At 31.8% G+C, this 230,338-nt stretch overlaps 7 protein-coding genes across 49 annotated transcripts; 6 read left to right on the top strand and 1 right to left on the bottom strand.

Moving 5' to 3' along the window:
- Positions 1 to 15,042: 15,042 nt before the first annotated feature.
- LOC139519218 (schlafen family member 9-like) lies at positions 15,043 to 29,939 on the top strand. Its single transcript, XM_071311162.1, has 9 exons — positions 15,043 to 15,168; positions 19,764 to 19,867; positions 20,256 to 20,319; positions 20,813 to 21,507; positions 22,078 to 22,196; positions 26,292 to 26,442; positions 27,008 to 27,121; positions 27,441 to 28,179; positions 29,087 to 29,939. Exons 2-9 carry the CDS (start codon positions 19,864 to 19,866, stop codon positions 29,919 to 29,921), a joined length of 2,721 nt encoding a protein of 906 aa, XP_071167263.1. The 5' UTR covers positions 15,043 to 15,168; positions 19,764 to 19,863; the 3' UTR covers positions 29,922 to 29,939.
- A 12,087-nt stretch (positions 29,940 to 42,026) lies between these two features.
- LOC139519216 (M-phase inducer phosphatase-like) lies at positions 42,027 to 42,951 on the top strand. Its single transcript, XM_071311161.1, has one exon. The coding sequence runs from the start codon at positions 42,142 to 42,144 to the stop codon at positions 42,937 to 42,939; it is 798 nt and encodes a 265-aa protein (XP_071167262.1). The 5' UTR covers positions 42,027 to 42,141; the 3' UTR covers positions 42,940 to 42,951.
- Positions 42,952 to 45,838: 2,887 nt separating this feature from the next.
- LOC139519215 (uncharacterized) lies at positions 45,839 to 54,913 on the top strand. 2 transcript variants are annotated; one of them, XM_071311159.1, is made up of 3 exons: positions 45,839 to 45,989; positions 52,357 to 53,868; positions 54,320 to 54,913. In XM_071311159.1, exons 2-3 carry the CDS (start codon positions 52,357 to 52,359, stop codon positions 54,704 to 54,706), a joined length of 1,899 nt encoding a protein of 632 aa, XP_071167260.1. In that variant the 5' UTR covers positions 45,839 to 45,989; the 3' UTR covers positions 54,707 to 54,913. The 2 variants fall into 2 exon arrangements, with proteins under 2 accessions (XP_071167260.1, XP_071167261.1); XM_071311160.1 differs by having other exon boundaries at positions 45,971 to 46,530.
- Positions 54,914 to 58,509: 3,596 nt separating this feature from the next.
- LOC139519214 (uncharacterized) lies at positions 58,510 to 72,380 on the top strand. Of its 4 annotated transcripts, none has more exons than XM_071311158.1 (5): positions 58,510 to 58,528; positions 68,698 to 68,801; positions 69,490 to 69,660; positions 70,366 to 71,703; positions 71,782 to 72,380. In XM_071311158.1, exons 2-4 carry the CDS (start codon positions 68,744 to 68,746, stop codon positions 70,614 to 70,616), a joined length of 480 nt encoding a protein of 159 aa, XP_071167259.1. In that variant the 5' UTR covers positions 58,510 to 58,528; positions 68,698 to 68,743; the 3' UTR covers positions 70,617 to 71,703; positions 71,782 to 72,380. The 4 variants fall into 4 exon arrangements, with proteins under 4 accessions (XP_071167259.1, XP_071167256.1, XP_071167258.1 ...); XM_071311155.1 differs by lacking the exon at positions 58,510 to 58,528 and adding an exon at positions 65,284 to 65,493; XM_071311157.1 differs by lacking the exon at positions 58,510 to 58,528 and adding an exon at positions 65,547 to 65,760.
- Positions 72,381 to 74,074: 1,694 nt separating this feature from the next.
- On the top strand, positions 74,075 to 102,608 carry LOC139519213 (uncharacterized). Its single transcript, XM_071311154.1, has 3 exons — positions 74,075 to 74,499; positions 99,801 to 99,983; positions 101,166 to 102,608. Exons 1-3 carry the CDS (start codon positions 74,442 to 74,444, stop codon positions 101,417 to 101,419), a joined length of 495 nt encoding a protein of 164 aa, XP_071167255.1. The 5' UTR covers positions 74,075 to 74,441; the 3' UTR covers positions 101,420 to 102,608.
- A 1,919-nt stretch (positions 102,609 to 104,527) lies between these two features.
- Positions 104,528 to 190,393, bottom strand: LOC139519209 (cilia- and flagella-associated protein 46-like). 39 transcript variants are annotated; one of them, XM_071311113.1, is made up of 73 exons: positions 190,249 to 190,393; positions 186,546 to 186,679; positions 185,864 to 185,995; positions 183,532 to 183,596; positions 182,419 to 182,583; positions 181,703 to 181,826; positions 180,979 to 181,073; positions 180,495 to 180,656; positions 179,207 to 179,296; positions 177,747 to 177,821; positions 175,923 to 175,949; positions 173,491 to 173,590; positions 173,081 to 173,179; positions 172,414 to 172,604; positions 171,782 to 171,878; positions 171,232 to 171,363; positions 170,371 to 170,488; positions 169,553 to 169,579; positions 168,043 to 168,172; positions 167,345 to 167,377; positions 166,256 to 166,390; positions 165,466 to 165,670; positions 165,146 to 165,279; positions 164,211 to 164,423; positions 163,503 to 163,731; positions 161,881 to 162,141; positions 160,366 to 160,544; positions 159,494 to 159,625; positions 157,269 to 157,440; positions 156,947 to 157,099; positions 155,679 to 155,749; positions 155,010 to 155,085; positions 153,412 to 153,435; positions 152,022 to 152,129; positions 151,430 to 151,589; positions 150,601 to 150,630; positions 149,372 to 149,389; positions 147,563 to 147,760; positions 145,813 to 145,982; positions 145,213 to 145,419; positions 144,212 to 144,280; positions 143,197 to 143,345; positions 142,683 to 142,781; positions 141,327 to 141,486; positions 140,629 to 140,727; positions 138,074 to 138,127; positions 137,226 to 137,333; positions 136,365 to 136,463; positions 134,874 to 134,980; positions 134,309 to 134,402; positions 133,043 to 133,186; positions 132,728 to 132,808; positions 132,282 to 132,428; positions 131,906 to 131,976; positions 130,925 to 131,003; positions 129,365 to 129,451; positions 124,402 to 124,515; positions 123,895 to 123,984; positions 122,673 to 122,762; positions 122,177 to 122,359; positions 121,461 to 121,558; positions 119,301 to 119,383; positions 118,931 to 119,121; positions 118,538 to 118,662; positions 117,161 to 117,378; positions 112,009 to 112,118; positions 111,519 to 111,579; positions 111,083 to 111,118; positions 110,535 to 110,637; positions 108,589 to 108,701; positions 107,834 to 107,915; positions 105,655 to 105,791; positions 104,528 to 105,108 (listed from the first exon to the last, which is right to left on the bottom strand). In XM_071311113.1, the coding sequence occupies exons 1-73, from the start codon at positions 190,295 to 190,297 to the stop codon at positions 104,858 to 104,860; spliced, it is 8,652 nt and encodes a 2,883-aa protein (XP_071167214.1). In that variant the 5' UTR covers positions 190,298 to 190,393; the 3' UTR covers positions 104,528 to 104,857. The 39 variants fall into 39 exon arrangements, with proteins under 39 accessions (XP_071167214.1, XP_071167212.1, XP_071167213.1 ...); XM_071311111.1 differs by lacking the exons at positions 153,412 to 153,435; positions 179,207 to 179,296 and adding exons at positions 154,108 to 154,122; positions 178,800 to 178,907; XM_071311112.1 differs by lacking the exons at positions 149,372 to 149,389; positions 179,207 to 179,296 and adding an exon at positions 178,800 to 178,907.
- A 209-nt stretch (positions 190,394 to 190,602) lies between these two features.
- Positions 190,603 to 201,389, top strand: LOC139519188 (PACRG-like protein). Its single transcript, XM_071311052.1, has 8 exons — positions 190,603 to 190,950; positions 192,544 to 192,611; positions 193,626 to 193,716; positions 194,780 to 194,914; positions 197,067 to 197,174; positions 198,033 to 198,113; positions 199,057 to 200,199; positions 200,339 to 201,389. Exons 1-7 carry the CDS (start codon positions 190,792 to 190,794, stop codon positions 199,111 to 199,113), a joined length of 699 nt encoding a protein of 232 aa, XP_071167153.1. The 5' UTR covers positions 190,603 to 190,791; the 3' UTR covers positions 199,114 to 200,199; positions 200,339 to 201,389.
- The last annotated feature ends 28,949 nt before the right edge of the window (positions 201,390 to 230,338 follow it).

Raw genomic sequence — 230,338 nt, 5'->3', positions numbered from 1 at the left:
TTGAGAAATGTGCACCGAATTAAATGGCTTAATATATTGGTATGTCAGTTGTATATCAGTTTAGAAGAAACTGTTACATGACTAGAAAAGAACAATCTCATGATATGAAATTAATAACAACAAACAAACGTCTTTGTTTATAAACAGTACAAAATAAAACATTGTCGAGAATGTGCAGAAAACAATTGCTACTAGACATTTGACAAAAAAGTATCTATCAATCATATACCACCACACTCTCATTATTGTTATTATCATTATAATAGTTATCATCATATGTGTTATAATTATCTTTTATAGTAAAAGTATGTTAGATGTCTATTGGTGACGTGCAGTCTTATCTATGTACAATAACGGAACAGGTATTTGGTAAATAGTGGAGGAAAACATATAATAGTGCTTTATCGTACAAGGTGACAGAAAATACTGTTTCAATAGGATTTTATAAAGTGTTCAACTTAGAATAGCATTGCCAAATTAAAATGAATAACCGTACCTTCGACAAAGACACTACAAAAATTAGATAGAAAAATCAATATAAGAATTCTGAATATTTTGCTTTGTTTGTGAGAACAAATGACAATAAAACCATTGTTTAGTACCCTACGATTTGTTTGGAGTATAATAAAGTCATTAACAAGCACTTTGAAATCGGTGGTTAATAATTATGATTTGAAAATAGGTAAACTACTGTTGTCTCAAATTTATTTGATAAAGAGGCATTCTTATAGAGATCAATAGAGGATAAAACGGTGAATGTGTCAAATAGAGAAAACAACCCTATCAAGGAACAGAGACATCCGAAGGCCTTTAATGGGTCGTATATACCATTTTTTGTTAATTTTAATCCACCTCCTCATATTAAATTAATTTGTCCAAAACTATATTGGTTTATGGTTCAGCATTTGAAATTGATGCAACTGTCGTACAAGTGAAAGGTTTAGCGCTATAAAACCAGGTTCAATCCACACATAAGAAAATGCCTGTACCAAAACTACCAAGTCAGGAATATGACAGTTATTGTCCATTCGTTTGATGTGTTTTATCGTTTAGTTTTGCCATTTGATTAGGGACTTTCCGTTTTGAATTTTCCTCAGAGTTTAGTATTTTTGTGATTTTGCTTTTTCTTTCTTTTTGAAATGGCTAAGATGAACAATAAGATGAATTTCTTTTATAGAAATGACATGTGTTTCTATAAGAATAATATTATGTATCCATTTTCTATAGTTTTCAAGATATCTTTATAGTAGGTCAATTGTAATTAAGTATCATTGAAGAACATATATAATCTAGTTTTCAGGACAGTCAATCTAAAATTGTGTCACCGAATTGTTTCTGTGAAAAAATAATTTAATTTCTACGTTATGGTCCTTATTTAGGGGTCATGCATAATCGTCAACCATTTTCCAAAGTGTACAAAACATACACATTTTCAGACCCCCTACCCTCCCTCAAAAAGTGTAGATCAACCAATTTCAGATTTCAAGACAAGAATCAATCATTCTTAATTAAAAGAAGATCCTGTCTATTATAGTTTAGTTTAATATAGAAATTTGCACTGAAAATAAACTTAAACATATCTGACTGTTTTATTTGATGACACCTAACTGTGATGCTTGTGTTTCGTCAGAATAAAGAGTATAAAGATACCATTTTGTTGTTTTGCTAATGTACAATTTCACGTTATTTTCAAACGCATAGATGATAAATGGCTTCATTGCTGTAATAATGTTGAAACGAAAAAAATTCCGGAAATAAAAAAAAAGCGTACGGTAAAAATGTTGATTTTTTAACCCCCTCCCCCCAAGTGTACGTTTTGTTCACTTTGGAAAATGGTTGACAATTATGGATGACCCCTTAGAAAATAAAATGTCTAGCACCGTCCTTGAAGCACGAGTATAACATATTATAGCTTGGCATATTTATCCCTGACCTATATCATAAACAACCGAGAAAATGGACAAAAATTGAACTTCCATAGATCAAGATAGTGGAACGGTGAATGTGTCAAAGAGAGAAAACAACCCTATCAAGGAAGAGAGACAGCCAAAGGCCGTCAATGGGTAATCGATACTCTCTTATTTTGTAACCACGTGCTAATATTACATTAATTTGTCCAATATTGTATATGTGTATGATTCAACTATTTGAATATCTAAGATGAATAATAAGATGAATTTTCTTTTATAGAAATGACATGTGTTTCAGAAAGGATAATATTATTTATCCATTTCCTATAGTTTTCAAGATATCTATATATGTAGGTCAAAATAAGTATCATTGAAGAAAATATATCTGATCTAGTTTTCAGGACAGTTATTCTTAAAGTGTGTCACTGATTTGTTTCTGTGAAAAAATGAATTAATTTCTACGCTATGGTCCTTATTTAAAAAATAAAATGTCGAGTACCGTCCTTGAAGCAGGAGTATAACATATTATAGTTTGGCATATTTATCCCTGACCTATGTCATAAACAACCGAGAAAATGGACAAAAATTGAACTTCCTTACATGAATATGTTGACCGCATTTTATGGTCTTTTAATTCAAAATCAACGTTTTAGAGAACCTTAGTCATAGATGTTATATCCTCTTGTGGATATTCGTCTTATTGACAATCATACCACGGCTCCTTATTTTTATAATATCATATACAATCTCTACCAAAAGGAATGACATTTTTTTTATTTGTTCAACTAGCAAAATATTAAAAGGGATATTCTTTAACTTTACGTTCCATCATATGGATGTTTCTTTCATAGCAAAAACAAAAAAAAACAAAAAAAAACACTAATTTTAGTGAACAAATTAACCAAATCAATATTATTGAACTTCAATAAAGGATACCACAGATGCAGTTATGTCTGCACCATACATTGATACCTTGATTAACTATTAAAGGACAAAATCTAGTCGCAAGGTATACCTCAATGCCCTTTGTTTTGTCATTTTTCTATTGACCATGGTGTATATATATGTTGTCTACCTTTTTCAACTTTATTGTTTTTGATTGCCCTTCGGTGAATATTACATTTGGTTTTGAACAAAATGATGCGAGTCGGTTGTACTTTGTTCATTGAATACCTTTTATTATGATAATAAAACAGATTCGCATACACTCCAATGAACATTCATGTTTCTTCAAAATCGTGGTTTGCAAAGATAGTATATACCGATGTATTGCAATAGTTATATTTATATTTTATAGTAGAAGTATGTTAGATGTCTATGGTGACGTGCAAGTCTTCTCTATGCACAAAAACCGAACAGGTATTTGGTATATAGTGGAGGAAAACATTTTATAGTGCTTTATCGTACAAAGTGACAGAAAATATTGGTTCAATAGGATTTTATAAAGTGTTCAACTTAGAATAGCATTGCCAAAAAAAGAATAACCGTACCTTCGACAAAGACACTACAAAAATTAGATAGAAAAATTAAAATAAGAATTCTGAATATTTTGCCTTGTTCGTGAGAACAAATGACAATAAAACCATTGTTCCCTACGATATGTTTGGAGTATGATAAAGTCATTAACAAGCACTTTGAATTCGGTGGTTAATATTTATAATTTAAAAATAGGTAAACTACTGTTATCTCAAATTTATTTGATAAAGAGGCATTCTTATAGAGATCAATAGAGGATAGAACGGTGAATTATAGCCAGACTATTTGCTGGGTATTAAAATGAAGATTCAAGTCGGTATAAAGTTTAACAATTTTATAAACGATCCAACAAGAATATAAACGATGTTACAATATTGAGTCCGGTGTTGACGGTTTAAGAACCTATCCAAAACTGAATATAAATTATTATTAAGAAGTATATAAAACAGAATAATTTAGAAATACATGTAACAACGGATTAGGCAATTATTGTCCATTGTTCAGATAATCTGCTAAAACTGTCTTTGACACCTAGATACGAAGTCCATTATCGGATTAGTAGAAACATACATTTTAAACCAAAGATAATTGTGTGGGAATATTTAAGCTAAAAATGACAATTGAAAGATATAGTAATTAAAGTCAGAAAGATGATAGTCCAAATAATTAGCATGCTTTTCGTCCGGTCATATTTGCCCCTCTCGTCAAGAATCACGTCCACGGGATTTGAATTTTCATAACTAATATCTTCTTCCACGGTATTGATAGTTACGCCTGTTTTGATGATAATTTCCTGAATTTGTTCGAGTGTTGTTTTTTAATTGTTCTAGTTCATGTTCGTAATTTTTGCAAATTGCCATTAAATCAAGTTCACTTTTTCTAACTACATTGTACATTTCTGAAACATCACTACAATGTAATTTCCAATTTTCTTTTTCTTCTTTTATCTCAGTGATATAGTTATTTTTTCGTGTCCTTTCTCATATCTTTGTACGGTGTTCTCCAGTTCGATAATTTTAGCGTCTCGAATTTTAATTGTTTCTCGAAGCTTCCGAGTATTTTCTAGTTCTCGTGTCAATTCCATTAATGTAGACGTATGGATGAAATTTTCGTCTTTCAATTTGGTTTTTAAAGTTTCAATTTGGTCCCTTAGAAAACAATCACTATTGATAGTTGAAATGAACTCAGCATTCCCGGTTTTGTTGAATGGAAGTTCCTGAAGTGTCCGTTTTCGATCAAAATAATCTTGAAGTCTTTAGAATCTCTTTCCTTTTTCTTAATTGATTTCTTATTGTTACAATTTTCCGTTTGTGTCGAAATTGAAACAGTTTTAAGTTCATTCTTATGAATTTTATCTCGGCCAACACGAGTGAAGCACTGTCGAGCACAATATCCTGGTTTTTGACATTTGAAGCATTTTGAATTTCTAGCGCCACACAAACTCTTGTTGGTATGTTGCTTTCCACATTTTCCACACATTCTGATAAACTCTCTTCTTTCTGGATTAACTCGATACGGCATATAATTCCACATCCATGCTGGTCTTAAGGAATATGCGTAATAATTCATTGTATTGATATTACTGTCCAAATATAGTTCGTCCGAAATATAATAATTCTGGGGTAAACTAGTCACTTGTCTGTAATTTGTCCTTGGGGGAATTTCGCTTGGCTGCGGAGGTAACGGAATCTTGTGTTGATCTATAAACTCACGAGTCTCTAAACACCATGTATAGCCAGACTATTTGCTGGGTATTAAAATGAAGATTCAAGTCGGTATAAAGTTTAATAATTTAATAAACGATCCAACAAGAATATAAACGATGTTACAATATTGAGTCCGGTGTTGACGGTTTAAGAACCTATCCAAAACTGAATATAAATTATTATTAAGAAGTATATAAAACAGAATAATTTAGAAATACATGTAACAACGGATTAGGCAATTATTGTCCATTGTTCAGATAATCTGCTTACACTGTCTTTGACACGTAGATACGAAGTCCATTATCGGATTAGTAGAAACATACATTTTAAACCAAAGATAATTGTGTGGGAATATTTAAGCTAACAATGACAATTGAAAGATATAGCAATTAAAGTCAGAAAGATGATAGTCCAAATAATTAGCATGCTTTTCGTTCGGTCATAAATGTGTCAAATAGAGAAAACAACCCTATCAAGGAACAGAGACATCCGAAGGCCTTTAATAGGTCATATATACCATTTTTTGTTAATTTTAATTCGCCTCCTCATATTACATTAATTTGTCCAATATTATATTGGTTTACGGTTCAACATTTGAAATTGATGCGATTGTCGAACAAGTCAAAGTTTTAGCGCTATAAAACCAGGTTCAATCCACCATTTTCTACATAAGAAAATGCCTGTACCAAAACTACCAAGTCATGAATATGACAGTTATTGCCCATTCGTTTGATGTGTTTTATCGTTTAGTTTTGCCATTTGATTAGGGACTTTCCGTTTTGAATTTTCCCCAGCGTTCAGTATTTTTGTGATTTTGCTTTTTTCTTTCTATTTGAAATGGCTAAGATGAACAATAAGATGGATTTCTTTTATAGAAATGACATGTGTTTCTGTAAGAATAATATTATTTATCCATTTTCTATAGTTTTCAAGATATCTTTATAATTAGGTCAATGTAAGTATCATTGAAGAACAAATATGATCTAGTTTTCAGGACAGTCAATCTAAAATTGTGTCACCGAACTGTTTCTGTGAAAAAATGAATTAATTTCTACTTTATGGCCCTTATTTAGAAAATAAAATGTCGAGCACCGTCCTTGAAGCAGGAGTGTAACATATTATAGTTTGGCATATTATCCCTGACCTATATCATAAACAACCGAGAAAATGGATAAAATTGAACTTCCTTACAAAAATATGTTGACCGCATTTTAAGGTCTTTTAATACAAAAATCCACGTATTAGAAAACGAACATAAATGTTATAACTTAAATCCTCTGGGGGATATTTTTCTTATTGACAATCATACCACAGCTCCTTATTTTTATAATATCATAAACAAACTCAACCAAAAGAAATGAACATTTTTTTATATTTGTTCAACTAGCAAGTATCAGTACCGAGAAGTATTTGAATCTTACTGAATTTGTGTATTTAATACAAAGTTGTAGTATCTCTGTCGAATTTCTGAGCATTTAATTCTTTCCGATATGGTAAGATCCATGAATATTGAAAGGGATATTCTTTAACTTTACTTTCCATCATATGGATGTTTCTTTCATAGCAAAAAAAAAACAAAAAAAACACTAATTTTAGTATACGAATTTACCGAATCAATCCTATTGAACTTCAATAGAGGATACTACAGATGCAGTTAGGTCTGCCTCATAACTTCATACAATGATATACATTAAACAAAATCTAGTAGCATGGTACACCTTAATGTTCAATTTTTTATACGCCCGTCAAAATTTTGACGGACGTATTATGGTATTCAAATGTCCGGTGTCCGTCCGTCCGTCTGTCTGTCCGTCTGTCCGTCCGTCCGTTTGTCCGTCTGTCTGTCCGGCGTAAACATGTCGCACCGTAACTTGAGAACGACTTATCCAAATTTCATGAAACTTAACATAGTTGTTTCTTATGATGGTCAAATGATCTGTATACTTTTTGGTGAAATAAGATTAAAACTTTTTGAGTTACGGCACTTTGTAACTAAAACAGGGGTGTGTTTTTTTTCACATGTCGCACCGTATCTCAAAAACGATTCTTGATTATGGCTTAAAACTTTAAACACTTCTTAGTTATATTAATCTTAATATCTGTATACTTTTTGGTGATGATTCAAAATTATATTTTTGAGTTATTGAGTATTTTGTAAAAAAGGGGGAGGTTTTTTTTAACATGTTGTGCCGTATCTCAAAAACAATTTATGATTATTGCTTAAAACTTTACACACTTCTTTGTTATATTAATCTAAAGATCTATATACTTTTTGTTGATGATTCAAAACTTTATTTTGGAGTTATTGAGTATTTTGTTAAACAGGGGAGGTTTTTTTTTACATGTCGCGCGTATCTCAAAAATAATTTATGATTATTGCTTAAAACTTTACACACTTCTTTGTTATATTAATCTAAAGATCTGTATACTTTTTGGTTTTGATTCAAAATTTTATTTTAGTGATATTTAGTTTTTCGAAAAAAAAACGGGGTTGGGGGTTTCACATGTCCCGCCGTGTCTCAAAAACAATATATGGTTATTGCTTAAAACTTTCTCAGAAACTATTTATGATTATTGAATAAAACTTCCACACAAGACATCGGGCGTATCATGCGCTCATGGCACAGCTGTTTATTTGGTGGATTATTGTGTTTTTCCGTCATTTTTGTCAAGCCTGCGAATTATGTCGCAGAAAGCTCGACAGAGTGATAGTGATCCAGTGGCAGCGGCGGCGGCTACGGAGGAGGCTACAGCGGCGGCTATGTCAGCGGCGGATATGGCAGCGGCGGCTACTTGATAAAAGTTAACATTTTTTGTAATGTTAAATTCTCTCTGATTATAAGTAATAGGGTAACTATATTTGGTATGTTCGTAACTTGCAAGGTCCTCGTGACTGTCAAGTAGTTTTCACTTGACCTCGACCTCCTTTCATGGATCAGTGAACAAGGTAAAGTTTTGTTGGTCAAGTCCATATCTCAGATACTATTAGCAATAGGTCTAGTATATTCGGTGTATGGATGGACTGTAAGGTGTAAATGTGCAACTGGCAGGTGTCATCTGACCTTGACCTCATTTTCATGGTTCAGTGGTTATAGTTAAGTTTTTGTGTTTTGTCTGTTTTCCTTATACTGTATGTAATAGGTCAACTATATTTGTTGTATGAATGATTGTAAGGTGTACATGTAGCTGGCAGGTGTCATCTGACCTTGACCTCATTTTCATGGTTCAGTGGTCAAAGTTAAATTTTTTAGTTTTGGTTTTTTTTTCTAATACTATATGCAACAGGTCAACTATATTTGGCGTATGAAAATATTTCTTCGATCTATATGTCAGTCACGCAGGTTTTATTTGACCTTGACCTCATTTTCACGATTCATTGCTCAGTGTTAAGTTTTTGTGTTTTGGTCTCTTTTTTTTTTTTTTTTTAACTATAAGCAATAGTCAACTATATGTGTTGTATGGAAGAATTGTTAGCATATAAGCCTGGCATGGTTGATCTGACCTTGACATTCTTTTCATGGTACATTGGTCAATGTTTAGTTTTCTTGGTCAATGTTTAGTTTTCTTGGTTAATGTTAGGTTTATGTGACAGTTTTAATGAAGCTTTATATATAGGACTGTCAACACACTATCAATGATTAGTAAAGAAGGCGAGACATTTCAGCGTGTGCACTCTTGACCTATTGAACATGGAATTGATTTTTGTAGTTTATATTGCCTTTTAGTGTATAGTACAACATCGGTGTAATATCGTATCTCTCTGGTTTTGAACACAATATTTTGAGTCGATTGTTTTTTGTTCTTTTCAAGTTTTTTATTATGATGATAAAACAGATTCACATATATTCAAAGTGAAAAATCGAGTTTCTTAAATTAAAAGGCGATGTAGTTTTAGTTTAAACAATAATATATTACACAGACACTTGTCCCTGAAAAGGTACCTATATACTTTTTTTATATTTACAGTTTTATAAAGGTATTCTTTGTTTAAAGACAAGTGTCTCTGGTATATTGCTTTTGACTGCTTTATAATTGGCAAAATTTTACATTCATGATCATAACATTTAATTCATCATAGCTATTGATAGATACCTCGATGTATCGTCTCTATATTTAACTATGATTCTTCATTAATTCATGAAAGAAAATGTAAACAGTCGAACACAGTAACCGGCTGTGCAGAATTTTCAATATACATCGCTACCAAATTAGCCATATTTTCCAGCACTTTATCATAATGTTAACGTAGGAAAAAAAGGTGTATATTCTTCATAGAATAGCTTGCCAGTCGATACGAAAATAAAACAAACAAGAACTATCTTTAAAAAAGATATCCGACGTATTTAAATTTGAGTATATGTTTAAAACTATTATTTCGATAACCTTCAGAAGCACAAAGATACCATTCAAATAACGTTTTCTCTGTTTGTGTTCAGTATTCTCGGTCCTCGTATCTTTCTGTTTCAAAGTTTACATTAAAAATTATATAATTGTCCCGAATAAACAGCTGTCACGGATGCAAAGAGCTATTGGAGAAACAATCATTTTAATAACAATATAAATCCTTGTAAGATCTAGTTCAAATATTTATAGTTTTTCACTTGCTTTCCATCACTATATAATTAACGAGACGTTTTTTCAAACACAACCAAATCACCCATCATGACAGCATTTTGTCCAATCACAGAAATGATTTTCGAGCATGCGTATTATGTTGCCATAGTTAAGCGTCCTTAAGTTCAAAGGGTACAAACCGAAACTATACCGACTACGTCGCAAAAATACATCTACATTTTATATATTTTATCTAATTTTTAGCTGAGAATAAGAATCGGCTAAACCATTTTCTAATTGAATAGACCAACCATCTTGTTCACAAAGATTGTTTTTAAAACACGTTTTATGTTTCTAAATATATTGGCTACAGTATACATCGGATCCAGAATGTAATGATATGTTACAACTGTGTTTCATAAAAACCATGGGCTTATTGCCTTTTTTTTTTACTTAAACCTACATGTACCTATTATCTTATCATATCGAACAGCTGCTTCTGTCATGCAAAAGGATGTTCTGCTTTTGACCTTTTTATTTACAAAAAACAAATACCGGCATGATAGACATTAACCAACGACTACGTATATATACCACTGAACTACAGGCTCCTGGCGGCAGACATGCAGATAAAGACCGTAGTGGGGATAAATATGTTTGTGAGCGCTCGACACTCCTTATTACTTGAGACAGTAGTGTTACATAAGAACAATCTATTGGCAATCATACAACATTCTTTTTTATGTAAAAATCAGTTGAAAAGGGCTTAACCCATTAGATAGATACACAGCACAAAAACATCATGAAAAAACACAGACCGGACGTGGCCGGTTATCTATATATTTCTTATACTAAAATTTCAGATCTGAGAGTTATCCCAGCAACTGACAGCTAGTTCAAAGCCAATATCAATAATGAAAAAAATCATGTATCTAACACTAAAAATATTAATCAGTTCATAAAGCTTCTTTTCATTTAGGCTGGAGAAATCTGTAAACTTTATAAATTAGGGAGATAAAAATTTCCATTTCTATAATACAGTGTCAGGAGAAGACATAACTAAGTTGTATCTCATCCGTTTGTTTATATTCTGAACAATGTTTTGACTACAGTGACGAATGAATATCAAAATAAAACATGTAGAACACTCATGGCTATATATACAAAGTGACAATCATACACACATGATCAAATAACTCTATGCAAAGATTTATGACTGTAATTCATACTTCTGTGGTCTAAAATCCATGTCTTTAAATTGAAACATATTTCAATTGAAAAATAAAATTTACGGGGGTTGTTATCAAAGGAAGTGCAGAACTTTCATATAACACTCCAATACGTAACTTTTGTCACACTATTCTAAGTTTTACAGCCCAAAATGAATCAACTACGTAGAAATAGGAAGATCTGAAATGAGTGTCAATGAGACAGTTATCCATCCAAGTCACAATGTGTAAAAGATAAAGCATTATAGGTCCAAGTCAAGCCTTCAACACGGAGCATTGGGTCACACCGAACAGCAAGCTATAAAGAACTCTAAATGATCAGTGTGAAACAATTCAAACAGGAAAACCAACGGTCTAATACAAAAAAAACCACTAGAGGCTCTAAAGAGCCTGTGTCGCTCACCTTGGTCATTGTGCATATTAAACAAAGGACACAGATGGATTAATGACCAAATTGTGTTTTGGTGATGGTGATGTGTTTGTAGATCTTATTTTACTGAACATTCTTGCTGCTTATAATTATCTCTATCTATAATGAACTCGGCCCAGTAGTTACAGTGGAAAATATTTTGTAAAAAATTGTTAAATATTGACTATAAAGGGCATAACTCCTTAAGGGGGTCAATTGACCATTTTAATCATGTTGACTTATTTGTAGGTCTTACTTTTCTGTACATTATTGCTGTTTACAGTTTATCTCTATCTATAATAATATTCAAGATAATAACCAAAAGCTGCCAAATTTTCTTAAAATTACCAATTCAGGGGCAGCAACCCAACAACGGGTTGCCTGATTGGTCTGAAAATTTCGGGGCAGATAGATCTTGACCTAATGAACAATTTTATCCTGTAAGATTTGCTCTTTATGCTTTGGTTTCAGATATATGAGTTTAAAACTGCATTTTACCCTATGTACTATTTTTAGCCATGTCAGCCATCTTGGTTTGTGGGCAGGGTCATCGAAAACATTTTTTAAACAAGATACCCTCATATGATTGTGGTCAAGTTTGGTTAAATTTGTCTTTATAGTTTCAGAGGAGAAATTTTTGTAAAAGATAACAAAAATAAGTTTGGTTAAATTTGTCTTTATAGTTTCAGAGGAGAAATTTTTGTAAAAGATAACAAAAATTTACGAAAAATTGTTAAAAATTGACTATAAACGGCAATAACTCCTTAAAGGATCAACTGACCATAATGGTAATGTTGACTTATTTGTAGATCTTACTTTGCTGAACATAATTGCTGTTTACAATTTATCTCTATCTATTATAATATTCAAGATAATAACCAAAAACGGCCAAATTTCCTTTAAATTACCAATTCAGGGGCAGCAACTCAACAACGGGTTGTCCGATTCATCTGAAAATTTCAGGGCAGATAGATCTTGACCTAATGAACAATTTTATTCTGTAAGATTTGCTCTAAATGTTTTGGTTTCAGATATATGAGTCTAAAACTGCATTTTACCCTGTGTACTATTTTTAGCCATGTCGGCCATCTTGGTTTGTGGGCAGGGTCATCGGAAACATTTTTTTAAACAAGATACCCTCATATGATTGTGGTCAAGTTTGGTTAAATTTGTCTTTATAGTTTCAGAGGAGAATTGTTTTGTAAAAGATAACAAAAATTTACGAAAAATTGTTAAAAATTGACTATAAAGGGCAATAACTCCTTAAAGGGCCAACTGACCATTTTGGTAATGTTAACTTATTTGTAGATCTTACTTTTTTAAACATAATTGCTGTATACAGTTTATCTCTATCTATTATAATATTCAAGATAATAACCAAAAACGTCAAAATTTCCTTTAAATTACCAATTCAGGGGAGCAACTCAACTATAAAATACGGGTTTGTCTTCTACTGAGGGAGCTAATAAATTATAAAACTACTGTCTGTTATTGTATAATCGTATGCATAAGGACAGATGACAGGGGTTTGTTACAATTGCCGGGTTTACTATCCATACGAACCCCCCCAAAAAACAAAAAAAAAATTCGGGGCAGATAGATCTTGACCTGATAAACAATTTTACCCCGTCAGATTTGCTCTAAATGCTTTGGTTACAAAATATAATCGAAAATCTACATTTTACCCCTATGTTCTACTTTTAGCCATGGCGGCCATCTTGGTTGGTTGGCCGGGTCTCCGGACTCATTTTTTAAACCAGATAACCTAATGATGATGGTGGCCAAGTTTGGTTAAATTTGGCACAGTAGTTTCAGAGGAGAAGATTTTTGTAAAAGATAACAAAAATTTACGAAAAATTGTTAAAAATTGACTATAAAGGGCAATAACTCCTTAAGGGGATCAACTGACCATTTTGGTAGTGTTTGACTTATTTGTAGATCTTACTTTGCTGAACATAATTGCCGTTTACAGTTTATCTCTATCTATTATAATATTCAAGATAATAACCAAAAACGGCAAAATTTCCTTAAAATTACTAATTCAGGGGCAGCAACCCAACAACGGGTTGTCCGATTCATCTGAAAATTTCAGGGCAGATAGATCCTGACCTGATAAACAATTTAACGCCATCAGATTTCCTCTAAATGCTTTGGTTTCAGAGATATAATCCAAAAACTACATTTTACCCCTATGTTCTATTTTTAGCCATGGCGGCCATCTTGGTTGGTTGGCCGGGTCACCGGACACATTTTTTAAACTATATACCCTAATGATGATTGTGGGCAAGTTTGGTTTAATTTAGTCAAGTAGTTTCAGAGGAGAAGATTTTTCTAAAAGATTACTAAGATTTACGAAAAATGGTTAGAGAAGATTTTTGTAAAAATTAACAGACGACGACGACGACGACGACGGATGACGGACGCAAAGTGATGAGAAAAGCTCACTTGGCCCTTCGGACCAGGTTAGCTAATAAAAAGGAACGAGAAACACGATTTTTCATTAACTCTGATAAATACCATTTAAGTGCGCAAATCTGTATGCTTCAAGTTTTGTAAAATGTTTGCATATTTGCGTTTGAAACATGCGCCCCATAAATATACTCACCACTAGATACTTTTTGATAATTTTGATGATTTTCGGGTTGCGAAAGCAATATTCAGTAACATGCCATAATGACGGTTATAGAATTATTAGTGCTAAATGTTAGTCAACTTTATAAGTTTTGCCTTGTTACTTTTTTGATTTAAGTTTTGTACACGGGGCGGGGCGCATACAAATGTATATCATACACAATTATAATCCTGGTATCTTTGAAGAGGTTTTTTATATTTTGTGTAAAAACTGTACATTCAGGAACCATCAAGGGTTCTTGCATTAACCATGATAACTGTTCTGTCTCATTTTTTTATATAAGTTCTAAAAACTGTTTTCAGTTTTCAAATGTTTCAATCTTGTAGAATATGTGTTTGTATTTTGTCTTTAATAATTTGATTCTGTACATTGTTCTCAATTTCAAGCTCTGTATAAAGGAAGTCAAACAATTTAATTGTCATTTCCAATGGCAACTGTTTAATAATTAAAAAAACGGAACTAACTGGCCTATGATAGAAACTAGATGAAGATAATGATTGGTGGTGTAAGGAGGAAGAGTGATGGCGATGATGTCGTGACGGTAACTTTTCAATGAAAAAATCCGATGGCTATGGCCACGATGATTATGACGAGTTACGCAAATCAACCAGCATTTTGCAGAAATGCATGTTTATCACCAGCAACAACTTTTCCTCAGTAAAACAGGTTCTTATGAAATAAAGTACACATACAAATTTATGTTTCCTGTGGGAAATTTTGATTCATAAAGTGAGGACATTGAGTGTAAAGACATTATAAATATTGTTTAACTAATGACAAATGTATTGGAAGGCCTACCTATGTTAGCATTAGAATATTTGGAGCATGACAAGCAACATGGACAGTTTATACTAATTAGTTCGTATAGACGGTCTCTGCAAAAACAATCTCTAAAGCTGTCAACAGTGGTGGTTTCAATTTTAATAGGCAGCAACCATTTGATTTTTATTTATTTTTTTTGGGGGGGGTTCGTATGGATAGTAAACCCGGCAATTGTAACAAACCCCTGTCATCTGTCCTTATGCATACGATTATACAATAACAGACAGTAGTTTTATAATTTATTAGCTCCCTCAGTAGAAGACAAACCCGTATTTTATTTAAAGCCATTTAAAGCCATACCGTCATTGTTGAAAATTACAATGCTTGTTCAATTTCCGGTATTATATTTCCAAAACACATTTTACTGAATAAGAAGAATAGGAACTTATACCTGTACATATACAATGCAGAGCAAATATTTCTAGCTTAAGTAAGATTGATATAGTCCATTACATATAGAATTAACCAGTTGCTTCATAGGACTAAGGGAACGTTGTCTTTTGCACATGATAAAGTTGCATACATAAACTGATAAATTTGTTTATGTCAGATAAAAAGATTATAAACAAATTTTGTATTGTAATATGTATAACCGACTTCAGATAAATCTTTTATGCTTTTTGCTCATTCACATTATCACATTTCATGATGACTACATAACCATGCAGTGTTGCCTTTGATATAACAATAAACAGCTGTTATAGATGTGCTTCTTCTTCTTCCCTTAAGGAGTTGACCCTCATATTAACTAACTCCGCTCGGTAAAACAGGAGGCTTCTCCATTGATTAAAGGTAAATATTAACCAAATAATTTAAAAAACTATAATCTATATACAAGTGCTGTACAATTTGGCAAGGTGTTGTCTAGTTAGGCTGCATCTGGGTCCAAGGCACACTGGCTAGTCTGACCCTGAACTCTTTGAGTGATGGTGCAGCTGCTACTGTGTCTAGCAGTAGGTTCAAGTCTCTTATTGAGCTTGGGAAAAAGGAGTTGTTGTATACTTCCTTTGTTGCTCTTACCTGTCAGATTATACATGCATGACCACCCCTTGTTCTGCTGTCCCCAGGTACATGTACATGTATGTAGTAGATAGGTGGTTGTATCTCCACTAGTTGGTTCTGTATCTTTTAGCATAGGACGAGTCGCTGTTTCATCCGTCTATGCTGTAGTGGATCCCACTGGACTTGGTCTAAAAGTCCATTGACACATCCTGGGGAAGTGTCTGGGTACTGGTTGTATACAAATCGTGCTGCTTTAAGCTGTACCAGATCGATGTCTTTATGATCAAGGTGGTATGATGGAGGTTCCACACTGTGGCAGGGTACTCAATCAATGGTCTGATGAGTGCACAATAGGCTGTGTTTTTTACAAATGGCTTATAACAGCCCAAGTTTCTGCGGAGAAAAATGAGGGTCCTGGTTGCTTTACCTGTGGTGTTATTAATGTGTTTATTCCACTGTAGGTCTTGACTAATGGTAACTCCACGTTACTTTCCACTATCAACAACTTCTAGTTGGTGTTAATGCAAGGTGTATGTTGTTTCTAGGGTGTTACGCTTGTTACATATTCTCTTGACTGTGCACTTTTCTGGATGGAAAAACATCTGCCACTTGTGTTCCCACTCTTCCAAGGCAGTGAGGTATCTCTGGAGAATTGCAGCATCCTCAAGATTTCTCATTTTCCTGTAGACCAGGCTATCCTCTGCAAACAACCTTACACCTCAAGATGTACAATCTGGCATGTCGTTGATATATGTCAGGAATAGGAGAGGACCTAAGACTGTCCCTTGTGGAACTCCTGATAGAACATCTAAAGGAGTAGATGTATGTCCTTCTAGGATAACTGTCTGGGTTCTACTGCTTATATAATTAGGAAGTCCTTTATCCAGCTCAATGTTGTTTCTTTCACCCCATAGTGTGCCATTTTCAAAAGCAAGCGTATGTGTAAGGCTTTTGAAAAATCAAGTAAAATGATGTCAGTCTGGTGCCCCTGGTCTTCTTCTTCTTCTTCAGGTAAGGAGTTGACCTAATACTTAAGTGATTTTCTAACTCCGCTCGGTAAAACAGGAGGCTTCTCCATTGAATAAAAGTAAATAGAAACCAAATAATCAAAACTATTTACACTGTACAATTGTCACTTGTTCATTCTTCTTTGCTGTAGAATATCCGACTGGAGTTGGATTGATAGTCCAGTGACAAAGCCTCTTGGGCAAGTGTTGTGTACAGGTTAAAAAACGAATCATGCTGCTTTGTGCTGTACCTGTTCAATGTCTTTGATCAAGATGGTTTGATAGTGGGTCCCATACGTCTTGACAGTTAAGGTTTGGTCAGTGAAGATTACTGGTGTAAAGAGAGTGTCATGCTCTCTGTACTGTTAAGGACCCTTGAAACAACTGTTTGAGGGGTCTGTACAGTTGGCCTGTTACATACATCATGTACATGACATGTAGCAAATTCTATACCAAATTCCCACTCAAATATTAATATACCTTCAATTTTCAGTGAAATATACCTTCACTTTTCAGTGAAATTCAAACTAACTTCCCAACAATCAGCCAAGCTGGTCCCCTTTTGTAGGACCTACCAGTACCTAATTTGCATGGTATTAATCGTTTATTTGTTCTACTCCTGATCATGAACATACAAATGTACATGCCATTTACAATATATGCCACTGGACACAAAGCCTTACACAATTTTAAATGATTCGTTTTAAGGTTAAGAATCAATTCTATTACAGCTTATGGCCAAATGCCAGACCTATACATTGTACATCCTCTTTCAAATATACAAGTATGTTCAATTTTTATGTGAAAGAGACTACTAATATAAATACTCTCTATTCCAAAGACCTGCTGGTGGCCTTCAGCCATGTCAACTGTTTTCTGCTCTTTGGTTGTTTTTTGTACATGTAGCTTTGACACATTTCCAATTTTTTTTCTCAATTTTATGCCCATCTTTTCTGTCACAGCTATGATGGCTATGAAGCTCTTTTGTTGAACAACAATGAACAATGTTGTAGTTCTGAAATTTACAAGTCTACAATTCATTGAAAATAAAACATAAACACAACCTTTTAGCTATTATGTGCAAATAACATGCATGTTCATTTCATGTAGACAGGACTTAAATTAAATAACAATTTTATAGGGTATATATTATGAAACAGTGAGGAGATACTGAGATGCCACAAAAAATAAGTTTTTAAATTTGATAACATTAATTATTTGTTGCATCATTCCCATGTTGTGCATTGTTTAACCATTTTGACAATAGTAATAAACTAGAGGCTCTAAAGAGCCTGTGTCGCTCACCTTGGTCTATGTGAATATTAAACAAAGGAAGCAGATTGAAAATTGACTACAAAGGTCAATAACTCCTACAGGGGTCAATTGACCATTTCGTTCATGTTGACTTATTTGTAGATCTTACTTTGCTGAACATTATTGCTGTTTACAGTTTACCTATATCTATAATAATATTCAATATAAAACAGCAAAATTTCCTTAAAATTACCAATTCAGGGGCCGCAACCCAAAAACAGGTTGTCCAATTCATCTGAAAATTTCAGGGCAGATAGATCTTGACCTGATTAACAATTTTACTTCATGTCAGATTTTCTCTAAATTATTTGGTTTTTGAGTTATAAGCCAAAAACTGTATTTTACCCCTATGTTCTATTTTTAGCCGTGGCGGCCATCTTGGTTTGATGGCCAGGTCACCGGACACATTTTTTAAACAAGAAACCCCAAAGATGATTGTGGCCAAGTTTGGATCAATTTGGCACAGCAGTTTCAGAGAAGAAGATTTTAGTAAAAGATATATAAAATTTACGAAAAATGGTTAAAAATTGACTTTAAAGGGCAATAACTCCTAAAGAGGTCAACTGACCATTTTGGTCATGTTGACTTATTTGTAAATCTGACCTTGCTGAACATTATTGCTGTTTACAGTTTACCTATATCTATAATAATATTCAATATAATAACCAAAAACAGCAAAATTTCCTTAAAATTACCAATTCAGGGGCCGCAACCCAAAAACAGGTTGTCCAATTCATCTGAAAATTTCAGGACAGATAGATCTTCACCTGATTAACAATTTTACCCATGTCAGATTTCCTCTAAATGCTTTGGTTTTTGAGTTATAAGCCAAAAACTGCATTTTACCCCTATGTTCTATTTATAGCCATGGCGGTCATCTTGGTTAGTTGGCGGGGTCACCGGACACAATTTTTAAACTAGATACCCCAATGATGATTGTGGCCAAGTTTCAAATAATTTGGCCCAGCAGTTTCAGAGGAGAAGATTTTTCTAAAAGATTACTAAGATTTACGAAAAATGGTTAAAAATTGACTATAAAGGGCAATAACTCCTAAAGTGGTCAACTGATCATTTTGGTCATGTTGACTTATTCGTAGATCTTACTTTGCTGAACATTATTGCTTTTTACAGTTTATCTCTATCTGAAATAATATTCAAGATAATAACCAAAAACAACAAAATTTCCTTAAAATTACCAATTCAGGGGCAGCAACCTAACAACGGAATGTCAGATTCATCTGAAAATTTCAGGGCAGATAGATCTTAACCTGATTAACAATATTACCCCATGTCAGATTTGCCCTAAATGCTTTGGTTTTTGAGTTATAAGCCAAAAACTGCATTTTACCCCTATGTTCTATTTATAGCCATGGCGGCCATCTTGGTTAGTTGGCGGGGTCACCGGACACAATTTTTAAACTAGATACCCCAATGATGATTGTGGCCAAGTTTGGTTAAATTTGGCCCAGTAGTTTCAGAGGAGAAGATTTTTGTAAAAGTTAACGCAGGACGACGACGGACGACGACGGACGACGACGCCGGACGACGCCGGACGCCGGACGCCAAGTGATGAGAAAAGCTCACTTGGCCCTTCGGGCCAGGTGAGCTAAAAAGGCAGTTAATTTTATTTTTAAGCAGACATTATAAACAATGATAAAGTAAGATGTATCATACTACATGTACAATGTATGCTTCCTTCTAGTTAAAGAGAAGGACATGTACAGGAAGGTGACCATCACAACTAGAATACAAGGTGACTGATTGGTATAAGAAAGTGTGGATGAAGAGGTTCAAAAATTAAAATGGGTAAGCAGGGTAGTGGTATACCGTTATCCTTTAGAGCTGATATCTTGACAATGATATTTTACTAAATATTGTATTTGCATGATAGGGATAAAAAGGCAAAGCATTTATATTAATATTACAAATGCAAAAATGTTAGGAAAAAAGAATATCTAAAGAAAAATGCTATTTATATGTAATTATTACAGATATTGGGTGCTCTGGAAGGGTAAGCACTAACTTAACATATCTTTTCATGCATATAATATAATACTATTTAACAAATAATTTGATAACAAATTTTAACTATCTTTTTATTCTACCTAGATTACTGCATAAAAGCTAAAACTAGCAATACATCCATATAATTAAAACAAACTATATTGTTTATATCTGTATTAATATGTTTTAGATGATTCAATAGTAAAAAGAAAAAGAATGTCTAGTGGGACATCAGCTTTAGAAGCTAGAGAAATGTAAGAAAAATAATGCAATTCTTGCACCTTATTGGATTTTAATGTAACATTGTATATATGAGAAAATAATTCAATGAAATATAATCACAGTGCAAAGCTTAGCTGTATATATGTTACCTGTTTGAAAAATTATCATGCATAGAATGCACCAACTAGAGCATTAATATGAATGGGAGATAACTCTATGTTATATTTATAAGGAGAATAATAGATAAAAGATTATATGGTAATGAAAAATTTTATGCATACAACTGGAATATCATTTGGGACTATTAACTTCTGTTTATGAAACTTATATAAAATAAATGTATTCACAGAAGTATTGAAATTAAAACTAAAATTGCTTAGACTTGTAGCAAAACAGAAATAAAAATACATAGTAGATAATTAAAGTGATAAAACATAACAATGTCATACATGTATTAACTGATACAGCACAAACAACCATTAAAATGAATTTATAAATCTTAATTTAATTTGATTTCTTTTGTAGAACACAAAACCTTTATAGATATGGTGAGACTATATTGAACTGTAATGTCCACATTATACAAGGTATTCGAGAAAGTGGTAATGAATTTGTATTGAAGTATGTATGTGCTCTCCTGAACTCTGGAGGTGGAATTCTACACATGAGAAATCTAGATCATGTTCAAATAGGTGTGCAACCAAAACACCTAGATACCTGGTGGAGCGGTATGGAGAACAAATTTGCCGACATTTTGTCATGTGATGATATTTGTAATTATTTCGACATGGTTGGAAATTATTCCGATCCAGATTTATACCTGTTTGTTAAATCTGCAGAACATTTGTGTTCCCTTGACTACCACTGCCGCTTGCCAACTGACACAGCAACACATGAAGTTTCCTACCATTCTGTAATGAAATTACTCCAACACAAAGGAGCACCATTGTCAATATCTGATTTACCTCTCATTCCAGAGAATTTTCAATATGCTCGAACTGACAGTAAAATAAAACAAGAAACCAAACAAATACAGTTTAAATATCTATCAGAGGGATCGAAAGATTCTAAATCTATACCACAGAAAATAAAACAAATGGTGTCAAAGTATATATCAGCATTTGCCAATCATGAAGGTGGACATATTTTATTTGGTATTGATGATGTCAGGGCATCAGCCATGGGGGAACTGTTATCTGAGGAGGACCAGGACAGGACAGGTTTGGACACTTATGGAAAACTATAATATTTATATTGTTTATAATAAGTATATTACATACTCTGATTTAGGATATCACATGATAAAAAGGATATTAGTTTTCAAAAATATTAGAAGGTACATACTAAACTTACCAATACACAAGTGACAACTCCTCTGAAAAAACATAGACATACAAACACCAACATACATTGCATGATACAGATAGCATAATTTGGTACAGACACAAGATGTGTGGGTGGTGTTAAAGATCACTTTACAACACTTGTTTAGCTTTGAATTCAGTGTGATATTAAGTTGTAGTATTTTATAGTGAAGTCATATTTAAATATGTCTGGTTATAGATGTATTCCTTAGAGGATTGCATTTTTTTTTTTAATTTCTCTATTTGAATTAATTTCTGCTGATTAAGAACTGAATGACAAATTACAAATGTATATTACACCTTCTTTGATATAAGTATTACTGTAATATTTCAGTATTTATTATTTCTAAGCATGTAACAATGTACATTATATACATATCTTAATATTGTCATTTTCTTATGCAAAAGTATTTTTTTAATATTTAGTTGAGCTGATAAATAGTCGTATGGAGAATGTGATCTGGGGAGATGAAGAGTTTATACCAGAACAAGGAAAACATTGGGACATCTGTTTCAAACCGGTTATTGGCTCTCCAAAGAAAAAGGTAAGAAAAATAAAATAAAATCAGGAATCCCTTCCTACTAATTTATATGCCCGGGGAGTTACTTCCTATATTTTTAGTGGTATGAGTGTGCCGCAAAACAGGGTCACTTTTTCATGCCCTGCAGGTTAGAACAGGGTCCCTTTTTCATGTCCTGCTGGTTAGAACAGGGTCGCTTTTTCATGCCCTGCTGGTGAGAACAGGGTCTTTTTTTAAATAAAGTATTTGTCTAGAACAGGATCGGTTATTTAACTGTTTAAGATATAGTCTAGAACCCGGGTCTAGAACTGCATCTATTTTACACGGTCTAGAACAGGATATACATTTTCTGAGCGTGTATAGAACAGGGTATGATATTCAATATTTTTGTTTAGAACAGGGTATGTTTTTCAATGTTTTCTTGTTAGAACAGGGTATGATTTAGCAAGTGCTGTCGGCACAGTTATATCGAAAAGGATAGTCAGTAATTCCCGGGTTTATATGTTTCTATTTTTTTGAAGTCTCATAAACTACATGTACTTGATTTTGCAGATTTATTTTAAAGTTAAGATTATGGGAGATAACTCAATTTTTATCAGTTCTGAGGGGAAGACATTTTGGCATGTGCATTCTTGATAGAATTGAAAAGATCTTTTGAATTTTAGACAGGTATCCACAAAAACCTATGATCTAGTGGCAAGATCTTAAAGAAGTCATTGCAGCAATGTTCTCAATGTATTTATATTATTATTCACAATAACCATTTAAAGGGAAACTTCGCAAAAAAATCAAAAATTGATATTATGCCCATTCTGTATAAAAATGCTCAAATTTATAGATATTAAAGTTTTATTCCGCTAAATAAGAGATCACCATCGATTTTAAATTTTGAGTATCAGTTCTCTGCCCTCCGCCATCTTGTCACCTTCTCCGATGAAAAATCCCGATATGTCTATAAACCACAAAGGAACAAAACTACAGTAAACGATGTAGTCGTAATTGCGTGTCGATATCTTGTCAGTCGTACGGTTGTTTTATCTGACTGACTAACTTGATACGGAAAATGGTCTTATATTTTTAAATAACCATATAGTCTGTTATTTTTAAACTGATAATATTGTAATTAGTTAAAAAGTCAAAGTTCAAATCATAAATAAGTGTTCCGTGGCAATTGTTTTCGAAAATCTAATTCGTTCATAATTCTTTCAAGTAATAAACTTTATTTAAATAAATTCGGATCTTCCCTCATCTGATCACCAGCATGGCTAAAGGTATTACTCCCAAAGGTATTGGAAGGGGTGTAAGGTGACACGTCCAGGTATTCAATCGATTTCCTGTCCGGCTGGCTTGCAAGTTCATGCATCGTTTCACTTCTGTAGGTATTGATCAGTGTACACGACCGTTACTTATAACTTTCCATTTTGAACTATCAGGTGCATGTATAATATACATTTTTGTCTTGCGTGTCCGAAAGTTATATTTATACTAGTCATTACTGAACTCATACGCTTGTTTATAAATAAGATTTCTGGTGTAAAGAATATTATTTATAAAAAAAAATTAATACAAAAAAAAAAAATTGAAGAAATACAAATCTATTTACATATTTTTCCAAGGGTTAATTTGGGAAAATGTAATATATACTCATTGTCAATAGTTTAGGACAGATTGGAACATACCAGAATTATTGATTTAAAAAAATGTGCGCACTTGTCGACGATTCGTGTATACATACGCCTGGGTAGAAAGTTACGGAACTATAGTCAGTAGCGCAATTTAAAATATGTATACATTGAACATAAGAAAGAAACATACATTTTGTGTAAATTGTGGTAAAAGTTTTGTAAATTATTATAGACTAGTCCACGTATGCCAACAGTATGTAATCAACGAATTCGATAGACTATTGTATACCAAAAGAAGTAGAAGAAAAAAAAAGAAACAATTTGATTTAAATACAGGTCAATTTATAACTTGCTTTGGTTCATCGAAGTTAAGAACATAGTAAACTCACAGATTTATATATCAATTAGATTGTTCTCGAATAAAGGACGAAATTTGTCATCATCACAATTGTTCCAACATTCATGTAAAATATATGCAACTGGACGTACACTAATAATCCCCAAGGGATGTGAATATTTTCTAGGAAAACTATTGAGTATCAATTTCGGGATTTATTTTCTTTCTTGATATTCAATGACAGCAATTTAAAGAATAAACTGCTTGTCGGATATTTGTCCGCTTTAGGGGTATTCTTGCAAGTTGAACAGACTTATAATAACCTTCAAAAATAGGGAATGATAACATTAAATTCGTTGTCTTTTAATTTTAAACATCGTTGGTCAAATAGTTATTTAAGTATATATATACGTTGGGAGACGACGATTATTATAGTAGTCTCAGATTTTAATAAGGACGTTCCCGATTATGAATAAATTTGGTTGACGTTTTTCACACTTGAAAAGAATATCTATTCGTAATTTTTCGATTCCATTCCAATACAAAAGTATTTTTTCTTTATTCGTACATATTATATTCCGCTTCGGTAGAGTTATCTTCAGATAGTTTCATATATTAATTAATACATGGCTTTCAAAAGTCTAAATGTAAGTGTTCTCGTACATTTTTTCGCCCAATAAAGACAAATAAAAATGATTTAGTAAAGCTATTTCTAATTTCTAAGTCCCCCTTTTTTATGAGACATAAATCAAGGACAAGACTTGTATATCATTTCATTCTGACATATGAATTAAGTTTCCCGTCTTTAACCGAAAATTGTGTATTTCTTAGTAAATTAACTTATTTGAATTCAAATAAATAATAGCACCAAATATAATTAAATAATTCCACGGCGACCAATTTTTATTTGTCACCAACTTGAATATGTATTTTTAATGTGTGTATTAAATGCTCCCACTGATCCGAATAGACAGTCACACCTGGCAAGGTGTGCCCTAGAGGCGTGGTTAAATACCGAAGTGCAAATAACAATTTACCTTTCAACAAGCCATCTACGAGTATTGCCACAGAACCGTGAATACACACATCGTATAAACCTAGTCATAGCAGAGATAGTAAAAGGTCAATAATCACGAGTACACCAACATATTGTCTTTACAGATTATTGTACTTTAATTTGTTCACCTTATCAGTCCGAAAATGCATTTATTAAAAATAAATTTATAACTTTTTGTGTTGTCTACAAACATAATTCGAATATATACGTTTAACATAGATAATTTATCTCACGAATGAGTACAATTGAACGTCTGTGCGTTTTATCTTCTTATTATCGGATGGTTATTAGATAAAGCATAAGTCATCGGCGCGCTTACGATTACGTTAAAATATGATTAAAAACCAAGACTTTTAATGATTGTATTTTAAATCCCGGCATGCAAAAATCAGGAGAAAACGTCACGACCTACAGGAAGTAGTTGATATTTTTTCATTAATTATTGAATTTCTCCTTTATTACTGCACATATAGCGATAAAACTTTGTGAATATATATATTATATCATAATAAACATATTTAAACCATAAGTAAAAAATCGTGAATTTTCCCTTTAACACAATTCTAAATATATAATTTTAAATAATGGTAGATAACTCCATTTTTATCATTTCTGCTTGTGCATTTTATTATCAAGTTGTCTTATCAATAGAAAAAACTTATGACTTATCTGGTTTTATATAGAATATACAGTAGATTCTTATCAAAGTGATTTTTTTAGGTCGGAAAAGTTGCAGTTATAGTGAGGGTGTTGTAGTGCGTAGTTTTATCTTCTTTAAAAACATCTTTTATTTTCTAGGCAAGAAGTGTTGTAGTTGTAATGTGGGTAACAGTTTTTAGTTTAATATTCTTTTATTCATAATTTGTAAGAAGGTCATGCTATTGTTTATTTCTAGGCCAGAAGAGAGTTATAGTTATGGTGTGGGAATCAGTTTGGAGTTTTATCTTTATACCTGAGTAGAACTTAACTGATGTTATTGTTTATTTTCTTTGCAAGCAGAGCTAGCTAGCACTGAAGAAGGGGTGTGGATACCAGTTTGTAATTTTTCTTTGATCTCCCTGTAAATTAGTGATTTACACACATTATTGTTCATTTTCTAGGCTAGAAGAGTTATAGTTGTTGTTTCAGTATGTAAGTTCCCAGGGGGAGTATTTACAGCTTCACCAGACAGTTATTTTGTAAATGAGTTTGGAGATATCGAAACCTGGAAATTTTCAGAGTGGAAACTGTCAATGCTTAATCCACTGAGAGGTACAAATACAATGTCAATGATATGTTTATGTGGATTCTTCCTATTAAAAACCCATTATAATATTATCTATGCTGTATACATGTAGTTAATCCATTTCTAGAATTATGAATGAAAGAGGTTAAGTTATATGCTATTGAGGCAACAACCCAACAAAGCTAAATAAACTATATCTCAGTTGTTGAAAATTGATTTTTTTTCTTTTTTAATTGATTGCACAATTATTGCTAGGACCATACTTAAAAATTTTTAAATGCACTTTTTCACATAAACCATAACTTTATAACATATTAAGCAGTGTCAATGTTTAAGGCAAGCCATAACAGGTAAACAAATGTACTGTACAAATAATAATGATGTGTTTATCATCAAAAATCCAAAACTACATAATGGATATTCAATGATGTCTCATTTTTTCAGACAATCTAGAACTTCATAACAGATTGTATAAAGATTCTGTTTTCAAACAATTCATGACTACCAGCCTCACCCTGATTTATTGCACAATTATGTTATTTCCGGACAAGCTAGAACCTCAAACATATATATTGTACATTTTTTTTCCAGACAAACCAGACCTACATAACAGATTTATCAAGCTTCCCATAAGTGTTCCCCAGTCACCTCTGATCTTTACACTGAGACAAAGTATAGAAAAAATAGAAAATAGGTTGCTATCAGGTTTGTTGATTATAGAATCTAAGAGTATCTGAAAATGATAGTATAACAAAGGTCTCATTTAAACTTACCATTAGTATTTAGTCAATTGTACAGTATAACAAAGGTCTCATTTAAACTTAGCATTAGTATTTAGTCAATTGTAAAATAGGGAACTTTCTTTAACTCTTTGATGAAAATATGTTGATGTTAAAGTTTATGAGTTAGGAGATGTGGTATGATTGCCAATGAAACATCTATCTACCAGAGATGAAAGAAGAAAGATTTAAAAAAAAAAATAAAGGTCATTTCAAAAGATGCCTCATCCTCATTTTTATTTCAGATGCCAATAAGAACTTAGTTTTACCTCATCATTATATGGACTGCATTAAAGATCTCAAGGTCAAAGATTTCATTAGATCTGTACTCAACATCTTTAACGTTGATCGTCATATGATGATTGTTGTAAACTGTTGGGGTCTGCAGGTAACAGCTTTACAACCTAGTGATGTTATCTGTGATGTTTTGGTTCTGACAGAGAATCAGGGGTGCCACCTGGTGACCATTTCACAGATTAGTAGTGAGCAGATTTGGGAGCATTGTCGCTATGTAGCAGCCTTCATTAAAGAGAAGCTTGTTTGCCATGGAGGATGCGTAGAAAAGTTTGGTCTGGTTTGTCATGTCGCAAATATGGATGGATATGACGATGAAATAGAGAATAGTTTGTCAGATAATTTTTACCCATCTCATTTTTACGTCACACCAACTAAATTTGACAGTTTAGTTCGATCTCTTATAATAACAATGGCAGCATATGAACCGATTGATTTTTCTACTCTAAACACAACAAAGTCAATGAGAGAAGTTCTGGCCACAGATAAATACTTTTTCTTGTTGACTTGTGACCAGTTTGATTTGATATGTAAACAACAGTTTACTAAGGAATTATGGGTACATGGACCCCCAGGCTCAGGGAAGACTGTGGCTGCTGTACAGTTTATAGCAGAGCTCAGAAGGAGGGGATGTCAAAAAGATGATGTATTGTACCTTGCGGAAAATGAATTACTGTGTTCCTATGTCAGGTAATGATAGAAAAGCAGCAACACAGCAAAAAAAAAAGCTAAGGAACAGCTCTTTTTTTTGAAGCCTTCAACACTTAGCAAAAACAAACAAATAAACTTGCAAATCACATGAAGTTTAAGATGGATCCTAGCACTGTTTCTAGCTGTATTCTTTAAAAACTTATGATCATGCCAAAACCCTGAATTGAAAAACAGCAATTGAGCTATATCAATAAGATAATTCTGGCAAAGAAATCAAATGTGTACTGTCCAGGGCTTTCAAAAAGTATACGATCCAGTCATACATTTTGGTTATCTTATCCCGATATTAATTCCTTAAGACTTAGTAACATAAGGAAACCATAGTAATCAGTTACTCTTCCAAGTGGTACCATATTTTACCAACTACTGTCATAATTTAACCCAACAATCACACTGAAGCTGGCAAAAAAAATATAAAACATATAGGCAAACATGAGGCACATTGAGATATATGTTAGATAACTTGGCAAAATATAATGTACATAGGGTAAATAATTAGTCTATATTTGTAAGATACGTGTATAACACCAGTAACTTGGGACCTAGTCAAAAAAATATACTTGAAAGTAGTACATATTGAAAACAACATGGTTCTGATGCATAGGTATTGATATCAAACTATGAAGAAAATATATAATTTGATAATTTAAGTTTCAACTTGAAACATTTTTTATCTTGAAACAATAGACTTAGGTCTTACATGTACCTCTTTTACTCCTTTACAATTTATGACCTATGGTGTTCATACCTTTTATGTTCTTTCCTTTCAAAAAAGTAAAGAATTTATAAGTTTAAAGGCCAACCAACCACATATTTTCAAATATGTCTTGTTTTTTTTTATATTTTGCTTATGCAGTTGGAATATGTATCATAATTTGTATTTCAGGTCCTTCAATTTCTGCTTGGTAACTACAAGAAGAAAAATACTGGAACTTTACTTTGATTTAAAGAAATTCAAAGAAACATATCAGAATGTCAAAAATGTGATTGTGGATGAGGCTCAGAATTTCAAGGACCGGGACGGTGATTGGTATGGTTTGGCATGGCATCTGGTTTCTAGACATGAAAATAATCATGGAATGGAAAACTGTTGTGGGTATTTCTGGGTTTTCATGGACTATTCTCAGAAAGTTCACAAGTTCAAAGCAGGCCTTCCATCAGTAATTGGCAAAAATAACTATATGCTTAGCGAAGTGGCACGAAATTCAAAAGAAATTTTTGACTTTGCCAAGCAATTTTTGGATACTGCTGAAACATCTGATGATCAAGAGGAAACTTCAGCTTTGAAAAAAGTTGACAGCCAGCCTCACTTAGCTCATGAATATTCATCAGGCCATGAAGTAGAAATTATCAAATGTAAGCAAGAAAATATTGAGAAAGCGATATCCAAAGTGTTAAATCAGTTGATCGAGAATGGTACAGAGATTGGGGATGTTGCAATATTAGTAGGGAAAAGTAAAGACAAGCAAGAAATAGAACATGCTATGCAAGATATTCAAAAAGAGGCTCAAATGAAGGAGGGCGTTTTAGTTGACACAGTTCATCGGTTTAGTGGTCTTGATAAGCTTGCTGTTATAGGAGTTAATCCTCATGTTAATGAGGAGCATGCTAGTTTACAGAAGTTCTTACTCAGCCTAGCTACAAGAGCTAAAGATAATTTAGTTATCATAACTACCTCAGATGATCTGAAATTGTCTAAAACCTTTAAATCAAAACCATAGTCTCATCATTATACATACTAGTTACAAAGAATGAACTAAATTGCTCTGTTTTGCGCTTTTGTTGCAGAAGAACTTTATTTGCTATAACTGCAGAGCTTAATATGAAACGAGTCCCTCTTTGAAAGGTTTGAAAATAAACTCAAATAAAGTTTTTTTTAAGAGTCAGAAATACCAAAGGTACACTTATACATCTGAAATTGAAGAAAAACTGACAACAACATAGAAAAAAACAAAAACTGAAGAAAAGGGAAACAAACCAAAAAAACATTGCATAGAAAACTAATGACTGAGCAGCAAGGACCTCAACAAAAACATTAACAAACTATGTTCTTACACAAATCATTGTCCACACTGTGATGATTTCATTGTTAAATCTTTTTTTCTGTTGGTCATGCTGTGCTCCTTTGATTCAAATTTTTAATTTCTGTATTTATACGATTTTCAAACCAGTGTCTTGGCTACATTTAGACCAAACAAGTTTGCTTTCTTCACATTTTTCCTGTGATAATTTGACTCCTATTATGTTTTGAAACATTACAAATTTTCTTTTTTTAATATTTTTGATCATTGCAAAATGATGTACATGTATTTACAATTCTTAGTACATATTTTTATGATTGAGCTTGAAGAATGTATTGATTTCAATTGTTTGCTCAGAGAGTTTTCATCAAGGAAAGGAACATTTGCTTTTTCTATTTTTTACTAATGTCTGAGTTTTTTACACAGACCAGGCTGGGTGATTCAAAAAGTCTTGTGTTGCAGCTTTATAAGAATTTGTTGATTTTTTATTAAACAGTTATTGTGCCAAGAAAATATTAAGTATATAGATAATCTATATAGTAAGGCTTTTTTAATATGTTTTACTTGTAACAAAGTTAAAATAAGTAATTGTTCTTCATTTAAGAGTATTATTATTTTTACACATGTATACTGTGTATACACGTGTTAATTTTTTTACACCACAGTTAGTGTGTTTGTCAATAAAATATCAAGAACAGGACCTCATGAGTTATTGCCATTGAGCAGCTTATCTCTGTTGTCTATCTGGGGTGAACAATTTTTTAAAAGTCTGTTCAGTGACCCTGCAAACTACCTGAAGCCAACATGGCAGCTGTAACTACAATTATAAGGTTATTTATAATTTAACAAAACCAATTAAAAAGTACATATAAAATCATGCAAAAGAGGATTTTTTATTGGGAGTGTAACAACAGTCACTATTATTAATCTGGTTTTTTTGTTATATATTAATATATATTGAATATATAAAAACTTATTTTCAGTTGATTGCAGTGGCAACTGACTTTCATTACAGAAAAGAAACTTGGCATTTTAATACATTGAAGTTCATGAAGTAACATATCATAGTAGATAATATCAATTAATTTTAGTGCTCAACCATAATATTTTATACAAAGTATTTTTTATATCTTTATGTTTTATATATAAATTGGACTGTTCCTTGGCATTTTGTCTCCTTTTTTATGATATATTTTTATAAACAGAGAAACTCTTTAATGAAATGTATTTATGCAATATTTGACAATAAAATTTATTAAACTCTGTTGTTTTTATGCTGTGGGATGGCCATTTCCCCTTTTTAGTAATGGCATATTAATTCTATATAACATAAAAATATATAGTTGTCCTATTTTATTCTCATTTAGACAGATTGTTTAAAGTCATAAGAAAAGACTGAGTGGTGAAAAATAATGTTTATCCAATTTTTGAAATAATGCATGTATATATCATAAACTTAGTCCTCTGTGCACAATTTTATCATTTTTTACGCAAATATATCGTATAATCGTCAATTTTTTTTCTCCCTGTCTGTTATGATTGAACAAATATGGCTGCTCATTAAATGCCGTGTTTTGAAGCCAAAGTTTACCGATTGCCACCTTATAGTAAACAAATAATAAAAAGCATGGGTATTTAGCACATGTTTAACATGAACAATCAGATAATTGTTTATTTTAATTACAGATCCATGCTTATTGCAATCACCAGATTTTTACGAGGAGGGTTACGCTCAGGTCACTATACATACAGAAACTATGTCGGTGAATTGCTTCCAGGAAGCAAGCAATTAAAAATAAGTAAACTTCTTCTAAATGTGGACAAATTAAAGAATTTTCCTTAGAAAAAAGTATATGAACATAAGTTGTATAGTGAAAACTATCCATTTAGTTATAAAAAACATATGCATATTTTTTTTTAATTTGAGTTTTCATATGACTTTAAAGAAATAGCAATAAATATGCAAATGCAGCAAATTATCCAAATTGGTTGCCCTGTTCATATGTTATAATGTCCTACCTAATGATATCAACAGTGCAAATTTCGCTGCACGTGATGCACATTTCAACAATTAACATATCTTCTGTGATGCTTGAGAACAAATACGTAAAATATTTAGTATTTGGTCATTAAATTTCCTGCATAAAGAATATAAGGTCCTTCCTCCTACATGCTTGGTATTTGGTATTTAGTGTTATCCTTATCCTGAGTATATTATTTTTGGTACTCCATTCTGCATGTCTGGTAGTTGGTATTTGATATTACATTTGTCCTTAATTAAAAAGTAACAATTTTTTATTTCATGCATCCAAATCTCTTTTTATACGACCTGCGGTCGTATATTGTTATCACGTCGTTGTCAGCGTTGTCTAAAGACGAATGGTTTCCAGATAATTACTTTAGTATAAGTAAATAGAAATCAATAAAATTTTAACGCAATGTTTATAACCACAAAAGGAAGTTTTGGATTGATTTTGGGGGTTATGGTCCCTAAGGTTTAAGAATTAGTGGCCCAAAACAAGCATTTATCTAGTGTCAGGACAATAAGTTTTGTATAAGTATTTCAATTGTTCTGAAATTGTACCCCAATGTTTAATACCATAAGTAGAAGGTTGGGATATATTTTAAGGGTTACGGGGCAAACAGTAGGAATAAGGGGCCAACAAGGGGCCAAAAACAAGCATTTTTGTAGTTTCAAGACAATAAATTGAAGTTATCTTTCTTTGTCCAGAATGGTTGTTGAATCACTTAAAACCAATGCTTTATGAAATCTTCTTTGAAAATTGGAGTTATCTTTCTCTGTCCAGAATAATAGTTGAATCAACTTAAATCAATGCTATATACAATATACAATGCAATATTCACTTTTACTACCAACTGATAAATGAAAGCAATCTTTACCATTCAGTGATTAAAAGCACTTTGATTAACATTCTAGGGTTATGTCCCTTTACAAGTGGAAAACTTGAAGATTTTTTTCGTTTCTGTTTTCTTAACTTAAGTTTGTCTCAACTAAATTTAAGAAATGTGTATATAATTAATGCTTATTACCTCTAAACTCAGTTTAAGTTCAATTTTTGGCAGCTTCACTTTTACAGTTCTTGAGTTATGTCCCTTTATAACATTATATGCTAGCAGGGGCATCATCTGTGTCCCTTTGGACACATTCCCCATTTATTTTTTTAGAAGTTACTATTAATTAATATTAATTTTAACCATGACTGTATGACATTTTATATTTTAATACTTTATGATGTATTTAAATGAGTAGTTATTGTTGCAAACTCCATTAGAAATTTGAATTGAGATCATTTTTGAAATAAGGGAAAGGGGGAGGTGAAGAAAAAAAATGGGGGGTTCAATTTTTCTTATTTCAGATTTTAGAAATTAAAAAGAAAATTTCTTCAAATATTTTTTTTCAGATGATTAATATTCAACAGCATAGTGAATTGCTTAAAAGCCAAACAATTTTTTTATGTTCATAAGACCACATTCATTCTGTGTCAGAAACCTATGCTGTGTCAACTATTTAATCACAATCCAAATGCAGAGCTGTATCCAGCTTGAATAATGTGTCCATACTTGCCCCAACCGTTCAGGGTTCGACCTCTGCTGTCGGATACAACTGCGCCCTGCGGATCATTTGGTTTAGATATACCTTTGTCAAGAACACATTAACCCAAAAATTTGAAAGCCAAGAATGTAAAAGACCTAAACAAATGAATTATATATATCACTTAATGAGACCTAAACAACATTGGGTCAAATATGTTTGATGTATGGATTAGTTGTAAGGTGTATATGTCTATCTGACAGGTATCCTCCAACCTTGACCTCATTTTCATGGTTCATTGGTCAATGTTGAGCTTTTGTGATTTGCCGGGTACGTCTGCATTAGGTCAACTAAACTTGTTGTATTGAATGATTTTAAACAAAAATTATAAGTTGTATACATGTACATGTATGTATGTCTGTCTGATAGCATTTATTTGACCTGCGTTGCTGTGATGTATTAGTTAATTAAACCTTCATCTTTTAAGTTGTTTTTTTGTTAGGTTTTTTTTACGAGTTTTCGACTTAAGTCGAAAAAGCGAGACGTAGCGATCCTACATTCTGTCGGCGGCGGTGTCAACACATATTCACTCTGTGGTTAAAGTTTTTGAAATTTTAATATCTTTCTTAAATTACACTTGATTTCTACCAAACTTGGACAGAAGCTTGTTTATGATCATAAGTTAGTATCCAGAAGAAAATTTTGCAAAAAAATAAATCCATTTTTTTTGTATTTTACTTTTAAATGGACTTAGATTTTCTGCCAAGAAACAACACATTCACTCTGTGGTTAAAGTTTATATAGAATTTTAATAACTTTCTTAAACTAGTTTGGATTTGTACCAAACTTGCCCCGGACAGAAGCTTGTTTATGATCAAAAGCTAGTATGTTTAAGAAAATTATGTTAAAAATTTTGTACCTGTGTATCTGTATTTTACTTATGAATGGACTTAGTTAACATTACATACAGTCTGCAGTTAAAGCTTTTAAAACATTTATTAGATTCATAAACTATCCTAGATTTTTACCAAACTTGGACAGAAGCTTCTTACAATCAAAAGATAGTATCAAGAGGAATATTTTTATTGATTTTTTTCTTCCATTTTTGTTGAGCCTGCGATTAGAAGCAAAAGTAGGCGAGACACTGGAATCCGCGGAAACGTCTTACAAGAACTATAGGTCAACTATACTTGATTTATGGAATGATTCTATGGTGTAGACGTGTGTCTGGTAGGTATTTTCTGTCCTTGACCTCATTTTCATGGTTCAGTGGTCATGTTAAGTTTTTACGTTTTCTGTTTTTAAAGGCAGTGCTTTAAGGCCTGACTTTCAAGTCATGAGGTTCATCTTTCCTTGCGCAAATCTTTGCTGGGGGTCATTTTGCAAGAAATAGATCCGGAAATGTTTAAATTTCTCCTCTACTTTTTGTGGTATGTATTGGTTTTTGTTCCTTTCATTTACATTGGGAAATAAAGAAACGATCAGTGTGTATTGTTCGTTTTAAAAATCTGTTTATTAATGTGTCTTTTGCATTATAAGCAGTCAATCTGATTACAAACTATCATTATTCGAATTCCGTGTGGAAAGAGGTCCGTTCAATTTCGAGTACTATTTGCGATCTAAAGATATTTTAAAATCATTTCACTCGTTGATATAACATGATATTATAATTAAAAGTCGACTGACCGTGAATTATATTGCATAATATACAGTTTAAAGTATTTCTGTACGTGAAGCCGTATGACGTTATAGTTATTTCGGTCTCAGTTATGTAAAATATGAAATTATCGTTCCTGAATAGGGTTCCACTAATTAAAGACAAGAAGTGTCAAAAAGTGATAAGAAGCGACAATAAAATTAAAATAGCGATAAGAAGCAACAATATAATTAATTAAGCGAGAAGAAGCGTCAAGAAGACTATATAGCGACTATACATAAATAAAAAAAATGTCATTGCAACAACTTATTCCCCATAGATATTAAAAAAACATGCATTATTTTTTATTATAGGGGCGGTTTTAAAACATTTTTTATATTACTGTACATTGATAGATAAAAAATATGTTTTTATTAAGAAGAAAGGGATTAGTTTTTATTAGATATAAAAAAAAAATACATTTTATGCACACGCTAAAAATTGGCCATCAAAACAAAACAAAATTCAATTTCCTTTTAAAGAATTTATTGAATCAAAACCATGCAATATCATTTCCTTTCTAACAGTGAAATTCTTCTTTTTCATAGGGACATATTTGATAGGTGTAGCTTCACCCTATCACACCAAATGAGAATAGCCTCGTGAGAGAATTACGATTCGCTTGTCCCATGTTAGTTATTGTCGCTTCGTCACTAAATTAAACTTCTTGTCGCTGTTTGTCTCTAAAATTCTTCTTGTCTCTTATTAGTGAGACCAGTCAGTTCCGTCCTTAACTTCCGTTTTTGCACTGCAAAACAATCACACAATTAACGATGCCTAGTCCTTGTTGGTGTGTACCTGAGTGTCATTTAAGAGAAGGACTTGCATTTCTAAATGACTTAATAAGAAGGAAAAGTTGGATCAACGCCATGGCTCAAACGTAGATTGTCATGTGCGATGCAATCGTAGAACCCATATCAATCAGCTGTTGTTTGCAAGGCACAATTTTTACTGAAAACAACTACATTCAGAAAACTATTCATGGTAAAACTTTATTTTCTTTAAGAAATATATACTGTTATTTATATAATCGCCATGCAAGTAAACCAAAGTCTGTTTGCAACCGCAATTATCGTTTTAGAATAAAAAGGGGGGTGAATTCAAGACGTCATAACTTTTGGGATTACGATTCAGTATCATCTGTTTGACATTTTTTGGTTAATACTACAATTGTATGGTTTTTCTACAAGAGATATATTATACTGATAATTATTTTAGCAGTAATTATGTAAATTTCGGTTGTAATGACAAGAATTCATGAGCTATGCCTCGGGCTTTCTTGAAAAATATCAATGACAATGTAAACAGGAACAAAACATTGACATGAATGATGCTCTCCACCTATGTTATAGTTATTTAGGTATGTGTGTTGCACAAGTCTTTCACAAGTTTCAAAAAAGCTAATGTTATAAAACTTTTTTCAGGGCACATACCCACTTTATAGAGACTTGTCTACTGCCATGCATTCCCATCCTATTTTCATGCACCATTTGTAAGCAAGAGACTGAATGGTTTACAAAATTAAAAATCAAGACGGTGTCCCGTTAAACCAAAAGAACTAAACTGGATGAATATTGTAGGAGAAATCTAGAGGAAAGTTTTGATTTGTGAAATTGGTTTTCCTGAACAGATGTACATTCATCCTGCAGGAAAGATTTATAACTGTCCACCACCAACTGACGAGCTAATGTTGAGCTTCACAGATGGAATTACTCAAACACCATAAATGCCTATGTTTTCAGCACAGATTTCACAAATATGACACAGCTTTGCATTTTTATGCCCCACCTACGATAGTAGGGGGGCATTATGTTTTCTGGTCTGTGCGTCCGTTCGTCCGTCCGTCTGTCCCTCTTCAGGTTAAAGTTTTTGGTCTGACAAGGTAGTTTTTGATGAAGTTGAAGTCCAATCGACTTCAAACTTGGTACACATGTTCCCTATGATATGATCTTTTTAATTTTAATGCCAAATTAGAGTTTTTACCCCAATGTCACGGTCCACTGAACATGGAAAATGATAGTGCGAGTGGGGCATTCGTGTACTGGGGACACATTCTTGTTTATACCTGTTAAGAGTCGAAAACTAAATATTATTTTTATATAAATAAACATTTATTGTGTCATTTTAGAACTTATATTTTTCCAAAGGATGCATGAATGAAAGTAGTGAAATTCATTTTGCTTTGATATATAGATTTGAATTACAATTGTTCATGTTATTGTAATGCATATAAAAATAAGGAGATGTGGCGCAATGTAAATATATGATATTCTGTGAGTTTATCAAACTAAAGGGGATAAGAAATGGGTATAAGCAGTTACAGGACTGTACTACTGTACAATCTCCAACAATGAGAAAAACTCATACTGTAAAGAGAATTTCTTATTTACAAGTAAGTTTTGTTTTTGCATTGAATAATTTTCTTCTATTGTCTTAAAAGCAAATATGGGAAGTGGTTAAAATGCTAATGAGACAGCTTTTATGGCCACCAGATGTCATTGTTACCTTGATTAAAAACTCCTTTTTAGCTCACCTGACCTGACTCATCACTTGGTTTCGTCGTCCATAAACTTTTACAAAAAATCTTCTCTGAAACTACTGTGCCAAATTTAACCAAACTTAGCCAAAATCATCATTGCGGTATCTAATTTAAAAAATGTGTGGTTAGACCCGGTCAACCAACCGAGATGGCCACTATGGCCAAAAATAGAACATACAGGTAAAATGTAGATTTTGGCTTATAACTCTGAAACCAAAGCATTTAGAGCAAATCTGACATAGGGTGAAATTGTCTCTTCAGTGAAGATCTATCTGCCCAGGAATTTTCAGACAAATCTGAAAACCCGTTGATGGATTGCTGCCCCCAAATTAGTAATTTGAAGGAAATTTTGCAGAGTTTGGTTATTATCTTAAATATTATTATAGATAGAGATAAACTGTAAACAGCAATAATGTTCTGCAAAGTAAGATCTACAAATAAGTCAATATGACCAAAATTTTAAGTTGACCCCTTAAAGAGTTATTGCCCTTTATAGTAAATTTTTTACAATTTTCATAAATTTTTGTATTTTTTGTTAATTTTTAAAAAATATTTTCAACTGTAAATACTGGGCCATGTTTATTATAGATAGAGATAATTGTAGCACCAAGAATGTTCAGTAAAGAAAGATCTACAAACACATCCCCATCATAAAAAACACAATTTTGTCATTTTATATGTGTCCGTTGTTTAATATGCACATAGACCGTCCAAGGTGAGCGACACAGGCTCTTGAGAGTCTCTAGGTCATTAATACAGGTAGATAACTTTATCATGTTTATACTGAAAAATAATTTTGCTTGGAGGGAGAATTTTAAAAAAGTTCTGTCTTCAAAAGAGTTGACATGTTACTATGTACATTAACCATTATGTTACTTGATGTTCTAGCAATATACACAGAACGGAGACTAGTCAATCTTTGTGAATTATTTTTCATAGGATAGGAGTAATTGAATATGTGTATATAATCAATAATTAAAAATAGTTTTATTTACATTAAAAAGGAAAAGTTATTATGTCTTAAAAATGCATTTCATGGCGAGGTACAGAAAATATACTGTAAACAGTAGACTATAGATATAGGTGAACTAGGTACAAGAGAACTCTAAATTTTAAATACTACAAACCACCTCTGTTCTATGGAAGATAATGATATAACTGGACTAGAAATACACACAACCTGTAATTAACTGCCTTTACAGCGCTTTCGCGCTTTGATTCAATAACCCTAGAAGCAATAGGTCAACTTTATTTGGTGTAGGTAATAATGGTAAGGTGAACATGTATGTCTCACTGTCATGATTTATTTGACCTTGACCTCATTCCCATGAATCTTTAAAAATGTGAGGTTGATGTGAAACAATTTATCTATAAGATACTTTCAACATAAATCAAATTTATTGAGGCCGTAGGTTAACCTCTAAATATCTTGTATAGTTTTTACTTTGATTTTTTTGAATCTCTTGGGGTTTTTCCATTCTCCTTGAGGCTTTTAGAATGGTGCTAGTAAAAATCGTTTCGGCGTCAATAAAATCCTTGAAATATAATGAGCGACACTTGTCAGTTTTCTTGTCGACGTGTTTTCTCTTTCCCTCTTTTTTATACGCCCGTCAAAATTTTGACGGGACGTATTATGGTATACAAATGTCCGGTGTCCGTCCGTCCGTCCGTCCGTCTGTCTGTCCGTCCGTCCGTCCGTCTGTCCGGCGTAAACATGTCGCACTGTAACTTGAGAACGACTTATCCAAATTTCATGAAACTTAATATAGTTGTTTCTTATGATGGTCAAATGATCTGTATACTTTTTGGTGAAAATAAGATTAAAACTTTTTGAGTTACGGCACTTTGTAACTAAAACAGGGGTGTGTTTTTTTTCACATGTCGCACCGTATCTCAAAAACGTTTCTTGATTATTGCTTAAAACTTTACACACTTCTTAGTTATATTAATCTTCATATCTGTATACTTTTTGGTGATGATTCAAAATTTCATTTTTGAGTTTTCGAGTATTTTGTAAAAAAGGGGGAGGGTTTTTTTACATGTCGCGCCGTATCTCAAAAACGATTTATGATTATTGGTTAAAACTTTACACACTTCTTTGTTATATTAATCTAAAGATCTGTATACTTTTTGGTGATGATTCAAAATTTCATTTTTGAGTTATTGAGTATTTTGTAAAAAAGGGGGAGGGTTTTTTACATGTCGTGCCGTATCTCAAAAACAATTTCTGATTATTGCTTAAAACTTTACACACTTCTTTGTTATATTAATTTAAAGATCTGTATACTTTTTGGTGATGACTCAAAATTTTATTTTTGAGTTATTGAGTATTTTGTAAAAAAGGGGAGGGTTTTTTTTACATGTCGCGCCGTATCTCAAAAACAATTTATGATTATTGCTTGAAACTGTACACACTTCTTTGTTATACTAATTTAAAGATCTGTATACTTTTTGGTTTGATTCAAAATTTTATTTGTTTCACATGTCCCGCCATGTCTCAAAAACAATAAATGGTTATTGCTTAAAACTTCCTCAGAAACTATTTATGATTATTGCATAAAACTTTCACACAAGACGTCGGGCGTATCATGCGCTCATGGCGCAGCTGTTTATTTTGTTTGCATTGCTTTTGTTTTTTCGTTGTTTTTTTTGGGGGGGGGGGGGGGGGGGCAATGTAATGATCTTATGAGATATCTTATAAACTAAATGAGAATGAGATATCTTATAAACTAAATGAGAATGAGATATCTTATAAAGCATATACGATATCTGACTTATATAATACTATTTATAACATAACTTAATATCATAAACTATATGAGATATCTTATCAAAAACTATATGAGATATCTTATCATAAACTATATGAGATATCTTATCATCATAAACTATATAAGACATCTTATCATAAACTATATAAGACATCTTATCATAAACTATATAAGATATCTTATATATTATATGAGATATCTTGAAAGCTAATAAATAGTAAAACGGCTTGCCATTCTATATAGTTCAAAACTTAGAATGTTATGTACAGTCGAAACAGAGAAAACTATATTACGCGACATTATATATATACTCAACAACAACAAAATACGAAAACTTCAGTTATTCCTTTGAGTCCGATTTATTTTTCATATTACTTTTAAAATGGTTAATTAAAATTGAAAAAGTCAAAATTATGACACAATGAACATTATTGAGTCAAATATCTATTTATTTGAAAATGATGAAAAAAAAATTGATACAAGATTTTGACTCAAAAATGTTTTAACAAACATGCAAAAAAGAAAAAAAATGTCTAACCTCACAACGAAAAATCTTTCATGCTTAGTTTTTCGTCGAAGTTTGTTCTTTTGACCAAACTGGCAATATCAAAATAACTGATTATAGCTCATACTTTTATTGGATGAAAATTTCTTTGTATACTAAGAATTAGCTAAGGGTTAATATCCTAAAATATACGAAAATATACCACTTTATAAAATTTAAAATTGTTGAAAATATTGTAAATGGGAGGAGTTGAACGCTATTTAAGTTGTAACGTTTATTTAAGTCATGTAACAATCATGGTGCATATTTAAAAACAGTTATGGATAACAAAATTACTAAAAAAATATCTACAAAAATGTTTAATGCGGTTTTATTTTATTTTCTTCTTTTAACATTTTTATGCTATCTTTCATTACTCCTTTTTCTAAAAAAAAAATATTCGAATAATCGTATTATTAGTGTTATTTAACCGGATTTATTTCATTATATCTAAACTGGAAAAATCTTTAATCAATTAACAAAATTATCGTTAATCAACTGACCATATTTCAGCCATTACATTTAAAATCCTCATTTCGGTTGAACCTTTTACTTAATTGCCTTATACATTAATTAAGAATCTTGACAAACTATGATTAGCCGCGCTTTCATCCTTGACATGGTTAATCAGAAGTCAAAGCTAAGGTCAAACGACAAGGAGTGATTAGTCATGAAATGATCGAGTAATGAAGTGAACACGGTTCTGTAAAATTATGATTTGTCAAAATATCAGTCCTCTATAAATATTCGTGATTTACCTTACAGAGTCAAATCCAATCTCGACTTTTGTGAAGTAAGTTAACCAGTTACAACAAAAATGATCCCTAAACAATTATTTCGAGACGATGGCGAATGCTACCAGATGGCAGGTGGCATGGAATACTTTGAAGTAACGAAACCAAAATCGGACAAAATGTTTTTTGTGAAACTTGATGTAAAGAATCCGATTACAAAATGTCATCATGCTGATTCCGTAAAAGCAGCATTTGCCGTAGACAAGCATAACAAACCTTGCAGCGATTTGAAGACTGTCGTCAACACACTGTCAGTGAACGGCGACTTGATTGCAGATTGCAGTAGAACCTACTCTCTCCCGACAGTCGCAGGAAAACACCAGGATCTGAATAGCATCTCGCCACAGACACTTTCTGATGTTATTGATGGTAGCTACAAAAACGTCATCAATAGTTACCGAATCATCGACTGTAGATACCCGTATGAATTCGAAGGAGGTCACATCGAAGGAGCCGAAAACAGGTATTCTCATGCCTCCGTCTTGGAACTTCTTCAAAAGCCAACGGCAGAGAATCAAATTCTTGTTTTTCATTGTGAGTTTTCATCAGAACGAGGACCTAAGATGATGCGTTTCCTGAGAAGTAAAGATCGTGAATTGAATAAAGAAAATTATCCTGGTTTGAACTACCCTGAAGTATATTTATTAGATGAAGGATACAAATCCTTTTTCAACGAAAAGTCGACGTATTGCGATCCTATTACTTATAAACCGATGATCCATTCTGAACATTCGTCCGATTTACGTCATTTTCGGGCAAAGTCAAAGTCTTGGACCGCTGGAGAAAAACGACGACATGCAAAAAGATCCATACGCCTGTAATATGAACTTACGTTTTGTTATAATAGTGCTACGTGCTACTCTAATACAAAGTAACTGTGATATATAGTAATTGTGATACAAAGTAACTGTGATACAAAGTAACTGTGATACAAAGTAACTGTGATACAAAGTAACTGTGATATTAAGTAACTATGATACGACGTAACTTTGATACAAAGTAGCTGTGATATAAAATAACTGTGATACATATAACTGTGATATATAGTAACTGTGATACAAAGTAGCTGTGATATGAAATAACTGTGATACATATAACTGTGATATAAAGTAAATGTGATGTAGAGTAACTGTGATACAAAGTAACTGTGATATAGAGTAACTGTGATACAAAGTAGCTGTGATATAAAGTAACTGTGATATTATTTAGTTAATGTTGTATTATAATAGTAGCTATTGGACTTGTTTTGTTTCCTGTTCATGTTTTGTTTCATATTTATGTTTTGTTTGTTTTCTTTATTAAAGTTTCTATTGAATGAAGTTGGTAGTTATGTGTTTCTTTACGTGTTTCATCTGTTTGAGATGATTTGTAAGTCTTCCAGATTTTTTTCAAATAAAACCAAACAAACACTTAAAACAAATAAAACGAAAGAACAAAACAAGTTGGACTTTAGTTTTGCCTTATAAAAACAATGCAGAATGATCAATTATACAGATTTAAATTTACATTTTATTCATGGAATGACTGCGATATTGTTTCTGTCTATGAAGAAATAACATCAAAAATGTGGTGCACACAGTATAACCCGCGTAGCGGCTTATTTTAAAGTGTGCACCACATTTTTATGTTATTTCGAATAGACAGAAAAAATATTACAGTCATTTCTTAGAATTTAATTGTAAATTCCATTTTAAACCGGAGTAAACCATGAAAAAACGTTGATGACGTCAGATGCATATGACAAAATTATGTCTATGAGCTGATAAACATTACAACTTCAGCCAATCAGACGAAGCGTTACATCCAAAATTAAATTACATATATATATAGACATCTAAACATGGAGACAACGAAACGACGTTCCAATTTCCCAATTTGGATAACCAGAGGTTATACAGGCCTAACACCCTAACTTATATATACTTAATTTCAAATTTATACCAACAATGTCAGCAAATTTTTATTCTCTCCTCAGCGTGATTCGATTCCTTGCTTTTGTGACATCACTGCTTGCACTGTTGCCAGAGACCTAGACCACTCGACCAACTAGGATATAAATAACAGCTTTTGTTAGTTTCAGACCTGTTTGGCTTTATCTAGGAGTGTAACATAGTACATGATGTATAGTCACAAAAAAATAGTGTACCTTTCAGATCAGCAGTATTTTGTCCGTCGTAAAAGATGATACTAACCTTGCCGTCACATTTATATTCAACTTTAAAAATCGACCATGACTTACTTTAATTTAAAAGTATGCAAGAATGGAAAAATAATAAATTATTATACTTGAAGAATTCAACCTATTTATGTACAATAACATCTTTAAATGAGAAATTTCATCGAATTTGTACTTACATGAGCGACACGACGTTACCATATATGTGGAGCACGACCTGCTTATCCTTCCTGAGCATCTGAGATCACATCTGATTTTTGATGGGGTTTGTGTTGTTCAGTCTATATTTTTCTATGTTGTGTTTTTTTTTTAATTGTTGTCCGTCTTGTCGTCTTTTATTAACCTTTGGTATCTTTTGTCCCTCTTTTGTTAGTTTTTCCCTTTAGCTATCAGCTTGTCTTCGTCTTATGAAGTAGAATATTTCTTTGGTATTTTACGCCTCTCTTTTAAAGGAATCTTTGCATAAAAGGGTATCCTCTGTCAAAAAGTCACGAAAACAAATCATATAATTAACACGCAGTGTAAGGGAGGTAATCAAACATTGTTCTTTTAATTGATTTGGATTTACTCCCTTATATTGCTTTTAAATTGTTTCAATTGTCCTTTAACCAAAAAAAAAACTTGTTGCCCCTAATTACTAAATGGTTTGAGCCATAACCCCACAAAATCAATCATAATCATCCCTTTGTAGTATGGAAACTTGTGGTATAATTTCAGAGAGATTCATCATACAATTTAGCACAAGTTATTGTCTGGAAACTACAAAAATGCTTATGTGGGCCTCTTTTAATTTTAGCCCCTTATTCCTAAACATGGGACCATAACCCCCAAAATCAATCCCAACCTTCCTTTAGTGGTTATAAAGCTTTCATGAGTTTAAATTCTATTGATTTCTTTTTACTTATACTAAAGTTATTATCCGGAAACCATCTGTCTTCGGACGATGATGACGCCGACGCCAGACGACGACGACAACGTGAAACCAATATACGACCCAAAAAAGGGAAGATTTTTGCGGTCGTATAAAAACTCTGTTTCAACACTTCCCGCGATTACGCGGGCATCTTGTAGTGGGTTGTAGAAAGGTGATCAATTCGTGATACATCTGGTTTTTATGAAGTTTAACTTTAGATAAAATGTTTAGAAAGCTGGTTTAATAGATGGGGATCTTAAATTGGTGGTCCGGTGATAACTGTGACAAATAAACCTGATCTGTTCAATGAAACTCTGAGACTGAAACAACGGCTTAAATGGACTGTCACATAATATCAATATAATTAATATCAAAGTGACAAATATAAGAAAAGAATATCTTTGAAAAGCTATTATTAACATGATTAAGAAACATTGTATAACTTAAGAACGAATTTTATTGTAGTGATAATAGACAACTTTCCAGTTCGATGCATTTCCGTCAAAAACTTCGGTTTTAGTGAACGTCACTCGTGCGTTTATGTGCGTCGTGACTTCCGTTTCCATGTTGAGCGAGTGGTTGAAAAACTATAAAGCTATATTGCACGAATTATTCGGCAAATTAAATTCTCTTAATTGAGAATCTGCACCGCTGTCATTAGGGAATTGTGATTAAGTACCTACTGAACAAACTTTATTTCTAGTTTATCCTGCACAATGACGATCACGAAGACGCTTGATGAACGTTTATAGTGCAGGGATACAGGCGAGCCCCTCTATCTGGTAAATGTCACAACAAAATTTAAGGTCAATATGAGATTCCGCGCTTTAACATTTATTATAGTTTTCCAGATACTGAGTATCAGGTCAGTGTGGGATTCAGCGCTTTACCATTTAGCTTACCTGTATGGTTAGATCATGTTCTGAAATATCTAATAAATATAATTCAACACTGCCAACGTTACGGATCCAAATGTGTATATATTGGTGTATAATTAGGAGTCTGAAATATACCAGGAATATATTGTACAATGTCAATGGCTTTTATATGGGTGATGGTGCTCAGGCACAACCAGTAAATTAAACTGAGTCTTTGTGAATATTTATATACGTTCAGATAGTTTAACTTTTATAGGATAAGCGTATCCTTCGGAAGTGCTCTTTAGATAGGAGGAGCATACCTGTACCAGTAAATGGTAAACAGCATAGCAACATAATATTCATTCCTGCGATGTGTTGAATGGTATTCACGCAACCTTATTTATAGATCAAACATTTTGACGCATTGGCTTTTGTTTTAGTTAATATATCTTGAGATTTTATGGTAAGTCGTTCTCATTAGATTTTTTAAAAAAAGTTGTAAAGACGAAAACAAAATAATTATTGTGTATACTGTGATTTAGAACCACCTACCGAACATGTTTGGTCCAGCTGCTTACTCTGGTTCTGAAATGCAAGTTCTGAAATGCAACAATTTTACCTTTAATGGTGAGAATTACTTTCAAATAAACGGGACAGCGATGGGGACGAAAATGGCACCGTCTTACGCCAATATTTTCAAGAGAAACAAATTATTTTAACATCTTTATCCAAACCTCTGTCTTGGTTCCGTTTCATCGATGATGTTGACATGAAGTGGATTGAATCCCAACAAAAAATGGATGCTTTTATCTGACATGTAAACAACGCCCACCATTCAATTAAATTTACATATGAAATATATCCGACTCTAAGATATCTTTCTTAAACACAACTACATCTATAAAGGAAGGTGTCATATCAACAGACCTCTACTGTAAACCTACAGATAAACATCAGTACATTTCTCCCCAAAGCTGTCACCCCAAACACTACAAAAAGTATCCCGTACAGTCAAGCTCTCAGTGTAAAGCGGATTTGCTCCTCTGAGGAGACTGTCACTCAGCGGTTACAGGATTTTTTTATCAAACGAGGTTTTAAATAAGAAATGGGACAGTACAAAAAGAAGAGGCGCAGCAAAATAGTTCCATTTGTTTTAACATACAATCCCGCCTTTACTAACCTTTCACGTTTGATCCGTGCCAATTGGGAAAGTTTTGCCAATCACCCAAAATTATCCAAAATCTTTTCCGATCCTCCTGTCTTAGATAATCGGAGACCAGCAAGTCTAAAAGACTTATTTGTGAAAGCTGCCGTCTCATCTAATAAGAGCTGTTCAACTACAGGATGGTGCAAGTCATGCGGTAACAGACGATATCTGGCTTGCCAACAAATACTGAATACTCAATCATTTACTTACCACTCCACTGGGTCTGTGTACACAATATTTTGTAATGTAACTTGCAAAACCCAGAATGTTGTATACATTCTTCAGTGTCGATGTGGCATGTAGTATATTGGCGAGACAGAACAGCCATTCAACAAACGCATGAATGGTCATCGTAATGACTACACCTGCAAGCCCGACCTCCCCGTAAGTCGTCATTTAAGATCACATGGGCAAGCCCAAGCTGATTTAAAAAAAACTTACCATCACCATCATAGATCACAACGAGGATTGTTCAAAGGCCGACAGACTTGCTCGGGAAAGTTTTTAGATAAGAAAGCTCAGGACAGTTTCCCCATTGGGGTGTAAAAGCGTTGACCGTGCACACATTTTTAATATGAAGCGCTTCCGCTCTTCATACAAAATGTACTTCGGTCAACGCTTTTACACCCCAATGAAGTTACAAAAAGAAGCATTCAATTCTTAAATGAAAGAGAAATAGTCAAATAATAATTCGCTTTAAGCAGCCAGTATAAGTTCTATTTTGTCAAATAAAACAAAGAAACAGTGACGATGAATTACTCACTTGCAAGTGAACAATTCTACCTCATTAAATCCGTATTCATGTGAACTTCAATGTAACCTCTTAGCTAGAGATGGAGAACACATGCTTTGTGCGTATTCGGTTATTTAAAGGAAAATAATGTCAACATTGAGAAACAAAGGTAAATCATTTGATTGACTGATTCGATCTACACAAAAAACATTCTAATACAGGATAAACGGCAATCAACATATATTTTAATCTATATAAGCTAAAATTAAACAGATCTAGAAAAATCCAATCGAGTCAGCTTTCTATTTCTATTTATGTTTATATCGCTTATATGACCATCGGAGGTATTCGGAGGTCAATTCGATAGTTAATTAGCCATGATCGAGTCAAGACTAAAAAAACACACGAAACGAAGCTACATATTATTGAGCCCATGCCCTGTATTATACATATTGTTTATTTAGCAATTTGGATAAATGTTTTACATGCTTATAAATCAAAAATGAGAATTTAGTACAATAGGTGAACATGAATTTGACAGCGTGTGCCCCTTTAAAAGACAACATGTGAATATTCTTATTGAATATAAATATTTATGTGCATTTTTAGCCTCATTTTTTTCCTAGTTAATGCAAAGTGTGGACAAATTTTATAATTTTTCAATATAGGTTATTCAGGTCTCGGACAGGGTATATAATATCAGATTAATACATGGCATTTTTAGCTCACCTTTCCAAAAGGAAATGTGAGCTTTTGCCATCACTTGGCGTCCGTCGTCGTCGTCGTCGTCGTCGTAAACTATTTCAAAGATCTTCTCCTCTGAAACTACTGAACCAATTCAAACCAAACTTCATCTGATTGATTCCTAGGGTATCTAGAATAAAGTTTGTGTTTTAATTCCCATTTCATCAAAAAACATGGCCGCCATGGCTAAAAATAGAACATAGGGGTAAAATGTAGATTTTCGATTATATTTTGTAACCAAAGCATTAAGAGCAAATCTAACGGGGTAAAATTGTTTATCAGGTCAACATCTATCTGCCCTGAAATTTTCAGATTAATCGGACAACCCGTTGTTAGGTTGCTACCCCTGAATTGGTAATTTTTAAGGAAATTTTGCTGTTTTTGGTTATTATCATGAATATTATAATAGATAGAGATAAACTGTAAACAGCAAAAATGTTCAGCAAAGTAAGATTTACAAATGAGTCAACATGACCGAAATGGTCAGTTGAGCCCTTTAGGAGTTATGGCCCTTTATAGTCAATTTTTAACCAATTTCCGTAAATCTTAGTTATCTTTTACAAACATCTTATCCTCTGAAACTACTGGGCCAAATTTAACCAAACATTACCAAAATCATTATTAGGGTATCTAGTTTAAAAATTGTGTCCGGTGACCCGGCTAACCAACCAAGATGGCCGCCATGGCTAAAAATAGAACATAGGGGTAAAATGCAGTTTTTAGCTTACAACTCAAAAAACCAAAGCATTTAGAGCAAATCTGACATGGGGGTAAAATTGTTTATCAGGTCAAGATCTATCTGCCCTGAAATTTTCAGATGAATCGGACAACCCGTTGTTGGGTTGCCGCCCCTGAATTGGTAATTTTAAGGAAATTTTGCTGTTTTTGGTTATTATCTTGAATATTATTATAGATGTAGATAAACTGTAAACAGCAATAATGTAATGCTAGGGGTATACAATGTTTTTTTTTATACTTTCATCATAAATCATATTATGAACACGAGACAAACGAGACATTTCAGTGTGTCCACTCTTGTTTTTGCTTTTGAAAAAGATATGACAGAATCGAAGAACCATTTATATAAATTGAAAATCCAAAATAATCATTCATGGAAGATTTAAGCAAAAAGTTTAAGGTGAGCGATTCAGGCTCTTGAGAGCCTCTTGTTCATGTCGCATGTATTATCAGTCCTAGCTATATATATAGGTTCAATATCAGCCAAAGAGCCGCATGACTCGATGACTGATAATACATATGATACGAAAAAAAATACAAATTATGATCTTTTTATCATATGCTTCAAAAATGGAGAAAAATGACAGATTAATATATTGGTTGTTTTAAGTGGTTCTCAAATATAAGTTCAAACAGTGAAAAGTTTACGGACGTCGGACCCCAAATGTAGTACATCCGGTATGAAATCTGTCTTTAACATGCCGCAACAGAGAAGAAAGACAACAATATGAAATACTAGAACACACCCGTGATATCGCGGGTCCGTGACTGAATTGAAGTATATACATGTAACTATGCGCAAGCCTTATTTTAGTATTAGTATTGTCATCTGATAAAGTCATGCCGATTATAAGATGCACAGTTTTCCGTCTGCTTTGAAATCTTTCTGTTTGAACCCGTCGAACTGGAACTTATCAATTATTGGTAATATTAATTATTTGGAAAACAAAAGGTCCTGGAATGGAGTATTTTTTAATCAACAGCATTGTCCTATATTAGTTATAAATAAAGTTGAATTCTTTGATTCGCTGTTTTACGTCATGCCCGCTAACAAATTGAAAACTGTACCTACAGGCCTTATTTTTAGTCCAGATTTTTAGTATTCGTATTGTTATCTTAGAAAGTCTTACTGATTAAAATACTACAATAGGTAACAATTTGACCTGTGATTATGACCCGTGTATATAGCATATTAATCCTGAATACACCGTTTGTTGGTGCGCCTGTCAGATGCGGAACGTACAGATAAGGTAATAGGTAACAGGTGAATATACTATTGGTATCGGTATCGGACTCGACCCGGAACTTCTTAATTATTGGCAATATTAATTACGTGGAAAACAAAAGGGCCTGGAGTGGTGTAATTTTTAATCTACACCTTTGTACTAAATTAGTTATATATAAAGTTGAATTCTTTGATTCGTGGTTTTTACGTGATGACGGCTGACAAATTGGACCTCGCAATTTTAGTATTATAGATGTTTATAAGGACGGTTAAAAATATAATTCCACATTAAAAATGATTATGCATATTGAACACTGTTTGGAAAAGAATAACTTTCTAAACTATGTTTGAAAGTTCAAACGTTTAAAAATTCATTTATTTTAATAGTTGTTTGTTGTTGTTGTTGTTTGTTTGTTTGGGTTTTTTTTTTTTGCATTTTGCATTTTGCATTTTACACAGTTTACTTTCCGGTATCAAAATTATTGTCTTGTACCCTACTTTGTAATGTCTTACACTGAAGGAAAACATAAAATTAAAATTGAGAATGGAAATGGAAATGGGGAATGTGTCAAAGAGACAACAACCCGCCCAAATAAAAAACAACAGCAGAGGGTCACCAACAAGTCTTCAATGTAGCGAGAAATTCCCGCACCCGGAGGCGTCCTTCAGCTGGCCCCTAAACAAATATATACTAGTCCAGTGATAATGAACGCCATACTAATTTCCAAATTGTACACAAGAAACTAAAATTAAAATAATACAAGACTAACAAAGGCCAGAGGCTCCTGACTTGGGACAGGCGCAAAAATGCGGCGGGGTTAAACATGTTTGTGAGATCTCAACCCTCCCCCTATACCTCTAACCAATGTAGTAAAGTAAACGCATAACAATACGCACATTAAAATTCAGTTCAAGAGAAATCCGAGTCTGATGTCAGAAGATGTAACCAAAGAAAATAAACAAAATGACAATAATACATAAATAACAACAGACTACTAGCAGTTAACTGACATGCCAGCTCCAGACTTCAACTAAACTGACTGAAAGATTATGATTTCATCATATGAACATCATGCACAATCCTTCCCGCTAGGGGTTAAGTATCATACCATCATAACATATATGAGAAGAACATAACCCGTGTCATGCCAACAACTGTTTTTAGAATAAATGTGTTTAGTTCCGATGCAAAGACCTTATCAGTGACTCAATATTAACGCCAAAATATGCAATCTTTAATGACTTGACAACAGTATCGTAATTATATCCCTTCTTAATAAGTCTATTCAAAGGTTTTGTAAGTTTCTGAGGTGAATATTGACACCTTTGTGCTTTATAAAGAATATTACCATAAAAAATTGGATGTGAAATACCATTGATGTATATTTTCCAGAATTTGCCGATTATCACCGGAATGCCATGTGATAACGTTACGAAAAGGCATGTGACAAAAGTCGAAGCATGTGATAAACTTTTCATATCACCCCGCTAAGCACAAATTCGAAAAATATGGAATTTACGTGAATTTAATGCTATTATCACACGGTAACAATCATATGTTTTTTAGTCTATTAAATTTAGGTCCCTGAAACTGTATCCCTTTTCCATCACAAACACTAAAAATCTCTTTTATTCTTTATAGATGGCATCGCTTTGCAAAGTATTACCAACAGGAAGTACATTTCCACAAGATGAAAATGAAAGTTCATCATTTTCAAATTTGCTGTCTCATTTCGAAAGCAGAGAAAACGAGTTGCGTCGTTTACTCCGAACGGAGCAACCAAATCTATTTATTGACGATCAAATACGGAATGGTGTTAACTTTTCTCAGTCAGAACTGGACAGTTTAACAAATGAAGTCCTAGACAATGACGAACTTTTGCAAGCAATTGCACAAGTCGATATTTCTGACATTACAAATATTGGACACAGTAATGGCGATGTAGACGAGTTTATTGAAACACTAGACGATACCTGTGAAGAGTGTCTGACGTATGAAAAAGTTCAACGAATTACACAGATCCGTCCTGGAGATCACATTAGATTTCATAGAAGATTCGTTCGTGTGAATGTGTATAACCACCATGCCATCGTTACTGGCGTGGAGGCTGGACGGAATCAAAGAGTCGGGAAAATGACATTGATTCATTTTCAGAAAGATATGAAACGAAAGTTTACGGTAGTACGAGAGACAAAAGAATTTGATATGGAGATGGAGGAGATTGACGTTGTGCGGTACCCGTCGCGTCCATTTACACATGAAAAGATAGTAGAAAGGGCAAACAAAATGGCCGACAAATTCGAACAGGATAAACATGCTGAATCTTACAATTTCTTTGGAAATAATTGCGAAGAAAAATCAAATGAAATTGCGATTGGTTCAAAATTTAGTAACCAAGTATCGTCAGTTGCGAATTACGTGAAATCTACCATTTCATGGTTATTAAAGCTATTGCTTAAAGGTGCAATAAAAGTTTGCCAAAATATAAAACCATTTATAAGAGGGTTTGCTCATATATCTGTTATAGCTAGTTTGCTTTCCATGGTTGATAGAATGGCAATTTTAAAGCATAAGTTACAGAAAGGGTTGATGTGTTTAAAATGCTACAAAAAGGAACACAGAAAGATGACGATATCACTAGTATTTTGTTTAATAAGTATCGGTATATCAGTGATGTTCCATGTTTCCTGGTTCTATTTCGCTGTAAGTTCTGCTATTGCTGTTGCTCTACCGTTTGTTTCTTCATTTGTTATGGACACAATTATGCCCCTGATACAACCAGCCTCAAAGATTCCAAAACCAGTGGTGAAACGATGTAATATGGTTCACAATGGAGATGTAATTACCTTCCCTTATATTGGGCTGAATCATGAAGGTGTTGTAACGAGTGTTTCCCCTTCCAACAACAACGATTTACACGAAGTAAAACTAACTCTTGTGCATTTTAACTATCCAGGTTTCTTTGGCACTCGAACTGTTGTCAAAGAAGATTTTTTCTTTGATTTGAATAAAGATTATGTTTATGTTTACGATTTCAATCATGAAAACCACTTTCATTCATCAGAAGTAGTTAAGAGAGCCTTAGAAAGATGTGGGGATCAGAACTTCTCTACTTTTTCTTACAGATCTAGTCACATGTCGAGACACTGCAAGGTGAGATACAAAACATGTAGATATTTTATGTAGTTATTAAAGGTTTACCGAAGAGAATGTATATATTAAAGACAAGCAATTTATTATCTTTTAATGAGTAAGGGGCGACATCAAACGTCAGTGAAAAAACTATATGAATTAAGTTTTTTATCCTACACTGAACTTTTGATGTTGTCCCTAAGTGAAGGCTTTTCGTAAATAAAATAATATTTTATAAATGTTTTGCATCTAAAGAGATATATTTTAAAAAGCCAATGACGTATAGATGGTACATGAAATCGTTACGAGAAATAAGACCGAAATTATTTGACCAGGTTTTGCAATCAAAGGGCGAATACATTTTTCGATAGAAAAAGTAATTTTCCGATTGATTTTTTTATGATCTTTATATTTATAAAGGTTGTCTAAATACCCTTGAACATGATGGGCGTTTTCTTTTTCTTTTTTTCAGACTGGGAAAACTGAGCTAAAGTCACTGCCATATAAGAGAGCAACAGACATAACAAATATTTCCCCTGGAGATGTTATTGAATACACATATTGTAGCCTGTCTCACGAAGCCGTAGTTGTCAAGGTAGAATATCCAGAAACCATAAAATGTTCGGTGGTACATTACAACTATGCTGGCATTCTCGGAACTAGGACCATTGTAGAGGAAGAATTCATTTTCAAACTTGCAGATCAAAACATATTCGTTCACAATTATGCTGAATGTGATGTCTATTCACCAGAAGAAGTAGTAAGAAGAGCTAAATCACAACTCCATGAACAAAACTTCAACACTTTCTCAAACAGGTCAAGTCATTTTGCTAAATGGTGTAAAATTAGCAGTGAATAGTTATTTTCAAACATTTGCCTGAACAAAACTTGACATTTTAGATGAAACATAATCAGTGTTTTAGTGATTGACAGCTTTCAATCTGTAAATTTAAATATTTGTTTTTTACATTTGTTTTTTTTCCAGTTATTTCTATCTGTGGTTATATGTAATTGCAATAAATGTCATTAGACAATGATACCTGTTGAGCAATAAATGTTTTTCTGAGCTTTTTGTTATCAGAAGAAAGTGAAGCACCATCTTCAAGTACATCGAGTTGTAATCATCCAATCGTTGTTTATGGTTGAGGTAACGCAATACCATCTCACCTAGTACCATCTACACTCCTCCTCCTGAAATGAAATAAAAAATCCATGAGCGATGAACAGTGTTGTTAATGCATAAAATAATATGAAACAATAAAACCAAAGATAGAGTCAACCGCATAATGTAAAAGTTTGAAAATGTGGTATGGTTGCCTTTAAGACAATTACCAAAGATATATTCAACCTCATAATATAAAAAGAGGCTGTCAGAGTGACAGATTTTTAAACATTTGTTTGTGTCCAAGCATTTATCAATATCACAAGGGCCATAGATCCTGAACAGTAAAAGTAACTATCATCAATTTTAAACTTCACCTCAATTTTGTCAACAGAAGACAAGTTAACCAAAATTTTTAAATTTTAAAAGCTTTGATTGAACGGCCAATGAGTTGAAGCAAGGGCACGACTGGAAACACTTTTTTTTCAATCTTTCAAGAATCACAACTCCTGAACGGTAAAAGTGAAAATCGTCAATATCAAACTTGACCTCCATTTTGTCATCAGTAACAACACATTAAATTTGAAAAGCTTTGGTTGAACGGTTCATGAGTAAATACACGCCCGCCTGCCCACGGTACATCGCTTATTCAATAACCGAATCTTACTTCAGAAATCTAGTTGAAAATAAGAAGATAAGGTATGACTGTCAATGAGACAACTATCGAACAAAGTTCAAATGAAGTGGGTGTAAGCAGTTACCAGTATAAGCCACCTTACCAATAAGAAAGAAAAAAAACATATCGATTAGTCGGCTTTTCAAAGGCCCCAAAATTAAAAATATAACTGAGAAAACTTACTGCATGATGTTTTACAAAACAAAAAGAAAATATGATCGACAATGACCAAACGACAACCATGAACTGTAGGCTCCTGAAGTGGGCCTGTAATAGGATTTATATACATAATATTTTTTCTATCTAGGGACAGTGTTGTGACTGCACAAAACAAAAACAAAAAAAACTAAATAAAAAATATACAAAAAACAATCACGAGAAACTGTCAGCGACATCCAATCATTTACAGGCTCCTGATTTGGGACACATACATGTAGAATGTGGCGGTGTATTAGCATGTGTGGAGGTGTCAACAGTTACACTCCCCATAACTTTGGACGATGGTGTAACAGTACAACATAAGAGCAAACTAATAAAATTCAGTTGAAAAGATTGGCTCATCAGAAAGATACAAATCAGTAAAAAACATATAACGAAAAACACAGATAGAACATGGCAAAGTATTATACATCCCTCACAACAACAAAAAGACATAAACTACAGATCTGAAAGAACCATACCAACATTTACTGACAGCTAGTCCAAAGCCAATACAATTTTGAATAAAAGAATCGTGTATCTAACACTAAGATATCAGTCATTACACGTCCAACTTCCAACGGATTTAGTATAGAAATGTCATTAAAAGTCAGAGAAAAACACGACCTTGTGCAATAACATAGTATAAGTTACCAGGGTTGTATCTTAATTTCCGTGCCCATGCAGTAAACAACATTACTGTAAACATTAGAAATTAGGATGTTCTAAATCATCTAAAACTTTCCCGCTACAGTTACGGCCAAACTTCAAACCATGTTGTTTGTATCTATTAAGTATTTTGTGGTAACGAAACCGCCAACTTAATAATTCACTGAATATATAGATTCCTGGTAGACAAGCTGACTACGCATGGTAAACACGAAAAGCGATGAAAAGACAAAATACAAATTAAGTGAAAAAAGAAGAATTCAATAAAATATAAATGTGACGGTATGACAAATAACACGTTTATACTTTATGATGGACAAAACACAGCTGATTTGAAAGGTAAACCATCTACCTGCCACTAAACACCATGCACTGTGTTCTTACCCTAGATACAGTCGAAAAGGACCCTTAAAGTCAATCTTTTTATAGCGTAGTTGTTCGAGTGGCCAAGGGCATTGGACACCGTGCGGCGATGATGTCACATGTAAAGAGATTCGAATCCCGCTGAGGGAAGAACAAAAGTTAAATTTGAGATGAACTCAGTGCATAATATATAAGATATTGTGCAAGTCCTGTTTAACATGGATTACTCGATATAAAACGACGGGCGTAAATTAGGTTGTCTGACTCATGTTAGACGTATATACTTATATTAAATACACCATTTAAATCTGTATAATTGATCATTCTGCAAAGTTTATGAACTGATGAAACTTCGGTGCAGTTTGTTTAGTTGTTATGTTCAATTTGTTTCAAGAACTTGTTTGGTTTTATTTGTTTTAAATTCCGGAAGACTGAGTCAAACAAACTTACAATCTCAAACAGATTAAACACATAACTACAAACATCATTCATTGGAAACTTTAATCAAGAAAAGCAGATAAAAAAACATAAACAGAAAACAAATCAAGTATTATAGCTACTTTTATAAGAAAACATTAACTAAATTATATCACAGTTACGTTGTATCACAGTTTCTTTGTATCACAGCTACTTTGTATCACAGTTACTTTGTATCACAATTACTATATATCACAGTTACTTTGTATCACAATTACTTTGTATCACAATTACTATATATCACAGTTACTTTGTATCACAGTTACTTGATATCACAGTTACTTTGTATCACAGTTACTTTGTATCACAGCTACTTTGTATCACAGGTTTTTTTCCACATTACAGAACAATTTGTTTTATCACAGCTATTTATATATTATCAGTTACTTTGTATCACTGCTACTTTGTATCACAGTTACTTTGTATCACAGTTCCTATGTATCACAGTTTTTTTCCACATTACAGAACAATTTGTTTTATCACAGCTATTTATATATTATCACAGTTACTTTGGTCTACAGAACTATAAAATTAGCTTTAAATGTTTCTGAGTAGCACTATCACAAGATATATAATCCTTTCCACACGAAAGCGTATATTACAAACGTATGGATCTTTTTGCATGCTGTCGTTTTTCTCCGGCAGTCCAAGACTTAGACTTAGTTCAAAGCAGGATATTTTTCTTTACTCAATTCACGATCTTTACTTCTCAGGAAACGCATCATATTAGGGCCTCGTTTTGATGAAAACTCAAAATGAAAAACAAGAATTTGATTCGCTGTCGTTGACTGTTGAAGAAGTTCCAAGATTGATGCATGTGAATACCTATTTTCGGCACCTTCGATGTGACCTCCTTCGAATTCATACGGGTATCTACAGTCGATGATTCGGTAACAATTGATGACGTTTTTGTAGCAACCTTCAATGACATCAGACAGCGTTTGTGGAGAGATGCTATTCAGTGGCGGATGCAGGAATTTTCGAAAGGGGGGGTGCTAGCCCAGGGCAAAGGGGGGGGGGTGCAGGGGGGGTGCAAACATATGTCCCGATTCAAATGCATTGATCGGCCAAAATAAAGGGGGGGTGCGGACCCCCGGAACCCCCCCTCTGGATCCGCCACTGCTATTCAGATCTTGATGTTTTCCTGCGAGCGTCGGGAGCGAGTAGGTTCATCTGCAATCAAGTCGGCGTTCGGTGTAAGTTTGTTGACGGCAGTCTTTAAATCTCTGCAAGGTTTGTTAATCTTGTCGACGGCAGATGTTGATTTGACCGAAACAACTTGTTTACATTTTATGAACATCTTTGCAGCAGAAGACATAACATTTCTGCTTTGGGTTTTGTTGTTTCTAATCCAAGTAGATCCATATATCATTCATCCGGATACATTAACCATCGTCTCGAAATAATTGTTTAGGAAGCATTTTTATTGTATCTGGTTACTTCACAAAAGTCGAGATTGGATTTGACTCAGTAAGGTAAATCATGAATATTTATGGAGACCGGATAATTTGACAAATCATAATTTTACAGAACCATGTTCACTTTATTACTCATCATTTCAGGACTAATCACTCCTTGTCATTTGACCTTAGCTTTGACTTCTGATTAACATTGTCAAGGATGAAAGCGCGGCTAATCATAGTTTGTCAAGATTCTTAATTGACGTGTAAACTTTAAATTGAGGTTCACACGAAATGATGAATAAATGTAATATTAGAAATATGTTCGCTTTATTATTACTGATACTTTTGTTTTATTTTTGATAAACTATTTCATGTTTTGATTTATGAAATGTTCCGCTTTAAAAAAAAATAGGTTTTTTTTGGGGTTTTTTTAAAAGGTAATTATATTCATAAACTCTATAATGGACTTATTAAACAGACAGTTACAGGGACCAGTTGGTTGGCCGTCTACTAAAACAAATAACCGTAATGTTCCCCTACAACAACAATGAGTATTATGATACTAATAAAAAAAATAAAAAAAAAGAAAGCGAAATAATTGAAAAAAAAGGTAAAATAAATCAAATTAAAATAAATATTATTGAATAAAGTAAAAAGATGTAGAATACATGCTTTATTGGACATAAAATAATGCTGCTTAGAGGACGACCATTTGATATTCGGGGGGGGGGGGGGGGGGGGAGGGGGGCAGGAGGATTTGCTTTGGATCGGTTATTTATTTTTGTAAACTAAGAGGACAGATTATCTTTTTTCTGCACTTTAGATGCAAGATTTTTCATTTTCATTGAAGCAAGGGACTGATTAAAATTTATTTATTTTCACAACTATGTTTATTATATTCGAAAACACAATTTTTTAATTATTTGTTTATTATAAATAATACATGTATCTAGTCAAGTCATTTATGTACCATTTTATCAGAATTAATCATCATCCTATATAGAATTGAATCTTATATATTCCGAACTGCATATTCTTGTATTTCATATATACACAGTATTAAATTTTGGTTATAGCTAGCCTTTTTAAAAAGTATTTGCAAACATTTATTTTTGCCGAGCGGAGTGAGGCAAAGATTTTTTTGAAGGGTTTTGGATCCGCTGAAGGCTCAAGAAGCTATAGAACAAATGATGGTAAATCATGCTTTCTGAGTGTTCCCCAGACCACTTCTGAATCTGGAAATTTAAGTTCTGTTTTAATATTTTTTGACAATATTTTGTTCTTAAAGCTAAATGTATCGATTCAGTGACAGACTACGGACATCATCAAAAGGCCAATATGCACGATAAAGTAAAAAATGTAATTCACATAGTTAAGTGTGTGGCTGGTGTTTTTTTTTTTTGTAAACTCATGATCAAGTTAAAACAAAATTACTAAATTGCAAAAGGAATATAACACTAGCAGAATACAGAAGGGCAACCAATGAACAAAAGACAAAGAAATAAGAACCGTTGATCCAGAAAAAAAATCAGGGGCTACGTCTGAGGGAGAACAGAACTTGCTTAATTCTCGCAAGGCACTCGCCGTGAACACAATTTGATATGGAGACACGCGTTGTTTTTTTTTTTAATTTCCTACATGAGGCATTTGCCTCAATGAAGTTACGGCCCTGTGAATATTAGTTATCAAAGGTACCAGGATTATCATTTAGTAAGCCAGACGCGCGTTTCGTCTATATAAGACTCATCAGTGACGCTCAGTTTAAAATAGTTATATAGCCAAACAAGTACAAAGTTGAAGAAAAGTGAGGTTTGTGTTCCTGAGAAAATATACCTCAAGTTAAATGAATATAAAAAAGAAGATGTGGTATGATTGCCAATAAGACAACTATCCATAAAAGACCGAAATGACACAGACATTAACAATTAACTGAAACCAATTTTCAGACATTTCAAGTATATTTGAATAATATTTATACTTTTACTATTAAAAGATTTGGGAAGTGATTCCAGATGTTGTTTTTTTTGTGGAAAAAAAATGAATTTATGAAGAATCTGTTGCCATCTCATACTTTCGATTAGACCTACTGAGCTATTTATTTTCAATATATATTGCAAGTCAGGTAATTTATTTTCAAACTACCACAGAACAAACCATTTATTTATGTGATTATTAAGGCTGAGTTATTTATTTTCAGAATCCTCCTGCCGCCCCCTTCCCCCTCACCCAGAATATCAAATGGTCGTCCCCTTAGTACAATAAAACCTGTTTTAAATATTCATATCATTAAACTTTTAAATTAGTTATTTTGTTCTATGTCTGATTCTGGAATACATGAATTGTTTCGACGAATACTGAACCAGATATCAAGTTTCATATTAATGTATTGTTTCTTTGAATAATAAATGAAAGTGATTGTGTTTGAACCAGAACTATGTTGTCATGTAAACTGGTAAAATAGACTTTAAATCCAAACCTAAAAATTTTAACAATTTCGTCATCAATATTATTATTCTTTCTTTAGCTATTTTTAAAAGAGTTGATGTATCATTTTTTTTTTTAAATGTAAGACCACAAATTATCTTATCAGGTTTATTCACCGTTTTCTGAAAAAATCGATGTACAACTCTTACTTTGGGATTCAGGAAACGTTTACTTTAATTTTAAGGGCTCAAACTTCAATCGAATATAGTATCAATACTCAAGTAATTATCATTGTAAAAATAATTTATCATTGTAAAAATAATGTCATTAGAGAACGGTCATTTTAAACGGGGTGGTCGGAGGATAGCTTTTTCTATAAAATTGCCTTTATATTTAATGCTTAGTTCTCAAAATATCAAATAGTTTGATGCTCATCTGGTACGAAAAAAGAAATAAGAATAAACACATTTGCCCGTTTATTTCTCTCTTCAATTGATTGATTGTGAGTTGTTTAATGTCCAATGGCAAATAATGTATGCATTTTGGGACGAGAACAGATAACCAGTAAAACTATTCACGACAATTGGTAGGTCCTGTTAAATACAGGGGAAACTCAGCCGATTTGGTATAGTCGGATTATAAGCGTGACAATGTCGTGACAGATTCTGCTGTATCGGATTAAAATCTTAACAATGATCTGTGTTTTCTGGACGGTGTCCTGTGGAACGGGAATGATCTGGAGAAAATTTCAATTGCTGTTTTTCTGCCGATTGAGGCAAGATTGCATCCATATCTTGTCGAATGCGAACCGTCTTTGCCGAAACCGTTCCGGACTAGTCTTGTTACTAATACGGAATTGGTCAATGATACCCACGTCAGAGTCCCGACAATTACAGAACACAATGCGACTGAGACCAGACAAAGCCGTTTGCAATGTGGTAGAGCGGACTGATATGATTACGTTCCGACAGTACCTGATCATCCCAAATATGCCGACAGTTTTCTTACGGATAACTTCCGTCAGCGTCGGTTCACTGTTTTGTCACTCTCTGATCTCTGTCGGATTACATTCGGTAGAATTGGGACGCAGTCGTGACAGACTCGGTCGAATTTTACCATGCGTTTACCCCAGCTTAAAGTATATTTGTTACATGAGAGATGTATTTATTTACATGTTTTATATGAAATATAAAAGTATCTTCCCCAGAGAAAATAATAATTGTAATTTTTTTTCTCATGAGACTGCAGTCTTTATGTTAAACATTTTAATTTCGAAAAACTACCATTTTTGTTAGACCATAAAGAATAGGTCTAATAGTACCAAAATTTTATCAATTCTATTAATTATATATTTTTTTCCAAGTCTTGAGTCTATCCGATACAAAATGGATCATAAATGGATATGGCAAAAATAAAAGAATCAAAGTACTAAAGTACTGAACATCGGATGGTCCGACAAGCACTTGTCTAAAAAAAAAAAAGATCACATCTATATACCTGAAAGAGTAACACATATGATTTTTTCTTTGACAAGTTCGTGCGTGGATGATAAATTAATGACAGGGAATTCATCCTCACCGAATGACTTTTGTTGTGATACAAATTAGTATACTCGGATTTATTGTTATATATTATATTAATACTTGTATGTTAAAGTTACATGTATGTATAATTTTGATGCATTTGTATATCATTCTATTCTTCTATATTAATAATAGAGCAGAGCTAGTGCATGGTGGACACATCACTCTTCTGTAATAATTCCAATTTTCTAATAGAATGGATTTGCATAGGCATTCGTATTTTCCCGTAAAAAAATCATCCATGCAGAGTTATCGTTCCTTGAGATTGCAAACGTTCTTGAGATATTCCTCCGCATGCGTGTGCATAGATATTAATGATGTTTTACTTATATGTATATACATATAACAAAACATTATTAATTTATCTTCTTTAAAACGTATTTGGTGAGTATTCTTTGAAGAAATGAATTTATAACAAGCAATAAGGAATGTTAGTTTGCACTTGATGATGTCTGTGTATTCAACATGTTTATAGATCGGTTAAAAACCCAAAACGAATATTACGTAATGGAAATCTAGGCGATAGCAATACACCGGAATACCCTCACGGCCATCCGCTGTAAAAAAAAGATGCATAACTGTCAGACCATTAGAAAATTTATCACATTATGATTCTGGGGAAAGGGAGATCTGACATTGTAGCATCATGTAAGGGACTATAGGACGTCCATTTGACAATTTTTAAAACAAAGGGGGATTATGACATAGCAGCAGCCCCAAAAATGATGTCTATGAAAATGAAAAAACTGGAAATCTCCGGTTCGGATACGCATTAAGTTGGATGAATTTCTCTCCCCACCCCCACCCCCACCCCCACCCCCCCCCCCCCAAAAAAAACAACATAAAAACATACCAAAAACCTACTGGTATTATGTATGGTTAACCTCTGAAACTACGATTGAAGAATAGCAAAAATCTAGAATTTAATGCGCAGGATTTCTGTATGTACTATCCAACTAGAAGGCTAGAAGACGGCTACCGGAATTATAGTCTCCGTATATGTACTATCCGACCAGGAGCTACTGGACTGTTAATATATGTATGTACTATCCGACTAAGAGCTACTAGACTGAAAATATATGCATGTTCTATCCAAGTAGGAGCTACTAGACTGAAAATCTCAGTATGTACTTTCCGACCAGAAGCTGCTGGGCTGACAACCTCCGTATGAACTATCCGACTTGAAGATCCATGACTTACAATTTCCATATGTACTATCCGCCTAGGTGCTACTAGACTGACAACCTCTGTGTGTACTATTTTTATTTAGACATCGACCATTCATATTTGATAAGATATGATATTTTTATAAAAACTTATTCGGATTCTAAAAAATAAACTAAAATAAGGGTGATGTTACAACATTGAGTTTCATTTTTTTTTTCAGTGTGTTATTGTTTGAATTTTGTTCCAAAAATGATGTCCATGAAAATGAAAATACCGGAAATCTCCGGTTCAGACATGCATTAAGAACTGTTGAATGAAATATGTACTATGTATTATCCGACTAGGAGCTACTAGACTGAAAATCTCTGTATGTACTATCCGACTAGGAGCTACTGGGCTGACAACCTCCGTACGTACTATCCGGCTAGTATCTGCTGGGTTGTCCGATCTCCGTAATGTATTATCCGACTAGGAGCTACTGGACTGAAAATCTCTGTATGTACTATACGACTAAGTGCTGATTTTCTGAAAATCTCCGTATGTATTATCCGGCTATAGGAGCTACTAGACTGATTATCTCCGTGTGTAGTTTCCAATTAGAAGCTACTGGTCTGACAATCTGTATGCACTATATCCGACTAGGACTGAGCTACTGGACTGAAAATATCTGTATGTACTATCCGACTAGGAGCTACTGGACTGAAAATATCTGTATGTACAATTTTTATTTAGATACCGACCATTCATATTTGTAAAGACATGATATTTTTATGTAATTTTATTTGGATTCTTAAAAAAAAACATTAAATTAGAGGGGATGTTACAACATTGAGTTTCATTATTTTTTTGTTCAAGTATGTTTTATTGGTTTGGTTTTTTTTTTGTATAAAGTATAGAACAAAAAACGCCCTCGATCACCACGTGCATTAAAAGATAAATGGATAATTGATATCACCCAGACTGCTGCATTTGGCTTCACAGACGTTTGGGCTAGGCTAGTATAACTTGACTTCTCAATTTTTACTAAATTTTCGTTAAGATCCAATTTTTGAAAGATATTGGCACATGTCGAGCCCACTGAAACAGCATCATAGTTGCTCCATGAAAAAAAAAAAACGAAGATATGCTCTGTTCTATATATGTTTGTAGCCCAAGTCTTTTTTTTTTTTTTTTATTCTAGCCCAAGTCTTGTTACACAGATTATGTACTTAACATCAGGTTTTCAAAGATACAGAGTCTCTGTTAATCAATAAACAATGTATTTTCATATGCACTCAGATGGTTTTAATAACCTCCATAATAACTCTGATATCATATTGGAATTTTAAAGTTCTATTTTGTGTTTTAATGATTTTGTATCGAACTTTTGTATCCATATGTCACCCAGCTATTGATATGGTAAATACCACACTCTGTCGTTACAATTTAAATATTCACCATTATTGATTCTTAAGTGTAAGCTGTCTTTCAGCAGACGAATGTTTCCATGGTTACAAGAACTTCTAAATGCGCAAGTCTGTGGTGATATGTTTACTACTAGAAATACACAACAAGGGATTAGCAATGTGATATAATTAAGTATATGTAAGTAAATAAACAAATTCCTAGAAATTAATGGGTTGTAGCAAATTACTAACACTGTTTTTTTTAATTTTTCAATTTATAAGACCGTGTTTATTTATCAAATTTACAAAATATTGTCAATATGTTAGATATTTTCAATCAAGTCAAAAATATGTGTTATAAGGTTTAACCTACTTTACGTTAAGACTGAAATCTGTGTAATGATATTGGAAAGTATCAGATCATTATACCTTCAATTATATTTCTTCCTGGGATATTAAACGCATTGTGAGTTTGAGATATTTGTCTAATGTTGTTTAATCAGATACATCATGCCAGCTAATACGGTCTATGTGTGTATGTTTGTCTGCTTGTGATTATGTGTGCTATAAAATATAGTTTTCTTCTTGGTGGACAAAGTGTAGGATAATATATAAGTCAATATGTTACACTCAAGCAGGTATAGAAAAATACATAGTCAACTTCAAAATTATAACTCTATGATTTATGATCACTTATGATTATTGTAAATATGCCCGTTGTGGTCACAGGTACTTGTGGACAGGATACCATTTGGTTGCCTCTAAGTGTTAGTTCTCCGAAGGACATCCCCCACCCATGTAATTTAATTTAGATTTATGTTTTAATTGTTTACACATGGAATATAGACATAAAACTTTTGAACTGCATTATACATATAGGTCGACCGGTAAAAATCTCAAATGCTGTTTGTCAGTAACGTTTGATAAAAAATAATTCAAAATTAAACTACATGAGGGTCATTCGGGGTAATCCACTCAGGGGCACCCAAATGGTATCCTGTCCACAAGTAAATGTTGTTGTGGTAAATAGATATCAGTTTAATACTCAACATGGCCATGATGGCACTCGAATCAAAACAGTTGGAAAGTCAAATCAACTACCAAGTTTCAAAAACCATTTTTTACTGACATGCTGAAAAAAAACCCCATAGCAGGTGTGTTTGAATATAAAGAAATAGAAAAATATCATTTCATTGAACAGACTAGTATTGAAAGTTATCTTTGAAGTTGATTAAAATAAGTTAAAGATTGGATATTTTAGTGATGTTTAAGTCTCATGAACTCTCCAAGAAGATACTCATCAACATAAAAATAGATGCTCTCAAGGGCCTGTGTCGCTCACTCGATTCTACTTTGGTTTTGTTAAAATAGATTAAAATAATAACAGATTTCCTAATACCGATTGAGGCCATGTTTGGTTTCATTCAATTCAGTGCTCCTCTAGAAGAAACATGTGTATGTACATGTATATCCCATAGGGTATTATATTAAAATTAAGTCCTCTGCTTGCAGCCATCTTTGATGATGGTTCGGCTACAAAGTAACAACAATTGGTCAGCACTTCATAAGGAACTTTCATGCCGTTTTTGATTACTCTGTATTCATCGATTCTCTAGAGAAAAAAAAACAATTGTATTATTCCCATAGGGAGCAAATTAAACGATTAAATTAAAATTAAAATTGGACGATGGATCGGCTACAAAGTATCAACACTTGGCCTTTTATAGCTGACTATGAGATATGAGCTTTGCTCATTGTTGAAGGCCGTATGGTGATATATAGCTGTTAATTTCCGAGTCATTTAGTCTCTTGTGGAGAGTTGTCTCATTGGCAATCATACCACATCTTCCTTTTTATATTGTCATGCCATGTTTGGTTTCATATCATACAGTGGTTCTCTAAAAGAAGACATTTAAAATAGAGAATGGATTCATAATTTTTTGTTCTCATCAAATTGGGGATCAGATTTTTTTTTAGAATACCCCCCCCCTTTTTTTTTTCTTCAAGTTAAATGGTCGATTCCTACGATAAAAAAAACACCATTAACACCCCAAAACACTTATGATTTTACAAGTTATGAAACAGACTTTCTAAACTGCTATGTCTGCACAATAAACAATTCCCCCAGAATAAGCAAATGGGTGCTCATAGTGGATAGCACGATAATATTGATAGTGTAGAACCGGCATTACACAAATAAAAATAATGTGTTGAGATATAATATTATTTTAAAAACATCATAAAATAACTAGGATACAAGGAAACAAAATCTATATACAAAAAAAGAAACGCTTTCTTTATAACTATTTCAGAAACAAATAGAAAATTTCCACACAAAATCTAAAAACTGACCTCGGTCAAACAACATTACGTTGATACTGCATGATCAGCTTATTATTAACTCTGCATAAATCATATATCATTATATATCATTCACATGTCATTGAAATTTTGTTGTGGTGCTAGAATGAATTATTTCTGGTTCAGTACAAGGTTTATGCTATATTGTTAATATTCTTATTTCGTGTGTATACAAAAGTGAACAATTACCACCTAAACAGAACTGATGATGAAATATTGGTCAGTCGATTTTCCATCGTGAGAAATCCCATATCGGATTTACAGTAATGAAGATGATTATTAATTTTTCCATGCCGTGTTTATTGATTTCGGGAAACAATTAATTCTACGTGTTTATCGGTATTTCTCCTACAGTGGAACCTCTGGAGATTTAGTGGAAATGGGGAAACTGCTCGTCTTTGATTTGACTACCGCTTTATTAATGCAATTTAAAAAGCGCATGTCATCATTTACCTCAAATAAAATAAACCATTTGCATATAGCTTACAATAGGAAAAACAAAAGTATACTAAAAACATCTATGTCCATATATAATGTATATACTGGTCACTTCCGGAAAATTACTCTAAATGTTTCCATTGGAGTAGTCTGGATTCGGTACAGGTACTTAGCAAACAGATGTGAGACGGACTATAAGCCGCGCCAATTCCATCTCCTTGTATCAAATTTTCCTTATCATTTTGTAAAGTATCATGACCTATTTTTTTCAATAAAAGAGAAACCAAACATAATCATGATAATGAATGGAGAGTTGACTTGTCTCATAGGCACTCATACTACATCTTCTTATATCTATAAAACAAATTGAAAACAAAACAGAACAGAACAGAACAGAACAGAACAAACAAAACAAACAAAACAAACAAAACAAACAAAACAAACAAACAAATAAAACATGACATTTTTTCATCTCGGATCAAAAAAACATATATAACTAGAATGATTTGTTTGACGACTTGTTATTGACATACACAAATTTAGTGTCTAAATGAAAAATATTTTAGAAGGGATTATTTGTTTCACTATTCATTAATATTTGCAGCTGAATGTTGAAGACTTTATACATGTGTGTAACATGAAAACCAAGTATGGAGTACAAGAACCTACATAAAATCATATTTATACTTGTCTACTATACATACCATGGTAAGTTATATTACATATAATTGTAATTTATCTACTACATATATCAGAACAAGTAATTTACATTCAAATAAATTTATCTTACCTCCTTTACATTTCTAGGAATGTGATTGGTTAAAAGCGCCCTCGTGGAGACCGTGTATATTTCATATTAGGTTGGTAGGGAGGCGGGGCTTATCTCATACACGGTAATTTATCATGACAAGTTATCACCTTTATAAGACTCACAAAGACCAGAGGCTCACGACTTGAGACACTTGCAAAAATTCGGCGGGGTTAAAGATGTTTTGTGAGATTTCAACCCGCCCTTATACCTCTAGTCAATGTAGAATCAAGAAACACATTATCATAGCAATACGCAAAGTTAAAACTCAGTTTATAAGAATTTCGAGTCCGATGTCAGAAAAGGTAACAAAAGAAACTAAGCTAAATGACAATTAACAAAAGACTACTACCAGTTACTGACATGTCAGCCCCAGTCTCAATTCAACTGATTGAACTCCCTAGATCCATCGGTCATCATTCAAGATTAAAACAAAAGTTCCATTACGGTTATCATATCCTAAGAAACTTTAAAGAGACGATAATTACCTAAGATTGATAATCGATGCCAGACATTCCTGATTTGTTGAAATTATTTATTTATCACTTTCCTTGAACTCAGTTAATCCCAATTTTTCACTTATTCCAGCTGATGGTATTGGGTGCTTCAGATGTACCTCTATGAATGGTAATAACAAAGAATGTGAGGACACATTTAATAACACGGGAGGGTTTTATGTAACAGATTGCTGGGCGAGTCGAAAAGACCGAATGGGGATGTTTCCTGCTACAGAATGTATCAAGATGACTGTTACTGATGGTGTGTATAAAATTAAATCTAGAGTTTTTATATCTCATTTACCTCATATTACCATAAACATTATCATCCATTGTGCCTGCTTTTGCCCCAATGGTCCCGATATCTTTGAATTAAGTACATTGAGTTAATGAAAAAAAATGGTCTGTTAGTAGTTTTGGTACTTTTATGTTATTTCATTATGAAAACATATCTTGAGGGAAGAACATTACATCTTGAGGGAACGAGAAAACTGTCTTGTGGAAACGACATAGCATCTTGTGGGAACGACATAGTATCTTAAGGGAACGAGATAACTATATTGTGGAAACGACATAGCATTTTGAGGGAACGACATAACTCTATCTTGAGGGAACAACATAGTCTCTTATGGGAACGAGATATCTATCTTGAGGGAACAACATAACATCCTGAGGGAACGATATAGTATCTTGAGGGAACGAGATAACTATCTTGTGGGAACGACATAGTATCTTGAGGGAAAGACATAGTATCTTGAGGGAAGAACATATATTTTTTTTTTCATGGCCGCATTCTGCAACCGTACTATTACCCTTTCGTGGCTCTAAAAACGGATAATGTATGAGAAAGTATTCATATAGGCTGAGCTAACCTTAGTTTGAATTGAATTGGTTTTAACAATAAAATCTTTGAATTGAACTATTAGTATACATATATTATTGACAATGTCTATTGGTTTTATTACAGAAAACGATGACGGCCAGCAATTTAGTTTAGTGGTTAGAGATTGTGTAGTAGATAACGGAGGTACAAATTCTGAGACTGAAATTGGTCGCCAGAGCCACTGTGGATGGATGAAAGTTTTACAATATAATGGCGAGCGGATGCGAGGGTGTATACTTAGCTGTGATTTAGATGGATGCAACACAGGACAAAAACTTTCAGCAGTTTCTCTTTGGATATTCATATTACTTGTTGTATACTTAATACTTCAATGAAAAGTACTTGTTATATATCTAATCCTACATTGAATAACCAGACTTTTTCATTGATCAGAACCAGGGGAAAAAACTTTAAGAATCAAGAATCATTGATGAAGGTGAAATCAATAAAACTGTCGTTACTCTTTTATACTGAAAATATTTAAAGGAACAGTATACATTTTGGAAAAGACTATCGGTGCATTGTCTAAAAGAGAAACAGTTTATATTTAGGAATAAAATATCTACCAAAATTTTGATAATTTAGTGGGATTTGATTTTAACGTCCCATTGCAGGCTCCATGTGTTTATTGCAAAAAAGCCTGCAACATGGTGATTGGATTATAATATCTATGAATGCTTTTGAATCAATGGTGGAATTGAGTTATCTGTAAACTATTCATAAATCAAAGAATTTGTCATAAAGATTAGTTATTTGTACTGTTTGTAGAATGTTAGTTTAGAGAAAACAATCATTGACTAGGTGCTAAAGTTCAATACAATTTATTTTCTTTCACGTAGCAGTACATCCTTTGTTTGATATTTAAAAGTCATATTTTTAATAACCCTTGAATTACAAGATGATTTAAATCAGACCATTGATTTTGATCCGTTACATTTGCTGGAACAAGCAAATTTAACATTACATTTGCTGGAACAGGCAAATTTAACGGATCAAAGTGATATATGTCATTTTATTCAGAGTGCTTAAAATAGATCTCAATTAAAAACATTATAGATCTATGTGTTTCAATTCGAGATATAAATACACAAGTATCTGGTATATTGCAAGCACACTATATTTTTATAATGAATGCAAATAGGTATCACCGTTTGCCATATAATTTAACATGTTTAATACATATTTTAAACACTATTTTTTTTGTGGATGTCAATTATATGAAAAATGAAAGCCATATTCATATGGTATTTGTTTACTAGTAATCATACATCATAACAATTATTTTTGATGTTTAATCATCGGGTTAAAAATGTAAGTTATTTTGTATTTAACTAACAATGTCAGTAGCAAAAATTATCATTTGCGTTAATGCATCTGAATAGTTCCCAGCTTACATTTGGCCTACAGAGAGAATAGAACAAGGTCCGTATAATTTCATTTGCGTTAATGCATCTGAATAGTTCCCTGCTTACATTTGGCTTACAGAGAGAATAGAACAAGGTCCGTATAATAGTACCTACTATAACATCCCTCGCTGTTATAATACATGTTTATCGAATTCAATTTACAGACTTCGCAACAACTAAACAATTTGAAGACGGTACTTTTGGAATTCTTGATAAAGGCTTAAATCTGAATTTTTTAAAGTGAAGGATTTGGTGTAGAGCAATGCTTTTTCAGTATCTAGGAAGATTTCTTATAAATTTGTAAGTGCATACTCAATTTACAAGCAAAATTATTTCTCGCAGTTGTTAAGTAATTTTAATTTAAAAACAAATAGTTTTCAATAAGATAGCAGAAAAAGTACTCTGTAAACAAAAGTTCTAAAATTAATGTGTAAAAAAGGAGCAAAGACGTTTACCGGCCATCTATTAAAATAAAAAGAGATTTAACCCACTTGGTCTTATAATGTTGATGGTGTACGTCAGTATAAATATTACTGACAACTATTTTGTTGTTGTTGATTATGTTGTTACAGCATTGGAATGCATGTGAACCATTTTGTTTAGTTATTAATTATGTTATAATGAATTGATTGCATGCATGTATACATTGTAGACATCAATTAGTTATCGAAATAAATAACTGTTAAGATAAAATTTGTTGATATCGGTGCCCTTTTCAATGCTATGGGTACATTCACACGAGGATTTGGCACCATTCTGGTCACCTTCGTCCAATCTTAACACCACGAACATGAACAATTTGGTATATATATTTGTATGCCCCATTTATGGGCATTATGTTTTCTGATCTGTGTGTCCGTTTGCCCGTCCGTTCGTTTCGTCCGTTCGTCCCGCTTCAGGTTAAAGTTTTGGTTCAAGTTTTTGGTCGAGGTAGTTTTTGATGAAGTTGAAGTCCAATCAAATTGAAACTTAGTACACATGTCGCCTGTGATATAGTCTTTCTAATTTTAATGCCAAATAAGAGTTGTTATCCCAATTGCACGCTCCACTGAACATAGAAAATGATAGTGCGAGTGGGGCATCCGTGTACTTTGGACACATTCTAAATCTTGTTGGTAGCTATTATTATGCTGGTACACTTTGTATGAAGATTAGATAACCATCTGTCCATCTTCGTCCACGTGATCAGCAGGATCCCGAATAACGGTCGAATTTTTGTTATAAAAAGATACATACATTTCTGTTCTGATCTTAATGACTTGAGATGAAATTAGTTACATTTAATTTAGCTGCATCAAGGATTACTTCATTTTAAACATGGCATATTTTAAACACATAATTCAGTAAACACTACATGTGTTACCTGTGTTTCCTTTGAATGAAACTGTCTGATATTTTAGTCCCCCTTATGATTTGTAAATTTTTGCAAGACTTGTATCCGATTTGTGATAGCTTCCATCAATTTAAGAATTTTAAACATACAAATGATTATAAATGAGACCCTAAAATGAACATTATGTTTGAGTTGATAAAATGAACATTATGTTTGAGTTGATAAAATGAACATTATGTTTGGGTTGATCGTAAGATACCAGATATCCAACAATAACAAAATCACTAGCTAATCCCATAAAGAGCTAAGAAGCTATTTTATACGTACCAAACTCCAAATTTTCCGAGGAACAACCTAGACAAATTCTTTATGAATTGAGGGTTTGAAAATTAAAAAAAAGTATATTGCACAATCACGAATTATTCATCTGGTTATGTTTCGGAAAAAAACTTGAACTACCGTCAAAAATTGAACCATTCATTCTCTGTTAAAATTTGACAAAAATTGAACCATTCTCTGTTTAAATTTGACAAAAATCTGAATAAGATCCTGTGATTCGTCGATTTAAGTTCAGCTATATATTTCGTATTTCTTTAATTTTAATTACTACGCTGTGTTGAAGACCCATTGGTGGCTTCGGCTGTTGTCTGCTCTTTGGTCGGATTGTTGTCTCTTTGACATATTCCCCATTTCCATTCTCAATTTTACTAGTACTCACTTTCTGTTGGTGACCTTCTGCTGTTGTTTTTTTCTATGGTCGGGTTGTTGTCTCTTTGGCACATTCCCCATTTCCATTCTCAATTTTACTTATTTGGTTGATCTCTCCCGACCATTCCAGATCCACAGGACTCTGTTATGAGCATATACGACTGTTCCCATACAATGATTGGACATTCCAGATTATTGAGGATTTTTCTTTTTGTGTCGTAGAATTGTCTAATCCAAAACTTGAGACCTAATCAATCCAAAACTAGAGCCATAATCAACACTGTGGGAACGCCTCATTACTGTCATTACTACACAGTACCCTATCTATATATTAGGCCGTGTGTTTGTCTCCGATGATTCCAAACAAGAAATAGCTGCTTCTTTAAAATTAATTAGTCTGTGACATTAAATATTTGAGAATTTGATTAAGCTTCATTATTTTATTTTTTACACAGAATAAAATCTGTTATTGTTTGTAAGATTGAAAAGTAAACTTTTGTGTATTGATTTGGGTATTGTTCCAAGATGAGGTGTATTGAGTTTTCAACTCTCGTGATAGTTTTAAGTGTTTGCATTACCAAACATCATCAATACCGCTTATAAACATTGACAGAAAACATTCTTCTTGGCTTCGTTAGAAACATAGATCGTATCTTCATCGCCTTGGGCATTGTTCCAAATTTGTCACTAGTTTTCACCTCGAGGATTTCACAATGCTGACTATGGGACGTTTAATATCTTTGCTCTATGTTTTGATTAACATCTTTACTGGTAAGTTATTTTTATGTTATATATGTGTGTATGATTACGTCACTATCTTCTTTACTTTAAATGTGCGTGTTGTAAATCATCAATGAGTGTCTAAGAAATGTATGTAGGATTCCTCTTACAAATCCCTGTATTTAACATGACATAAGTATGTTCTTTATATCTTATGCTCAAGTTATTCTTAATTAAAAATCATCTTTAACATGAAGTATTAAAGCCTATATTTTCTAACGATATTTGTAAATTGATTACCATGACTTTAATAATTACAGCAAAATGCATTGAGTGCGTAGGTAAAGCTAATATCTGTTTAGCTTGCTTGCTAGCTCAACCTTGAAGTTATTATTAGCATAGGTAAACTGCCGTCCTTTAAGAGTAGACTGGTTTGATAGATCTATAACCAATCTATCTGTCTGTAAGACTAAACTGCTCCAAAAGGAGGGTAGTATAGTAATACCTAACCTAATGATGACTTCACGGTTCAGGTAGCAAGCAAGCTAACCGAAGATATTACTTGTGTCTGCACACTCAATACAATCGGCTGTAAAGCCACCATTAAATGAGAGGCATATACTTTTTGTTGACGACCATGATTTGACATCAGCTTGACTTTATTATTATAAGGCGTTTTGTTGCTGTCTCATTGAAGGTTGATGAAAACTCCACATTTTCTTGATCAAAATCAGATTAAAACCAATAGCTGCATAGCTGAATGAAATTTTACCTTATAGTCAAAAGCATATGACACATACAGAAAAAAACATTTCTATCTTCGAGTAGTTGTTGTTCTCCATAAATGTTTCGTGTAGATTAATTGCCATTAAATATCGTTTTACGTCTCTGATTTCATTTGGTTTATCAAGCAATTGGATTATATCTTGATGACTTTCACAAATGATTCACATTGGGTACTCTTTCTTAATTTGGTAAATTTCGCGTGAAATTTAACCAAAACAAAACATTCCAGATCAAAGTAATGCAAAAAAAAGGGGGGTTAATACAACAACTGTGGCCTTGTTTGGAAGTCAACTTAAAGTGGAAACTGTTTAAGATTTGAATTAATTTTGTTATTTTTTTTTTCATTACTTGGTGAAGGATTAGTATAGTATTTACTATAATTTACTATACAAATCCTTTGACTTGGTTAACCAGCGTGCAAATTAATGTAAATCACTCTGAATAATATACTCTAAAGGAAATATGTGCTGAGTTTTGTGTAAGTTGAAACCTTGAGATACAGGTCAAGGATTAGTGGGAAATCAATGTATTTACGTTATAATAAATAATATCTTTATATAGAAAATGTTTCACCATTACCTAACCAAAAATAACTATTGTGTCAAGTTATCATCATTCGAAGTCACATAATTATTTAAAAATATTATATCTTTTCTTATAAGATGATTGTTAGGTAGCTGTTTATTTCAGACAGTAAAGGATGTGCTCTTAAATTAGTTATTATTATCAGTATACATTCTCTATCATACGTTTTTAAATTTAACCAATATAAACATTACAACAGATTGCATTGAAGGGGGGCAATACCTCTTTATGTTAACCTGTTTTGGCCTTTTTTAAGGTGTTGTTAACTGTTATTTGAGATAAATTTGAAATGTTAACTGTTTTTAACCCACTGACTGATATCTGTTCTGTTAAAATTTGAAAATAAGATTCCTGTTATCTGTTACTTGACACTTTAAGTGTTCACTGTTTTAGACACAATTTGTCTCTGTGAACTAATCTTAACTGTTATTACTATACTATATATAAAAATATTAATTTTCGCGAACCATTTAGGTCACGGAAATTCCAAAATATGGCATCAGTAAGGAGAGTTGTACAAACAATGTAAATACACAGAACCCCATCCAAACTTGCTTTAGTTAACTAGTACAAGAATTTTAAGATTCACACTAATCACACTAAATTTGCTGTCCATTTCTTTCTTTACGGTGCTTCTTCAAAGGAGTGACATACACAGCATATATGTAACTAGTCCAAATAATTATGATGTACTGAAATAAAATTGAGAATGGAAATGGGGAATGTGTCAAAGAGACAACAACCCGACCAAATAAAAAACAACAGCAGAGGGTCACCAACAGGTCTTCAATGTAGCGAGAAATTCCCGCACCCGGAGGCGTCCTTCAGCTGGCCCCTAAACAAATATATACTAGTCCAGTGATAATGAACGCCATACTAATTTCCAAATTGTACGCAAGAAACTAAAATTAAAATAATACAAGACTAACAAAGGCCAGAGGCTCCTGACTTGGGACAGGCGCAAAAATGCGGCGGGGTTAAACATGTTTGTGAGATCTCAACCCTCCCCCTATACCTCTAACCAATGTAGTTAAGTAAACGCATAACAATACGCACATTAAAATTCAGTTAAAGAGAAATCCGAGTCTGATGTCAGAAGATGTAACCAAAGAAAATAAACAAAATGACAATAATACATAAATAACAACAGACTACTAGCAGTTAACTGACATGCCAGCTCCAGACTTCAATTAAACTGACTGAAAGATTATGATTTCATCATATGAACATCAGGCACAATCCTTCCCGTTAGGGGTTTAGTATCATACCATCATAACATATATGAGAAGAACATAACCCGTGTCATGCCAACAACTGTTTTTAGAATAAATGTGTTTAGTTCCGATGCAAAGACCTTATCAGTGACTCAATATTAACGCCAAAATATGCAATCTTTAATGACTTGACAACAGTATCGTAATTATATCCCTTCTTTTTTAAAATTAGTCTATTCAAAGGTTTTGTAAGTTTCTGAGGTGAATACTGACACCTTTGTGCTTTATAAAGAATATTTCCATAAAAAATTGGATGTGAAATACCTGAACGTATTAGAAGTCTGCATGTTGAGCTATATTTACGAATGATGTCTTTATACCGATGATAAAATTTAGTAAATGTTTTGACTAGTTTGTGATATCGAAAACCCTGGTGTAATAATTTTTCAGTAATACATAAATTTCTCTCGTTAAAATCTAAAACATTGTTACATACACGAGCGAATCGTACAAGTTGAGATATATAAACACCGTAAGATGGTGACAAGGGAACGTCACCATCTAAAAACGGATAATTAACGATAGGAAATGAAAAATCATCCCTTTTATCATAAATTTTAGTATTCAGCTTTCCATTAGTGATATAGATATTAAGATCGAGAAAAGGGCAGTGGTCATTGTGTGACAATATGATGGCTTAAAATATATATATAAATATATATTATATATATTTATATTTATATTTAGGATTATATATTCTCAAAAATGTTTATTAAATTGAATAGAATTCAGGGGAATATCTATTAAGAAAAACATGACCTTGTAAAAGGTTGTTCAATTGACCTCTATAGGTTATATATATATATATATACATGTTTACATTCAGACCAGGTGGTGACATGTAGCAATTAGTTAAAACACGAGAAATACGTGCATTCTTTGACCATCAATCTCCAGGTTGGTCAAAACATGTCAAAACATGTCATTTAGAGACAACTTAATAGATATTCATCCCTGTATCTTTTGATTTAAGACTATAATGGTCAAATTAATAGAAACCTTGACACTGTTTATATTTTGTATATATACGGATGTATTTTACTGTATAGGGGACCGTCCGTTATGGACACTGGTCCAGACGGGCTTTAATAAACTACTATTCCAAATAACCATGTGTTGTGTTACATGTGGTTATTTTTGGTTAACCGTGACCAAAGGATATTAAGGTAAAGTGACTTTTTATTTGATACTCTTTACTTAATTTCTCAAAATGGCTAGACAAGAATTTAATGCAGGGTTTGTTTTTCTAAATTTAAAAACACAAGTTCAAATTCTCACTCAAAAGGTATTTAAAAACGGCATTAATTCGATTGAAAGCTTTCATGGTTCAAAATCAGACAAATTAGGAATAGGTGTATCAGATGTGAGCACAATTGTTCATGATCAAGATGCTGATTAACTCATTAAAAAAAACATGTTTTATTAGATAATGTTTTTTTTTTTAAGCGAAAATGTAGATATTTATTTTTTTTCAATGGTGAAGGTTTGATTTTTGTATTGATATTTTTTTTATGTAATCATTATCATAAGGGTGAAGGTACTTATAATAGGTATTTGATTGTTTTAGTCAATATAAAAGACTGGCAACTTTGTCAGGTATTTAATTGATAGTATAAGTCAATATATAAGATTTGCGTACATATTGCAATGATATAATGAGAAGTTTTTATATGCTGTTTTTTTTTTAAAGACAGAATAGATATTTAAATAAGAAAAAAACAACACTTGAATATTAATATTTAAGAATTAAATAACAATAGGTAAAAATATTTTAAAGATGTTGGTTATATTTTAAAGTATTTAACTGCAGGAATAATGATAATATTAAAACATTTAATATACCTTGATTTTGAATATAATAATTTAATTTTTAATTCATATTTTGAGCTGTTTTCTGAAGAGACACTCTGTAATTCTAGAATATACGCGCCTATATACATTGGTATAAGAAAGTTTCATAAGAACACTTTTGGCGACAAATTTAAGGGTATTTCTGCGATGTTATAATCACATGGTTGTTAAAATATGGTTGCGCAGTTGGGTAAGTGCGTAAGCACATTTGTTTAGAGAAACAAAATATTCTATGGTATTTAGAATCCAAACCTTGATTTTCGCACAGTTATTGTGGTATTTTTAAAGAATTGCGGAATTATCTTCGGAAAATAGCACTTAAATGATAAAAATTGATATTATTGTTTAAGTCCACTCTTAGGGAAATGTAGGGTTTTATAAGTTTTAAAAGTATTGACAGTATTTAGCGATAGATGAAATATAAGATTAATTATAGAGTATATAAATCTATACTAAGGGATGAAAATGGAAATGTTTTCATAATAAAACAATTTAGGACTTAAAATATGGAAATAAGTATCATATGATTAATCGTTATAAACAATTATAACGCGATACATCTTCCGCAAATATTTTAATGTGACCCTGATTGAATTAAAAGAAAATTAGCAACCCAAGAAAAAATGAGACAAAGAGAAGCATAAGGTCATCTATAACTTCCGGTTTAAGTGATATGACAAATAATAATAGTTCTGATAGATATAATTTAGAAAATAGCCAAGACATGCCTGTTGATGAAATCATAATACCAAAGAAAAATAAGCGAAATGTTAAGAAGTCTGAAAAGAAAGACGAATTAATTTTAAGTTTTCTCTCAAACATTTCTTGTTATCTTGATAAAATGAACGACTAACATGTCGTAAAAGTAGGCTTCGTGATGATTGTTTTTAAAGGTGGCACGGTAGTATTTCCTGGCCCATAAGGGATAATGATAGCCTTTTTAGAATTTTCACCACTTTCTAACACTGCAAAAAATTCTACATTCACAGTTAACTGAAGTACTTTCATTTTACTATTCAGAAAAGAATTTGAATATGTATCATGACCGTTTACTTTTTTTGCTATTTTTAAAAACCTAAGGCCACTAGTACTTTTAGGTCTTTTATGGTGCAGTGAATACAAAATTTAAAAAAATTCTCAAAAATTCATTTTCATCTGTATGTAAAATTATTTCATATTTTTCTACACCTGATTCATCCCTCAGTTTGGGAAAGTAAGATCATTTGATACTGTATTTTTTGTCCAATCGCACTGTTTAGATACATTAACCTAAGTAGGGTACACAAAAGAGCAACCTAAATTCTGGAAAGCAAATACTACCGTGCCACCTTAACCAAGACATAACAAACTTGAAACCAGTCATGACACCTATGATACATAGACTTCTTACTTTGGAACATATTACAATAAAGAATACTAGTCTGCACTCATTTCTTACGAAAAAAAAATGAAACATTACATCCCTACCCCATCTGGCAGATTTTCACTTTTTTTTCATCTTACCATTTTTACTTAAGGAGTGAACAAAACCCAAATATATGATGTTTCAAATCAACACAGAAGTCAAACATGGTGATTCAGGAGGAATTATTGGAATGCCAACTCTGTTTATGGTTAATCTGACTGAAAGAAACAGTTTAAGCACCAAATCATGAAAACTGATATTAAAGTCCATTCCACATTTTACAGCATGCCTTATATTACTTTAAACATTTCCAGATTAAGAGGGTAATACAACAAGAGTCTTTAGATTGCAGTTAACTATTATTCCAAAATCTGTTTGACAATACATGTACTAGAATACATCTCTAAGTTGACTGTTTGTCTATTTCTCATGTATGCATTAAGTTAAATTATGTCCCCTTACATAATCAATTTGCCTTTATTGTGCTTTTCACTGTCAGAAAATCTTAACAACTAATGGTATTTTCATGGAAAATGAATAAACCATTTAATCTTGCTGATATAACATCATAAATACATTCTTTGTCAAAAATAATGTCTAGTCAATGTAAAGAACCCCCTATTTCTATCTCTATTTCAGACCAATATGAGAGCTAAATGAATAAGTAAGGACCCCTTAACCACTTACTGGTTCCCCAAAAGCTCCAACTGGTGTCATGTTACATCAGAACTACAAATTGAACCTCAAGAAAACTAGTATAGCTGTACTTGTGTTGAAAAAAATAAGAAATTATGCAATTTATTTGTTACGGTGAAAATAATAGGATGTACATGCAACCGAAGAATGTCGCGTCTCAAATTTCAGTGGTTGCACATGTGTCAGACACTGCGAAAAGTCAAAGCGAGCATTTATAATTAAAAATGTATTGCAAGTTACATAATAATAATGAAGTTCTACTTTCTAGGTAAATTTTTACATTATTACCTACAGATCAGGCAAAATTTGCTGAATCAGCAATTTTTACTCTCAGGGGTGGAATTTAAGGCTTGTTTTTATCATAGTTGCCCTTAATCTACTTAATATTGATAAACTTACAAATTGCATAGGTAAAAAAAGTTCCTTTATTGATTTAGTGTAAAAATATATATCCCCCTTAAGGTGGCACGGTAGTATTTCCTGGCCCATAAGGGATAATGATAGCCTTTTTAGAATTTTCACCACTTTCTAACACTGCAAAAAATTCTACATTCACAGTTAACTGAAGTACTTTCATTTTACTATTCAGAAAAGAATTTGAATATGTATCATGACCGTTTACTTTTTTTGCTATTTTTAAAAACCTAAGGCCACTAGTACTTTTAGGTCTTTTATGGTGCAGTGAATACAAAATTTAAAAAAATTCTCAAAAATTCATTTTCATCTGTATGTAAAATTATTTCATATTTTTCTACACCTGATTCATCCCTCAGTTTGGGAAAGTAAGATCATTTGATACTGTATTTTTTGTCCAATCGCACTGTTTAGATACATTAACCTAAGTAGGGTACACAAAAGAGCAACCTAAATTCTGGAAAGCAAATACTACCGTGCCACCTTAACCAAGACATAACAAACTTGAAACCAGTCATGACACCTATGATACATAGACTTCTTACTTTGGAACATATTACAATAAAGAATACTAGTCTGCACTCATTTCTTACGAAAAAAAAATGAAACATTACATCCCTACCCCATCTGGCAGATTTTCACTTTTTTTTCATCTTACCATTTTTACTTAAGGAGTGAACAAAACCCAAATATATGATGTTTCAAATCAACACAGAAGTCAAACATGGTGATTCAGGAGGAATTATTGGAATGCCAACTCTGTTTATGGTTAATCTGACTGAAAGAAACAGTTTAAGCACCAAATCATGAAAACTGATATTAAAGTCCATTCCACATTTTACAGCATGCCTTATATTACTTTAAACATTTCCAGATTAAGAGGGTAATACAACAAGAGTCTTTAGATTGCAGTTAACTATTATTCCAAAATCTGTTTGACAATACATGTACTAGAATACATCTCTAAGTTGACTGTTTGTCTATTTCTCATGTATGCATTAAGTTAAATTATGTCCCCTTACATAATCAATTTGCCTTTATTGTGCTTTTCACTGTCAGAAAATCTTAACAACTAATGGTATTTTCATGGAAAATGAATAAACCATTTAATCTTGCTGATATAACATCATAAATACATTCTTTGTCAAAAATAATGTCTAGTCAATGTAAAGAACCCCCTATTTCTATCTCTATTTCAGACCAATATGAGAGCTAAATGAATAAGTAAGGACCCCTTAACCACTTACTGGTTCCCCAAAAGCTCCAACTGGTGTCATGTTACATCAGAACTACAAATTGAACCTCAAGAAAACTAGTATAGCTGTACTTGTGTTGAAAAAAATAAGAAATTATGCAATTTATTTGTTACGGTGAAAATAATAGGATGTACATGCAACCGAAGAATGTCGCGTCTCAAATTTCAGTGGTTGCACATGTGTCAGACACTGCGAAAAGTCAAAGCGAGCATTTATAATTAAAAATGTATTGCAAGTTACATAATAATAATGAAGTTCTACTTTCTAGGTAAATTTTTACATTATTACCTACAGATCAGGCAAAATTTGCTGAATCAGCAATTTTTACTCTCAGGGGTGGAATTTAAGGCTTGTTTTTATCATAGTTGCCCTTAATCTACTTAATATTGATAAACTTACAAATTGCATAGGTAAAAAAAGTTCCTTTATTGATTTAGTGTAAAAATATATATCCCCCTTAAGGTGGCACGGTAGTATTTCCTGGCCCATAAGGGATAATGATAGCCTTTTTAGAATTTTCACCACTTTCTAACACTGCAAAAAATTCTACATTCACAGTTAACTGAAGTACTTTCATTTTACTATTCAGAAAAGAATTTGAATATGTATCATGACCGTTTACTTTTTTTGCTATTTTTAAAAACCTAAGGCCACTAGTACTTTTAGGTCTTTTATGGTGCAGTGAATACAAAATTTAAAAAAATTCTCAAAAATTCATTTTCATCTGTATGTAAAATTATTTCATATTTTTCTACACCTGATTCATCCCTCAGTTTGGGAAAGTAAGATCATTTGATACTGTATTTTTTGTCCAATCGCACTGTTTAGATACATTAACCTAAGTAGGGTACACAAAAGAGCAACCTAAATTCTGGAAAGCAAATACTACCGTGCCACCTTAACCAAGACATAACAAACTTGAAACCAGTCATGACACCTATGATACATAGACTTCTTACTTTGGAACATATTACAATAAAGAATACTAGTCTGCACTCATTTCTTACGAAAAAAAAATGAAACATTACATCCCTACCCCATCTGGCAGATTTTCACTTTTTTTTCATCTTACCATTTTTACTTAAGGAGTGAACAAAACCCAAATATATGATGTTTCAAATCAACACAGAAGTCAAACATGGTGATTCAGGAGGAATTATTGGAATGCCAACTCTGTTTATGGTTAATCTGACTGAAAGAAACAGTTTAAGCACCAAATCATGAAAACTGATATTAAAGTCCATTCCACATTTTACAGCATGCCTTATATTACTTTAAACATTTCCAGATTAAGAGGGTAATACAACAAGAGTCTTTAGATTGCAGTTAACTATTATTCCAAAATCTGTTTGACAATACATGTACTAGAATACATCTCTAAGTTGACTGTTTGTCTATTTCTCATGTATGCATTAAGTTAAATTATGTCCCCTTACATAATCAATTTGCCTTTATTGTGCTTTTCACTGTCAGAAAATCTTAACAACTAATGGTATTTTCATGGAAAATGAATAAACCATTTAATCTTGCTGATATAACATCATAAATACATTCTTTGTCAAAAATAATGTCTAGTCAATGTAAAGAACCCCCTATTTCTATCTCTATTTCAGACCAATATGAGAGCTAAATGAATAAGTAAGGACCCCTTAACCACTTACTGGTTCCCCAAAAGCTCCAACTGGTGTCATGTTACATCAGAACTACAAATTGAACCTCAAGAAAACTAGTATAGCTGTACTTGTGTTGAAAAAAATAAGAAATTATGCAATTTATTTGACACGGTGAAAATAATAGGATGTACATGCAACCGAAGAATGTCGCGTCTCAAATTTCAGTGGTTGCACATGTGTCAGACACTGAAAAGTACAAAGCGAGCATTTATAATTAAAAATGTATTGCAAGTTACATAATAATAATGAAGTTCTACTTTCTAGGTAAATTTTTACATTATTACCTACAGAAGGCAAAATTTGCTGAATCAGGAGGAATTATTGGAATGCCAACTCTGTTTATGGTTAATCTGACTGAAAGAAACAGTTTAAGCACCAAATCATGAAAACTGATATTAAAGTCCATTCCACATTTTACAGCATGCCTTATATTACTTTAAACATTTCCAGATTAAGAGGGTAATACAACAAGAGTCTTTAGATTGCAGTTAACTATTATTCCAAAATCTGTTTGACAATACATGTACTAGAATACATCTCTAAGTTGACTGTTTGTCTATTTCTCATGTATGCATTAAGTTAAATTATGTCCCCTTACATAATCAATTTGCCTTTATTGTGCTTTTCACTGTCAGAAAATCTTAACAACTAATGGTATTTTCATGGAAAATGAATAAACCATTTAATCTTGCTGATATAACATCATAAATACATTCTTTGTCAAAAATAATGTCTAGTCAATGTAAAGAACCCCCTATTTCTATCTCTATTTCAGACCAATATGAGAGCTAAATGAATAAGTAAGGACCCCTTAACCACTTACTGGTTCCCCAAAAGCTCCAACTGGTGTCATGTTACATCAGAACTACAAATTGAACCTCAAGAAAACTAGTATAGCTGTACTTGTGTTGAAAAAAATAAGAAATTATGCAATTTATTTGTTACGGTGAAAATAATAGGATGTACATGCAACCGAAGAATGTCGCGTCTCAAATTTCAGTGGTTGCACATGTGTCAGACACTGCGAAAAGTCAAAGCGAGCATTTATAATTAAAAATGTATTGCAAGTTACATAATAATAATGAAGTTCTACTTTCTAGGTAAATTTTTACATTATTACCTACAGATCAGGCAAAATTTGCTGAATCAGCAATTTTTACTCTCAGGGGTGGAATTTAAGGCTTGTTTTTATCATAGTTGCCCTTAATCTACTTAATATTGATAAACTTACAAATTGCATAGGTAAAAAAAGTTCCTTTATTGATTTAGTGTAAAAATATATATCCCCCTTAAGGTGGCACGGTAGTATTTCCTGGCCCATAAGGGATAATGATAGCCTTTTTAGAATTTTCACCACTTTCTAACACTGCAAAAAATTCTACATTCACAGTTAACTGAAGTACTTTCATTTTACTATTCAGAAAAGAATTTGAATATGTATCATGACCGTTTACTTTTTTTGCTATTTTTAAAAACCTAAGGCCACTAGTACTTTTAGGTCTTTTATGGTGCAGTGAATACAAAATTTAAAAAAATTCTCAAAAATTCATTTTCATCTGTATGTAAAATTATTTCATATTTTTCTACACCTGATTCATCCCTCAGTTTGGGAAAGTAAGATCATTTGATACTGTATTTTTTGTCCAATCGCACTGTTTAGATACATTAACCTAAGTAGGGTACACAAAAGAGCAACCTAAATTCTGGAAAGCAAATACTACCGTGCCACCTTAACCAAGACATAACAAACTTGAAACCAGTCATGACACCTATGATACATAGACTTCTTACTTTGGAACATATTACAATAAAGAATACTAGTCTGCACTCATTTCTTACGAAAAAAAAATGAAACATTACATCCCTACCCCATCTGGCAGATTTTCACTTTTTTTTCATCTTACCATTTTTACTTAAGGAGTGAACAAAACCCAAATATATGATGTTTCAAATCAACACAGAAGTCAAACATGGTGATTCAGGAGGAATTATTGGAATGCCAACTCTGTTTATGGTTAATCTGACTGAAAGAAACAGTTTAAGCACCAAATCATGAAAACTGATATTAAAGTCCATTCCACATTTTACAGCATGCCTTATATTACTTTAAACATTTCCAGATTAAGAGGGTAATACAACAAGAGTCTTTAGATTGCAGTTAACTATTATTCCAAAATCTGTTTGACAATACATGTACTAGAATACATCTCTAAGTTGACTGTTTGTCTATTTCTCATGTATGCATTAAGTTAAATTATGTCCCCTTACATAATCAATTTGCCTTTATTGTGCTTTTCACTGTCAGAAAATCTTAACAACTAATGGTATTTTCATGGAAAATGAATAAACCATTTAATCTTGCTGATATAACATCATAAATACATTCTTTGTCAAAAATAATGTCTAGTCAATGTAAAGAACCCCCTATTTCTATCTCTATTTCAGACCAATATGAGAGCTAAATGAATAAGTAAGGACCCCTTAACCACTTACTGGTTCCCCAAAAGCTCCAACTGGTGTCATGTTACATCAGAACTACAAATTGAACCTCAAGAAAACTAGTATAGCTGTACTTGTGTTGAAAAAAATAAGAAATTATGCAATTTATTTGTTACGGTGAAAATAATAGGATGTACATGCAACCGAAGAATGTCGCGTCTCAAATTTCAGTGGTTGCACATGTGTCAGACACTGCGAAAAGTCAAAGCGAGCATTTATAATTAAAAATGTATTGCAAGTTACATAATAATAATGAAGTTCTACTTTCTAGGTAAATTTTTACATTATTACCTACAGATCAGGCAAAATTTGCTGAATCAGCAATTTTTACTCTCAGGGGTGGAATTTAAGGCTTGTTTTTATCATAGTTGCCCTTAATCTACTTAATATTGATAAACTTACAAATTGCATAGGTAAAAAAAGTTCCTTTATTGATTTAGTGTAAAAATATATATCCCCCTTAAGGTGGCACGGTAGTATTTCCTGGCCCATAAGGGATAATGATAGCCTTTTTAGAATTTTCACCACTTTCTAACACTGCAAAAAATTCTACATTCACAGTTAACTGAAGTACTTTCATTTTACTATTCAGAAAAGAATTTGAATATGTATCATGACCGTTTACTTTTTTTGCTATTTTTAAAAACCTAAGGCCACTAGTACTTTTAGGTCTTTTATGGTGCAGTGAATACAAAATTTAAAAAAATTCTCAAAAATTCATTTTCATCTGTATGTAAAATTATTTCATATTTTTCTACACCTGATTCATCCCTCAGTTTGGGAAAGTAAGATCATTTGATACTGTATTTTTTGTCCAATCGCACTGTTTAGATACATTAACCTAAGTAGGGTACACAAAAGAGCAACCTAAATTCTGGAAAGCAAATACTACCGTGCCACCTTAACCAAGACATAACAAACTTGAAACCAGTCATGACACCTATGATACATAGACTTCTTACTTTGGAACATATTACAATAAAGAATACTAGTCTGCACTCATTTCTTACGAAAAAAAAATGAAACATTACATCCCTACCCCATCTGGCAGATTTTCACTTTTTTTTCATCTTACCATTTTTACTTAAGGAGTGAACAAAACCCAAATATATGATGTTTCAAATCAACACAGAAGTCAAACATGGTGATTCAGGAGGAATTATTGGAATGCCAACTCTGTTTATGGTTAATCTGACTGAAAGAAACAGTTTAAGCACCAAATCATGAAAACTGATATTAAAGTCCATTCCACATTTTACAGCATGCCTTATATTACTTTAAACATTTCCAGATTAAGAGGGTAATACAACAAGAGTCTTTAGATTGCAGTTAACTATTATTCCAAAATCTGTTTGACAATACATGTACTAGAATACATCTCTAAGTTGACTGTTTGTCTATTTCTCATGTATGCATTAAGTTAAATTATGTCCCCTTACATAATCAATTTGCCTTTATTGTGCTTTTCACTGTCAGAAAATCTTAACAACTAATGGTATTTTCATGGAAAATGAATAAACCATTTAATCTTGCTGATATAACATCATAAATACATTCTTTGTCAAAAATAATGTCTAGTCAATGTAAAGAACCCCCTATTTCTATCTCTATTTCAGACCAATATGAGAGCTAAATGAATAAGTAAGGACCCCTTAACCACTTACTGGTTCCCCAAAAGCTCCAACTGGTGTCATGTTACATCAGAACTACAAATTGAACCTCAAGAAAACTAGTATAGCTGTACTTGTGTTGAAAAAAATAAGAAATTATGCAATTTATTTGTTACGGTGAAAATAATAGGATGTACATGCAACCGAAGAATGTCGCGTCTCAAATTTCAGTGGTTGCACATGTGTCAGACACTGCGAAAAGTCAAAGCGAGCATTTATAATTAAAAATGTATTGCAAGTTACATAATAATAATGAAGTTCTACTTTCTAGGTAAATTTTTACATTATTACCTACAGATCAGGCAAAATTTGCTGAATCAGCAATTTTTACTCTCAGGGGTGGAATTTAAGGCTTGTTTTTATCATAGTTGCCCTTAATCTACTTAATATTGATAAACTTACAAATTGCATAGGTAAAAAAAGTTCCTTTATTGATTTAGTGTAAAAATATATATCCCCCTTAAGGTGGCACGGTAGTATTTCCTGGCCCATAAGGGATAATGATAGCCTTTTTAGAATTTTCACCACTTTCTAACACTGCAAAAAATTCTACATTCACAGTTAACTGAAGTACTTTCATTTTACTATTCAGAAAAGAATTTGAATATGTATCATGACCGTTTACTTTTTTTGCTATTTTTAAAAACCTAAGGCCACTAGTACTTTTAGGTCTTTTATGGTGCAGTGAATACAAAATTTAAAAAAATTCTCAAAAATTCATTTTCATCTGTATGTAAAATTATTTCATATTTTTCTACACCTGATTCATCCCTCAGTTTGGGAAAGTAAGATCATTTGATACTGTATTTTTTGTCCAATCGCACTGTTTAGATACATTAACCTAAGTAGGGTACACAAAAGAGCAACCTAAATTCTGGAAAGCAAATACTACCGTGCCACCTTAACCAAGACATAACAAACTTGAAACCAGTCATGACACCTATGATACATAGACTTCTTACTTTGGAACATATTACAATAAAGAATACTAGTCTGCACTCATTTCTTACGAAAAAAAAATGAAACATTACATCCCTACCCCATCTGGCAGATTTTCACTTTTTTTTCATCTTACCATTTTTACTTAAGGAGTGAACAAAACCCAAATATATGATGTTTCAAATCAACACAGAAGTCAAACATGGTGATTCAGGAGGAATTATTGGAATGCCAACTCTGTTTATGGTTAATCTGACTGAAAGAAACAGTTTAAGCACCAAATCATGAAAACTGATATTAAAGTCCATTCCACATTTTACAGCATGCCTTATATTACTTTAAACATTTCCAGATTAAGAGGGTAATACAACAAGAGTCTTTAGATTGCAGTTAACTATTATTCCAAAATCTGTTTGACAATACATGTACTAGAATACATCTCTAAGTTGACTGTTTGTCTATTTCTCATGTATGCATTAAGTTAAATTATGTCCCCTTACATAATCAATTTGCCTTTATTGTGCTTTTCACTGTCAGAAAATCTTAACAACTAATGGTATTTTCATGGAAAATGAATAAACCATTTAATCTTGCTGATATAACATCATAAATACATTCTTTGTCAAAAATAATGTCTAGTCAATGTAAAGAACCCCCTATTTCTATCTCTATTTCAGACCAATATGAGAGCTAAATGAATAAGTAAGGACCCCTTAACCACTTACTGGTTCCCCAAAAGCTCCAACTGGTGTCATGTTACATCAGAACTACAAATTGAACCTCAAGAAAACTAGTATAGCTGTACTTGTGTTGAAAAAAATAAGAAATTATGCAATTTATTTGTTACGGTGAAAATAATAGGATGTACATGCAACCGAAGAATGTCGCGTCTCAAATTTCAGTGGTTGCACATGTGTCAGACACTGCGAAAAGTCAAAGCGAGCATTTATAATTAAAAATGTATTGCAAGTTACATAATAATAATGAAGTTCTACTTTCTAGGTAAATTTTTACATTATTACCTACAGATCAGGCAAAATTTGCTGAATCAGCAATTTTTACTCTCAGGGGTGGAATTTAAGGCTTGTTTTTATCATAGTTGCCCTTAATCTACTTAATATTGATAAACTTACAAATTGCATAGGTAAAAAAAGTTCCTTTATTGATTTAGTGTAAAAATATATATCCCCCTTAAGGTGGCACGGTAGTATTTCCTGGCCCATAAGGGATAATGATAGCCTTTTTAGAATTTTCACCACTTTCTAACACTGCAAAAAATTCTACATTCACAGTTAACTGAAGTACTTTCATTTTACTATTCAGAAAAGAATTTGAATATGTATCATGACCGTTTACTTTTTTTGCTATTTTTAAAAACCTAAGGCCACTAGTACTTTTAGGTCTTTTATGGTGCAGTGAATACAAAATTTAAAAAAATTCTCAAAAATTCATTTTCATCTGTATGTAAAATTATTTCATATTTTTCTACACCTGATTCATCCCTCAGTTTGGGAAAGTAAGATCATTTGATACTGTATTTTTTGTCCAATCGCACTGTTTAGATACATTAACCTAAGTAGGGTACACAAAAGAGCAACCTAAATTCTGGAAAGCAAATACTACCGTGCCACCTTAACCAAGACATAACAAACTTGAAACCAGTCATGACACCTATGATACATAGACTTCTTACTTTGGAACATATTACAATAAAGAATACTAGTCTGCACTCATTTCTTACGAAAAAAAAATGAAACATTACATCCCTACCCCATCTGGCAGATTTTCACTTTTTTTTCATCTTACCATTTTTACTTAAGGAGTGAACAAAACCCAAATATATGATGTTTCAAATCAACACAGAAGTCAAACATGGTGATTCAGGAGGAATTATTGGAATGCCAACTCTGTTTATGGTTAATCTGACTGAAAGAAACAGTTTAAGCACCAAATCATGAAAACTGATATTAAAGTCCATTCCACATTTTACAGCATGCCTTATATTACTTTAAACATTTCCAGATTAAGAGGGTAATACAACAAGAGTCTTTAGATTGCAGTTAACTATTATTCCAAAATCTGTTTGACAATACATGTACTAGAATACATCTCTAAGTTGACTGTTTGTCTATTTCTCATGTATGCATTAAGTTAAATTATGTCCCCTTACATAATCAATTTGCCTTTATTGTGCTTTTCACTGTCAGAAAATCTTAACAACTAATGGTATTTTCATGGAAAATGAATAAACCATTTAATCTTGCTGATATAACATCATAAATACATTCTTTGTCAAAAATAATGTCTAGTCAATGTAAAGAACCCCCTATTTCTATCTCTATTTCAGACCAATATGAGAGCTAAATGAATAAGTAAGGACCCCTTAACCACTTACTGGTTCCCCAAAAGCTCCAACTGGTGTCATGTTACATCAGAACTACAAATTGAACCTCAAGAAAACTAGTATAGCTGTACTTGTGTTGAAAAAAATAAGAAATTATGCAATTTATTTGTTACGGTGAAAATAATAGGATGTACATGCAACCGAAGAATGTCGCGTCTCAAATTTCAGTGGTTGCACATGTGTCAGACACTGCGAAAAGTCAAAGCGAGCATTTATAATTAAAAATGTATTGCAAGTTACATAATAATAATGAAGTTCTACTTTCTAGGTAAATTTTTACATTATTACCTACAGATCAGGCAAAATTTGCTGAATCAGCAATTTTTACTCTCAGGGGTGGAATTTAAGGCTTGTTTTTATCATAGTTGCCCTTAATCTACTTAATATTGATAAACTTACAAATTGCATAGGTAAAAAAAGTTCCTTTATTGATTTAGTGTAAAAATATATATCCCCCTTAAGGTGGCACGGTAGTATTTCCTGGCCCATAAGGGATAATGATAGCCTTTTTAGAATTTTCACCACTTTCTAACACTGCAAAAAATTCTACATTCACAGTTAACTGAAGTACTTTCATTTTACTATTCAGAAAAGAATTTGAATATGTATCATGACCGTTTACTTTTTTTGCTATTTTTAAAAACCTAAGGCCACTAGTACTTTTAGGTCTTTTATGGTGCAGTGAATACAAAATTTAAAAAAATTCTCAAAAATTCATTTTCATCTGTATGTAAAATTATTTCATATTTTTCTACACCTGATTCATCCCTCAGTTTGGGAAAGTAAGATCATTTGATACTGTATTTTTTGTCCAATCGCACTGTTTAGATACATTAACCTAAGTAGGGTACACAAAAGAGCAACCTAAATTCTGGAAAGCAAATACTACCGTGCCACCTTAACCAAGACATAACAAACTTGAAACCAGTCATGACACCTATGATACATAGACTTCTTACTTTGGAACATATTACAATAAAGAATACTAGTCTGCACTCATTTCTTACGAAAAAAAAATGAAACATTACATCCCTACCCCATCTGGCAGATTTTCACTTTTTTTTCATCTTACCATTTTTACTTAAGGAGTGAACAAAACCCAAATATATGATGTTTCAAATCAACACAGAAGTCAAACATGGTGATTCAGGAGGAATTATTGGAATGCCAACTCTGTTTATGGTTAATCTGACTGAAAGAAACAGTTTAAGCACCAAATCATGAAAACTGATATTAAAGTCCATTCCACATTTTACAGCATGCCTTATATTACTTTAAACATTTCCAGATTAAGAGGGTAATACAACAAGAGTCTTTAGATTGCAGTTAACTATTATTCCAAAATCTGTTTGACAATACATGTACTAGAATACATCTCTAAGTTGACTGTTTGTCTATTTCTCATGTATGCATTAAGTTAAATTATGTCCCCTTACATAATCAATTTGCCTTTATTGTGCTTTTCACTGTCAGAAAATCTTAACAACTAATGGTATTTTCATGGAAAATGAATAAACCATTTAATCTTGCTGATATAACATCATAAATACATTCTTTGTCAAAAATAATGTCTAGTCAATGTAAAGAACCCCCTATTTCTATCTCTATTTCAGACCAATATGAGAGCTAAATGAATAAGTAAGGACCCCTTAACCACTTACTGGTTCCCCAAAAGCTCCAACTGGTGTCATGTTACATCAGAACTACAAATTGAACCTCAAGAAAACTAGTATAGCTGTACTTGTGTTGAAAAAAATAAGAAATTATGCAATTTATTTGTTACGGTGAAAATAATAGGATGTACATGCAACCGAAGAATGTCGCGTCTCAAATTTCAGTGGTTGCACATGTGTCAGACACTGCGAAAAGTCAAAGCGAGCATTTATAATTAAAAATGTATTGCAAGTTACATAATAATAATGAAGTTCTACTTTCTAGGTAAATTTTTACATTATTACCTACAGATCAGGCAAAATTTGCTGAATCAGCAATTTTTACTCTCAGGGGTGGAATTTAAGGCTTGTTTTTATCATAGTTGCCCTTAATCTACTTAATATTGATAAACTTACAAATTGCATAGGTAAAAAAAGTTCCTTTATTGATTTAGTGTAAAAATATATATCCCCCTTAAGGTGGCACGGTAGTATTTCCTGGCCCATAAGGGATAATGATAGCCTTTTTAGAATTTTCACCACTTTCTAACACTGCAAAAAATTCTACATTCACAGTTAACTGAAGTACTTTCATTTTACTATTCAGAAAAGAATTTGAATATGTATCATGACCGTTTACTTTTTTTGCTATTTTTAAAAACCTAAGGCCACTAGTACTTTTAGGTCTTTTATGGTGCAGTGAATACAAAATTTAAAAAAATTCTCAAAAATTCATTTTCATCTGTATGTAAAATTATTTCATATTTTTCTACACCTGATTCATCCCTCAGTTTGGGAAAGTAAGATCATTTGATACTGTATTTTTTGTCCAATCGCACTGTTTAGATACATTAACCTAAGTAGGGTACACAAAAGAGCAACCTAAATTCTGGAAAGCAAATACTACCGTGCCACCTTAACCAAGACATAACAAACTTGAAACCAGTCATGACACCTATGATACATAGACTTCTTACTTTGGAACATATTACAATAAAGAATACTAGTCTGCACTCATTTCTTACGAAAAAAAAATGAAACATTACATCCCTACCCCATCTGGCAGATTTTCACTTTTTTTTCATCTTACCATTTTTACTTAAGGAGTGAACAAAACCCAAATATATGATGTTTCAAATCAACACAGAAGTCAAACATGGTGATTCAGGAGGAATTATTGGAATGCCAACTCTGTTTATGGTTAATCTGACTGAAAGAAACAGTTTAAGCACCAAATCATGAAAACTGATATTAAAGTCCATTCCACATTTTACAGCATGCCTTATATTACTTTAAACATTTCCAGATTAAGAGGGTAATACAACAAGAGTCTTTAGATTGCAGTTAACTATTATTCCAAAATCTGTTTGACAATACATGTACTAGAATACATCTCTAAGTTGACTGTTTGTCTATTTCTCATGTATGCATTAAGTTAAATTATGTCCCCTTACATAATCAATTTGCCTTTATTGTGCTTTTCACTGTCAGAAAATCTTAACAACTAATGGTATTTTCATGGAAAATGAATAAACCATTTAATCTTGCTGATATAACATCATAAATACATTCTTTGTCAAAAATAATGTCTAGTCAATGTAAAGAACCCCCTATTTCTATCTCTATTTCAGACCAATATGAGAGCTAAATGAATAAGTAAGGACCCCTTAACCACTTACTGGTTCCCCAAAAGCTCCAACTGGTGTCATGTTACATCAGAACTACAAATTGAACCTCAAGAAAACTAGTATAGCTGTACTTGTGTTGAAAAAAATAAGAAATTATGCAATTTATTTGTTACGGTGAAAATAATAGGATGTACATGCAACCGAAGAATGTCGCGTCTCAAATTTCAGTGGTTGCACATGTGTCAGACACTGCGAAAAGTCAAAGCGAGCATTTATAATTAAAAATGTATTGCAAGTTACATAATAATAATGAAGTTCTACTTTCTAGGTAAATTTTTACATTATTACCTACAGATCAGGCAAAATTTGCTGAATCAGCAATTTTTACTCTCAGGGGTGGAATTTAAGGCTTGTTTTTATCATAGTTGCCCTTAATCTACTTAATATTGATAAACTTACAAATTGCATAGGTAAAAAAAGTTCCTTTATTGATTTAGTGTAAAAATATATATCCCCCTTAAGGTGGCACGGTAGTATTTCCTGGCCCATAAGGGATAATGATAGCCTTTTTAGAATTTTCACCACTTTCTAACACTGCAAAAAATTCTACATTCACAGTTAACTGAAGTACTTTCATTTTACTATTCAGAAAAGAATTTGAATATGTATCATGACCGTTTACTTTTTTTGCTATTTTTAAAAACCTAAGGCCACTAGTACTTTTAGGTCTTTTATGGTGCAGTGAATACAAAATTTAAAAAAATTCTCAAAAATTCATTTTCATCTGTATGTAAAATTATTTCATATTTTTCTACACCTGATTCATCCCTCAGTTTGGGAAAGTAAGATCATTTGATACTGTATTTTTTGTCCAATCGCACTGTTTAGATACATTAACCTAAGTAGGGTACACAAAAGAGCAACCTAAATTCTGGAAAGCAAATACTACCGTGCCACCTTAATGAATATATGTGTATATAAAATAATTTTGATTAATCATTCTAATTCTCGCTTCAGATGGATCGCTGAAAAATTGTTGATTGTTTAGAAATCCTATAAATATTAGTAATCTCTGAATCACAGCTTTGTTTATGAAAAAGGAAGGAAAGTGTTGGTTGAATGTCAAACCTTATTTAAATAATTTTTCAGTCCTAACTAGAGAAAGGTTTATTTTCAGTCCTAACTATAGAAAAGTTTATCTTATTAGTTTATTGTTTTTGTATTTGAGTTTATTTTTATTTTTTGTTCTTATCTAAAATAAATAACATATCGATAATTTATTTTTTCAAATTAAAGCAGTTAGAACTTGAGGACGACTTTGAACTATCAAATTTAGTAAATGCATTAATTCATTTTGTTGCTATATTTATAGGTATTTTGTTATTGATCTATTCTTAAGTTTAATAATAGGTGTTTAGCCAAGAGAATTTAGTAAAAGAGAGGTTCAAATAGTCACACGATACCTTGGTGGCGATCAAATGGTGTCAACTAATGTTGAGGGCGATGGTACTGCCTCCAGAGATGTTAAAATAGCTTCTGCACCATTACAAGAACCAGCCACTAAGAACCATTATCCAGTATTGGATATTGGCTTTGATCATTGGACACAACGCAGACGATTAGATGTACATAAAACTATACGATCACATAACTTAAATTGGTAAAGGGAATCGTTCTACAGCATCACAGGTAGATTTGCCTGTAATGTTTCAGCCGGTGATAACTGAGCAACCTAGTCAGGGACTCTGAATTAACAGAGTAGGTAAGCTAGGTCAGTTAGGAGTAAATCAACGACAGATGGTGGATCATATGCAGGTTGGATTTTCGCCGATGGATGGTGGATCACATGCAGGTTGGATTTTCGCCGATGGATGGTGGATCATATGCAGGTTGGATTTTCGCCGATGGATGGTGGATCACATGCAGGTTGGATTTTCGCCGATGGATGGTGGATCACATGCAAGTTGGATCTTCGACGATGAATGGTGGATCACATGCAAGTTGGATTTTCGATGATGGATGGTGGATCACATGCAGGTCGGAGTAATTGCAGTACTTCTAAATGACGGGAATTGGCGTGCAGATAAACAAATGGATTGTTGGAGTTGACAACGACGATCAGAGGAGCAGTTCACTGGAGTCGGAGTTATGAAGACGGTCCGCAGTTGATGGTTGCGCCTTTTTTCTAGAAATAAGAAGTTCCGATATTTGATGTTACGAACTTAGTTATTCACACAAGAATTGTACGAACTATACATTGCTGAACATTTAGATGTTGTTGAACTTTTGAAATGATTTTGTTTATGAATACTTTTTGTTGTTTTTAGGGAAATTGCGAGCATTCATATTGTCACCGATTTTAACTAAAATATAAAATTATATTTCTTAAGAAAGGGAGGAATGTGACAATATGATGGCTTAAAATATATATATAAATATATATTATATATATTTATATTTATATTTAGGATTATATATTCTCAAAAATGTTTATTAAATTGAATAGAATTCAGGGGAATATCTATTAAGAAAAACATGACCTTGTAAAAGGTTGTTCAATTGACCTCTATAGGTTATATATATATATATATACATGTTTACATTCAGACCAGGTGGTGACATGTAGCAATTAGTTAAAACACGAGAAATACGTGCATTCTTTGACCATCAATCTCCAGGTTGGTCAAAACATGTCAAAACATGTCATTTAGAGACAACTTAATAGATATTCATCCCTGTATCTTTTGATTTAAGACTATAATGGTCAAATTAATAGAAACCTTGACACTGTTTATATTTTGTATATATACGGATGTATTTTACTGTATAGGGGACCGTCCGTTATGGACACTGGTCCAGACGGGCTTTAATAAACTACTATTCCAAATAACCATGTGTTGTGTTACAATTGTCAGTATTAGCTTTATTCAAAGCAAGGAAAGGCTATTTTATTTTTTGCTTTGACGCCTTGCTGTAGAAAAAAATATAATAGCCTTTCAAGAAGGGGGTACAAGTTATATGGTCGTATCCTGGACAAAAATGTGTACTAGTTCATATGAAATGGACATCACAATAAAGTCCGAAACATGAATCAAAATTGAAAAAAAAATCAAGATGTATATGGCTGAGGATCCGACTTGGGACAGGTACAACAAATGTGGCAATGTTAACAATGTTTTGTGTGATCTTAACCCTCCCCCTTTATTTCTAACCCATGCAGTTCATTTCTGTCTTCACTTTATAATTTATCCCAAAGTTAACAGGAGGGCCCATTTCACACCCAGCTAAAACCCTGGTCAGTCCAAAGATAAAAAAACATTTAAGATGATATAGAAAGTTTGATAAGTTACATTGACCCAGAGCACTGTAATGGAGTTGTGAAAAATAAAGTACTGTTTGAATTTGCAATTCGATAAATAATTGAACAGTGCAGCCTGGTAGAAGAGGCAGACACATGAGGACTTGGTTCTCAAATTGATGCCAAATTTGCTAGTATAAGACTTAAGATATGTAAAGATGGACAAAGGACTTTTTCCTATATCAGCTATGAGTTCTTGGGACTTTGAGATGGAAGAAGCATTAGCTTCTTCATCTTGTTATGCCTTACATGGTACTTTGTGATTTATACATTGATTTTAATGATTTGCAATAGAAATCAGTAATCTTTTCAATTCCTTTTTATAAAAGCTTATAAGCTACTAGTCGTATGAATACACCGATATGTATCCATAATTTATTAGGGCCTCAACATGCTAACAATAATGGTTAGACCCTACAGTAATAACTCTGTCTGTCTGTCTGTCACACTTTCCTACGTTGCACTATTATCCAAGTTTGCTTCGCCTGATTGAAATAAAACGTAAACACAACAATACACATAACCAGAGGAAGCCTTCCTTTTGATTTTAAAGCATTTTCGATAATTCATGTCTGAAAAATTGGACTATGGCTGGTGAGGCCTTTCATGACGTAGTCATTTTTATAGGAGTCAATCACTCCGTCTGCCTTTCGGTCCGTTCAATTGTCTGTCCATGTGTCCAGCATAAACGAAATATTTGTGTGCAACCTGAAACTTTATCAGCCGTATTAAAGATTCCTTCGGGCTTGGCATTTCTGCCACTTTGTACAGTGGTTCTGAACACATTGAAGGTGTGCATTTCCCCTTTTCATTGCTTTTGTTTATTTGGGGGAAAAGTGTAGATTAAAGTTGGTGTTAACTGTTATCAGCATTTTAAATTTGTTGTTAACTGTTTTTGTCAAAATTGAGGAGTTGTTAACCTGTTAACGGACACCCTATTGTTCCCCCCCCCCGAATGTGTATGGGTAAAAGTAGTATCGTTGGTTAGATTGCTTGTCAGCTAAACTCTTTAAGTTATTATTAGGTTATGTATACTACCCCTATTTCGGAGTAGTCTAGCCCTACAGACAGATAGTTAGTTACCTGTCAGACTAGAGAGACTCTTAGAGGAGGATAGTTTACCTAACCTAACAATGACTTCACGGTTCAACTAGCAAGCAAGCTAACAAAATATATCACCACTAGCTACACATTCAATGCATTCTGCTGTAAAGAAATTCTGGGTTTTCCAAATGTTCTTACAATGATGTTCTCATTTACAGTCAACGCACTTAGTTGTTTCAAGTGTTCCTCGAGGAATAGTGATAACCCTGGATGTGATGACACATTCCAGAATCCTGACGGAGCAAACAGTGCCTATTTAGTATCTGATTGTTGGGCACCTCGAACTGGAAGGACTGGTCTTTTCCCTGCTACACAATGTATCAAAGTTGTAGTCGACGATGGTAAAGTATAGAGTTTATGTAGTGATGACTTAAATAAAATAATTATGTTTACACAAAATCAAAACAGGTTCTTTTAAAAAATAGCAAGAGGAAAGAACATACAGAATAAACAATCGTGGACATGAAGTCAGTAATTAAAAGCACACAATTACAACGAGACAATAATGCCATGATAATAGGATGAAAAGACGAATGAAGAAAAGAAGAAAAACTAAAATGGGTAGACAAGCCAAAACATATTAATGACAAGAGTGCACATGCTGAAATGCTCGAATGTCTCGCCTTCTTTACTAACCATTAATACTATGTTGATAGTTCTAAATATAAAGCTTTACTACAACTTTCAGATAAACTTAACATCGATGATCCAAGAAAAATGAGGTCAGATAAACCAAATTTGAAATACATATTACATTACAATAATTCCATACACCAAATATGCTTGAAATATAGTTGACCTTTTGCACATCTAAGAAACAGGTGTCAACTTAACCAGGAAAACTTAACATTGATCGATGAACCACGACAATGAAGCCAAGCTAGGTGAGATGAACCCTGCTAGACAGACATGTACACCTTACCATCTTTACACTGTTAAAATATAGTTGACCTTTTGCAAATAGTCATGATCAAAGAAACAGACTTAACCATGATAATGAGGTCATGTTCATATGGCAATAGCCAGACAGACAGACATATATACACCTTAAAAGCATTCCATACACCAAGTATTATAGTTGACATATTGCCTACAGTATAAGAAAAACTGACCACAACAAAAAAACGTATTTATAACCACTGAACCATGAAAATGAGGTCAAGTTCAGATGACACCTGCCAGTTGGACATGTGCACCATACAATCATTCCATACAGCAAATATAGTAGATCTATTGTTAAAAGTATCTGAGATATGGACTTGACCACCAAAATTAACCTTGTTTACTGATCCATGAAGTTGGGCCAAGTAAAAACTGTCTGACGTGCATGCTGACATTGCAAGGTACGCACGTAAAACAAACATAGTGATCTTACTCCTTATGAGAGAGAAGTTAACAATACTAAAAATCTTTCTTTACAATTAGTCAATGAACCATAAAAATGAGGTCCGAAATGTTTCCTAATCAGCATCTAAACCAAACCGAGAAGCCTTTTTAAAATATGAATGTGTTTTGGTTTTCAGAAGAGAATGGTAACCATGTAACAGTCCGTGACTGTGTAGTAGATAATGGTGATATGAAGTCAGAGACAGAAATTGGTCGTCTAAGTCACTGTAGTGCCATGGGGACAAGACTAGAATTTAATGATGTCAGAAGTAGTGGATGTATCGAGGTCTGTGATACAGATGCATGTAATACTGGACACACACCAGAATGTCTGTACCCAATTCTGATAAGTCTATTGGTGATTACACAAATGGCATTGAATTTCTTGTAATCACAAAATGTACCTTAGGAGACGACTCTCCCTTAGAGGGTCTTAGATGAATCCGCACAGTGTTTAGATGTTTATGAAAATTTGATACCGTCGCCAAAACATATAATAATTTACATTGTTTGTGGACTGGATAGCAATAATACAATTCAAAAGTGTAGAAAAGGATAATTTATGTGTAGACTAGTGCTATAATTTAGAATAACTAAAGTCTCAAAGATTTCACTGATATAAAAAGACTCAAACTAAATGAAACAGAGATGCTAGCTTGAGACATGCACGGTAACAAAGACTCGCATTCAATCAAAATGTATGAAATGTGTACAATAGGTATGGAAGGTATCAAATCAAAGAATGTTTTGGGTGTGCAAAAGGTATGAAAGGTACAAATGTATATAAATTAGGCCATTAGTTATCTCGTTTGAATTGTTTTACATTGTCATTTCGGGGTCAAAAATGAGCTGACTATGCGGTATGAGCTTTGCTCATTGTTGAAGGCCGTATAGTGACCTATAGTTGTAAATTATTGTGTCGTTTTGTATCTTGTTAAGGGTTGTCTCATTGGCAATCATACCACATCTTTTTTTTTATTTATATCAAATGAAAAGGATGTTTTGGATGTACAATAGGTATCAAAGGTATCAAATGAAAAGGATGTTTTAGGTGAAAATCAGTGAGACTTCAACCCTCCAAAAACATGACACATAGCAGTAAACATGCATTCTTTAACAATAGACAGGTGCACATAGAGTAGCTATATCAAATTAAAATTTGACACCTGCTTATAAAAAGTTATGAACAAATTCAACAGGGAGTACCGAAAAAAACCAACCAACAAGTGCAAGCAAAACAATCTTGTATCCAAGAATAATACCATTAACACTTGATTGATATTTTTTGCAACATCCTGGTTTAGTTGCAGGTGGGTTTTTTTTTGGTGTTTTAATGCCACTTTAAGCACTACTGGCTGCCAGGATTTATTGGTCAAGGAAGCAGGAGTGCCTGGACAGAACCACGAACTTAGACAAGAAAGCATCATCACTTGAACAATGGTGGCTATACTTCTGTGAAGATTTTATATAACAATGTCAGGGTTCATGTTATATTCAAGTTTTTACTCGTGTTGTTGACATTTTGTATGTTTTGAAAAAAAGTCAGTTAATTTATTTCATTAAAAAATGATTGTTTTCTATCTGAATATTTTATTACAAATTTTCCAAAAGGATTTTAACATTAATAATACATCAGTTTTTTAATGTGTTCCCAAAAATGAACAATTTTTTGCAATTCCTTAACACTGGATCAAGTCTGAATATATAAAAAGCTTACAGCTTTAATTTGTAGTCTCCTCTGTCAATAACATTAGAGAGTGTTTAGAAAGGCTCTACCCATATAGAGAACTTGCCATCAGATGACGTTTTTTTAAAGTTGTATGCAAGATTGGATGTTTATATTGCCTACACAATGATATGTCCCAAACATGTTAACCACCCCACATTCTGTATGTGTCTGTCCCTAGCCAAACCTGTACTTCTGTGGTTGTTGATGGTAGTTTTCTGTCTCATTTGTTTTCGTCATTTTGTAGTATAAATCAGGTTGTTGGGTTTTCTCTTTTTTTAACTGTTTCACATTTTGTCACACCCAAACACTTTTTTCAGCTTACCATATAGAATAAACCCAAGCCTTTAATAGCTCAATTAATAAAAGTTTTGTTCATTGTTGAAGACTGATGACCTTGATGAGTTAAAGCTAGTATTGTTTCACTTGGGATAATAAATAGACAAAGGATATTGGGTATCCATCCATGACACAAAAACAGTACATGCACAACAAAACACATAAGTAGCAAAGGAACAGTGCTTTTATCAATGTTCTTCATCTTAAATCATAGTAATAAGTTTACTACACTGGAGAGTTTAAACCATTTCTGTCCAACTTGGGACAGGTATATTACACTGGAGATTTTAAACCATTTCTGTCCCACTTGGGACAGGTATATTACACTGGAGAGTTTAAACCATTTCTGTCCCACTTGGGACAGGTATATTACACTGGAGTTTAAACCATTTCTGTCCCACTTGGGATAGGTATATTACACTGGAGATTTTAAACCATTTCTGTCCAACTTGGGACAGGTATATTACACTTGAGATTTTAAACCATTTCTGTCCAACTTGGGACAGGTATATTACACTGGAGATTTTAAACCATTTCTGTCCAACTTGGGACAGGTATATTACACTGGAGAGTTTAAACCATTTCTGTCCCACTTGGGACAGGTATATTACACTGGCGAGTTTAAACCATTTCTGTCCCACTTGGGACAGGTATATTACACTGGAGAGTTTAAACAATTTCTGTCCCACTTGGGACAGGTATATTACACTGGAGAGTTTAAACTAGTTTTGTCTGAATTGAAACAGGGACATCAATGACACTGGTGGTTAAAAAACACTTTAAACTGGGGAGTTAAAACCAGTTTTGTCTGAATTGGGACTATAACATTACATTGAAGGAGAGTCTAAAACCAGTTTCTTTTGACTTGAGATAGGAACATTGAAAAATCAGTATGACTGCCTTGGTATAGGCGTTGTACATTACACTGGTGGAGTTCACACGAGTTTTGTCTGACTTGTAATAGGTAGATTACACTGGTGGAGTTAAAACTTGTCTTGTCCAATAAAGAAGAGGTATAACTAGTTCTGTCAGACTTGGGACTGGTATATTACACTGAGGAGTTAAAACTTGTCTTGTCCAATAAAGAAGAGGTATAACTAGTTCTGTCAGACTTCAGACTGGTATATTACACTGGGGGAGTAAAACTAGTTTTGTTAGATTTGGGACAGGTAACTATTTTTGTCTGACTTGTGACAGGTATATTTACACTGAGGAGTTTAAACTAGTTTGTCTAACTTGTGACAGCTATATTACACTGGCGAGTTTAAACTAAAATTGTCTAACATGGAACAGGTATATTTCACTGGGGAGTGAAAAGAAGCTTTGTCTGACTTGAGACAGTCATCTTGTGCTAGAATAGTTCAAACTAGTTTACCCAGTACATGTACTGAAATTGTTAAAAACATAATTATAATGACTATACAAACAAAGGAATATTAACATAGATAAATCATGTTTATTTGCAAATAAATAAACAAAAAATAAAAATCACCAATGTATAAACTTTTAACAGGTATAAATTAAATAAAATGCAAAATATCACAGATTTTTTCCCCCCATGTCAATGAAATATATTTTGTTCAATTTATTTCTTATAATGTATAATATAGATTTTGAAATATGAAATATTATAAATAATAAGGCAATTCAGTAGAGAACATTCTGTTTTACAAATGTAGAATGTTCTCATCAAAGATAGAACTTAAAACAGTATTATTTTTAAATCAACTTCATTTTCTTGGTATTAATTTGTGTCCATCCAAACTACTGTTGAATTACAACAATATTAGGAAGTCCATAGACCACCATATTATATTGAGAACGGTCCAACTCTGGTGAATCAATGGCTTCTTTAGCCTCCCTGTAGGAAAATTCTGATGGTTCATCTTCTGCTTCCCCTTTCGTCTGTGACTGGGCCAACTTAGCATCAGTGACCTCTTCTTTCTTGGGTCTAAGGTTTGGTGCTAGAAGATATCTGACAGTCTCTCCTGGGGTTTTGCCACCTTCCAACAGATCTGTCAACAAATTCATAGCATTATCTTGGTGTACATAGTATATCAAATAAAAATATCTTTTTCTTTCATGTTTTAATGCATACAGAGACATAAAAATTTCATTCATTCTTTGGATTTTATTCTATTTTCTATAAAATATCTGTCTTATGCATGTTCTAGCTGCTGCTTTAATGAAAATACAAGTCTGATGTCAATATTTTCCTATTTTGATATGTTACAAAGAATAAGGCCTGACCTATAGTGGTGAAAATCACAAGAGAAAAAAAGAAATTAGATATTTCTATGTAAAAACCACTAGAGAAGAATTTAGTAACATAAAAGAAACATTGGTATACTACACTACTGTAAATTCACAAATTATTGTGTGCATTTATTATTGCCATTTTGTCATTTGAGAATAACAGTCAATTTTAATTTTTGAGAAATTGAGAAAAATCCTGTTTAATTCATATAAAAAATTATTGCAATTATAATCGCATTTTTCGCAATAATAAAAACATTGCAATAATTTCTGACTTTACAGTACTTGATTTTAGAATCTCTTACCTTTCATTGTTAGTTTGAGTTTATTAGCATTTTCTGCTAGTGTACAATGCCATTGGTTGGTCATCAGACATTTGATTCCAGTCAAACTGGTCAACATGGCCATTTCTACTGGTTTCTCTAGGTTCAGGATACTGGAACTACAATAACAATCACATTGGTCAGAAAACTTTTAATATAATATTTCAAATCTTTGTTCATCTCTACTGAATGAGTCACAACTGACCATCATCTATGCTATAAATAGCTTTCCCTTGTCATCATACAGGCAGTAAATTATAGTCAACACTTCCTTAGTGACCAGATGCCTAAATATAAAACCAAGTTGAGATGCAAACATTTTAAATCAGATTTTTTGCAGAAAGGGGGAAAAGGGGGGGGGGGGATGGCTGATTGACATAACTAGAGGCTCTCAAGAGCCTGTGTCGCTCACCTGTTAATGTGTTTACTGATGTCGGCCATCTTCGTTGGTAGGTGGGGTCATTAGACACTTTTTTTTTAAATAGATACCCTAGTATTATGATTGTGGCCAAGTTTGGTTAAATTTGGCCAAGTCGTTTTAGAAAAGATTTTTATACAAGTTACAAAAATGACGAAAAGTTGTTCAATATTGACTATAAAGGGCAATAACTCCTTAAGGGGTCCTTTAACAATTTTGATCATGCTGACTTATTTGTAGATCTTACTTTGCTGAACATTATTGCTGTTTACAGTTTATCTCTATCTATAATAGTATTCAAGATACTAACCAAAAACTGTAAAATTTCCTTAAAATCACCAATTTTAGGGCAGCAACCCAACAACAGGTTGTCCGATTCAACTCAAAATTTGTGAGGGGATATGTCTTATTCTGATGGACATTTAAATCTTGAAAGATTTGCCCTAAATGTCTTAGTTTCAAAGATATAAAGCAAAAACTGCATTTTACCACTATGTTCTAATTTTAGCCATGTCGGCCATTTTGTTTGGCAGGCTCGGTCATCGGACACATTTTTTAAACTATAAACCACAATGATAATTGTGGCCAAGTTTGGTTAAATTTGGCAAAGTAGTTTTGGAGAAGAAGATTTTTAGAAAAGTTACAAAAAATGACGAAAAGTTGTTAAAAATTGACTATAAAGGGCAATAACTCCTTAAGGGGTCAACTGACAATTTTGGTCTTGTTGACTTATTTGTAGGTCTTACTTTGCTGAACATTATTGCTGTTTACAGTTTATCTCTATCTATAATAGTATTCAAGATAATAACCAAAAACTGCAAAATTTCCTTAAAGTAACCATTTCACAGGCAGCAACCCAACAACAGGTTGTCCTATTCGTCTGAAAATTTCAAGGCAGATAGATCTTGACCTGATCAACCATTTTACCCCATGTCAGATTTGCTCTAAATGCTTTGGTTTTTGAGTTATAAGCCAAAAACTGCATTTTACCCCTATGTTTTATTTTTAGCCATGGCGGCCATCTTGGTTGGTTTGACGGTCAGCCACACATTTTTTAAACTAGATACCCCAAGGATGATTGTGGCAAAGTTTGGTAGAATTTGGCCCAGTAGTTTCAGAGGAGAAGATTTTTGTAAAAGTTTACGGACGACGGACGACGGACGACGGACGCCAAGTGATGAGAAAAGCTCTTTGACCTTTCAGGTCAGGTGAGCTAAAAAGGGGTGGGGTCCAGTCATGATTCAGTGATTCCCTATATAATCTATCAAATTTTTCCCATGAAAGGGGGGACTGGCCCCCTGGATCTGTCTATGGAAGTAAATTGAGACAAAAGATTTACAAACATTGGAATACTCAGCTTAGTTAATATTTTATCAAAGAAAAATCTCCAATCTTTCATTTATCTATCATTTATAAGTGTTTGTCTTCTGTCTTCAAATTTGAGGAAATATAATATAACTTACAAATAAGAGTCTGTATATAGTATTATTTACTAATGAAGAACGTTCAGTGACCTTGCAATATATTTGTGTTTTCACAAGCTATTGTTTGTTTTTATGTTGAGTTGCTGTCTCAGTATGGAATACTTCATATAATCCCAACATTTTTTAGTATGTTTATAGACAAAATATTTCAAATTGCCATTTAGTATATTCTAACCTTTCTTTTAACAAATTAAGAACAATGGATTAAAATGTTATTTCTTACAAAAATTACATCTTGTAGGTAAAAATTAGATCTCACCTTTTCAGAACATCCAGTTTAGATTGTCTGGTGAAACTTTTACTTGTCTGTGCCATGTCCAACAGATATACAATACTACACTCTGTCAATAAAAAATGTTTGTATGCTTGACTTATTAAGTTAATGAATGGTTGTGACTGATTGGTGACTCCTTGAAATCCCATGGCAAATATTACATGCTTATACCAATGAATAACAAATAAAACTGAATTAATATAAACATAAATTTACCTTGCTTCATACTAGATCAATTTCCCAAAGTTGTCACAAGGACCAAAAATATAACAGCCTGAATTAACAAATTATTCTTACATAAAGCAAACCAAACGCTGAAAGCTTAGAATAGAAGCAGCAAATATGTCTTTTTAAGTCTGATTTTATTCAATATGACCTCCTGTAATTAATGATAGTAGTTATCATAGAATTACTGAGGCAGTTTTCATGCAGAACATGACTCCAATGAGAAGGTGTGAAAAGAGCAATCATTTGACCAATAAAACAATAACATATCCTTGAATCATAGATCCTCAAGATATGTTAATTTTATTTTCCAAAAAAGAGTGATTAATAAAGTTTATTATCCTGTTTAGCATTATTTGCAATAATATCAGTCCTGAGAAGGAATTTCCTGGAGTGACATATTAAAATATCTATTGCATGTTAATTTCCAAGACCTTTTAAGAATGTTGCCTCCTGTACATGCACACATTTTTTTTTTCTGATAAAGAAATGCTTACAGTTGTATGTATATTTACCTGGAATATTTAAAGCTGTGAGTTTTTCTGGAGGTATATACTTTATAAACTTCTCCATACCATAGAAAACAAATGATGAATTTTCTGCTAGATATATCTCCCATTCACCAACACTGAAAGTATAAAAGTTTATACAGTTACAGTAATTTGTTTTACAGTAGCCATTATAACATTTCTCAGGGCCTGTTCATCTCTGAGACTACCACATCCTTCTGATAACAAACTAGGATATGAAAATATCCGATGTCTAACCTAACATTAATATAATTAACCAAGGGGCAAGTTTTTTTTTCATAGCCTTTCTAAATCTTCATATAGCATACCTTACTCATACTCCTGGTAAAAACTCCAAGGAGTATGGAAATCACAAATATCTACCCTGTTACACTGTTATTTATAAACTATACTGTGGATTATTATTATTCAAATTCATTGGATACATATTTTTCTATTAGAATCTATGCATTAATTTTTTCACCATGAAATGAAATATTTACTTAAAAGCAAGTTTACCTTAATCTATGAAATTGGAACCAATTGAAAAAAAATAATCCACATTTCCTACTTAAAACTTCAAATAACATACATATAAAAAATGTCATATTCCAAGCCTTCTCCACCCTTAAAATAGCATAAGCATACATAGAAGCATGCTCCCCTCCTCTACCTTAACCAGCCTTGAGATAGCATTTACTTTGATCATGGCCATCTCTGATACTTACCCTACCTTTCTTAGGGGCATGGTCATCTTCCCCAAAAATACTTCAATTAAGACAATGTACTTAGGGAATGGTAATTTATACCTAATATACCCTAAATAAAATAAACCTAAGTGTCTACCTTCATTCAGACCAGCATAGCTATCTCACCTGCCTAACCCACATTTCAAATAACATAAAATAAACTGTTAACACAGAGATATGTCTTGCTTTTTTGTAATTATGATAATGCAAATGTTGAAATTAAAATATCAACACTATAACATGTAAGTTTTGCAAATATTCAAAGTCAGTGAACCATGACTGAAGGTACATGACTAAACAATCTCCATGGAAATGAGATGTGCCAATGCTTATACAACTGCTTACCAAATACCATTGACTTATCATAAGTAGTTCCCTTTAAACAAACATAAACACAAACTAATACATGTCAACTACGTAAAATTTCAAAGTCAATAAACCATAAATGAGGGTCTGGGTCAAATAATCTCCATGGAAATGAGATGTGCCAATGATAATACAACTGCATTCCAAATATCATTGACTTACCACTAGTGGTTCCCCATAAACAAATCATATCACAAACTAATAATAAAACTTAAGCATAAGTTTCACAGTCAATTGACCATGACTGAGGGGGCTGGGCCAAATAATATCCATGGAAATGAGATATGCCAATATTTTTACTTATCACTAGTAGTTCCCCATAAACTGACCTAATCACAAACTAATACATGAAAACTGAGCAAAAGTTTCAAAGTTAATAGACCATGACTGATGGGGTGGGGCCAAATAATTTCTTTGGAAATGAGATATGCCAATGATTACACAACTGCATACCAAATATCATTTACTAACCATTAGTGGTTCCTCATAAACTTACCTAATCACAAACTAATACATGATAACTAAGCAAAGCTTCAAAGTCAATAGACCATATCTGAGGGGGTGGGGCCAAATAATGTCCATGGTAAAGAGATGTGCCAATACTTATACAACTGCATATCATATATTTTTGACTTATCACAACACTAGTGGTTCACCATGAAGTAGACCTAATCACAAACTAATACATTGTTGACACCGCCAGAAACAGCAGACCTATGTCTGGCTTTTTGACTCTTGTCAAGCGAGATAACTAGGGGCAAGATCTTTCATATAAACACCAAACATTGAATCTGGTAATTGTCCCCCTTTACTTACTCTTCCTTTCAGATATCTTACCTTGGGGCATGATCATCACCCATAACACCAAGCCATCTAGCTGTAAATTGTTGATCATATTCTTCTAACACTGTTTGGAATACTTCAACTGGTTTATTTTCCTCTGTTGGAAATAAAGTTATAAAATTTAATATTCCCGTTTAAAAAAATGTTTTGACTGAATATCATTTACAACAGAAATTCATTACTTGTGTGTAAATTTTAAGAAAATTTTGAAGATATATCTTTTACGCGAAGCTTTACCAAGAGTTAAATTTAGTAAATTTAGCACCATATATTTATGCTGGTACTTTATACACTTTAATTCTACTATTTATCATTCAACAGTAGGTCAATAGTGGGTAGATTTGGACATACTATTTTATGGGTTTGAGGAACAGTTCCTATCACTTATGAATCTATCTACCAAATGAATGTTATTTTAGGAAGTTTTTAAGTTTTTTTTCTTTCATAATATAATGAATACTTATCAAACTTGTCACAAAAAAATATAATTTTCAAAATTAAAAATATAATACCATAACAGTTTAAGTTTAAAATAAACATACCTGTTTCAGCACTATCTAAATGTGTATCAACAAAATCTTATCATCAGTTAAGGTTATTCAAACTACCAAAATAACAATGATTTTCATGCCTTGTCCATGTAGAAAGGAAAACCTGAATCACACTAGTCTTTTGCCTATGTGTTACCAATGTGTTCTGTCCTCTTTTGAAAGCAAAAATTATTCAAATTTTTACATTTGTGATAGTTATATTTTTTTTACAGAATTACTAGCATTGTTGAACAGACTTTTCAATTTTTACAAACCAATCAAAACAATAAAAAAGTCAAATTCAAAGGTGTGATATGAGGTTTTTTTCGAGTGCAGTTTTCAATATTGGCCTCAAGTGCAAATATCTGTAACCAGCCTTGACTGCCGGCTATTATTGGCCATGCAAAAATGTACATATAAGTATTAAATGTGTGATATAAAAGGATACATCTAAAATTATGAGTATCAACTGCATGGCACCAACTTGGTACATCTCTACTAAGAGGAATCTGAAACAGAAAAACAGAAAAATGTTGAATATAAACAAACATACAGCTAATTGGAGTACTAGTTCTGACTTTGATTTTTTTTCTGCAGATTTGTTTTTACTTTAATTACAGATAATTTTTATGCATTAAAATCAATTAAAATTAAGATAGTTTGTAAATATACAAAAAGCAGAAAACACTTGGTTACGCTTACTTAGCAGTTTTTTGTGGGGTAAGTGTTGCTTAGACTTTTATTTTTCTGTGTTGTGTCATGTGTACTATTATTTGACTCTTTTTCTTTTTAGCCATGGCGTTGACAGTTTATTTTTGATCTATGAGTTTGAATGTGTCTCTGGTATCTTTCTTTCCTCTTTTACCTGTATGTATAGAAAAACCAACCAAACTTTTGAATGATTCCAATAAAAACAGTAAAATCCTTTTAGAACTTACAATTTTGGCTGTTCTCTTACTGGCATCTCTCATACCAGGAATCCTAGATAGTGGGTTCTCAGCCGTCTTTGAAGATTTGGGTTTCTTTTTATCACCACCTGCTGAATCCTCTGAAATAGTGAAATATTTCTCATTACTTCAAGATTAGTTTTTCTGAATTTTGTTTAATTAAATGCAATCATGTCATTGTCAACACCTAGAGGAGTGAAATTACAGGTTATTTTTTTAAATATGAAGTTGTCAACTTTTTTTTCATACAAGATTTAAACACTTGACAAAAAAATCATTAAATTCGTTTCTTAAAAAGCTTTATAAATAAATTTTACACAAAAAAGTCCTTACATATATTTTTTTTTTAATGCCCAAAAATATAAGAAAGATTTCTCTGAAAGCTAAAACAAATGCCATTCTATTTATGGATGACAAATATGATACCTATACTGATCGGGTAGCAATATATAAACAGCATGCAGGGAACAACTGTGGTGGGCGTATGACATTTGCGCTGATTTTGAAAATTTTCATTCTTGCATTTGCGCCGATTTCATTTTTTCATTTGCGCCGATTTTATATTTGCTCCTAATTAGATTTACAGGTAAGTTAAAACTTGTACATGTACTGTGCTATACCATTGGTAAAATTTGGTTATAATTGTTTTTCATCCATGTTTAAGTTAATTTTGATTCATATTGTTCTGGAACTTCGTTGCAACTTGATGGTCATATTGCACATTGAAACGGACCGAGAAGTAAATTCTTTAATCATCGAGGGCCATACATATCGGAAGGTCAGTGTTCTCAAACATAATTACATATCTTACTAATGTACCATAAAATCGTGTAAAGCCAGAGTTACCACGGATTCTATTGTCAAAACACAGATCGAGCATAACCATGTGGTAAATGTCCGAAAGATAGATGCTAAAGAACTACGTATACGGTCAACAAGGAAAAAAGTCTGGAGATGTATCTTGTAGGCCTTCTTCCACCTCCCAGTAGTGAGCAGGGGACAACAGTTATATAAATGTTGTGATTGACAATTCATTACATTTGTACAAGTGGCAAATGGAAGAGGTCTATAATGATAAATGAAAAATAACATGACTTGGATGGAGAGTTCTCTCATTGACACTCACATCTTCTTATATCTATTCACCTGTAATTTACCTGTAATAAAATCGGCGCAAATGAAAACAAAAATATCGGCGCAAATGAAATGCAGATCGGCGCAAATGCAAAACGCCGACTGTGGTCAGTGTTATTATTTCAATGTGCAATAAATAATGTACACATTCAAGTGTAAAGTATGTACTTGTGTTTTAAGGCATATGTATTGATTTTTCAATCCAGAATAACAATATATATAGGCTCCTGTAAAACAAATATTCATTATCAATAACAATATAATAAAATAAAACAAGATTTTGTTTTGGGGGATCGCTGTTCTGTAGACACATGAAGATTTCAATTCTAAAGAAAAGTGAGAAAAAGAGATAATAAGAATTAAAATATCAACAGCAAGTGTAAAAGAAAAATAATAACAAGGCCACTGTTTAAGAAAAGTTTATACTAATTTTTCTTATCAAAACTATTTTTTAAATTACTGACCAGCGGTTGTGTTGCAACTTACAAATTTGCAAAAAAGCATTGATGTATTCCAGTTGAGTTTCTATTCATAAAAAAATTAGCTATTGATGCGACCTTCAACCTTTTTTTATGTCCCTTCAACGGAAAGGAAGGATTACAGAGTAAAGAAGATTATTTCAAGGATGAATCAGAATAAATTGAACCTTTTAAACACTGAAGAAGGACTAATCAGAAAGTAATCTGAATGAGAGCAGCCTTTGATTGATTGAGCTGCATTTTTCTCATCCTTCATCTGATACCAATTGAATTCCAATTTTCACCTTGACTTTAACGAGGCGGGGAATAAACACTTATTTTAGAAGAAAAGTGCGTGTAACATTACAAAAAGCTGATCAAATTTTGGAAATAGCCATAAGAACAAAACAGAACAGAACAGAAAAGAATCGTGACTGTAATCATAGATAAATAAACCCAATGAATAACATATAAGCAAGTAAAAGTAGTCAAATAAAAATTTAAACAAGTATCAAAAAATAATTTTAACAAAATATTTGGAATCTATGATATTTGACCTTTGTCTGTAACAAATTTTAACAGTAACACTGAAACTAATCAAATATGTTTGCTAACAGGGTGTTATTGCTAACAATGTGTTCTGGCTGATGACAAGAAAAGACAATCAGAACAAAAGTTTTTATTATACAAGTCATTTTTCACCTTTTTTTTTTAATGTAAAATTGTTAAAGTTAAGGTCAAATATGAAACTTTTACATAACAAAACAGGCTGAAATTATATTTTACATGGAAAAATTGGACAGACTGTACATTTTGCACACAATATTTTGACGAACTAAAACAATGTCAAACATCAGAGATACAACAATCCGTTTTTTGTGCATTCATACTAACGCCTTAACATTTGCCCATTTAAAACAGATCTTGTAGATGATTGTTTTTGTAGAATTGACATTCTCCCATTTAAAACAGATCTTGTCGATGGTTGTTTTTGTAGAATTGACATTCTCCCATTTAAAACAGACTTTGCTGATGGTTGTTTTTGTAGAATTGACACTCGTCCACTCATGACAGAACTCCTTGATTGTTGTTTTATGAATGATGCCTGTTTATTCAGAGGTTTTGGCATACCTCTGCCCATCACTGACACTTTTCCATGTTGTTGTAGTATACCAAGTTCTGTATTTTAAAACTGATGGTATTACCTTCAGAACTATTAAATTCACTACACTTTTAATTGCCATTCTTCTTTGGAACCTTATATTTTCCATACTTTTTTTAATTAGTTTTTTTTTCTTTTTCTCCATACTTACCTTGATCTATTCAACAACTTGTATTTGCTTTTATCCTTTTTATTTAAAATTGCATTTCATCACAAGATATTCATTTTGTTTGTCTAAGTAGCAATTTCATTAAGTTTGTTTTCTTAAAAATTTTTTTATTATAAAAAATATATTAATATATAAAACTCATGCATCTTGTAAAAGGCAAGTCCATTAAAATGGGGTTTGGGACAGTAGGTAGGGAATTCAAAGTCCAACCCATCCCCCACCCAACACAACCATTACATTCTTTAAGTTATTTTGCATACATCAAAACAATTCCAAAGATGACTAATAACCAATGTCCAAAAACTAAACATCCCTTCCTACCTTACCACATTCATTTTAATAGAATAGACCTAAGAATAAAAAAATAACATCATAAAAAATAGGAAGAAAAATGTTTTGGTTGCACACATACTTGGACGATTAGTTTTCATCTGACTGGCCCTGGAGCTTGACCCTGTTTTAGTTATAGTACAGCAAGTTAGTTATGACTGTTATTTGAATTCACTATGTGGACCTTACAGGGATTGTGAACTCTTCAACTCAATGTTCACAATCCCTGTAAGGTCCACATAGTGAATTCAAATAACAGTCATAACATCAAACAATCACAATTTTCATCACAATTTTTAGTTAAAAACCAGGTTGTACCATTACCGTAATAACTATATTCTAATTAAGGGACATCATTGTTTATGTTAGACAGTATATGACTGCATACATTGGATCAACCCTTCTTTGTTGATATATATACTTACAATGTGAAAAATTAAATGTTTGATGAAAATGATGCATAAAATATAGAATTCAATACATTAATTCAATTTGAATATATTTTAATAACCTGTTAGTTGAAAAATAAAAAAAAAAACAAATTGAAAAAACTAACAAACACTAAAAATACAGAGTAAAAACTAATTCTATAAATTATGGAATCAAAAGGGTAAACACCCTACAATAAAACTGGAGTTTTAGTGACTAAAGAAAACTATGTTAGAGTGAAAAATTGCAACCTACCCTCATTTCCTGTTAACAAAAATATCTTGATCAAATATGGTCAATGTGTGTAGGTTTTTTTCACAAATTTATTTGCTGACTGTATTAACCCGCTCCCCATTCTATGATAATTTGTTTATTCTCACTTTTTGTATTTCGTTATTCGTGATTCACTTGAATCATATTTCATAAAAAAATAATAAAACACAAACTTTCGAATAATTGCCAAATTACTATTCTAAGAAGTAAATAGCGGTAGTTTACAAATGGGTTTGAATAAATGCATTTATAGTAAATGATAATAACTCAAAATAACACACCATATTTAATGAGCTTTGTGTATTTCCATTTATGATACTTAATGTGTATGTGTAAGTTAGTGTGTGACATGCTTTCAAAATTTCCCATATCAAAGTGAGATGTTATCTGTGAATTAAGTGTCTACATGGGTTAATTAGAATAATTCATATGATGTGAAAACTTATTGTAAATAGGGAAATTATTGTGTAATGGTCATTTTTTACTAATTAAAAGAGCATGTATATATACGAATGTATCCCAAGGTAACGTAAAGGTAAAACTTTTCAACAATTTTTTTGTCACCTTTTTTTCTTCAAACAATCAAGATACAAAAGTACCGTAGATGAGAACAGCTGATTTTTATATCAGTATTCATTTTATTTCACTTAAAAAAATCAAGTTGCGTTTTGTTTTGGTCACAACTACATTAACATAGTACTGCTTAAGTTTAATTCATAATCTTTGTATTTCATTATTTACCACATGCATATATTTGATATATGTTGCTTTTACTTCAAAACCATTGCATGCATATATTTCAGATATCTTTCATTAAAACATGTAAGGTACCAACAGGAAGCAGTTTTGTGATAATGGAACCACAAATAGAAGCAATTAAGAATTTTGAGTTTGAATTTCTACTGAGTGAAGGTTTGATACAACCCTCCTCAGCAGAGGTTTAAAAAGTAAAGTTACAAAAATATCGAACTCTGAGGAAAACTCTAAACAAAAAGTCCCAAAACAAATGGCATATCAAAAGCTCAAACAAACTCATCAAATGAATGGATAACAACTGTCATAGTCCTGACTTAAATATAATTTCTGCAGGTACCTAATATGTTTTGAATGTAGTTGCTATATATATGCATTTTCTACTTTGTAAAGACACTGAATGTAAATCAGTCATTTATTTTCAGTATGAATTACCTTGTGCACCTTCCTCTTTGAAACCTCTGTGGTTGAACATTTGTAATGAGAAATCTCGTGAAATAGAAATAATGTTATCTAACTGTAGAAACTGCAGTGCCTCTAGTGGCATTTGCATCAGCATTGGGTCAGCCAGCAATATTACACACTCGCTACTGGGTGGAGGCTCTAGGGATGCCTTCTGGTTAGGGTTGCTGGCAGGAGTCAAAGCTTCAGGGCTGAAAATATCCAATTATTTCATTGTTATCAACAGTAGGTAGATAGGAGCAACATCACAGGCAGCAATATAAACCCATAAAAGGATAACAAAATGTGCAAATCAAAGTGAAACTAAAACACATAACAATCAAATGACCCCTCAACCGTGTGAGCAATCATTCTTGAGATTTTAACACAAAAACTAATCTTTGAATGTGATTTGGAAATAATTTGTGCATATAAAAGGAATATTGAAAACATTATGTCCCTGAATCCAACAAAAACTAATCTAAAGGACTTGCCGACGAACAGTACTGGCACTCATCATCTGTCTGAGATGGAAATAATAAAAAAAAAAAAAATATAGAATAAAATATGGATAATCAACATATTGAAGTTGCTAACCTTGATGTAATTTGGTGGAAAGTTGTCTATTTTCCAATCATAGACCACCTCTAAGGCTTTATTTCATTTTTTTTTTCAAACTTAGCTTTATAAAGAGTGACTTAATGATGATAAAATTTTCTACAAAGACTTCTTAAATTCTTAAGAAGAGTTTCTAGATAAATTGTTCTTTTTGATTTATTCTTTTTCTTTGGGTATGAGCCATTTAATTTCACTGTAACTTAAAGCTACTATCAAAAAGCAAAACAAAAGGCTGTCAAAATCACAAGCAGCATTTAGTTTACTATACAATTGTTACAGCAATGGTCAAAAGTCCAGAACAGCAAAGGTGTAAATTTTGGAAAACAAACATGCCATTAGAAACATCATATCAAAATATTGAAAGAATTAGTTGAATGGTTCACCAGTTATCAGAACCTATCCACATCAAAAATATTTTTTAGAACAAAAAATTGTAAACATTGAAGTTGACCTTCTTATTTAATAATGAAAAACAACATACCAAACTAAGGGGACATAGAGCCAAATGTAGGCCTGTCTGTCATACTAATGTATAGTATGCAATAAAAGGCCCCAGCATAAACTTACCAGTATGTCAAAAAAAGTATTGTTTTGTGTTTGTTGCTTCAATCTAGCTGTGACCTTGTTAATTTAACCTCAGTATCCATGGTTGGTTGAGTTTGTTTAGTTCCACCTTATTTATTAGTATCTATATATTGTATTACTTTACCCTCTCTTTTTAACTGTGCTGGTATTTATATACTTTAACCTTACCTAAGAGTGCCTGTAAGCTGTGCTGTGATTGGTTTAAGATAAGCCTCCATGTCATTCAGTAATTCCTTGAATTCTTCCTGTAACCTTGCTTCTTCTTCAGCATCATCTTCATCATAAATAGGTTCCTGAATAAAAAAGAAAAAAAATGTTTTGCTGTCCTGTTGTTTAAATAAGATAAACTGTTAATGAATTGGTTTTTAATTCATGACAGGAGTAAAACAAAAAACATGTCAAATAGAGAAAATCCAATGACCTAAACAATATTTTTTTAATTTTTTTTTTCTGTTTAACTGATTTGCAAGTTAATATGTAATTTTACCCTTGTACTTTTCTTTAGGCTTGCATTCAAGTTTTGTAACATTTTCTGTTTAACTAATATGTATGTGATTTTACCCTTGTACTTTTCTTTAAGCTTTCATCCAAGTTTTCTAACATTTTCTGTCTCATCATGGCCTGAGCTCTCTGATATTCTTGTTTCAGCAGAAGTTGTTGCACACTCTGTTTGTGATCAGCAAACTTTGTAAGCAGTTCATCCAACAGCTGAGGACTTGTTTCTACACCATATACTTTAGATCTACTTGGAACTGTAAAGAAAACAATTATACAATAACAAATCCTAGAACTCAAATGGAGAAAAAATATCTTTGAAGCAATTTTCTTTACAATGATACGCAGAGTATTAATATTAAATTAGAGGTTGTTTGTGCCTTATGACTTTAAATCACCATTGAGTCCCCCCCTTTTTTAACACCTTACAACTAACCTGGAGTTGTTTGAGCCTTTGGATTTTTACCACCAGCTGGCTGAGCCTTTGGTTTATCCAATAAAGCACCATATAAATAGGACCTGAAATGCAAAACAAAAAATGATAACAACCAAAATCTGTATTTTCTGCATATATTTTAATTTGAAGTTGTCTTTTCAAACTCATGCTTTTGAAAAGGTAGAGCATTAATTAAGATTTAATAAGAAGGGATGCATTTTATTGATGGTCTTCATCGAAAAGCACAGCAAGGCCTTGAACACCAAGCAAAATGCCACACCTCACTGCAATTCAAGATAACTCTATCTCCCTAATAGATACTGTAAACAAGATAACTCTAGCTCCCTAAAAGATACTGTAAACAAGATAACTCTAGCTCCCTAAAAGATACTGTAAACAACATAACTCTAGCTCCCTAAAAGATACTGTAAACAAGATAACTCTAGCTCCCTAAAAGATACTGTAAACAAGATAACTCTAGCTCCCTAAAAGATACTGTAAACAACATAACTCTAGCTCCCTAAAAGATACTGTAAACAAGATAACTCTAGCTCCCTAAAAGATACTGTAAACAAGATAACACTAGCTCCCTAAAAGATACTGTAAACAAGATAACTCTAGCTCCCTAAAAGATACTGTAAACAAGATAACTCTAGCTCCCTAAAAGATACTGTAAACAAGATAACTCTAGCTCCCTAAAAGATACTGTAAACAAGATAACTCTAGCTCCTTAAAAGATACTGTAAACAAGATAACTCTAGCTCCCTAAAAGATACTGTAAACAAGATAACTCTAGATCCCTAAAAGATACTGTTAACAAGATAACTCTAGCTCCCTAAAAGATACTGTAAACAAGATAACTCTAGCTCCCTAAAAGATACTGTAAACAAGATAACACTAGCTCCCTAAAAGATACTGTAAACACACCTCACTGCAATTCAAGATAACTCTATCTCCCTAATAGATACTGTAAACAAGATAACTCTAGCTCCCTAAAAGATACTGTAAACAAGATAACTCTAGCTCCCTAAAAGATACTGTAAACAAGATAACTCTAGATCCCTAAAAGATACTGTTAACAAGATAACTCTAGCTCCCTAAAAGATACTGTAAACAAGATAACTCTAGCTCCCTAAAAGATACTGTAAACAAGATAACTCTAGCTCCCTAAAAGATACTGTAAACAAGATAACTCTAGCTCCCTAAAAGATACTGTAAACAAGATAACTCTAGCTCCTTAAAAGATACTGTAAACAAGATAACTCTAGCTCCCTAAAAGATACTGTAAACAAGATAACTCTAGATCCCTAAAAGATACTGTTAACAAGATAACTCTAGCTCCCTAAAAGATACTGTAAACAAGATAACTCTAGCTCCTTAAAAGATACTGTAAACAAGATAACTCTAGCTCCCTAAAAGATACTGTAAACAAGATAACTCTAGCTCCCTAATAGATACTGTAAACAAGATAACTCTAGCTCCCTAAAAGATACTGTAAACAAGATAACTCTAGATCCCTAAAAGATACTGTTAACAAGATAACTCTAGCTCCCTAAAAGATACTGTAAACAAGATAACTCTAGCTCCCTAAAAGATACTGTAAACAAGATAACTCTAGCTCCCTAAAAGATACTGTAAACAAGATAACTCTAGCTCCCTAAAAGATACTGTAAACAAGATAACTCTAGCTCCCTAAAAGATACTGTAAACAAGATAACTCTAGCTCCCTAAAAGATACTGTAAACAAGATAACTCTAGATCCCTAAAAGATACTGTTAACAAGATAACTCTAGCTCCCTAAAAGATACTGTAAACAAGATAACTCTAGCTCCCTAAAAGATACTGTAAACAAGATAACTCTAGCTCCCTAAAAGATACTGTAAACAAGATAACTCTAGCTCCCTAAAAGATACTGTAAACAAGATAACTCTAGCTCCTTAAAAGATACTGTAAACAAGATAACTCTAGCTCCCTAAAAGATACTGTAAACAAACTGTTTTGACAGAAATTATTTTTTGTTATTTTTTTATTTTTTTGGTGAATTATAGCAATACAAGAGAAGATCCTTGTCTGACAAGCTTATGACAATTTATATTCTAGTTATTTTTTTTTATTCATGTTAGTTGTTCAATGAGTTAGTTAACAGTAAATGTATCTTACCTATCTGGACTGTGTTGAAGTATAATGAAATTAAAGTTGGCTGGAAATTCTTTTAGTATATCTAAATGATTGGGTTGAATTATCAATCTCTTCCATGCCTGAAAGTGAACACATAAATTTGATTAAAAAAAATCTCTATTGCCTCTTTTAAAACAGTGCATTATTCAATAATTAACTGTATTTGTTTCATGGTTTATTTGAAGTTCAGACTTACTAATATCTTGCTTACTTTCAACATTTACAGAAGTTTCTTAGTCTTCTTTTTTTTTCAATTAAAGAAACTGCATACTTTATTCTATAAAAATGCTTCAAATTTTAATTCCTAAAGTCAATTTAATGATTTATGTCTTAAAAGTGTTTGATTCAATAAATCTTAAGATTTTATTTTAGCCTTGTTCATCATTGACAGAATTCTTATAATCTCACAAGAAGAAGATTGTATGTAGATCTGTAGTTTTCTTGTTAATCTCACAAGAAGAAGATTGTATGTAGATCTGTAGTTTTCTTGGTAATTTTTATTGTAAGGAAAAAGATTGTATGTAGATCTGTAGTTTCTTGTTAATTCTTATTGTAAGATTGTCCTTGATTTGCTGTTATTGTCATTTTCCCCAAATCTCTTTTTATTCATAAGAATAGAATTTAGTCTTTTTGGTTTTTTTTATACAATTTCCAAAATATTCCATTTCAATTTTGGTCTTTTCCCCCATGATACATACCTGCCAGTTCTCATCTAGTGACTTCTGTACTGTTGACATTAGAGAGCCACATGATAGATTGGCTGTCAGATCACCATCTATTAGATGGTCTCTCTGGTGAAGTAAAGCAGCTAACTTAGATGTTCTTGGATCAACCTGGGCTTTACTGAGTAAGGTCTTCAATGTCTGGGAAGCTGAGCAACTCTGTAATAAACAGTATGAATTATAACACCATAGAACCATGACACTTTCCTGCTATTGCTGATTTCAGAGTAAAAGTGGTTGACTTCCCAAAAATAAGTCCATTTATTAGTAAAATAAGCAAAAAACATGATTTTTTATTTTTCATATGCCAGTTATTGAACGGTTCTGTCTAACTTTATAATATGTTAAGCAAAATGGTGCAAATAGCCTCTAAATTATTCATAGGAAATTTTCACCAACAACAAACCCTTTCATGAATATCAAACTTTTTATCGATCACATTTAATGTGTGACCTTTTTTTCTTTTTCTTACTTGGAACAGAGCTAAGAATTGACTGGCTGATTGTGGGTCATATTGTCCATAACAGTCCACTAACTCAAGGGATGTGGTACCAGCAATGTCCTGAAATATATGAATGTCAAGATAATTAGTCATTTCATCATCAAGTCTACCAAATCCAGGTACTGTTATTTGGTTATAGCAGTTTCCTGAATATTAGTAAAACCCATCAGATTTGCAAAAAGTTGCACATAAAGTTCATTTTTCTTCAGTAATAACAGCAATTTAATACACCTCTTTGATACTGTATACTTGAACTCCTAAAACTCACCAGAAAAGAATCTTGACACTGAACAATGCAATTACTTATGTATTTTAGCATGAGCAAAATATTAAGGAATTAAAAAATTCTCGTAACGGAGATATCAATATGCTTATAGTTTTTTTTAATATCCATGGTTCATTGTAATGTCTTCTTTATATGAAAATGATATGTGTCTAAAGGTCACTGTGCCCTGCTAGCAATATCTCAATTCCCTTTTCCATCAAAATCTAGGTAAAAACTGTAATTTGGCATACATGTAAAAAATATTGATTTATTATGAACAATTATTAATGTTTCATGTTGATATGACCTCAACTACCTGAAACCATAACTTTAATAAAAAAAAATTACTGACAGATGAATAAAGGCATGAACTGGAAGCATAATGAGTACAAAAAAACTATGATAGAGGAGCATGGCCATACATACTACAAGTAACTACAATACATTAATTCTTATGTAAAACAATACCAAATATCAGTTGTTTATTGCAATGCCTTTTGCATCTTCATCAACATATTAAAATTAAAAAACTTCCAAAGTCGTTGAATAATGGGTTTATACAAGATAATATCCCTTCCCCATTTATCTACTACAGAGGGGGGATAGGACCTTTATCGGGACTCCGGGATCGGGTGTTTTTAAGCTCGGGATTTCGGGATTGACCCTTTCGGGATCCAGGAATTTTTTTATCAACTTTCAGGACTTCGGAATTTCGTGTTTTTAAGTCCGGGATTTCGGGATTTCGGGATCAGGACCCCTCCTACCCCCTCTTTACTACATGACTTTGATACACAAACTTTAATACACCATTATGACATTGATACACAAACTTTGATAAACCATTATGACCTTGATACACAAACTTTAATACACCATTATGACCTTGATACACAAACTTCAATACACCATTATAACCTTGATACTTACCACAAAGCCTTTCTGTAATGACAAATTTAGAGCTTGAACCAAACATTCTGAAGCTTGGAGCAAGTAATGTCTGCTCACTTCATCCTGATCCTGTAAAAAGAAAAAGACTTGTGTTGTAAGGTTGTTTGTCTTTTAATGTTTACCATTTATTTTTTTATCTATGTCTCTCTTTTCTTTCATATAATAATTCTCGATCATCTCTCTGATTATGAAGCAGAAGTTTTGCTTATAAAAGCAAATTCTTATATAATTTATCCCTTTTTTCTTCTAAGATCTGGTTATCATAAAAATTAATTCAGTTACATGTACTGATATATTTTTGTTCAACTTTTATTTTTTCTATTTCCTAACATGAATAGTGATTGAATACAGTTCTAATTTCTGACTATCTGTGATGAAATAAAACTCAACAAAGACATAAACATTGATCCTCCTAAATAAACTTTATTCTATGTTATATCTGATTTATGTTAGAGACGATCTTTTGTTTTCTTTTTGTGTACTTACTTTCATATCCTTCATCTGTTTAGAATATCTGATGTAATTTTTAGATGCCATATCGACCTCAGCCTTTTCTTCTTTCTCCTCCTCTTCGACAGAATCTGCAACCTTTTCTAATTCCTAAAAATTATATAAATGTTATACACTCAATAAAATTATAAAAAGACGTTGGTTTTCCCGTTTGAATGGTTTTACACTAGTAATTTTTGGGACCTTTCACAGCTTGCTGTATGGTGTGACCTATGGTTAAAATAACTCCTACATTATTTGTTCCCTGGTGGGCAGTAATCGCATTGGAAATCATACCAAATCTTCTTATTCTTATATCAAAATTAAAAAAGTGTTTTCTAATTTGAAATGGTACACCATAATATCATGTTATGATAAATACATTTCATGCATTTCTAAGAAACCTCCCATGCTTTCCTTTGTGCTGTAAAAAATAGTTATTTGAAAAACCCAACATCTCTTAGAATATATTTATTGTGCAAAAACACTCTGTCCTGTATTAAGTTCTTTGTGCCTAGGATATTAATCAACTTTTTTCAGAGACCATTTACTGTGAAAGTACTTTAATTCGTGGGTATCAATTTTCGTGGTTTGAGCAATATTTACATGTGTGTGGATTTTTAAATTCGTGGATTTTATAGTTTTCTAAAAAAAAAAAAAAAATTGAAGTCATTAGAAACGAAGGTTACAAATTGCTTGGATTGAAGGAAATTGCTAAGTAAACATTGACCCGTGTAAACGTGTAAATCATAGTGATCACACTAATTAACCTGATATAGAGTGATAAACAGATTAAAGACTATCAACGTTGTTAAAGGGAAATTCCGCGATTTTTTACTTATCATCTAATTATGTTCATCTTAACATAAAAAACACATTTGCAAAGTTTTTAATTTATATTCCTTCTAATAACGGAGAAAATCAAGTATTTGTAACTTTTTTGGTTGAATTCTCGAGTGGGTCGTGACGTTTTAGCCCGATTTGTTGAATTCTGGGAAAAAATAAAATCTGTTTGACTCTTATAGCTTATCGACAATATACGTAATTAAAAGCGCACAGCTGACGAATGGTCGTAGTTATTACTGTTGTTTTTTATTTGGGCGGGTTGTTGTCTCTTTGACACATTCCCCATTTCCATTCTCAATTTTATTAACCACAATATAAGAATGAACGAAAATGAATATGCATATACCGTTTTGTATTGATTGAATTAAACTCCTATAAAATTATCTCTAGTAAATGTTTTCAAATAAATTTCATTAATTATTGTTGAGATTTTTTTCATAAAATATTTATTAAACATTTTTAGTGATATTGAACTGAAAATATTTCAGTTCTATTTACCGTTATTGTTTTGATAATCATTTCAATGCAACTAATGTGTGAGCAGTGTGTATATTATTTTGTAAAGGTCACTGTTTTTTCTCGGCTTGAGGTCAATTCGTTTACCTTGTAGCTATTTAGCTTTAGGTGTGAGTTCAAGCGTACACAGGTATAAATGTTGTTATTTGGAAAGGATAAACAGAAAGGATTAGAAAGAGTATGCTGTATTTAATACACTAAGATTTAATACACGATGAGAATAAAGATACAATAATTAAATTGTGTAAATTAATTGAAAAAAAAATTCAGATTCATAATTCCGAAAGTGTATAAAAATAAAAGGAAACAATTTTGGATTACTTTCTTAGCGGCAATTGGTGTACAGATTCAAATATGAAGTAAAAAATAGTAGTTTTAATCTTTAATAAAAACTAAATGCAATATTTCCCAATTTGATATACCATTGCACATCTGTTTGATATCATTGACTTTACCGGAATTTCTTAACTTGTATTCAAATCTGGCTGTGTTTAATGCTCATAAAACTATCGCAATTTTAAAGTTTTTAATTGAAGTAAAATACAACATACAACATGCATGATTTTTTTTTAGCTTCTTTTTAACATTTCATTCTCACATAATTAAATTCATTTGACAATCATTTACACGAACTTTTTGTGAAAAGAATACCAATGATCTAAGCTAAGGCATTATTTTTTTGAGGATTTTTGTACATTTTTTTTTTTTAATTCTATGATAATATTTGTGCAATGTTGAACATGATAGCCGTCATTAATCCAAATAAGTATTACAGTAGTTGTAATAAAACTTATATTTTACTTAGTCATGCATAACTGATATTGACGAATTTAGAATAGTTCGTCCATACATCGTTGTTCTTGAAACAATCATTATTAGTATACATGTAAGTTTCCTGACGTATAAGCGCCATTGAGGATGAGCTCTAGAGAAAGCAGACTAGTAGCGTTTCGTTAGTTTGTTTGTTGGAAAAGGAGAGGAAATGCAACCACTTGTACAGATAAACGACAGAATTACCATACAAGCATTTATAGTCAACACAACCAGAAAAAGTTCCCATCGTTGGACGGGGAATATGAAGGCTTCCAAGAATGAACAAGTGACATGTCTAACTCTGAACAATTAGAAAACGGACTATCGACATCGACCGCTTGTTCTTGATATTTGAAACTGCATGCATATATACGTATACGTTTATGATAGTGATGAGTTCTTGCGTCTGACAAAAACTAAATTCCTTCATGGTTATATCTTGCCATACGTTTATATTGGTTTGTAAGGTGATTACTCAAAATCATTATTTGAAGATGTAGATTCATTTCAATACAGACATTTCGTCTATATATTAATTTTCACAAGTGTATACCATGCACGGAGAAGCTCTGAAGGTACATTACTCCTATTTTGTTTGGGTGTGAACCATCGATGTTTACAGCAATATCAAAGAATAAGATGATGATGGTAGAAAGAACTATGGGCGTCATGTGGCAAATATTACATGCATATCGGACCATGAGTTGTCAATCTGTATGAAAAGATTTCCAATACAACCATATTATTGAGAAGGAATGTGTACATGCTATACTCTCGTACTAGTATTACAGGGTTCTTGTGGCGTCCACCTTAGACACACATCTTTTTAACGATGCTTAAAAAAAAGACAGAACCAATTTAATGTCATATTTCCCTTGAATACCAAGAAAGAAAATAAATCCCGAAATTAATTTGAAACTTTGATACTCAATAGTTTCCCAGCAAAATATTCACATCCCTTGGGAATAATTAGTGTTCGTCCAGTGGCATATATAACAATTGTGATGACGAATTCCTTCCTTTGTTCGAGAACAATCTTATTGAAATATAAATCTGTGATTTTACTATGTCCACAACTTCGATGAACCTAAGAAAATTATACATCGACCTGTATTTAAATCAAATTGGTTCTCTACTTCTTCTTCTTTTTCTACTTCTTCTTCTTCTGGTATACAATAGTCTATCGACATTCGATGATTACATACTGTTGGCATACGTGGACTAGTCTATTTACAAAACTTTTACCCCAATTTATTCAAAATATATGTTTTTTCTCTTATGTTCAATGTATACATGTATATATTTTAAATTGCGCTATAGTTCCGTAACTTTCTACCCAGTCGTATAAACGAATCGTCGACAAGTGCGTACATTTTTTTAAATCAATATTTCTGGTATGTTCCAATCTGTTCTTACTATTGACAATGAGTATATATTACATTTTTCCAAATTCACCCTTGGAAAAAATATTTAAATAGATTTAAATTTCATCAAATCTTATTTTTTGGGTATTATTTATATTTTTATGAATAATATTCTTTACACCAGATATGTTATTTATAAACAAGCAGATGAGTTTAGTAATGACAAGTAAGACAGAGTTGTATATTATACATTTGATAGTTCAAAATGGAAAGTTATAAGTTATCCGCCGTGTACACTGATCAATACCTGCAGAGGTGAAACGATGCATGAACTTGCAAGCCCGACAGGAAATCGCTTGAATACCTGGACGTGTCACCTCACACCCCTCACAATACCTTTGGAAGTAATACCTTTAGCCATGCTAGTGATCAGATGAGGGAAGATCAGAATTTATTTGACTTAAAAAGTTTATTACTTTAAAGAATTATGAACAAATTAGATTTTCGAAAACAATTTTCACGGAACACTTATTGATGATTTCAACTTTGACTTTTTACGTAATTCCAATATCAACAGTTTAAAGACCATGGTAATTTAAAAAAATAAGAATATTTTCCGTATCAAGTTAGTTAGTCGAATAAAACAACCGTACGATTGACAAGATATCGACACACAGTTACGACTACATCGGTTACTGTAGTTTTGTTCCTTTGTGGTTTATAGACATATCGTTGTTATTAATCGGGAAAGAAGACAAAATGGCTGAACGCAGAGAATGGTGATCGTTTATCTAGCAGAATAAAACTTTAATAACTATGAATTTGAGCCTTTTTATACTGAATGAACATAATATCAATTTTTGATTTTTTTGCGAAGTTTCCCTTTAAGTAGGCCATATACATGTCACCTATAGAAAACAGTTACATAAACAATGCTATTAACGTATCTTGAATTGTAAAAATAAGTCTTATCAAAAGTAAGCCCAGCATAAAATTATTATTCCCCATACTTACAAGAATTATGAGGTTATAAAATGAACACTTTATCATAGCATATCAATACCGGATATGACTTTCATTGATCAAAAATAATTGTTTATGAGAATGAAAGCATCAAAAGGTTGTACAATTTACGTTTTTAAAGATTATAGGGGTATAATCCTGCCTGCAGTTGTAGTTCAGAGTTTGTTTGTCCTATGACTACTTATTGTCAGATTTGGCTATATTCAATATATTCTCTAGATCATATCAGTAGTCAAACCTACATGGAGATATTTTCATGTCTTGACTTGGACAACGGTTGTTTTATTTCGTTGGACACTTAAATTCGTGGATATAGCCACTCACAAAAACCACGAAAATTGGTTCTCCACGAATAAAAGTACTTTCACAGTAACAGAACATGCTGTTTTAAAACTTACCATTTCATGGACTAACCACTGTGTTGGCGGATCTGGGCTGATGAATGTAGAATAAGCTCTCATAGTCTGGCCCAGACAACACAAGGCCTGAAAAAAGAAACATTTATTTACATTCAATATAAGTTTTTTGGTCTGGCAAAAAGTAATACAGACCTGCATAAAGAACAAGTGAAACTGTGAGCTACTGCTCACTGATGATACCCCTGCCCAAATACTTGACATTCAACAGGAAGTTGAACAAAATGCATCATACTTTATAACTGACTTATATAAACCCTGAAATCAAATTTCAGAAATCCTTGTAATGTAGTTCCTGAGAAAATTGAGACGAACATTTTCAACTTAGAAGTCATATGTAAAATGATACAAGTGTTTGATAAATAAACAGTTGTTGAGTGATGAATCTGAAAACCAATAGCTGACTCATATAAACCCTGAAACCAAAATTTGGATGGACAGACAGAGGTTAAACAGCATACCCCACTTTTTATTTAAAGCATGTGTTTTTGTATATGTAAAATATAGCAAATCCATCATGGTCTGATCTAGGCAACTCAGAGCCTGAAAAGGACTAAAAGATTTATAGGATCTCACATTAATATCAAAGATGTCTGAAGTCAAGAGTCTTTAAATGGTTACTAAATAGTATTTGCCAGTTATGCACTAAATTATTACATTACTTCAAACATCACCACACTATTTCCCATTTAGCACTTGTTTTTACACACCCAAGAAATGGGCCAGTCTTTCAACAAATGTAGATTTACCCATCAACATTATGATGAGAATTAATATACCTTTGCTCTGATTCAAGGAACAGATATTCTTAATGATGAGGAGTTACCTATTCTTGCTCTGATTCTAGGTGGATATTCATTATGATGAGGAGTTACCTACCCTTGCTCTGATTCTAGGTAGATATTCATAATGATGAGGAGTTACCTACCCTTGCTCTGATTCTAGGTACAGATATTCCTTACGATGAGGAGTTACCTACCCTTGCTCTGATTCTAGGTAGATATTCCTAATGATGAGGAGTTACCTACCGTTGCTCTGATTCTAGGTAGATATTCCTTATGATGAGGAGTTACCTACCCCTGTTCTGATTCTAGGTACAGATATTCCTTACAATGAGGAGTTACCTACCCTTGCTCTTATTCTATGTAGATATTCCTAACGAAGAGGAGTTACCTACCCCTGCTCTGATTCTAGGTAGATATTTCTAATGATGAGGAGTTACCTACTCCTGCTCTGATTCTAGGTACAGATATTCCTAATGATGAGGAGTTATTTACCCTTGATCTTATTCTAGGTACAGATATTCCTAATGATGAGAAGTAACCTACCCTTGCTCTGATTCTAGGTACAGATATTCCTTATGATGATGAGTAACCTACACTTGCTCTTAATTCTAGGTACAGATATTCCTAATGATGAGGAATTACCTACCCTTATTCCGATTCTAGGTACAGATATTCCTAACAAAGAGGAGTTACCTGCCCTTGCTCTTATTCTAGGTCGGACTGGTCCAGATATTTCTAACGAAGAGGAGTTACCTACCCTTGCTCTTATTCTAGGTACAGATATTCCTAAATTATGAGCATCTTCAAACTTCAGAATGGCATCTTCTCCTAATACTCTGCAATAAACAACACTTTTTTTTATAATACTTTTATAATACTTTTAAAATAGATCATGTTATTCTTTAAATTAAATTTGACTTATGATGCTTTGTCAATAAATGGTATAACATTTTTTTTTAATTCAGTGCCATAGTCAGCCTGTATAATCTGATCCCTCATAAATTAATAAATTAAATAAAAAACAAACAAAAAAAGTTATAATTTGTACAAAATTAACTAACTTTTTTTTTGAAAATCAGAAAAAAAGAAAAAACAAGTGAAACTGCGAGCTACTGCTCACGGATGATACCCCGCCGCAAGTGGATAATATTAATAGTGTAAAAATATGCAAGTGTTCGGTAAACAGGAAGTTGTCGAGTGATGAATCTGAAAACGCATCACACGGTATAGCTGACTTATATAAATCCTGAAACCAAATTTCAGAAATCCTTGTATTGTAGTTCCTGAGAAAAATGTGACGGAAATTTTCAACTTGGCTATCATGTGTAAAATCAGACAAGTGTTCGGTAAACAGGAAGTTGTCAAGTGATGAATCTGAAAACGCATCACACGGTATGCCTGACATATATAAATGTTGATACCAAATTACAGAAAGGGTGGATGTGTAGTTCCTGAGAAAAATGTGACGAAAGTTTCATGGGACGGACTGACTGACGGACTGATGGACGGACGGACTGACGGACGGACTGACAGACAGAGGTAAAACAGTATACCCCCCCTTTTTTAAAGCGGGGGTATAAAAAAGTTTTTTATATGTTTTATAAAACAATTTTTGACTGGACAATAAGCAAGTTACAAGTAATATTCATAATAAATTTTATATGATGTCTTTAAATAACAAAATTTGTAGCAAGCAACCATCTTTAATGTGTCAAATACACTATTAGTTAAATCTTACTTGGTCATATCAACCCATTCTTTCTCCATATGAGTATAATGTGGTGTGGTTCTGATGAAATCTTCTACCATCTTAAAAGAAATATTGATATCATATATCAAATCTGTCATAAACATTTGTAACTGAGGACATTTCCTCTACACTTAAATCTGACATGAAACAGTATAAATTTATTTGACATTAAGATAGAATTAGAGTGAAAAATATCCAACAGGTAAAGAATTAATTTTACAAGTAAGTTTTAACATAGAAATCTGATTCATTTTCAGGAATGTTTGTTTAAATGATTTTTTTACCTAAGATAAAAACTAATGTCCTAATATTTTTGAATTTTTACTAAATAATTTGATTTGTTCTGGGAGATAACGTCCCTTACCATCATTACTGATCCCTTTCTCATGTCCTGTAGTTGTATATTTCTCATTTCTTTAGAATGGACCTGGAACATTTCTAACATCATCTCACCACAACATATCTTAATGTCGGCTAACTCTCTCTGTATCGGTAAACTCAAATTTCTAACCTACAATAATATATTTATTTATTTATTAGATCACTTAAATGTGACAATTCTTTTTGTGTAACTCATAATTTAATTGTAATATGAAAATTATTTTAAAAAAATACATGGCTTATTAATGACTCACACTTCTTTCATCAAATTTTAAAAATTATGCCTGAATTAAATAAATTTATATCAACAGATTTTCATTTGATCAAAGCGTAATTTTTGGAAAAGTTTTACAAGAAAATATATCATTTTTAAATCTCAATTAAATTCTCAATGACTAACAAAAGTTTATAACCCTGTAGAAAACATACCTCTTGCAAGGAGAGAAGTGTCAGAACATCTTGATAAGCCTCCTCAGCAATGCAGACTGCCTCCTTCAGCACCATAACTCCCTGGAAATAAATCAAACTTAAATCAAGATAAAAATAAGATAGGTCAAGGTTCTATGTTTGATGGAAACTTATAAAATTCTCTTGGCAGCTCTTTTACAGAAAGTCAGAATTCCTGAACAAACATTTTTATGTATTGAAAAGTGTTTAATTATAATGCAATTGTCTGAAAAAATTATGCAATAAAACAAAATGTATCCCAGTAAAAAATATCTATATATGTTTTGGTTTTCTCACCTGTAGATAATAAGTATGACATATTTCTTTCTCTATAGCTTTTCTAGCAAGTTTCTGTAGAACTCCAGCATGCTTCTTCATTATAGGTAACACTTCTCTCCTGAACTTCATCATGATCAGTTTCTCAGAGGCAGACTCAAATTTCTGTAATAAAAAAATATTGCAGATAAAGTTAAGGCTCTGTGTTGAAGGCCATAATTTGACCTATAATGGTTTACTTTTACAAATTATAACTTGGATGGAAAGTTTTCTCCTTGGCACTCAACCCACATCTTTTTATTTCTATTAAACAAGTACATCTTATTTCTTTGTCTAATGAAAAATAAATGGAGAATGTGTCTATGGGCCACTGATCACTTGTAAATATGCATGAGTCAACTTCCACACACAGATGCTGAATTCTTGTAGTTTAGAATGTTTTTGAGGTTATAAGCATTGTGTATAAGTTTCATTATATTCGGTTAAGGCAAACTAAAGTTAGAGAACAGAAAAAAGTAAAATCACAAAAAATACTGAACTCAGAGGAAAATCAATTTGGAAAGTCCATAATCACATGGCAAAATCAAATAACAAAACGAATCAAAAACGAATGGACAAGAACTGTCATATTCCTGACTTGGTACAGGCATTATAAAAGACAGATTAAGCCATTTTTTCCAATTAAAAAGAGGCATGACTCATAAACAGTAGAAATGATGCGACCCATTTTAACTTGATGAGTGTTTTGTGGTTATAAGCATTGTTAATAAGTTTTATAACATTAAGTTGAGGCAAACTTAAGTTAGAGAACTAGCAAAAACAATTCAGCAATTTTTATGTATATAATGGGGCATAACTCATGATTAGTGAAAGTGATGACACTCAATTTTGAAGTTGATCTGTTGTTGGGGTCAAGAGCATTGCCTATAAGTTTAATAATATTTGGTTGAGGCAAACTAAAGTTAGAGAATACAAACCAATTTGAGGATGTTCAGGACAAACAGACAGGACATAATGACACACAGACAGAAGAATAAGGGTAACACTTAATACCCTCTCAACTAAGGCAGAGGCATAAAAATCATGTGAAAAATTCCACAACCAAAACAAGATTATATAAGGCATAGAAAGCACTTAAGGCCAGGAGCAGACTCTGCTTTGACTTTTATAAGTTGTAAAGGTAATTAAATATGTTAATTGAAGTAGTTTTAAAAGGCAATATCTTATAATATATGAGGTCGTTCGGGTCTTATAAGAGTGAAGAATTATAATTGAGGGAAAACCTACCTCACATGCTGTTAATACAGCTTTCATAACTTTTGGATCATTTAAATCTCTTTCTTCATCCTCAAATATTATGTCAGTCTGAATCTCTGCTAGTCTACAAATGAAACAAATTCAATACTTCAAGTAAAATCTTATTATATTAATTCATTATTGAAACATTTATCATTATCAATATTCTATTCTTATGCATCTAATCTTTCCTGAAAAACTGCATTAATTCAGAAATTTTTGCAAAAATGAAAAATCACAATTTATATTTTGATAGTATTATTTGTATATATGCAGCAGTTCATGAAATAGTAATAATTCTACTTTGCATTTTTGTTCATAGGTTACCAAAGGTAATAATAAATGTGTGCATTAATTTCTGAATTTACAGTATACAATCCCAGTACACTTAAAACAGAAAATTTTGAAAGTCAAACAGATATAAAAAAAGTTATATCTACATTTGATAACATAACATCAATTTGACATACCAATCTTGACTATAGTTATCTTACATCTAGTCATATTAATTAAATTTTATTGCCTTAGAATACTAATTATTTTCTAGAAGACTTACTTTGCCTCCATCATAGCAACTATAAAAGCTGTAACACTATTTCTGTTTGGTCTCTCATCACATATTCTCATAAACTCATTCAAGCCATGAATCAAAACTCCACGAGCCTAAAAATATATTTAAAATGAAAAACTTAATTCTTTGCTATTGTCTACTGTATTTCACTCTTTTCTATCAAAAGAATCTGCAAATTAAAAGGATTGTTTTCAGTAAAATTAAAATATTATTCTTAGGAAGATTTATTTGATCATGTCATGCATTATAGAAAATTTAGTTACAGTCCCCTGTCTTCAAAAGTCATTGTCCTATTAAGCCTATACATGTATTGTTCATCTGTGATCTTTTCACAATATTGACTCAAATTTTATATGTAATATAAAGGGATGATAGGAGTATCTGACAAAAATAAATAAAAACAGTAACTCTAAGCCAAGTAACAAATTAATTAAACAAATCAATATGTATTTGTATGGGAAATTATCAAAATTATTGTTCTTTCAATGTTCCATTGAACAGAGTTTTGCATTTGTTCTGATTTGCATTTCATTTGAGCTGATTTTTTCTATCATTTGTGCCATTTTTTCCCATTTGCACCAATTTTTTTACAAGTAAATTACAGGTGAAAAGATATAAGAAGATGTGGTATGAGTGCTAATGAGATAACTCTCTATCCCAGTCATGTTATTTTTCATTTATCATATCAACCTCTTCTGTTAGTCAGTTGTACAAATGCTATGAATTGTCAATCCTAACATGTATATAACTGTTGTCCTGTGCTCACCCCGGGGGAGGTGGAAGTAGGGTTTTGAGCAGGATAAATCAATATAAAATATATAGATTTACATTCTTTAAAATCAAGAAGTAAAAACCTAACAGTAAAATTTCTTTAAAAATTACCAATTTGGGGGCAGCAACCCAACAACCAGTTGTCCAATTCATCTGAAAGTTTTAGGGCAGATAGATCTTGACCTGATAAACAATTTTACCCTGTCATATTTGCTCTAAATGTTTTGGTTTCAGAGTTATAAGCCAAACTCAACATTTTACCCGTATGTTCTATTTTTAGCCATGGCGGCCATCTTGGTTGGGTGGCCGGGTCATCGGACACATTTTTCAATCTAGATACCCTAGTGATGATTGTGGCCAAATTTGGCCCAGCAGAGGACAAGATTTTTGTAAAAGTTAACGACAACGGATGACGGACGACGGATACCAAGTGATGGAAAAAGCTCACTTGGCACTTTGGGCCAGGTGAGCTAAAAATGAAATCGTCGCAGATGAAAGAATGAAAATTTTCAAAATCAGCGCAAATGTCATACACCCCCTTTGAATTTTGCAGTAGTCATATCAATCGTATATTTTTTTTCAGAACTTTTTAAAAGTTTAAATTGCATTATAAGATTAATCCACCAATATATGGTTCAAACAGATTTCATAAGGACAAAGATTTATCACAGTAATGGTGGTTTTCTATTTATAAGGTAATCTTACGATTCTTTTGCAATTTCTGCTTTCATAATCATGAAGAGTAGCATCAACCATCAGCATAGTTGTCTCATACCAAAACATTTCATCTCCATGGTGGATTGCCTGTAGAAATAAAAGCAATGTTCAATATATGGACTTTTCACCACTGCACATAATAAAGAAACACCAGAAAGATTTCCATCTTGTACTTTGGTATATTTAATCTATTATATTCCTGATAACATAACTTATGTTTAGATTTGATAGCTAAAAATATGCAATCTTTTGCTCATCATGAACCATACATTGTCTCGTTGACCTACTCCCCATTTCCATTCTTAATTTTACCTTACAAAAACAATATACAGTAAGGTATTGAAACTACGTTGTTCAGGGCTGTTACGGATGTGGTACCCAGGGAAGGAATTTGTTCAGGGCTGTTTAGGATATGGTACCCAGGGAAGGAATTTGTTCAGGGCTGTTTGGGATATGGTACCCAGGGAAGGAATTTGTTCAGGGCTGTTTGGGATATGGTACCCAGGGAAGGAATTTGTTCAGGGCTGTTTGGGATATGGTACCCAGGGAAGGAATTTGTTCAGGGCTGTTTGGGATATGGTACCCAGGGAAGGAATTTGTTCAGTGCTGTTTGGGATATGGTACCCAGGGAAGGAATTTGTTCAGGGCTGTTTGGGATATGGTACCCAGGGAAGGAATTTGTTCAGGGCTGTTTGGGATATGGTACCCAGGGAAGGAATGTGAAAATAGGGTATCCATCTATGATCATGTATATACTGTTTGTTTTCAGTTCCAATATTTTATTTGCTGAAATATAACAAATATTCAGAATAAATGAAAGAAACCTGCTATAAAATTTTATTTACAAACCTGAGCTTGCTGACAGAAATTAAATGCCTGTCCATGCTGAGATTCTGCCAATGAGAGTTTTCCAAGGAAATATAAGATTCTAGCCTGTAGCACTTTATCTTCAAAGGCCTGTCAAAAGTTTAAAAACAAATTAGAATAGCATTATAAATAAATAAATTGTATTTTACAAGTTTCTCAGATCATTGGGTAATGAAAGAACCGTTCACCATTATTCTCTTGGTTTTTTTTTTTTTACTTCAAGTAACTTGTCAACTGAAAATACTTAAAATCCCATTTTTTACTGTACACAAGTCTACTGATGTAAATTAAAATTCCTCTTTGACAATCTTTGTTCCAAGTACTTAAAGGCAAAAAATAACAATGTTGAAGAACGATAATCATCAGGAAATTGAAAAAAATGTTTTTAAGGTGGTACCTAACACTACAGGGAGATAACTCTGTAAAGTCAGCTAAATGTTTTAATTATGTTGTGTTGTAAAGTGAATATTAAGCTTCTCAATGATCAAAATTGGTGTGTGTCAAACTACTATATAACCAGTGTAATTTTTCTGACAAAATGGTTGGTTCAAAATTTTTGAAATTTTTATATTTTTGTTAAAGGGTTAAAGATAATACTTTGACAAAATTTTATGAAAATTAAACAAGCCAAATTAATTTTAGTGAAAGTGTTGGGTACCACCTTAAAAATATAAAGGACTACAAAGAATTTCATTTTACAGAAAAAAGAATCACTAACTTTTGGACAGAATTGACTAAATAAGTTTTTGAAAAGAAATAATTAAAAAGCTTTAAACACTAAAAAACATTAAAATGCATAATTAAAAATCACAAACTAATACAAAACCTACCAAAGCAGCATTGAAGGCTTCATTTAGATACTCTCTCGCTGCTTGGTAATTACACTGAAAAACAAATAACATTTCCATTATTATGGAAGCCTACATTAAATGCAACAACAAAAAATAACAACATAAAATAAGAATTAAATAGTTATTGTCTAGGATTACATTATATGTTTTCATTCCTGGTAATAGTCCATATTCCTCAGTGTGGACAATTACATAATATATTGATCATAGTCCATAAAAATAAATGTAATTTTTCATTATTTATTCTGAAAAATAATACTTTTAAAACAACTTGATAAAAATTTGATTTAAAAGATTTAAAATGTGCAATTTTGTCTCACCAGCTATGAAAGAAGTAGGAGCCAAACTTAGTCATACTGTTTTCTGCACAAAGTTGCTTCAACAATAATCTAAGTTAGAAATTTGGTCATGCAGGCCAGACACATCTCTGTGTTAACAGTTAATACATGGTCATTTTTTTTTTACCAAATCATAACAGTTTATTAGACATTAACTCATTAAAAGATTTCCCTCTTCGTTCAAAGGACAAGGTATGATAAGGCTTGTTTTTGGCCCCCCTATTTTCTCATTTTCTAAAATTTGATTTGGAAAGCTACTTATCACGTTAAAATATTCCCATAGGTTTGAAGTTTGTTTGGATGAACTTCAAAACCATTAATTTAAAAAAAATGGGTGAGGTTAGGGGGGTAAAAATTTAAAAGGCATTAAAATGTCAAAAGAAGGAAAAATAACGATTTTTGGCCATTGTTTCTTAGAATTTAATAGCATGCGCCTACGTGACCCGGAAAAAATTATGACTATTTAGACAGCATAAACAGTTCTCATGACATTGGACTTAAAAAAATCCTGGGTCACGTTGGCGCAGGCTCTAAAAAATTATAAAAATTGTTGTAAAATCACCTTTAAAATGAATAATAATCACAAATTTGAAAAGTAACAGAACATTAACCCCTCTCCTCACCCAGTTGCAAAAATGAGTGGTTTTTAGGTTCATTTAAACAAACTTCAAACATTAGGAAATATTTTAACATAATAAGTAGCTTTCCACACTAAATTTGAAAAATGAGAAAATAGGGGGGCCAAAAACAGGCCTTATCATACCTTGTCCTTTCTTATAACAAATTGAAATATTCTTAAAAAAAAACCAATTATTCTTGTAAATAAACTGTTATCCCAGAGATATGTCTCACCTTTTTTTGTAATTTTAATTATACAAATGTTGAAATCAAAATAGCAATACTTTAACATCTTACACAAGTTATGCAAATATTCAAAGTCAAAATACCATGACTGAGTTCCATGGCTAAACAATCTCCATGTAAATGAGATGTGCCAATGCTAATGCAACTGCATACCAAATACCATTGACTTCTTGAAGTCGTTCCCAAACCTAAATACAAACATTAACTTGTAAACTATGTAAAAGTTTCAAAGTCAATGAACCATGAAGAGGGGTGGGGCTATATAATCTCCATGGAAACAATACTTGCAAATGCCAATAAATTTGTATACCAAATATCATTGACTAAACATTGGTGTTCATCTTAAACTGATCTAATCACAAACTAATACATGTAAACTAAGATCAGTTTCAAAGTCATTCGACTGTGACTGAGGGGCGAGGCCAAATATTCTCCATGGAAATGAGATGTACCAATGCTTATGCAACTGAATACCAATTAACATTGGCCTACAACTAATGGTTCCCCTTGAACTGACCTAATCACAAACTAATACATGATAACTCAGGAAAAAATTCCAAGTCAATAGACCATGACTAAGGGAGCGGAGCCAAATTATCTCAATGGAAATGAGATATGCCGATGCTTATACAACTGCATACCAAATACCATTGACCTACCACTTGTGGTTCTCTATAAGCTAACCTAATCAGAAATTAATACATGTAAAATAAGAAAAAGTTTTCGAGGTCAATAGATCATGACTGAAGGGGGCAGAGCTAAATTATCTCCATTGAAATGAGATGTGCCAATGCTTATACAACTGCATACCAAATACCATTGACCTACCACTTGTGGTTCTCTATAAGCTAACCTAATCAGAAATTAATACATGTAAAATAAGAAAAAGTTTTCGAGGTCAATAGATCATGACTGAAGGGGGCAGAGCTAAATTATCTCCATTGAAATGAGATGTGCCAATGCTTATACAACTGCATACCAAATACCATTGACCTACCACTTGTGGTTCTCTATAAGCTAACCTAATCAGAAACTAATACATGTAAAATAAGAAAAAGTTTTTGAAGTCAATAGATCATGACTGAGGGGTTAGGGCCAAATATTCTCCATGGAAATGAGATGTGTCAATGCTTATATAACTGCATACCAAATATGATTGACCTATCACTTGTGGTTCACCATATACCTAATCACAAACTAATACAATGTTGACGCTGTCGCCGACAACAGCCTACCTATGTCTCGATTTTGGACGGTCAAGGCCAGACAAAAATCTCATTCAAATTGTTTAATGAAAGATTTTTTTATCGATTACTAGTATTTTATAATTACCTGTCTAATAAGTAGTTCTGCCGTGTCTGTCCATACCTCTCTGTAAGTAATGATACTCAATACCTTGCCAAGATGGGATTCAATCACTTGGTCTTCAACCTGAAATACATAATATTTAATACATACATAATATTTCATATAAAATTCATCTGAGGTATAAACAGAATGATAGTGGTAAATCTTTGTCAGGATTTACTTATGGTCTTCCAGATATATCAACTAGGAAACATGGTTTGGAACACTTCACAAGTTATATAAACTTTAACTAACAGAATCTCAGTCCTTCTGGGAGCCCTTTTTTTACTATTTAATCCACAAATCTAACAGGCAATGTTTAAAACTGAACGTATATAAAAATAAGGAGATGTTGTATGATTGCCAATTAGACAACTATGCACTGAACTTCAGATGAAGTGGATGTAAGTTATTATAGGCAACTCTACAGCCATAAACAATGAGAAAAACCCATACAATATAGTTAGCTATCAAACGTCCCAACATGAAAGCTTTTAAACAATTCCAATGACCATGGGACAGGAACATAAGGATGTGGCAGTGTTGCACATGTTTGTGAGCACTCAACCCTTACCCTAACATGAAAGTTTGCAACATGATATTGTCTATTTGCAGGTAGTAAGTGTTCTTAGAAAATAAACTGTGGGTCAACCAGGTGTAAAACTGGTAATATTTTGTTTTACCTTACTAACGGCAGCACTTGATGGGGCAGTTCTAGGCTGAGGTGTCTTCTTCTGATTGTGTGCCTCTTCTTTCAATCTAGCTAAAGATTCTTTCACTCTCATTTCCTCCCTTGCTACCTGTATCTGTTTCTCTTTCCATAAAGCTATTTCATCTCTTGATCTATAAATAAACAGTGATATCTCTTGATCTATAAATAAACAGTGATATCTCTTGATCTATAAATAAACAGTGATATCTATAGATCTATAAATAAACAGTAATATCTATAGATCTATAAAGAAACAGTGATATCTCTTGATCTATAAATAAACAGTGATATCTATAGATCTATAAATAAACAGTGATATCTATAGATCTATAAATAAACAGTGATATCTCTTGATCTATAAATAAACAGTGATATCTATAGATCTATAAATAAACAGTGATGTCTCTTTATCTATAAATAAACAGTGATATCTCTTGATTTATAAATAAACAGTGATATCTCTTGATCTATAAATAAACAGTGATATCTCTTGATCTATAAAGAAACAGTGATATCTCTTGATCTATAAAGAAACAGTGATATCTCTTGATCTATAAATAAACAGTGATATCTATAAATCTATAAATAAACAGTGATATCTATAGATCTATAAATAAACAGTGATATCTCTTGATCTATAAATAAACAGTGATATCTATAGATCTATAAATAAACAGTGATATCTCTTTATCTATAAATAAACAGTGATATCTCTTGATTTATAAATAAATAGTGATATCTCTTGATCTATAAATAAACAGTGATATCTCTTGATCTATAAATAAACAGTGATATCTCTTGATCTATAAAGAAACAGTGATATCTCTTGATCTATAAATAAACAGTGATATCTATAGATCTATAAATAAACAGTGATATCTATAGATCTATAAATAAACAGTGATATCTCTTGATCTATAAATAAACAGTGATATCTATAGATCTATAAATAAACAGTGATATCTCTTTATCTATAAATAAACAGTGATAGCTCTTGATTTATAAATAAATAGTGATATCTCTTGATCTATAAATAAACAGTGATATCTATAGATTCTTATCATACTAATAGCTACTGAAATTGTTATACTAAACTCCTATAACAGCTGTTCCTTTAAGTTCTGCATATTTTATAACATTTTTCCAACTTGTGTAAGGGTATCATACAGGTTATAATAATCTTTCATGGAAATCATTTTAAAAAGATTGTTTTTACACTTAATACTTTAGAATGATCAACTTTATCATAAGTCTGAAATCAACCATTATAACTTAATTTGAAATTGTAACTTAATATTTGTTCATACTAATTGTCCAAATAACTTACAGAGCTTGGTCATCTTCATTCAGTAATACAGGTCCTGCTAACTTTTCATGGAAACTATAACCATTCTTAAGATTCAACTCTAAACAGATCTCACTGGCCCTGGAAACAGTAAAAGTCTAATTAATTTAATGAAAAATACTTCACTCTGATTATTACTATAAAATAATAATTTGCGAAGAAACAAGAGAATTGTGGAATTGAAACTTTTGAACCTTAAATAATCAAGAACCTCCAACATGTCAATGAGAACTTTTTTAGTTATGGTAAATTTGAGATGTCATGTAAACATGAAAATTTAGACAGACTGCAATATACTTATCATTTTTAAATATATTGTGAATAAGCATATAAAATTCTTTATTTATTAAATTTCAAAAAAATATTCCACAAATTCAATATCACATGTATAGCTTCATAACTGAAAAGGAATTATTCAAACTACATTTGGAACTCTTGATTATTGTATCAATTTTTTTGTAAATGAGTTTTGAATTGCAGGTGATAGTATCCATACCTTGAGTGGACCAACACATAGAGTGGATTATTCTTTAAGAGGTTTCTGGATAGGATATCACATGTGACTAAGATTGGGAAAGTCAGATGGTTGTATCCTATACCTCTTAGTCTCACTAACAACTGGTCAAGGTAGTACATTGTCAACATCTGTGAAGATAAAAGATAAAACAAATAGTCTAAATAATGAACAGGGTCAAAACTTGTAACAATTCACTAATATTAGAGGTCATTGGATTTTCTTCGAAAGATTCAATCAATAAATATCAGTAATATTCATGATATTGAAACATAAATTTTATTATACTTCACGTTAAAATGCCATATTTTGATTGGTTAATACTAGGGTGTTAATTTACTAAATCACATGGCTGAGCGGGTGACAATTTTTTTGAATGTCACCCTCTAGTCTAGACCAATCAAAAATCAATAATTTAAAGGACAATGAATTGAATTTACATCAAGTTATTAAAAACAATGCTTAAGTTCTACATTTTGGCTCAGATTCTATTATTTGACTGTCAAAATAAAAAAATAAAACATCTTGCTTCACTTTTGTTGTTTTTTCTAATACCTGTAACGTAGTTATGTATGTGACATCATAGAAAATACTCTTAAATAAAATTCATCTGTAAAAGGCAATAATTATAGGACATTCAGTATAATAAATTGAATAACACATAGCTGAGAGGGTGATAGAGCAATTGGTACTCCTTGAAAAAGCATTGCCAAACTTGGCTTTGCCACGGTTGACAATGTTTTCTCGGGGTAACAATCTCCTCTATCACCCTCTCAGCTATGTGTTATTTATATAATGTTACATTTCATGAAACTGATAACAGCCATCACATGTTCTAAGTCTTCCATAGAGATATTGATAAATTGAATATTAAACAATCTTTCACAAAGTTGCCTATATAAAAATCAGGAGATGTGGCACATGTAACTGAATGATGTAGAAGTTAACATTTATGGGTACCTGTACAGCCTTCAACAATTTCTGACATTATACTTACAGGTTTGACAATAGTAGTATTATTAATTCCTGAGGTCTTCATCAAATCATGATTAAATGCTTCCATTACCTACAAAAATAACACATTAAATAACTAATCATTTGTTCTTGAAAGAATTTTTCAAAACAATATTGTAGAATTGAGAATGGAAATGGGGAATGTGCCAAAGAGACAACAACCCGACCATAGAGCAGACAACAGCAGAAGGTCACCAACAGGTCTTCAATGCAACGAGAAATTCTCGCACCCGGAGGCATCCTTCAGCTGGCCCCTAAACAGATATATACTGTTTCAGTGATAATGAACACCATACTAAACTCCAAATTGTACACAAGAAACTAAAAGTTAAAATAATACAAGACTAACAAAGGTCAGAGGCTCCTGACTTGGGACAGGTGCAAAAATGCGGCGGGGTTAAACATGTTTGTGAGATCTCAACCCTCCCCCTATACCTCTAGCCAATGCAGAAAAGTAAATGTGTGTAACTTTATATATGATTTACTACAGTTCCCTTGTTTTAATTGGTTTCAACTAACATGTCATCTTTTGCTTGGATCATATCTTTAAATATGTTTTATGGTAGTATTAATGCTTGTTTTCTTTAGTTTCAGTGAAAACTGGAAAAATGGTAAAACAACTTGTTTAGTTTTGTTCATAATTTATTTTTTATACTCCTGTTAGAGTCGCATGTAAATAAATGTCATCAACATGTATAAGGAATTTAAACTTGTGTAAAGGCTAGATATCATCTTGAACTTGCATTCAAGTATTAGAGTCTCTTTAAATTGGAAACTTTATATAAAAATCAGCAATAAACACACTATTCTTTGCAATATAACATGTAATACTATTATTTGGAGACTTCTGTCTGTAAGTTCATGGTTTACAGTCAGAGCCATTGGTAACAACATAAAACAATTGCAGTGCCAGGAAATTTTGGTTTGAACAGTTCACCTTTATTGCCTTATAATGGAGATAACAGCTTTATATTTGTTTCTTACCTCTTCTGGTATATCATATATAGACCATTCCTCTACTGTTGATGGTAAAATATCTAGAGGTCCCTTCCTCTTAGGTTTCTCCTTTGGTGGAGCTGCCTCTTTCTCTTTACCTCCTTTCTTGCCTTTAGCTGACATAGCTTTGGGATCCTGGGCAGGAGGATTTTTGGCTATTTCTTTGATCACTGGGCCTGTCTGACTAACTGTAACCTACAGATAATAAAAAGTGATAAAAAAATATTATTGCAAATCCTCTCAGCTCACCAATTAAACACAGAGAATACAGAACTAGTGTCCTGATTGGTCTTGTTCTATCTTCTGGTCATTCATACCTGCTCTAATGTAAGGATGTAGTTCAGTGATTGTCTTTGGTTCATGTCTGCCAAATTTCAAATTTAGTAAATGTTTTTTTTTATATAAATAAGGCCATTAGTTCACATTTTTTATGTCATGAAGTTTTACAGTTGACGATATGGTATTGGTTTTTCTCATTGCTGAAGGCTGTATGGTGGCTATAATTGCTAACATCAACCTTATTTGAAATCTGAGGGATGTCTTAGTCTTGTCAACTTGGCCAGTAAGGTATATACTTGTTAATCTTACCTGTAACAATCTAAGTATGTATGTCTGAGCCATTAGTAGATAATCTTTATAACATGGAGAGTCATGGCCAGCTAACTCGGCTAGTAAGATGTGTGTCCTTATCAAACTATCTATTTGTCTGACATCCTCAAGGTCATTGACAGTCAAAGCTGTGTTAGCTGGTAAAACACCTGAAACATTTAAAACAGATGCATATTTATGTAAAATCAAAGAGCAGATTGCTCTGAGGGATACGATTGCCATTGTTTCATTGACAGATGTATGCATGTAGCTGGATAATATTATTTTCAAAACTAATTCAAATGACAAACAGACATGTAAAATAGTTACAAAATAGCAAAACCCGGAAAAAAGTGTATGAACAATGTAATTAGGTCTATTGTGTTTTATTTTTGTACTATCAATACCAAGTTTACTTTCCACAGCAGTCACTGACTGACTCAGAGTGAGAGATGTCAGAGAAGGTATTTTATTTCACTCATTGGTTATCATATTTTATTACGTGTCTGTTAGCGATGCGCCGACGTATAGTCATCAATGTGCTGATGAATCGTCGTATGAATATGATGTAGATGTAGATTTCAATTCGTATCTTATCACCTTTTTTCCTATGTTAATTCTAGGAGGAACCCCATTCCTAACTCTTTAAATATTTAATTTCCTTTGGGTCAGTCATCATGGCTCCTTTCCGTACACATTTATCGGTTTAAATTGCATTTGGTTTCAATATAATACGACGTTTATTGACAGAACGAGCTAATACTCGACGTCTTGTTTATATTCAGAATTCACGGAAGTTACTGCCGGAAGGGAGACAACTCGAAACGATAATATGGAAGACTCCATTTCGCCTGCAGGGGTGTTCTACGATGTGGAATATATTTATTTTAATCTAAATGATGCATATGATTTTAAATTGTGCAACAACAATAACCCTCAATAGCAGACATACATAGAAAAGATCCCACGAGTTATAAATTAATTAATTGAGTAGGGAATCCAGAGCATTCAATCTAAAACCCCTTAAAGTCAAGAAAATGCGCATAATTTCCAAATCAAACCCTGGGGAAGATATATTAAATGCTTTTTAAACGACCTAGATGGTTCTCAATTTCTTTATGGAAGTACAATCTCAAATATCAGTTTCAAAACGGTAACATATAAGAAACACTCCACTTCAGTTTTTATATAACAGAAATAGATTTATCGGTATTCAGAGAACTCTCGCATTTAATCAAAACTGGGAATTCCCTCTGACGTGTTTCTAAATTTATAACTACACTAAATATAAATACTGCTTAATTCTGATTTTCCGTGTTGTTAAAAACACGCATCGAAGTCAAGGGAATTATCAAACATGAAGATTATGAAAAGAACATTAAAGGAAAGTTGATTAAGTTCAATCCCTTTGTTTGTTTTTACCTTTTTAAGCAAGACAATCATAAGAATCTGAGATATTCCTTAATGTTTAGAATAAAACGATTGACGTGAGGGAAATTGCTCTGAGCCACCGGTATAAGTCTACAGATTGCTTGAAAGCAATCGTATCCCAAAAAATCAATCAAAGGTGAAGGCAAATACACAGGCAGTTTTGAAGTTAAATTAAAGACGTTAGTACTCTATACCGTATTTAGCTGTGTATATTACTCAGTTGTGAAAAAAAGGTAAAAAGTGTGTACTGTACACACTAAAAGACGGTAATCAACATTGGATATTCATATTTTATTTCCAGTCTCATTTTGATCCTTACCAATGATAGCCTGTTTGGTGACTGGGATAATACCCTCATGATTAAGTTCACTATCACTATCACTAGTGATACTCCTTGTATCTGAGCCAGTTCCATCTCCTACTTTCTTAACCTCCTCCTGGGTAGGAACTGGGGTGGCAGCACCACGACTCTTGGCAGAACTCCTTCCTTTTGGTTTTCCTTTATCACCTTTCTTACCTGAAAAATGCAAGTACAATTCTCTTTAATTGTCAGTAATTTGAAAGTCTTTTTTTTTTATTTTACATCTTACAAAATATATGCAAAATATACACAAGACTTTGAGTCATAATACTTAACAACCATTCCATGTCTCTTTACGATTTATTAGTTAAATCAGTAACATTTGCTATAGGCTAGCATTACGCTGAATATTGTAAATAATTGATCTCTTATAATAAGTGTAAAATATATCTTAAATTTTGTATATCAACACTGATTGTGCACATATATTGAAAAGGCTAAGAATAATCTCATCTCTACCAGCTCCAGCAAAAGCAATGGGATGCTATTTATAGATTGAAAATGTTCTAATTAAATCTATATCATTTTTTTTTTTATATAATCCATAGAATCACATGATAATTATATTTAAAAAAAAAGCAAAATGACAACACAATTTTGGTTGCTTTTTAACAACCAATTGCCCTTTATACTCTATGAATTCATGAAACTTTATGCTGCAATGATCAAAAAGCTGGCATGCAGTTATTGGAAAATATCACAATATCACAAGAAAGTCAAAAATGAATCCTGATAAATATGCTGCATTTTTAAAGTTAAAACATCAACACAGTCTTGCAACACTTTATAATGAATGGTAAACAACTCTGACATACTGTAGCCATGATCCTTTCAAACTCATCAGCCATTTTGACATTCGTTTTTAGCATGATTAAAGTATTCAGTTACAAAAGACGGAAAACTTCATCTAATATTATGAATTAATGTCTTACTTTGTCTTTAATCCAATATTAATTTATCAAAATATCAAACTAAGATCTGATTGAGTAACATTAAAAAAAAAATTGAATGAGCACATTGTAACACATTATGCATCTTCACTTGAACATAAGGCATTTTTTTTTAAATAGCCCTGGATTTTGAACAAAGATGATTTTTGCTTGACAAAAACAACTCTACACTCAAGCGACATATAAACAATCATTACCAAATACTACACTCTTTTCTGAAAGATAATATAGAAAACTCTCTTTAGCAAAAATATTACAATTTACATACAAGATTGTCTCAGTTAAAACATATTTTGTTTATGTTGGAATATATTTCTTGAAAATAACTATGAATACACCAATATGCATAAAATTATACTGTATGTATAAAACACAATATTTCATTATTCAACATATGTCATAATATACAAACACCCAAAAATAGTTCTAGGTAGGGATTTGTGTTTGTGTTTATAAAATACTTTTGGAAGTGCAATACTATATATAATATTTACTGTAGATACGACAAGTGCATGTTTTGATTTAAAATACTCATGGTGCACAAATCCATTAGTTACTGAGGGTTAGGATTGACAGATACAAAGTGAGGTCAATCAATGGACAAAACAATAAATATACCCAACTCCCCGCTTCTCTAAGCTTAGGCATCAAATATTAAATAAATATTCGAAAATAAAGCATAAAACTTTGACCTTTGACTTTTGTAGAAGCCTGATCAAACTTTTAAGTGAAAAGGTTTACATTTTGAGGATATTGTGAGAAGTAGGGTTCAAGTCCATATAATGAATATAAATACTGTATACAACACAATATTCACCTTTCATTTTACCCATTCCTAAAGATATGAAGAAAAAAACAACAGTTCATAAATAAGTTCTTTAGATATGCTTTTGCTAAAAGTTATTTTATACCCAAAGTTACTATTTAGGTATATAAATACATGTACAAGTATATAAATTGTCACTGCTTGCACCTTGATGCAAGATTTCACTTAATCAAATTTTATGCAAAACCTCATGAACGAGAACTTTAATAAAATTATCAAATCAAGTAGAAACTTTAAATTGTAGCTGAACTGCAAACTGCAAGAATTTCTTCCGCAAAATAGCAACTTTTTATTGAAACTCTTAGAAGTTCAAATCAAATCAGCTTGTAAAATCTTGCTTTAAATAGCTAAGAAAAATCACAGAAGGAAGTACAAAACACACACTGATAAGCATTCTTGTTAAAAACTTTAAAAACAAATTAAAGATTTTATAAACCTTTCATTTGATTTATTTATTTTTTATAATTGATCAAACTTTGCATGGCATGATAAAAGAAAAGCAAGCAGAAATGTATTTCTTATACATGTACTACAAATAAAAAATATAAATACTGTGGATTCATTTATTTTTGTGGGTATTAAATCTAATGCTTTCTTCAAAAATAGGTCAAACTGATCTACTCTTACTGAATGTTGACCTCTTGACTAATATATCAATAATACTGTAAATTTGAACCAAAATAAGTTCAGCATGGAAAGTAGCTATCTTTTTATGGTAAGGGTAGTAATCTATACAACTATAGCTACCTATAAGAGTAGAGACTACTGTATATAATTTTTTATATTTTGGTTAAAAATGTTCGGACAGGCTAAAAGATGTGTCTAGTATAACATGTAAACATGCACTACAAATTCACTGGAAATTACTTTTGTTTCAATAAATATGTGAAAATATAATAATTTCACTGATCTGCTAAATAAATCACCAACTAAAAATAAAAAAGTAACTTATACCCTCAGATATGTAGTGCCAAATTGTATGAGAAAAAATTTTGGATGGATTGCAAATGTAATCATAGGAATTACTTGTGCATGATGCTATCAACAGAAGAAATGCTACATCTCTGTCTTGCCATCCATTTCATCACAGATAAGATCAAAATTGGAAAAAATGGAAAAAGAAGTGATGTGGTGTTTCCAGCTAATAAAGTGCTTTAAGATAAAGAAGTATAGAGATCTAGTGGCAACTACAGTATGTATGTGTGTGCTTGTGTGTATACCTTTTCTCCTGTCTGCACCAGCTGATTTTCCTGTGAGGTAAATATTACATATATAAATGTGTACGACACATAAAGTCATAGTATTAAACATAACAAATGTTAATAAATGTAATAAAAAACTTCTGAAACTGGAAAAAAGTCAGGGTTGCATCTATTTATCAATATTTTAATGAAATATAAGGGAGATTAAAAGCCATATTTTTAATGCTACCCTGTATTTACTAGAAAAACTGCAGTGAATTTTTCACAATCTTGTGTTAAAATTCATATATGTCCTCTTGAAATAGAAAATGGAGTTAGTCTTAAAATCGGTTATTATCTTGCAGTGCACTTCTTAAATGCAACCATGAAAATTGAACATTTTCAGATACTATAATGGAAACCTACTAGCACTATGAAATCATGCTATCTTTTTAATCTTTTAAAAAAACATGCACAAAAAGTGGTTATGGAATATTAGCATGCAAATATTTCGTTCTGATAGATGGAAACATGCACACACATGACAAAAGGTTGCATTTTTGGCAACATTTATATCTTCCAATCAATTAACAAAATAAAATTGAATTCCTAATATTCAACTCAAAAATTAATATACTATGGTTTACACTCAGTTTCAAGATTCAAATACAGATTGCCAAAAAACATGAAGGCTATAGACAGTTAATCCATTATTTTAATCTCAGAAAATGTGTCTCCCATAAATTTTGGTTTCAAGTAACAACAAGAACTATAATTAAAATTTATGCTTGCCATCTATAACAAAACCCAACAAAAAATACATATAACATTATACTCTAGCAAGAAATATCTATGTAGAGTTTTCTACCTTGTTCTTTCTTTAGATCTGTTTCTGTTTTCATATTAAGAATAATATCAACAGCCCATTCTATTTGATCAATGGCATCCTGTAGTGGGAACTCATTGCTGTACAACCACTGTCCAAACTCTATCAATAAGTCAACCTTCAACCATTCGTTACTGGGGCTCTGTGAAAACAAATCAAATATAGAGTACTAAAGGTTGCCTTAAACTTGCAGAAAGGTGATAGTTTTGTTTGCTTCCTGTTGAAGGCCTCACTGTGACATTGAAATGAAGAATTTTTTTTATTTGCATGTAATGATTTTGTTTCATGGTTAAATCAGCAATATTCTTTGTTTTTCTTTTATACAAGGTGTCATCAGATGGAGAACTAAGTATTGTGTAAAGTATGCAAAAGAAGGTAAAACTTCTGCTGTCATTACTCTCATATGGAAATGCCAGATTCTCACTCTCAAACAAATTAAAAAAAATCATAAAACATCATTTTGCCAGAAAAAAAATTTAGGAGGAGTGGGAGATGGTAAAAATTACTTAGTAAAATTTGATTTAAAAATTGATTAAATGCACAAAATAACCTTACTACTTCAGCTTTAACTTACATTGAGAGCTTCAATGGCAGCTTGGTAAGATATAAGTTGTTCCAATGTTTCTTTAGAACTCAATGCCACTCTTCTCCACATGTGTGCCACATAATCTTCACTTTCATCCTATAAAAACAACAAGCATATAGGTTTTGTTCTGTGGAATATTATAAGTATAAATCAACATACATCTGATTATATATATTATTATATAAAGCTGTGCAGTAAAAAAAAAAATATTTACTATTATCAATCTAACATTCTAATCAAAGTTGATTTATTGATCAGAGAAGTTTGTCAGATATCAAAGTTATTTTTTCTAGAAAAGTATGATTATTATGAAGCTGATGAAAACTCCTCACTGTCTTTCAGAATTGGCATTTATAGCAGCTTTAACCAATTTTTTATTCTTTATTGTTTATCAACTTAAAAAAAAAAGATTCAAAAAGTAAAGTTACTGAAATCAGTTTAAAAGCAATCTATATTGCTATATGTCACAACATTTTGATATTTATAAGAAATATACATACTTCTTTCGTCCTATTTTCCAGTAATTCATGGTTTTTGATTTATCAATCATATAGTTAATAACTTTTATCAGTTTTTCATCATAATTATCTTTTATTGTTTTGTTTCTTTTCATTTCATTTCTTAATTTCAATGCTTTTAATTGCTAGTGCTGATTCATTTTCTGCACTTTACACACCCTACTAAGCCTTGTTCACTCTCTAAGAGGAATGGAATCACATTCAAGACAATTACAGACAACATAAGCTACATGATGTGTAATAATTCATTCTGCTAATTTGTGTCACTGCACACATTTTATATCTATACTAAAACAATTTGATGACTATACATTCTAATCAATGTCATGCAGATGTTTGGGTGATAAAACACATTACCTGGTCCTATCAGCGTGAAATAGAAAATAACAAACTTACACCTGGGTAACAGTCAAATCTGCTGATACTGGGATACATATGTACAAGGAAATTCAGACCAATATTGGTTTGTTTCTTCATTTTGAAAGCTTTGGAATCATTCACTTTTTATTTTGCAATTTGATACATATAAAAGTTTGTTTGATATCTGTATGAATTTTCTGCAATTCACAGAACCTTTCAGTGTTCAAAAATTATTGGGCTCCAGTAAAATGTTGAGGAACAGCAAGTTTGACTGTAATAAGCTTTCACATGTGTCATGTACACACGAATTCTGTTTCACTCTTGAAAAGTTATTTTTTCACAGAAATAAAATCGTTTAATGATTTTATTTAAAATATTCATATTTGAAAGTGATATATTTTTCAAATTTTTATCACAAGATATATGTAATCTATTCAGCAATGAAACAAAATTCTGTGTGAAGATTTTCTACCTTTTTATCTAAATTACAATTATCAAACCTTATTGACATGTTTCAATCCATCCTTTATAAAAATTAAACAAAATAACATGTTTTATAAATTAGGAATTTATTCCCCAGGTAGTTCATCAAATTCCTGTCATGATTTGAAAAAAAATATTTGCAGCTTGCCTTCCACTTAAAGTTAACCGTTGGTAGATTTAACTTTGGTATATTCATGCACATTTTTACATATTTTATTTTTCGAAAGTGCACTAAGGACAAATATACATTAAACATAGGGATTCAGAATTTAGAAAAACCTATATTTTTCTATGAAGATAATTATGGTATTTCAAAGTGATTTTTTTTAGTAGAATGGAAAACTTTCGAGTGGAGATCATAAACAACCTTATTTCTATTTTAGATCCAAAATGCCTGATAAATCCCTTTCACATTAAACAGCAAACTGTATAACAATTTATTAAAATAAACTATACAACAATAAATACATGCCAAATTTAAAAAAAAAAAAAATTCTAAATGAATATTTGAGAACAAAATGACTTAACTATGTAACTGTTACAGAAATAAATAAAAGGAACCCAGAAAGGCATAAATTCTATTAGATAGATGTAAAATATTCTTAAAGCATCTGCTAATGTGAGAAATAATCCCTTAAACAGACTCATATAAAATTTATGCCTGAAAACAACTTTAACTGAAAAATAATATGTTGAAAATTATGTTGTCTCACTTTTGTTCCATGAAGCTAAATTTGGATAAATAAAATATCTATGGTAATACTACTGATAGAATTAAATTATAAAAGCCATTGTTATGTCAAAGCAAAACTAGATGTAAATCTGATAATATAATGTCATCAATTTCTTCTAATGTGTCTGTTTTGATTATACAGTTCTAAATATTACCAATTAGCTTTAATAAAGCAATTAAGTACTTGCACAATCTATGCATTGAAACTGGGCGTTTTTATGGAATAAGTAAAAATAGTAGAATGTGTGTTATGTGTGATATAAATGTAGTTGGGGATGAATTTCATTTTATTCTACAATGTACAAATTATAGTGATATACGTAAGAAGTTTATCAAGAAATATTATTGGACTAGACCATCAACTTATAAATTAGTACAATTACTTTCTGTTGAAAACACTAAGGAACTCTGTAATTTAGGAAAGTACTTACTCTATGCATTTAAGTGCAGGAATAATATTTAAGACACATGTATATTATATGTAGTCTGAAACTCACAAACTGTATAATATGTAACTGATATTTCTGACGTGTATTATTTATGTGTTTGTTAATGCTATACAACTTGTAAATTGTAAATTTATGCATATTATACTGATAAACTGTATTGTTTAAAGTAATAAAGAATTGTAAGTATATATATTCAATAATAATATTTTGTCATACCAAATGCTTAAAAAATACATTGACAGAACAAGCTAGTTATGTTGAAAATACAAACAAGAAGAAATGTATCATACATAAAGTTAAAGAAAATAGTCAAACCATGCTTTGTTTTAAATCACAATCACATCTCAAACAGCAAACTTTCAGAATCCTGTATTCTTTACCTAATCAGTCTTAATTCTAAAATATATCTGTTTAGAATATTAATAAAAAATACCTTGAATTTCTGGATATCCATATTAACACTTCTTCCCAGTTTGGCTTTAGTCATTACTCTGTGTTTGAATATCAACCTAGAAAAAAAATTGTATCTATAAACAAAACAAAAACTACAGCAATAGAAACCTTAATTTTGTCCTCTATATAGTCTTGTCAAGATTCTCAGTAGTAATATACTCATCTGAACTCTTTCTCTACAGTACTTACAATCTATGTTTAGTCCTTGGCATGTCATTAATGGCCTGGTCCATAGTTCTCAATAGAAATATAATCATTTACTCTCTCTCTACAGTACTTACAATCTATGTTTAGTCCTTGGCATGTCATTAATGGCCTGGTCCATAGTTCTCAATAGAAATATAATCATTTACTCTCTCTCTACAGTACTTACAATCTATGTTTAGTCCTTGGCATGTCATTAATGGCCTGGTCCATAGTTCTCAATAGAAATATAATCATTTACTCTCTCTCTACAGTACTTACAATCTATGTTTAGTCCTTGGCATGTCATTAATGGCCTGGTCCATAGTTCTCAATAGAAATATAATCATTTACTCTCTCTCTACAGTACTTACAATCTATGTTTAGTCCTTGGCATGTCATTAATGGCCTGGTCCATAGTTCTCAATAGAAATATAATCATTTACTCTTTCTCTACAGTACTTACAATCTATGTTTAGTCCTTGGCATGTCATTAATGGCCTGGTCCATAGTTCTCAATCCCTCCTCCCATTGTTTCTGCAATGAAAATATATAGTATACGTTATTTTTAACCAGTTCATCTTTTTTTTTCAATATTGCATTAAAAGATTGATAAAATGACATGTATTTTTGCTCATATTTTGAACTTTGGTCATTATAGATAGATGCCTCATTGGCAATCATACCATATCTTCATATTTTCATATTGAACACACTACAATTAGTTACATCTGTCTATAAAAAAAAAAAAAGTCCAAAGACTTGTATCAATGTAAATTGAAGTCGTAATCATTTGCAGAAATTACTATAGATTGCTCATTGTTAAAGGCCAAACAGTTCCTTTTTATTGTTCACATTTATTTTCATCTGGTCTTTAATAAAAAGATGTCATTAATGGCCTGGTCCATCCCTCTTTATTTTTATATAGCAGCATCAACTCTTTTCTAACCAATCACTGGGTCGTTACAGACCAGAAAGACTTACCTTATTATCAAATAACCAAAAAAGAAACCATATATTAAGGGCATACGATACAGTTAAAGGGGAGGTAACGATGTTGCTAACGTAAATTGTTATTTTCACAACGTCAAACTATGACTTATCGAGAAAAGATTCAGTTTTCGACTGATTTTTTTCATTCAAACTTATTTAACTTGAAAACGAGTTCATAGACCCCTCTTTTTTATAATGCCATTAGGTTTGATTACGCGAGAAGATTATATGTGCAAATTTTCATGAAAACGTAAATAGTTCAATTTTTTTAAATTTGATAAATATACAGCAAAAAAGGATGTTCTTTTTTCTACATTCATGAACATTTGATAAATATGAGTTATTTCTGAAAAAAAAATGTATAAATTTTAAGGATAATTATAAAAAACAGAAATTACAAATAATTTAACAAAAAACAATTTGTGTTTATCTTTTAAAACAAAAAAGTTATGTCTTTCTTTGGAAAGGGAAATACGGCCACAAATCCGAATTTTGAGCAAATATACAAAATTTCGATCTAATTTTACTCAAAAAGTAGCACATGAAGGTATATTTTTTATTACATATTAGATTTAATCTGGTAAAAATAGTCTATATGGAAATTTTTATCAAAATGTAAATACAGGATCAAAACTGTATCGTATGCCCTTAAGATCGAAATCATTTTCAAGACTAACTATAAAGACTCTTTACTCATTGGTCTACTTATCTGCATTATCTACGGAGACCAAAAGGACTAACCTTGTCAGCAAATGACTGGAATAGAACCCCATACATTGATGCCCTGAGAGTTAGATCATCTTCAGGACTACCAATAGTAGATTGTGATTTCTGTGGTACAGCTACTTCTTTTGTTGTTTCCTCATTCTCTTCTCCCTCTCCCTCTTGCTTTTCCTAAAAAAAAAACCCAACATTTCCATCATTAATCAAAATTTACTGTCAATTAAGAAATTATTAGGTTTTTATTAATGTGAATAAAGACTCTGTGAATCTCGCAATAATAAGAACTCCTTTTTATAACTAAATCACATATCTGTATGTAAGAAGACAACTATCAAATTACCTCTTTCTTTTTGATTTTCTCAGCAGTGGATGTTATACATTGTAAGATCATTTTAATTGGTTCTCTCAGTAGTTCTCTCTCAATAGGCTGACTGACCAGTGGTACACATGCATTCCAATAATGTCGGGCTGCTGTCATCACCATTTCATAATTATCTGCATTCCTGGCATATCTATAAAATAAACAAACAGTTGGCAAATCTCTATGTATAAGCAATGGCATAATCTGACTGTCTAATGGTACATAAATACAATATGACATCAAATACCACTTTTGATTGGATGAAAATTCCAAAGTTCGTGTAGGTAGGAAGGAATCATTGTGAACAGTATTGCACAATCATTTATATTTTTCTAGGATAATAAAAAAACACTGTTATTCATAAAATGCATGTCTGCTGTCCTTGTACTACCTTCTGTATCAACATTTCAACTTATAAATATATTTAACCAATATCAAATCTCTTTACAAGCAAACTGACCAGTGGTCATCATTTTAAAAATATGACAGATCAAAACAAGACAAGCATTCAACTAATATTTGACCAATCTCATTACAATCTTATTCATATTTGATTCCTTGTATAATAGTTAATTTATTCACATCATTTACATTATAATTCTTTTTTATTTTTTATTTTGATCAATTACAAATGATATTTACATGTTTTAAAAGCATATAAAATTTAAATCTAATCCATCATGTTGTATATAACGGTTACAAAGGAAGCCCTGTGAAATAGAGTCCTAAAAAATTGTCTTTAAAAAAAAATGGCTGCAAGGACTGTTTCTAACCAAACAGTAAGAAAAGTAAGAATGATCTAATTATAAAGTCCTAATTAATACAATCTGAACCTTTATCAATATGGAAATCATCACATTATATCGAATTTTATTTTTATAATATACAGTGTTCTCCCCAGGATTTTTGGATAGTGCTGTGGTAAGCGCGTAATTTTCGACAATATTCTCAGTAACTTTATCGCGGCGCGCGGTTTGTTTGTAATTGATTTGTTCTGGTTTTTATTATATCATGCTGTTGATGTTTCCTCTTGTTATGATGTCCTTGTCATGCTCATGGAAGTTACAGTGTATTCCTTAATGATGCTTTGTTTGTTAATGTTATTGTCTGGATATAGAAGTCTGAAGAGTCTTTTTTTCTCCATTGTAAAAAAATCATATATTAAATCCTCATACATGTACTATCTATGTATAAAACTGAAGGAAGAGTCTTTTTCTATGATGGATCTACACCAGACTGCCTGTGCCAAGATTTCTTAGCACCATCAGGTAATGTTGCAGAACATGTAGGACCAACAATAAAGTCATTGTCAGCTTCTATTTGGTTTTGTAACAAACTGTAGCAGTGTACTGTTTACCTTACGACGTTTGACAGGAATTGACATTTTTTAGCATAAAGATTTCTCATTTTTATGACCTAAACGTTTTATAATATTTAAATGGCCTCATCCAAGCTGGACATCGAGAAAGTAAAATTTCTCAAGTCGTATCAGCTTGGGGTTTGTTTTGCTAATCATATCCTCTCAAATTGTTATCAAATGGAAGAATTTCTGACTAAATTATAAGTTCGAATAGGGGATAATTAATATTTAAAAGACTTGGTCATTTTCGGGGTTCGTATGGATAGTAAACCCGGCAAATAATTTGTAACAAACCCCTGTGTTTGATCGTTTTTAAAATCATCGTTTGTTCAAAGTTCGTAAAACAAGTTTGTGAGTGACGTCGGGAAATGCGGTCATTTCATTTCATCACATTTCATTCATATATGCCTCTATATTTTCTTTAAATTAAAAAAATCGATGTCAATGTTGAAATCTTTGTTTATTTTGATCTTCCAAAAACGCCATTTTTGTAAAATTTATTAGACTGGTCCCTTGAAGTTACTTTAATACAATGGAAATAATTCATTCAAAAATCGTAAACCAGTCGATCACGTGATCCGAAGTGAAAAATAAGCGGGAAATTTGAAAAAAATTGAAAAATACGGAAAAAAAATATAGCGACGCGGTTGCGTTGGATAGCGCAACGGTCAGTGCAATAGGACAGCGGGGAATTGCAATAGCGCTGAAAAGCGCTGTGCTAAAACGGCCTGGGGAGAACACTGATATAACTTTTGTTGCATGCAGGACAATAAAAAAATAACATTTTGCACTTTCTTTTTCGGTCAGCCTTTGCCGAAAATCAGATGTTATATAGAATTTATACCTGGCACTGTTAAGGAATGCTTCCATTGCCTCTCTTCTGATAGCGTTCTTGCCAGCCATATTGTCCATCAAACTCTGTCCCAGAATTCCACTGGCATAGGATAACATTTCCTGTTCTACCAAATATCTGTGACTGTGTCATATATGAAATAAAATTAATAAATTATATTTTGAATAATTTGCATGAAAATATACCATAAGTTTACCTAGCAAACAAGCTTCATGAAAAGTGAGAAACATGATTGTTAAGTATATTGAAAAATTACTGACAGCAGATGTGAGATGAAATTTGTGGATAACTTTAACTTCCTCTTTTGAACTGTAATTCCATTTTTCCCCTATGATTTGATTTTCTATGTCTTACACCCTTTTTAAGCAACGTTTGGATCTATTAGGTAGAGGCCAGTTTTTATTGGTGGAGAAAGCAGGAGTGCCCGAAAAAAACCACATTCCTTTGATAGAAAAAGTGACAATCCTAATCAATAAAGATTGGAGTCAAGTGCACCAGCACGAGCAGGGTATGAACTCACAACCTTAGTGTTGACTGGCTAGTGATAACAGTAGTATCTTAGACCACTCAATCAGCCACGGAGGCCCCCTTATGAAGTTCTTAGCAAGATGATAAAGGAGTCATTGCAAAAGATCATATGTCTCTACTGTTTATTATGACATTGTGGTATGAGATCTAGAGCTTGACATACTACATAGACGATTGTTAAAAACTGTAGGTTGACCTTTAGATATCTGTTTGTTCTTTTATGTCATTTAGTTGTTGTCTCATTGATCATTGTTGATGTGCACCACAAATTCTCTTTATTCATATCTCAACTGTAATCTGAACAAGTTATTGCATAAAAGTCAAATACAACTTACGCTTCAATTTTTTTGCCTTTAGACTGGGTCCCTGTCACAGCAAATCTCAGGGCATTTTTACTGCATCTCATAACAAGGGTGTGGTTCTTCTGTAGATATGATAGGTAGGTCAACCTTGCCCATAACTGCAGTTCTACAAACTTGTCTGCCCATTTACATTCTTCTATCATGGAGGCTATCTAAAATAGGCAACAAAAGCAATTTAAACTTGGTACTGACAATGTATTATGGTTAACCTTGAGTATAGCTGAAAATTGACAACAGATAAAAATTTTGAAAGGAATGGATTTATAGTGGACACAGATGGATTCGTGACAAAATTTTGTTTTGGTGTTGGTGATGTGTTTGTAGATCTTACTTTATTGAACAATCTTGCTGCTTATAATTATCTCTATCTATTATGAAATTGGCCCAGAAGTGACAGTAGAAAATATTTTGTAAAAATTTACAAAAACTTACAAAATTGTTAAAAATTGACTATAAAGGACAATCACTCATTAAGGGGCCAATTAACAACTTTGGTCAAGTTGACTAATTTAATTTGTAGCTCTTACTTTGCTGTACATTATTGCTGTTTACAGTTTATCTCTATCTTTGATAATAGCCAAGATAATAACCAAAAGCTGCCAAATTTTCTTAAAATTACCAATTCAGGGACAGCAGCCCAACAACAAGTTGACCGATTTGTCTGTAAATCTCAGGGTAGATAGATCTTGACCTAATGAACAATTTATCCTGAGCAGATTTTCTCTAAATGCTTTGGTTTCAGAGATATGAGCCAAAAACTGCATTTGACCCTATGTACTACTTTTAGCCATGTCGGCCATCTTGGTTCACGGGTGGGGTCATCGGACATATTTTTTAAACTAGATACCCCAATGATGATTGTGAAGTTTGGTTAAATTTTTCTTAGTAGCTTCAGAGTAGAAGATTTTTGTAAAAGATTACAAATATTTAGAAAAAAATTGTTAAAAATTGTTTATAAAGGGCAATCACTCCTTAAGGGGTCAACTGACCATTTTGGTCCTGATGACTTATTTGTAGATCTTACTTTGCTGAACATTATTGGTGTTTACAGTCTATTTATATCTATAATAATATTCAAGATAATAACAAAAAACGGCAAATTTCCTTAAAATTACCAATTTGAGGGCAGCAACCCAACAACAGGTTGTCCTATTCATTTGAAAATTTCAGGGCAGTATCTTGACCTGATAAACAATTTTACCCCATATCAGATTTGCTCCAAATGCTTTGGTTTCAGAAATATAAACCAAAATCTACATTTTACCCCTATGTTCTATTTTTAGCCATAGCAGCCATCTTGGTTGGTTGGCCAGGTCACCAGACACATTTTTTAAACTATATACCAAAATGATGATTGTGGCCAAGTTTTGTTTAATTTGGTCAAGTAGTTTCAGAGGAGAAGATTTTTGTAAAAGTTAACGACGACGGACGGGTGAGCTAATAAGGAAGAAAAGGGAATTCTATATACCAAGAATGTAAAACTAGTACCTCAGCTACTGGTGGTGTGTCTTTAAACTCCAGTATACCATTCCTACTGAGATGTAACATTTCTACAGCTACAATAGCCCTAGTCATCTGTCTCTGACCTTCACTGTATGGTTCATCATCAGCACCAAAGGTTTTAGCTATTTGTTGCTGTGCCATCTGTTTGGCAGCCACCCACGTCTGTAGTAATGCTAATCTGTTAGCCATTGGTATTACATGTAAAGGATTGTTCCCATTGGTCACTTCTATTGCATATTCACAAACCTAAAATTATAACCGTTATTTTATGTATTGAAATTTTCAACTAAATCTAGTATTGTCTTTCAATTTTTAACTAGCTTTTAACATCTATCATTAACTTGTTACCATATAAACGAAATAATCCTTTAACATTTCAAACAGAAGCAAAGAACAATGAAAAATTATAAGTGTTCTATTAAATCATGTTTTGTCAATTGCTTGTAGAGATTTGTGTCAAGAATATGATCAAGATCTATAAAATAGTCAATATAAAATCTTACGAACATGATAAAGATCCATTTAAAAAAAAATATTAGTAAATATGTATATTTATCATATATTTAGTACAAAATACAGCTATTTTGTATATCTAATAAAGGTTCGTTTTTCCAGTCTGTATCACCTACCCTGTATCGCATACCCCGTATCGCATAGCTAAACCCGTATCGCATACCCCGTATCGCATGGTAAAACCCGTATCGCATACCTTTTTTTTTTTTTTTTTTTTTTACATGAAGTCAGTTTTTTGGTTTGTTTTTGGCTTAAGAAAAAAATTCCTCAAAATAGGTCAATTTTTTGAATGACGTCATTGTTTGGTATGTAACGTCACGAACGTCAAGTTTTCATATTGTATGTGACGTCACGAACATCAAGTTTTCACAACATATTTTTTGGCACACTAAATGCAACTGTTAAAAATACAAAACACACAAATAAATACAATAATAAACAAAATATTTTTAAAACAACAGATTGTAAGGTAACCCAGGTGCTTCGTATAAATAATTGAGCAGTTATTTTAAGGCTTTGAAACAAGAAAAAAGCAGAACTTAAGGTAACCCAGTGCTATGGATCAGAAAACAGTTCATAAAATATAATACTCTTCTGTTGAAATATATGATAAAGCGTATAATACATGGCAAAATCCGTATCACATGCCGTATCACCCTCGACCAATATCATCCCTCGGGCCTAAAGGCCCTTGGGCTGATATTGATGTCTCGGGATGATACGACATATGATACGGATTTTGCCATGTATTATTCTCTATATATCAGGTTTTCTACAAATTGATATCCTAAAATGTCAGCCGCGAGCATTAATGTGAACCTCTTTCGTACACTACATATTGTGTTGAGTGGCTGATATTTTACGATATTTACGCAAAAAAATTGAAAAAATAGGATAACCGGTTTATCGTTCTATTAGTGGTCTTTCCCCACTCCAGAAGACAGTTTTACGCTTGACAATAGCAAGCATGATAATGTCTCCTCCCACATAGTGACGATTCTGATAATGCATGCTATTGTTTCAAAGCTGTGATACAAGTATTAGAGCAACTGAGCAAGGTGATATAGACTGAGGGAAGGACAATAAATGACTACCTCTATAGCTTTCTTAAGATCAGGTAGAGCATCAGGACTTATGGAGATCTGTGTTGTGGAGGTTGGTTTATTTTTAGCATCTTTTGGTGCTTTGCTTCCTTTCTTACTAGCTGGGGACTGTGATGGTGTTGGGCTTGGAAGTTCTGGCTCCTTATTTCCATTTGGAATCCAGGGCGTCATTAAAGCAAAGGCCAATGCACCACATACATTCACCAACATAACTGTTTCTCTGAAATCATAAAGGTACTTGCTTATCAAAACATGACAATAGAAATTGAAAATAAATCAAAATTCAAATATGATGCATTTTAAGCTAATAAGTAGATACAAGCAATAAATATTAGCTCTTATTCAATGTTACAACCTCAGGTCTTTTTTTTTATTTTCCCTATACCCCTTTTTAAAATACCACATCTTCTTATATCTCTTAAAATATAAAGGATGTTTTCCATATTTTTTATGGTATTTTCTGGCAGCTAAATATCATGTAATGTAGTTAAACCTTCTTTGTAAAGTAAATAAACAATGATTATTACAGACCACATTCTTACTCAAAATGGAGAAAATGTATAACAAAGGGGGATTTTCTAGATTTAACTTGACTCATCAAACTTTTCAGACATATTATTTTTTAATTTGAAAAAGGAAAACGGAAGACTCTGCAAGATATGGTAGAGCAGACAGCTATGAGCTAGAAAATATATTTACCCAGCATGGCCAACTTTCTTTAAGCCATCAAAACATGCCATTAAAGGATCCATGATTTCCCTATGTCTATTCTGTGTCAGTACATGGTTATTGTAGTTCCAAATGTAGGCACTGGCACAACAGACAAGCCATGGTTCCTCTAGTTCTACACCAAGGTCAAGGCCTCTCAAGAAACTCTTAGTCCCATCTTGTGATAAAGATTTAATCCAATCACTGAAAACATAAGAATTGACAATGATTATTGTGAGTCTTTTTATTCCACTTTTACATACTATTTTTGGGTACTGTTAACAGTAATAAATAGGTGACACTTCAACAGAGAATTTGCAACATATGAACTAATTAGTTCATACAACAATCATTTTGTTTTGGTCATGTCAGACATTTTCTAATGTGATCTCCAGTTTTGGCAGACAAACAGCAAAAAGGTGTATTGTGGTATCAGCCAAGCTAGATATTAACCTTCTATGACCCCTAGTGCCATATGTTTGCTTTTATAGGTTTGACCAATTGTAATCTCAGCAAAACTACAAATTTAACCTTCACTGAATACTGCATATATAAAGAAAAAATATATATTACTTCGTATTCATGCTAGTATTTAATTCTCTCTTATTTTGAAATAACCATAAAATTTTAACTGGTCTAATGGAAGTTTCCTCCATGGTTATATTTTCATCCATGGAGATGTTAGATAATAATATGAAGTCTAAAGATTAGATCAAATATTAAATCATTCCTAAATACAAATGTATAGAAATATGTAACAAATGTAAGATACTTGTGGACAAATAAATTAACAAGCTGACAGAAGTAAAGTACACACTATGTGTGTACGTGTGGGGAGCGGTAGGGTATAACATATTCTTCATGTAAACTTTTCATTGTCAAAACATTGCCATTTAGTTCATTCAAAATCCAATTTACATACTAACCAGTATTCCAGCCAATCAGGATCTTCCTCAGGTTTTTTGGCCACATAACCTTTAGGTCGTTTACTTTTATCTACTGGTGGTATAGGCATGTCATTCAGTTCTACACCTTCTGTCCTCAGTAAATGTACCATAGCCTTTAATATAAAAATAGATAGGATGTAAACAAAGTCAATACATAGAACCTGTTTTAAAGGCACCACTTAAAATACACTAAAACAGTAAAAAATCAATTGGAATTAGGACAAAATGATAAAATTTTTGGCATTCCAGGTCAAAAGGGAGATAGTAGATATGTTTTGACATTCAACAACTACTATTACCTCTCCTTGAATAAACTGCACTTCGGCCAGCATACGAATCAAATCTTTATCATATAATGGTACAGGTCTCTCTGGACTGGATGGTCTGGTTCCAAGTTTACTATCTGCCTTACTTTTATCACCTAAATCAGTACCAGATGTTGTTCCTTCAGGAACAGTAGAAACAACAGAAGCTCCTGTGTCTCTCATTTTTTCTGGTTTAGGACTGAAAAAGTGAATTTTCTAAATTAATTCCATTGTAAAAAAAAAATCCTACTGACAGGTAAAAACAGTATGAACAAAATTAATGTAAATGCAACATGTACTATAAGCCAATGTAAAATTAAATCCTGTGAGTAACATTAGTTATTTGCAAAGATTCTCTGAAAAACAGCACTTGGTCTTATCATGTAACATAGGCCCTGTAACATTTCATTTTTCAAGTATTAATTTAATATTGGTACCAAAAATGGTTTTAATTTATACTCTTAATTTTAATTATTTCATCAATTATCCTACCTCTGTGGTGATGAGTGCTAAGATATTATATAGAACTACCATGTCCTTGTATTTTAAAAATGTTTCTAACTCTATTTAAATATCTTTTGTTTCATATATATAATTAACAGTAAACAATAATATGACTTATATCATTTTGTTTATTAATTTAAACATGTTGAAAAAAATATTTGTGTTGTTGGGTTGCTTTTTGATTGATGATACCTAGTAATTCTTTTGTTAAAATATTTCTGATAAAAATTTGTGAAAAATATTCTGATAAAATTTGTGATAAAGACTTTTAGTATCTCACCTTTCTGTTTTGATGGGAGAAACATTTTTCCATCTATCATCATCATACAGGAGACAGAATCTGGCTGCTACACGACACACATCCCAAACCTCTTGTTTTCTTGCTGTCTTAGCCAAATCTCCCCATAAACGTGCCCTATAAATTGTAACACAATATTTTAACATATGCTGCATTCCTGATCTCTTCTTTGCTTGCTATGCCAAATTTGATCAAAACTGATTGCAGTATGAATTAACAAAATGAAAAGCATCCCATATCAGATATTTTATATCTCCTTATCAATCTTTAAAAAAAGTACCCCAAACAAGTTTTCAGCTGTTAATAACATATTTTTTTCTACTAAAAGTAAAATAAAAATTCAAACAAATATATAAACTTCAAAATGTCTGCTCCTCTTTTAATTTTAATTCTCAGTACGTTATTTTAGACTAAATGCCTTAATTATTATGCAAAGCAAGAATGTATCTTTCCTAAATATTGTCAAATGTCAACAAGTTTTAACATTGTATAATTATTATATATATAATTCTTGTAACTATTTTATTGTTATTTTTTCTGTTAATACTACATATCTACAAACAAATTTACAATACATCAATCAAACAAAAGTCACTCCTCAAAATTTATAAGGTTGTGAAATTCTTCCTACTTTCAAATTAATCTGCAATCACAAATTAGGCTACTTTCTAATATTTTATGTAATTATATGAAGAATGAAGATGTCACATTAATTCATTCAAATTATTCAGTTAGAATTATACAGAAGCATCTATCATTAACTAGCCACAAACATAAACACAATACTCAACTCTTCCCTCCCGTCGCCATGGCTGTAACAAGCATAAACATATTAATTCCCGTAAAAATGCTCTCATTTTTGTAACACTTTAAATTCTCATAAAATTATTTTCGGGAATTTTTAGAATATACTTTCGATATCTTATTTATGAACAATATTGTATGTGGAAAAAACAAAAACAAACAGAAAAGAACAATTGATTGTAAATGTGAAGCGTGCAATAAACTAAAGACAACATCAAATCATTCTGTTCTGATCAACTTAATTGTGTTAACATCACAACTACATACCGCCAGTGGGTAAGCTTATATAAATCTTCATAACTGTCATTTATAAAACTGACAATCAACAATCCAATATATATCATCTATTTTCCAATTTCATTAGTGTATGCCTTTTTCTATTTCTTTAATTTTCATTAAAAGAAACCAGATACATTGTCAGCTACTCCTTTTAAAATTACCAACAATACATAAATGCACATGCTAAAAATTTTCAATAAACAGGAAGTAGAAGAGCAATGGATCCGAAAACAATTAATTCCTGGGAAAATTTGCAGAAAATTTCATAAATGGTTGTTATGTATAATAATAAGGATCTTTTGTTTAATTTTACTTCTTATAGAAGTGATTCAAGGTTTTATTGTTGCCAATCGAGGTTACTTGCATATAACAACCTGAAGAAGCACTAAGAAAAAAGATACTTGCAAAGCAAAAGAAAAACTTAAATTTATTTTATACAACAGCTATCTCTAAATGTCTGTAATAAAGTAGATATCAGCTATGTGTTTAACTCATTTATTTTGTGCAATACAAATGAATATATATAATAGATAAGTATATAATATTACAAGCAACATACACAAGGAGTTAAACATTTATAGAATTGTAAAGTGCCTAAGAAATATCCAAATATATATTGGTGCTTCTATTTAGAAATACATTTAACAGTACTTGGTGCTTACATATATGATATTTGTAAATCTCACCTTTCTCTATCATTTTCATCCCCTAGCCTCTTTAAATGACCTTCAGCTTTCTTCACACATTTGTTAAATTGCCTGGCTTTATTTGCAAGTTTCTTTATTTGTGTCTGGGGAGCTTTCCCACCTGTGACATCTAAGGATTTAAAATAACACACTTTTAGCTATATATGTGTTCAACAATTTTTGTTTTCTTTGGGGAGGGTTTGCGAAATACCTGACAATAATCAAGACATATGTTCACATTGTCTTGTGCATTTAAAAATATATTTTATATTTTATATAAAATCTCTTCAGATTCATATCATTGTAAATTTACCAATAAAGCCTTTTATTGTCAATGTCTGACACCAAGTTATATTTTTGTTTTTAATTTTGTGATTCTTTTTGCAGTTGGTACATGTATTTGAGTGTGTGTTTTCTTTAACATAAAATTGTAGTTTATTTATTATGATGAAATAATAAACTTATAAACTAATACAAATGAACAAAAGCACAAAATTAATGTGAATTTTAAAATAAATAATTAAATATGGGAAAACATATTTTTTCCAATAAACAAAACTTTTCCTATACCAGTAGCCTAGTTCTACCTTATCTCCCTTAGCTGACAAGCAGGTTCAATCAACCTTTTACAACTGAATGACTTATTTACATAAAATATTAGTAATTAGAGATATGTTACAAAGATACCTTTACCAGAAATGAGAATTATTAAATAACTGAAGTTAACACAAAAAAGTACAGATACTTGAGAGTGCTGAATTTTAATTCAACATGGAAGCATGAAACCAAGTTTAATATGAAAATTGTATACTAGAATACTAGTGATCTTTCACTTTATAAATTTCTATGTTTTTAAGCCTGTTATTAAAGTATTGTATATCAGTTGTTATAAAGTGAAACATACATATATTATAGTGAATATGTTAGTTCTACATTGTTAAATGAGATTTCTTGCTTTTAATAGCTTCTTGCTTATCTTAAGAAATATCCAGCCATAATCTATAAAGGGACATGATAATTGAAATCTGATACATGGTTTGGTGCTTATTTATGCAAAATAAAACTATTTGGTTGCAGCAGACCTAAAAGTGTTGATTCTAAAAAATAAGGAGTTCAAATATTCTTCTAATATTTGATATTTAACCTTTTAATATTTTTTATAATTAAGATATGGATAACAGCCTTTTTTAGGAGTTATTCATAGATTTTTCTTTTTTTTTCAAGTTTTTTTTTGTCTTTATATCTCAACAGATGAAAATAATACAGCATTTCAAACATAAACAGCTACATTATCAAAAAAGGTCTGTTGTGCTACCTTTAACTAAGTAGTGTAAAAATTAACACGAAATAAAATAAAAAGTATGCAAAGTGAATAATCATCTTTTTTTCTTTTAATAAAGCAAATAGCAAGGTATTAATTTTATTCATTTGTAATATAGCAGCTAAGAGAACAGTCAAAATAATGTAACTAAGAAGGAATAGCAACTATAATAAAAACTAAATGAGGAACCTGAGTTATTATTTTCTCCATTCTTCTCTGAAAAAGGAAGGGTGCAAGCAAAATAACTATCAATACAATATAAAATATGCAAATCTAAAGTTCAGTATATAAAAAGGGAAGGTTCAAACAAAATAATGCCATTGCAACTACAATATATATATTTCTATTCATTTAAAAAGATGTCATTATAATTCACAGTGAAATGAGGAGTTAAGCAAAATAAATGTAAATTAATTATAACTATGGGACTTTTATGATGTCATGAAATGAATTCTGAGTTTGATCGTAAAATTATTTTAATATGAAAAGACCAACTCTTGTTCTAAGGAGCAAGTAATGTTTCATGCAAATTCCTTTTTGAAAAATACAATTTACCATGACTCCCAAAATTAAGGAATATTTGGATAATTCAAATAATGTGTCAATCTTCCTAATACTGGGCATTCTCATTAAAAGAAGAAATAATAAAATTAACATATTTAAAAAGCAAACACAGATAAATACAGAACTATTAAGGTAGATTATTACATTGCAAAATATGGGAAACAAGCAAACAAATACATGTATTTATAAAAGTTAAAATATTACAGTACTAAAAAACAAGGGGGTTTAGCACATGTTTATTTCAAACATTTACACAAAAAACAACTACAAAAAATTAGAGCAAGTAAACATATCAAATCTATTTCTTTAAAATAATTACATTTAAAAGCAGGGGTTTAATAATTAAAACTGTATAGGTAATACCTACAAAAGGTATTAAAGCAAAATAATGTCAGGGTTATCCTATAAGCACATTATAATCTACTACAAAATGTCAGTTATACCTTTAGTGTCACTCTCACTATCTAAGACTAACTGGAAAGCATCTGGTGCTAAAGCCTCTCCTGCCTTTACTAACAAGGATCTCTTCATTCTCATGGTACCAGAATCAGCTTTCCTAGCCTAAAATATACAGAATTTAGATGAAGGCAGTTTACTTACAGGTAGCTTAGAGAATTCGCTCGTTTCAGAATCTAATGCATTTTTGGAAATTTTTCTAAAAGCGTACACCAAAACGTTGTGATTGGTTTAAAACTGGATAAACAAAAGAAATTCAACCAATGAGGTAACGTTATTTTCATTTTTGTGTACGAACAATGAGATTACCCATAGTCATTTAGATTCTTAAAAGGCCAATTAGAACCTTTGAAGCCTTTATCTACAGTGATCCATTTATTTCACAATGCCCATTTTAATCTTTCTCCTCAAGAAAATGCTGTCTAAACAGTGTAGTTCAGAGCTCAACAGATGACATATACACTTGTTTATTAAGTGAATAGTCTGTAAATTGACCTGTCTTTTTATTTTTGTTATTTGATTTGTTATTTTGTTCACTCATCTCTTTTCAACCAAAGTAAAAACAAAACTGCATTAAATTTTCATTTGGTGAACAGATATTTTCTTTCATTGCATATTATATTGATCTATCTTTGTTATTGTACTAACAGTCATTGGGTTTCGTCTTTAAGCATTAATGGCCTATTGCTATTGAGACATAAGATTTGTTAATATCAGAATGTGTCAAAGGAGCTGCCATTTTTTTTTGTACTACATGACCTCAACATTGAACTATCAAGAACATAAATTGTTTGATTGTATATATATGTTAATATATATTGGTGTATAGAAAGATACACTGTCCATACCTGTTCTATAATCATGGCTGCCATGTCTTCAGGTCTGTCTGGCTGTTTATACAACTGAGCTCTAAGCTCTAGTCTATGTAGAGCTACTTCTAATCTCTCCTTATACACAGCTCCGTCATCCAATTGTATTGCCTATAATTTACATACAAATACATTATTTACTTTTCTTATACGATCCTTCGTTGTTTTACCTTCGTGTGTCAACTGTTATATTGTTCTTTGCAAAATTATATATGGTCTCAACTTTATTTATTGACTTTCTGTTATATTTTACAATATTTACCTTGACCCTTTGACAAAAATGTAAAAATTTAAAAAACTAGAACTTCATACTTTATTGGAAAAATTTCATTACATATATATAGAAGTTTGACAAACACTAATTTTGATCATTGAGAAGCTTAATATTTCCTTAACAATAGAATGTGATTAAAACATTCAGCCGGTGTTTACAGAGTTACCTCCCTGTAGTTTTATGTACATCCTTAACATTTCAACGGCAGCATTATATTACTGTTACCTTTAACTATTCACTCAGGCATTATATTACCTTTTTCAGATGATCCATGGCTACTTGTATTTGTTCCTGATCCTCTTCACATTTAGACAGTTCTGTGTGGATCTGACATCGCAAGTTAATTAATAAACTGAAAGAAGAGATAAAAATCTTCACATTTAGACAGTTCTGTGTGGATCTGACATCGCAAATTGATCAACAAATTAAAAATAGAAACGTAAATCTTCACACTTAGACAGTTCTGTATGGATCTGACATCGCAAGTTAATTAATAAACTGAAAGAGATATAAAACCTTCACATTTAGACAGTGCGGTATGGACCTTGCATCACAAATTGATTAACAATGGGAATTTCACATACAATGTGGATTCAAAGAAACTAGAAACGAAAATCTTCACATTCAGATAATTCTGTGTAATTGATATCACAGACTTATCAAAATACATAATGAGAAACTAATCTCAACATTTAGATTTTTCTATGTTAATCTGACAGTGCAGTAGAAAAGCAGCCAGAAATGAGAAACAAAAATTCAAAAAGGCATGATTGAATTGTAAGTTAAATGCTTTAGTTCCTACTTATTCCAGGACAGATATTTCTTATATTATTATATCCTGTGAAAATAAATGTTTTTCTGCTGGTCAATTCTAAAAAAAACTTTACCTATGAATTTCTTCCAGAGCCTCAGCTAACAGTGTGAGAGGTTTTCTGATGTGTTTACGGAGATTGGACTGTATAAGAGGTAAGCATAGGTTGAATGTTGTAACACATCCAGCTTGTATAACATTTGGGTCTCCATTCCTTATAGCATTCATCATGGTCTCTTCACATCTCTTGATGGCTTGAAGTCTAACCTAACAATATTAATAAAAGCTTTTTACAAGTATTTTTATCAAATATTATTCTCATTAAATGTTATTGTCATTGTTATCAGTGTACATTCAAGTATTACTAACTGTAAATTCAGAGTTTTTTGTCAGTAAATAATGGAACTGGGTGAATATCACATTCATACAATTCTCTGAAATAGAAAGGAAAATATCTGTATGATGTTTCTTGAGATCGCAATAACTAATTTTGGATTATTGAGGATTAGCAATAATTTCATAGTTTTTTTTTATGTAATATGAACGTTTTTTTCACATTGTTTTTATTTGCTTGATTTGGAGTGATCAGTGACCGTCTCCTCCAACATGTATTATAGTAATTTTCCGTTTGTCTGGGAGTGAGGTTTGCCTATTTAGCATTCATTTTTAATATGTTAACATTTATAAATTACAATCCACTAGATGAATCAGACACTAGTCATTAAATCAAAAACTTGACTCACGTCAACTGAGGATTTCTGATAAGATTCCTGTTTGTCTCCTAAACTTTTCACTGTTAAGTCACTCTGTAGAAACTCCAACTCTAAAAAGAATCCAGGATCCTACAAAAGATTCAGGTTTTATTATAGGATTAAACGCCTTTTTAAAGGAATTTATTGGTGTATAAACTCGACCAATTCACTCACAAACAAAAAAAGTCTGAAGGTATTCTCTATTTGCGATATTCCATCCAACAGGCATGAAATTGAATACCAAGGAGCCACCAGTTACAAATATTTACCAAATTAACTTTCGATGATTTCTTAATCCAAAATATTTGTTTATTGCATTTGAGAAATTGTCTGAGGGCTTACCTAATTAGAAATTTAATCCATTCTAGAATATCAAAATAGTAAAATCAAATTGACCATACCTTTACATTAGAATTTTTCATCTGGTCAACACAATCTTGAGCAAGATCAGGAAAGTCTAACTCCAAACAGAACCTGGCTAATTCTAACAATAGATATGGTCTGAAAAATAGCATAAAGACAAATATTACATTATTACAAACAATTTTGGCAAAAAGTCAAGTATGTTAAAAAAAATGTCTGTAAATGTAGTTTGCTCAAAAGATATTCATGATATTGAATAATCAGAATAGTAATCTAGATCTAATCAGTTTAAATTTTCAGAATTCAAACAGACTTTTTGAAAAACTTCAGTCTTCAGGTCAATTTGAATACTGATACATGTATCACCAAATATCTTACATAAATCATTCTATCAAAATTATAAACATGTAACCAAACTCCATCGCACCACTTCAGCACAGTTTTAAAAACTAACTAGCCATGATTATTTTTCAACTATGGTGGTATTTGAAAATAAACATTAAATCTAACTAGAAGGTGTCAAACAATTACTATCCACATTGTCAATTATTACAATTACTATGCACTGCAGCACATTGTCAATTATTACAATTACTATGTACATTGTCAATTATTACAATTACTATGCACTGCAGCACATTGTCAATTATTACAATTACTATGCACATTGTCAATTATTACAATTACTATCCACATTGTCAATTATTACAATTACTATGCAGTGCAGCACATTGTCAATTATTACAATTACTATGCAGTGCAGCACATTGTCAATTATTACAATTACTATGTACATTGTCAATTATTACAATTACTATGCACTGCAGCACATTGTCAATTATTACAATTACTATGTACATTGTCAATTATTACAATTACTATGCACATTGTCAATTATTACAATTAATATGCACTGCAGCACATTGTCAATTATTACAATTACTATGTACATTGTCAATTATTACAATTACTATGTACATTGTCAATTATTACAATTACTATGCACTGCAGCACATTGTCAATTATTACAATTACTATGCACTGCAGCACATTGTCAATTATTACAATTACTATGCACATTGTCAATTATTACAATTACTATACAAATTGTCAAAAATCAAAATTGCCAAACTTGGAATGTCAAAAATGCAGTAAATGTGTCAAACATTGTTGAGGCATCATTTTGTCATGGTTTTATGTTGTAACTTATTTTATTGACAATCAAACTTGTGTAATCACAGTATGCCCAAGTGCAAAGCAAAACAGCATCTGTTGAGTGTCAAAATCAGTCAAGAAAGGGCAACTTGAGGGTGACACAAACTTGGCTTTTGTGTGATTAAAAGCAAAACTGTAAATTTTGGAGTGACAATAAAATTGAGAAAGTATATGGGGAATGTGTCAGAGCGACAACAATCCGACCATAGAGCAGACAACAGTTGAAGGCCACCAATGGTCTTCAATGTAGCGAGAAACTCTCGCACCCGTAGGCGTCCTTCAGCTGGCCCCTTAAAAAATATGTATACTAGTACAGTTCATTTTGCTTCCTTGCATGCAATAATTTTAGAACTGAATTGTTCTATGGAAATACATGTATACATGTTTTTTTCCATTTTTTAATAGATGTAACATTGTAATAACAAAAAAAGGTCACCACCTTATCTAGGGTTTTGCAAGTTTCTTAATTAAGCAATGAAAATAGTTTCTTCTCTGATCACCTCTAAATTTCTACTGGGCAACAGTAACCATATCAATAATACCTTTCTAGCAGAAAATATGAAAAGTAAACTAAAATAAGTTGAAGCTTCTTTGTAGGATACAGAAAAAAAACCTTATATTTCAAAACAGCTAAATAGATTTTTTAAGACATTCCAAATATGAATATATATATAAAACTACAAAGATAACAGATGCAATTTTTAATATAAATAACTGTTTAGACATAAACATTTCACATAACTACAATATTGTTATGTTAAAAGAGAGTTTTGTTAATTGTATATTCCTATATATATAAAGATTAAGTACCATTATACTTCCTTAGAAAAAAACGGACAATATTCTGAATTTGATCAAACAATAATTTAACACAGCAAGAATTATTATGATAAAAAACATAAATACAAAAACTGAATGCTGTACAGGGACTTTTAATTGTTCTTATTAGAAAAACTTATGTATATATTAAATAATATGTAGACCTGTGCACTTATTTTTATTATTCAAGGTGCATTAATTATAAATGCAATTAATATTGAAATTAACAGATGTCAACAAAACAGTAAACTATAATAATAGTCCACATTTTTTATTTAAAACATTGATATGAAAGTAATCATTCTACATTCAATAATCTAATTTTTGGGCAATCCTAATTCCTGAATAAATAATTCCTATAATAAAGTAAGAAACGAGAAATTGAAGCAAAGAACACATCAAATTTCTGTCAAATTCAAATTGCTGCAATCTTTACCTGTCTGGTGCATTAACGTCTAAATTGCTGAAATAACGTAATAATTAAAAACAAAGTTATCTTGGTTAATTCATAATGGTTGTTGTTAAAAAGACAAGTCAACAAACATTTTATCTATCAAATCTCATAATGATCTTATTGGTTTAAAATTAAATGGAAGCACTGTGTCTCATTAATTGAAATGAATATAAAATTGTCATCAATTAATTGAAAGCAAACATGAAGACATGCATAAACGAGATAAAAATCTCTCTACCAACAGTAAATATCTACAGGTGCTGAGGTGAAGCAGAATGGGTTAATCCAAATTAAACTTCAATCTACAACTAATCATAATGTTTATACATACTAACTATCTATATAGTCATAGAAGTCAATAAAAGTTCATTATCTGAAGAAATTGATGAAAAATATGTCAGTATATTGTTTGTAAGTTCAGGAATTGTTTACCTAAAGGGGAAGAAAAAAGAATGAAAATATTGATAAATTCAACATTTTACACCAAATACCAAAACAATCAGCTTAAAAACTGATGACATGACATGACAAAAAGGGTCTATTGGAAAGAGTATGATGGGGGTTAATCATGATAGTTATGAAATTTTTGACAAATAATGAGCTAATTCTTCTGTTAAGGGTGCAATCAACAGTTTTTTACGTGACGTCATTCTGTAACAGGGCATGTAATAGTGGACCCATCATGCAGAAGTCAAGATATTCATAGTTATATAGATATCTATACATCAATGGAAAGATAATTCTATGAACTTTCTGAATAAATAAAAAAAAATCCAACATCTCTTGTTTAAACATGCAAATTGGTACAAGTTATCAGCTAGAAATTAGGCATTTTCCCCCTAAAAAACCTTAAAAACAGACCACCTTTGGACACACGGATCAGTAACCTGTGCATATATTTGAGATTTCTTATAATATGCATTTCGAAGAGCTTATCCGGCTGATTTAAGAAAATGTAGTTTCAGCCTACGTTCGCCTGCTCCGAAAGGAGCTATCTTACCTGACAAATCAAAGTGCTTTTTGCAACAGGTGAAAATCAGCTGTTTATGGAGTTGCCTCCCATATAGTAGGAAGTCACAAAAACATTTTTTTTTTTAAATCTTGACAAAAGTGGCATTTTAATTGAACTTCAATATATGTTTTTCACATTGAACATAAAAAACAATCAACTTTTTCATTTAGTGGTATATAAATAGCAGGGAATTCCATCAGTATGTAAATCTCACTGGGGAAATACCCCTAGTTTTTAGTACGAAACTGTTTATAGCACCCTAAATAAGTACTTAAAGGGAGATAACTCTTTAAAAACCCTATAGCTAATGAAAAAACAGGAAGTTCTAGAAGTGAAATTCTACATATTAACGAACCAGTAAATAAAAAGACACTAAGGGTAAGGTTTTTTGTAACATTAATTCAACTAATCTAAATATTTTTGGCCAAAAAATTTATCTAAGTTCATATTTTAGTTTGCCATTGATTAAGAGTGATATACTATGACAACATGGTAGAATCAAGTGAAATGACAGTTAAACTATTGGGTGTTGTACTAAATGACTGTATCTGGTACTAGTTATGTAGGTATCCTCTAGTAAATTGTACTAACAGACTCTTTAGAGTACCAGTTCTGTGTGTATGATCTAGTAACATGACAGAAAAACAACTGCACTTTCACTACAGGATCAAGGTCCTAAACAAATAATGAGTGATAACACTCAAGAAAACTAGTGCCCAAAGTCAGACAAAGTTATACATAGAAGGAGGCTTAAGACAAGACAGAAGAGACAAGACAAAACATAAACAACTCACTTGTCCAAGCTTTCTGGTTGTAGCTTTTTGGTAGATGTTGGGGTCGGAGTACGACGACCCTTTACCGGCGTCTTTCTGCGTGAAAAAAGTGAATAGTCTACTTGTATATGTTGTGTTTAGTGAAATTATTAATAAAGCAATATATTTTATGTTCAAATAACAATTATCAGCAGTTATATTATGACACTTTATTGGAATAAGTTATTCACTAATCACCATTAAGGTCAAGTTGAATAAAGTTCCTGCCATCTGATGTTTATTTGTGTTTTCTCTTAATTGTTGAAATGTAAATGAAGTTAGCTATTTGAACAGAAAATGAATTGACAATTTAGTTAATTAAATTCATATTAAAAGTTACATAATTTCACTTCTATGGTAATTGCTATGACTAATTCTACATATTATAACTTAAATTAATGGTTGATTATTAGTTAATTCCACAACTTTTTAATGTTGTATCTTTATCATCTTAAACAAATCAATATAAATGACTTTAATTTGTCAGTTACTCCTAAAATATATCTATTCCTAGAAAATATTTCTGAAAACACAAAAATCACAAAATTTTATTATACAGCTCCTAGAATATAATATAATATTAAAGCTCTTTATTTCAGACTTAATATAATAAACAATCCATGCCAAGAATACAATCAATCAAACAAAAAGCATGAGAGAAAACAAGAAGATAACTTTTTGTCATTCAGATTCAGAATCAAAGAAAGGCAAAGTACACAAAAATATTGCAAAGGTCTTCACCAAATATAATCAACTCTGAATTCACTCTTTTATATCAAATATTTATATAAATCTCTGTGTACACTTCTAGCTTAAAATGAAGGCAATAACATTATTTTTTTTTTTAAATCACCAGACTTTATTTCTAACTTACAAATGAACTTTTATAACAGATAATCAGACAGTGATTGTATTTAAAAAATCTTGAGGGATTTTTTTTCTTTTTTTTCTATGACAAAAACCCAAGTTTCAACAAAACTCATTTAACAGCCAAAAACTTCTAAAGAAACATGAAATCAATTAATGTGGACACACCCGCCATCTAGCCTATGTTTAGATGCATGTTGATCCATCTTGCTATGACTTCCACCAACCATTTTCATTGAACTTGGTTTACCTATGGACATTTTAGAACCAACCATACTACAAACCAAGAACACATACTAGTTAAATTTCTTTTCTGCATTACTTTTTGTCCATATATTCACTATTTATTTGAGTTTTTGGCATTTAAAGAATGCATGTATCAACTAAAGATCATAAAAAAGACCACCCAACCCAGTAAATTTAATACGTTTTCTATTTACTTTTGGCTAAAGATACAATGTCATCTCAAAACTAGCATTTTGATGTCCTTTAATAATTATCACTAATATTACATCATGCATATTTTTTAGACACATGCACATGGTAGCATTCTATTGATTCATGCCACGACTTACACATCCCCTGGATCATTTTCTTCCTCCTCAAATGATACATTACGTTTTGGTAATTCTATTTCACTGATTATTTTATCAAGGTCCTCTAAACTGTTGATAAAAACCATCAAAGTTATGTTTCATAATAAATAATCTATTACTTAAGTACTTTAGCTTACTTTTGTTTCCTGTCATGTTTAGGGAAACTAAAAAAGTTTTTAGAACCTTATATATCTTCCAAATTTAAATTTCTGCTCTCTTCAATTTTACTGCCATGTCATAGCCTTATAAAGCAGTTTTAAGTTATCATGATTCAAATCAGGGCAAATGGATACTCTTTCATAAATAAATCATATCTATTAACCATTTAATGAGGATTTTTTATGGATATGCATAAAAAATAACCATATAGAGTCTTCATTTCAATATCCCTTTATATCAACCTGTAACTTACCTTTAAAGTGCAGAACTCATGCTATAACACTGGTATTTGTGTGCAAACTAACCATGATGACAGACGGAGTTTTAAGTTTTAAAATTGAGTGAATTTTTATTTCAATAAACATGATAAACAACAAAAGCAGTATTCTATAAATTTATCAAATAAAAAAAATTAAAAAACTTATCTTTTATTCTTTATTTAAAAAAAAGTTTCCTTTTAACTAAAACTGAACAATATTGAAATGTCCTAATCAAACTTTTTCATCATAGACCGTGTGGTTAAACTTGTGCTGTAAATTTGTGATGACCACACATTGTGAATGATTTTCTTATTTTAATGACCATCCTATTTTTACTTACGAGGGATATTTTGAGACTTCTTTACGAGACTCATGTTGTCCAGATGAAGAAGCTGATAATCTAATAACAAAACTTTATATGTTCAATACTTTATCTCATCATTCAAACCTACACTTTTATTTTTATATTGTAAACTTCAGCTTTTAAATTCTCACAATTCCAATATCTATTGCCAGTATGCTTTGAAGAAAACATTGCCATCTTTGCAATTGACTTTGGTCTTTTTATGCTTTGAATATCAATGTACTACTTAATATAATGGATTATTCACCATCAACAAATCTATAGGATTAAAAAATCAAATAAATCATACAAGGGTAAGATGGTCGGAAAAATCAACTTTTCAGGAAACATACAAAATATATTTTACTTGAGGAAGAATTGTTTTAGTTAATCTGAGCTCTATTCTATTTTCTAGATTGCAAACAATATATTTTTACATTTACAAAAGCAGTTCATTAATTGTAAAACTTGTCAAACAAACTGCCTTGGTTGTAAATGTGCATACCTTTCTTCCTCCTGACTCCGTCCTGCAGGACTGGTGGTTGTGGTAGGATGTGATGCCCTTGATTTGCCCCTGTTAGGGTTTAAGGTCTGTGGTACACCCATCTGATTCAGAATATGTTGCATCTCACTATAGTAATCTCTAGGTTCACTTATGTCATTAGCCCTGCAGGAGAAATCAAATTTATAATTATGTGGATTTTAGCCCTGAAGAGATTTCCCTCAAGTTATGTAACCATATTTTATTCATGCTTATTATTTCATTAGTTTCACATGCTATACAGAACCTTTTTTTATTATATTTGTTTTGTCTCCTTTTTTAAGTTAACATTGAGGACTCTTTTTTTTATCTTAAATTAGAAATATGTAGACATTTCAGTGTGATTCTATAATTTCTTCCATTTCAAAATTCACATGAAAAGATTTTAAATGAAATTTTAATAAGTCATGTAAGTGAAGTGTAAATTCTCAGTTGTTACTATACTTACACTTTTAATTTCAATATTTTATAATAAACTGCCAATTCAGGAGAATTTTTCACATCTTTGTGCAACTTGGCTGCCTCAAGCAATTGGTTTCTAACCTTAAATATAAATGAAACAAACATTTTGTTAAAAAAAATCAAGGAAAGTACCATATAAATGGTTGGCTTCTTTTCTCCTATTGTAACTAACTTCATGTCAGCATTCAGATGGGGATGTAAAATGGGGCAGGATCTGTTAACCCTTCAGAAGCAAAGACTTTCAAACCCAGTTTTAGACAGGTTCCTGCTGTACAGTCTAAGTTTTCTATGTAGGGTTTTATGAAGTTGTCTTTTCATTGTCTTTCACTTTTTATTTTAACATGGTGTTGTTTCGATTTTCTTTTTAAACTTTGATAATCCCTTATACCACCGACATTTTTTAAATAAATTTCTTCATTAAACTTTACAAGGCAGCACACTCAAGCAGAAAGTTTGAAAACCACATGTTCTAAAAATATAAAAAGAGCTTAAAATGTGAAATGCAAATAAAATGCCATGAACATTTTATTATTCATATAAATTGCTTGAAATCAATATCTCTTTTTCATACAATTTTCTTCTTACAAGCACTAAATTAGCACAATAGAATTATCATTTATAAAACAAAGATGTGAGTTAAACTTCAATGAACCAGCATTATTTGTTTTCAGTAGAAGCAATCTAACATAACATATTGAAATAAAGCTTACAATGAGGCCAAACACTTGTTTGTATAACTGAGGAACATTCTGTTTAATGAATGAAGCTGCAGGACCAGCTATTCCTGTGGCATCTGTCTTTTTACCTGCATCTAAATGACATTCTATCAGTGCACTGAAAATTAAAATAAAAAACTTTAACATCTGAATATCTTGCACTTATTACAAAACATCTAAATAACTTGAACTTGGTATAAAATATCTGAATATCTTAGCCTTGTTACAACTATCTTAATGGTTTTCTTATCAAAACACTAAAAAACTATGGAAGTGATTGGAGCAGTTAAAGTAAAAATATGTTATGCATGTTTGATTAAATTTCCAGTATACATGGTATATGACCTACTAATGGACATTCTATGTACAACCTGTGGTAAAAAAGGAACAATTCAAATATTACACAATGATAAAGGCAGGTACAACATTTACCTAGGTAATACTGATCTTGTAGCAGGAATTTTATGATTTTATCTGTATTTAAAAAATGTCCAGAGCATTTGAAATCTATCTTTGCTTGTACATATGTGATTGAATAGTGCATGTTGTAAACTAATATTGACTATAATTTAGATAACCATCAACCATAGGATGTATTATGTAAACTTAAATACTATTGTCCTACAATATAACATCCTTTTATTTAACCTAAACACTTAATAGAACAATTTATACATATTTTGTCTCAGATAGGAAGCAAAGTATATTACATCATTAACTGAGCTCTCCATTCAAAGTCTTGGTCATCTATATCATCCAAAGCCTTCACTACTTGATGTAAGCTGTGGGCAAGATATTGTCTGTATCTGGGTTTCAGAAAAGGACGACAGAACTGCCAGTAAATCACTGATGCATTGTAAACCAGAAAATGGTATCTAAAAAGAAAAATTGAATAGAATGAGGTCAAATACAAACAAGGATTCTCATCAAAAACACAAGACTAAATAATATATAAAATCATTATTGGATGTATTTTTTCACATTTAAAAAGAAATGTTATACAAAGATTAAGGTGTAATCCATTAAACTGAATTCATGAGTTTAAACAAACTTTTTTAAGAAAATGTATACATGTATTTGTAAGGAGTTGTCTCCCATTAGCCTGATGCTGTTGTTGCAAAAATCGATATACCACTGTCACAACACCATGCATAATTATTTGGACTAAATTTTCTAAATTATAATGGCGGTTTTGTGTAAAAACTGTGTTCATTAGATACTGTTTGCCTTTAAAGAATCCATAACTGACTTGATAAATTCCACAAAAGTTTGATTTAGTGAATACAATAATATCAACACAACCAGGGGTTTAATGACAGCGCACATCCATTGTTAACTTATCTTCTCCAAAAAAAATTATCAAAATCTCATTCTAAGTTGTTTTAAAGAGGACTCTGTACATAATAAAGAAGTAACACCAGGAACAGATTATCACATATATTTTGTAATTTATTGATGGTATCAACTCAAAGACAGTAAAAGACTTTGACATTAAAGGACCACCGAGTTTCAGTCATCCTTGACTATGAGAATTCAGGCTTATTATGTTGTAACCAATGGCAATGGGTTATTCTAATAGGAAAACAATATACCAGCTGGTCTATTTCACATCATGTTTTTCTTTTCATAATTATTTCGAGTCTAAACTAAACAAACTTTTGAGCTTTTAAGGTAACTGTCTTTTGTTGAAGGTTAACTGGTGATTTTCTTGAATAACATTTATTTTTTAGTTGCTGTCTTAATAATGGTAACCACTCACTTCTCTTTATCAACATGCAAATACATTGTACTAGCCTACTTATGAAAAAGTTCACTTAATATACCTTTGATTGTTTTTGGCAAAATTGATGGCTTTTATCAGATAAACAACAGCTTTTTCTAACTGTTCCTATAAAATAAAACAAAGTTGTATACATATAATGCTGGAATAACTCAATAGAAATGTCCTCATTCTTGAAAAAACATCTGGTAGGTGTATTCATTATATATTGGGTCTACCCAACAAATTTTATAGCACATATAATTTGTGCTATTATAAGAAGTATTACAACATATATATAGAGAGATTGTATGTAAAATCTCCAATCAACTACTGACTGCAATTTCTTTAATAACATAATGTTGAGGATTTTTTATTTTAACAGAAAAAATTGTGAATAAAACAGTCATTCAACATAATTTCAGAGATTTGTCAGTCAATTCTGATAACAGATTCAGATAACATTGATCATGTTGATTTCATTGGATGATTAATCATTTAACAAAACTTGTCTTCCTGTTACTGTGGATTCCTTTTTATTCGTGGTATACCAATTACAGTGGGTTTTGTGGGTCACAGCGAACCACCAATTTAAGAATTCAATGAAGAATAATCCAGAGTATTGTGTATGGAGTCGGATGTTTATTTCCGGTTATGTTATGCAGTTCTAATATAGTGTTGACTAGCAATAAACAATGTAACATAACACATGTTTTTTTTTGAAAGAAGATACAAGTATTTTACTTAAATCAATAATAAATATATCGAATATCAGTGATAATTTACTTTTTAAAATTGATTAAAACTGTTCATGGAAAATAACTGCAAGTTGTTAATTACCGTGTCATAGTTTGGTTTACTAGTGATTAATAATCAATAGGATTAAGTAGGAGGATATTGCTCATATGTAATATTGTTTATGACAGGCACATTTATTTCACACCTTTTACTTATATGACTGTTTATTATATCGTGATTAGGGAAATGAGCTTTCAATCATAAAGTTTTGAATGCCTTATAGAATTCCGACAAGAATTTATAAATTGTAAAACAAACGAATAATTAGTTGTCTTTGTCCATTATTGTAATAGAAGTTTTCAATGAACACTTTAACCTAGAATGACCAAGCAAGGATTTTGACAATTCAAAACTTTTTCAATGAATTCCTTCTTTTTTGTTTGTTTTATTATTGATCAAACCAAGGAGGTTATATGATCTACTGAAACAAAAAGAAATCCATGAATTACGTATCTCCCCCTAGAAACACGAAAGTTATACTTTAATCAGTTTAATGGTTATATTCTCCCTATTTTGGATTACGGTTGTAAAATTTGGGGAAACACCAGTGACCAAAATACAAATAAATTAAATAAACTTCAAAAACGAGCAGCTAGAATTATTCTTGAACTTCCTTATGATACCCCATCTAATACAATGTTTAAAAAGTTATCATGGCTTCGATTTACTGATCGTGTAATTCACCACAAGGCCTTATATGTTCATAGATGTTTATATGGATCTGTCCCAGAATATTTGTGTAACAAAATCTCCTATGTTACAAATAAAAATGGAATGCAACTTAGATCAAATACTACCCAATTACTTAATATACCAAAGGCAAGAACAAACACATTTAGAAGATCTTTTTCATATTCTGGCCCAACTTTATGGAATAAACTACCAGAAGCACTAAGACACCTGTCAAACATAAATACTTTTAAAACAAACTGCTTTAAGTTTTTACTTGAAAATCCAGGAATTATTTAAATAACTATGTATCAATTTTGATTATGTTTTCTTATGTTTAACTTTGTTATGAAGAAATTGTGTGAATTGCATTGTGAGAGGAGTGTGAGGGCCTCAAGGGAGAATAGTGTTTGTACTAATTGAGCATACCCTCTTGAAATAAAGATTATTATTATTATTATTATCTGATTTTTTTTTTGTAATCAGTGATCCACGAATTTACGTATACAGTAGTCAACACTTCGGTGTTGACATGAATATCAATAATGTGGTCATTTTTTTTAATTTCCTGTTTACAAAAAAATGAATTTTTCGAAAAACTAAGGATTTTCTTATCCCAGGCATAGATTACCTAAGTTGTATTTGGCACAACTTTTTGGAATTTTGGATCCTCAATGCTCTTCAACTTTGTACTTGTTTGGCTTTATAAATATTTTGATATGAGCGTCACTAATGAGTCTTATGTAGACGAAACGCACGTCTGGCGTACTAAATTATAATCCTGGTACCTTTGATAACTTTACCACGAAACGTCTTTTTTTCTCTATCAACAAAAATTGATACCCACGAAAATAAATGAACCACAGTATAAGAATTCAAAATTTAGAATATAAAGATCATCAGTTATATTAAAAGTCTAAATGGCTTACAGGATCATTAGCTTCTTTAGGTGCTAACAACTGTGCTTGACACAGGTAAGCTCTACACAGGAACTGGTTTCCTGGTGGTGGTTTCATAAAGTACATCTTCAAACACTCCCTTGCCATCTCAGTTAACCCATTCTGTAACAGACAATATTGAATATCTTTGATCATGCTAAATATTAACACATTTAGGTATCAATACATTTTGAATATGGACAAGTTCAAATACATATGGACAAGTTCAAATACATATGGACAAGTTCAAATACAAATGTACAAGATATAAATCCAGTTTTGTATTGCACTAGAATAATAGACTTATCTTAAATCATTTTTGTATATTGAAGCATACTATATGCAAATGTAAGGCTGTTAGTTTCTCATTTGAATTGTTTTACATTTTTCATTTCTGGATCTATACATCTGACTATCTGACTATGAAGTATTGGTTTTGCTCATTGTTGAATGCTGTTCATTGACAAATAGTTGTTAACTTCTATGTCATTTGGTATCTGGAATAGAGCTGTCTTGTTGGTAATCATAACACATATTCTAGAACTTATTTCATAATGCAACATACTGTTAAATTTATAAGTGTTTTAAAGGCCTATAATTTCAGATAAAAAAATCTTAATATTTTCTGTGTTAGAAATATTATCATTTCATATTTTTAGTAATGAAACTGTACCTGAAATGCAGTTTCAGCACATATGACATAGAGATCTGGACCAAAAGATTCTGGGGCATCTATTGCTGGTTTACTCTCAGCTACATTTCTCAACAGACTGTAAGCTTGATGTAGTGGCTGATTTTTCTCTGGCCCTGCAAAACACCATACCAACATTTTAATACAAATTATACTGAAATCATGATTATTACAGTCAAACCTGTCAGACTTGAAGGTTCAGAGTCAATAAAAAAAAATGTCAGTGATTATTATGATCTTTCAAAATGGACATATTTAAATCATAATTTGCCTGGATGGTGTTCTCTAGATGGTTTATAAATAGTCAGGCCACCTCAACAGCATAATATAATTCCATACAGACAAAAGCCAATTCAATTTTATATCTTGCAGTATAAAATTTTGGTGCTCAGACTCTGTGTACTTGTGGGTAGAATCTAAGAAAGAACAATATATTCAAACAAACATTACTAGATACAGAAAATAGTGAAGTGTAAATATCTTTCTGCATGAACACATAGACATCAATATTATGATGGAGTGCGAACACTGAGAGAAGAAGAACAGTCATGACAGTATGGATGCAAATTACAAAATGTTTATAAGGAGTATGGTAGAAGGGTCCATATTGTTCTTTACCACTCACAATTAGATAAATTTAACAACATACTACATGTACTAGCATACATGAGCAATCAAATTATTCCAGACTTTTTTTTAAACATAAACATTGATAAAGAGCACCTTTTTATCTGAAGAGCATCTAAATGTAACTTTCCAATTTTCTGGGGAATATCTGATTAACCAACAGCATGATAGGCCATTGGTTTTCTCTCATTGAACATTGTTGAAGGCTGTTGAACATTGATATATAGTTGCTCATGTTTAATATGTACAAATGTACCTCATTTGGGTCTCTGATAGATAGTTATTTAATTGACACATTCTGAGTCGGATCAAATTTTCTGAATTTGTTGTTTATCATCGTAATTACATGTTATCATACATTTGTACATGTACATGTACAATGTATAGTGCTTTCTATTTGTATAAAATTGGTAAATTATTAACCTTTACTGTTTGGTCCATTTATCATGTTTATGGTACTAAGTGTCCTTTTGACATGACTGTGTTTTTATACATTCTGCCATTGTGCTATGCTCATTTTATGTGTTCTTGACTTTCATTGTTGCATTTGTGCTTTTCTATATATGTCATTTTGGTTTTTTTGTTGACATACATGTATTTGTTTTTTTCTAAACTTTTAATATTGATTAAAATTATAACACAATGCAAGTTTAAACATATTTATTTTTAAACTAACGTTGTGTTATAATTTTAATCAATATTAAAAATGTTGACTGCTCTACGTGTTCCCATATTTTTTACATTTAAGAGGGGGTAATGGGGGTACCTTCATGACGAATATCAGTAAAAATCTTGCCAAATGTCGAAATGACATTAACAGTAATATTTGGTGCCTGCCGTAAAAATGAACATTTTCTTTTAGACGATAAAAAAAATTGACTGGTTTTGACGCATCACATTATTTTTTTTCAACAAATGACGCTAACGATAATTATATAAGACCTCTGACAATTAACGATAAGGATAATTTGACAACTAACTGCAAAAATTTAACCAATTTGATGCTTACGTTAGCCAAGGATTTGTATAGTCACTATACTAATTCTTGTGTTAGCTGAAAATCACTGTTTGATGTCTGACGGTAAAGGGCATTTCTACACTCATTTATACCTTTATATTATGTCCATTTGTTTTGTTCGTGCATTGTTGTCAGTATAACATGTATAATGGAATTTCATGTGACTGTCCGTAAATAGTTTTAAAAAAATATCATAAGGACCTAAGAGGTACGGTTCCGCAGCTAATATAAAGTGGACTGTTCTTCTCTGAATTTTTTTAAATGGTGAAATTCTATGTTTTTGATTCCAAATGGTTGGACAGTGTAACTTCAAATTTTGGCCATGCAGACTGGTGATGAAAACTCTTGCATTTTTTTGTTGCATTCCTCATGTTCTTCATAGGGCTCTTCACGGTTAGTTCTGCCATATCGGATAGGGGCAGATTTTTTAGAAAGAGGTGGAAATGGTATGAAAGTATGGGAAATCCTACATTGTATGTGTGTTTCCAAGCAACTGCTCTGTTTCTATGATGTTTTCCCCTATTTTTCTCACCATTTTTACCTTCACTATGAAAATCTGCCCCCTATCCTATATGGACGAACTAACCGTGAAGTGCCCTATACACCTTATCGCTAATCCTGGTCTGTATATATTAACATTTAAAACAGTCCATAGTTTTATGATAGAAGTTTTAAATAACATTCTATGTGGAATACTTTTAAAATGGATTATATTGTGCCGTGTAACATAAGCCTCACATTCTATATTGATATTTGTGCCCGTGTAATATAAGCCAACTATTTCTTAAAATCCGTTTGGATGTGCTCCTCATTAGCAGGAGGAAGATACAGAAAAGAAGAAGAAGGTTGACCCGGCCGCTTGAACTTTTGACACATACAACAGTCAGGGGACTTACTGAAATAAGTGATTTTTAAATCACTTATTTGAGTAGCAAATTCAAGGTTTTGTCACAAATTGGGATTTTGTAGTTTTTTCAAAATTTTAAACACATAGGTTTAAATAACATCTTTTAATTAGTAAAATTAAAAAATATGAACTTTTTGCTTCTTTTAAGTAGCAAGGTTTATGCCTTTGATGCTATCATTTACCTAAAAATTCTATTTTAGTTGGAAAAATGCTATAATAATGGCTTTACATAATGAACTGATACTTTTTTCAAAGATTTTTCACAGCAGTGGGAGTATTTTTCCTGTGAAGTTCAAGGTTTCATCTTTCAGATCATGTAATAAAATTCTACTGTTCACGATAAAAAATTCACTGTTCGGGGGTGTTGAAATTAGTGGGGGTTATTGAAAGAATGATACTTAAAGAAGTGATTTTTGGGAAGGAAATTGAGGTCTGATACTTAAACAAGTGATTTTTATGTCATTATCCTAGATTCAGTACAAGGTCATCACCTGAAATGACCTGGTCATCCTAGACAACACAGATGTTGGTTCTGATAAGTTTAGAAACATAATTAGTCCCTGGATCATTAGTATTCTATATTTAAGCTACACTAATATTAAATCACTTTTTCTAGTGATTATTTTGTACTACTTAAATAGGTGATTATTAAAGAAAGACAACTCTAACTTCCAACCTTTATGGAAATAATGTTACTTGAATCAGTGATTTAGAAAATCACTTGTTTAAGTAAGTCCCCTGACTGTACAACAATCACTATTCCATTGTGGCGTCAGATATTTTGTTTTGAGACGACAAAAATTTACGGGAACCTGTGTGATATCTAGTTATGGCGGACAAATAGTGATACGGTGTATTAACAAGTAAATAAAGAGCTAATCAAAGATTTATTTTATCTGAGGACTACACGTTTAATCGTTTTAACTGACATTTCATTTTCCCGTCTGCATAAGATAAAAGTAAATTTTGTATCCTTGAACCATGACCGAAGCCCAACTCTAAAGTATAGGACCCCTAAAGTAACAGAAGGCCGAAAGTTTTATTAAAAATTTGAGTGTTTATTTTTTAAATTAAGAGGACGTTTCCTAGTTCTCAGAAAGATATCATTTTCAAACAATTATGCATTGATGTACCTGCATGTTTTTGTGCTGCAGCCAAGAGAGTTCGTATACTAGTATCCATATTTGCTATTTATTTTGGATTTTTTTTATTTTAAAGAGCACATAACTGTTCAGCAGACGCCATGTTGTTTGTCTTTTCGTAGTAAGTCGGTTTACGAATTCGCTACAAAATAGTTCAAGAGCTAGTATTTGAATTTTCGTTAAATTTAAAATGTGATGCAGTTTTCGTTCCAGGTGTATTCATATTTTTAATTTATTTTAATATAAAAAGCAATGTAGTTGCTACAATTATGACACAAAATGGTTTAAAATTTTCAAATTGCGGATGGATATATTGTCGTAGAAACAGTGTACTTCCGGTAAAATACTTCCGGTTTTTAAAAGACTGGTTTTCGGTATTTATTGAGTGTTATTCTTGCTTTAAATCATATTTCAGAACCAGTTTTAAACTTTATGCAGACGAAGTTGTAAACAACAAAGTTAAATTAAATTAACTATTCGATCTTAAAGGAATCATGTTGAATTTAATAGTTTAATTCAGAACTTAAATTATTGATGGCAACATCAGGACAGAAAAGGCTGGGTTCAGGAGGCTTGCCATCCAGAACACCACTTTTTAGTGCTAACAAAGCAACAAGTTCAAAATCAGAGAGCTCTGCCAGCACAAGAGTGTCTAAACCATCAGATAAATTAAACCCTAAAACAGTAGACCCTGTAAGTGGAATTACATAAACTTTACCAATAATATGTGGCTGGTAGAAACCATGACAAATCGCTTCACTTTTTCACCAACTCAGTTAACTACCTACAAAATTGCTCCACTCTTGTTTACCAACTCGCCCAACTTATGAAAAGGGTAAAATCCCATGGAAAATAGGTTGGATAACTCGCCTCACTTATGAAAATGGTTAAACTCCCGCTGAAATAAGGCTTTGTAAGGTGTACCAAATTGCCCCACTCAGGACAAATATAGATAACTACGATGAATTTAATAATGCCAACTCGCCCCACTTATGGAAAAAGATGCTTTCCTGTTGAATATGTACCTGTTTAAATAAAGCAGTAAAAAGTGCCACAGTATCAGTATTTTGGTGACTTGAACGTCAACTCGTTCCAATTGTGAAAAATAGTAAAATCCTTATAAATTGAGTTATGCCAACTCACCCCACTTATGAAAAATAGGAAAATCCTAATATTGAGTCATGCCAACTCTCAACACTTAAGAAAGAATAGAAGTAATATATACCGTTGAACTGTCTGCCATAGAATAAATGGCTACCAACTAGCCCCACTAGTGACAATGCTAGAAGTGCATTTATTTTGGTCTTTTCTTTAGGTTGAAATAAAACAGAAAAAGGCAGCATAGTTTTTTTTTGTATTCTGTGTAGATTAGTTTTCATTTAAGTGGGGCAAGTTGAATTATGTGGGTCGAGTTTGCAGGAGTAATATAACAAGATTTAACCCTTTTCAACAGTGGGGTGAGTTAGTTAAAAGTGAGGCTATTTGCTAGTATCTAGGGCGATTTGTCCTGCTTCTGGCTGGCATTACCTCTGAAAGGGGATGAAGTCTGAATGAATGATTTTTTTTTAAATTCAAAACATATTAACTTCAAAATCTGTTTTAAAAGAAACAGAAATACAGTTTTGAAACAAAGATATATTCTGCACAATTTTATAAAAAGTGCTAATTTAACAAAGGCTGTTAGCATGATTAGGGTGGTATTACACCTTTAAGAGAACAATCAATATTTTTCAGCCCTTATTTGTCTGTGCAAGGGAGTTATAACCTTATTTTTATTCACAGGCATTTGTTTATATCCATTGTCTGTGATTCTGTTTATGTGAATTAATTTGTTTCATTATTTAATGTATATGCCCAGTTCTACAATTATCTGTACCCATTCATACCTGATCCAAGTCACAATGTTTAAAAAATGTAAACAATTATACAGGTCAAAGTAGAGCCTTCAACACTGAGCCTTGCTCAAACTGAACAGCAAGCTATAAAGGGCCTCATGATGACATGTGTAAAACAATTCAAACAGGAAAATAACAGTCTAATTAACATTACAAACAATTTTTTTTACAAGAAACACTTATTAACCAAACCAAAAAACAACAACAAGCTCCTGACTTAGGAGAGGTGCAAACATAAATAGGTAGCTGTTAACAATTTTAGTCTTTGGTTTGGCATTGCCTTGGACTGAAGCAAGAACACTACCACATGACCATTGTCAATTGACATGATTGAGGATATGTTTCTGTTGGTATAAATTAATTAGTTTTATTATTTAATGTATATTTTCAGTTTAGTTCATCAACAAAGGGTCAATCAGCATTTGCAGCTGTCTATACAAAGGGAGGGGTACCATGCAGGTTTGTTCTATTTCAGCTGTCTATACAAAGGGAGGGGTACCATGCAGGTTTGTTCTATTTCATAATACTGTAAATTCAGAAGTTATTGCAAGGTTTTTATTAATGTGCGTAATGTGACTGGGTTAGTATCGCAAAAATAATAACTCTTATTCTGATACATATATCTGATTCACATACAAATGTGGCTGTATATACATTGTATGCAGCCAGATTTCATGAAATCTCAATAATTAATCTTGTATTTTGTCTATATATTAAACAAAATTACAATAATAATATTTCTAAATTTACAGTAACTAAACACAAATATTTAGGTTCCTTTTATTGCTATTTGGCATATTTGATTAAGAAGGTTGAATATTCTGGTATACATGTATCTCATTACTGCTAATTCTTTGAAATTACATTTGATTAATTATAAAATGGATGGTTCTCAAAATCTGCCAGCCTATCAAGATTCTACCAGGTCAGCATAGAATTAAATGTTGACTGAGTTTATATATGTCACAGATGTTCTACCTTCTTTTGCTGCTGCCTTTATTGAGAACCCTGTGTTAGTAGGGACTTGGATTGGTTAACAAATATTGATGAGTCCTTTAGATCTGATAATGAAAATTCAAAAACTGAAAGTGTTTTGGTGATTTTCAGATAAAGTCAATTCAACATGTTGAATGTAAGTCTGTTGTTCAGTTGAAGGCAATTTTTTGGTGTTGGATTGCTGTCCCATTGATGTATATTCAACACTTTGTTTTATTTTTGAATCTTAATAATTTAAAAAAATGATTTTGTAGAAGTAAAATCAAATTATGATTAATATTTATGTGCCATTTAATCGGTTATCCTCAAAGATGTTTAAAGATGTTAACTATGCTACATAATAAGATTATTTCACCAAATATTTCCATCAATCAAGTAGAAATTTGTATATGAACTAAGGTATAGAACATGTACAATGATGTACATGAACAAGAAGAAAGAAAATATTCAAGTTAATTTTCTTGTTTATGTATGCAGGTTACAACATGGATCTGTGAAACACAAATTAGGATGGGACACTCCTCCAGAGCAACTACCTTTTGATCCTGTGTTAGTAACTCTATCGGAGGTAGGATGATCTATAATGTATTTGTAACTGATATCAGATTGCAGGATATAAATATTGATATACAGACATTTATTTTATAATTTTCACCAATTTTTTAGGACTTTCAAAGATAAAAGTATCACACACAAACAAACTCACATTTTATATTGTGTCAAGAGTTCACTACAGTTAAGATGATGTGATATTAATCACTTGCAAAGGAAATCACTTATTTATTCTGTCTGGAAATGATATTGATGTAATAAACTACTTGTATACACCTTATCGCTATTTGTCCGCCATTACTGGACATCATACAGGTTCCCGTTTAATTTTGACATCATAATACAAAATATTGGACGCCACAATTGAAAACTGATTGTTTTATGACGTCAATAGTTCAAGCAGGACAGATTCTCCGGGCAGCAGGCAATAGCAATAAGGTGTATTGACCTAGACATCAAATAAATCAGATCTAAATTAAGTTAAACTCATTTTATTCAATTCCGTTAGCACACATTTATGCACTAAAGCTCTTCTCTGGGTACAATATTTTCTCCATGTGTTAAAAAGCCATTGGTGAGCTTGAGCTGTTTTCTTCTCTTTGTTCAGGTTGTTGTCTCTTTGACACATACCTTAATTCCATTTTCCATTTTATTTGTTTGCATATAAGAGACCAGCTGGTATCAGGAAGGTCAAAATTAAATCAGCCGTTTCATATTTAATATATGCCTCTCTGCATTAAAGCATAAATATCTACAGGTTTCACTAGGAGTAGGTTTTGGACATAGCTTGATATCACTTTAAGTTATGTAATATCATTTTGAGAATAAAGAAACCGTTGTTTAATGGGAAGGATTATAAGATGTCAGCATTCAGTTTTTGATTCATTCTGAGAGACTCTTTATATTGAATAAAAGTTGTGAATTGTCATTTAAAATAATAAAATTTCATATAAACTATTTTATTTTATTGATACATATGTATCACTTTTATTCATAAAAAAAAACTCACATAATGTCATCATGGTCATTGAGAATAATATGTTTTTCTCATATAATGTTATCTTTATTTTATGATAAAGGGTCTTCAAGAAAGCATACATCCATACTCGTTTGTTGCAAGAACAGGTTTTAAAGAAATGTTAGAATCCAATGGTGCCATTGAGAAAGTATTACCACTTCTGCCAAAAGTCTGTTATGGTCTTAGAGCTGCCCTAGTAAGTATTATCATTCCTTCCAAAATTCTATACATAAGGTTAAAGTTTTGGTTTGAAGTGGTTTAACATGAAGCCATGGTCACACCACCTTGAAATTTAGTACACTTGTCCATTAGAATTAGAATTTTTGCGTTTTTGATGACACTTTTAAGCAACCCTTTTGGGCTATTTCATGGCCATTTTTTTGCTTACCTGGCCCAAAGGGCCAAGTGAGCTTTTCCCATCACTTGGCTTCCGGCGTCGTCGTCCTGCGTCCGTCGTCGGTAACTTTTACAAAAATCTTCTCCTCTGAAACTACCTGGCCAAATTTTACCAAACTTGGCCACAATCATCATTGGGGTATCTAGTTTAAAAAATGTGTCCATTGACTCGGTCAACCAACCAAGATGGCCGCCATGGCTAAAAATAGAACATAGTGGTAAAATGCGGTTTTTGGCTTATAACTCAAAAACCAAAGCATTTAGAGCAAATCTGACATGGGGTTAAATTGTTCATGAGGTCAAGATCTATCTGCCCTGGAATTTTCAGATTAATCGGACAACCCGTTGTTGGGTTGCTGCCCCTGAATTGGTAATTTTATGAAAATTTTACTGTTTTGGTTTATTATCTTGAATATTATCATAGATAGAGATAAACTGTAGACAGCAATAATGTTCAGCAAAGTAAGATTTACAAGTAAGTCACCATGACCGAAATGGTCAGTTGACCCCTTTAGGAGTTATTGCCCTTTATAGTAAATTTTTAACCATTTTTTGTAAATCTTAGTAATCTTTTACAAAAATCTTCTCCTCTGAAACTACTGGGCCAAATTAATCCAAACTTGGCCACAATCATCATTGGGGTATCTAGTTTAAAAATGTGTCTGGTGACCCGGTCAACCAACCAAGATGGCCGCCACGGCTAAAAATAGAACATAGGGGAAAAATACAGTTTTTTGCTTGTAACTCAAAAACCAAAGCATTTAGAGCAAATCTGACTGGGGTAAAATTGTTCATATCTGCCCTTAAATTTTCAGATGAATTGGACAACCCATTGTTGGGTAGCTGCCCCTAAATTGGTAATTTTTAAGGAAATTTTGCAGTTTTTGGTTATATCTTGAATACTATTACAGATAGAGATAACCTGTAAACAGCAATAATGTTCAGAAAAGTAAGATTTACAAATAAGTCAACATTACTGAACTGGTCAATTGACCCCCTAAGGAGTTATTGTCCTTTATAGTAAATTTTTAACAATTTTCATAAAATTTGTAAATTTTTACTAATATTTTCCACTGAAACTACTGGGCCAAGTTCATTATAGAAGAGATAATTGTAAGCAGCAAGAATGCTCAGTAAAGTAAGATGTACAAACACATCACCATCACCAAAACACAATTTTGTCATGAATCTATCTGCTTCTTTTGTTAAATATTCACATATGGGGCAATATGCGCAATTGTTTCTCCATAGGCCGTAATGGTAACGTTTTCTTCTGTTGCTCAGCCCATATCGTAAACTTGTATATGTATGATGGCTTGTTTCGAAGCTGAGACATTTTTACATATGTGGTTAAATTTTCGGGGTACGAAGTGTGATTCATTTTTCCGTAATTTAGCAAACCCCGAGTATCCTTTTGCGATGTGGCTCCTCATGGTAAAAAATCCCATTTTTAACACAATAAGTTCTTTGAAATTTTAATACTTTGAACACATTTAATAGCTCCATTGTTTTTACACATTTATTTTGTGTTCCCTTACTTTCTAAATTAACACTAATGGTTCAGCTCAGTCATTTGTTTATCATAGAAATGTGTCAAATATCACTACACAGAGATTTTTTGTTTACACGTGACTTTTGTGTTCCTCATTTCAAGGCGCATTAGGGGTATTGTCCCATATACCAAGGTGAGCGACACAGGCTCTTTAGAGCCTCTAGTTTAGTGGAGGAAGCTGGAGTGACCAGAGAAAACCAACTACCTTTGATAGATGAGAGCTTCCTTAAATATATGTCTAATTGGTGATTGCTAACAATAATAAATTGACTTATAGAATATTTTTTGTTATAATCTTATTGCTGATATGCTGTCTTAATGTAATCACCATGTTTTATAACAATATATTTTATAGCAAGAAGTTAATTAATTTCATCTAATGTTTGATATGGTTTTTTAGGGCAACAAAAACAGTGATGTATTTGCAGCAGGACTAGAGGCCACAATACAATTAAGTAATCTGACAGGACCTCACTTAAACCCACATCTCAAAAATCTTCTTGTTCCTGTAAGTTTGATAGAAATTTGTTAAAAATCAGACTGCAACACTGCAGGGCTGATTTGCTCATATCATTTAATAAAACAAACTTTAGATATGATTACATGTACTTGCATACAAAGCATGTTTCTAAAATGAATCAGCAAGATCACTCAATAAAAGTTTTTAAAGAAATAATATTGTATGTCAGTGTTTAAAAAATTGGTCATGCCAAAAATAGCTATTTCAGACAAATGACAAGACAAAAATTTTATTATATTACAGCAAGACCATTATCATACATCTTTTAAAACGTTTAGTGTTTTTTTGTTGTTGTTCAAATAAATTAAGAGGATATACAGTGTATTAATTTGTGACAGCAACTTTTAAAATAATAAAATCAGAAAAGACGTCCATGGGGCAGCATGAGGTACTGTGGATTCATTATTATTCGTTGGATACCAATTTTCGTGTATTTCGTGGGTACAGGTGAACAATGAAATCAAATGTTCAACGAATAACATAATTTCTATAGGCTTGTAAGCAAACCACGAAATTAAATATCCACGAAACATGTGAGTTTTCCTTATTCCACGAAAATTGGTACCCACGAAAATAATTGAATCCACAGTATATCACAAAAGACATATGTGTCTAAACAAATGTGTTTACCATTTACCTTCTAACATGTTTAATATGAGCTATTTTTGTTTAAAATATCCATATAAGACAAACAATTGCAAGTTCCTAACTGCCTTATGTACTAACTTCCAATTTCATTGTTTAATTAATTTGACCCAGTATTATTAGTATAAGGTAATAGCCGTAACACAACTAACCAACTAAGATATGAATGAACATTATCTTAAAGGGAATTCAATTTTTCAGGTTTCCAAAAGAATGATGGATAAAAAGTTTAGAGATAAAATTACAACAGCATTACAGACTTTTGAACAAAATGGGGGAAAGGTTAGTCTTGTTATAAATTAATGAACTTATACTCTTAGTGGGAATAAGCAATGTATTATTTAGTTGAGATGCAACAGTGTAAAACTTGGTTTGTGATATTATAAATGATGTCCAGAGGTATATATTTTAGTCTAAAACAAAATTGTTTGAGACTTTAAGAATATAATTGCAAAAATTGGTAATACCCATTTGGAAGAGAATGATCTAGCTGATTTGGGGATCGAAGGTCAGTGTCACAAAATAACCTTACATTTTAATTTCATAATATGTTTTCTTTTGAATCATCAGATCACTTGTCTAACTATTTATAAACTTTGGTAAATATTGTTTCTAGGAATGAGGAAGAAATGTTTTGATTTTAGGATCAAATATCAAGGTCATAGCAGATATGAATAAAATGAAATTTGATTTCCACATGTCTTATGAACCATATGATTGTCTTTTACCATATCAGATTTGATAATGCTCAATGAAATGACAATACACCCCTTTTGATTTTGAATTCACTAGGTCAAAGATCAAGGTAATTGTAGTTTACCTTCTGATTTTGGATGTTATCAATTGAAGGCATTTTTTACCTTACACTATTCTTTTTGTTATAAATTGTTAACATACTTTTAGTCTTCAATGTACTTGACACAATCATATGTTTACCTGCTAAAGATTCATTAGGATTGCAACTATGATAATGAACCCATTGTGCTAATGTAATTTAATTTATATCCTATATATATATTTCAATTCAAGATAAACAAGTAATTGAAATTTCCTTTGTTTTAAATTTCTCGATGACTCCTCTTAAAAATTTATAGTGAGTATATAAAGAAAAATCTTTTACTTAAGACATCTTCTTCAATCAGTTCAAAAATTGTTTGATCAACGCAGGTTATATTATATATTTATTGATTAATTAAAAGTTTGTTTCTTTTTTTCACTTTTCCAGGAAGCCTTACCAGTGATCAAGTCAAAGGTGCCAACATACACAACAATATTCATGTGAGCAGATTAATGCCTGTGAGTGTACAAAGATTTACAGAGAAGAAAACACTCGTTTTAATATATGTGTACATGTATATCAGATGAATTTAGTAGTAAGGTTGTGGTTTATATTACACAAGCTCTCTGTGATGATTAATGATGATAAGATGTAATAACTTTAAAGTTTATGTCTGTGTTAACAAGGCTGCTGCTCTTAGTCCATTTGCCATAATTTGTACCAAAATGTTTGTTATTAGTTGTTAGGAAGCTATAAGTTCTGTTACAAGAACCTACATAATATTCAACTATAGTTTTACTCATTGTTAGATAGTTTCACTTAGCTTACTTTAATAACAGGTTCTTTCTCAAATCCTTGTTAAAGAATCATTTAGATCAAATCAAGTAGGGGTCTGTATTTGGCTTGTATCAAGGCAAATTTCTGGCCCTAGCCTAAGTACCATCATTTTCGCAGTGGCAGATTTTAAGTTTTTATTATTGATTTTAAATGTAAGCATGAGTGGCCTAATCTCCTCTTCTAGTAGTAATCAATCAAGAAAGACAAAAGATAAGCCATTCAAAAGGTTTTATTCAAAGAGGTATCAAAAGTTGTTTTTTTTTTATTTGGGAATGATTACAATTATTATAGATGACTGAAAAGAATCATGGTACCAGTATATTGTTTTCTCATTCTAAAGTTCCATCCAGGCCAGGAGACATTGGCTGTAAAAAGAATCTTGTTCTTTTTCTTTTTAATGGGATTGAATAAAGGGTAATCTCATAGACTACATAGGACATTACTGCATGACAAATCTCTCCATTCAATTTCATTATTTTAACCATTTGCCTAGTATTATCCCTTGGTAGCCATTGTAATGACTGACTGTGGTTTTAATTAATTCAGGTTCCCTATTAAATCTAATAAGAATTTATTTATTGGTTGAAATTATTTTTGTTTGTTTAATGTAGCCATTTTCTTTTTTATTAATTTCTTAATTTTGGGTCCTCTTCAGCTTTGTAGATAATTTGGCCTTTTAACTTTTTGTTTCAAGTGTCACTGTGTAGTCTTTTGTAGACAAAAAGGAGTCTGCCAAACAATACAAAAATATAAGCCTGGCCTTGAAGACATAAAACTTTGCTCAGTGCTCAGAGCACAAAAATCATGCTCGAAACATGAAATCAAGCGTTTTGATTGGTTCATTCTTGAGTCTGAGTACAAAAATTGTGCTCGAAAGTTTTATGACCGCAAGGCCTGGTCATTTTAATGATTTGTTTTTTAAATTTTTCTTTTAAAGATTACTGTAATGTTTAGGTAATTGATTACGTTCTGTTTAATCATTCCATATTATTATCATTATTGTACTGTTTAAAAAATTATGTTTAGCACATTTTTTAGTTTGCTTTTCACACTTTGGCACTAGAATTGTGTGGTTTTTATCATTAGCTGCATACATCTGTAAATAAGATTGTTTTTATATCATCAATGTAATGTAATTTATTATATTATCATTTGCTTTATTGATATATTCAACAATTCAACGAAAAGAGCCTGAACTATTGAAAGGCAAAACCAAAAACTCGATAGTTTTAATTGTCCTGCTAGTAACATACAATATATATTCCAGTACAAGCCACAGAACTAGGTAAATAGTCCATCAGGTACAACAGACAGAAGTTTTAGAAGCCAAATAAAAATTTGTATAAATAGATGCCAAAAATGATTTTAAATCACTTAGTTCTTATTAGGGTATATACTCACACATATGCAAGACTTCTATTGAAAAATGTCAATCTAAAGAATAACTGCAAGATAAAAATGTATATACAGTGTAACCTGCCTAATCAAACACATGAATATTCCAACATCCTGCTTTAACCGACACATTTGTGTGGTCCCAAAATATGCATATCCTTGCAGAAAAAAACTGAGTAAATCCAACATTTTTTTCTGGTCCCCTAAGTGTGTCCAATAACACAGATTACAACTTAATGTAATTTACTTTTTTTCAGATTGTTAGAACATTTCACTTGGAAGATTTGATTACTTTACATATTTAATGCAAAATAGTCAACACAATTGATTAAAAGTATTATACCATGTAGAAATTCAAAGTACATATTATTGTTATTTTTAATTTGATGCTTGCCTTTAAACTGCTAGTCACAGGTTACAATGTTCATGTCATAAAAAGTTATTCTTTAAAAAATAGAGCATCATAATCTTATAATTTAGTTTGATGTATATTTTTGTATTGATAGATCATTCAGTGATTTTTATAACAATAAATAATCATAACTTGGTTTTGATTTTCTGCTGTTCTTGTTATATGTTCTTTGAGAATACCCAATGCTATGTTACAGTTATTTAAATCTTTAGCATTTGTGGTTTTGATAAGTTGGAACTAATAACTTATAGTAACTCAGTAGAGATTAAAGGATGCACTTAGGTGAGGTTTGGGAATTTATGTCAAATGTTCGGACTCCTTGGTTTCTTCCCTGTCATACAGGATTAATTATTTTACCCCATAACACCAATTTTTCTTTTCATAAAAGACTTCAATAGATCATATAAAGGTCCTTTACCAAAATTATTTCTTTACTTTCGATATGAGACCCAAATAAACCAATACATATCTGAGGTAATAAGTCTGTGTCAGTCTTTTCTTGCCAGCTTTTAAAACTCAAATATCTTGGAAAAGAACTATATAACCTATCAATATTTTATCTTATTTTATTCCTCAACTAATGCTCTTTCGACTTAAAATGTCAATTTTAAATTTCACCTTAGTACATCCTTAAATTAAGAATTGGTGAAATTTTTCTGATTATTCAGCCAAAACTGTAACTTGATTTTCTGGTATCTCCAGAATACTGAGCTTGTAAAAGAGAGACCAAAAGAATATTTAAACTCATGAGTCTAAAACAAACTGACAGTGCCTTAAAATGTGAGGGTTGATCTCCAGTGCTCACAAAAGGTAATCATATAATGCTCCACATGTGGCACCAGTTGTGTTGCTCATTTCAATACAAACCTGGTGATAAATTTTATTTTCGAGGAAAAAAGGATGGGATTGTGGTTTTTGTCATGTCACACTCGACATAGGGATAGTGATCCGGCGGCGGCCTTAGCTAACTTCTTAAAAGCTTTATATTTTAGAAGGCGGAAGATAAAGGCAACAGTAGTATACCGCTGTTGGAAGACATGGATGCCTCATGTTACTAAGTTTTCGTCAGTCTCATGTCCAATGTCCTTGACCAATGTCTTTGACCTCATTATCAAGGTTCAGTGACTACTTGAAAAAAAAGTTAAGAATTTTTGTAAATGTTAAATTCTCTTTTATTATAATAAAATCAACGGTACTAATTTTGTTGCACCAGATGCGCATTTCGACAAAACATGTCTCTTCAGTGATGCTCGTGGCCAAAATATTTGAAATCCAAAGCTTATATAAAAGATGAAGAGCTATAATCCAAAAGGTCCAAAAAATATAGTCAAATTCGTGAAAGGAATCAGAGCTTTGCATTATAAGTAACAGGATACCTATATTTGGTATGTGCGTACCTTGCAAGGTCGTAATTCCCATCAGATAGTTATCACTTGACCTCGACCTCATTTCATGGATCAGTGAACAAGGTTAAGTTTTTGTGGACAAGTTCATATCTCAGATACTGTAAGCAATAGGTCCAGTATATTGGGTGTATGGAAGGTGTACATGTCCAACTGGCAGGTGTCATCTGACCTTGACCTCATTTTCATGGTTCAGTGGTTATAGTTAAGTTTTTGTGCTTTGGTCTGTTTTTCTTATTCTGTATGCAATAGGTCTTCTATATTTGGTGTATGGAATGATTGTAAATTATACATGTCTAGCTGGCAGGTGTCATCTGACATTGACCTCATTTTCATGGTTCAGTGGTCAAAGTAAGTTTTGAGTTTTGGTCTTTTTTTCTAATACTATATGCAATAGGTCAACTATATTTGGTTTATGGAAATATTTAATGATCTATATGTCAGTTGCACAGGTTTTATTTGACCATGACCTCATTTTCATGGTTCATTGCTCGGTGTTTAATTTTTGTGTTTTGGTCTGTTTTTCTTAAACTATAAGCAATAGGTCAACTATATTTGTTGTATGGAAGAATTGTTAGCTATGCCTGCCTGGCATGGTTCATCGGACCTTGACCTTATTTTCATGGTTCATTAGTCAATTTAAAGTTTTCTTGGTTATGTTAAGTTTATGTGACAGTTGTAATAAAGCTTTATATTTAGGACTATCAATGATAAGTAAAGGCGGCGAGACATTTCAGCCTGTGCACTCTTGTTTGACAATTAAAACATATTTGTTGACACAGATATTCCATAATTGTTAATCAACTTGGTGATGGCAGCATTAAAATATTCGAAGAGATGATTTCAACTTCACTCCTTGAAACTCTTGATTTGAAGTGTAACAGTTCTAAAGGGACAACATCTTATATTGCTGATTATGTTTTACAACTTTGAAAGCAAAGAAGGAAGTATGTTATATTTTAAGTTGTCAGAAGTAAGAATAAACATCGGTTTAAGAAAGCTTTTACATCAACAAAAATAACCCGCATTGCAATATGATAAGTTAAGGTTACAGATAAACATTAAATATAAATGCACATGCTTCAAAAGGACATTCTGACATCACATAAGCGCATACATTGATTAGAACAAAGCATTGAGGTAAAATATGAATATATATTTGATATACAAGTAACGAAATATGTGAATATATTTCATCACATACTCAGACATGCAACAGTTTGCAATCTTTAATGATTCGAGGTCTAAACTCCCTATTTGAAGAAATTCTGCTTGGTAATCCACAATATTGTACAGAAGAAAATATGTACAAAGTCAGGAATATGACAGCTATCCATTCGTTTGAGCTTTTGATGTTGACATTTGATTAGGGACTTTCGGATTGAATTTTCCTTGGAGTTCAGTATTTTTGTTATTTTATTTTTTAAGGCATTAGCCAACCTCCAAATCAAATAAATTACAATTATAAGACGTTGTACTCTTTGTTCTATACTAATGAGAACTAAATGTGTATGATGCATTAAGTGCTCTCAGATTTAGGTGTTACTTTTAACAACATAAGCACATACACTTATACAAGCCTATATCAAAACATTGTAGCCCTAAACAGATACTAAACATCAGAAATAAACTCAGCCATGAGGCAACAGTTTTATCTATTTATACTGGGAGTAACTTTCTACTGGTCGAACTATACCATATTTTATGTCTCATTTACTAATGAGTTCTAAAATATTAATCCCTCAAACTTAAAGATTCTTACATTATATATTTATACATTTGTATTAATTTTGGTATGATATGCTTCGAATAAAAAACAATAAAACATGACACGTTGCAATACTTTTCTCATTTATATTTGTTTAAAACGCTTTAATTGATTGTTGTTTGCTCTACATCCAGATTCAGATATTTCATGCATATTGAAATCGGAAACAAAGTAACAATATATACAATATTTAGGTTCTGTAAGTTTGGTAGATTGGGAAATTTTGACTACATCTTGAAAAGGAGGATGTGTATGATCGGTAACAGACATTTTACTTTGCAACAGGACACATACCTACACATCAACGAGTTACTGAAATGTTCTAAAAGGTGCACAAAAGGTTGCACACTACCTACAGGAGAAATCTTATATAGTTTCCAAATTTGGCCTGACGTGACTGCAGATATATACTTTGTGTACAGGCTAAAGGATACCTCTCTTCATCGTGTGTTTTCCTGACTGAAGAAATATCCGTGGATGACCATAATTATATACCTCAGTCAAAACCTTTGATGTTAAGAGAAAGAGTTCAGAAAGAATGTTGTATTTGTTTGGCTTTATAAATATTTTAATATGAGCGTCACTGATGAGTCTTATGTAGACGAAACGCGCGTCTGGCGTACTAAATTATAATCCTGGTAACTTTGATAACTATTAACAGACAATCGGTATTCTTGTGAAAACCAACCGAGCTTCTCTTCTTGTGGACATTTTCCTCTATTTACAAGAGGCAGATATCATACAGGAGCTTCACATGAAGAATGAAAAGAAGCTAGTTGTATCCTTTAATTTGATATTCAGTAAAATGGTGACAAGATTTGAACATCGGTAAATATAGTATAATACCGTCGCATAAAAGTAAAAAATTGATTGAGAGAAAAATCCTGGTTGTAAAATAAAACCAAAGAAAACACACCATCTTTAACACAGGAACACAACGCAAGAACGGATACACTGAACTGCAACAAAAACAAACGCCAACATAGATAGAATATTTGATAACAACTGCCATACTGACTTGTAATAGGACATTTGAAAAAATAATGATGTGTTGAACCTGGTTTTATGGCTAACAAACCCTCCTGCTCTTATGACAATGTTTAAAATACCGTTAAAATGACAACATTACGTGACAGGAATAAGCAACTGTCACCTTAATTGAACTCATCTATTCAGTCGAACTTTAAATAAAGCATACAACAGATTCAGTAAAGACGTCTGCATTATAAATAATTTTTCATCGAAAAATTCACAAAAAGTGTAAGCTGAGAACAAAACGACAAAAGAGATGATTTCAGCAGTTTCATTTGTCAATTTATCGCAGTTTATTCCGTATCATACACCTTTACTCACCCCAATTGCTTTGTCTTTAATTTTCTATGTTGTGTTTTGTGTACTGTCTTTTTGTCTGTTTCCTTTTTACCCATTACGTCGATCGTTAGTTTATCTTTGACTTATTAGTTTTAATGTGGTGGGTAATTAAGGCAACATTATTTAGCGATGTTCAAATCCCACCAATCGATTAAAAAGACAAACCAAGGTAACACGCAAAAACTATGGTGCTTGCATGAACTCTAAAAGGAGCGACATCAGGTGTGTAGACAGATTTAGCAAGCGTCTGCTTATGCGAATCAACACTCAGTCGAAATTTAACAATTGGTGATATCACTAGCATATATTTAAGACGGCTATTGTGGTACTAGTATCTAAGGTTTAAAGACTGCTAAAACATGTCGCTAAGGACTTAATACAAATACCAAACGTCTCTGATGACCGCTTGCCACTGTATAAATCGCAGAAACAGTTAAACTCTGCTACAATTGCATGTGTGTCTTTGTAAGGTTTTTGTCACTGTCTCTTCCTACATTTAGTTTTGTGAGATTATGGTCTTGGTGTCCGATATTTTTTGTCTATATTGTATCTTTTTACACAATTTGACCTGTGACTTAGTTCCTTGTATATTCTGAAAATTTAGGTGCATTTAAGTTATATCTCACTGACATTTTTATCTACTTTGTTTGCAGATAAACTTTTATCAGCTAGCTTTCAGTAACAGCGAATCTTAATTTAGGGCTTTCGCTAACAGTAAAGCTTTGAACCAACTCTTGATCGTAAAGTTGAAGTAGTTTTCGTGTATGTAACAATGTTTTAGATTTTAACGAGAGAAATTTATGTATTACTGAAAAATTATTACACCAGTGTTTTCGATATCACAAACTAGTCAAAACATTTACTAAATTTTATCATCGGTATAAAGACATTATTCGTAAATATAGCTCAACATGCAGACTTTTAATACGTTCAGGTATTTCACATCTAATTTTTTATGGTAATATTCTTTATAAAGCAGAAAGGTGTCAGTATTTACCTCAGAAACTTACAAAACCTTTGAATAGACTTATTAAGAAGGGATATAATTACGATACTGTTGTCAAGTCATTAAAGATTGCATATTTTGGCGTTAATATTGAGTCACTGATAAGGTCTTTGCATCGGAACTAAACACATTTATTCTAAAAACAGTTGTTGGCATGACACGGGTTATGTTCTTCTCATATATGTTATGATGGTATGATACTAAACCCCTAACGGGAAGGATTGTGCCTGATGTTCATATGATGAAATCATAATCTTTCAGTCAGTTTAGTTGAAGTCTGGAGCTGGCATGTCAGTTAACTGCAAGTAGTCTGTTGTTATTTATGTATTATTGTCATTTTGTTTATTTTCTTTGGTTACATCTTCTGACATCAGACTCGGATTTCTCTTGAACTGAATTTTAATGTGCGTATTGTTATGCGTTTACTTTACTACATTGGTTAGAGGTATAGGGGGAGGGTTGAGATCTCACAAACATGTTTAACCCCGCCGCATTTTTGCGCCTGTCCCAAGTCAGGAGCCTCTGGCCTTTGTTAGTCTTGTATTATTTTAATTTTAGTTTCTTGTGTACAATTTGGAAATTAGTATGGCGTTCATTATCACTGGACTAGTATATATTTGTTTAGGGGCCAGCTGAAGGACGCCTCCGGGTGCGGGAATTTCTCGCTACATTGAAGACCTGTTTGTGACCCTCTGCTGTTGTTTTTTATTTGGGCGGGTTGTTGTCTCTTTGACACATTCCCCATTTCCATTCTCAATTTTATTCCCATAAAAATTACGGTTGCCATTTAAATTTAACTGACCCTTATGGAATATTTAATACGTGTTAAAGATATTTACGGGTGTGTTTCACCTTTCGAAGATTCTTTCTGCCGTGTGAGGCATCACAGAATGTGGCATACCGACGGTGCGTTTCCATTCTATGGGCATCATAAGGGTTACCATTAGTTAACTAGGAACTTGCCTGGTTGGATATTGTGTTATGTCTTATCGTTTGTGGTATATGTTCTGTATTTTCAGTACAGTTCACATATGTCTTATTTGTCAATATGGTCGATTTACTCATATTTCGGCTACAGTGTTTTTTGTTTTATGTTGTTTGTTTTCAATGTGTTAACTGTTAAGTCTTACATCATCTTGCCTAATATAAAAATAATTGTATTTAAGTAATTAATTCCACTATTTTCGAAGGCCTTATTTGAACAATTAATTTATTATCAGGTTTTTGATTGTACATAGTGTACTGGTAAGTTTAAGAAAAATCCAAGTCAGGAATATGACAGTTATTAACTTATCCATTCGTTTGGTATGTTTGAAATTTGGATTTTGCCATTTGATGACGGACTTTCCGTTTTGGATATTTTTTAGGAGTTCGGTATTTTTTTACTTTTTAAAGATACTATATGCATAGTATTTTTGTTTAAACGTAATCTTAATTTATAAGAAAAGCCGGCATGGTTAGAAAATACAAATGATAACATCAATACAAACTCAATGCTACTTTTATATTCTTGTAAGTGTCTACAATAAAACAAATCTATTCTACTTTTAAAAATTTACATGTGATTTTTAAAACGTAACAAAAATACGTCACGTGTTGTTTGCAGTTTTTACTTCGTTTGTGGTGTAGTCAGGTGTACTATTGTAAAATCATGGGATGTGTTCGTTGTTATTTTATGGTTTGTATGTTATATTGTCCTGTGCTTTTATATTATGTATCTATGTATTTCTCTGGTATGAGTATTTTTGCATTTATAGATATTGTATTCCTGTCACTTAATATTGTCATTATAGCGATATTTTTAACATTGCAAGATAAACGGGAGGTTTGGTTAGCCATAAAACCTACCATATTTTCTTAAAATAACCATAAATAAATAATAAGCCAGGAACATGGCGGTTGTTATCAAATAGTATGTATGCTGACGTTTGTTTTTGTTGCAATTCAGTTTTTCTGTCGTTCCGTTGTTTTCATCTTTTAGTTGATGTGTTTCACTCGCTTTTAACTTGGAACCTGTATTTTCCTTTGTTTGCTTTCGATCTATGTCTACTTAACAGCGGTATACAACTGTTACTGTTATATTCCTTTTTTGGAAATCGTATTGTCTGTCTTTCTTCGACAAATGTTGTTAATTGACCTGCTTTATTATTTTTATTGATGAGTCATGTACCATGTGTTTCCCGACAGGTTCCATGTACAACTGGGGCATAATCTGTTCACCAATAAGTAGCATAAGGGATCGCCCCGATCCGGCGTTTTCTAGCTTTTGGAGAAAATTGTGATTCTAAACTTTACTTTATATTGGTAGGATTGTGAAATTGTTAGGAAATATTTTGTCGTCTACTATGTTTTTATCCTGGCCTTTTTAATTTCTCGCAATTTTTTTTATTATTTTGAGTTTTGAATGTTCTCTTGACATCTTTGATCTATTTTATCATAATATACTTCGCATCAGAATACGTTTTATACAGGATGAATAATTCAAAATTTGGTAGATTAGTAAATCTCGCTTTACTAAGGGGAGGGGGTAGAGATATACAAGAATTGAAGAAATAGAGTTAGAACGGCAATATTATCTTGCAATTTAAATCATGCTGTTTTTGTTATTATTGTTTGTTTTAATTTTTAAGAACTGGTCGCACAGCTTCTTTTTGGAACAAATTGCTCAAACTTTATTTTAAAAAATAACAACATCAACAACAAATCAAATCAGATAATCAGTTGACAACATACTTGTTACGTTTTTTACTGAATTAAAAAAAAACTTTTCCATTGGGACTAACTGTCGTCCTCTTCTCGCTGACTTGTTTCATTTTACAGATGAGATAGATATCATACGAGGGCTTCCTCCTCAAGATATTAAAATGAAGCCAGTATCCTTTTTTTCTGAAACTCCTCTATATGTGTAAGTTCTTCTACTTAATTAATGGTTGAAAGTTTGGTGACAAAGTTGATTTCGTTATACTATTAAAATCTAATAATAGATACCCCAGATATACCAGAGCTTATTTGTATCTTAACACTTATTGACATTGAAAGCTATTTGAAAAACTTCACAACAAAGGAGATAGTTTTAATTTTTCTGTTGGGAGTTTTCCATTTCTACTAAGCAACTTTCAAACATGTATATGTCTAGTAGTTTGTACGATGTTCTTTGGCTAGAGTTTTCTATCATGATGTCGTCGATAGGCAGTTTCTGCTCAAAAAGGGAGACATTGAAATAAGTAAATCTTCATGGTAAAGTTTTAGTTGTGTCTCTTACAGTTATAAGTTACCATTGTAATTTGATTAACCATAGTGTGTGTCACAGAAGTCCATAGATATGCTTATCTTGTATCCTTTTTCCCTCCTCAAATTTGACACATACGAATGCAACTTCTCATGTGATTGTTACTTGAAACAGAAGAGGTTGTGTAACACTTGATGTCACCATGTTTTTAGCTTTTTTGTAGTTCGCGTTACTCAATCTTTGGTTTTCTATACAAATGTCTTGTAGAGCCTATGCTTGACTTCTTGGTATTTTGTTTCCTTGTTTCTGGTAACTATTACATGAGTTTTCATTACTCGTCCAATTTAAAACGTCCATGAATGATAATATACATTAACCTTGTGTCATTATGTAGTTGTCTCTTCTCCTTTTGTTCATATATATTATATGTCTACAATGAAATCAGGGTCGGCTCCGCTACTTGTTTATCCTATGGAAAAGCTTATTTTCGTTCCAGTTACTCATGAATAAAAGTGTTTTGTCAACCATAAGTGATCATCAATAATCACACTTTAAGCCCTGGTACTCATTTTAAAATCACATTGCCAAGAATTATTAACCACATGAATCATATTGTTGAGCCCTAGTGCACATTAACGTCACAATAGTAAACCCTGGTACTCATTAACTCACGAACAAATCTTATGCATGAGTTCTAGAGCTGATTCGAAGGAGCAAATACTTCCAACTCAATAATGCATACACCGTAGGAAAAACTCATAAACAATAATTCTACCAATATGTAACACATGAATTTAATAATAAAAAAAAAACATGATGTGGTGAAACACATTTTTATTAAAAACAAAACAGTAACAAAATAAATAATAAATTAAATGAGATTTCATCAATATCCAACATATTTATATGTATGACATATACAATACAATCAACAATGCAAAATGAAAGTCTCATTATGTTGTTCGACAAGAAGCACGATGGTAACTAATTAAGCACTTGAATTCACAGATGAAAACGAATCTGTAAAGGCGTATGTCTCGTCCGGCAAAACATAACCAACAGATTTACAAAGATAATGATATATATTTCTGAATTTTTAAAAGGTTGTACATAATGTACCATATGAAAATATTGCAGGTCAAAATATTTGTTTTGTTTGGCATAATATAACCAATGTCTTTGATTGTCAAACTTTGTAAAGGAATATTTGGAAAGTTTGAATTACCCAATTATGTTTAATATTTCACCAGAATGTTCTAAATAGCAATAAATGTAATACAACTTAGACAATAAAGTTATGGACTACAGTTTGAAATGTCAGAACTCCAATGGAAGGAAGGTCCTAGCCATCATTCATTAATTAACGGCATATGATGTCCAAGAAACCATTGAACTATAGACTGACATGTTAGATCATTTGTCAACTAAGGAATAATACCGAATGTGATTGTTTAGAAGTTCCATATTATGAGTTTACAGTCTTATCATATATGTCACGATGTTGCCAACTAGTGACCAAGTATACATTCTATCATTCAATGTTTAACTTTTTGAATTGGATAAAATTCTATATAGTTTCAATGTGTGAATATGGTGAAGTCATTAATATGATTATGTGATGTGTTTATGGGTTGATAAGATTCGTGTAAATAAATCTGATAACTCCTTTCGTTTCCTTCGAACATGTTGGGAATAGCACGTGCAAATAAAAAAAATCAGATCTTCTGTTTTTGGGCAAGCAATACAACACATATATCCACATCGATCACAATTTTTTTTAACAAACTTCTTGAGATCGAAGGTATATAGACAGAACTTTTCATTAAACAAGAATTAGATGAAAAGTACTGTATAAATAAAAAGACTATATTTCGGATTATAGCAAGTTTTTCGCAAGAACATGTTGACTTAAAGCGGCTGGTGTTGATCTGTTTGTTTTGAGGTTTCAATGATTTCTCTTATGTTTATACCCAATCCTTCAGAAAATTCCGACTTCTTGTTTAGATGGACATGTTCATAGTGTTCTTTCTCTAACTAGAACTAGAATTCAAAATACTGGTGTGAAGTTTTTTTCTGCACACAATGGTCGTCTGGCAAGTATGAGATCATCTACAGGAAGGACAGCCGTTCGTTCCCTGACACAACTAGTTTGTAGAAAATAGAAGACGTTGAAATGTTAATGACTTGGTTATCATCCTGGTGTATGTTAGCTATAGGACTCAAAGTGTTCTGAAAGAGGAAGAGGGTATTTTATTAATCACAAGTTGGTTAAAACGCGAATAATAAACATGCAACATTCAATTTACTATTTCCGTAACGACTAGTAGGAAATATTTCATAATAATTATTATTCAGTACAAGCAATATTGTCCTGTTTACTGCAAAGATTACAGTTAATATATATACACTTTGCAGAATGGTTATTATGATAGTTACTTCGTGTTTGATTAAATAACGATTTCAGATAATTTTACTGAAAAAAACTTTATTAGATTACAATTAAGGATGTAATTAGGTGAGGTTTAGAATAGTTTTTCCTACGATACAGGGTAAAATATGTTGCCCCATAACACCCATTTTTCTTTTCATAGAATACTTAAAAAGCTCAAATAAAATGTCAGTTCCAGATTTCTTGTATTTCGATTTGAGACTACAAAATACCAATGCAAATACATTGTATAAAGTATAAGATTAAGTCAAGAGTCAGCCTTTTCCCGCCATTTTTAGAAAATTAAAAATCGTCAATATAATACGTCATTGGAAAATGCTAGACAAAGTATACGCCGGCTTGTGACGATGTGTGCATAGGCTATTGACCGCTGTCCTAGTTATAGTGACTCTAATTTTGAACATATTTATTAAGTTTTTATTTATTTACAGTGAGGGAGGATACTATTTAAATTGTGTCCTTCAAAATTATTTACTTTGATGCTCTTTGTTCAGTCCAATCAGTTGGTTAATACCAAGTAATACTAAATATGGGGTACAAAAAGGGAACGCATTCTGTCCATTATTAGTGGTAAGTTATTAGTTTTTTATTGCTTTTCTGTATTTCGTATATCGATGCAGTAACATGCATATGTTATTTATAATATCAACGTTATGAACATGTAGCCGTCATTCTATGGTCAAAGATTCCAGTAACACTTAGAAATTCCCGGTATCGGACCTATCTCTAAAATGTCAATCAGTCAACTAGTACAAACGCGGGGGAGTTAGATAAATAAACACCGATTAAATTAAAGTATTTTATCTTTTTATTTGCTACTTCAATTAGAATGTTTGTAGTGCCGAAATGATGGAATTTAAACACACTTTGACATTTACTCAACGCAAATAGGGTATATCTATAGCATTAATTAAATCACAATGTTAAATCCACCAGACACAAGCCATCCTCTCTTACAGGACAACGGAACCCAGAAACAAACACAGCATACTGCAATATATCATCAACGAAACCACTGCATATCAACCGAAGAATGACCTCGACGAACAATCAATTATCACAGACAAATTAATTGCTAACTTAGTTGATAAAAGATTTGTAAAAAATAGTCCAGGGTTCATTAATAAGTTATATTCGATATAATTGCGCAATTTAAATGCAACCTAAGTGTGAAACCGAAATAATTATTTAATTATTTTCTAGGTACAATTAGTTATCAAAGGTACCAGGATTATAATTTAATACGCCAGACGCGCGTTTCGTCTACATAAAAACTCATCAGTGACGCTCACTTTAAAAAGAAACACCAATAAAAAAATATATCAAAGGTTTATTTTGTTTAAATTTGGGGAAGTAAACTGTTTTCAGCAAAGAAAACTATTATCTTACAAGTTTTGCATACCTTCAAATTAAATTCTTTACAAATATCTGCATTCTTTTTTGATAGTCTGAGTTTGCCTTTGTTTTATACGTTGTAAAGTTGACCAGAAATCTCTGCTTTTATAAAAGCAACTAATCAAGTGAATTAAAAGAGAACGTTATAGCTGTTTTCCGTAAATCTATTCTATTTGATTTTAAAAAAAAATCATTATTTGTTAAAACTTGAAAAAAATTCATACAAGTAATGTTTTGCTATCTGTTTATTTCAAATATATAGACTATATATATCATATATTATTTTTTTCTGCGTTGTTGCACACTTTTACTCGTGTAATACATTTTATGCTTTGAAAACCCTTTTCAGCTTTTGCGATATGTTAAGGGTTTATCTAGGATTGATTTTTACTGCGAAACTATTTTTATATTTTTTCAGATCATTTTTGGGTATAAAAAATCTATGCGTTACCAAAGCTTAATTTTCTATTTCTTTTAATTTATTTAATCATTTTGGAAAAAATAAATATTTCAACGTTATGAGCATAAACCCAAAATTCATCCTAAATGTGGACAGCCAAACCATTGTTACTTTAAAATTGCCAGAAATTGTTACATTCTGACAATCATTATAATCAAAAACAGAAAACAAAGTATGATTAAGAAACGCGTTTCATGTTGCGATAAAAAAAAATGGAATTAAAATCAGACAAGAAAGAATAACTTCAAAATTGCAACTTTTCGTCAAAAATTTGTTTATTATGTCACCGGTCCGGGTTTATTCCCCACAAAGTAAAGCAATTCATTTTTGCTTCGGCTTGACTATATGCAGCTGATAATTTATTCAATCATAACTATTTCTTTTTTTCTGAAAAAAAACTCCACAGAAAGGCAATCAAAGTTTATCAATTTCTAAAAAAAAAAAAAAAAAAAAAAAAAAAAAAAAATAGCCTTTCAAATTTGTTATTTTACTGACCCGATATTTTACAGGAATAATATACTTACTAAGCTTTTTGAACCAAAACACATTTACAGGTTTTAGATCCAATAAAAAGACGGTGAAAATTTGTTCCTCAATTTATCGACATCATTTCAAATTGTTTTAGGATCAAATAAATATCGAATTGTCTTTTTATTTCTACTTAAAGAATATAATTATTTATTTGATGTATATAGATATATGATGTCCTATCTTTCAATTTGTACAAATTAACGGTCCATTTATAAGCACGAGAGAGACAAAACAACGTATGATCTTTTGAAAGTTCAATTAAGCATTTAAAATTTTAAACGAAGTTGGTTTGTAAAAGTTCTGATTATCGTAATTATACCTTAAAAATATATCCCCAACTATAACATAATTGAAATAAGATTGCTGAACATTTGAAAATCTACTCATCAAACTGAATTAGTGGAAATAACTCTGTCAAAACTAATGTCATGATAGGAATCAGATGGAACAACAAAAACGAATTATCTTATTGTATAAATTATATATTCAAATTGAATAGATTGGATATATCTTAAGATCATTGAATACATTGAATTTATCTTAAAACCAAAACGGTATATTTTCCCTTTAAAACTTTGAACACTAACACATCAATAACAGAATAGACAATAGTGCTTTAATAATAGAAAAGAAGGACGAAGAACACATTTCAGTGTTATTTTTTTAAACGTTAGATTCAAAAATATGACAATGAACGTCCAAAAAGTAAAAAAAAAAACTTGCACTGATTTGTCCCATACCAAATAACCTTTACATACAATTGCCACAGCATGTGATTTCAGGAAGTTTGGTGTGCATATTATGTCTATAAAAAATCTAGAAATTTAGAACATTTTTAAATTGAGAATGGAAATGGGTAATGTGTCAAAAAGACAACAACCCGACCAAAGAGCAGAAAACAACCGAAGGCCACCGTTGGGGTTTCAACACAGCGAGAAAAAACCACATCCAGAGACGTGCTTCAGCTAACACCTAAACACAAATGTTTACTTGTTCATTTTAGGATTCATAGAATTTTAATAATTTGTTTCAGCTTGTACAGGATTGTTAATTACGCCATATTTTATTTTATTTTTGTATTGATCAAAAATTTACCTTCAAGGATTTCAATATGTTAAACTGTGGAAGAATTATATTGACACTTCCTCTGTAAAACAAATATCAAGTTGAAATTAAAAAGGCATTTAATTTACAATACGCACATTTATTAACTTTGTTTGAGTTGAACTTCCTATATCTAGTAGTAACATATTTTCATTTATAGCTGCTTGTCAATAACTAAGGCTTATTGCGTCATAATTTTTTGGTTTATCAATTTTATGTTTTAATTATGTTACATTCAATGAAATTGGATTGTTTTTTTAAGACTGGACACTTTTTTTTCATCAATTAAAACAATTATCTCTTGTATTAAAAATTTACCTAAATTGAAACCAGTTGCCGCATGTCTTTTAGCTCTCAGTAACCTCGATAAATGCTTGTGGTGTCGGATTCTATGGATTTGTTGTCCCTGGTGGAGGGCTCTCAACCCCTGTAAGCACGAAGTCGCACAGAAAATGTCTATAAAACAGCAAGAAATGCGTCGGCCTTCTCCCCATCTACCCTCCACTTCAGATGTAATTGTCAAAATTACTAATGTTAAAAATACTCCTTGTCTTTTATGCATAATCTGATATCGCACTTATAGTTCAAGATAACCAATTTATGATATCATAATTTCAAAATCTGACAATTTATACTTTTAATATATATTACACACGTGAATCTGTTTCTTATTAGTTTAAATATAGACATGATTTGGTTTGATACCAAATTTATATGCGTTATCATTTGTGTAGGTGTGTCTATGAACAAAAAAGATGGAAACGTTGTTAATCAGGTAAGCCATTTCCGATGGCAACCAATGTGTTTGGATGCAAAATACTTCCTTAATTCGAGGGACATACATTCATAGGTTCTGTAAGACAGCGATTCGATGCAGAGTCCAATAAAATTATTAAAGAAAATTGCTTTTATGAAAAATAAATATAACAGTAAAAGTTAACTGATTTATTTATTATTAATTTGTATTAATATTTTAATAGTGGCTGTTGATCGCGCACGGTCGCAATGGTTCATGTAGTATCTATGGAAATGTTGGCAGTTTTAATGGAACTACCCCTTTAATTGGCATAACGAAAATCGAGATGTTTTAAAACATTTTATAAAGGAATATGTATGTCCTCTTATCCTTATATATTATTTATTTGTTTCTTTATTCATTTTTTTTTATCTGTGTTGATGTATTCGATTTTGATCACATGCATTTTGTTTAAAATAACTTGATTATAATCATGCATTTTTAACCCCGCCAGTGTGCTTTTCCAAAATTTAGGAAACTTTTCAGTGGTTGACTTTATTTATATCTTAGTAACTTTGTTATCATAATTTATAATCAATTGTTGAGGGCAGACCTTTTGTAGTTTCGGCTAAACCATTGAACACTTGTTTTAAAATAAGGAGAAGAACCCACGGGATTTATACAAAACCATAAGTCCATCAAAAAATGATTTCACCATGACCAAAAAGAAAGTCTTGGGAACCCGAGCATACAAATATTTATAAACACTTTACAGAAAATAGAAGAAACAGTATCAAGAACCCCACATAAAAATCAGGAATCAAATCAGATGCTGCTAAAAGGTAAGCACATCCTGCCTCACTAGTGACACCCGTCGTGTTAATCGTTGCAAGTAAACATTGTTGATAATCCTATCAATAGAAAAAGACAGGGATTGTTGCTACAACAAGTGGGACATATTCATGGTTATCTGAGACACACATATACCATAACTGTTAACCAAACCAAAAGACACGAAAATCGCTCGAAGGGATGACTTCATCTTTATCATAAGATTAACATATGACAAAACACGAGTCTATTTATTAAGATCGTATATCTATGTCTTGATTTTTCTCTGTTGTTTGGTTGCTGTCTTAATGATATATAACTACTATAATCTACAATAGCTATATGTTCATTGGGATTAACTGATATATTTTTGTAATGTTTATGTTTTACGGTTTGTTTTTATTTTATTGTATAACCGAAATTTTTATTTGTTATGAGTTCATGGTTTTATTTATTATGGAGGACGACAGCTAGCATTGATTCTCTCGACAAGTAGAAACTTTTATCAAATATTTAAGTTAATTTATATGAATGAATTGTCCATTTATGTCAGTTACTCCCAAGATTTGATATGTTATCAAAAATTTATAGCCCCCGCACAAAAGATGTGCGTGGGTTCGGATTAAGCAGTGAATTTTGAATTAGAATAATTATGAACCCCTGGAAATGATTTATAAGAGTGATGACGTCACCCAGAAGCTGACGTTTGATTCAAGGTGTATGTGACGGTCAACATATTTTTAAATGTATTTACAATCAGTGATAAGTTTGTTCTAGTTTCAGGACAACTCTATAGTGCAATAAAACTAAGTTCATCTGTTATATAGAATTAAACAATAAACATATTGAAATCATTATTTAAATATCAAGAGATTAAAAAGTAAATAATGCATATCTCATCTTTTTTTGTGTATTTCTTAACTAGATTTTACTTTTTTAATGGTATATACTCTGCTTATGTAAATGCGCGTGTTTGTTTGTTTGTGGGGTGTTAAGCGTTTTTCCTCTCCCAAATGTTTCTTAACGAAATGTGTGGAATTTTAAATTCCTCTTAGATTCAATTGAGATCCTTATATTGTACATTTTGTTTTTATAGCACACCAAACAATAATGCAATGTATTGAAATGCTCTTGAGCAGAGCTAAAATTATGGAATTTATTTGTGATAATCAAGGAATAGAAGAGAAGATGGGGTGTATACAAATGTAACAACAATCACCAATAAGACACAGAGAGGATACAATATATCTTCAAATCATAGATTAGTATTTAACCATTTAATTTATAAAGTGAAAGAATACTAGATGATACCATTTTTGCATTTGAGTTGTAAAGGACAAGGTACGATAAGGCCTGTTTTTGGCCCCTATTTTCTCATTTTTTAAATTCTATTTTGGAAAGCTACTTATTATGTTAAAATATTCTCTGAGGTTTTGTTTGGATGAACTTCAAAACCACTAATTTTAGCAACAGAGTTCCTATTATATTGTTCTATACTGTATGCCCGACTTAGCTTAGTTCCTATTATATTGTTTTATACTGTATGCCCGACTTAGCTTAGTTCCTATTATATTGTTCTATACTGTATGCTCGACTTAGCTTAGTTCCTATTATATTGTTCTATACTGTATGCTCGACTTAGCTTAGTTCCTATTATATTGTTCTATACTGTATGCTCGACTTAGCTTAGTTCCTAATATATTGTTCTATACTGTATGCCCGACTTAGCTTAGTTCCTATCATATTGTTCTATACTGTATGCCCGACTGTTCCTATTATATTGTTCTATACTGTATGCCCGACTGTTCCTATTATATTGTTCTATACTGTATGCCCGACTGTTCCTATTATATTGTTCTATACTGTATGCCCGACTGTTCCTATTATATTGTTCTATACTGTATGCCCGACTGTTCCTATTATATTGTTCTATACTGTATGCCCGAATGTTCCTATTATATTTTTCTATACTGTATACTTAGGAACACATTGTTTTTATACTGTCTTTCTTCTGACTTTGATTAATTACTCTTGGTATGCTTCATATTAAGTTTAGAGGCCTGTTATTTGACACCACCGTACGTTCAAGCCAATAAAGTCACAGCTATCTGCAAGCTCCCGTTATGACTGAATAATTTGTGTACATAAAATTAAGAGTTTTTACTCAGTTGACTAACAAATTGTATGTTTTTTTCTCTCTCAAATTGTAGCCTTCTGAACATTTATCTTGTCTTATTCAAGAACATATAGTTCCAATGAAATGATAAGCCATTCCATTGGCAAATGGAACATTACAGCACGATTTCACAAGATCGTGCCTTCTAACATTTTGTATGACGTTAACACTAATACAAAATCTATTTAGACACTATGTTCTGTATAATTGACATGTTCGAAGACAAGTCATGATGTCACTATCAACGGATAAAATCTTGTCGGTAACTGAGAGCATTTTGTATGAAACGTTGGCAGTGCTTGTTTATCCTGCAGTTTTGCCTTGATTCCTTTAAAACTATGTAATGCAAGAAAAAAATACTTTTCTATGTTGACCTGTTCGCTTTTTTTCAAATTTTCCATACTCACCTTTGATGTTTTTAAAGCAAACCAAGAAAACAAAAAGGCAAAATCACAAGCGTAAAAAACGCATAAATACGAAGGGAAAAACGTAAATCATGAAAACAGTTAAACGCAAAAAACGCGAAAACGCAAAAACAATTAATGCTTTTCATTGTATATTTATCTCAAAATGTATGATATTTGTTTATTGTGTAAATAATCACTTGTTTTCCTTATTGTATGCAAAATCTTCATGTATATGAAGGAAATAAAGATTCATTCATTCATTAATTCATTCATTCATCTTTTTTTTTTTTAAACATTTTCGTTTACGATTCATTGCATATAATTTTGAAAACGATAAATTATCGCATCCGACCAACATAAGTTCTTTGCATTGGGTAGATTTTGGAGCTTGCCGTACGCTATTTTATAATCTCTTATGTCTTAACTTTTGTAGTCCAAATAATTATAAAATTGCCTTTCCATACCATAATTGTGATAAAAATTGTTTGAACGAATATTGTAAAATAATTGTTTAAATTTGAGATTGCATGTTACTTACATTAGCGCGTCAATGTTGTTATATCCTATGGTGCTAGTCGTTGATGGAATATGTCCGTACTGGCTCTGTGGTTTGCATGTACTTTTTTTGTGCGTTTCTCTGTTATAAACGTTCTTGCGTGTGATTGTGCTGCATTTCTGTCACGTAGTATTTAAGCGATATTTTTAACATTGTTATAAAGCGGAAAATTTGGCATGCCATCAAACGAGGTCCAACACAGATTTTTTTCTTAAAATGTACTGTACCAAGTCAGGAATATGGTAGTTGTTATCAAATAGTTCGTTTCTATATGTGTTGGCGTGTGTTTTTGTTGCACTTTGGTGTTCTTGTTGTTCTTTTCTTTTCCTTTCATAGTTGATGTGTTTCTCGTGGTTTTGGTTTGTAACCCGGATTTAATTTTTCTCAATCGATTTATGACTTTTGAACACCAGTATACTACTGTTGCCTTTAATTATCATTCATTTCATTTAAGCAAGACAGTTTATAAGAGGCCAAAATATACATTGCATTAATTAAAATACAAGCATCCACTCAACATAATAACTCTAAAAATAATAAAAATATTTCACAAAAAAAACCAATTATAAAATCATTTGGTGAAGTCATTTTAAAACGCCAACATGATTTTGGCAACATAACAATTGTTAAGTATATGACCTCTGAAAATCTTCTGAAAATCTAGTTCATTGACGATCAAACGTTCTATAATAAGTATCCAGTACTGTAAAAGGTATAGCTATCTTTTTTTTTAAACTGTGCAAGTTATTTCATGAGAGCAAACCACTAAAGTAATAGTCTCTTATTGGGAGAAGGAATCCGTGCATACAAAAAACCACACCACTCCAATATTAGTTGAAGAGAGAAGGTTGATAAATGACAAAAGATTTTACCAAACTCTGTGACAGTAAACGCATATTCAAAACAGGGACGAAAGACACCAGAGGGACAGTCAAACTCATAAATAAAAAATAAACCGACAACAAATGAAAAATACAAACAGACAAACAAAAGTACAAATGACAACATATAAAACTAAAGAATAAGCCACACGAATCCCATCAAAAACTGGGGGTGATCTCAGGTGCTCCGGAAGGGACGTTGTGACACATCCTATTTCCTTTCATTTTTTATCAATGTCATGATATTTATGTTCCTATCCTCGATAAATCCGAATGTTTTGTCAAGGAATGAAACAAATATCCAATCAAAACCCTTTTCTTGATATGACCAAGTGGAAGTGTTTTCTTGTTTTGAAATTTCATCCTTTGACCGGATAATCCTAGTTAGGTTGTGAGTCAATCTTACATGTAAAGCAAAATTTTGATGGGAGAGGCTTTTGGGATGTTGAAATACGTGAAAAATAACCATCCCGAGTTATACATCGATGTTTAACGTCAGTAGGAGTTACAAGGTATATCACAATATAGCATCGTAGGTGCAACAGAACTGTAAAGATTTACTCCCAATTTAATGAAAACTATGTCAACACTTTTGCGGTTAAAACATTGATAGATTAAACAAATCTCGCTTTCATCATAGATATGGTCTAACACAAATTAAAGATCGAAAATGTTATGAAATGTAATTGCAGTCACCTTATGAGTTGAAAACTTATACCTTCCGGTGCTATAGGAGATAATAATCATAACAAATCAATAAGTTTGAATGTCAATGTCTTGAAACAAGTGCTGCTGTTTTTGCATGCTTAAAATGATACATTTTTGATATAAACTTAAGCAGAAAGTATGAGAGACCTGGTTTTAGAAAAGCTAAAATTTATTATAAAAATGACTACAGATATTTCTATATCATCCTTAAATGATGTACATGCACAATTTTGTTAACCGTTAAGTCAGCTATAAAAGACTCAGACCTAACTATTAGTACATTGTACTTTAAATTGCACATTTGTTGACAACAAGGGATTTTGAGGATATTAAACTGAAGTTGATTACATTTAAGTTTATACAACCTAATCCGATTTAATACTTTGTTTAATCAAGAATACTATTTCTATATGACTTTTTGTAACTGACATACCAGAGTTCAAAATGTTGGAATAGAAGAAATAAAGCCGGAGTACACAATTCCGCACTTCCTATTTATTTAAGGGATTAACTAAAGTTTTGACACCATACTATTTAGACGATGCACCCCAAAAAACAAAACCGTTGGCAATCATTGAGAATTATACACAGATCAAGGAAAAAGCACTTTATGAACCCATCTATTTAACAACAATCGCTAATATTTCTACTAATTCAGTGCCAGGTCTGTTGTCTTAAACTTGAAGTGACAAGTCAGTGTTTTACATCGTAAGTTTCGTAAGAGTAACGGGACGAAAGATACCAGAGGGACATTCAAACTCATCAATCAAAAATAAACTGACAACGCCACGGCTTAAAAAGAAAAAAGACAAACAGACTAACAAAAGTACACATGACACAACATATAAAACTAAATAATAGGCAACACGAACCCCACCAAAAACTGGGGGTGATCTCAGGTGGCCCGGAAGGGTAAGCAGATCCTGCTCCACATATGGAACCCGTCGTGTTGCTCATGTTATAAAAATTCCGGTAAATAGTCTAATTCGGTAGGTCACATTCATGAAAGGGAAGGGGATTGTAGTTACGACGTAAGGAACATGAGCGTAAGCTGAAAAGGCCCCGAAAGCCTTGTTCCTTAACTTGTGTTTTTTCTTTTTTTTTTTTTTTTTTTTTTACAACTTCAGATACTTTATTTTACTATAATAGTTGTTAACAAATCTCCTTAATGTTACAACAATGGCATTAAGGTTCTGCCCTGTATGGTTAATTACCAATAAAACCAGGGGATTTTATTGGTAAACCTTTTATAATTTTACATACATGTAGTATTGCGTGTTAGTTACAATTAACAGAGTAATAGCTGTCTACAACATGTACTTTACTTCACAATGAAAAGAAAAACGGAACTTTGACCGTCTTTTGTTTAGCTTTTAGTTTTGGATTAATCGAAAGTGAAAGAGCATGGTTTCGATCGGATTAAGAGGTCAGTATAATTGAATTATGGTAGTTTTTAGATAGTGTCTTATCTTTCAAGTACGCTAAACATTGAATGATATACTATATATGATAATCAAACAAAAAAAGTAAAAGGCAATTTCGTTAGAAATTTGTCTTCTTTTTATTTCAATGACATTTTTGTGATTCTCAAAAATGTAGGTCAATCAACTATAAATATGACAGCCAAAGAATCAATTTTCTAAAATTTTTCTTTGAAATTTTCTCAAAAAGGAATTTTCCGGATGATATAAAATTTGTGTATCAATTTCGTTTTTTAGGACTGACATCATATTCACATATTTGGTTCTCTTTTCGGATAAATAAAAACATTTATAAATCACAAAGCAAACAATTGTTATAATATGATTTTTCATCAACAGTGTTTAAGCATATTTAGTCATGAAATAATACGCCATTTTTCTCCATTAAACTTTGTCACCGGCAAAGATGGCTGTTGCCAGATTTGGAACATATTTTGGAATGTTTGGTTTTAAATGCTTGCCAACGTATTTGTATAAGACTTTAAACTTTTGATTAAAGCACCACTGAAGAGTCATGTGTTGACGAGGCGCGCGTCTGGCATACCAAATATAATTCTGGTATCTTTGGTGACCTTTTCCATCACTCAATTTAGGATGAATAACGTAATCACGACAATCATTTGAATTTAAAACATCACATGATAAAATATTACAAGCATTTGTTGTCGCATAGCAAAACAAATTGACATATTATAAAAATAGTTTGTAAAGAGCTATCACCAATTCAGTTTATGTACCTGATGATTCCCTTGTCTTCTGTTACTAATAAACAGAAGACTTCACAGTGTTAAGAACGAATGCCATATTTTTGTTTTATGTTAATAAAAGACATTTTTCATACCTATTGAATTTCCTTCGAGTTTTGGTAACCAATCAATGCTTTAATAAAAGAAATGATTTGAATTTCTAGATTTTTTGCACTAAATGTGTTAAAAAATACATTTCTATCACCAATGATGAAGATTAACTTAACATAATGGATGCTTGCCATGGGATATTTTTGTCATGTGTTTCAATTTAAATTTTATGCATACTTCTCCCTTAATGTCTCAGCTAGTAAGTTTCGATTTTAAAGTTGGTGGATTTTGGTTTTCTTTTTTGGTCATATATCTTCCCAAGTATTCAAGTATTTATACCTCTGGTTTTCAATTTTTAGGATTTGAGCGTTCCCAATGGAGATAATTGAAAGAAAATGCTTCCAAATTTATATACATGTAGTAATATTTTCAGCTCCCTCAAGCAAATATTCCCTTAGATGAATTTGGCTATTAACTTATTTATCATTTTTTTCTTTATATGTCCTGTACCAAGTCAGGAAAATGGCCATTGTTATATTATAGATCGTTTCTGTGTGCGTTACATTTTAATGTTGTGTTTCTGTTGTGTCGTAGTCTTTTATATTTAATGCGCTTCCCTCAGTTTTAGTTTGTATACCGGATTTGTTTTTTTCTCAATCGATTTATGAATTTCTAACAGCGGTATACTACTGTTGCCTTTATTTATTCTTTTTGCCCATATATTCTTCAACTGTTTCGGTTCGTATTCATCCTCGTTTGTCAAACATTCGAAATTGAGCGTTCCTTATGATTAATCCCGAAAAAAATTATAAAGTGCTGTTTTAATATTTTTTAATTGACTTTTTTTTCATCACTATTTTTTTTAAAACTGTTTACCTTGCTTTCCCCGAATGTTTGTTTTGTTTAACAAACTTGGGTATTAAGTGTTGTCTGATGGTCATGCACCCTCAAATCATTATCGTAGCATTTGTCCATTGCTAGTCTTCAAGTTGTAACATTTAATATGTTGAATGACAACAACATATCTTTTGAAAGTTTTCGATATCTGGCTTCAATTTACTCGTTTCTCTGTGCTAGGCATTGCTCTTCTAACAAAACAATCTAACGAATGCCAGACTAAAAAAGGTTAAAATATGGATTATATTCTTATTTGAGATTAAATAGATTACATTTTTTTACTTTTTGGTGTCACCAATTCATACTGATTTATGATGATTTGGATATAAATCTTACCGAGAGATTTATGTTATGACGTAACAAATGCATTTTTAACATATTCATGTCTATCAAGGTTAAAGTTGTATAACTTTGATATCTTGTTTACATTCATGTGTTTATAAAATAATGCTGTATCACCATAACATTAAACACATATACAGGACCGGCAACTGAGTACTATACGTTCTACATTGATAACATGCAAGGATCATTGATAAATAGTTTGCTCATTCATAATGATTGTACAAGTTTTTATCAATAACACACCTTTTATTTGGTTTGTACTTTTTTGTTCATATATAACTTCAACTGTATTTCTTGCATTCAAAAATTGGACTTTGGAGAGTTCCTGATGAAGCTAAATTCAAAGGCATGACATTTACATTATTTATAAACTGTTGTTTTTGATTTTACCGACTGTAAAATAGATTTGAAATACAGTACAACAAATTTATATAAAAGAAAAACCATCCATATTTTAATGAAAAGTTTCAGTGAAATTGTTTCGATTACAGACAGGATAAAAAAAATCGTAAGACAGACTTTATCATGTCCCGTGATGGTCAACGAATCATATGGGCAACTGTAACACAATTTAATAAAACAAAATTTTACTATTAATCTATAAAGTCCATAAATATCTAAGCATTAATCATTCACACTTTTAAAAACACTGAATGGATTAAGATTACAATTGCATTATATGATTTGTAGATTTTCTTTCAGTGTTTGAATTGGTGGTATTTTCTTCTTTGACATTGAGCCCTGTATATATCCTCTGCAATTAGTAACACCCTTTACACATGTTTACAGGGTTGAAAACATTGCCCTCTACAACAGCTTCACTTTAAAAATAAACTTGCATATTTAAAAAATATATTCTAGTAGATCCGTTCCACTCCTTATTCCTTTCACTTTTTGTTGGTACCCTTGATCCCTTATAATGAGTAAACATATTACTATATTAATATAATGAATGTTTGCTTGAACAAATTAATGGGATATCAAACTTCATAGTCTATAATGTCTTGATGACAAAAGAGCGGCGAGCAACGATACAGTTGTCAAAATTGTGATTACCAAAAGGATTGTACAATGGGGAAGGACAATGAAAGATCGTAAATTGAATAAAATTAGACAATTCCATGGTTAAAAACCCCACAAAGAAATGATTCATTTTGGGAAAAATACTGCGTATCATGAACATATAAGACCCCTCAAATAAATTTCTAGCACAACACAAACTTAAAAGTTTAAACTGTTACATTTTGTTTTTATTTTTCCTTCTTTTATTAGTTTGCTTGATTTATGATACATGTATAAACAATTTCTTGATCTCATCCTCCAGCTCAAAAGTAAATCTCCTCCTTCAGCTCAAAAGTAAATCTCCCCTGGTTCTGTCATTCAGCGAAAGTGTAAGTATGTATCTATTGTTTATTTTTCCATGTGCGAGATCGTGTTATCAGAAACTTTTATAACGATACCCAATTATAAAGAAATTGAATCCAGTGATACCACTACTAGGTTTGACACACCTTCTCCATCAAGGGCGTTTGTAGTTATGTTACTTTGTCCTAAAACCATCCTTTAAAATGGACCTTCTTTCAGATCAGTACTTTGTGATTTTTTTTCTTGTATTGTACTTTCATTGGCTTTTGTTGTTGCTTTATATTGTATTTGTTTATTGTTTATTGTTTGTACTTATATCAGGCAACCAGTTTTCTCGTTTGAATTGTTTTATATTTGTCATGTTAGGGCCAATCATAGCTTACTACGCTTTATCATTATTTTGTAACCAATTATTCATCAATGATAGAATGAGAGCGCGCAAAAAGGTAACTAACCTATCAATATCCTCTCTTCAAAGTAAGAGGAAATTTGTTTGACCCATCCACACTTTATTCGTAGGTGCCCAATCTTTTTTTAATGTTTTGTTTATAATTTATTCCAAGTCTATTAGCTCCACAAGCCTATTTGGGTTAATTGAGCGTAAAACGATAATTAACAACCAATAGTATTTGTGTTTTTATAAGGTGTGAGTAAAATCAGGTACACGTGTTTTCTTGTTTTCAAATCCAATCCTTTGCCCGGGTTTTTGAAGTCACAACGTAACGTGGCGTGACAGTCTTTTAAAGCTAATTTTCATAGGAGAGGCTTTTTGTGGTGGTGAAATACGTGATAATAATGCAGTTTAAGTTTCACATCGTCAGTTGGAGTTCTAAGGTGAATGGCAATACAAGCATATGCAGTAGAACCCATAACATAAAGGATTTATTGCCAATTTTATGACAACAATGTCAACAATTTTGCTGTTAAAATATAAGCAAAACAAACACATATATTACCTTTGCTAGATAGATGATCTAACAACATTTTGTACGCTAGGTTAAAAGTGATATTGATTTAAGAGCCTAACATTTCCGGTGAATTAGGAGAAATAATCACGACAAATCAATAATTTCAAATGCCAATAACTTGACGCAATACATAAATATTTCGTTCAGTACTTTTTAAAATTCTTGAACCCAAATCATTTACCTAGCACAAAAACACAAGCATGAATAATTAGGCGTTATCTCAATTGTAATAAGGTTTTTAAAGATTCCATCAAATATCTTATATGTGTATATTATAATAATTACTGGTTATAAATAAGAGTTATTCGTGATAGTATAACTCAAAGTCTGAATTCTAATACTTTACACTTTATCAGACGGTCCGTACAGTACAAAACCATACACTTAAAACCTTCATTCTGACAAAACACTTTATTGAAGAAACGTAAGATATTGTCAATAAAAAATCAACAGCTTTAATCATCACATTACAGTTACAGTAAGTGCATCTCGCAACGAAAGAGGTTCCGGTAAGATCCCTTGAAATCATATATAGCATTGGGTCAATACCTCTGCTATCAATTCCCGAAGGTATCATAGGCTCAGTGTTTGGTGCTCCGGTACTGGCATGATTTATTACTGAGCATTCTGATATTTTCCGTTTATAAATCCAGAAATATTTTGAAATAAGGTTCCAATTAGCTAAGACAACATTGACCTTAAATGCATTTTGATATATTTGTTGGTTCCTGTTGGCCATAAAGCTCTTCATATGTTTCTTCTCCATTCTTGTTGTTCGAATATTTGGTTTTAAGCGTTCCCGACGAAGATAAATCAATCATTTTGTTATTTTTATATTGAAATATGATTTAAAAAGATATTTTGCTAAAAATTGTATTTCAATTTTTTTATAATGTGTGTAAACTATTTTTCGTGGCAAAGATGATGTTCATATCGGTATATGATTTGACAATCAAAACAAAACAAAAAGCTTTAAACCACTCAAGCTGCATATAGCTGCCAAAATAATGTGCACCAATTTGACTCAGTCTCATATTTGATATATAACATACTAAAACGTATACCAAAATTACAATGAGTCTGAAATAAACAATGGAATGCAATTATGCATTAATTTATATCAGAATATTAAGGTGTATTCTAGTATAAACACCATCTAGTTAATCATCGAGATGACTTCCGAAGACTAACGACGGTCACATAACCCGATATAAACATAATTATAACTATAAAATAAATAGTGACCTCGTGCAATTAGATTTTTCTATGTCTGTTTGATTTCGTGTTCTAGGTTTAAAAAATAAGCTAATTATTATCGTTTTTTTCTGTATAAGAATGTTTTTTTTTAATCAGTCAACGAAATGGTTCAGATTGATGACATTCTTTTCCTTTTAATGGCAGAAAACGATGTATACGTGCATAACCAATATCTAGCTTATGGGTTAATTGAAAGTCAAATGAATACGGATTTAATGAGGCCGCATTATTAACTTGTTAGTGAATAATTCATCAACGCGGTTTCTTTGCTTATTTTGACGAACTTAAACCAAATAAGCTGCTAAAAGCGAATGATTATATCATTAATTTATTTTTATTAATAATTGAACTAAATAAAATCATAGTTTATATATTGCGATTTCAGTGGTCGAATAATGGCTTTGTTTGAATCTGGTTATAAAATTGACATATTCGATGATGCATTTGTTTTCTTTGGTCAATCCTTATCTTTCTCGACTTTAAAAAGGTTAAAAGATGGGACTTCTCATTAGTCATAACTGAGAATCAATTTACTTTTTAGAATGTTGGTATCACCCATTGATACTGATTTACGATGATCCGAATATAAACTTTGTGCAAAGATTTATTATAGAATGTAATAAAAGAACATAAAATGGTAATCGAGGTTTAAAAGATCTTTCATTCATATCCTGGTCATAACCTCTTGTGGTTATCATGTAAACGCTGTGTCACCATAATAATAAACAAAAGTCATATGAAAGTCATATATTAATAACATGCAATGTTACGACTGAGCCTTGATGTATTGTTTGCCCACTATTGTTGATTTAACAAGTATCCTTAACAGTATTGTTAAAGTCTATAACATGGATATAGTTGTGGATGCATACAAGACAATTAGTACACGAAATTCTACCGCATATCAAATAATTCTAATGATTGGTATTTATTATTGTTCATGATGACAATAAATGATTTGTCT

This window comes from Mytilus edulis, chromosome 4, assembly GCF_963676685.1.
Source record: "Mytilus edulis chromosome 4, xbMytEdul2.2, whole genome shotgun sequence".
Taxonomy (NCBI): Eukaryota; Metazoa; Mollusca; class Bivalvia; order Mytilida; family Mytilidae; genus Mytilus; species Mytilus edulis.
The sequence above is the reverse complement of the archived record's forward strand: the minus strand, read 5'-3'. Positions and strand labels throughout refer to the sequence as shown.

What these genes read in the sequence shown, in the direction of transcription:
- LOC139519218 (XM_071311162.1), top strand. An exon ending in GGAGGACCAGGACAGGACAG is followed by an intron (nt 21,508 to 22,077) that starts GTTTGGACACTT and finishes TTTAATATTTAG; the next exon opens with TTGAGCTGATAAATAGTCGT. An exon ending in TTACTGTGTTCCTATGTCAG is followed by an intron (nt 28,180 to 29,086) that starts GTAATGATAGAA and finishes TTTGTATTTCAG; the next exon opens with GTCCTTCAATTTCTGCTTGG.
- LOC139519216 (XM_071311161.1), top strand. Translation starts at nt 42,142, where the DNA reads ATGATCCCTAAACAATTATTTCGAGACGATGGCGAATGCTACCAGATG.
- LOC139519215 (XM_071311160.1), top strand. An exon ending in ACATGTCGAGACACTGCAAG is followed by an intron (nt 53,869 to 54,319) that starts GTGAGATACAAA and finishes TCTTTTTTTCAG; the next exon opens with ACTGGGAAAACTGAGCTAAA.
- LOC139519214 (XM_071311158.1), top strand. Translation starts at nt 68,744, where the DNA reads ATGGAGTACAAGAACCTACATAAAATCATATTTATACTTGTCTACTAT. An exon ending in TGTCTACTATACATACCATG is followed by an intron (nt 68,802 to 69,489) that starts GTAAGTTATATT and finishes CACTTATTCCAG; the next exon opens with CTGATGGTATTGGGTGCTTC. An exon ending in CAAGATGACTGTTACTGATG is followed by an intron (nt 69,661 to 70,365) that starts GTGTGTATAAAA and finishes GTTTTATTACAG; the next exon opens with AAAACGATGACGGCCAGCAA.
- LOC139519213 (XM_071311154.1), top strand. Translation starts at nt 74,442, where the DNA reads ATGCTGACTATGGGACGTTTAATATCTTTGCTCTATGTTTTGATTAAC. An exon ending in TTTGATTAACATCTTTACTG is followed by an intron (nt 74,500 to 99,800) that starts GTAAGTTATTTT and finishes TCTCATTTACAG; the next exon opens with TCAACGCACTTAGTTGTTTC. An exon ending in CAAAGTTGTAGTCGACGATG is followed by an intron (nt 99,984 to 101,165) that starts GTAAAGTATAGA and finishes TTTGGTTTTCAG; the next exon opens with AAGAGAATGGTAACCATGTA.
- LOC139519209 (XM_071311111.1), bottom strand. Translation starts at nt 190,297, where the DNA reads ATGGATACTAGTATACGAACTCTCTTGGCTGCAGCACAAAAACATGCA. An exon ending in TCTCCCATCAAAACAGAAAG is followed by an intron (nt 165,671 to 166,255) that starts GTGAGATACTAA and finishes TCACTTTTTCAG; the next exon opens with TCCTAAACCAGAAAAAATGA. An exon ending in AGATCTAAAGAAAGAACAAG is followed by an intron (nt 150,631 to 151,429) that starts GTAGAAAACTCT and finishes TTTACCTCACAG; the next exon opens with GAAAATCAGCTGGTGCAGAC.
- LOC139519188 (XM_071311052.1), top strand. Translation starts at nt 190,792, where the DNA reads ATGGCAACATCAGGACAGAAAAGGCTGGGTTCAGGAGGCTTGCCATCC. An exon ending in TCAAAAATCTTCTTGTTCCT is followed by an intron (nt 197,175 to 198,032) that starts GTAAGTTTGATA and finishes TCAATTTTTCAG; the next exon opens with GTTTCCAAAAGAATGATGGA. An exon ending in TTGAACAAAATGGGGGAAAG is followed by an intron (nt 198,114 to 199,056) that starts GTTAGTCTTGTT and finishes TCACTTTTCCAG; the next exon opens with GAAGCCTTACCAGTGATCAA.